Below are 208,452 nucleotides of genomic sequence, written 5' to 3' on the forward strand. Positions count from 1 at the left end.
TGGCACCCCATTTTCGCTTCTGTGACCCCCTGGAAAAAGGTTCAGATTTGGAAAGCCGCCACGGCCTGCACAAGGCCACAACTCAAGCGCGCACCGGAATCCCTCCAGCTTCTGCGCCTCACACGGTGGCAGTTACCACCCTGCCTCGCGCGCTGGCAGGAGCAGACGCTCACGCGCTGAGGTGACGAACTAATGTGGGGTACAAAACCCCTCTCCGCACCCACCAGGCGCAGCCCCGGCCCCCGCCTGCCCCGTCTCCCACAACACCCGCCCCACGCCGCCACCACCTCCCCCCGCCATCTTGAGCCGCCCCCTCAGCGGCCCCCGCCCCGCCCCCGCCCCGAGGCTCCGCCCCTCCCCGCGAGCGCCCACCCCAGGGCCTGCCGCCTGGCGCATGCGCAGGCGCGCAGTAAACAAGCAGCGCCGCTCCTCCCCTTTACGCCGTTTGCGTGGCCGCCTCCGCGTAGGGCCGCGCGAGCCCCGGCGGCGGCGGCGGCTGCGCAGTGGAGCTACATCCGGGCACTGGGGCAGGATGAATGCTCCTTTCCAAGATGGCGGCGGAGGGAGGAGGGAAGGAGATGAACGAGATTAAGACCCAGTTCACCACCCGGGAGGGGCTGTACAAGCTGCTGAGCCACTCGGAGTACAGCCGGCCTAACCGGGTGCCCTTCAACTCGCAGGGCTCCAACCCGGTCCGCGTCTCCTTCGTCAACGTGAACGACCAGAGCGGCAACGGGGACCGGCTCTGCTTCAATGTGGGCCGGGAGCTCTACTTCTACATCTACAAGGGGGTCCGCAAGGTACCGGGGCTCGGCCGCCGGGCTGGGAGGGGGGCGGCGGGGGGCTCCGCGGCGGGCTGCCCCCCCCGCCGAGGGCCCGGTGGGGGGCGGCGGGGGGCTGGGGCCGCCCCGCGGGGCCGCTGCTCCTTCGGGCCCCCCGGGGCCTCGCCTTGGGGCTGGCAGCTCCTCGGCTAGGGTCTGGCTGTAGCTGCTGCTTGAGCTGCTCTCCCGATCAGGTGGCTTATAGGGCAGCAGTTAGGGGAGGGGGAGCGTAGGCCTGGCCTGGAGGGCTGTGCGAGTTGGGCTGGCGCTGGCTCGGTGCTAAAGGGCTCCGTCAAATACGGTTGTCAGCACCGGTAGGTGTGGGGGGGGCCCTGCTAAGCGATGTGATTGCTTGGCCCCTCCTTGGCGTATAGGGGTGAGGGCTGGCTTTCCAACGGCAAGGCAACTCTGGGCCTCTTTCACCTGCTGCTTCAGGGCTGAGGCTGCTGGACCCGATGCTTCGCGTGATTATGGTGGTGTCAAATCCCTGCTTCCAGGATGGTGGGAAGAGGATATCTTCCTAGCTTCAACTGAATAGTTACAGCTTTCACTTTAATTTTAGGCTTTTATTGTGGCTTTGAGGTGTGGACTGTTTCTAGGGTTGTCTCTAAATGGGAGCAGTGCAATGAGCTGAGTTTGACATGTCAAATATTTAACACAGAACAAGTTGCTGTTATAGGAAAGAAACACTGGTTCAACCTAAGAGATCCTCCTTAAATGTTAATATTTGATACAGGGTTAACAGTGTGTGCATTTGATGTCTCAGTTCACTGTATTTATAATCAAACTTTTTCTACCTGTTGTTTCTTAGGGTCCTTGACCTCAGGGGATTTAGTGAGGCGTTCGGAGTTTGTCATGCTGTGTGAATGCATGTCACTCAATATATGTAAACACAGACATCATGATTGTCAGTTTTCTGTTTTGAAAAGTGGGGGTTCATTATCTTTCACCCTTGAGACTCAGCTGCCATAATGCGAATACCTGTGAAAATCTTCCTGCTTGTAGCCCACCATGCAACAGGGAATGAAGGCACAGAGAACTAGTGACATACCCAAGGTCGTGCAGGAAGCTTGTAGACAAGCAAGGAATTATACCTAAATCTACAAAGTCCTAAGCTAGTGCCCGCATCACTCTTCCACCTACATGAAATGTTAGCACTAACTGGAGAGTAAAGCCTGCCCGGGTATCTGTTGACTGTGACTTGACAGATCTGTTATGTCCTGTATAATTGTATGAAAAAAGGTGCCTACAGATTTTGGTTTCACACTTTAATGAATTTTAATAATCTGGTTATGTTGTAAATAATATTTAAACAAAGACTTCTTTAAGTGTCTGATGAGTGTTTCGTGTTAAACAGTAATTGCTATTTATATTCAGTTGCTATCTTTAATGCTTACAAGATATTGTGGGTGGCACTTAATATCTCTAAAAATCTGTCTCCTAAATTATTGCCATGTTTGGATACATTTTTCCATACAAAATAGCTGCAGACTTCTCTAATTTATATTACAGAGCAGGCCTTCATGTAGTCTAGTAATTGTACATGTGATTCTTAACAGTTGTCTTAGTCATCTCTCACCACACTCCAAAGAATAAAAAATCTAAAACCTGGAAGTGCATTGAAAATAGGGAGCTGAATAACATTTTCAAATTAAAACACTAAGCTCAAAGCTATTTTTATAATACTTTTTTTAGATGCTAAAAGCTGTTTTTGTGGTACACAGTAATTGAAAATTTTGGTTTGTTGAATTGTGAGTTTTGAGGCATACCTGTTACAGCATTAAATACTTTGTTTTTCTCTCTGATTAGTATAAAACATTTTCAGAATAGATTTTATTTCAATGAGCTCTTACAGTATTAACATTTTAAAAAATACTGCATATTCTATACGTATAATACATTAACTTTAGTACAATGAACCTAAAGAAACAGATGAAATAGGTTAAAACAAGCTTAAAGTAAATGATTTAACTGAGAGTGGGGAAGATGGTCAGTCTTAAACTTGTATTACTTGTTTCTTAGGAATTTATTTTGAAATTATTCAATTGGAAGTCATTGTTTTATCTATGTAGAAAGTTGACATGAGAACAAGCTGACAGCTTTTGATATGATTATTTGAGCTTTTCAAAATCAGAAGTTACATATCTTGTGGCTATCATAAGAGAGCTATCGTTACCTAAATTAATAGTGTTTAACACTGTCTTAAACTGAACAAACTATCAAACTCTTTGCAAGCCTTTCTGTTTGGGTGTGGGGGACTTTATCAATTTAAAACAGACTGATCTGTGATCCTCTGTATGCAGATGCTGACTAATAACTTTAGTTCAGTTTTAACAGTTCTTAATTATCTATAATTATCTAAACCTCCTTTAAATTTTTCCTCGTAATTACTTTAAGACTGTAATATCCTCATTGTTTTGGCTAAGTTATCTTAAATTATTAAAGAACAAGATGATGTTAGTGAAGCTGTGTTGTATGTATCTTGTAGCTTTTTTTAAGGTTCGCTTCTTGCTGATAAAATACTATGCTTTTACTGAAATGAGTGAAAGAATTGTGAGGACTGTATTTTAAAGAGTGGTGTCTGTTAGATACCTAGATAATTCTTGCATCGATAATCCATTGCAGATCAGTACACATCAAGTAAGAGTCAGGCTTAAGCCATGAATGACACTTAATAAATGATCTGAATACTGAGTCAAAGATACTGCTTGAAAGGATATTCCTTAAAATCACTGATGCTAGACTTTATTATTTTTGTTTCCATTGGATACTAAATATGCTGCATCTGCTATGTCTACTTCATAAGTTGTCTTTTTACCTAGGCTACTAATGTATGTGTTTTATTTAGGAAATGAAACCTATATAAGGATCAGCATTTCCAGGGATCTTTCTTTAACCTTGATCCTTCTTCCAAGAAACTTGGATTAAAGGTTATGTCTAGCTCCCAGGGCAGGTGGTGTGGTGCTTGTAATGCTGATAGATGATGATAATAGTTCAGACAAGAGACAGGGAAGAGTGTTGGACAACACTTCAAGCCCTCCTTAGAGGCTTTGTGAAGCAAATAGGTATTTTCTCACAAATTTGTTCTTTGCATCTTTAAAAAGGAAGCTGAGTTTTTACTATTTCACGGTTTTATGTTACCTTCCTCAATGAAAGCACATCAGTTAGGAGCCAGTGCTTTTTTCATAATGAAACTTACACAGCTTTTTTGTATTAATAAGGCAATGCCGGCTTCCAGACAACTGCTGTCTTCTGATCTGGATCCACTGAGAAGGGAAGTGAACCTATAGTTAAGTAAAGAGAAATTAAACTGTAATAGAATGAGATGTGGTTACTTTACTTAAGTATATAATTATTCTTGACTGCACTGAGTATCATTGGGATTTCCCTTTCACTCCTCCTCAGCTTTGGCTTTAAGGCTAGATGCGTACAATGACCTCTTGTTAAACGGAAGTGGTGAATTTCCATTAACTCAACTGATGTAGTGACAGCTGAAAATGATGGTCTTGCAGTGTAGCATCCTTCTGGCACTGTGCTCTCATCTCCCTCTGGCTGGCTTTGGCACTACTCAACCTCTGGTTGAGCCAGACCAGCTTGCTAAACCAGCAGCAAAATACTGACATTTTTCAGGGTGTGTTTTCTCTGTTTGGTGGGCCCAACTGTCTCAGGGGTTGGATGTGGCAGGGACAGTCAGTACAAAGAAAGGATTTGGGAAAGGGAGCAGGACTGCCCCCTTCAATGGCAGTGAGCCGTCAGAGCCAATTCGTTGCCTTATGAAGGCTCACCTGAATAAAGCCTCCATCCACTTCGGCCTTAAGTCAGATTCAGAATGCTCTGTTCTTTGTGGATCTTTGACTTAATCTTACCTAAGAGAGTTTTAGGTGGTACAGGAAGCTTTTTTTTTTTTTCTTTTCTTTGTTTTAGGAATTTACTTCTTCATGGAGTAGGGGGTATAAGGTAATCATTCGGAAATTATTACTCAAACTATAGTGTACTGATGCTTTGGAGGGGATCCCTCTCCCTGCAGCCCCAAATCGGGAGTGAGGGCTGTAACTTGATTTTTTGTTTATGAGACAGTCTTGGTATACTTAAATTTGGTTTGTGGCTAGCTTTACAAAATGATTTATTAGTTGATTCATTAGACTTGAAAAGGAGAGGGCTATCTCATCTTCCTTGCCTTAAGATTGACTGACAAAATGAAACTTTCTAGATTGCTGCTGACACTGTGAAAAATCTGTTTCCCTTTCTGCTAGGATGCTAGCGCATTTTGCTTTAAAAAAGTTTGTAAATGCTAATTAGTGCATTCTCTCTGCTTATTGAAAAGGCTTCTGGACAAATTAATTTGCAACTGTGACTGCGATATGTAATGGTACATACTAGCAATAGTGTTGCACAGTACACAGTCTTAGTTTTTACCTAACATTGACATGTTACGAATTTGAATGTGTAAGTTTAACTTATTATACTGTATTACACTTTTTGCATTGTATTTAAATTCTACCTACCTTTTCTCTTTGTTAACATGTGGCAGATTTTCCCAGCACTGGTTGTTTCATTTTTGGAACCTCTTTCTTGTTTAAAAAAGAAAAAAGAAAAAGAAAAAAAAGAAAAAAGGCTTTACGTTAAGTTGTCCTTTTTTCTGCAACTAGCTAAAGCAGCAGTCCTTTAGTAACTATATGGTATTATAGTACGGTGTAATGGTATTGTAGTAGAAGCATATGTAGGTGAGAAATTCAGGTTGGGGGTGTCAGGGAGAACAGAATCTGTTTCTCTCCTTCTTGTGATGAGCAAGGGACTTGGAGGTAACTGTATTTGAAGTAAGATGAAGATAATCTCATACCTCAACTTCTCTCTTTTTAAGAGTTAGCATACTGACAGTCCCTAGTTGTCAGTAAAAATACTGATGACATAGAGAATTGTAAAGGAAGAAATCCTTTGAACTAGCTGTTTTATGTCTGACTTGATACTGGAATCTCTGCCCAGTTGAGAAGTGCTCTACAGACTGTTCGTCTAGGGTCTTGTCTCAACAGAATGATAATGGGTGACGTTTATCACTATGCTTAATATATTGCTCTGGGAAGAGTACTGTGAGACAATTCTAGGTTGAAGCTGGAATCCGTATGGCGGACAACGGTCAGATTCTTCTTAAGATGTAGCGGGGAGGTGGGTTTATATTTCTCTACATTTAGAGATCACTAAGCTGTGTTAGGCCTCAAAAAAAAGACCCATGTTTCAGTAGCCTATATGAGCTATAAAAATGTTGAGATCTGTAAAGATATTCAAAGATTCACTTGCTCTGAAGCAGAGTAAAATATACCTGCATGATTTTGACCAGTTCTTAAACCCGCAGTAACAAGAATTCTACAGCGTTCATAAATAACTTGTTTTGATGCTTGATTTTCGTTGGATTCCCTAATATCTAACTGAACTGAGTGGGTGGAGGGGGGAGGAGTAAGATGTTTGCTGTTATCTACTGCAGTTTTAGAGAATAGTTGACTATTGCCTTTTTTTTTATGCTTTTACATATTTGAAAACTTGTTAGTTTGTCCTCTCATTTTTCCTAAAGTAAAGAAATGTAGTTCTTCTAACCTTTCTCCTCAGATCACCACTTCTAAATTTCTGATTGCTCTTGTCAATATTAGCTTCAATTAATTTGCATTTTCATTTGCAGTACCTAAACTAGATATAGTACTTCTGTCATGATTTCAGTGTAGAATAAAGGAGAATAATTGCCTACTACGTCTATCTTCTAATACTCTTGCTAACGTATTGCAGAATGTTGACATTTTTGAATCCTTCTCATAGTGTTGACTCATTTGATTTGCTTCCTATCATATTGCTACTTTTCTCCATGTTATCTGGGCTCTATTTCTTTGTTTATAAAATTGCCAAGTAGCATTTGTATTGAATTTTATTCAATTAAGTTTGAGTGTTTTTATTTCCAATGCTGTTCTGCATACTGTAAATAACTCTCTTCCAGTCTTGATGTCCTTAACTGATTTGAAGTGTATGCTCATCTGTTATCAAAAATATCTCATAAAACTTAAACCATAGTTACTTAGCTTTCTTGTAGGTGTGTCACATCACACGGGACTTAACAAAAGCCTTATTAATGTCAAGGCATTGTATTTGCTGCTGAGCTTTTTTCTTAATATAGTTATTTGTCAGAAGACAGATTGTTTTGATGCTTGCTTTTGGCAAATTCACCTTGTGTGGGTTTTTTCCCTTTACTGTTTAAGTGCTTATAGACTGATTTGTTTCAGTGTTTTTGATACCAAAGAAAGGTTGACTATTATGATTGTGTAATTCTACTATAAGGTGTTCTGCATTGGAATGTTTATTTATACTAGACTCAAAACATCAGTGTTATTGCCAAAGAGATGATGTACAAAGCTGACTATTTAGAATACTGCAGCAAAGACATCAAAACTTTCCTCAAAGGTATCTGGTGCCTGCAACTGGGAAGATGCTCTTTTTCTGTGCTATAGGCATTCACATAGTCCTCATTTGTTCGGATATCCTGGATGTGACATTCTGTAAACCTATTTTGGCCCTCTTAAAAGGGATGATGCAATTTTTTCCAAGAAATTCCTTAATTTCTTTGTGAGGAATTTCTTTTCTATTTTGTTAGATTCTATTTTGTTAGAAGCACTGTTAGGTTGGGACTGGATTTACTAGTCCTGTGGTGGGTGGTAATGTGGCTGGATCAGTACTATTTTACCTGTTTATTCATACTCATGAAGGTATTCGAAGGGCTTTTGGAAACTTGTTTCAAGTCTTTAAAGGATGGATATACTTAAGAGCTCGAGTTTTATGATGTAGATAGATGATCTCTTTCCTAATTCTAGCTGGGCCTTATTAAGGACTGCCATGACATATTACAAAATGCCCCTGTAGAATTTACTGAAGGCTCTTTTTGTTACTTCTTTCCTTCAATGACAGTTCCAAAGGAAACAGTGAAAAGGTAGTATAGATTACAGCAATATGGGTAAGCTTAAGAGTTTAAATCTTTGTCATGAGGCTGATATAGCAGAGCTGTGACTGGCTTGAGCAAGAGGAACTCTGAAGAATAAAAAGCTGTTTAAAAATGATACAGATATTAAATATCTTACTGTGGAAGAGAATAGAATATTTGCACTTGATGAAGCTTAGAAGATGGTTGTTCTTTGGGAGCTACTTCTGGGTTTGAGGATATTGGTATTAGGTTTTAGTGCTTTTTACCTTTTCTAGTCTGTGCTTCAAGCCCACGTCACAACTGTCTGGCTTCAGTAAGCTATTGCAGTGCATCCTTTGAAGGACTGCTCTCTTAAGGTAATGATGACATGGTTCGTGTATCTATGGCTGCCTGTTTGGCCAGCATGTTCCAGAAAGAATACTAAGCTATGCTGGCCAAATCTCAAAACTGGTAGACAGTATTTTATATGTACTATTATTTATTTTATTTTTATTTTTTGGTCACTGCAAGTAGAATTTTTCATTTGTTGCTTTGTATTAAAATACATTTGTTGTAATATTGCACTCATTAAGTCAGCTGGTGGAATTAATATAAAGCCATTGATTGTGAAGCTTGTTCTCTGCAAACTGACAAAATTCTAGTCAAATGTTTCATAGATGCAAATAATGGCCACTTATGTGACACAAACATTTCTGTGCCTATTGTGAGTTTTCTGGGCCAGCTTTGTCAGAATATTTACAGAAGGGTTGTACTATGTTCTTGAATAGCAAGGAGCTTGTACTACACTGACATCTGGCAATCTGCGAACTTATAAAGTACGTTGAAGATGTTTCAAACTCTGTTTAGAGGTTGCCTAGACCCATCTCAGAGGATTACAAGCCATAATTGTCATCTTTGATGTTCTAAAATAAAATTTAACACCCTACTTTGAAGTTTTGTTGTAGTTCTCTGGCTAAAAGCAACCAACTGTAGTACTTTCTTTGGAATGATGTGTATCCAAAGGCCAGTTGCTGTCAAACTGTCCTGACTATGAGTTGACACAGTTGGACAAACTGCTATTTGAAAATGGTCAGGGAAAGTCAAGGCTTTTCATCCTATTAATGCCTTCCACTCTTAGAAAGCTTAAGGAAATGAAACAGTAACATTACTTCAACTTACAGCTTGTTATATTTAATGCTATCTTGCTGTATCCTTCTAAGAAATGTAATGTGTTTTTTTTTTTTTTTTTTAACTCCTCTGCCTCATCCCACTTGTAAGTCCAAATGAATGTGCAGTCCCTCTTCTGAGTCCCCTCATGTTTCTTATCCTCTATAACTAAAATAAAGTGACTGGTTTTGCTTGTTTTGGCTCCTGTTTAAGAGACAGTTGGTAGTCCGAATGTAGCCTTGTAGTCTTTGGGCAGGGCCACCAGTCACTACATCTTTTATATGATAGTATCATAACTTGATGTTTGAATTCTGCTCTTTCCTGATTCAGTAAAGCCCTTTGAAAAGGTGTGAATGACAAATCTCTACTGATTTCAGTTTTGGTTTACCAACTTTAATCGGTCTTTAATTTCATGAGTTAATAATAAAGCTCTCAGGTGGCCATAATGGTCAAAGAAAGAATACTTCTGATTTTTAGAACCTGTGCTGTTAAATCTGCATGGTATTGGAAAGCAGTTGTATTGAACAGTTCTTGTTTTAATAAAGCCTAATTTTTGTACACCTAGAGAATGTGAAGTGCTGTATTATACTAAATGCTAGTCTAAGTGAGAAATTTAACTTAAAAATGCCCTGGAGTAGGGAGAAAAACTGTGTGAATGTTGGATGTTATGAACAAACTTCATTATCCCCAGTCTCTTAAGAATAGAAAATGTAATTACGATTCATCTGTGCTGGAAGTTTCCAAACACTTTGTCAGGAGAGTGATATCGCATAAAACTTTCAGAGCACTCCAGTTTATGGCTTTAGTACTCCCCCTCAACTAAAAAAAGAGGAAGCAGTGAGAGCAGGACACTGAGTGGATGCCAATATATTTTGAAACTATCTGTTAAAAGTCCGCAAGAGTCTTGTGAAATAAACTATTGTAATGATGCCTTAAGGACACTTTAGCCTGCACAAACAGTCACAGGGATAACTCAGTAAATCTGAATAACATAAACGTCTTCTCTTTCTGACTTACAAATGTAAACATGCTAGTAACAAATACATAATCTTACAAGTCATAGCCTTGTCGTATTTTACTGTGACAGTTTACTCCTAAGGATTTTTTTTTTGTCATAGTTTTTTGTAAACAAGACTCCTCCAGAAGCTGTGCAAGCCTACTTTATATTTGAGGTGGGTGTTGGAGCATTACCTTGGTATAAGTTTGAAGTTATAATTAAAACTAAATTTTGTCAGTTGTTGTAAAGTATTTGTTTGGTGTCTCATTGTTTTTCTTAGTTACTGTCCACAGTGTCGCTGCAAAAAAATAGTTAATTATGCAGTGAAATTTTTAAGTCATGTTCATCAGATCTAAGTATAGTTTAGATGTTTGGTTTTGCATAATTTCGTGGTCTGAATGGCTTATGTTGCCTCTAAAATTAAATTCAACTTTAATAGTGTATTGTGAAGCCACATGCCTAGCTTGCCTCTTCCTTCATATTCCCTCCTTTTTTTCCTAATAGAGTCTACATGGTAAACAGTTGGATGTGTTTTCAGACTCTCTTTATTTTCAAATGAAAATATTCTTGGAACCCCTGCAGAATTAACAAATACTATTTTTGAACCTTTTTAATGGGAGAGTGGGCTAGAGACCATCGGTAGCTAGCTGTTTACACTTTTGAGTGTTCATCAAAAGGGTCTATCCTTAAAAAGTGATTTATGAGGGCAGGATTATTTGCATAGTTATGCAATACCACTTTTCAAGTTTGATACCAAGTATGCTCTAGAATGCAGTATTTCTTATGTGTATTGTAGCTACAGCTCATCTTGTTTGTCTCAATATGTATCAAATCAAATGATTACTTCATTGCTTATAAATAAATTGAGATTTAATAAAAAAAATCATATGCCTCTTCAGTGTGAAATATTAATCCAGGAGGATGTTTCTTCCAAAGCAGACTTGCAGAAATGCAGGGTGGAGCTTGCAAAAGAGAGATGCTTGGGTTGACTAAATGTCTAGGGAGTTATTACTATTTAATAGCATTGGCTATATATCTCAACAGGAGACTATGGGCAAAATTTTGCTGTTATTCTTAAATATCTTGTGCTCCATCCCTTTCCCAAATAAAACTATCCAGTTATATTCATCAGTTTAATGCATAAGGATGGCCTACCTTTCTTGTTTTCAGCAGTGAAGCTCTGTTCCCTTGTACAGAATAACTTATGGCTCTGAGACATGTATGGTTAGCAAACACCTGCAAAGTTTTAAGATGCTTTTTTTTCTGGTTGAAGTTCCTGGCCTTATAACACAGTTGGCAGAATAGACTCTGTACCTGTAAATCAGCTGCTCAAGCCTAGTTCTGTGTTTTAGCCAAAATGCAGCAGCTTTGTCTAAGTTAATGCACTAGACTGTGAAGTGAGATGGTTAAGCATGGGCACATGCTGCCACTCTGGAAGCTGAGAGATGAGGCAGATAACTGTTCTGAACAACTCATACAGAGGTCCAGTGAAGCTGCCTTTAGTGAGACTTCAGATGATTCATGCTTTTTCTCATAATTAGAGAAGAGTAGCAGTGTGTTTGCTGTCCTTTAAGCTGCTGCAGGCTTTTGAGAGGCATACTCTAACTCTGTGGTACACTGTAGCACTATTTATTGGTCTCCTTTCTGTCTCTCTGAGCAAGTTAACCCTTGTTGCAACAAGGATTTGGCCAGCACTGTTCTGGTTGGTGTGAATATTGGTTTTTGTTAGTCCTAAACTGATTGAGGCTTTGCTGTACATCAAAGGGGCAGGCTAGTCAGATCAGTGCTCTGAGAAGCCAAGTCTTATGATGCTAGAAACTGCTTTTGGCATGCTTTCTCTTCCGTTATTTGGGAACCCCTGCTTCTTTTGCATCACATCTGATTAGTAGGTGTCCTGTAACTTGGACACTTCCAGTGCAAGTTGCTAGAAAGGAGAATTTAGATTTGGAAAATCTGCTGATTAAAGATATGATTATTTTTTGATGGAAGAAATCCCTAATATGGGTAGTATTATTATGCCAGTATCAATGGGCGGGATGATTGAATAGCTGGTCTGTGTTCTGTTACTAGCCTAGCTGCATTCGGTTCCCTGCTCTAGTGCAGGCTTCTGTTGCCACCTTTAGCAAATCACCTGAAACATAGGCAGTTAGTCAGTCACCAGGACAACTGCCTGCAGTAGGTGACAAGAGGTAGCTTGAGCACTCACTCCCTCTTGCACTTCGGACAAAAATCAGTGTGAGGAAAGAGACAATGGTATGTCATCATTTGGTAAATTAAACATTTTTAGTCCTTTAATGATCACTCTTTAAGAAAGTGATTAATAGCAGTCAAAAGGATTTTCTTCGCATAGTATCTGTGTCAGTGAAACTGTCAGCTCTTACAATTCCTTAAAGGATCTATACCTTGCTTATTTTAAAATAAGGCTGTTGGAAAACTTGTTCTGAAGTTGGGGAATGTACTGTCTTTTGCTCTAAAACTAACGAAACAGGATTCTGGTTTGCAAACTAGGAGATAGCCTAGATCCTGTACATGTGAGATTGCAGGAAAGTCTGGTTTTGTTGCAGTGAATCTGTGTTAGGGATTTGGTTCTCAGTATTTGTTTTCAAGTAGTGTATGCTCCTGTTTTTCCTCTGAATGTATGAAGTATTTGGTCTGTAACCCTTTTTGCCTCACAGTATTGGGTTGTTATGAAATGTCGTCAACCACAGAAGGAAGATGCATTGCAAATTAACAACTTTAGGATAAGAGTTAAGGCAAATATGTTCTTTCATCTGTATGTTACCAAATATGACCACAAAAAGGATAAACTAATGGGCCTCATTTTGGTGTTGGAGCATAAGTTATGTGTTTGGTAGATAATTTATTCACATAACTTCTGTAGAGCTGTTCTGGGACTCCTGGAATAACAGCCAGTTACAACTTATTTTTAGTATAAAAGTAATTAGGTCTTTGTTCTAGTAATATTTTGTTAACATGCTGCAACATGATGAAGTTATTGGCTTAATAAAAATACTGTATCAAAAATGCCTGACGTTCCGGTGGAACTTGCAAAATACAACCATAGACAGAAAAGACACAATTCTGACTTCCTGCACAGACACATTATTGTGTTGTATTTGACTCTTACTGAGCTGTGTAAGGAAAGAAATATAAATTGATTAACAATTACTGCTACAGTGAAATGAGTTTCTATAGCAACAACGCAACACAGGGTACTATTATTCAGTCTGCTTTTCTGTAACAGATAATTTTTTCTTACAAGCGGTGAATTCGCTCTGTTGGAATAAAACATTGCTTTGTTATAGCAACAGATAATCCTGAGCTCTTGTGCTTTTTTTTTTTATTTTATAAATAACTTTTCCTCCTCTTATGTGCTGAAAGGGGGGTGGGGAAACACTCCTTACTACTTGTCTGTATGTTATTTAGTATAATGGAGTTATACTGGATGTGTCACTATGCAGTATGAATTTATACTTCATTTCTATTTGTTGACAAGACTGTAAGCAACTATGAACTTGCTCTAGTTTGATAAGAATGATCGTATGATAACTTGCAAATTTCAAGTAAATCAACTAATAGTTACATCTTAATGAACCAAATAGCTATATTGATTCTTTGCATCAACTAGTGTTTGAGTTTTGTTGTGTGTATATGCAAATAGATTTTTTTTATACTTGTGAATGCCCTTAGAGAAAGGGACGTTCTACTTTAAGCTTCTGTTAAGATTGGAGCTAAGTGTATTGTCAAGGGACTGCTTTTTTTTTTTGCTTTTTTTTTTTTTTTTGCACCATAAAACACACTTTTAAAGCCAACAGCTTTTGAGCGTTCTTGTATCTTGGTATTTTTGAAGTTAGAACAGATGTGATTTGAACAGCTTCAGTTATGCAGCTAGAGTGGTCTTAGTCTTTGAAATTAATTTTGTGTAAAGTACTTTAAGAAAAGTTTGATTTGGATATGTGATCACTTGAATGAAACAGCAAAAATAACTGTTCTGTCTCCAGAAAGCTGTCAAGCCATATATACACAGTCTACCTCAAAGGACTGTAAATCCATAGTATACTGGCACTATCAATAGTTGTGTATATATTGTTAAACTGCTTTTTATTTTATTTTATTTATTTATTTATTTTTTTGATCCTCTGAGAGAACTCTACTAATGTTTTAGAGAAGAGAAGAATAAGGCTCAAAGCTAAAGTGAAAGTAATGACTTGGACCAAGGCTTTGAAGGTGTGACTGTCTGGAACGGTAGCCAAACAGGTCAGGTAACTTTTGTGTGTGCGTGGGGAGGAGATGGACAAGTCAGAGATGACACTATCATTAAGTCAAGCAATGTTTTCAGGTTGCTCCAAGTTTGGGCGTGAGCATCTAAATAGCAGTCTGCCTGCTCTAATTTAAATGAGTGTCACCTTTAATAGTTATAATTTTCTAACCAGTTTTTCTTAGAGATGAGCCACTTTAAACCATTTGCCAGTGAAAGTAACCAAGTGTTTAACAAGTGTGCCAACTGAGCCAGTGAACCGAATGAGCACGCTTGCTGAATTGTACCAGCATGTTGTTTTAGTAGGAATCCACTTGAGATTTACATACCTATTTTCCTTGATTTGTTTCTTACACCTAGTGCATATCTTATCTTTGTTCAGCTCGTCTGTGTCATGCCTCATTCAGCATTAAAAACAAGTGAGGAAGGACTGACTGTAAGTGTAGACAACTGTGACTAGACTGTAGGAGTAAGAGGAAGTGAAAGGATCCATTGGAGGATAAGGAGCAAGAATGCGATCAGAAAAATAACTATTCCCGTTTCACTGTAGAGGTACGAATCTGTTATAACCTGCTAGATTGTAACCCTTCAGAAAGGAGTTACGGTTAGCTACGCATAAATCTTAGGTGAACCTTGCAGAACTTAATTACGATGTCATCAAGGAAAGATGCAATTGTTACAGTGTACTTAATTGTCTCGATTCCCCAAAAGTGAAGAGACTAAAATATGTGCTTCAGTGCATTCCAAACTGTATGTAAGGTGATATATCTCTTTATATGGTGATAGTCCATAAGCAGTATTACAGCATGAGCTTCATTCAACACGTGCAGGTATTCAGTATGTTCTCTACTATTCTGAAGTGAATTGCTTTTTAATTCACCATGTTTTTAACAGTGAACATTTCTGCTAAAAACCCTCTGACTGCCTGTAAGGCAGGCAGGTATTTTCTTCAGGCTTTTCCTCCATTATATTTAGGTAGAAAAACACGCGACAGTGCTAATCTTAAACAAACAAACCCACAGTGCTGAGTACATGAAAAAGAATTAGAGAGAAGATTTGTTTGTAATGGTATCTGTAATGGTTTATTTGTTTGTAATTGTATAAAACTGAGAAGAATTCTCATCTGTTTAGTTTCTTTCAGCTTTAGCTTTTGAAATTCTGAGGAAGGTTTCTGAGGAAGGAAGATTTCTATATTAGATTTTTTTTTCTTATATAAAATAAAGCATCGTCTCTCTGCATTGTAGTCTGAGGAAAAGTATTAATGTATAATGCTTTTTATATAAACAGCTTTATTTGAAGTTCAGGTTCTCAACCTTTCTAGTCTAATACTCTGGCAGTAAGGGAGGATTGGAACCATCATTATTTAGTTTCAAAATTCACTGTCTGGGTATTGAAGGTCTCCTCTGCACTAATATCTCAAACAGTTTATATGTCATTAATAATGTGTTCAAACATATCACATACGTACTTGTCCAAACTGGCAACTTTAGAGAAAACTGCCAAATATGGTGGAAGTGCTCAAATAGATATAGTAGATATTTTACCTGAGGGAGGTCTAGTACCTTAAACTTATTGTGCTCTAAAATGAGAGAGAATCAAAACACTTAGTTTCCAATTTCTTATTTATTTTTATATATCTTGCTGACTACAGGAATTGTGACAGCTGTTGAAGGAGGACTTCTAGTTGAGCTCTTCTTCTAGGAATGTTTTTAGAAATGCTTAATGTTTTCATTGGTGACCTTTGGACAAAGAAGTAAGATCACATACAGAATCACAAAATTCTCTTAATAAATTTGGAAGGCATCACTGTTCATAATCAGAATATTAAATGGAGAAACAAGCTGATATCAGAATAACAGGTGAGGTGAAACTTCATTGGGAAAGTGTGTACTTGAGTAGTTCTTGCTTCAGCCTGAAAACTTTTAGAAGAGGATAACCAGAGTGTGATGCTGATTACAAGCTGAGCCAGTTCGTGGTGCAGCTGTTAAGGGCAGGAGATGAATGCAGTTCTAAGATGTATCAAATGAAGCTTACCAGGAGAAATAGGGGAGTGTCTTTAGTGCCACTAAAGAGATGTCTTTAATATTGTGTAAAATTCTGGTTGCTCATGTTGATGAAGGTGAATTCACTAGGATTAGGAAAAGATAGCATCTAATGTAAAGTTGGAGGAGGAAGAAGAGTGTGATTTTTAACTAGCCTAGCAGAGCAATCACTCTTTCTTTCCTTTCATTCTCTGAACACCTTAGAAGTGTGGAAAGTGTGAAGCACATACAAGAATAAACAGGTAAAAAAAATTGGCCAGTAACATTGTTGCTTACAGTAGTTGAGATCCTGCCTAAAACTTCTTGCAGACTGGGATATTACCCAGTGACAGTGCTGGTAGCATTTTGTGTTCTTTTTGGATAGTCGTATCCAGTTAGCTCTATAAAGGGATCTTATGTTGGTATGAGCACACATACAGCAAAACCATTCCTAAGTTAGTGCCTTTTTGGCAATGTGTTTTGTCTGTGTGTCATTTAGGATTTCTGGGAGAACAACCTGAATGTTCTTAAGTCTGTCCTGACTCTTTTGCCATGAATTACAGGAGAGCTGTGACTTTTTGAGTACCTGAGAATAGGGTGGTGAATTGTGGGCAAATAGTGAAAACTTAACATGAGAAATCTTTAACCTATGTATTTAGTACGATGCCACTGGTTTACTGACTTCAGGGAAACATTAGATGTACTTCTTGATTTGTGTTCCTTGACAAGGTGGCAAGTCCACCTGAAAGTGCTGTGAAACACAGGTGAGGTTCTGGGGTCAGAGGAGGAACCAAGTTAGAGACACCATCTGGGTAGGACCACTGGTTAATTGCATGATGAATTTGTTTGGGGAAAAGGCAATGTGGGCTATAAAACTGAGGTAGCATGTTTGTTTTGTGATATGGATGCTGCCTCTGAAATTGTACAAGAGATGTAGAAGAAGTTTCTATGTAGAAGTAGGGTGCTGTGGGGCTGTAGCTGCAGCTGGCTGCAATTTCAGGAGTATAATTTAGCTGCATTTAGGAATGCAGCTAGCTTGATGCAAAAGCTTTCTGTATTGTGGTATGGATAGCATCAGTATTAAAACTGTGACAATTGTGAAATCTGTGTCAAGTTCATTCTTACGTGTTGACCACAGTATTGAACTGAGTACCAATAACTTGTCTAAAATTTCTTCTCTGTCAGTATGCAGATCTAAGACGATTACCTGAGCTGCTTCCTGAATTATGTAAACTAGTGTCTGGAAGTATATTATTTTGAAGAGGTCAGGATCACTGTATTCAAATGTTGGATGACTTTTTTTTTTTTGTCTGTTAATGTTTTAGGTGCCTCTCTGTTAATTTCTCCCACAAAGACAGAGTTGACACAAAACAAAAAGCTTGCATGGTGAAGTTCAGAAGTACTTTTACACATGCTGAGAGCCAGTCATTTTCCCTCAAGTTGGGAAAAGAAGGAGAGAGGAGAGAAAGGGGGAATAAATAGTACAAAATTTTCCCTAAATGAGTGGAGGACACTGCCAGATCTTCCATGAATCCCAATTATGCAAAACTTACTCTTAATTCAGAAAAATCCTGCTCTTTGGCCGGCCCTGCTGTAAGCTATAGCTAATAGTTGAACAGCTGTATAATGAAAATACTGTAGTGTACGAGGTTACAGACTCTACTGGAAGTACAGAACAGATTTTAAGAAGAGGCAGAGCATTTCATTCGAAAGCTTCTTAGAGCTTAGCCAGATACAAAGAATGAAGAAATTATAGTTGGATTTGTATGATTGTCAGTATCTCTGTGGTACCTGGCAGGGCTATACCTCACTGGCTTTCAGATCCAGATGGGAAAATGGAATGCCAGATACTGAGATGCTGGAGCCAGTAAAGCCCAGTGAAAAGATGGAAGTACAGCTGACCCAGCATGCTCTTTCCACAGTATCTGCAATGTTTTATAGTAATTACATATCAGTAGTTTTCTAAGCAAGCTACAGGGTTTTTTGTTGTTGTTTGTTTGAGATTTTCTTGGAAACAGTTTTCCTTATTGTAAGTCTGCTTTTGTGTAACATGCCTTAAAGATCAGATTTTCTCCTGTCTTTAACCATAAGCGGAGTAAAGGATTAGAGTTTCTTGAATAGTAGTATTAGGTAGTAGTGGGTTCATTGACTTGATTTTAAAAAAAGGGGTTGGCTGGTCACCTTGTTTTATAATTATATGCAGCAGTGAGACTGAACCAACCAAGCAATCTGTTCTTGCAAATCTTTTTCATGATTTCTTCATCCGTTCTTTACTTTTATATACATTTTAGTACACTGTAAGATGTTAGATATAGTTTTCTGGGAATTAGGGAAGATTCCAGGAGCTTGCACAGATGTTTTCTTATTCATGATCCCATATTTGATCAGTGTTTGAAGAAAGATCTTTCTTCAAAATGGAAACTAAGAGAAGTTAACAACTGTGGCTTGGCTTAGCCCTACTAATATTATTTCTAAAACTTCAAGATAGCTGGTTACCTGGTCCCTCTTGTACTAGATGAATCAGAACATATGGACCATTTTTCATCAGATTAATCTTTAATATATGGAAACTTGGTCTTTTTCATTTAAATGCACTCTTCAAACAAGTTTTCCTTTCTACTACGATTGCAAAATCTTGATTCACAGGAGAGAAGGTTATATACTGTCAAACAGAGACTCTTTGCTCATTCTAGTGTAGCTCCTTGTATCTTGAATATACCTGCTTCCTCACGTCTGAGTGCGTTCTCTCTATTTAGTAGCTATTTATGCACATCTTTGCAATGGAGTTTCCCCATCCCCCCCATCTTAACAACAGAAAAACCTTGAGGTTTATAACACTAGATTTAAAGCAATTCCTTCGGTATGAGAATTGCTCAGTTTACTCACTGGAATACAGTAAGATGTTAATGTGCCTTGATCACTATGCAACACTAAACAGTTAAACAGAATTTCAAGTAGAGGCTCAGCCTGCTTGGTTACCATGGCAAACACAGTAGGAAGTTCATGCCAAAGTTTGGAAACTAAGATACACAGAAGAAAACTTCCAAACTGAAATAGTCACTGTGGAGAATAAATGTAATCAACATTATCTGAGCCCCTTTTGCAAAGAATTCTGCTTTAAAAATCCCATTTTTTGTCAAGCCAACATTAATTCTCAATTCTGAATTTTTATATAAAGCAGGCAGTAGGTGCACACAGGGAAAAGTGAAATTCTTTGTTTGCTTGCCCTCTAACTGTAAGGACATTCAGTGACTAGAATAGCCTCTTCGAGCCAGATAAATTACTTCAGTACAGTAATCTAGGTTTATGTATTTTGTGTGCCACATCTTTTAACAGATGTGCTCTCGATAGTTTTTTGTTTGTTTGTTTGTTTAATGACTCGTATATGTAAGAGCTCTTAAAATATTTAATTCACTTTCCCACAGTTGTTTGTCTTAAGGCTTGCTGACTGTAACAAATGAGGTCTGTATGTTGGGATCTTGATGGGATAATTTCCAGATTGATGAGTTCCCTATGTAATTAACAGTCTTTGAGCCTTCTATGAACACAGTATTTCTTAATATAGTTATGTCGGTATATTGTGGCTGAATCGGATATTTTTGCATCTGGCTTACTGTACAGTTTTCCATAGATATCACATGCAAATCGTACAGTTATTTTCTCTTTCTGAATTTAAATTAGTACGTATATTTACAGGTGTCTTTTCCAAAAATCTCATTCCCCCCAAAAGGGATGCAGTGTTATACAGTAAGAGGTCAACCTGTGACTTGAGAGAGACACTACTTCTAAAAATTTCCTGAAAACTGAGGCTAGAGTCATAGTTTGGCATTGAGATTGTACACCCTTACCCTAAGATGTAACTCAACCTCATCACTTTCTGCAGCGCGTAATCTGGATGGGTGATTCTGTTAGGTTGTTGGAGTTTACGGGAAAGCAGTCTGGGATATTGCTGAGAAACTGCCATTAATCTGCCTCTGCCTCTAGCGCAGGGTGCGTTGGGAAGGAAGACTTGCTTTTGTGGTAACCAGCAAGCGGTTGTGTTGGAACATGAAGCGTTAGAGGTGATGGAACAAACTTTTTAAAATTAGTATTAGGCTGAAATGGTGTTTTCAGGAGTTTCGAGGAGTCTAAGTATGAAGAGCCTGATCTGCAGACTTGTTACAAATAGTAATTTATATTGAATTACAGGTTAGTTCGGGCTTTTTGCTGAGGTTTTAAAATAAGATTCAAGGACCACTTAATAATTAACACAAAAGCAGAATGTAAAAACAACTGGAAGATTATACTAGGGTATAATCAAAGGAAAAAAAGAAACTTGGAGGCTACTGGAGCAGTGATTTGTTGCCATGGATTAGGCACAGGAAATAAAACTTTAAATAGTTCGTTTTCATCCCAGTAAGTTAAATATGGTAACTCATAGTTCTGTGATGGATCCAAAACTTCTGGAAAAGAAATAAGGAGAAATGCAGCAGAAGTTGCAGATAGACTAATTTAAATAAATGTCAAGATGGGAGGCAATTGCAAGAAACCTGGGAGATGTAATTATGGCAGGTGAATGAGCTGGAGTGTTCCCACTGATCTTTCAGTGGTACCCACTGGAGAAACATGCTTGTGTAGTGCTTCCAAACTGACTGGGGAAAAAAAAAAGGGGGGGGGAGGCTTGCTATAGAAGACTTGGTCTTAATTTAACAATACTTATGGGTCCCAATTTTTATTTACTGTAAGAAATCAAATGGAGAAGAATATTAGAGGAATGTAGTACATCATATTCCACGTATGAGTCAGTAGGTCCATCTGTAACTGTTCGTACAGGTCTAGAAAGGACTATTGCAAGAGAAGTGATGAAAATCATTATGGCAGCTGAAAACTTCTGTGGAAATACTGCAAAGGATGGGACTGCCTTTCGTAGTAAGCAGTGTAAGTGCTGTGTACGTAAGGAATATTAGACCCCATTGTCTCCTCCTGGGAACAAGACATCATTTAATAAAAATCTGAGTGGAACAAAATTCAGAAGTGATACTTTTTTTTTCCCCACATATTTAACCTGACTGGAATAGGTTGCTTCAGTCATCTAGGCAAATAACAAGCAGAAGGCGTGTATTAGGAAGATCTGGTAATATCTGCCATTCTATGCAGTACTTACTGCAAACAAATCCTGCAAAGGGATATTAAATATCCATATCTGCAATTTAAATAATTCCTAGTAAGAACTCCAAGATGAAGGATAATACATGAATGCAACCAATTTCTTGAGCATATTTCTGGAACATGTTTATAACTAATGTTGAAGAAGTGGTAGTGGAGTTAAGTCTTGGATTGTGGTCCAATACTACAGTCCATGATACTGAAGTATTTGTATGCCATGACTTGTTAAATCCACATCTTAATTTTTAGTGAGGGAGAGACCACTAAAAAGGAGGAGGAAGATGTCTGCATTGCATGCAGAACATACATGATTCTGAATTGGGTTTCTGCTTGAGAGGGTTTTATCCAAAAGGCTGAATTACAGCTGAACCAAAATTCTGTAGACCAGCCGCTGGGAAGAGACTAGAATACATATATAACACCTTCTTTTCCCTTTCTTTCTCTCTCTCTCTCTCTCTCTTCTTCTTCTTCTTTTTTTTTTTTTAAGGCAATTAATTGCTTAAACCAAAATAGAACATCTAATTCAGTTCATGTCTGTTGGGAGTGTGTGATACAGGGACTATATTCGGAGCTGTTTGAGTCTGACCAGCCTGTTTACAGATTTAGTGTGGCCAAGCACATATGGCTGAAACCAGAGTCTTACTTTTTGTCTCAATTGATCATGCTGTTAATTGGCACTCACAATAAGGTGAACACTGCAAAAGGAACGTACAGGCTATGAAATAGTGGGGGGGGGTTGTTTTTTTTTTTTACTGCAGTTCATATTTACAATTACTGCAGTTCATGTGATGTTTTGCTTGTGTTCTTCATATAAACTAGTTAAGCTAATGTGAAGAATACAGTGTACATCTGGCAAATCTGAAGGAATAGTTTCAGTCCTTCTAATGTTCTGTGTGTATTAAGATGATGTATGTAGGGATACGTAGATAAGGTTTGATCTCAATAGCTGGTCTTCAGTGTGGATTTATAAGTGACTGATTAGATGCTCAAGAAAAAGTTAACTCTTGTGCCCTTTCTGTATCACACAGTAAAGCTATATTGTGCAAAGTGCAAGTGAAAGGATTGAAGTGCTTTTAGGGAGGAAAGTGACAGACTGTCATCTGCAGGTAGAATAAAAATTAACTTTGTTAAATATATAGAAACAAACACAGTTTGAAAAGTGAGGTTGAAGTGGCAAGTCAGTCCCTGAAATTTTAGTTATTTGATTACAGTGCAGCTAGAGATTGCTTGAATTACTTGGAGAACCTTCCCGGAGTAGACAGACAGGTCTCTTCCTTTTAGAGCGGCCAAGCACTGCTGGCGAGGCTCTTCGGGCCTGAGCAGAACGAGGAGCAGTACTGGGGGCTGTGGTCAGTTCAGAGCTGACACGTTGGGTCTCACCTGGCTGTAGGAATAGCGCTGTCACTGGTTGTACTTGCTGGTCTGCCAGTCAAAAGAAGCAGTGTTGGCTCAAGTGTGAATTTTGCCAAATGAGTAGCAGGGCTGAATTGAAAACGCTTTAAATTTCTAAGGGAACAATTTAAATGACTCGAGACCTCTGTGGGGTTGAGAGGGATACAAGCAGCAGCAGCAGCTCAAGAGACAGAGCGGGTATTTTTTTTTGTGGGGGAGGTTCAGAACTTTGTTTCAATTTCCCTTAACCTCCTTGGCCTTCAGTAGCTCAAATGTGTAAATGTTCCTGTCCTACTTTAATGCCCTTTGTCCAATTTTAAAGGGAGACAAAGGGTAAATTGATTGTGTATGCGCCTGTGAAGTGAATGGGGATTTGCAAACAAAATAGAGTTTTTCTTTTTTGGGGAAACTGCTGTCCTGTTTTTTTGTACTCGTGTTAAATTAAAATTGACTACCTTTTCTGAGTTGTCAGTAGACTAGCGCTTTTACTTTGAACAGATCAGTACGTTCTACTGGGGTATACTTTACACAGATGAATAATTTGGTTTATATCCTTAATAAAGTGCAGTTAATACTGCTATGGTAAGCTGTAAATCGGACATTCCTCATGCACATTCTTTATGGTGTTCATTTCCACTCAATCTAAACCTTCCTTAATCTTGCCAGTCATGTAAGCATTGGTCCAGTTAATACTGTGTGGGTTCACTTCAAACTATTATGTGCTCTTTGCTCTGTTTGAATGCTTAGAAAAATTCTTTCAGAAACACAGAATATGATAATTTTATTAGGCCCTCTGGAAAAATTAAATCAGTCTTTGCATAAAGATGGATTTATGTCCATTTGACTGGAGTGAAGCTTTTATGACCACATATATTACAATAATTGCCTGCTTTATGAATAAATGCTGAAATACTGTTAAGTAATGCTTTTTTCCTTTCAAAAGCCATGTATGTCTTGTATGACCCTGGCCCCAAGTGGAAATTAAATCTAGAAGGGAGAAGAATATCAAGTAGCTTTGCAAATTTTCATGTGGTTTTGTACGAAAATGATATTTAAGACTGTTATGGATGAACTGAGTGAAACAAAAAAAAAAAAATAGGTTGAATAAAATTACTTGGTGTCCCTGTTTTACTAACAGAGCTGTTCTTATACAGTATCCTAGAAACTCTGTCACATGCCTGAAGTGTTCCTGTTCAGCATTTAGTCAAATGCTTTATAACTTATAAAAAGCTTGTGTGAAGATACAGGAACCTGTTTATGAGAACAATATAGTTCAGGAAGGCAGATGTTCTGTCTAGTGGAAATAAATCTTGAAATTCTTTGCTGGAAGTGGGTATAAATACAAATTACTTTGTACTTTAAGTGAAGTCATTCAAAATATGTATGCATTAGAAAAAAATACAGCAGAAAGTTTGTCCTTGTCACTGAAGAAAAGAAAAAAAAAAAAAAAGATTATGCCTGCAAGCTCAGGATCTTCAAATTTTTGAAACTAAAAGGGACACAAATTAGGAGCTGCACTTTCTAGAAACTTTCTAGGGAAAGGACATTTCATAGAGAACTAGCTTAATGGAGGCAGCATGTTAGAGAGGCAGATTCATTTCCCTGCCTGCTGATTGTTTTTCTTCCCAGTTTCTTAGTTTTCAGTTTTGGAATTCTTGCTGTCTACTGCAGCTTGCAGCACTGTCTCCTAGGTTCTCTTGCCTTGGATTAGAGATGAAAAGGGGAGGTGAATGTGTGGGCTGGCTTCTGGTCTTCGCTGGTTCTTACACTTCGTGTGTTAATTGGCAGCAGACTGTCCAGAATTAATTGTGCTGTTTTGAATGTTCGGCTATTGGTGCTTCACTTTGCAGAATTAAAAGTTTAGACAAATCTTAAAATCAAAACTCAGAATGAAGTAGTGGTTTTCTTGAGTTGATGAATGTGAATTTTATATAAAGCTGCTATGTTGAATGTAATACTGCAGAATAAAGAGAGTTAAATTTCCCTGGCATTAATGGCCTTGCAAAGCTCAGGAAACACTTAAAACCAGTGTATATTTACACATAAAACATCACTTATGCAACCCTTAAAGCTGAGGAAATCTCTCAGGTGTGGAAAAAGCAGCTCAACTGTCCTTACGTTTATGAAACCTATTGCAACTGTGTATAAGTAGTAGAACTTTACAAATGGTGATTGTTTGCTGACTTTGATTTTTATAGAGTCCTGAATAGGATTTATACTCTTCTTGTTTATACAGTGTTCCTAGAAGTTTTCAAACTAGTTCTTAATTTTTTTCCAGGGGCTTCTGAAGTGGTCCTGAATGTGTGTTCAATTGAACATTTTATACACTACCTGAAGGATTAATATTGAATCTGAAGAGATGCTATGATTGCTATTATATCTTGCCAGACTTAAAAGGGTTTCAGAAAAGTCACCTTTCTACCAAGAAAGCTGAGGTCCTTTAGCCACTGATCTGTCAGCTTACATGCAGCTATATTTGTGGAATCCAGTTTAGTAGTGACTGGCTAGGGCATAGTCAACTGTACTGAACAGTGTTTTATTATGGCTTTAGAGTTGCTGGACTCTTTACATGACTTCCAGGTGTGTATATCCTGAAATTAAGCAGAACTTTGCTCTGCATCAGTGTTCTTTATAGGGAAAGTCCCCTGACTTGTCCCTGTAGTTTTCTTCCTGCTTGAAGTTCATTGAAGGCATAAATCAGAGCTGTTAATTAAAGTAAGCTGGGAGCTCTGTGTTGCTGCTGATTTGGTTGGCCCTAAGCTGAGGATCCTGGGATGATCCAGCTTGGAAGAGACCTCTGAAAGTTGCTAGTCCAACCTCCTGCTCAAAGCAGGGTCAACTGTGAGGTCAGATCAGCTTGAAGCAACAATGAAATAAGTAAAAGTGATTCTCTTGTTAATATTTACTGAGCTGTGTTTGGGCTCTACAAAAAGACTCTGGAAATCTACTTCTTTGATACTGAAGTAGTCACAGGAATTTCCAGCGCAAAGTGTTGAAGCTAGCATTTCTGGCAGAAGCACTCTTTGCCACTGAGCAGAGTCCACCAGAAAACTCTACATGGGGTAAGTGAACCTTCTTACAATGGGTCAACCATGTTCCACAACTTTGTCCTTCAGCTAGCCCTGCAGGAATGAGAGGGAGAGCAGCGCAGGCATGGTGGAACAAGCAAGCTGTAAGGGGCCTCCCGGACCACCAGTTCTGTTTTCTCTGTCCTTGCTAATATGCTGGGCATAACAGGTTCTGCGGTGTTCACTAGGGGATTCTGTGAGACAAAGTGCTGCAGTAAGGATTACTTGGCCTCCTTTTTCAGATAGGGTTTAAGGAGCATCTGTAAAGTTCAATAAAGTTCACTTACTAATAGTCACAAGAGTCGATTTCTCATGCTGTTTGTATAGTGTTTTAACAAGTGCAGCTTTCTCAGATTATTCTGGTTATAGACCAGGGACCATTAAATCCCTGAACAGCATGGTATTGAAGAGGTATCAAGCTACAGATAATAATTTAAGACTTCAAAGCTCCAAAAATGCAGAAGAAATTGTCTTCAAAAGTGTAACATCTCAGTCCTTTATGTCTTCTCTTTACAGCGCCAGTGCAAAATATTCATGACCAGTGTGTAGTCTACAGTTCAAGATCACTTAATTCTCTGGACTAGGGAGATTCTCTTAAGAGGATTTTCAGAAGTAAATTTTTTATTAAATGTTTGCCCTAGCTTAAAGACCTAATATTCTCTCTTAATCTCACTTATTGCTACAGCTCACGGAAAGCCGGTCTCCAGGCAAACCTGATATTGAATAGTGTTAAGTATCTATAGGAAGGGATTGTCATGACTACAGTTGAAATAATCTGAGATAAATTAATAATAATTAAACAAAAAAACCTTCCTTCCCTTTCTGCTCTCATATTTTTTCAAGCTTGGAAGGAGATGTAGATTATATGGTATGTTTCAGAAAGCTGTAAATTTAAGTTAGCTAACGAAAAAATTCAGGAAAAGTTCACATCTGTCATAGAAGTGTGATTAAAGGCCATCTTGATATAATGTGGCTTACTGTTTGAGAAATAGTAGTATGAAACCTCTAAGTCTTGGATCAATAGCATATCAAAAGCATGAATCTTGGATAGAAATTAATCTGGCTTTGACTTTAGAATTATGCACAGTTACAGAACTAAGGTAATTGCGCATCCTAATCAGACCCTTGAAACATCAAAATCTGAAAACTTCAATATTTGCTCAGACTGAGGTAACTGCTTTTTGTTTTCTTCCTAGTGTCCAGGAACTTAAAACTGTGTTTATAATGTTCCACTCAACCATCTTCCTCCTGGAATTCATGCTTCAGGGAGGATGTGCAATTGCTAGTTCTGCCCTCCCCCCCCCCCAGCTTCCTCAGCATGTGGTTTACAGATAATTTTGCTAAAAAAACGTTCTATAAGAGTTAACTAAATTGGAATGGAAGTCCCCAAAACAGTTGTACAATCTCTGTTTATTTCTGGAGAACGAATTAATCACAAAGAACTGAATAGTATTGCACGGTCAATTTTTCTTCTGGTGGAGCATAAGATTCTGTAGAGATTTTCAATCTGTTGGAGGACAGGACTTGGAAGCCGTTGGTGCCCAAGGTATACCAGTTTTGTTCAGCTGCATCGCTGCCTTTAGACAGGTTTTGAGTGAGATTCTGCTTGTTCTTGTTAACTGACTGAGTTCATAGTACCCGTTATTCCTTGTTGCTTTGTCCAAGGGGTACTTCAAATGCCACTCTGTTGGAATCTGAATGTTTGGAAAAAGGCCTGCTCAGAATTAGTAAACTGATTCAGAAAACTGTTTTAATGAAATATAATGGAAGGACAGACTGCTAGTGCAGCTATGAGTTGGCCTAAGTGCTATTACCAGTCTTGATTAGCTAAGATGTACTTTGACTTGCAGCACTTGAGCAAGGACTTAAGTTCATGTAGTTTCACTCCATTTCAAAGAACTGCTATCATCCTGACTCATCTGTGATGGATTAAGTTCCCCAAAGTGGACAAACTGGAATAGTTTTCTGTTCTGAATATTTTTCAGAAGAAGACTTTAAAGGAATAGGGACAGGAATCATGAGTACAACTTGCTACCAGCTCAAGTAGAGGCAAGGGTGCCTTATCCTGTGCATCCAGCCTCCGTGTTCTTTAACACTTAGTCCCAAGATCTTTCTTTTCTCTCTAAAGGTGCAACACTTTTTCTAAGAGGGGGACAGTTCCTAACACCTTGTTCAGTAAATAGTGTCAGATACTGGGATTTTGACAGTCACGGGCTCAGATTTCATGTAAAAACTCCTTACTGAGAATCAGTCTCCCGCAGAACCACTATAGGAAGTGGTTTTAATGATGAGCTAATGAAATGCTGATTCCCAGGAGCTATTGAATTTTCTGAGTAAGCATTTTTCTTATCAAAATACAATAGCAACTATAAATTGTGCAGAAACAGAGAAAGAAAATGGCTTCTAGTCCTTATGGCCGTTGGCCCTACCCTATCTTCTGGTGAAGAGGGAACATGACCAAAAGTACTCTCATGCTTGTGGATTTGACCATATCTCCAAGGGACAGCTATATCATAATCATAACTGAAAACACTAGCCGCATGTAAATAAAAAGCGGGACATCCCTGTCGGTAGAAGCCTAGCTTCTGATAATTCTGGGTTGAATTAATTTGCTTACTCTCCATTTAAGTTCAGACAGATTGTCACTGCCATCTGCCTCCCAGAGGACAGCTAGAACAAGCACAGTTAAGTCTGTGCCTAGGTTTTATTTATCAGAATTTCATGTCTTACTAGATCTGTTATCACACAATTTCAGAAGATGGGGAACCTTAGTCACACTAGAAGTTTATGAGACAACAAAAACAATAGTCAGTGATTATAAAACTCTAACCAGATGAAAGAGCAAGGTGGGTGTAGCTGCAATCTGAAGACCACCTCATTCTGTGCTGTTTGCCAGGGTAGTAAAGGTTCAGAAGGAGAAAACCCTGGGAATACTAGCAGTTTTCTGCTGGATGGGAGAGTCTCTGGTTCTCTAATTTCTCAGTGTGATTCAAGCTGAGTCCTATTTACTTTAAAAGAGATCTTTTTTTATGAATTGAGTTCTTCCGAGAAACTTTTGTCCAGAGGACTTACCTTTAGTCTTGTAGGTGAAAGGAGGGAAACATGGTACCTTATTCAGCTTTGCATTTCTTTGAGGTACAGAGGGATGTATTTATTTCTGTAGAATGGTCTTCCAGATAGAAACGCTACCTCTATTTTGAGGATATCTCATGATATCACTTATTCTGCAGTGCTACAGGACAAGGGAATCTTGCATGATATATGAGATCTAATGCATGGCCTCTAGAGTTTGATCTTTCAGCTTCGAGTTAGAGATTTACACGTGTCTGTGGATACTTTCATAGGCACATGCCTTTTCCTCTGATGTCCCAGTAGAGCTGGCATTCTATTTGAGTTCTCCTTGAAGAGGTATTGCTAATAAACTTTTTTAGCTTATAATGGATCTCTAAGCTCTAGAGAATACCTTTTTAATCTGCTAACTTGAGAAGCTGGAGTACATAATCTCATTTTGGAGTTTTCAACCAGGAGGCCATACACTTGATTAAACTGGTTTATGATATATGCTGCAAAACATAAGTGTAACTTTAATACTGTTGAATATATACACTGATTACATGTAACCCATGGTTAAATTTGCCTTGGAAATGGCTCAGCTGACATGATTCGCTGTGTAGCTTGTTTTTTCTCCACTGACAGTTCTGGTTCTCATCTATAAAGATCCATGCACACCAACGGTTTGCTATTCTTTAAACTTCTGAGCACAAGATTTAATACATCAGAGTGGTTTTCTCTTATGTGATGTTTGTCCTCTTCCTCATACAAGTTATATTTCTTATATTACTGACCTGACTTTTCTCAGACTACAAATACTGAAAAAGCTCATATATCAAAATGAGAATCTGAGTCCCAATATTACAGTCTCATGTCTGTAATATTGAGTATCTGCAGCTTTCTAATTACAAGCTCTGATCCTTGTAAATAAGGAGTTAAAAATGTTGAACCTGATGCATGATCTTGCATATTAAATGTGTGGGTTTTAATCTCGAGATGATGAAAGATAAGGTGTCTGTGTTCAGAAGTAATATGTAGATAAGCGTGGGTTACACAACTGAGAGAGAGCATTTTAGATTGCTTATCTATTGCTTTTGGTCCTTCTGACACTTCAGTGCCTTACTGTACAAATCTTCAGTTGCTTGTTGGTTCCTCTGTTTTGTTAGCACTTGTATTTTGTCTGAGCTGTATTTGGATTGTGTTCAGTAAATAAAATTGATCTATTGGCAATCCATAGAAATCTTTCTTCGTATAGAGTATTTTGATGTTTAAGTTGGTGTCAGAAGTGCAATTACTTTGTAGCTTAATGACTTAAAAATTTATTCTGTAATCACAGTATCAACATCCTGAGTCTATGTTCCTAGAAATGTCTTTCCTAGAACCCGGTCGATTATTTTTAAGCCTTTAAAACAAACAAACAGCTATTGAGACTAATCTCTGATTTTTGCTTTTTATAAAAGGATACATTTACATTACAAGGGTCAGGTGACTGCAAACATAATATTTTTAAATGGCAACTATCAAAACTGGTTGTACTTCGTATTCAGGAAGCTGTTGCTAGAGAAGTAGAAGGTATATTGCCTCTACGGGATGGAATGCCTCTCCTGGCAGGAGAAACCTGGGATTGGGTTGGTCTTGAAGACTCACTGCAGCCTTGGTTGCTGAATGGCTGTCACTGGTTTGTTATGTGATGTAATTGCAAAGGCTAGGCAGATATAGTGTTTAGCAAAGTTGAAAAAACACACAAGTGTTATATAAAAAGATAAACTTGCTGAAGACACCTTTGATGTCTTCGATAAATACAAAGCTGCTTTTTAAAATAAGGTTTTGCAACTGCATTAATTGTTGCTGTGTACAAATTCATTTGCAAATAGAAATTGTTACATACACACATTGTAATAAACTGTCTTAATTCTGTTTGCTCTCTTTGCAGGCTGCGGACTTGAGTAAACCAATAGACAAAAGGATATACAAAGGAACACAACCTACATGTCATGACTTCAATCACTTAACAGCCACAGCAGAAAGTGTGTCTCTTCTAGTGGGCTTCTCTGCAGGCCAGGTCCAACTTATAGACCCTATTAAAAAAGAAACTAGCAAATTATTTAATGAGGAAGTAAGTAGAAGTCTTAATACTGTTGCATGCAAATGTATTTGATATTAAACATCCTAGATTCTCAAAGTTCTGTAGATGGCTTCCTTTGCTTATACAGCTCATTATTCAGTCATTACCTTTGCTTTTCAGCTGTTTCATTGATCTTAGGATACCTATACAAAAATGCTATTCATGTAGGAAGCTTCTGGCGATTTAAGGAAGAAAAGATTAGGTAATGCTGTAATAAAGCTAATGACAATTAACTGGTGGAAAAAGGGTCTGCAAATCTAAATATTGCTGTATACCCTTTGCAGTCAGTTGTTCCAGAGGTTCCTGGTTTCAAACCAGGAACAAACATTTGAGCATCTATATAACTAATATATTAAGCTCAAAATACTCTAGTATTTCTATGGAAAGGGTGTTAAAACAAATTGTCCATATTGAGGATTCCCAAGGGTTTGCTTGGGGTAGACTGTTTATTTAGGATATCAAGCTGAATGCTGCACGGGAAAAGCTGAAGGCTCATGAGGTCTTGGCAGTGTGACTTTCCTGAAAGAAACTCTGCACCTGATTTTTGCTGCTCTACAATAATAAAAGATTGAAGGGAGTACTGGGTGGGGAGGACATGACTTGTGCCAAGTTACAAGACAACTGGCTCTGATTATCTGATAGTATTGGTATTTTTAGCAGGGTAAGTGTCTGGATGCTAATGATGGAAGAGATCTGGTAACTGATACAACTTTGACAGTATTTTCTGCTGAGGATAAGCTGTGGGAATTTGGTTGGTTTTTGTTTTGTTTTTGTTTTACTCCTTTTTGTTTTTTCATCCAACTGCAGATAAATCACGAGAATGATCACAAAGAGCTTTGCAGGTTATGTTTTAGAAATCTTAAATCTGGATAAGACCTTTGCAGATGAAGTTGAGTCTTGCTTAGCTTTCAACCTGAGCAGGCACATCTTTCCCACCTCAGGGAAGATGTGTTGACATTCTCTGTCTTTGTGCAAAGAAGATTCAAGTATTGTTCTCAATGGGGATGTTTTATAATTAGATCTGCCTAATTCCTCCTCAGCTTTCTAAAAGTAGCTACAACTAGATCAGAAGAAGGGAGTTTTTCTTCTTTTCTAGCATTTCCCACCTGTTCTTTCTCTTTGCTGTTTGAATGGGAAACTGCTGGAGATTCTTTTAATTTTGCACTGAATGCCCTTTTTGGTAGAAACCATTGTATAAGTAGTTGAAACTTTCATTCTAGCATTTTCCTCAACACCCTTTCCCCCCTGCCCCCCCAAAGAAACAAACAACCCCCCCCCCTAAAAACAAAAAAACTTTGGCACTGGTGCAGCTTCACCATTGGGAGTGCTAGTCTGGATGTGAACAAGTCACTTGTGTAAGTACAGCTCTTATTTAATCTTGTTTTGATAGTAGCATAAATATTATAAGTAACTGGAGTTTAATATCACCAAGCAGTGCATACTCTTTTAGCTGAACTATAGTTACCTTGAGAAAAAACTCCTGCTAAAATACTTACATAAAGGTACAGCACATGTTTACATGCCCTGATTTTGTTTACTGTCTAGCTTCTGCAGTGTAAAGCTGCACTGGCGGGGGAGTGAATAGTTCTAGTGGTAGGCAACAAGTGCTGGAAGTACTGAGGCAACTTTGCATACTGTCTCTGTACTATAGCTAGAGTCACATCACTGTGATAGGGATACGTCTTGGACTCCTTGCTCGAAATTAAATAAGATGCTCTGTTTTTTACACAGCTAACAGAAGGATTTGCTCAGTACTGCCAAAACTACCAGCAGAGTAGATTGGAATTAAATGACAAATTCTTATTTCCTATGCTACTGTTAACTGCAATTACAACAAATTTTAAAACTTTTATATGTTTATTTTTAATCTGTCAGTTACAGTATAGAAACTTACCCTAGACATGTTTGGAAATTCTGAAATTAATAGGCTCATATCTAAAAGCTCTTTTAAGGAAGCATCAGTGAGCATTGATTTCTTTCCTTTTTTTTTTTTTTCTTTTTGTTTGTTTGAGTCAGCCTATTGGTTTTGAAATATGTTTAGAGTTTAGATAGTGTTTGAGAATAAACATACCTTCTATAGGCAAAACTGAGGTGGTCTAAAGGCAAGTTTTTGCCTCTTCTGACAAATTTTGCACTAGAGCTAGAACAATAGAGGTAAAAGAATTTGCCACCTGTCCTGTTAGTAATGGGGTGACTTAGGAAACCCAAAGCTGTTTTGACTGTCTCCTGTCATTGAAGCAATCAGGATAGCAGTTAATCACTGTGATTAGTGAAATAACCTGTTATGACACAGAAGGTTATGTCGAAGTTGCCTGAATTAAAGCTATTGTATTTTGACTTGTTACTCTTATTTATTTCAACCCTATTGATGTAGAAGACAATAGGGACTTGAAAGACTGAGTGAGTGATACTGTGTAGCTCCTGGCAGCCTCTAAAAATCAAGCAGTGTTTCTTCTAGTTGTGACAGAATAAAATTAGCGTTGTTTTCTTATACACATCAACAGCTAAGTATACCTTAGACTCAACTGTTTGCTGGCAATAGTCGGTTATCCTCAAGTTAGCCAGCTGAACTCTAAGTCTCCTTCATCTTGGCTTATTTTTTGTCTATGTCCTTTTTTTTTTATTTAAACCATAGCCTTAAGCTGTGATTAAGGTATGGCTGCATTTTTTTCTTCTTTTTCTACTTGTGTTGCCAAAGCTGTTGGCCGGACCTTAATGTATATTCCTTGATTGCTTCATTTTTTTTTCATTCCTTTGTCCTATGCCTATAATTTTGTCCCTTCAAGCTTGTTCAAACATGACTACTGAGATAATCTTACTTTGCTTGTCTTCCTGACTGGTGACTGAAGTTCCTTCATTAACTGTTCTTTCACCAAGCTGAACACAAGCTTCTTATCCCAGCTGCTAAATCTCCAGCGATTAGCTTGATACTGCATTCAGTATTCATTATTGTAATGCCTCTGCCAGTGATACTAACTTCAAGTCTTGTTCTGCTGTGCTGCAGATGAGTACAAAGAGTCCCAGTTAAAAGCCTTTAAAACTTCAGAAATTCATAATTTCATAATTTTTACCTTCCTCTTGAATTTAAAGCACTCTTGGTTGAGAAGAGGGTGAGATGTGGTTGCATGCTACAGATCACTTTCAAGTATTATGATCTCTTAATTCTGCCTATTCTCTCTGTTGGAGCTAACTGGTTCTCATTGCATATTGCAATCTTTTGTTTTGCTCATAGCTTCTTTGAGGTAAAATGATCAGGTTTGGAGGATTTTTGTACAATACCTAATATCATGTAGTCCATGATTTTGCACTTAAAATGCCATTTCTGATATAAAGTTAATTCCTCTTGCAAGCAGAGGCTGTATGTCAGGTTGAGCTATTCTAGTAGAGTAGTCCACGAAATCTTGCTGTGTCCTATCAGTGATAGTTTCATAAGCAGAAGGCTATTGTTTCTAGCAGGCAAGCTGGTCCGATGCTCCCTGTTCTTATTCTCTTGGTGTGTACAAGGTAACTTTCTGTCTAATATTTCTGGTATCATCGTTACTCAGACATGAATGATGTATATTAATGAACACATAAGACAGATTACTTAAAATATGACAATAGAAGTTGCACAAAGCTGCCATTTTGAAGCCACTTTGAGGAAAAAGTTCTAGATTAATTTTTCTCAACTCTCATACAAAATGACTAATTTAACCAATGAGAAATCACAGAAGAGAGGCTTACTGCTTTCACACTGAGGCTGACAGCAGCAAAACTGTACGAAAGTATAATCTAAAATGACCAAGTGCTGCTTTTCAGTGACAGGCACAGGTGTGGAATAGATAACAGTCAATGTATTTATCCATTAGTTCATTTTTCTGAAAAACAGAATAGTAAATTTTGAGTTGTTTTAATGCTTTCGTGACTTGTTCTGGTATTTCTTCATGCTCTTTGTATTTGCAGTCTTACCTTTCATGTAGCTGAGCTGTTCTTTCAGCCTGTAATCAATCTATGACCTCTTATGTTTGTATATATTAAAAAAAAATTACTTTTTCTTGAAATTGCAATCAAGCAATGGCATGGCTGACAATTGCTAGATTTAGAAGTCTACCAGAATTATAGTAGCAAACTCGAGGAGTCAAATTTTGTCTCTACCTCTCAGTTCTTCCAGCATTGAACACACTATGAACAGGGATATTTATTTAATGTGTTCCTTCATTCTTTTGTAATGATGGGATCTATTAAAATGTTTTCCTTTAAAAGAAATATCATTTAAATCAGGTGGTGAGTGAGAGTATTGACAGGTCCTCGGCTAAAATATGGAAAGTAAGTGTGGAGTAGGGAGTCCAGGGAGCAAAGGATGTGGTACCTTCTGTGTTCAGTGAACTACATGCATTTAACTACTAACTTTCCATGTTAATAGAGTTACTGTATAGCACTTGCTCCCTGAATCAGTATGAAGATTGTGCTGGTATAGGCTCCTAAAGTCTTGTCTTTTTTTTTTTTTTCTTCCCTCTCTCCAGAGGATTAACTTATGTGATTTCAGATAAAAACAGAGTGTAAATTTATTGTTGTTGATTTAAAACCTGTTTGCTATGTAGTACAGATGAGTAACAGCCTTTATTTTCTACAGTTTGTTTTGTGCTTTCTTGATTTTTCTCAAATGTTTGTTTCCTTTTCATGCTGCTCATCAACCTACAGAGCAAAAAATAAACCTAAGAACATTACCTTGAGATTCGTAACAACAGACTGACTTGATTGAAGTGTGTTCTTTGTGGAATATCACTGGACCACAATCATAATGTTTTACAGAGCTTTTTTTCTCTAAAAGTAATTTTCTCTTAATTGCCTGAAAAGTTTTTTTTTTTTTGCAAATACAGTAACACTATAGCTCCTTTGTAGACAGTTCAGCTCTCTTTAAGCTTTGTTCCCCTTCCTCTCCAAAAAGCTCAGATTTACAGTTCATCGTTAAAACTTTAATTATCAGACTTTCTGATGTGTATCTTCTTTGTTTTTCACAGAGACTAATAGACAAGTCCCGAGTAACCTGTGTAAAATGGGTACCAGGTTCGGAAAGCCTTTTCCTAGTAGCTCATTCCAGTGGCAATATGTACTTATATAACGTGGAGCACACTTGTGGTACCACAGCCCCGCACTACCAGCTACTTAAACAAGGAGAAAGTTTTGCAGTTCACACTTGCAAGAGTAAATCCACAAGAAACCCTCTGCTTAAATGGACAGTAGGTGAGGGTGCCCTGAATGAATTTGCCTTTTCCCCAGATGGGAAATACTTGGCATGTGTGAGCCAGGATGGTTTTCTTCGTGTGTTTAACTTTGATTCAGTGGAATTGCATGGTACAATGAAAAGCTACTTTGGAGGACTGCTATGTGTATGTTGGAGTCCCGATGGAAAATATATAGTAACAGGTGGAGAGGATGACTTGGTAACAGTTTGGTCTTTTGTGGACTGTCGAGTAATAGCTAGAGGCCACGGACATAAATCATGGGTCAGTGTTGTTGCATTTGATCCGTATACCACTAGTGTAGAAGAGAGTGACCCAATGGAATTTAGTGGAAGTGATGAGGATTTCCAAGACCTTCATTTTGGCAGAGATCGAGCAAATAGTACACAATCTAGGCTATCCAAAAGGAACTCTACAGACAGTCGTCCAGTAAGTGTTACATATAGATTTGGTTCAGTAGGCCAGGACACGCAGCTCTGTTTATGGGATCTCACAGAAGATATCCTCTTCCCCCACCAACCTCTCTCAAGAGCAAGGACACATACAAATGTCATGAATGCCACAAGTCCACCCGCTGGAAGTGGTGGAGCTAACCCAGGAAGTAATGGAAACAGTATCACAACACCTGGAAACTCTGTACCCCCTCCTCTTCCACGGTCAAACAGCCTTCCACATTCTGCAGTCTCAAATGCTGGCAGTAAAAGCAGTGTCATGGATGGTGCCATTGCTTCTGGTGTTAGTAAATTTGCAACCTTATCGCTACATGATCGGAAGGAAAGACACCATGAAAAAGATCACAAGAGAAATCATAGCATGGGACATATATCTAGCAAGAGCAGTGACAAACTGAACCTAGTTACTAAAACCAAAACGGACCCAGCTAAAACTTTGGGAACACCTCTCTGTCCCCGAATGGAAGATGTTCCCTTGTTAGAGCCTCTTATCTGTAAAAAGATAGCACATGAAAGACTGACTGTGTTAATTTTTCTTGAAGACTGTATAGTCACTGCTTGTCAGGAGGGATTTATTTGCACATGGGCAAGGCCTGGTAAAGTGGTAAGTTTTAATCCTTAATGCTGCATCAAAGAACTAGAACTCTGAATAGGTAGTTTTCTTGAAATATAAATGAATGTTGAATATAAAATTTCTTTATGCTTAATGTAAAAAAAAAAAAAAAAAAAATCCTCAGAGCCATACTTTTGGATACTGCATGCCATATTTCTGAATGATTTGAAGTGTCTTGGATACAATTCTTAAGTATAGCTGCCTTCCAGCAAGAGAAATAAATACTGTGCATCTAAACTATTGATTAGTGTTCTTATACTTAAGCATAACCACAATATGTTGAAAGCTATTTATGTAAAAATTGAAGCAAAACATGTCAATCACTAAAATGATTATAATCCTTCAAGTTTTCTACAAAATATTGCACTCCTTGTGAGAGTAGCTTATGAAAAGCTGCTGCTTTTAGGTCTAACAAGAAATGTGAGCTTCTGAAAAATTAAAACCAAAGTGTTTTATTCCTCCATACTTTTCTGTGGTGGTCTGCCATTAATGTAAAACCACTTCTTATTAAAATTCCAGCCATTTTATGAGCAGATTTCTAAGTCCTTTACTGGCTGTAGTTTGTGCTCTTTAAATTTTGAATCAATCCATGAGACAGTACAGTGCTATCAAGGAACTCTAACTTTAGCCAGGTCTTGATTTATGTATATTTGGTTAAACTAGGGAAAGTCATCTAAGCTTTCTCTAAATAGTTTCAGTTTTACTTTATTGTCACTTTTGTGAGCTAAATTTGCTCATTGACAAACTCTTTCTGACAGCAGCTGTTCTATCAGTAGAACTTTCACTAAAATGTACTTCTAATTTTAACTTTTACTGTTGATTCACTTAAACACGGATAAAATGTTGGTGTTTTTTTCTGTAGTCCAACGTATAGCAAGCTAAATTTCAAATGAATCTAAAAGTGGTGTTTATTTTATAAAAAGTAGTTTGTGCTGCAAATGGCTTTGTTTGCCAGTAATGTTTTAAAGGAATACAGCTATGAAAACACTACCAGAGTTTTTCTACTGAAAAGGATCATTATTTTTGTGAAACTTTCTGAAGCTTTGAGGCTTATAGGTTACCATCTGAAGAAAAAAATACTCTAGTAATACTTGAATATTGCCACATTGGACAATCTAATTGCAAATTTCATGTTCCTTAGGCTTAAACTATTTGATTTGCAAATCTCCCTTTTGAAGTGGAGATAGTATGTATGTTTAACACTAAAATACCACATCTTCACTGGAGTAAAGTCTTAAGTAAAACTCAAGAATTTTTCTTAAAACAGTTTATATAATGCAAGTTTCTTTGAGATGTTCTCAAATTTGTCACAGCATATCTGTGCATAGAGAACCATGTCTGCTCTTCATCTTGATGCCTATTTGAAGGTTGAATCTAAAACTGAAAATTGTAAATCCTTTTCTGGGGAGAAGGGAGGAAGGCGTTCTGTTAAAAGTTAAGTTTTTTTGTGTAAGAACTTCAGACTCATCTTAAAAAAGAAAAAAGAAAAAAAAAAAAGGCCAACCCCCCCCAAAAGTAAACTGTCTGTCCCAAATGAAAATACTAAAGCAGCTGTCACTTCTGTGACTCAGTGCAATTCATGCTTAAGAATTAACTTTATATGCATAGAGCAGTGCTTCAGATTTCCATTGTGACCTATTTTGCTTTTGTTCCAAAACTTTGTGTACTACTAAACACTACACTGTTAAACTTATTTTCAGTGGCTGAGGTGGGTTGTGTTAGACTGGCTATAACTTAAACACAGGTATTTTTGTGTATTGACTTTGATTTGGAATATGACATTTCAAATATTTCAGAGATAAAGTATGCAGTACCAAAAATCAGGATTTATGTATTGGCCAATATGGAAAACTTTAATTACAGGTAAGTAATTTTCATGCTGAAGTTATCACTTTCAAAATTAATATATTGCACACTGTTGTAAATGCCATATTGTTTAGGATGTATTTACTTAGAAATTTTCAAATGGATTTGTTTTCCTGATTTCACTTGCATTTATAATGAGCTCACTCTGCTGGTAAAAACTAAATTTTGGTGGCATGTTTACAGGGGATAGGAAAATATTTGTGCCAGAAGGACGTTATGAGCATCCTTTTTGTTTATAGGAGAGCACTTAATAATTTTATTTAATGAAAATTGTCAAAGTATAAAACACTCATGGTAATGTCTCTCTTACTGGGTTATATACCACTCATTTCTGTCTTGCCAATTGTTTTATCCTAGGCTGTTCCATTGCCCTGGGGTTTAAAGCTGCTATTTCTAGTCTTCCTCCCAAAATATGGGTCCCCAAGTGATCTTAAACCTCCATCCCTTTTTTTTTTGTCTGCCAATGCTAGAGTGAAAGCCTCTTAATCTTGCTGCTTCTTCCATCGTTGCCTGAAAAGGCCTTCATTAAATTCATACCACTGCCAGCCTAAAGAAAGAATTGAATGCAAAATTGAAGCAGACTTGCAGTATGTAGTGTAATTTCCATTGAGCCAGTGCTACCTTTCCCTCCCATTTTTAATAGCCATCAAAAGACGTACTGGATAATTGGACAATGTACGACATGGTCTCTTAATTTTTCTGGTTGGTCTGGTACTGCCCTTAGTTTAAAAAGGTGAATAAAAAAAAATCCAGAAATGTCTCTTCAGCCCTGATCCTTACGATAGTTGATAGGCTCTACAGTGCTTAGTGTGCTGATGGTTATAAACTTTCCAGATTACTAATTCAGTGTATCCATAATCATACCTTGAGCTTCCTCATGGGATATACCATTCTTTATAATATGTGACACAAATGCACTTTCACAACTGTTGTACTAACTCCCAGTCGGAATGAGGGCAAGTGAATGGCAAAATTCAGTGTGGAACAAGCTGAGTGAGGCTCAGGGCTCTTGAGTTTTAATTTCTTGTTCTCACTTTTTGTCAGACTATTTCTGAGAAAGAAGATTCGGGGTGGGGAGAAAAATAGGTTGCCTTAACAAGAGTATGAAATTTCTTCTCCCCAGCAGCGTGGTGACAATTAGCTGTCTGCTGCACCCCCCCCCTTCCTTTTCCAACCCGGATGGAAAAGCTAAATGGGATTATAGAACTGTTGTCTTAATTTTGAAATGTAGAAAAGAAACTCGAAGAAACCAAGGTAAAATGGCATGTGTCATCTTTGTGGCTACTTTAAACCAAATTATGGGACATACAAGATGCAATTAAAAAAAATCCCCACAGATAAACCATGATACCCAGTCTGCAAAGCAATTTATCTGTCCATCCTCTTTGTTTTGTTTCTAAACTAAAAATTGAGATACTCAGATACAATTCCAGACTGGTTGCAAACTATTAAGTTCAAAGAAAACTTGTCTAGATGACTTATGTTTGACTCTGAAATTAACTATTCACAGTCTTGTACAGCAACTCCATTTTATCTAAATAAAAGTTGCTGATTAGTTTTCCTTATAAGAAAGCTCAAGGTAAGGTTGGACAGAACTGCAGAGATGAAATGACAGTGTATAACCTAGCAAGATAAACATGTTACCATTTTGTAAAACAAATGCACATGGAATTTATTTATTTGACTTACTGTACAGGAAAATTTAGACTTAAATTATAACATCCTTGAATTTTCTAGTTAACTACAATTGTAGTACAGTATCATGTTTTAGTATGACTTCTGTTATAGTAAAAGTACTTAAACATTCATGTACTATATTTGAGTGAGACGAGCAGCTATACATACTAATTCTTCCTCAATGGAAAGGAGCATTTCATCATTACAATTGAAGTTCAATTGCTGGTATTTAAGTACTATCAAATAGATTTCTTTCAACGTGATACGGTATCTGTATAAACTTCAGGGATGATTATAGTAAAACTGAAACACAGCTGTATGACTTCAGGTTACCATGCTGAAATTTGAAGCTTTCTGTAATGTGCATAATAGCAAAGTTGCACATAGCATACCCGCATTATCAGGGTGAATTTAAACCTAGTACACTGGTGTGATATTTATAGCAAGGTATGTGTGTTTGCGCGCGTGCGTGTGTGAGGAGGTGTGACTAGTGGCTCCAGTAAAGCCAGGAGAGATCATAACCCTGCAAAGGCTTTATGATGAGGATGTCTGGATTAGGAAATAACATGACTTTTACTAAACACTTTCTAGAATCCCATGTTCTGAATTATCACCTCTTAAAATTTGATTATGTACTTGGAATGACTGTATATGTCTGCCCCTTTAACAGTATAAAGCTACTAAATTAATATTTAAAATGCTGGCCTGCTTATGTTACAATAATAAAATTTGTGTCAGTTAATTTACTGTCAATTTACATGTAAAAATTAAACAATATTTTTTCTGCATTTTATGAATTCTGTATACTGGAGTTTGTTAAAGATTGACATGTTAGGTGATACTGTACAAAATTGTATTGACTACCTTTAGTGAAGATCAAAAGTAAAATTCATATGTATTTCCTTTTTACACTTCCATCTAATTTCTTGACAACTTGAATAAATTTCATAGAGCCTTTCTAACATGAACTATTGTTAATTTAACTGTTGCAATAATTAAGCTTTAAGAAGTATTGTTGGTATATTTATAATTTTAAGAAAATCATGTTTGTTTCATACTGCTTATTTTTAGCTGTTCTATTGTCACTGTTACAGCTGAAGAACTTTACTAAATACTTGACATTAAAAAATAACTTGCTGGGGTTGTCATCTGTATACTGATGTTAAATAAAAATGTGTGACTGAACTGTAAATGTAGATAATTTTCAATAGTCCTTTTCACATTTGAGTTTTAATTTGTTATGTTGCAGTCCTTACGTGGTCTTCTGCTATCATACTGTGCTGAACAAATGGCTACAGTGAGAACTGCTAGCTTGCCATATTTTAAAGAAAGAAGTTGACCACATCCTGTAACCTGTTCTGAGTGAATCTTTCACTCCATTTCAAGACGATATATACACTTTGTTTAAATCTTGCTGATGAGGTCATGTCTTCTGGTATTTTTTTCTAGGACTAGAGTAATATAACAGTATTATCATTTATCAAATCTATTTAAACTCAGATTCAGTAAAACAGATATGGATGCATTTGCCCTACCTATATATCAAATAGGAGTTGGGGCAGAACATTTTCTGTTCCTTCTTGGACTCTACAGGAGCTCTTTCCTCCATGGACTCCAGTGTAGGGTGTGTTTTCTATTCCAGCTTTACATCTTGATGTTTGCCTAGTGAATGCTGAATTTACAGCCCTGGGGATATGGCTTACTCAGATGATTCAGGTGTTTTCAGTCTAGAAAATCGTTGGCTAGTCTAGAACTAAACTAGTCTAAACTAGCACTAACTAGTCTAAAACTTTCGGCTACAGAATGTCTTGGAATCAGTTCAGGCAAAGATGAAAAATTTCCCCTTTGATCTGAATAGAGATTGCTTCTCCGAGGTTCTCCTGGCAGCAAGAGTTCTGTGTTAACCAGGGACGCAGCCAAACAAGTGATATTTACTGAACTGTTTCAAAGGTGTTTTTGAGAAATTTCAGTGGAGAAAATTAGCTATTTTGGACCCCATCTAACTGAGGTAGGACTCTACTTCTCTTTTGGGGGAAGCTCCTCTGTAGACGAAAGCTGAGGGAAAACCTCTTTCTTACATGAACTTGAGAACATTCTGATACTTCAGAAGGTAGTTGGCCACTATGATGATCTGCCTATATATTTATTTTTATTTATATGTGTATATATAAAAATAACTTTTTTAAGAACAGGTGTCAATGGAGAAACAAAGTGAAATCTGTCCTGAAAGTTTCTGTGAGCAGCTGATTACATCAAATGATGCAAGAACTGGTTGTTCAGACCAGTTTCTCAAGAATCAGTGGGAGCATGAAACTAAATCAACTTCCACATGTTCTGCAATTGTAGAAGATACTTTGGCAAAAGATGTCTCGGAACTTTAAACTGTCTTCTGCTTGCCTTTATTAAATAATGTTGCACGAAGTTCTCAAGGAAATAACTTGAATGATCACATTCTTTTCTGTTTTTAAAGTTGATTTCTAGGTAGTTTGTAATCTGTCTTACTGACTTGGTTTGGCTCCTTTCTTCTCATATTAAGATCACATCTATTTTACAACTAACCAAAATGGGGTTGCCTTAAGTCATCTGTCTCCCCCCCATCCATTTTTTCCTGGTTTATCAAAATTTCATTTTCTAATCTGAAAAATTTAAGTCTTGCAGGCTTCTGTAGTTGGAGGAAGCTAGAGAAACAAAAGCATACACGCCCTTACTGCCTAAACTAAGCTTAAGGTCTTATTACACAAGTCAAATCAGGTTTTTGCTGGCAAAAGCTTTTTTGTGCTTTTCACAGCGCAAAAATAGTTGCATTTTAAACTATAATTTTTGTCTCTTGGGTATGCATATCTTCTATTTGCCAATCAAATACTAGTCTTGAAGTAATCTTAGCTAATACCAATAGACAGACAAGATTTTCAGCTAGTCTGCTAGCATCCTTGATTTTTCTTTTTGTTGGCCATGCATAAAATGGTGATACACTTTTATTAGGGGGGGGGGAAAAAACCCAAAACTATTCTTTATGTACACAGAAGTGAAACTGCAAGTGAAGCCTACTAGATGCCGCTACATTTTCTGTGAGATCTGGTATGTCATTACTGTGTAGACATTTATACTTCTCTGTGACGCTATTAGAACAAAGCAAAAAAAGCAAATGTAACACAACTATATTTAAACCTCTATATAGTGAACAAATAGACTGTGAAGATCAGCTTTGCTTTCTCCCCCTCAATCCTTTACAAAATATTTTCTCTGTAATATGTTATGTGACTATTCAGAAGGGACTTCCTTGAACCTTCTAAATTAGTTGATTTTACAACTTCATTGGGGATTGTTAAATACTGGACTTAGTAAGTATGTGCAGTTCGAAGACTTAAATTAATAAAAGTCAACTCACCAGATAAGAAACTGTTGGGCATTTTGTTCAGACAAATCTTAAACCAATTTAGCTGATTCGAATACGGAATTTTAAACAAGGTGAAAAATCTCATTCTATTTTGGAATATTACTATTGCTCAAATATTGTGTTGACCTTGGGCTCTTTTGTCAAGCAAAAGACTCGGTCCAGATGGCTTTTTCAAATAATTCCAGGACTATCACAATTCTGGACAACAATAAATTATGTATGGAATACTCTTTATTTAAAAAATTTAAATTATTTCTTACATTGGCTATAACAGAATTGGTTTAACAATTAAATCAGTGCAGTTTTTGTGGGGGCATTCATTAATTCAGCCTGTTTTTTGCTGTTTAATTGCATCAGTAAAGAGTACTATGAGACATTTTGAACCATATGTTCAAAAGGTGGGGTTTTTTTTTTTTGATATTGGCTGTATTTGTTAAACTGGATCAGCTGCTTATGCTGTTTTTCCTCTACACAGACAAGCACAACACTGTTGCCACTAGTTTGCTTCATGTTTTTCTACTTTTCAATTTCAAAACACCAAGTAGGAAGGACGTACAGAGATCTGACATACAGACAAGTTACTGTGAGTCGGCTGATCAGTTTTACTGAATGAGCATGCTCTTGTCCAGGGCAAATACTGAGTTTAGTTGAACTTCTTCACTTTTCCTGTGGGCTATAGGTGTGTGCCAGGAGAGCTGTGAATTAGCAAATAGGCATTAACTTTACAGTAACCTGCTCATGTGTCCAACCTTGCAGTTTACTATCTAGATTCTGAAACTTGACTTATGACTGCATCTTTGGCTCCAATTAATCCTGGCCTGATTTACACAAAGAAAATATTAGCTCTATAGTTACTGATGTCTGATGTTCTGATCTCTTATAGGGCTTAATTTTCATTGAGAAACCTTTGTATTCGCATTGCCTGAAAAAATATACTTATTTATGGATAGAACGTATGTGTATTTATTTATTTATTATAAAAAGCACCTTCAGTCCCATGAATTTTGAGAAAGGCTGGTCTTAACACTGCTGCGGACCTTTCTGAACAGGCTACAGATAGGACTGCCTTGAAATTTGGGTGGAAATGTTCTTACTGAATGCAATTACTAGACTTGCATGAGTAGGAATGAAAAGCCATATCGGGATGTCTTAATGTTTTTACTAAATATGCAAAGTCTTGCGTGTTTTAGGAAGTTGGAGAATTCATTCAGATCAACGTGGTGTAGCCCCACCAGCTACTGAAACAATTTGTTTTAATACTCTTGCATTGCTAACTGGTGTAAGAAGATGATGCAGTCCTCTATGAAAGACCACACTCGAACAGTAAAGTATTCTGTTAAGATGGCAGGTGATGTAAAACCTAGGTGGAGGACTTTCTCTGAGTGTGTGATGAAAGATATTTTATCAAATTCCTGATTTGGATTTAACTGTTCCATTTCCTGTCCCCTGCCAGACCTGTACATTGACAAAATAATACTACTAATAGACTACATTTATTTTCAAAACCTAAGTTTTGAACAGTCTCTTAATTTGCCCCTGTTGCATGCTCAGTATGGTCTGTTCATGTTTTTTCTTAAACTTTAATTAACTGATGTACGGTATGTGCTACACAACATGGCAGATCTGAAATTGCTCTATCCCAGTTTCTTTGTGTTTTCTGTCACTGGTATTAAACCGAGCAGCTTCACTGTTGCACTAATATGTTGCTGCAGCTTCTGTCTGTCTTTAGCGCCTGGTTGGCTACACGGGGTGGGTTCACCGCGGCAAGCACTGTGGCCTAATTCCTTTATGCTTTTTTTCCAGATAGGAGCTTTCTCTCCAGATTTTTAAATGTTACCCATAGTATTATTCCCAGGGAATATGATTAAAAATGGTTTAGTCCAGCATCCTTCGTGTTACAAATCAGACTCAGATGGTAACTTTCACATCCAAACAGTAACTTTTTTTGCGCTGTAGTGTACCTTTCTAATTATGGCTTTCTGAAGTTTCCCATATTAGGCCTAATATAGCTTTCTTAAACTGTCTTGCGTTAAAGACTCTGATATAATGACAAAATTCATACAATCCTTTTGTTATTCAGGACCTACCTAGAATGCTTATCCACTTCCATAAAACTTGTATGTCTAGAAACTAAATTTGTATTTTTGCCTTTTCTCTATGAGCATCTAAAATCTAAGATTCCTTCTGAAATCAAATTCTTGGAAGAACTCACAGAATTTCAGCTCTCTGTCAGAGAAGTGAAATTCTGGAACGGTCGAATTATTGTAGCTAGGTCAAGCAGCCAAATCAGTTTTAAGGTGGTGCTCGCTAAGTTTTTGGAAGTTTTGAAATGTCTGTGTGTAGTAGCACAAGGATGTTGATCCAGATATTCTTTCCACTTCTGTGTTCCTCTGGCTTGCCTCTTCACAGTTGCAGAATTAAGTCAGGACATGGACTGAACTATGAGGATTTCCTAATATTCCCTTATCCAAAGCCACTTGCACTGCATTTTGGCCTTTTTCTAAAAGGAGAAGGTATTCACAGCCTGGGAGATGAAATCATAACTGAGTGAATCCTAGTTTCCAGTCTTGGAACTTGAATTCCAAAGCGTCTAGTTTACGAGGCATAAAGTGCCACACTAAATTTCAATATGTGCTCTCTATTTCTAAAGAAATTGTGGTAAAATGAATACCTTCATTTTGTTGCCCAACAATTAGTTGCATTACAGTGTAAATTTGATGTTAGAATAGTGCTTATTTCTCTTCTTTTATACAGCATGGTTATGAGCCTTTGGAAAAATAATTCATATTATGCCACCCCTACTACTTCTGTGCTTATGAAGCACATATTTGCTTATGAACAGTTTGTATTACTGATTTATTAAAGACTGAAAATAATACCTTTAGGACCTCTTTTTCTGGTATACTGGAAAGTTGCTTAGTGTATGTAATCTTCTTGCAAGAAAGACTTTCTAGTTGGTGCTGGATTTAATAGACTTCTGAAGAGTGGTTCAGTAAATGAACTGCAGAGTTCTGTCTTGCCTTCACTTTCAAACAAAACTTTCTTCGTAATAATTTTCAGAAGTGCTTCAGTAACTTGGTTGCTCTAAAACTCTGCTTTTGCCATCTATTCCTTGTTTTAAAACAATGACACTTTTTATTCTCGTCTTGTTAAATATGCAATATCTATGCACAACCTGAATGTCAACAAGTTTCAAGACCAACCCACTTCAGTCTACCTCAAAGGTGTTTGAACCATATATCCACTGCATAAACAATAAAAGAATAAGGGTTCTAGTTCCTGCAGGTGCTATCTATGGAAGGCCATCTGAAGTTAAACATATACATACATATATATATATATGTGTGTGTGTGTGTGTGCATATACACATGCACTTGAATATTTTCACACTTTCTGCCATAAATCATATTAATGCATCTGGTTTCATAACATGTCTGAATTGTTAGATGAGATGTTCTTTAAAAGGAAGGATTATGGTTTTACTAAAAAATTTATTACCTGAATCCAACCAATCCAGCCCTCCTTCCACCTCTTCTGTCTATGGTCAGGGTTTCTTCTTTCAGTAGTGACTTCTCAGACTCTTGGATCCAAGCAAGAAAGAGCTCCTGTAGATTCTGAAGATGTGACCTAATTCTACATTCTGTTTATTAATTGCTGCCTGAACTTGTCTAGCTTGATGGATCTGAGTCACAGGCTCTTAATTTTGAGGTAAGAGACTAAGCTGGTAGCGATTTAGAGGAATTGCTAAAAGTGCATTTATCATTCCTACGTGGTAAGGAGCAGCACAGTGTTTTATTAATTGGTGTGCTTCCAGCTTAGCTGCCATTGTGTTCCTCAGTCTGCTGGCACTTGTTATAATTAAATAATGACATTGCTAGATGAAATTGCATTTTGATATTAAGCTTTTTCTACGTAAGTCTGGTATAGTTACTTTGATGTCAATGATTAAAAAGGGGCTACTATAAATCAAAAATGGAAAATATCTTCTGTAGTGTATAGTTGCCTTAATAAGGAACAGTAGCTTCCTGTCTACCTAGGAGTACTGCACAATAGCAGTATTATGCGTGAAATAAAGTAAAGATCATTTTATTTGAATGATACTGGAGTTAAATGAGGTGGTAAAAATTTTCCTGGATGCAAGCTTAAACTGTAATGGGAAATCTTACTGAACTCTTGCTCAGTGTTTCATTTCATTCTCCTTTTCAACTACCAAAAGAAGTATTTGAATAGATGAGATATTTTTCTATTCAAAGCTTGTAATGTAAGAGATTGAGAACTGTTCTGTATTTGACAAGTAACCTAACTTGTTGATGTTAGAGTAGGCCTGTTTGTTGCTACTCTAATAAAATGATGATCACTTTTGATGTATAATTTATAAAGTTTCACGGTTCACAATGACTCAAAGTGCAAGGTAGATTAAAATCAAATCCTTGGATCAGATTCATCATGTGTCATAAATGCACATGCTCTCTAACTTTATTCAAAGCTATTTGGTATGCTGTTTGACTGATACAATAGTGGGTTAGATTCCTTTGTAGGAAAGAAGGTGCTGATGTCTTGGAGAACAAGTGGTGGTAAAAAAAAATAAAAATAATAATAATAATAATAAATTGTACTGATTTTAGCTTCAGACTAATAACTTTGTAAAGTCAATATCAGGTTCTCTTGCTGGATTAATGTAAACTGCTTTGTTTGCAGGGTTTATTGTCATCCCAAAACCAGGCCAATTCTCCAAGTGGAACTGTAGTATAGCCATCACACTACTGCTAGCAAATCTCTGAATACAGGACAAGAAGTAATGACAGTGGAACCAGGAGCTGTTCTTCAGGCAAAGAGCATCGCAAATTATAATGTGGCAGAGTGTAAACATGGAATTATGTGAATCACATAGTAATTTGCAAAGGAATAATGTAATGAGTTCTTATTACAGCTAATACTGCTAGGCTGCTCACCCAAGGAAGAATTTGCATTTAAAAAAAAAAAAAAGCTTCCTTTGGTACTGCAGAAAAAATAGTAACCTTTTTGGTTTTCTTTATACTTTTCAAGTCCAGTGTAATTTAATCTATATATATAAATATATAAATAAAAGATATATATATATATAGTGTAAAATAAAGTATGTTTCTTAAATTCAAGTAAGCTCAATGGTTAAATTAGTACTTCACCATTGTTTATTTTGCACTGATTTTTTTTTTTTTAACCAGAGATGGCTAGAAGACAGCCTGGAATGCACTCATGGAAAATGAAAGTCATTATTTTCTGGCTACAAAATGTTATTCAGGAAGATGGATGCTGCAATCATAGATTTTTTTAAAACAAAATTGTTTTGCACTTAAATAGTTTAATGCTAATAGAGAATTACTTTAAAATTGGTGTCCAGGCACCAAAAAAGCTATGTTGTGGAGAAAAGAACCTTTGTATCTATTAAACATTTATTTTAATATTGTTGTTTCCAACTGCAATCAACTCTGTATTATATGTATAAATAATGTAATTCAGTGATGGGGGAGGGGAGTAATGGATCATTACACTAGAAATTCTCATCCATCATTTAAGAAAGTGATATTTCTAATTCAGAAAATACATATTAAACTACCTTGAATATGCATTTTGTTTACTTTCTGTTCAAATTTGATCATTTTTGATGTAATCAATCCTTTGTTGAATTAAATGTTTGGTACAGAAATATAATCTAAACTTTGTAGAACAAATTCCTTTTCAAACCTCTTACCTAGAACATTGCTTCATATTTAATATAGTTTAATTTTGATTAGGAAAATGAAACAATATTGTTCTGTTTTCATTTTTAATGGTTTATCTCTATATACATCATCCAGAGGAAGTCTTGCAGACAATTTTGTGGGGTAAGGATTTTGCAGTTGCATAATACTGTTTACTGTGCATACATACACATAATACTGTGTTTAGAGGTGAAAGATAAAACAACAGTATATATACACATCTTCTGACTTGGCTGTATAAAATTAACACATTGGAGTAGACTCTGCTCTGAGACAAGTTGTTTGTCTTAAATCAGATATTTTGTTTATAATTCAGCACTTTAAAATTGATAAGTATTACAGAGATGGACTTATTTATGTATTTGTACAGTTTAATACTGCTTGTCTGAACATACATTATTTTTAATCAGCTAGCACCAGAACATCTAAATTGTTTTTAGTATTTCCTGCAAAGATGAGAAAACAAAGTAGATGTTGCTCTATGTCAGAACGCGGAATGACAGAAGATAGAGGTATCAATCATATCTTTCCCTTTATCCTATGTAGGAACACTGGCAATTAGGCAGTTAGGCTTTGGCATTAGGGAGGCAGCGCAGAACTCGGGCTACTAGCTTGAGAACGTGGAACTTTCCTGAGAGTTTGCAAATACTGAACCTCAGGGGCATATGTTATTAAAACTTCCTTTCCTGATCTCAAACAACTTAAAGTTGGGTAGAAGGGTTGTTTTTTTTTTTGTTTTGTTTTGTTTTGTTTTTAATTGCAAGTAAGCTTTAGAAATTTTAAAGGCATTGAGACATTAATATTTTTCATACAAAAATGAAAATTTGGGGAGAAACAGCTGCAGGTAGCTAGTTGTAGCTAAATTGTAAATTGTACTTATACTTTTTAAATGCAGTTAGCCTATAGAAAACTGCCAGATACATTTTTAAGCTGGCATTTTGACTGTCAACTTCATTAAAGATGAAACTGTACTTTACATGTCTCTTATCTACTTCCATTCTTTTAAACTAGGGGGAATGGGAAAAATACTGAAACTAAGCAGCGTTATCGTTCAGAAGTTGTGTTTTATTAACAGATTGAGTTTCACTGTTAAAATACATGTAAACCTCATCACTGAAAACTAGTGTAGTTACCTCCCTGTAAAGTGTCCCATAGATGAGTGATCCATATGGTCTGAGTCAAAAAGGGCCAGTTTACAAAAGGTGTGAGGATAAGCTTTGAAAGACTTTTCCCCTAAAGCTGGAAAAAATGCAAAAACAGTACTGAAAGACAGTAGTATCCAACAGTGGAGCAATAATAGCAGCTGTTGGCATATGGTAGCAGTGAATGCTTTCACTGGCATATCAGTTTGCAGAGTACATACCTCTGCTGTAAGATCATAGTTGAATAGTGTACAAGGAGTGTTTTTTGTTTTAACTTCTTGGAAATAATATTTCTTCTGTACTAGCTGGTAATCGGTTAGAAGCTTGAACTGCCCACCCCAACCTGTTTTCCATAGGGAAAAAAATTGCTTTTAGGAAGAAGAGGGATACTAGTAACTTTTATCTGGAAAGAAGTTAGCATTCTGCTATACCTGCAGCTTTTATATATGTATGTATATATATATATTTAATATTTTAGTCACATGATAGGAAAAATGAGTGCAATACAAAATTTTAGCTAGACAAATGAGGGTAATAACAGTAGTTGCCAATAAATAGTTTAAAATTAAATGTATTTTAACTATAAAGCAAGTGGCAAAACTCAGTTTGCCTATTAATCCAACAGCCAGAGAAGTCTAAGTGGGCTCCAGAAGAGTAATAGCAAAAGAACTTGTTATGAAATAAATACCTGTGAAGCACTGTATGTGCAAAAATGTAAGTTCCACCTGAAAGCTTAAAATAAATGAAGAAAATATTCCAATGTGGTCCTTCACTTGAAATACCCATTTTTTATAGCAAAAGTGATCTGCAGAAGGCGAGATTGCTGTTTTCATTAACAGCCTGACAAGCACAAATACGAAAGTATGAGAGAGAATTGGTGATTTACAAAATACAATTCTGATATCCTTTTCTCTTAAAGTTAAGATTTCTGATTTCACTTTTTTTTTCCAAATCATGTCCCTGAATAAGGTGAAGGACAAAAAAAAAAAAAGAACCTCAACCCTCTTCTGTTGTATGAATAAAGTAATTACCTACCTGCTGTTAATCAGGGAAGCATTTGCAATAACACTTTTGAAGACAGGAAAATATCCTGTTCACACAGGATTTGAGGGAATTCTGTAATGACTTTTTTTTATTTGATTGTTGAATTAAAATATTTGAACTCTTCAGCATTTGTGGTTTGAGTAAAAGTTTCCAGAAGGGGTTATGAGATGCTACGAGTATAATTAACATATATCCATCAAGAATATGCTCCTGTTAATGTAAGCCTCAGCCTACTGTATTATCCTAGATAAGAAGAGTGCTGAGTCTGAATCATCAGTAGGTGGCAGCTTCTTTGTTTTGGTTTGGTTTTTAAGAATGTGGAGACTACTAGTAAATTTGATTCCTTCAACAGCTGATAAGACCTTCATAATTGTGGAGACCAAGATCTCTCAGATAAAATAAGTTACCTACTTTTAGACCATCAATTTTACTGCTGTATACCATGCTCAATTGAAATTTATAATACCAAACAACTTGCCGCTGTCTTCTAGAAAAAAACAAAACCCAAAAAACACTGGATAAGCTCAGGGCATCTCTTTCACGGACTTCTAAAGGTAAGAATTTGGGCATTACTGCTGCACGATGTTGCCTGTAGACCTGCAGTCCTTAATTCCATTTCCTATGCTTAACAACATACTTGCATTGTTTTATATAAATGTATGCTAGATATTCAAACAAATATTGGCTTGCCTTATTATTGTTCAGGCTCCCTGACCATTCTGTTTGAGTGGTAGGAGCTGCTGAAATGAAAGCAAGACTGAAGTGAGGAGATGCTTAACTGCAACAGAGAATTCAAACTCAGTCACTTTGCCATAACATACCCCTCGATGCACTTTGAAATACCATAGTCAGGGATATATTTTCTGCATAGAACTGGAGGAAAGATGACCTTTATTCAGTATGAGTTTCATTAAAATGGGAAATAGCAGTTTACTGTTACATGTTAAGCTTTTACTCAATGTTATGCTGCTTTGCGGCTGACAGAAACCTGTATAAACATTTTATTTTTAGTTTTCCCTTCTTCTTTATAAGGTCTCCACCTACTGCCATAGAACATTTCCTCCATTAAGACTCAACTTAATTATGTATTTGATTAATTAGCACTTTCAAACACTGAAAACATGAGTGCCGGTCGGTTGGATTTGCAGTTTTAAGCTAGCAGTGCTCCTTGATTTATTTATTTATTTATTTATTTTAAGTATAATGCTTACTTCAAATTGTCTAATTTAATGCTGTATTGGAAAAGTCCTTCTGGTGGCTTTCACACACATTTTGGAAAATCACAATAATGCTTTCGTCTGTAGAGAACTGTCATGTTGTTGTCACATTGATCCTCAGTATATGAAAATAATACCTTCTTCAAAACACTTCAGATAAACACTAGACCTAGTGCTTTTAAGCAGTAGATCTCAAAAGGTTTTATAAAGAACTTCAGTATCATGAGCTTCTGCCCTTGCCCCACACTGAAAATCTACAATCTCAAATTGATGATTATCTTAGTAACCAAGTATTTTTTCTAAAATGTAATCTAGTACCTTGTTTGCTGCCTCTCACTTCTCTTTTAATATTGCCTTATCATGAGTGGCAGTGATTCATAATACAACATGCCCCTCACCTTCCTTCTCTTCCCACACCCCAAAAAACTCCCAACACACAAGAGCTGCTTGCAGTTAAATCTATCATGGAAGTCTGAATAGTCAAAAACTAAACTATAAGACCCTGATGTCTACAAAACATAGAAAACCTGAAAATGTATCACTCACTGTCTCATAATCAAAGGGGAAAAGGGTAAAAAAAATATAAAGGATGGGGAGTAGTGTAGCAGTGATAGTCACAAGTCTAGACTACCTGACTCTACCTAAGTTGATGGGCTTTTTATAATGGAATTGCTAGATTTTGGTGTCACTGTTCCTTTGACTTGGGTTGACAGAGCAAAAAAGTACATACTTACTCTTCTACATTTCCAAAGAAGCCATGGGACATTCCTTATTGCTGAGGGATGTTACTGATCAGGTAGCGTTTGTTTTTTTGTTTTCGGTTTTTTTTGTTGTTGTGCGGAAAATTTCTGAACAGCAGCTGAAGTCCCAGGGGTCTTTGATTACTGGTTCAGGAAGGTAGGTGAAATAGCTGGTAATGTCCCGATTATGAGCAGAATAACTTCTAGAATTAATAAATTTAGAATTTCAAAACAGTTCTTTGCAAAAACCATCTCGAATGTGTCCTGGTTGACAGAAGATTTTTCAAGCCCTAGTTAAGTATGGCTTGCAAAAAATCTTTTTTTTTTTTTTTTTAATGGCAGAACTGTTTTGTAACAGATCACCAAATGTAATTACTATAATTTTTTAGGGTGTTTCAGCAGTTTTAAATTCCAATAACTACTTAGGCTTTTTTCAAGTACAATAAAAATACTGCTTTTGACTCTTGCCCTTTACAGCACTAACAAACAGTAACATTATATTAAATTGTTATTGATGATCAATCAATGCAATGATTTGCTATGTGCAAAATTTCTGAAATGTGAAAAAGTATTTCTTTACTACTTTACAGCAACTAGCTGCAATATCAGTTGCTCTTAAAATTTGATTAGTATTAAGAACAATGGCTTAAAGAGAACTATGACTAAAGTCGATTTGCTTTTGAATCAGATAAAAATGTTACTTTATCTTTTTATCTAGTAGATATTTATATAAAAATATCCAAAAGTTACAACATTAACTCCATCAAAATGAAGTGTCTCAAATGACTGCATAATCTGCAAGTTCTCAGTAAAACTTGAGGCTGAAGCTATTAAATCCAGGAGCTAAATGCTTTCCAGAGCTGACTGAAAAATAAGACTTTTTTACATCTGAGAAAATATACAAAATGACAGGTCAAGCTAGTCATTTATAATATGAAAACTTACATTTTGTATACAACATTCCATTTCTAATACTCAAGCTCAAAGAATCCTTTTGTGTTATTTTTAATCAAACCATTCCTCCATCAGGTTCTAATAGGAAAAATTAGCTCAATATAAAGTGCATTCTGAGCTCTGCCAAAACAATGCTTTAATTAAATATTGCTAGTCTTCAGGAATAGAATACCAGAATTCTAGGTAATTCTAGACCTTCATAACCTTGTGGATTTTTCCTATGAATTATCAGAGTAACACAAAATAAGGCACTGTTCTTGTTGGACCTCTAACAATGAAAGCATGGTTGGGTCTGTGTCACTGCATACTCCTGCTTTTCCTCATGCTCCACATACTCGACAAGGTGGTCAGTAACCTCCTCCTCTTCGTTCTATAGCAGGTAAGTGGGAATGTTTCAGAGAAGACTTAAGTTCCTTCTGTTTCTCAGACTGTTGAGGAAACAATAGAAGTTTTAAATATATTCTGTAAAACATATTTTACTGTTAATGAGTAAGTTAAGAGTCTGTACATCATTATTTGATCCAATAAATTTAACAGATTGTAACAGGGGTTTCCTCACTTTTTGTAGGTGCAGTAAAAATTGAATGCAATGTGGGAGTAGGATAGGAAGTCAGTTTGGCTGCTCCAGAAAGATTTAATTTTGGCAAATCTGCACAGGGAAGTCTAGAGTGTCATTTTGTTTTTTCCTGGGCTTTCCTAAGAGAATGCTTTTAAAATAAATACTATTCAATTGCTTTTTGAGAACATCTTAAAGAATAAAATTCTCCCCTCCCCCCCCCCCAAAAAAAAGAGAAAAATCTAACAAATCAGGAAAAAACCCAACCCGGCTAAATACTACTTCAACTAATTCAAAAAAATTACTATCCCACTGGATGTTTTTTGCAATTTTTTCTTAAGTAACTTCTTACAAAGCTTATGTTGGTGAACTCCATAATTAATTGGTGAAAGAAGCGACTGCTCCTCCAGGAGAGGAGTTCACGCTTTCAAGGTTAATTGCATGACAGAAAAACACTTGGAATTTTTTTGCTACTGTGATTTGTTTTTGTGAAAAAGCTGTTTGAGAGTTTTTCAAGTACTAAATGTTATCTCATCTTGAAGATACAGGGGACTCTAAGAGTGCATATGTTGAGAATTTTTCTTGTAGCTCAAATATAAACAAAGTTTTAGTTGGCCAAAATTTTTAATCAAATTTTAATTTGCTCATTTCAAGTGTCAAATATAAGTTCAGTTTTTTTCCTGGCTATCATCTTAGTACAGGATAACTAGCTAAAAACCAAACAAATAAACTCAACCCCAGACTTATTTCTTCAAAGTGTAGTGTGAAGACCTGAAAAAAAAAAAAAAAAAACCAGAAAACCCCATATTTTCTGTCTCTGCTAGAACTTCATCTGTAACCGCCCCCCCCCTTTTTTTTTAAACCTCAAGGGTAGATGAAGGAGAAAGAGGAGGATGATATCTTAAGAACTGTGGAACTGACTCTGACTAATAGCAACTGTTAAAACTATCTACTGAAAGGATTATGTAGTATCACAGCTTTTAAATTCTAACTCTTGTGTTTCAGAGCTAATGTGTGTGAGTGTGTGGGGGGTGCTGCATCAGACCCAATAAAGATCAGTGTCTAGGCAGACTGAATAAAACCAGTTAATCAGCTCAAGTAAAACATTTGTTTGTAGCTAACAAGCTCAGTCACTACTTACTTTCTCTAAATGGGTTGACCATTTTTCCATTTAAATATTACCTGTCTTTGCCTTTCCTTTGGAATTTGCCACAAATGCAGAGGTTCTCGCCCTGCAGTATTTCCTAGTAATCTTACTTTTTTGTGCATGGCCAAAGCTTGCTTATCGGCTGCCCTAAAATTTTTAGAAAAAAGCAAAACAAAACAAAACACAACACATCAATTCTGTTTTAGGTGAAGTTAGGACTCGGGTAGAATAATGCAAAGAAATATGTTGACTGAAATTTCATTGCAAGCCAAGTAAGCTTCACTTCAGTCTACTTTAAATAATAAATACACAACATTTCCCCCTCACACACACTTTTTAATTTTAATTTTCAAGATTGAACTTTGAAATCACTTGCCAGAGTTCTTGAAAATAAGGATGCTGTAATGCTTGATGGGCAGCAATTCTCTCATCAGGATCATATTTTATCATTGCATACAGGAGAGAGAAGCCTTTGGGAGACAAATTGTGCACAAGAGGAGGTATTCCTGTTCCTTTTTTAAAGGGGAAATCAAAACTTACAATTCTTGACCTGTGTTAAGCAAGTTGAGAACAAAGAGTTATTCATGAATATTCAGAAAGAATTTATATCTTACTAAAAAGAGTTATTCTAATCTGATGTAGGTAATTGCTTACTAGGGAAAAGTAAGTAATACTTGGGGAAAAAAATATTTTCTTCCCTATCAATTTATATCACTGGCCTTAAGTATAGTATGGAATTAAAATGCCAGGTGAAATTCATATAGCTCAGATTTCCTCTTTAGGAAAGCCATTAGAGTTGTACTGTGGATATGTAAAAATTGAGATGAATAACTATGGGAGTCCATACTTACTGCTTGAATTTATTGAGAGTTTTGTTAGCAGGAGTACCTATAACGTCATGGATTTTTGATATTTGGTCCAGTTCATTAGATCCAGGAAAGAGAGGCTGTAAACTGCAAGAAGAGATATTAGCGCTATAGAACACACAACTGAACTAGTTTAAGTGGCATAGCTGCCACTATGGCAAGAGGAAGGTAAGATTTAGGATTGCTCATTTGTAGACAGTTTAATACCAGCCAACAACTGAAAGATAACGTGAGCAGCAGATTAATGCAATTGTGTTTTTGGACAGAAAGGGCAAATTGGGTTAAAAAGAAATCTGTAGTTACCCTGTCCTCACAGTTTTGGGGTAAAATATGTAAAGAGAACATCTCTCCTGCTTGAAAAGTGATGGACATGGGATTATGCTTTCTTCTAGTGAAGCAGCAGATCCCAGGAGACATGTTTTCCTCCTTTTAAGACAGCAGAAACAAGCAGTCCCTCTTGCTGTATATGCACATATAAATGTATATTTATAAGAAAAGTTCCACTCTTAACACAATCGTCTTTGTGAGCAACAATACTGCAAAGATGGTAATTTGAACCGCACTCCTGAGCTTAACCCTCAGGTAATATAAAACTTGCATAAGGTCATTGAAAATTTTTTTTATCAATACAGTGATCTGACTTAAGTTAGGTACACTATTTTTTTTCCTTGTATATGTTGCCTTTTTCCATACTAGCAAAGTCCCTAAATGAGATATTGTATCAAGTGTTTCCTTTGACATATAATTGAAGAAACACTTCTTCGGTAGCACCAATTGATTCTTGAAAGCAAAACATTCAGCCCTCCTTGTGGAAGGGAAACTTCTTTTAACTGTTTGCAAATTCAGTCAAATGGCTGGCTGCACACTTCTCTGCACGTCTTCACAAAGCTCTGAGAGGAGGAAGGAGAGACAAGAGGTCTGATTGATATTGTGCAGCTATATCTCTTGAGACAGAAGCAGTTGGGAATGGCTTCTGTGTTCTACAACAAATGTGTTCTCTCTAAATGTAAAGCTGTAATTTACGGAAAGACAACTGTGCAATCACAAAAAAGTAAAATCCAGGAATCCAGACTGATAAGGAACATAAAGAGGGAGGACCAATGTTTGAAAGGTAAGTATGGCTGAGTAAAAGATTAAAAAACATTTTTAAAATGTGATCTAAAGTTTAAAGGCTTACTTAGATGTTCAACAGCAAAAATGACAAGATACACTGAAGAAAACCAAAAACCTGTCCATAACTTCCTTTACCTTAGCAAAGCTGTATCTTTTTTTATTTAGTTATTTCCAATAAACATCCCTCATTTCTCTTCCCTATAACCAATCCTGAATACATCTATCATGTCACTGAAAGCGTGCAGTGGTTGCAAAGACTGAAATTTGTTAGGTTATGCTAAAACTATGAGGAAATATATTTAAGTTTTTTTTCCCCACAAAACTAAGTTTGCAGCATGTAATTTTCTTGCAAAACTTCAAAGTCCACCTGATTCTGATTGCAATGGAAAGACACGGCATTTTTTAAAGCTACTTTGCAAGATAACTGCCACATTTGAGATTTTTCTGTTAACAGTTTTCTGACCAATGTAAAACTGTTTCTACAAGTTAGCAGCCAAAGCATACGAGTTGTCATTTAATGTGATGGTGATGGCAGCAGCTGCACTTGCCATGTGGAGGAGGAGGATAGAAGCAAAGCAAATGTTACCACTTCTGGTTGCATATCAGAGGCAGCAGTGTGGGAGGAGAGCAGAGAAGAACTGCTGCTGTTGCTAGGGCACAAAGATGTTGAAGAAATGCTCACAGTGGTTATTTTTTCCTTTTTTCTTGAAGACCAAATACAATTTCCTTTTTGAGTTACAGTTTTTACATCTTTGAAAATCTTAAAGGACTTTACTTCAGGTTTTCCTGAACTCTTTCTTGATTAGAACCCAGCTTCAAAGTATTCCAGGACATAAGGTAAGAGAACAAGTGTCTTGAACAAACCATTTTATAAACCATACTAGTAAGTCACAGAGATGGTCTTCTCTAGTCTCCTCTGTTGTTGCAGAAGAGTAAGTCAATGAAAGAGGAAAAAATATCATCAGGTATATTAACAAGACCAAGGATGGTTAGCCACGCTCATGACAGGAAGTGAGTCCTATTCTACAAATTCAGAGATAACGTAGAGGAAAGACATTTTTATCAAGCTTAAATATGAAGCCAGTGAAAAACTGTTCAAACAGTTATTGTCCCTGTAAATATTGCATTGTTGATACTATTTTCTCTTGAACATTCTACTGCTTTATTATTAACCTGCCATAAACTGAAGCAAGTACCAGACAAGACAGGATTATCGCTTCATGAACCTTGCAGACTAATCAGACAAGAAACTTCCACAAAACCATAGAAACAAAGATCACAGTATTCATACCATGTGCCGCTTATATGATTTTCCTGATTAATAATAAGCAAGACCCTCCACTTAACACTGTACCTTGTGATTTCATAGAAAACACAGCCAGCACTCCACATATCCGTTTTGTAACTATAGTAGCCATCTGTAAGTAAGCACTCAGGTGCTCGGTACCAGCGTGTGGATATATATTCTGTATATGGCTGCTTAGAATATATACTCCTGCAAGATCCAAAGTCTCCTAACTTGAGGGTACTCTGCTGCAAAAATAAATAACATATTTTGACAAATTAGAAAACACTGAAATATTCAAGCAAAGAATTTCCTTAAATGTGTGAAGTAGTCATCATAAAGGTAATCATAAATTACTGTAAGAATAAACTTTCAGAAACCCCAGGGGACTATATAGACATAACAATAAACAATAAAAAATACTTCCCTTATAGCAGATGTTTCATTATGGTAATATTATAGCAGTGAAACTGCATTTAAATAGCGAGCAGCTCCAAAGCTTGAAGAGATGTGTCCCATAATATGCACAAATAGCTTTCTATACATCATTAAGAACCAGAGCTAAGAGTTAATTGTAAAACATATGGACAACTACTGAAGGGAAGACTGCTAAATAGAACATCTGGATTAAGATATTTTCTTTGAGTTAACTGTGCTTAGCTTGATATAATAGGGGTGTTTGGCTTCTCTTCACAAAGGTTTCTCCTGTACACATCTACGATTTATAAGAAAAATCTATCTGCAGAAAATAAAATCTTATAAACTGAATTTTGAAATACTCACTCTTCAAACATTAGCAAAATAGCTCTGAAACTATCAGGAAAATAGATTTCAATGAAGCAATCATTTGAAAACTAATGTCTTCTGCTCTCTTTTGTATGAATAACTTCCCCTAACCTTAGAAATTAAATGGAGAAAGAAAGAGATGCAGAATTGAGCCCTATCGCTTGTTTTTAGGATAACACAGAAAGGAAAATACATATTCATACATGATAAAGAACAGGTTTTTAGACTGTGGTGAACACAGGCTAGCTATAATGCAACTGATTCATTTTAGACAATAACAACCTTGCTTGTTCATTCCTCTATACCAGGAATAAGATAACAAAGGCAAGTGTGTGTGAGTGTGTGTGTATATAAATATATATATACATATTTTAAACTGCCTGTTTATTCATGAAGATGCATTATGTTCTCAGAGTAGACAAAAAAATACTGATATACTTCACTTTCAGTTAAATATTCTCACACAAGATTAGTTACCTTTATTAATATGTTTTCTGGTTTCACATCTCTGTGAAATATTCCATTTCTGTACCAATATAAACACACCAAAGAGAAGAGTTCAGTGAAAGGATAAACATTCTCAGTGCTTCTAATTATTTGTAGAAAAAAAAAATCTTCTGTCAGAGTTATTGACAGCACAGTAAAAACTGAATTTTGCCACCAAGGTCGGACAACAGCTGCAGCTACAGCAAAGGAAGGGTAATGGAAGAAGAGCAAGTGCCAGAAGAAAGGGTCAGGCTTTCTGCTCTTGTTCTCACCAGGGCTGCAGAAGGCTTGGAAGTGCCACCCCTTCCCAGCAGCACTTACTGCAGCAGCTACTACAGCTGCCTCCTTTGGGGTGCTGGCTGCAGTGTCCGCTGCCAGCTTGCCTTCCGGGGCTCTGTGGTAGGCAAAGCAGCATCTGGGCAAGGGCTTTTTTTCCACCTTGCAGCAGTCTGCTGCCTGGACAACTGTATGTCTCTGCTTAGAGAGGACCCTGAAACAAATGCATGATAAATCTACTGCAAAGCTGTTGCTGAACCAGGTCTCTTACCTGTGTATGTGATCAAGAGATTTGCATAACTGGTACATGTAGTTTATTATTTTTTTTTCAGGTAATGGCTTTCTCCTTCCTAGAATTAAATTTCAAGTTGTACAAGTCCCTTTTTGCAAACAACAGAATACAACAAAAGTTCCTCTTTAGCTTCCAATAATACATTGATACTACCTTTTCCAGTTATACTATTTCTGTCATTTATAGCTAGCTTTGTAATCAAATTTCCACTCAAATTAGGACAAAATTTAAATTTCAGTATACCCCAGAATAGTTCAGCTAACACAATTGCCAATTCAATGGTCTATAAACTTCCTTAGCTTTTACTGCATGTTTTTAAGAGACTTGGGAAAGGACACTGCTTCAGACAATTAAGTTTTATTATAGTAATTTGCAGTACCTGTTTATCCAAAGTCTAATAGAACTGGAATATTTCATTTCTAAATGTCTAATTTCCTTTCTAAACAAAGTAACTGTCCTTAAGGTTCAAGACTCATATCAATCATTTCAACTTAGCGCAATGTTTAAATGACTGTGATTCTCATTTGACTTGCAAATTACAGGTCAACCCATGTAGTTTAGCTTGCTATTGCAGCTGTGCAATAATAACAGTTATGAAATTAATCTACTTTTCAAAACCATTCAATAACTACTCAGTTTTTTTCTTTCATAGGCTCCAGAGGCCTTTTAATCTTGCTGTAATGCCTTTATATAATGCTGCAATGTCATCAACAGAGGCAGAAATGATCAAATTTTTGAAAAAAACAAAGCAAGCAGTGATCTGCATGATGACAATAGTATGAGTAATTGGCTGGAGAAGAGGAGGGAGATTATCAGAACACTAACTCACTGAGAATTCAAGTCCTAGCAGGCAGCAGGACTTGTGTTCCTGATTACAGCGCTCCTCCAGTCAGTCACCATAATCCACTGAGCAGGATTAGATAAAAAAGCACTTGAAACAGAGTACCATTCACATTAGGGATTGTAAATGGTGTTTTCCACAACAGGATTTTTATTTATAATAGAAAAGATAAAATTTAGATAAAATTGCTCTATTCAAACCAACTCTGATTATTATCAGTATCTCAAAACCAGGGCTTCATAATAAAAGACATGCTTAATTGTTTTCTCTTTACAGGTCACTAGTAAAATGTGGAGTACATGCTCTTCTACTTTCAGATATATCATTAGAGAAACCTTATCTGGAAGTAATTAAGAAGCAAATCACAAGGCGGCAGCACTTGTGGCTGCAATCATTTTTGTTTAAGGCATCTTCTCCACCTCTCTCTGAGCCTTATTTTTTCATTGCTTTAAGTGACAAGACTGTTCTTGATTAAACAAAAGGCAAGACTGGTTTCTAGTTATTAAATTACTTGTGATATCACTATAAATTAATAGCAAGAGAATTATGACTTTGTGTAAAGACAAATAGCCTTGATTGAAATAACATGAATTTGTCAATGGAATTAAGGAAAAAGCCAAAATGATCAACTTTTCTGATTAGTAACATTACAGTGAACTGTCTTTCTAATTACAAAAATGTCTCCATACACCTTGTTAAATTAGAAATTCATTCTCAGTCTATCTATGCTTTTTTTCATTGCAAAATTTTGTACAAATCATGCTTGCTTGAAATTTTTCTGACTCAAAGCTTTTTATAGTTGTTCTGCACCTATATTAAACTTTTATAAACTTTTATATAACTTTATAAACTTTATGTAAACTTTTTATAACTTTTCTATTAAAAATTTTCAAGGTTCATAATATTTGGAAAATGACAAGTGTTAGCATTACTATATAGTGTAGGAGTATACAAGTCTACAAATTGTCTGAAATAGAAGTACTTTTATACACTCAGAAAACAGTTTTCTGACAGATCATCTATAATATACACAGTTTAGTTCTACATATTAGCAATGTATTCCTTCAAATCATAATACTGAAAATTACAAAGGAGCTCCTTCTACTTGTGATTATTATCCAGATATCCCCAATCAATAAGTGTTACGGCTCAAAATTAACTTTAATTTTCAATTTAATTACATACTTGGAATTTTTGTCAGATATTTATTATTTAAAATGACTGACACATGATTGATGGATTGGCTTTGCAGTAAGCCACAAAGAGCTGTTTGGGAGAGAAAAAGAAACAAACCCAGTAGTTCTGCCCCATAACAAACTGGTGTTGACACTTATGTCCACCTTGAAACTCATAAATGAATTTCTGAAAAATGCATCAATTCTAAAATGTTAAACGCTTGACACATTCAACTGAAACATTTTAATACTCAAAAACGTCAAAATACTTAGTTTTAATTTGCTTGTTCATCTGTATATTTACTTTCATTGTAATCAGAATCTCCACAGGAATCTGTTGTTCCTTTTCTCATTTTACTCTGGTTTGACAACAACCCTCACCCCGCACGCTATCACCTCATGCAGGGTGAAAGCAACAGTATATCATGGGAAACACAGTCCAAATAAAATGCAGCCTGTAAAGAAGAACAAACTGACAATCTACAGAAGTTTAGGTACACTTAAACTAACGTTTAGATAACTCTTAACTGTACCATTTCATATCAGAATTTCACCAAGACTTCATTTTGAACTGATTCACCATGAAATAACTTAAAAAAAAAAAAAAAAGTTGCAGGACAAATATCTTCCTACAGAAACCTTAAATTTGATAAAAAAATCTATCTATCTTTTTATTCTAAAGTTAAAAAATAGAGCAGAACATACTGCTGAAACTATTAGACTTATTTCCATACACTGCTTAATACTGTAGGCTTTTCACATGAAAAGAATGAGAGAAATACTGAAAAATGAGCACCAAATAAAAGCAAATACTCTGGGAAGAAAAGGTCAGTTAAAGTATAAACCTAAACATTTTGATTTTTATAACTGAAATACAGTATTTTTCCTGGAAAGAGAAGATGCAGGATTGTTTTTAATGCACTAGACTAACTCACTGTCTATGAGGGTTCCTTCCTATATTCTACTACTTACTCAGCCTTAATATCACAAGTTTATCCTGGTACAATAAAATGCCTTATTAAAAACAGCAAATATCCATGACTACTTCTGTGACAACGAGCAGAGTCAGAACAACTGTATTTTAATCTCAAATTTCTATCTACATCAGGAACAGGGTTATTTCCTTTGCTAGAGATCTGAATACACAATCTCACTAATGGAATATTTGGGAGCAAGTCTTTTACCTAAACTGTTACACTGGGTGCCAGATGTGTGTAGAGTTATTTAAATGAGTCTCCAACTGTTAAGGCATTACAAATTCAACAAAAATATCCTCTTGTAATACTAAATTAAGTGCCTTTTCCTTTGCTATATCCAATTCATTTGGTGTCTATATAAGACTTGATTTTAAATTAGTTTTTGTTCTAAACTTTTTTGCAGTAACTCTTCCTCAAGCTTTATGGTCTCTGATCTGCTTTGACAAACAGCTCCAAAATTTTTAAATATAGGAAGTTTCAGGGAGCAATGTGATTTTATAGCAAAAATTTGATAAAAGGTACTAGATGTAAAAATTGAAAATTATTATTCTTCATTGATTTGGTAATCTTTCAAACAAATGGGAATAATATTCTTGTTGCTTTGTTACAGTCCTGACCTAACAAGCAACCTGTTTAAGTTCTGTTATTCCTTGTTATATAAAGCAAACATTGTGTTTTGTAATCAGGGTTGTTCCCTTGTTTTCATGTCAGGTTTGACTGTAGAAATAAATGGCCATTGCCCTGACTCATTAGAAACCTTCTGCATGCATCCATGCTTTAAAAAATGGGGTATATTGCACTGGAAATAAATAACGTGTAAAGCAGTACAGCAGAAATTTTTGCTGTACATTTCATAATACGTAACTGTGAACAGCCAAGTGAAAAAAATTAATTCCACTTTGTGATCTTCACAAGGAGGGTCTGTATGTTTCTTAAGCATATGCTACATACCTCTTATCAGCTCATACATATTCATGTCCATAAGTTCACATATCAGTGAAAGGGAGCCAGCTTTTTTATCGCTGAAGAAACAAATAAGGAGACTTTAAGCTAGAAATAAAATTTACACGTTGATTTATACACAGCATAGAAAAAAGTACTTAGTTTAGTTAATATTAAACCCAGGTATTTTCATTTTTAATTGTTATTTTCCTCATAGAAGTTTTTCAGCGTAAGGTCTGAAGTATCATAGGTTTAGTTTATACTATCCAAAGTGTCCATTGCAAAAGTTAACTGATTTACTCCGTGAACCTAACTGAATGCATGTTTTCTGGGTACACCATTCTGTTTAATATCAAGAAATTTCCAGTAAATTAACTGATACAATCTTACAATAAAAGATAGGAAAGCCATTATGCCATGTATGAAAATACTTACTAGTTAAGTCACCAAAACTGTTCTGTTGCATGAAAATGAGTATCTGATTGGACTCTACATTTTGTTGACAATAGCAGTTTAAAGTATTATCACGATATGATACTACATCTGACACTATTTTCCATTTCACAGCCTGGCAGAGGCAGATGTCTTCTGCTCTTTAGCTTTACTTATGAGAGGATAATTACATTAAAGTACATCCCCTCTGCAATGTTCCATTAACCCAGAGGGCAAAAGGTTGAGGGTACAATCTGCAATCCAGTTTATAGACAGACTGTGAAAGAGCTAGGAGAGCTGGCTGGCCATCTGGATCACGCTTAGTTAACAACACGGCAGCTGAATCTGAGAATTGCAGAAAGCTAAGCTGCTGACGCGATTACCAGCTTTCCATATATTTGTGGGAAACGGATCTGTCAATAACAGTACAGTACCAGAGGCTTGAGCAGTGGAGTAAGACAACTTGAAAAGCAAGGAAAAAAAATATTTTAAAGCAGTCAACAAGTTGTGTTATGTATTTGAATAATGAACTACAAGTCTGTTCTTGCATAGTGATGAAGTATAACTCACAGTAATGGAGTAAACGCTGTTGTAAAACCCAATTTCTTTGTGAGACAGAACATGTCCTCCAAAGACACTTAAGTGCCTAACAAGGCAAGAAGAAACCCAACTTCACCACTGACTGATCTCTATTCAAATTCATAGCTCAGCTGCTGCCTAATTCAGCTATCTAAGCTTCTATCATTTGCAAAGGGGTACCTGTAAGGGTAGCTACAAAATGATGCTGCTGAATAGTTTGCCTGGAACCCTAGTTCAAACTGACAAATCAAAGCACATTCCTGGAAGTACAGAGCCTGGTCCAGCAGATAAGCTCTGAGCACGCCTAAACAAAATGCAGTCTCTAGGAGACATGAAGTTGTGAGCCGATGGATGTGTACATTTATCTGCCTTATTTCTGCTCCTTCTCCAAAACAGGCTATTCAACAGTCTGATAGTTAAAGCATGTTTTGGATATGGGAGACATAGGTTCAAAATACCAGCAAGTATTATATATTATGATATGAAGTTTAGCTATGGTTAAAATATCCCTAGTCTGTCATTTTAATACTGATGTTGAAGTATTTTTCAGATTGCTGCAAAAGAGTCAGAACAAGTGAGAACTACATCAAATCTGTTTAACAAAAAAAGGATGAAGACTTGTGAATTTGACAAACCTGCTGCTTTTTCTTTCTGTTGGAATAAAAAGCTGGTTAAATTCCCACAGGTTGTCTCTAGACTCAAAAGTTACTAGAAATAGTAGAAATAAAGGAATTAGGAGAAAGGAAATGAATACACCATACTTACAAAACAACTTCATGTAACATAAGGATATTAGGATGTGGATTCAGCCGCCTTAGTGCTTGTATTTCTCTCAGATTATTCACTTGTTCAATACTAAAGTTGAATTAAAGACAAAAACAAGTGGAAGACTGACATGCAATCAGGGACTGACTTACACTGTTTCTTCCCTGCCATAAGACTGCCAGAACCCCCTCCATTGTAGTCTCTGCCTGAACTCTCAAATAAAGGATCAGATAAATTGTTTTCCTGCTTAGTTTTTTTATAGAACAAATCCATAGTCTGGAGAATGGTTAGGACTCTGGCTTTATTCCTTTTTGCAGTCCAGAGTAGCTGGGCTTACCTAGACAAGGTAAGTAGCAATATATTGTTGATATGCTCCAGAGATCAGTTACCATCCCAAGTAGATAGCTGGGGAGGAATTTTGTGTCTCATAATACAGTTGATTCTAGCTGGTTTAGCATATATACCAACTATTGCTCAGCATGATGCTGACAGTCTAGCCTTGCCAAAACATAACATTTAAAATTAAGTTTTAATGTTAACCTTTTATGTGAAAAATAGACACTGTTCAGCTTCTCAGTTTAAATACTATGTTGCCCTTCTAGATGTTAATAAACAACAAAATTATATGCTACAGAAACTCTGGGGAGTATAAATAGTTTTGCACACTATTAGTAGATCAGAACAAGACATGCATGCCCTTTCAGTCTGACTTAAAGCTAGCCAAAACACCAAATCTTTATTTTCCAGTTTGAAACTAAGATAAATATCTTGTACTGCTAAGTTCTATTTAAAACACTATTATCTCTTGCTAAAATATAGCATTTCACCAAAAGAATGTCAGTCAATTTATCAAAGGGTTAAAAGCCTAAAAGACATTTTAACTATGCTACATGAAAAGAAATGAGCGCTTCTTATGCCCTACCACTGAATTGTATACCATCTGCCCTTGATGTAGTTAAGCAGTTACTGGAAATACATTTTTGACCATAAATTGGACAAATTTGGTCAGTAGGAGATAATGTATAAATGGACCAAGAATTTTCTACCATACAGCAGAGAATTAGACGTCACATTCCTTGAAGATATTTGGGTTTGTTTTTTACTTACAGTAATTTTTTCAAACCTCCATTTTCCTTAGTTTCTGAAGCTCTGAGTTACATTATGGAATCTCACCTAAGAGCAAAAGGTCCAATTTCACTTCTTACTTACAAATGTGTTACTCCCACTGACATCAATATGAAATTAATATATTTACCTAAAAATACAAAGTCACTAACCCAAAAGGCAGTGTTTGGTGATTAATCTTTTGGAGAATGTCCAATGTAAGTCTCCAATTCCACATTCCCCTTCTCATCTATTTTTCTAACTGATAAAAAGTACCTATTTTGTGACTATGTAGTGTCTTGCTGATGGACGTAATCAAATATAAATGCAAGTAGAAGGCAGAACTAATACTATAAATGGACTAAGGATAAATGTGGTGTTTTTGACTCACATTAAAACTTGAAACTGAAAAAAACATCAGTGGGGGGGCATTTAAACATTTCCTCCTGCTATTATGTACAGCAGGAAGAAAACAACATGAGCATATTCAGTGCATGTGGAAAGGAAGAAATAAACTATCTAGCCCTCATTCCTCTCATTTCACACTTGGCCCAGTGGCCAGGCAGCATTTACTAGAGTGGGTGACACCAATTCAAATACTCACTGAAATAATCACAAAGCCAAATAGGAAGTCCCTCCATTATCTCTTTCCATACTTTATGCAAACCTTTTTAATACTCGTATATTCAGAAACCTTTATTTAGTCTTAATTTCACATTTCCCCACTGAATTTAAATAAGATTATCAGTAACAGTATGATTAATTATGCATACCTTTCAAAATGTTGTTTCATGTGTTTACATGCATAGTATTTTCCATCCCTAATACTCAGCATCTTCAGAACATCAGAAAATGTTCCCTCTCCTATCTTACCAACTGGTCTATATTCTAAAAAACAAAAATATGGTGTTTCAGTATATTTAACATACAATTTTTTATAAACACTGCATATCGATCCATAACTGATTTGTTAAATTCTGACTCCTGGCATATTTCTAAAAAAATAGCTTTTTGGTTAACACATCAGTTATTTGAGAGAAAATAAAGTGAATAAGAGCAAATGGAATTTTGCTGCCCACATTATGGCAATCCATACTACTGAAGGTAAAATACAGTAATCCAATCTTGGAGAATAAACTACTACCTCTGGGCTCAGAGACATGATGCCTCTAGAGACAGCACTGAAATAACATCCTTTTTTTCTGCTGTGACACATTAGCAACTCATAACTAAGTTTAGTCTTTGTTTCTTTCACCAAGAATACTTTCTATTTGCCTTGTACTGAATGCATACAATTATTTTGAAAAAGCAAGTGTATCTTGGTATTTTTTCCAGCGTGGTTTTTAGCACAGCAGTTAGTGATTAAAAAGAATTATTCCCATATTAAATTCAGATATGGGTTTTCAACTGGGGGAAAAAAAAACCAAAAAACAAAAACAAAAAACCTTGGCTTTAATATTGAAGTGCATGAAATACCAGAAACAAGGATGTGAAAGTCAGTAAGTTCTAGTTTCACAGAATTTTAAGAGATGAAGCAGATAGTCTAAGGGTTATAAAGAAAGCTTTATTTAAATTAATTCTTGAGTCTTTTCTTGACTTCTTTCAGAACTGATGTTCCTTTTCTTTCCTCCTTTATTCTATTTCAGGTTTGTGATTAACTGTTGCCTTACCAATCCCACGGACTGGATCCTTCACCCACGTTGTCCTCCCCTTTCCCTTTATTTTTAGTACCTATGGATTCTATCCTTGATAATTCTTCCAGTAATTTCATCTGAGGAAAAACCAATTCTGGTTAGCTTTATGCTACTGCTGCTTTTGACAACCTCTTATTATTCAAGAAAGAGATCCAAAAACAGTCATCTTGGGGGAGGCAGAGTAGGAAACCTCTTATTCAACCTTTTACAGGAGTCAGAATGACTGTAGGAGTCTTGGGCTACCTGGTAGCAGTAAATTCAGTGAAATGCAATTGTATGTATTAGTTACTGTGACAACACTCCCTGGCATGGATTTGGCCCATGCCACCCACCACTCTCCTAAGCACCTCCCTAGCCTGGTGTAAGGAGTCAGAACTTCCTAAGGTCATTCCTCAAGTACAGTTTGTGTCCTATTGCCTTTTTTTGGAGGATAAGAGAATTTACTAGCATAGGTGTTGGGCCGCTTCATGTCAGTTGGTCTCTGTGTCCAGGAACATTTCCAGATGTGTTTAATTTACAAGTATAAATACAGCCTCAGAGTGGAGAAAGCCTGCCTTTTCTGTAGCCAAGAGATTTTGCAGAGAGAAAAGTTACTTAGGCAGGAACAGTCTAATTATGTCTTTCAACTAGCAATCAACTTGCTTGTCTTTATCTCTTTTCTCCTCCCCAACCTTCATATTCATTCCTTGTTACAAAAAAAGTCCTCCCTTTCCTTGTGATCAAATGCTTACCTGTTGTTTGTTTTAGTTACTAAAAATTTTTCCCATAAAAATCCCCCTTTCTCCAATATAGTAGCGACACCTCAGAGAGAACTGTCCTTTGCTCTTGTCATTTTTATCATCTGCTGCTAAGGTTCTTTCTAATCATCATCCATCATGCTGTTCCTCTGTTGGAAACATTTCTGTCTCCCAGACTTTCTTTAAAAGCTAGCTCTCTCCAGAAATTCAAATATCCTTTTCATTTCCTATACATGCTTTCCCTTTTTTCCTTAAACTGACAAACTGGGCCATCTAAATTAGAAAAATAGGAAAAACAGAGCAATTTATAAACAATGACACTGTCTAATGCTCTCTATAAAGAGAATTTACATACAGAACTATTTTAAAAGTAGAAACAGAATTTGAAAATCATTATGGTAAATGAGGTAATACCTGTCAAAGAGACTCCAAAATAGGGAAGAGACCATGATATTCTTTAATTCTGGTGGCTGTTACTTGATAAATCTGGTCAATTAATGGTGCAAGCAAGGTGATCCCTAACCTTTAATGATCACTAAGCAACATTACTGAGCAAGTAACATGCTTTGCTGGCAAGATCACACTTTGCACTGTTTCCTCTACACCTCCTCCACTTTAATTTTCCATTTAAATAGCTAGATATAAGCTGGAGATCATAAATTAAAAATACTTAAATCCCTCTCTTACAGAACTCTAAAGAAAAATTGGCAACAGATTTTTTTTGGTAGCAACTGATATTTTCCAATCAGTCACATACACATTGACTATGCTGTACGTTCACACAATGTCAGAGCCAGTCTCTGTGGCAAAAATACCCAAGGCAGCTACAAAAACCTAGCTATTTCCTGACCTATTCGGTTCTAATAAATGGCAATGCCATATATATTATTCTTAAATGCAAGTAATTGATTCTCTGGCATAAAAAATTAAAATTAGATTAACTGAAAACAAAATATGAATTTCTAGGGTATTTCAGCCTTATGTGTTAAAGATTCAAAGTACTTAGGCAAAAAAACACAGGTAAAGCATTATTTTATAAATTTATTTAAAGTATCAAAAATATATAAATAGAAATCAGATAGGATATGTTTATTTAATTTCTTGCTTGTATTTTCTCCTATACATTTATTTTTTTCCCCCTAAAGAGAAGTCCACATTACAGTGGAGGGCTCACAAGCATTTGATTTTATTTTATTTTTTAACTGAAGAGTTCTAGTAGCATAAGAAGAGTTAGCTCTTTATTCACTTTAAAACATTCTTACAGTACTAAGATTTTTTTCCATGTAAACACAGTGTATGGTATATTATCTTAATTTTCACAAAAGTAAGCTAGTCATACACACACACACACAAATACACATATAGCAAACACCTGAGGCTTTAACCTGGCAACAAACACTTAAGAGATAGCTATCCTCTCCACCAGCAGAAAGAAAAACAGCAAAGACACAAATAATATCAATTGATTCAGTGAAGTGCAGAATCAGGAATGAAAATTGCATTATTTGAAACTTCTCTTTGAGGCATAAAATCAACATTTAAACTCTCAACAAAACATGACAGGCCACTGCAGATGAGACACCTTTTCTCCTAGGGAGAAAATGAGAGAATGAACATGTTAAGGTTAGTTACTGCTTACTGCAATATTGAAAGGAACTCAGATATTCTAAGAATAATAGTGTAAGAGTTTATATAGAATAAAGAGAAATAAAATTTAAGCTTGGAGTGTATTAACAATTTAAGGCAAATTTTGAATTTGCATTCACAAGCAAAGAGTTTTTGGAGATACTTAAAAACCCACTTCAGCACCACATAGCTTGTTCTTCAAAAGTGACTCAGTGACAAACACAAAAGTTCTACCAACTTCAAGCAAACACTGAAAGAGAAAAATTAGGTTAAAACATTTCAATTTTAAGCTATGAAGCTTACTACATCTACAAAACAAAACTAATTACCAGTCAGTTTATACCTGAACTTGTGATAATCTCAGGTGAAGAATGACAGAAGTTTTAAAAATGCTACGAACATTTCAAGAGTGAAACTTCTGAGGAAGAAATGGAAGTGTCTTAATCGCACTCGCATATAATACTAAAGAATAAAGTCTAATCCCCAGTTAGTAGTTCTCTCATGGCACCTATAACAAGCTAGATACCTATCTTACTACCAATCCTCTCCCCTCCTTCCCCTTGTTTTCAGTATACACAGATGTTCAGGCTTAGAATAGCTAGAGGAAAGGCATAGAAAGGTTAGGGAAATGGAATAAAATTCCATAGAAATCGACAAGATGAGTACAAAAGACATGGCTGGTTACCTGTAAAAAGAATAAGTTGTAGCAATTCAAACTAGTCTAACACCACAAAAGTGGCCATGAGAAGGACAGAAAGGTAATCATTCAAAAGTACAGTTTAATGTGAAAGAGACTACGGGACCAAGAAAATTAAGAACAATATAAAATGAAAATTATGGTCAAGGGATGGAGCTCAAAGATTGGACCCATATTACTTTATCTAGAGAGCACAGAAAATTCATAATTTGGAATTAAAGAACTGAATGCAAAAATATCAGAAAAAGTTCTGCAAAAATCAAAATGGGATAATGATAAAAACCTAAAGCAGACATTTTGTTGTGAAGATGCCAATGTGTCAAGGAAGAAAAAGCCATGGCATTTACATATATCATAGATACATGTGAGAAGAGAGGAAAAACAAAAAAAATTAAGAGAGCAAACAAGAAGTTCAGGTTCACCTGGACATGTTGATGTGGCCATAGCACATAGATTGTTCATTCAATAAAATATGCCAAACATATAGACTGTGATATGAAACATGTGGAAGAGGACAGTAAGTAGTGGAAGGAAAGGCTTGCAAATCAAATGAAGAATGAGAAAACTTAGGGATTTCTGATCAAGTAGCTGGAGCAACCAGAAGACAAACAAGCTACTACTTCACGGGAACGGGAGAAAAATTTATTAGCACGCTGCCGAGGACCAGGACCGGGCACACAGACGGAGAACAGCCCAGGGCCGCGGCCCTCCCGGCCAGGCTCGCCGTGCGCCGCCAGCCTCCTCAGGGGCGCCGGCCCCCCCGACCCCTCTCAGGAGGGACCCTCTGCCCACAGCACCCCCCGAGCAGAGCCCGCTGTCTCCCCCGCCCCCTTACTGTTCATCCTCCGCTCGCCTGCAGGTCTCTTGGGGCGGGCGAGAAAGCAGCCGGGCCTCTCCCGAACGCCGAGCGCTTCCCAGCCGAGACCTCAGCCCGCCATGTTGTATTCCCGTCGCCCTGGCAACCGCGCAGGCTCCGGCTCCCCGCCCGAGGGCCCCGCCCCGCCCCTCGCGCCCCGCGCAGGCGCGGGACAACGGCCGGGACGCGCGGGGCGGCAGCGCACGCGCAGTGCGGGCCTGGGTAGCCACGCAAGCGCAGCCCCGCCCGAGAGGCGCGCTGCTCACCGAGCATGCGCACTCTCCCCCGCCTCCCTCCCGGCGCCAGCTGCGCATGCTCAGGCGCCGGAGCGCCGCTCGCGCCGCAGCGGGCGCCCGTTAGTCAGCGGGGCCGTTAGCGGGGTGCCTTGCCGGCGCGCTCGCCTTGCCTGTGTCACGGCCCGTCAACCCCTCGTATCTTCCCGCGGCTCCGGTCGTTTCTGCGGAGCGGGTTTTCTCCGTGCGTTCGACTGCCCTTTCTTCCCCGGGATGGGGGTGTTGAGCCTTACGTTTGTAGGGCATTAATCTGCACGGCCCTTGGTTCGAGCTGATAAATGCGCCATAAAAGCGGAGGCAACATTTCCAGTCCTCGCTTGTGTCAGTCGTTTTTACTAATGCTGCCGATGCGAATGGGCGCTCTTCAGGCCCGGCAGGCCAAGTTCAACGCTCAAACAAGCTGAAGTTTTTCTTTGCTGGTCTCCTGCTCTCTAGTGGTTTCCATGAGCCACTGCAGGCGTAAGTGATGCGAGCTTTATTTCTGACTTCGTTAGGTGAGTGCGCTGGATGCCTTCTCTCCAGTTCCCAGCTTGCAAAAGTAGTAAATGGAGAGACGAGGGTTTGGAGGCGTGTCCCGCTCCGTATTAACTCAGTTCTGCTCACCCAGCTGCGGTGAACTTCTGGCCTCCGAAAAAATGAATTGTGGAGAAGGCTTTTTTCCCCTCTTCATGGTGTTTGCCTTTTGCCAAATCTACGCGGTGAAAACAGGATGGTTAGTTTTACTGTTGCTGTAAAACCATTTCACCTTCTGGTTTGAAAACTGAAGAATCCTTTTTGCCAACAACTGCTTAAAAATACACTGGTAGAAAAGGGAAGCTTCTTCCAGATCAGCTGGGACAAAGACCACTTGAAAGGCACGTGCCATTGGTCTTAATAGCATCATGTCCCTTTAAACATCCAGCATTTACCAAGCTGAGTACCTATACTCTTTGTGCAATCAAATCCCTTGATGCAGGAGTTTTGAAGAACACCTTAGGGACATTCCTGAAATACAACACAGAAACAGATTACTACTGATGCCAAAAGAAGGAGCTGCAAATACCACAGAGATCTGCAGTTACTCTGAAATCCCAGATATATCCCAGGGGAGTTTAAGAAGTGTGTGAGCTTAGAGGCTCACATGACTGGTGATAAAATAGCACTAAAATAGCACATATTACAATTTTCAGTATCTCCAGCTCCTTATGTAGATTTTTTTATAGGCTGTACAAAGTTCTATAGCCCTGCATTTCCTCTTGCTAATACTATTTCACTTTTATATAACATTTTTTTAAAGTTGCACAGACCTGAACTAGGAAATCACTTGTTGCAATTGCTTCTAAAGTGTTTTACAGAACATTACAGTTACTTTACACATTGTGTTTTTGATACCTGTTAAAATATTCTGCATGTTACTGTTCTCATGTGTAACATTAAATTTTAACATTCTAACAGGCTACTGTGTTGGACCCTAGTGGTTTTTGCTGTCCCCTATTGATGGCACATAGGTAATCTCATGTGATGGCAATTTTTTAAAAACATTTGGTCCTCAAGCATTTTAATACATGTGCACTATATATATATATTTAAAGTAAGCTTTAAAGGTGAGGAAAAAAGTTTACTTTAAAATGCATATACAATACCCAAAATACTGTGAAAATGGTGAATCATTTCTCAATGCCAAGATCTTAACAGTGCATTGAAGAGCTTGAGGATTAAATGTGTTTAATAAGTGCCGAGAATAAATATTTTATTTAGTTAAATGAAATTGGAATCACATCCTAGAAACCTTCTGGGATAATTAACTTAGTGACATAGAGGTGAAGTGAATGTGTCCTATGGTTATCGCTACCTCGCTTATGCTGCATTTCAATAGGTATGGCGCTGCAGGCTGAGTACTTTCTCATCTAGTCTAGTTAGAGCAGTTAAATGCGCATTTCGACTTCTCCGTGTCTTTGTCCTGTACTTTCAGGTGGAGAAGAAACCTCCTCTCACGCTCTTTCTCTTGGTCTCTGTCACTGGCTTGACTTGATGGACTAGTAGAATCTTGTTTGTCGTTATATGTGCCGAAAGGAAAAAAGAAAGAGTATCAGTTGGCCGGTTAGCTCAGTTGGTTAGAGCGTGGTGCTAATAACGCCAAGGTCGCGGGTTCGATCCCCGTACGGGCCAAGCGGCTTTTTTCCTTCTGTATTTCATTACAACAACCCTCTTAAATTAATTGTGCATTTCTACTTAAAATATATATATATTTTATATATATATAAAATCATTGTATAATGATGCGGCGACACGATGACGTGACACTCATCAAGAGAACTCATCCTCAGCAAGTGCGGTACTGAGGATGAGCTGATGACAGCGGACACTCCCTAAGGCTTATGGACGTTGGCTGAACTCAGGCAAATATATACTAATATTTCTGTGAATGGGACTACTCTGCCGGCGTATGTGAAAAATGCTCGGGTCGCATGCTCAGCCACATTTTCTTCTGTATAGATTCCAGTTCATGTATGAAACACTCTCGCGTGATACATGCTTGTCGGTCTTATTCCCTGGGGCCATATAAAACCCCATTGACAAAGAATAGGAGGGAAAGTGACAAACAGCAGGCTGTATACTTCGCTTTTAACATAGCAGAACTGGGATCAAGCTGAGAAGCTATTTGTAAGTGTAAAATACTCGCTTCCCAAGTTTGAAACAGTGGATTTTTGCTCTAACTAATGAGAATATAGTCCTTAAAAGTAGAAAACCAGGCATATATTAATTCCCTTGAGCTAGTTCATACCGCTCGGCAGACCCGTGGCGTCTGAAGCCCCAGACACGGCTGGAAGCAAACACGGCAAGCGAAGCACTTCACAGCACGGCGACGTGCCACGAGCGAGCCGCCCGCTCTGACACACGTCCGAGGCCTTTTGCCCCTGCGAGGCCCCCGTCGCCGCCGGGCGGCCCCGCCCCGTGACGCGCGGCGCGGCGCGGTCGGGGGCGGGGCCCCATTGGCTCGCGCGCCGCCGGTGCCGCCGCCTCGCCGCGCGCCTCGGAGACCTGCCCGGGGGGGCGAATGCGGCTCCCGCCCGCTGACGCCTGCCAAGATGGCGGCTCCCGAGGAGGGGGGCGCCGAGGCGCCGCCGCCGCCCCCTCCTCCTCCTCCCGCTGAGGACGAGCCCCCCGGAGCGGCGGCCGCCGCCTGCGGGGCTCTGCTCGGCGCGGCGGCGGCGGGGCCGGGGCCCGGGCTGCTGGCGGTGGCGGAGGAGCTGGCGCAGAGCTTGGCCGCCCTGGAGGGCGGCCCGGCGGCGGCGGCGGGCGCCGTGCTCTACCTGCGGCCGGACGGGAGCCTGGTGGAGGGCGCGGGGCTGAGCGCCGAGGAGCAGCGGCGGCTGCTGCAGCACCTGGCGGCCGCCGCGGCGCCGGGGCCGGCCGAGCCGCCGCTCCAGCCGCCTCGGCGCTCCGCCACGCCGCTGGCCCCCGAGGAGCTGCGGAGGGTCATCGAGCAGGTGAGCAAGGCCCAGGAGCAGCAGAAGCCGCCGCCCGCCGCCCTCCTGGAGCCCTTCCCGGGGCCGCCGCCGCCCCGGGCCGCCGGGCACCCGCTGCCCCCGGACGCCTGCGGCTCGGCGCCGCCGCTGGCCAGCATCATGCACAACGCGGCGCAGCAGCTGCAGAGCGTCGCCCAGCAGGTCGCCCTGCAGCAGGGCAAGGCCGTGGCGGCCGCCCGGCTGCTTCCGCAGAAGGTAACCGCGGCGCGGCTGCGGCGGGCGGGGGGGCGGGGGGGCGGCGCCGGCCGCGGCTCGGGCGGGCGGCGGGTGGGCCCGTAGCACCGGCGCGCTTTGCTGGGGCGTGAAACCCGCTGCCGGGCGCAGGTCTCGAGGTGTTTAATCTCTATTCCAGCCTGCCTTTAGGTGTAGACTCCCGTCTTGCCGTTGGAAGACGGAACTCCCAACATGAGTTGAAACAGGCACATCTTAATATAGATACTGGCTGCGGTGACCAGTATTTCAGCTGGGCTAAACAAGCGGCTAATTGCGTAAGAGAGCTTAGAAGAGCTGTTCTGTAGTGATTTAGTGACGGTGCCCGGGGAGATAATGTGTGCCCCTCTTATAAAAGCGCTTTGGGCTTTGAGTCGAAGTTTTTTGTTAAGTGATCACTTTGAGCTGAGGCGGCGGTTTGCATGAGGATATATGAAAGAATATAAAGGAGACGATAATGAGGAGGCGTCTGTTACTGTTCATCTCAAAGTTTTCTTGAACCACGCACTTTTTATGAGATGTCCTTGATCTGGATTTGGCCTGCATCATTTAACTGGCTGCAATTCTCTTGTATTTAGCTTGTTGAAGGTTATGGATATGCCTAGGTAATCCCATTCACTCTGCTGTTCCAGAACAGGCCTGTTTGCAGGGAACAAAGCTGTAAGGTGACCTAAGACCAAACTTTAAATGCTTTAGTTGAACAGCAGTCACATCTGTAAATATTCAGGAAACTCCATAGCTTAAAGGAAGGGAATTTGTGCTTTGATGTTAATAAAATGGAAAACTAATGATGTGTGTTGGTTTATCATGCTTTAAGGGCATGTATGTATGGTCTTAATAAATATTCTATTTATATAATAAATAGTGTGTTTTTGTAACCTCAACTCTTCTCTTGTTTTTTTCCACAAAAGCAGCTGGAAGCCATTTGTGTCCAAGTTCAGCCAGGACAGATGAAGGAAACTGAAAGGCCGATGCCATCACTGGCATCAGTCCAGTCCAAAACTATAACGCTGAGTCAGTCGGTTGGTAGAAATTCTAGTATATCTGGACTTGGCATTATTAATCCCCAAATAATTAGGATACAGCCAGTAACAGGAACTGAGCAGCAGCAGCTATTCCTACATAGTTCCTCTGAGCCTCCAATTCAGTTGCTTATGCAGAGACCTTTACCGCCTCATGGATCAGTGTCTGTGAACAAGATCCCCACGTGTAAGATGCTAAATGGACAGAGAACTACATGTGCCACAGTATCAGCTGCAAGGTCTCCAAATATTACCATGGTTGCAGCCAATTCAACAAATACTCTGATATCATGCCTTGAAAAAAAACAAAAAGACGACAAGTTAAAAAAATCATTGAAAGTGAAAACTCGTTCTGGACGGATTTCACGACCTCCAAAATATAAAGCTAAAGATTATAAATTCATTAAAATGGAGGATTTGGCTGATGGTCATCAGTCTGACTCTGATGACTACTCTGAACTGAGTATAGAAGATGATGAAGAAGGAAAGGTGAAGGGAAAGGATGCATTATTCAGTTCTTCAAATTATAATCTGAAACCCAAAATGTTTAAATGTCAGACTTGTGAAAAGTCCTATATAGGAAAAGGAGGATTAGCAAGACATTATAAACTTAATCCAGGTCATGGACAGCTGGAGTCTTTGCCTCAAGAAATACCTTTAAATAAGCCTAATGGAAGTATATTTGTGGACAATGCTTGTGGAATAGCAGAGGAAACTACAAGCCCAATGCAGTCAGATTCCGTTGCTGTCATTTTAAATAATGAAAATGCACTAGCTACCAATTTGGAAGAAACTGTTGCTTCACAGGCTGGAGAACAGGTAAAGTATGTTACTTGGAAAAACTGCTTTATAGAAATTAGAATGGCAGCTTTATAGCTGCATACTGTACTCGTTCATCTGAATTCCTGCTGACAGTAATATAAGTATTTTTGAAAAGACTGAAGGTAGGGAACTAAATGCAAGTCCCTTCAGTGGTATATGTCTGTATTAAAATTTTGAAGTCTTGCACTGCTCAATAATATCCACCACCATACCAAAATCGAACACATTTCCCACTTTAAAGATCAAGATACTGTTTTAAAGATCAAAATGCTGTCTCATGCAACATAGCAAGAATAGTATTGTTGCACAGGCACATAAAATGTTAGTTCAGTGTTCATTCATTACTGGTTTTGTGACATACAGCTGTCACATTGAAATAAACTGGTCTGCATAAATAGTCGCCGCCTTTGCATTTTGAAGAATATTGCATTTTTCAGTTATAGCCTTTAGCATGACAGACACTAAGACATTACCTGTAGTTTCTGTGGCTGAAATAGGGATTCTTCTGTGTTGAAACTTATCTGGAATCCAACAGCGGACAGCAGTTTTTCCCACAGTAAAGTTTTGAAAATGAGGCTTAACTTACCTATGTGAACCAAACTGTTTGGTAAAACGTGATTTTCTGCGTCAGAAGCTACTTCAGCTACAATTCTTCTTCTGTGATCTTTGAAGCTGGTCACTTCAAAATAAAGTATCTCTTTTAATATTAAAATGACTTTAACAGCTTGGAACAAAAAAAGACCTGATACAGTTCTCTTCTAGAGAAAGATACTTTTTAAGATGTAGTAACATAGTATTTGTTACATTTTTATTTGTAAATAGGAGGTTATTCTCAGAAACAGGAAAACTTGCAGCTCAAGACATGAACACAGCAAACAACTCCTCCTACCCGCCCCCAACCTCTATGCTCCTTATCATCCTTGGAGAGAGAGAAGTGCAGAATACTCAAAATCTAGTCTCTGTTTTATTATTATATAGCTGTAACTTGCCTTTGCACCACTTATTCTGGTGGGGTTATGGGGATTTAGAAAAAAATTCAGAGAATCTCTTGTACTACTCCTGAAGGAAAATGCAGCACTATTACTGACTGCTATAGATTGCTAGTTTTCTATTTTACCTGTTATCTCTAACCAGCAAATATGGATTTTACAAATTTGTACTTTGTTAACTCATTGATTTAGTTACAGTTTTTGGCTAAGTAAATATTTTCTAGAAAGAATAACAGGCTTATTAAAACTGGTAGATTGATATAGACGGGAAGGCAGCCAAGACCCCCATGCTCAGCATGGGTTTATATCATAATTAAAACTAATTTAGTCATTTAATCTCTGTGTTCCTACTTACTAGAATAGTAGGGAGCTAGTGAGCATTAGGATGAAGATACACTGATTATGAAAAGAAGCTTGAACTACTTGAGTACTATGTAATCTGTCACCCCTTAAAAAAAATACTGGGTCATGCTTAGAAATTCTAGCTTGGTAGGGAGGAAAAGAGGCATTCAGTAAAAAAAAAAAAATCACTGCTTTGATCAATAAAAGTTTGATTTTTATTATATAGCTTGATTGTTTGCACTGAGGTCATAATAACAATTTAAAAATTAGAAAATATACTTTGAGTTTGCCTTGTGGTCTTATTACAGAAGCTACTTAGCTGTGCTCTTGGGGAAGACTGAGGATTTTGAAACAGGTGGAAACTGGGGAAAAACATTTGGATTTTAGTTACTGAGCTTGTCACTGTTCATGACTTATAGTTTTCTTAGTTCATATAAAATCTTCATGCTTTGATGTGGTTACTATGAAACCCCAACTTGTCTTTGATGAGTGTGATTTACTGCTAAGGCTCATTTCTGTAACCTCTTTGTTCAGAGAGGACATATTTTACTTCAAAAATATTAAACATTTAACGCACATAAGTAAGACTTTAATCTTATTCCCTTAATCTCTGTATTTCATATGACTCTTTGTGGATCAAAAAGGCTAACTTTACAAATAACGGCGCGCATATCTTGCAGAAGTAGCTGTGTTGTGGCTTTATTCCACAACAATCTTTAGTTATGCATGTATCCAACTATCCAAATGAAGACCTTCATTATAAAATTTTGCCTTCCTCAAAACAGTGTTTAAAACTGTTTTTTCTTTTTCCTTTAATTAAAGACTGGTAAGTCTGCAGAAAGCAGACACTTGTTGGCAGAACAGCAAAATGAAACCAGTTCAGGACACCGGGCACCTGTAACACCAAAAGGACCTGGAAGGCCCAGACGACCTAAGAGACGAGGTCGACCAAGGATGGGTGGAAGATCCAGGTGTTCTGGAAAGCTTAGCAGACCTGCTCAGTCCCCTTCAAAGTCACTTAGTAGTGTGTCAGCAGAGCACAATGTATTCAGAAGAAAAGCTAGATTAAAAGAGGTATGGCTCTTTTCTGCAATTACTTCCTAAGTATATATCCTTTTTTTTTTTTTTTTTTTGACAATTTATTTTCAAGGATGTATTTTCAGAAAGATTGCTTTTGACATTCTTGTTTGCTGACAAAATGATAGCCTCAGATATTTTCTAAGAAAGTGTTAAGCTAGGTTTTAAGGAGAAATACTTCTGCCAGAACACAGGACAAAAGCAAAATGTAATCTTGGTCTAGAAAGGGTCTTTTGACAGTTAGATGTATGCTTGGCTATTGTTTTTCTGGAGAAGAATAATTACTAGGTGTTATTATGTATCTGTTCCAACACAGTAGAAATAAACCCAACTGCAGTTGTGCAATGTTTTTTTACTTTAAAAAAGAAAAAAGAAAAAAAGCAATGAAGCTCTGGGGGGAGGATTGAGTGGGGATTAAAAACCCAAAAGCTAACTTTTTTTTTTCCTCCCATTTGTTTCCTACGTGTTGTAGAAGATCTTTTACATCTACTAAATTTAATATTATTGCTCTTCTTTCTATATGAGTATGCAAGAATTTGTGGCACTGAATGTTGTCTGTAAATGTGGGTTATAAGCTGTTGTTGAAGCTTTTTTTTTTTAATTTACCTCCTCTTTTGATGTTACATTTGCCTTGATTCTCAAAGCTGCTTAAACATATAGTATGCATATCAAAAAAAAAAAAAAAGACAAATTTGTTCCTAGCTTGAATTTTTAGCAGCAACTGCTTTATGGAACTGGTAGCCTGCTATGTGTTGTCTTTTTAAAATATAAAAAGAAATCACCCTGATGGAAACCATGTATCTGATGTTTCTATAAGATATGTTTGCATCTTATTGAAAAGTAGTGACATTTTATGTTATGAATGTGGGATGCATAACCTTTGTAGGCTACTTTGCTCTAATAAACTCGTTATGGCTTTTGACAGCTAATACAACAATGTGATAATGAAGACTTAATGGAGCTGGCTCTCCCACGTCTTACAAAGCTTGTAACAGTATATGAATTTCTGTTGATGAAGGTGAGATTTTTTTTTTAATGTAAAAATGTTAAATTATTTTAGGGAGACTGCTATTAATATACATTGAGATACTTCTCTAAAGGAATCTATTTCCTAAGTTAGATGTGTGCAGAATGAAGGTGTTTGACATCATTTCTGTTCTGTATAGGCAAAAGGCTGATAGATCTGTTGATTGAAAGGCTTTTTCCTGCCTCATTCAGTGGCATTTTTGAAGATTCCATAGTCTTTTGACTTGACTGTTAGTATTTTAAATTTTTGAGCAAAACAAACTGACAGATTTAAATTTAATCTTACTTAAAATAGGAGAGAAAAAAAGATTTTATTTTATTTTATTTATTTATTTATTTTGCTTATTTCTAGGTTGAAAAAGGGTATCCAACCAGAGCTTACTTCCCGGACGTGTATAGGGAATTTGAAGAGTTGCATAATATGGTAAAGAAAATGGCTTATGATTACCTTAGTAATTCTGATTTGTTGAGTTGCCAGGAGCCTGTTGAAATAAAAGATCTGAAGGTAATAAAGTATTCTACTTGGAACTGTGATTTGGGGGGTTTTGTCTGTTTTAAATCTTGTACGTTTTTAGTTTTCTCTGATAACTTTACCTGCATGACAAAGCTTATTTGAACAAAACATCTTTCTTGATAAACAAAAGATGGAGATAACTGTAAACAGTACAACAGAAAAACAAAGCGTGAAAAAGAAATCTGTAATAAAACTACAGTTCTAGTTTATGGCAGAACACACATCTAAAAAAATATATATGTATAAAATCAGTTCCAGCAGTGCTGATTTCTGGTATCTGTCTGCATATCTAGAGTAGTATGAAGCTGCACTTTACTGCATGGTGTGCTTAGCATTAACTCTTAATAGAAGTACACCTTAATATTTGATTAGGAAGAAAGTGTCTATATTTAAAACAAGTGGCCTTGATTTAAAGGGAGTAAGTACTATTACTGCAAAATGAGGACAAATGGAATGCTTCTGTGCAGTTCATAGTCATACTAACAAATATGAAATGTAGTGAATGCATTAATAAAATAAAAAAAAAAAAGCAAACTATTATTTCAGTAACCCTTTCCGGATTTACTGTTTATGTAGTTGTGGCTAGAAAGACACTGTGGGTTGTTTTTTGTTTTGTTCTGGTTTTGTATAATTTGTTTATCCTTTATTTGGTCTTTGTTCCTCTTGCTTGGAATAAAATCTTTTTAAATAACCTCTTCTTCATTTTCCCTTCTCCGTTTCTAGTAGTGAATAACACTCTTTTGCATATTCCCTCCAACAAAATTTCTAAATGGCATGCTCATTAAGGCACATCTGCACTGAACTTGCAACATCTGCATACTGCTATGAACTAGCATACATACATATCTGCAACTGCTATGAAAGGGGAACGTACTGGAGAACTCAGGGTAGTGAAGGCAGAGATAAGATTCTGGTTCTGATAACAATCGAATTAAAAATCAAGTGCTGTATGGACTGTTAGCAGTAGTTAGTATTTATTTTTCAGAATAAATCATGACATTCACTGATGTACTAAAAAACTTGCTAGGATTACCGCATGCTCATCGGACTAGTCTGTAATTGGCCAACACTGATTCTTCCCTCTGGAGAATGGAAGTTGCATCAACTAATGGGATGCTGGCAATATTGGTAGACCTCAAATGGAACCTACCTTTTTTCTTCTCTCCAGTGTTAATGTGCCTTCTTTATATAGAATTATGTTCTTTAAAAAATAACAGCCTTCAGAAGCCATATAGTAGCATATCTACATAAGGATGAAACAGAGGAATCGAATTTGGAAAAGAATATAACCTTTAGCTCCTAAGAGATACTTTTAAACAGCAAGACTTAAATGTTTTTAAATAATGGAAAGCCTTGACGGTGTTCTTTATTAAACTCTGCTCTTAGTAACTGACTCTGGATTCTATATATAATCATGGTACTCCTAATTCTTTCAAATTTGCCTTTTAATTTTCACCTTCAAATGAAGGCCGTGTTCTATTAATATGAAAGTTAGTAGAAAACATGGGAGTCTAAATACTTCATTGAGCTGTAATGATTGGTTGTCAGACTGGACCCCTGTGTAATTACTCTTCTAGTTAAATTTTAAGAAAATGAACCAGTATTTCAGTATTTATGTGTTCAGATTGGAGAGGCTAACTTTTTTTTTTCCTGTAACTTTTTAAAGGTTGCTGAATCGCTAGGACTTACAGAAGTACTCACTGGAGAACAAAAGATGCAAGGTGTAGACTCTTGTTCACAACATATGATTAAAATGGTTAGTGAGCAAGTGCCTGTGGAGATACTGGGACAAAAACGGTTAGCTGAGGTATGGAATACATTTGTGAAAATTTAAAAATGAAACCAAGACAAATTAAAGTTTGTTAAATTAATAATTCCTACAAAGCCATACTAGTATTATGACTTGTATTAAAGTAAGGCTTTCATGGTGTTCAGAGTTTGTAAATACTTAAAGTAGTACTTGCCACTGTGGTACCATAGCAGAGCATCTGAATTAGCAGGCTAAAGATGTTCTTTGGGAAGACACTTGGTGGCATTCAGGATAAGATCTCAGGGGTTCACAGGTGATGTTGTGATATAGAGAGGAAAGTTTGTGTTAGCACTAGTAAATGCTGCTGCCCCCCCCCCCCCCCCAAAAAAAAAAAAAATCTTTAGATTCTAATAAATTGTGTTGGAGTAAATGGGCTAACCTGCAGTAGGCTCAGGTGCTGAAGTGGCTGCTCTGCTAATTCGGTCGTTGTCAGAGGTGCATGAAAACAGCTCCTTTCTTTCTAACAAGCTAGTTTACCAGATTTGGTCTGTCTGCAGCTGTAGTAAGGAGCAGTCTGTTTCTTTTTCTTGAAAGTTGCATCTCTTTGGTCCTTCCCTTCAACTGTTCTATTTTTCTTTAGCCCAGAGTTGACCCTGGTGGAGAAGAAATAAAACTAGCAATTTTCCCTTTTCTGCCCATGTTTAAATTTGTGAGCCAATCAGTTTTCACTTGTTAACCAAGAGATGCTGGATGAGCTGTTCATAGCCCTTTATTGAACCTGGAGAGATAGCTTATAGCAGGTATCATGTCCTACAGCTAATTACAGTGGCTCACTGAGGCATTTTGATCTTGAAGCAAGGGTGGGTTGTTTCAACGAGATATCATAAGTAATCAGTGGTATTGGGAAAGTGTGAGGGCTGTGTTAAACCCTAACCTTTTAGGAAGACCTTCAGTGCAAAATCCTATTTTCAGGGTGGGTATCAATTCACTGCCATAAAATTCCCCAGTTAGCCTGTGATCTTTTCCAGTATTGTCAGCTGCTATTGGTGGCAGCCAGTTAATTATCTCTTGTATTGACAGAGCTCAGGGGAGGAACTGTTGCCATCAGCCAAAAGGACCAAGTTAGAAGACATAATGGAGAATGTGAATAATGCTTATGCCAGTCAAGATGAAGTGAAAGAAAAGAGTGGGAATTTGTGTACACTGTTTGAAAAAGATGGTAACCTCTTCAGATTTACCGATTCTCTTCTGTTCATGGAGAAGCTGAACAAATTCCTGTGTTCTTCAAGCTACTGTGGTTTTTGTCTTAAGGTTTAATTTCTCAACTTGCTTCCCAGGTCCTTCCTAAAGGTCCTGTTTAACTGAAAAAAGCTTCATGGGGGGAGGGGGGGGAAAGTGATGATGCACTAACACCACAGCAGTAGCACAGTTCTAAATGCATGATGCTCCAGTTACTGATACTACTGGAGTATTGGGATAACAGTCCTGTCCTCCACTGTGTGCTGCCTGAATGCTTCCTGTCCACACTATCCCTTATAATGGAGGCAGTGCATGAGCTTCGTGTCAGCAGTGGGAGAGCGAAGGAAGAGGAAGCAAGCTATATGTCCTTCCTCTTTGCCCCAGCAGACTGCATGAGCAGAATCATCAGGGCTTTACAGATCCTGGGGGAGGGCAAGAGCTGGTGGAGGCAATACCATATCCCACAGGAGATGCAGAAGTTGAAGAAGGGATTTGAGACACCATTTTGCATGACAGTCTTTTCTGGGTGCATGTTCTTCTCTTCTCTTCCCTCTCCCTTCTTTCTCTTTATTTCCCCCTGCTACCTCAGACTGGCAGGGTAACAGTGGATTAGTGAGCAAAAAAAGATGCGTCCCCGACTGTAATCTCCCCAAACTCCGCTGGTCTCGTATTTGAAAGCGTTGCAGTATTCAGAGGCATTACAGTCAGGGTTGTGAAAGATTCCAGCTGTCACCCTGCTCTATTGAGATGCATACCACTGCCATCCTCTTGCTTTGTAAAATCTTTTTTTGGTGTTGCTATAAGCTGCTTTGCTTTTGCCCTTTGTGTGTCTTTCAAGTCCCCCCCCCCCCTTAGTTTATTTTTTCTTTCTCTGAAAGACTCCCTGCTTGACCATGCTTATTTCTTGTTATACTACGATTTTTGTCTGGGCTGTGATTTTTTTTTTTTTAATATTTATTTCATTTGCACCTGCTAGTAGGCCTTTTGCTAGTCTGCAGTACAAAGTTTAAATGGCCCTTCCGAGTTGTTATGCCTCCTTTGTTGCGCAGTGGTATCTTTCATAACAAAAAGTACTTGTTCCTCTTAATCTTCAAGAACTAAAACTGACAACTCGTGCTACTGCAGCTTAAGTTATTGTTTAACTACCTGCTGGGTTTGTGAGGGCTCTTAGTCCATGTCAAATGATTGGTAAAGCACAGTAATTTAAACTTCTAGTGTTTTACCTCTTCTGTCACAGGCTGAATGAAAAGTGTTCCTGGGGCTGTTAGCACAGCTCATTAGACAGGTAGTTACTCGATAACATTTGAATCCTGGATGAGCTTGGATATCAACAGAAATTTGACCAAGTTTGAATGTGTCTGTCAGTTTACTCATGGTAATGTGGATGAGCAGCTGGCAACTTTGTCTGTGGTGTAGTCTTTGTCTTTTATTGGCTATATGCCAGATGGAAATAGTTCAGTTTCAGCCCAGATTTTCTTCAGAATTACCAGAAAAATGCTGCTTCTAATGTAAAGTCCTTTGGTATGGAAATATTCAATCGTATTTCACTATCTAAAAATACCTTAAGTATTTTTATACTGTCCTTCTTATGGAAACTGCTGTGAAACTCTTAAGACACTTCAAGTTTACTAATTTGGGGGAGGAAAAGAGGGAAGCAGTCTAGTTTTTCCTCCAAGATTATTGTAGAAAAATTACTTTTTTGGACTTGCAGTATTAGATCGCCCAACAAAATGATATTTCTTTCACCTTTTCAGGTTTTAATCCATTAAATGGGGAAATCTTACTTTCAGAAGATAGAGATATCACGTGCTGCTCAACTGGAAGCATGTTACCTATAGCAGAGGAACATAACTCACTTGTTGATTCAGAAGTTAGAATCAGTGCTGAACATTCAGGTATTTTCTCTCAGACTATGAAAATAAGCATGGAGTTTTCCCAGCCTGTAAACATACAGGGACCAGATATTGCAGGTGACACACCTCTGCTGAACAGTGAAGCTGTATTGCCTGTTGAAGCCGATGACTCACCAGAATTAGTTCAAGCACACTTTGTGAGAGGGAATCCAGCAGGTGGACTGTCGGCTCCCAAGCTCTGCAGCTCTGTATCAGAGAATGCAATGGGCAGTCAGAGCACTAACCTACCAATGAGTGAAGAAAATGATCACAGTGGAAAATATCAGAAACTGCAAGAAGAAAACCAGAACTTTGCAATTAAAGAACATTCTGAACAGCTTCATGATGCTGGTATCGCTGATGAGATGCAGCAACTTGAAAAAGTTTTTTCAACAAATGTTGTGCCAATAAACCATCCACACAGTGCTCAGACTGAGTTGCACCCAAATCCTGTCCAGGAAGCCTCCTTGTCTGCTCACATGAGCCATGAAAGCCCTTTTAAAAATGTGCATGAATTTTCTTGTGGGACAGGGGAACCACATGAGCTGGAGAATACAGTTACTGTAGACGAAACTGTAGCGTTTGAGATTACTGATGAGAGCCATGATTTTTTGTCTCAGGGACATGAACAGATTTTTATTCAGACTACAGATGGGCTTATTTTATCTCATCCAGATGCTGCTGTTTTGTCTCAGGCAGAAGGCATTGTTATTGTAACTGATTCTGACGGTACTACAATGCATATTCGCACACCTGATGGGATACCTTTGGAAACTGTGGAAGCACTACTGGCAATGGAAGCAGATGGCCAAAGTGAAGATGTTCTGCTCTCACAAAGTGAATTGGAGCCATAAATTAGAAAACCGTATATGCTTTCTTCTGGAAAAGACTGACTATATAAAATGTATATTTTTCTAATGTGAATACTGAAATAATTGAGATTTAACTTATTTGTAAACTCTTTCTATGCCCTGTACTTTTTTATAACTTATGTTTATATAAATTTAGCAGCATTGCAACCAAAAATTCTAGAAATAACAAGATTCTATTTGCTCTTCTATGTGTTGGGGGGTAGGGGAAAATGGAAATCTGTCAACCTTAAAACTGTTGCACTATTCCCTTTCGTTACATAGTCCCTTTTCTCTTTAGCCATCCAAAATGCAGTAAACTGTACTGCTTTTTGGCAGTGATGTGCCGTGTACTGGCAAGCTGTGTATGGGTAAAATAAAAGCTATATTAAAAATATACATTTTCTGTTCCACTGAGATTCTAAAACTCTTTGGCTTTATTACACTTTGTTCAAGCTAGCTTGAATATTCATTAGCATCTAGACTTGATGCACCTAAATCTGCCTGGAAAAATGTGTAATTTCAAAATGCAATCCACACTTGTGTATTCTAGGAATAATGTGACAGCCTAACTAACCTCTCTAGTCTTTGCTCAGATAACAATAGGCTAAGCACCCACTGAGTTAAAGACAAAAATAGCTGTTCTGTGGAGGCCTATAATTCCTACTGAACTGCTGGAAATACATTCAAGCGTGCTTGCCTTGTGGTGAGTCAGTCACAAACCACTTCAAAACTTGCTGTTACAAACTGACAGCAGTATGCAGATGTGTAAGTAGTGATCTGAATTGCCTTAATATCATAGCAAATTCTTTTCTCATAACTTCATCTTTAATCCCTGGTGGGTTTTTTTCATTTCTATTAGACTCGTATTATATTTATACATATATATATTTCTTTCAGGTGATGCATCTTTTATTACATCTATGTTTTGCTCTTCCTAGTAACTCCATACTGCCCTGTACTATTTAATCATATTTAAAATTTTATTATTGGTTATGAAAACTATTTCTCTAAGCAGTCAGCAAAGTTACCACATTATCTACTACTATCCTGTATTTTTTCTCTCATCCTTTCAATGGGGTAGTGAAATAGCTTTTGTTGCTTGGATGACAGTATTTTTGTGGACACTTCCTCACAGCTGATACTCTTCTCGTTCAAGGATGGCTTTTTTTTGTTTGTTTGGGGTTTTTTTGTTTGTTTTCCCAGGAAGCTTAGTGGGTGCTAAAGAGCAGCATTAAATGACTACTAGCCTTATTTTTCTCTTGAGCTCTTGTAGACATTACTGAAAACTGGTAACACAACTGTGTGTTGTCTCATTGCTAAATATGTATGAGGCTATTGAGAGAGTTAGACAAATCAGCTAAAAGTTCCTTTAATATGCAGGAGGACTTCTTATATCAAGTATGAACATTGATTTTTCAGGGCCTTGTTACTGTGGAAAAATTGATTCTAAAACTGAATCTGAACAAGGGAGAGAGGGGACGGCTTAGAGATGAAATAATCTCTGACATCCCTTTAACATAATCTTTTTTTTTTTTCTGGTTGCCTAAATAGATTAACTTATGATTAGCCAGGACATTGCATTTTTTTGCATGGATCTGAAAAATACTGTCATATTTTAGTGAGTTGCTGTCATCTTGTTGTTTTTTGGGGTTGGGGGGGGGGGTTTTGAGGAGGTGGTAGTGGCCAGAGGACAGGGGCATACCTTACACATGAAGGTACCGTACAAAGATCTGCTGGTCTTTGATTACAGTGAACAATTGTTTCCTATTATACTTTTTGTACTGGCTCTCTAGATCTGAGGGCTCCAAATATAAAGATGAATTTCCTAGAACTATTGTATGACAAAACATCCTCTTCTCTGCAATTATGACTTTGCAGTAATCTTTCTCTGTCCTGTTGCTGTCAATGAGCAAGGAGGTTTGCAAATATGAAGACTCCTTCCTGAAGAGCTTATTTCCTCTAAGAAATAAAAATGATCCACAATTTCCACCTCCGTAGAAAATGAAAATGTGCTTCAATTCTGCCTCTCCTATTGATTTGCACATGCTGGGAAATACAATATACCTACTCTCATCTTAAAAGAAGAATTCTATAAGTGAACCAACCTTCTTTTCTTGCAAAATACTTTTCAAGTACGCAAGTGTTTCCATAGTGATAAGGTCTCTCTCTACTCAGATAAATTGAGGTGGTTGTTAAACTAGATGGAACTCTTGCACTGAAAAATAATAAAAAATAACAAAACTATTCATAACTGATTGTTCTACTTGTTGAGTTACAGTAGTATTTCTTCTTAAATACTAGAAATTGGGGGTAAGAATAGAACGCTATTAAGCTGCCTGAAACAACCTCTTTGTTGGCCAGAGGAATACATGGAGAAAACTTTTCCAATTTATGTCTCTCGGCTCTGTTATTGCAGGCAACTCGTATACTCCCCTTGCCAAGCTTATCAAAATTCAGCTTCGAACTAGTTAAGTGACCCTACTTTTCCTATCAGAAATCTGTTCCAGATCTCTGACTGTTAATTAGATTTTTCTAATGTCAAACCACAGCCATTGTGGCCATTTCATAGTGGTTTGCTTTCCATGCACATGTCTTTTAGTTGAAATGCTTCTTTTTTCAGGAATAATCAAGGGTAAACATCTGTCAGGGCACAGAAATGAGTCAACAGCACTTAGGAATGCTACATAATTGTGCAAAATGGGAGACCAGAAGCAACAGTTTATACAGGAATGGGTCATATAGGCAGTCAGTAATAGTAAATGGGAGGAATTTGGATTATTAATCATAACAAAGTAAGACAAAGACCTAAATTCATTGCACATTAGGGATTTAACTAAACTGATGAAATGATTAGCTGGGTAGTTTCCAAGTTGTAATACACTTCTCTGAAAAGTGCTAATTTGCAAGAACAGCTAACAGTTATCAAAAGCTTGGTAACTGTAGCAGCTTCTCCACGTTACCCGCCTCTGACATAGTGGTATGCTACAGTGATTATTACATCTTCAGGAGAGAAAGCAAATAAGGGTATTGAATTCCTTTTGATGTTTAGTATTTGCACTTATCCAGCTTCTCCTAAACACATTCTCTACTCTCCTTGCCAAGAAAGACAGAGCCTCATACTTGAGCAGCAGCAGGAAAAAGAAAAGCAAGAATTTGAGCCAATAAATCTTTTCATGTACATTGCTAATCAAAAGATGGAGGTGACGCACCTTTAAAGGAAAAAATGCTTAACATCAGCAAGAGTTATCCAAGGAAAGGCTTACTGAGCTCTGTGATAAGAAGCAAACAATATTGCACAAGGACACGGCTGAAGCAGGGCCTTTTTTTATTCAATAGAAGCCTTCACGAAACATCTCTAAAAGAAAAAGGTTACAAAGGTTACAAGAATTAAAAGAGAAAAGACCTTTTCATATAATGGTTGTGGCATAGTGATTTGTACTAAACCTGCCAAATGTACTAGTTCAGGCTTGGATCACTCTTCAAGTGTCACAGTGTAATCAAGCCAAACCAGAATTTACACCACTTTCTGTAGCAACTTCTCAGGACCACACACCAAACTATCATAACAGCATCAAATGACATTCCTACAAGACTGCATGACACTGACACCTCGCTTTTAGATAACAAGCTATTTAAAACATGAATGCAAAGCAGAGTTGGGGATGTACTTAGAAATATTAATTACTGTTAAAAATTGGGAAAAATTATATCCCATCCACTCACCACTTAAAAGCAAACGTTTAGGTTTGAGCTGTTAGCTGCTGAAGGACAGCTGTGCTATTCTGCCCTCATTAAGATGGAAATACTATCCAGCATTTGGTCATGTTTTCCTCAAAAATCTATGTCTTCATCTCAGCTGAATGCCCTAACCATAAAGCTGCAGAGTCAACCTGTTGGACCCAGAACTTTTCTCGTCACCGCTGCACCACAGCCAAGCTTTAGATGGATAAAGCAAACTAAAACAGGTTGTTCCACGCGGAAAAAAGAATATTGGCTGAGACAAAATAATAAATACAAATAGAGAAAAATATTTTTAATAAGTTTTACAAAAATTCAACACATTTGGTGAGCCTTGCAAACTTGCCATTTCAATTTCATGCGAGTATCTTCAGAAACAAGCCAAGTAACATTTGCAGTTCTAGCACTGTCTATGTCCTGTTTCCAACAGCATGGCTTCTAATAGTAGTTTGCTGCTGTTATCAATGTAAGGCTGGTATAACCATGATGATAAATAGACCATCAACAGATCCTGGTCAGCAGAATGAGCAATATCTTGCACAATTGTTTGCTTGAGTTGTAGCTCCTTCTTGTACATTTGAGAGAGCTTCAGAGAGACCTCATCTAAAATGGATTGAAAAACCAAGCACATCAATCCTAATAGATCAGCAATTCTCTAAAAGTTAAATTATATTTGTGTTATGTTAGCCATTAAAAAAACCCTACTTGATATACAAGCTCTTCCACATATTTTTTAAAAGTCTGACACCCTGCTTTTTTACAACATTAAGAATGTCTGCAGACTGAAATATAAAATGCTAAACATTTTCCTCATCTTTTGGATATATTTTTAAACACTTTTGGTTTTGATATAAATCCTCTTTTAATTCTAAAAATAAGCAGTGGTACTGGGTCTCAAAATCTGCTCTAAAATTAGCAGTTATTATAGCTATTCTTTTAAATAACTGAAACTTAGTCTTAAAATTTTGTAATGCTATTTTGAAAAATAAACTTCTTATTTTAGAGACACTAATAATTTTAGCTAATCTAAAGGTTGTCCTCACATGCTTTCATGCACTTTAGTAATGCATGATCACTAGTAAATGATACCAATAGAGTGAAGAATAATGGTAAAACAAAACAAAAAAACAGATCGAAACTGAACTGCCCAATACAAAAAGCAATATTGTTACTAGTTTTATGAGTAATACTGGCAGGAGCTTTTAAATATATTTATTCATAATATCTTTATCTGATCTCTTTAATTATCTGACTTTCTAAAAAATAACCAAATTATTTTTAATGAGAGATTGATCCTGTATCTCTAACTTGAGACAGAACCATTACTATTTTCAGGACGAATTAGTCATTCAGGGAGTGCAGAGCATCACTACATGATTTGGTCACAATGGGTGTTTTGATAGCTGTTGGCTTTGTCATGGTCACCCTTTCAAGCAGGCAGAAACCAGCACATACAATTCCTGCTAGCTTGTGGTAGTGAAGTAAGGAGCAGGGCTGCATAAAAGAATGAGTTCCACTTCACCAAAGCTCCAGTTGGTCTGCACGCAGTCAGGCTTCTCCTGAATTCAAACAAACAGCTTTAAAACTGCAGTAATATACATTGGGAAGCAGACAGACTGGAAGTCTGGCAACTTTTTGTCATTCCTGAATTTTTGGAAGAACAAAAGGGCCTATTTCTTGCCATCAAGTGAATCCTAACAGTAGACAGTAACTGAACGCTTCTTTACTTGTCTTGACTGACATTGCGATCTGAGGTATTTTTCTTTGACTGCCTGACAATTAACTGAGGTATAGCTTGCTCTTTGCATCCAAGGATATAATTTCAGTGTCAAGTAACAAGGTAGTTTGTAGACTACAGCTTAATACTATCAAGTTGCAAATATGTCTCTCTTTACAAAGGACATGTCTGGTACATACTGGACACTGTAAGCTGCTGACAAGCTTAGTTTTAACTGGATCAGGCTTTATAACTACTGCTGAAATTGCTGCATGTCAGACAATACCCAGCAGTTCATAAGAGCAGCAGTAACCCTAAGCCAAGTGACACACTCATGTGTTTATTGATTAGTCAATTATAAAAGACACAGGTTCATTCACTCTTTCCCTGACACACAGACACACACACAGATATCCAAGTAAAAGGGTTTCTTTTTCAATCTTCCTAAATTACATTGCATGAGTGACATAATGCATTTATCTAAGGTGATCAATATTTTACTTACAGAAGTATGGTGTGGGCCACGTGTGAAATAGGGGTGCTGTGCAATTTCCAGCTCCATGGTGGAACATTTCCAAGTCACAAATTCCTTTAGTAGTCAAAGAGAGCTTTTCCATTTTGAGTTGTATTTTTGTCTGATAATGATGAACATGTAATATTAATGAACATCTCAGGAACATTAGCCTACTATAATCTTAAACAGTTTTTTTTAAAACACATTCTTTCTGAAGACCCTCTTTAGACATTACATTTCTAACTCACTTTATAATTTCAGGCAGGGATCAGTGCTGGAATTTATATACAGATTTAATATGAGATACCCTAAATTTCCAAACACTACAGATATGACTACTGACTCTGATTTTGCATATTTTTTTCACTTTCCCCATGTATAAATACATTAAAGTTCTCTCTCATTTTTTCCTCTCTGAGTTTTTCCTATAGCAATTTAGTACTGGGGAAAAACATCAAACTTTCTATGAAAGAACAGGTGTGGCACAAGCCCTGCAAGAACATGCTTCTTAATGTTGTCAGGCCAATATGACTTAAGTTTCGTATCAAAAGATTAGCTGCAGCTGTGGAAAGCAGCTCCGGCTATGACTGAGAATATATCTAGGCTCATTTAGCAGCTTGCTATGAGAAGGAGGGTATTCTGTCTACTTTCTTTGTGGTCACCCGTTTTTGTGCATCACCTAAGGGGCCCAATATTTGGGAAAACAAAATGGAGCTTGAAGACAGTATCTTTATGTCAAGAAGCTAAAATACAGATATTTATATAAATCCTTAAAAAAGTATATGCTCATAAGAAATGAAAAATAAAATATGTTTGTAGTAGCTGTGTTTAGTATCCAATCTAACACAGGCTGCTTATACTTCTATTACTCAAAAGTAATGAAAAATTGCATCAACACATCTGCTAGGCTGAATACAACACTATCTCAAGGAAAAAAATAAAACCCTCAAATTGCTGGTACTTTTTCCCACAGAACAAAATTTGAGGAAAATCTAGCTGCTTTCCTGCTTATTCTAAATACCAGACTAGTATCTTTTCTGTATAAAAATGCTCAACGAAACATTACACCAATCATCTTTTTAACAACCCTCCACTATTGCTAAAGGCTGTAAAAGTTAATTTTAAGTAAAATTTTAAATTACAATAACAAGCAAAAATATTTCTTTGTTTATGCCAACCTGACAGGTGACATTCATTTCTGACAACATATCCAGAAAGAAGGTGTGTTGCATAATAATTTTCTTACTCTATCCCTTACAGAAGTGGAAGCTATAGCATGGAAAATACAGCTAGGCAGACTAAAAATGTAATGCATAATGTCTGATCAAAGCTAGCTGCAATAGATATCACAGCAGATAAAACCTTGTTCAGTGCTTTAACTTGTTTTGTTTTAAATGGAGGAAATATTCAGGATGAGAAAAAAGACGACAGGTGCAATTTTAGAACAGATTTTTGCAGGACTCTTTCAGAAGATCACATTATAAAGGGAGGAGTAAATTATAACCAGAAGACAAATGTAAAACCAACTTTAAAATTTACCAATCAAGCAAATAAATGGAGCACACTTGACTTATAATCATTCAGGTTGGAAGCCAAAGAACTATGATTAAAAATCCCACTTTTCTGTTTACAGTATTTGAGGTCATTTGCTTAAGTCATGCTTGGAAAATACAGGTCAAAATTGCAAAATGAATATTACCATTTTCTTTAAGGTCTCAAGTAATTCTGCACAGCAACTATCCAGCTCTTCATTGTATTTTGGAGATGGCTTTTCAGACTCTGTAGCACTGTTATCACATGCTATCTCCAATTTGTTGTCTTGGAATCTAAAACAGAAGCATCAGGCAGTTCAAACCATGGCATATAGGTTTACCTAGCCACAGAGGTTTAAAATCCATGTCATCCGAACCTACAAAATCTCTCTCTCACAAGCTGTACATGAGAATTCCTACATGAAAGAAGGTAAGGGACCTATCTAGCAATTGAGTGAGCAACTGAGCTGGTACCATAACCTTCAGAGGAATGTTCAATTACTCTACTTCAGAGCTCATGCTCAAAAGAAACAGTTGCAGATGTTAAGATAACACTACCCCCAACACTTTACCTTGCCTCTCTGTTGGATGCTACTCTCTCGTAGTGACAGGGTATAAGGTATGCCCAGGCCTCAGCTGGTCCAGCTGACAGCCTGGTGCCTCTCCACAAACTCACCTTTGTTGACAGTTTAAGTGAAGACACTTAACTGTGAACTGAGAGCAGGCAAGGTGCAGGCATGTATCATATTCTGTCTTGCTGACTTTCCCATAGAAGCTGTAAAATTTGACAGAGGGAGCAGACAGGGAGGGAAGGGAAGATCTGACACCTTTACAGCAAAATATTACAGAGTTTGCCTGTCAGAACCCTGTCAGTTATAGGTTTTCCTTTAGAGCCTGAAGATAGTATCTCTACCAAAAGTATTGCTTTTGTTAAATCTTCGCTGCTATAACAACTTTTTGTCTTTATAAGTCATTGATTCTTACTTGAAATCTGCTGAACTCTTGACCTTAGTGAAAACTGATAATATTGACTTTAGAGTAAATACACAGGATAGTAAGGGAACTCACATGAGTAAAGATCATAGGATTAGATTCTAACTTTGTATGTTACGTATTTTAAATATCCATTATACCTAACTGTACATATATTAAACATTTTTTGTTTCTTGCAAATACCACTAGTTCATGAGATTATTTTAATCTTTATGAGACATTTAAATCTTATTTGAATGTAAATATTTTATATAACTGGAAAGTACAACTGCTTGGTTTGATCTAAGAGCTACTTTACTCATTCTGACATATTCTCTCCCTATCTCTACAAAAAGTTTTCTAGTGAAGGAAGCGGACTAATTTCACAATAAAGGCAACCTCTACACTGTCTTTACTTGTATGTATCATTGGCATACTTACTGCTCACTGATTTTCAGGTTGACAATTTTGTTTGCTGTGGTAAATCCAGTATCATTCAGTCTCTCCCATTTCATCATTAAATTATGCCAGTCCGCTGCATTATCTTTAATCTTTCTTGCACTGACAGATAAGACAGGTCTTCTTGGAGTACCATCAGCAGGACTCTTTGCTACAGAAGACAATAAGGAAAATTCAAGTTTTTAAAAACACATAGCGATAAATCAGTGTGCTGTTGGGCAGCGGTATGTGTCTGAATGTTTTCCTTGCTTTACTGCTGAACACTGATTGAAGTAAAATGGAAACTGCATGAATTTAACTATCCTTAATCATGAAACCAAATTCCTTACCTCTAAACCGTGTTATTATCTACAAGAAAATCACGTTGTTAAAAACTATGCCTATTCTGCGATGCAGTATCGTGACATGGACAGCAGCGGCTTTGCAGTACTCATCGATCTAACGGTCTTTTGTCCACGCATTGTTAAGCTCATTTTCGGCTTTTACGCCAAACGCTGACGCCACGGGGGACGTCAAGAAGCCACCGCAGCGGCTCCTTTGCCCCCTCTGAGCGCCGGCTCAGCCGAGGGCTGCGGCCGCCGGGGCCTCTCCGCCTCGGCGGACATTTTGCCGCTGGGTTAGGAGGCGCCGGGGCCCGCCACCTCCCCTCGCCCCCCCCCCCCCCAAGGGGGCCGCAGCGCCGCCCCGGCCCTCCCGGGGGCTCGGCGGGGGCAGCCGAGGCCCCGCAGCGCCGGCGGGGCGCGGGCCGGGGGGCGCGGGGGCGGGGCGGCGCCGGGGGGCCGCACTCACCGGCCATGGCGGCGCCGCTCGCCCCGCCCCGCCCCGCCGCGCCGCGCGCTCACGTCCGGCCCCGCCCCGCCCCGCCCCGCCGAGCGGCGCAGGCAGCCGCGGCCGCCGCAGGGCCTGGGCGACGCCGCGCTCGCTCCTTCGCCGCAGCCATGGCCGCGCCGAGCCCCTGACGAGGTGAGCGGAGCCGCGCCGCTTCCCCGCGGTCCCGGCTCCAGGCCCGCCCGCCCCGGCCCCGCTGAGCAGCCCACCCCCAGTGGGGCCTGCCGGGGCCGCGGCGAGGCGGCTCCGCCGGGCCGGCCGCGGGCGCCTGGGGCCCCGCCGCCCCTCCCGGGGCTTGGGGCGGGGGGAAGCGAGCCGCCTCGCGCGTCTCTCTGCAGCGCGGGGAGCGGCTGGGACGGGGGAGGGCGAGCGGCGGCAGGCGGGAGCGGCGCGGCGCTGCCCGGCGGCAGGTGCGCGCCTGCCCCGTTTCAAACGGCCGCCGCGGCCGTTGGGGGCACAAGCCGCATCCCGCCGCTGTGGGAACGGCCGCCGTTAGCGGTCTCGCCCGCGCTGGGCACCGCGTGGGCTTAGCAGCTTATTGCTGAGGTGAAACTTCTCGTTCCCGTGACGTCGGTTACAGCCCAGTACTGACGCGCTAAAAACCGGTATCGCCCGGGTGCTAATTTAAGACGAATAAACGTGAAGAGTAAACCTAGAAATCTTAGTTTTCAGCCCCCAGTAATGGCAAACGTGTCTCTTTGGGGGACTGTCCCGGAAGAAATCCGCTTGGACGTTGGCCGCCGGGAGCGTACCGTGTGTGAACCTGCCTGAGGGCCGGTGTGCCCAAATCCGGTGCGAGCGCCGCGCTGGAGTGAAGCCAGAAGCGCTTCCAGGAAAGCGAGCGTTGCGGGTTGCCTCTCCGGCGGTGCCTCCGTGTGTGCCCGTTTCCCTTTGAGTAGTTGCAGCCCTCAGAGTGCTAGATGCAACACTGTTGAAATGAACCTTTTGAAGCATCTGCCAGAATAAAGAAATGCCTTTTAAGGACGAGGGTTTTTGTAGAGAAACTGGGTATTCTGCGCTCAACAGAGCAAGCAAAGCCTGGTTTCCCATGGCTCCGTATTCTTCTGCCTTTACATATGTGCATGTGCAGTGACCCCAGATTCTCCCTTTTCCAGCCTTTCAGCCCCTAATCTGAGTGTGGTTGTGTGTTTTTTTTTGTTTGTTTGTTTTTACAGAAACTCCCCTGAGCCAGAAATAAAACAATTTATGACTGGTCTTGAGCTATGTGCATGTTAATTAGGTAATCTCTACCTCTGTGCTAACTGGTCATCTACCTGCTGCCAAACAGGGTGTGCGAAAGCTGAATTTTGCCGGCCTTTGTTTCAGTAAGGTGCTAATTTTTGTTCTCCCCTCTACTTGGCTATTGTTTTATATCAAAAACTTTGGAGGATTGTCTCGGCTGTCTTGCTGTTCTTTCAAAACTGGGCAACAGGTCTAAAACTTTGCCCCTCTGCCTAAAACACTGCTAACAGGTGTGGCAGTCAGGTAGCTAAAAATATGAAATGTATCAGAAAATATAACTGCTTATTTTTTAGTTTACAGGATCTAGCTGAGATGAGTGTGTTGTGTTAAATGGAGGTCACACATACAAATTTGTCTGTATTCTGAAGAGCTTAAATATAATTTGGTATGTCAAAGAAATAAAAAAGAGTTGTTGTTCCTCTTGTACAGAGAGGAAGCTTGGGCTCAGAGAAATGCAGTGACAACTTCAGTCTTGTATAGTGAATCTGTGGCATACCCTGAAACTGAAGCTTTATCCACTAAGTACTTGTTTAACCACAAGATTATCTTTCTCAATAGTTGTCTCTGGTAGCCAAACTTGAGCCCTATTCCTGTTTCTGAGACTAGAGAAAAGAAAAAGATTTTTTGCTTTTCTATGTATTGTCTTTTAATGAAATACTTAAAAGCTCATTGTGATTCTTGTGGGTTGAAAAGGACAGACCTCCTTTTTTTCTGTGGTGGTTTTTTTTTGTTTGTTTGTTTTTCAAATGTAGCATAAGATATTTTGCTCTGCTTGATCTCCACTGCAGGAGATCTGATTAGCACAATCCGATTTGCCCTATATGGCTTTTATGTTCTTCAGAATAACCACTGCTGACACAGTGAATGTGCAGGTCCAATTCCAAAATCTGTCTGAGAAGATAGATTATATCCACTGTTTGTCTCTGATTAATGAAGTCAGAAAAACAGATAAAAGTATAATCCTGAAACCGTTAAAGAAGAAAAAGAGACCGCATATCATATACAAATGTGATTAGGGAGATGTTGAAGACTCTAGACTCAAAAGCAGCGGAGAATCATTGTGTTTGTACAGAATCTCTGAATGTAAAGGCCACACTGTAATTCTTTAGTCCTTTATACGTTTATTTTGCTCAGATAAAATGACTTCGTTAACAATATTTTGAGTAAGTGATCGTTTGAGCTTTCAGTTGCATGTTTTCACATGAAGAGTGGAAAATGTTTTGTTAGCCTGTAAACCACCCAAAATGAAACTGATTTGTGTGATGACAAGAAATTATAATTTATGAATACATTTTTGATTGTACAGGTTGAATGGATTATAGAGAAAAAGAATAATTTCATTTTTAAAAACTTTGCCATCAGAGAAGATCTAAATAGGGTTGTATATAAATGATGAGAAGTGAGAACCCTAATCTGACAGCAATTTTTTAAAAATTTATTATATGACAAGAAATAATTCTTCTCAGTGTTTTCTGTGGAAAAAAACCAAAGTCATCAGGAAAATTCTGATGTTAAGTATAGACTTAAAAAAAAAATCAGGTTGCAGGCCTAGTTGTTGTACAGGAAAGAAGAGTAGTCTTTTTCTGGGTAATAGTTTTTCATAATTCCATAGTTTGTAATGAATTATTATGCTTTTAATAGTTGTAGTTGAGCTGTAAGGATGAGTGATGGAAGCTAAGACAGAGAATGGATTCTGACAACTGGGAAGTGTGAGACTGTTCCAACTAAGAGAGCAGTTTGGGGTGATGATAGATGTGAATTATGGGAGTGACAAAGGGGAATTAAAAAACAAAATATGTGAAATTCATGAGACATTAACTGGAGAGTGGTAGCAGTTGAGACCTAGACAGAAGAAGACTTGTACACATGAGACTTAGGAGAAAGAGTATATTTTAGTGAGAAAAGACCAGCAGCCAGTAAAATTATTAAACTGGCAAAGCAGCATGTTTAGAACAGCAAATGAGACTTCAGCAGTGGTTTGTGGTTTTTTTGTTTGTTTATTTTAAACTTAATTGACTGTAGATAGAAGGTGGTAAGTGCTAGAGGAAAGGACAGGAGTCCTAAAATGCAGGATAGGAAAGAGATGGTGTGTGAAAATATTGTAAAAGAAAGGTAAAGCACTTTGATTATTTGGTAACTCAGTAAACAACTCTTTTAGGAACTCTTCATTCAAAACCAGCTGGGGCACATTAATCAGCTAACCCTAATGGTATTTTTATGAAATAGGTGACATGACAGCTGCTAAACACTGGAGGAGAGTATTATTCATATGTCTAAGCTCTAGCAAGCAGTAAAATTTATCACAACAATTAAGATAATCTAATAACTGCTGTCAGCTTCTTCACTGGCTGTTTTTGTGACACAGCTAAAGTACGGGTCTAGTAACCAATCTTTATTCCTGCTGTCTTGTCTAACATGGGCCTGAATGGGTAGTGTCATGCAAGTAATCCCTTTGGATTTAGTGGAATTGTATGTTGACAGCAAGTGTTGCAGGGCCCAAAGCCAGCATGCTCAGTCCTCTTGCACAATAAGTGAAATAGCAGTTTTAAAAATGGAGCACCAGAACCTTTCACAGTACTGGAGATATTAAACCAGTGCACGCGCGCGCAAACACACACACACACACACGCTCTCTTTGTAATTTAGTTGAGATATCACCAGAAGTAGTTTGTGAAACTGCCAAACATACACTATTTTCTATCCTTGGAGAAATACAAGCTAGGCACAATAAGCATATCACACAAATTACAGTAGGAATTCTTTACAGAATAATTTTGAATGTTTAAAGTGTTCCCAACTAAATTTGGTATATTTCTGTTTTTTCTTTCTCTAAGTAAGTTATAACTCTTGCTGAAGCTTAACAAAATCTTCAATATTGCACTTTGAACAAGCATAGAAAACTTTCTTCTTTCCAGAAAGCTGGAATCCTTGTCTCAGAAAACTGCAGCTATTTTTGGCAGATTCTAAACCATTCTGTTAATCAGACTAGCTTGTGGCAAAATAAAATCCAAGAAGTGGAAGTTTCTTTTCTTTCCCATGTTCTAGAGTCATCCATGAGGAGAACAGATACTGCTGCAAAATGTTCCTGTCAAGGTTGTCATCCTGTGATGAGAAAAATTACTAGTTTTAATTAATATTTCTAATATTTTATGTACCTCATGATAATATCGGGTTTTTCTGAAGCTGCCAGTATGTTGTTACTACAATGAGCTCCAGCTGTATTTTTTCTTGAAGAGGGCAAATACAACCTTTGTTTCCCTTTTTCTTAGAAAGATACCAAAATTCTCCTATATGTATGCGTAGAGTGTCACTCATCAACATGAAGTTACTCACTTGACTGTAACAGGAAGCACAGGCATATAGTGGTGGGGTTTTTTTTGTTGTTGTTTTTTAAGCCTGTTTCTTCTACTGTTTGCTCGCTATCTTTCTAAATTAAATTGCTACATGGATATCTTTGTGTGTCTGTCACACTGGGAATTCTCTGATTTTTGTGTTCTCCTTCCTTCCCACACTATTTTTACTATCTGATTACCTAGTAGTTGTAGATCTAACTGTATTGTTTTCCTTGGGACAGAGTGGGAGTTAAGGATTTGGGCGTAAATACTAGTTTGAGACTTTGATCTTATTGTGCTGTCTTACACAGCAAATATCCCATGCTCATACTACTCTTGATGTAAACTGAAGATTCAGCACTGGAAGGTTTGAGGCTAGAGTTTGCAGACAGATGAAGAAATGGACTGCATGGATTGTTTAGTGCCAGGCAGTGGCTATACAGTTCCTTCAATAGCTAAATGAGAAGAAATAACGCATTTGAACTCAACTTAGAAAAGTTCACAACTGCAAGAAAAAATTCTTATCCCATGTTTAGTGGTTACCGTCCACGTGTAGATGTGGCTGAGTCCAAGAAATAATCTTGCTCTTATTTTCAGAACAACTTGCATTCTCTAGAAGAATTTAACTTGTTTTTTTCTTAACAAACAAAAAATGACAATCTTTGCATACCTACTTGCTAAAGGGTATTCTGTTAACCATTTATGCTCTTCAAAGAAGTTAATGACCTTTTGGTTTTGTCTTTCAGATTTCCTTATGTGGTGAAATAGATGTGTTTATTTCAACCTTAAAAGTGTTGATACCAGTGCTTGCTATGGCATCGGTGGCTTCATCAGTTATATTTAAGGAGTTTTGTCCTTTATATTATCTTCTCAATGCCATTCCTACAAAGGTCCAAAAAGGCTTCCGATCTATAGTGGTATACCTCACAGCACTTGATACCAATGGGGACTACATTGCAGTGGGGAGCAGCATTGGAATGCTTTATCTCTACTGCAGGCATTTAAACCAGATGAAAAAATATAATTTTGAGGTAAATTAACTTCTAATGAAGCTTTTAACAGTGCTCAGTCACTCAGAATTGAGTGGCTATTTACGGTTGTTTTCTGTCTTTCATAACTTAGCAAGTTTTGTATATCATTTGCTCCAACAGGGGAAGTGTGAATCTATTACTTTTGTAAAGCTGTTGAGTTGTTTTGATGATCTCGTTGCTGTTGGTACAGCCTCAGGTCGGGTTGCAGTATTTCAGCTTGTGTCTTCATTGCCTGGAAGAAACAAACAGGTAAATCTTTGCATTTGGTTAAACTTCTGTGAGACTAGGTATGGTGAATCCTACTAGATTATTAGGTGATTGTTCATAATAATGAAAACCAGAGAATTTTTCATGATGAAGTATCTGTAAATATGCTCTAAACTTTGTATATGAGGCTTATGAAAGCATTAATTTTAAAGCAGGTTTTTCATTACAAAAGATTAAATTTAATCAAAAATACTTTTGAGAAATTACTAATTTGTAATAACTGGCAAGGTATTTATTGTGTGTGTGTGTGCGTGTGTGTTTTTTTTTAAATAACCTTCATTTTTGTACTTGACCGCTGATTTATCAGTCTGAGTCACTGAGTGGGCTCTGTGTCTGTTTTCTCCCCCCTTCACTCTTATATTGCTTTGGTATTATTTCACAGCTTCGGAGATTTGATGTTGCTGGTATCCACAAAAGTAGCATTACAGCTTTAGCTTGGAGTCCCAATGGAATGAAATTATTCTCTGGAGATGACAAAGGGAAAATTGTCTACTCTGCCTTAGACCTAGACCAGGTAAGTATTTGTTTTAGAGACCTTTATTCCCACTTAAGATTTTCTGAAAGAATGTTTGTGTATTTAAATATTTAGCAGATAGTTAAATGCTTAGTACCATATATTTAGCTGGACTGTACTGTTGATGTATATATACACACACACATACATAGCTACATGCTGCAAGATGACCATTGGGGATCCTTCGCAACAGCTGTCCTCCCCATTTTATCATTTTTCTGTCAGAAATAACTAGCCACAACTTTAGATTTCACCTAGTACTTTATTTGGAAAGGGTATACTTGAATGATGCAAGGTTGTTGCTTCACTGTATTGATGAAGTGCTTTTTTCAGAGCTGTTTAGCATCTCAGTCTAGAATGTAGAATGAAATTATAATTGGGTTCTGCTGGCTGACTATAACATGTTAGTAAAAAGTAGAATTCTTCTAAAGGTTTGTTAATTAATTCTGACCTGGGACATTTACAAAATAAGTGTTAACTTGAATTTATACATGGGAGAAAAGTTTAAACTACAACCATCCCTGATTTACCTATGACGGTCTCATCTGGTTTGACATAGAAAGGTTTAATGCTACCAAATGTAAGAATTATCTTGGCATCTTGGGGCCTGGCAGTGGAGAAAAAGGAAGAAAATAAGCTCTATTGAGTTCAAGCTGAATAGGCTAGCTAGTATTCCTAGAGAAATTGAATTTCATAGTGTGGCACTGCCAGTATGCACAGTCCATTTTCCATGTGGTCTGCATAAAGGAATTGCAGTTTCGTTAAATTAACTTCATGTAACAATAGTTCAAAAACTTTGTTCTTTTTTTTTTTCCCCCCTTCTTGGCCATATTAACTTCTCTGAAGTGTTAGTTATTACCATATACTTTAATTTTAAAAGGTTAACTCTTGTTAATTTCATTTATCTTTAAAAGGGTATTTGCAACTCCAGCCTTGTATTGGAAGAGCCATCTTCAATTGTCCAGTTGGATTACAACCAGAAAGTGCTGCTTGTCTCTACTTTACAACGAACTCTACTTTTTTATACAGAAGAGAAATCTGTCAAGCAAGTTGGAACACAACCCAGAAAAAAGTAACCCTTACAAAATCTTGATGCAGGCACATCTTTTAACTGTAGCTTTTCAGAGAGGATTACAAGTGATCTAAACAGTACAATTAATACAACAGCAGTCTGCTAATAAAACTTTAGTTGCAGTGGCTATTTGCACTCAGACATTGAAATGATGATTCTACCTACTTAGAAAACTTATGGTTGCCAATATGTTACAATCATGTTTTCAGGAGACTTATGAAAAAATGTTTAAGATATTTTCCCCTTGTTTAAACAGAAACAATTCTTAAACTTCCACTGCAGTCCCTCATGGTTTACTGTGGCTTGGTATGAGCAAGCGTTATAAGCAGGTGCATCTAATGGGTGATGCATTATCTAATGCAAAAAGCAAGTCAACATCTTATTTTTTTTTCTTCTACATGGAGATGAATTAAAAGGGAAAATGTATAGCAAGCACTTAAATTTGACTTGAAGGCTAGAAACTTCTTGTATGACCTTCTGGTATCTTTTATTGTGTAATCACTTTTGGATATGTAGGAAAAGGGCACTGAATCTTAGAACAACGGTGTGACTGACTATATCTGGAAGTAGAGGAAGGTGACTCTTGAAAGAAGGTTTATAATGTACATCTTTCAGGTATATGAATAATAAGAGGAATACCAAGGACTACCCCACTTATGTACAGCAGTTGTGTTTTCTTTTTTTCTTTCTTTTTTTGAGATGATGATAATAATGGCCTACGTACAAGGGATGAGGATTTTAACGCTTGAGACTTGTTCCTTGCTCCTTGCAGATAGAGGCTGTCAGTTTCTTAGGATTATTTGGTAGTGTTTTGCTTGTTTTTCTCCTTTCTAGGAGAAAGGTAACTGCATAATGGGATCTTTCTGGGGTGGACAAAGAGTACTGCCAAGGCTATAAGGCATATTAGAAGAAGTCACTTAACTCATTTAGCATATGTAATGTCTGACATCTAAAGCTGAGGGAAAGATCTTGTTATTTGGAAGCGCTGTTCTTGTCTTATTGTAACCAAATTTGTACTTCAGACAGTTGCCTTAATACTTAAGGTTAAGAACAAAACTTTTTTTTTTGCCAACTTGCAGTTGTAAATTTGTGGCATTGGTTTTAAAAATTGTTTCTAAGTTTGTAGTTTTGTGTATAGCTTTTTAAAGAGTGTTTTTTGTTTGTTTGTTTGTTTTTTTAAACATTCTAGCACTGGCAAGTTTGGAGCGTGTTTTATACCTGGCCTTTGTAAACAGAGTGACCTGACGCTGTTTGCTGCCAGACCTGGGCTCCGTCTCTGGAAGTCAGATGTTCATGGAACTGTTCAGGCCACATTCATACTCAAAGATGTATTTGCTGGAGGAGTAAAAACTTTTGAACTGTATCCTCGTTTGGAGCCATCTGACAGAGGAAGTTGTAGCTCCCCAGAGAAACACCTTGGGCTTGTTTCATGCTTTTTCCAAGAGGGATGGGTGCTGACCTGGAATGAATATAGCATCTACTTATTAGACACTGTGAACCAGGTAGATAAATCTTGTGGGTGCATATTTTTTCTTACCTGATTTTGGTCGTGCTGCTATTAACCTGTGAGACTCTCTTTGGCTTGTCCATTACATTTACATGGTTCAAATTCATGTTTAAACTTAACAAAGGAAACTTTCATCTCTCCCTTTTCAAGTTGTGGTTGTATTGATATACTCATAGACAAGACTTACATATATTTAATTTTTATATTTAATATATAAAGCTTTCAATCCAGGTGTTTTCTGTGCATCATAATAAATTCTGTATCTGTAGCAAAGCATATATAAACCTAAAATCTAGTAATGCATGCTAAGAGATGTTTTAGACCTTTAAAACATGCCTGGAACTATTTCTGCCTTTTCTTCTACTGTTTTTGGTGTTTGTGCCAAAAAACAAGTATTCCATTTTGTTTGGTGTGGAGAAAGCTGTTAGCTATTTTGTCATTTAAAAAATGTGTATGAAAGTGAACACAAATTGTTTGTTTTGTCTAAATTATATCGAACATTTGTACAGCAGTTCTTTTCCCTCACCAGATTGTTTGTTTTTAGAGTTAAGCGATTGGTTGCTATTAATTTAGACAGAGAAAATGAATAGATCCCTGGCATTATACAGAATGAAAATTAGTATAAAAATTGAGCTATGTAAGGATTAAAAGGTGCTTTCCTGTTTCTTTTCTCAGTTTTCTTTCTTTTTGATAAGATAAAACCCTTATTCTGTAGCTATACATGTTGATTAAATTCCAGTGAACACTTGTTAAAAAGAGCCTCATTTTGCCCAAGCAGCATATTAATCTCATGCCAATTAATTCTTTCTCTGTTGACTCTATAGGCTTTGATTGGTGGCTTGGAAGGATATGGTGATATTGTGTCTGTGTCCTGTACCAACAATGAGATTTTTCTCCTAAAGGGAGATAGAGACATCATAAGAATTTCGAGTAGACCTGAAGGACTGTCATCAATAGGTTTGTATAGATTAGCAAATTTCAGTATGTGCCTCGTGGAACATGGTACCTGTCTTTTTAACAAAAGCCTTCTAGTTTCTAACAAAAATCTACCAGCTTCTGTTGACTTGCTTAACTGTTTCTAAAGATTATATTTACAGCTCTGGTTTATCTGTTTATCTGAGCCTCTGTTTTGGCTGCAGCAAGACTTGAGGCATTAAGAAATCAATTATAGTTCCCTCTTTTTGAGAGTGGATCAGCATTATCCTAGTCTGGCATCTCTGATCTGTGCAGTCTAGCCCTTATTCTAAAACCATGGTGCTGAAGAAGTCTGTGTTCCTGATTGTGGTTCTCTCTTTGTTCACAATCTCAGTTGCCTGGTTTGGAGATGCCTGAATAGGTTGGTTCTGTGTCACTGGTCAGCACCTACGTTTCAGCGAAATCGGCAGATAAAGAGAAGCTTTAGACCTTTCATTTTGTGTTGAAAGGAACTAGATTAGGGATAGCATTTAATTGTTTAAGCAGTTCTTCACTCACAGGCTTCTAAGGGATGCTTATTGTTCTATTCTTAATTTGTGAGTATAGGTTGAAAGGTGTCTTCTTGAAATATATTTTTCTTTTAATTACCACAGTGACTTATCTGGTAAATTTTGCTTATTTTGGCAAGCTACAGAATGTTTGGATGAAGAAGTTGAAGATAAAGGATACTTCAGTATCTGACACAGTTGAGTTTTCCAAGCTGAAGACTTGCACCATTCTCCATACATAAATATAAATTCAGAATATTACTATTAGAGATTTGATACAGGCTTTGGGGGTTTGATTTAACTAAAATGACTTCATATAGTTCCACTTACATGAAATTACAATATGATATGTATGTTAATGTTGCAAGTTTAGATAGAATATTTTTCCATTGGATAAAACTTCTTTTCTTTCAACACTCTCCAAGAATTATGGTTCTACTCTCTTCACACTCTAGTATTTATACTTTTATTTTTCTTTTGGTCAGTTTCAGATGTGAATTCAAAATTGCTGAGTCCTTTAACAGATATGAACCCTAAATTGCTGACCCCATTATCAGTAGTTGCATCTGTACCATCTGGCCCTTCAATGGAAACAGATAAAAAAATGGTTACTTCCCCTTCAGTTATTGCTGATAAAAATGACTCTTATTCTTTAGCAAAAGATGATCTGGAAACTCCAATGCTATCGGAAAAAAGCTTTGATAGAGTGGGAGACTTAAACAATGAAACAAGAAAAAGGGGCTGCTCTGTAGCAAGTGAATCAAGAAGCAGGAGCAGTTCAGTAAATTCTGTGGACAGTGGTTCTAGTTTTATGATATGTGCAGACCAACTTTCAGAAGCTCAGAGAGAGAGTCAGCCTTCTTCACAGCGGTTCAGCATCATCAGCTCTGAAGATTTTGATCAAGAACTCATTGTAAAGCCAATTAAAGTGAAAAAGAAAAAAAAGAAGAAACAAGGTAAGTCTAACAACTTCCTGTGCCACTGCTAATTATTAGAATGTGTCACTTGATACACACTTCTGTGAAATGTGTGTTTGAACAGCTTTATGTTGTATTATCATGTGAAATGTAAAACTTTGACATATTTTGGTGGGTCATTTATGTTTAAGATGAAAGCTTGTTTTGAAAGTGATCAATTGATTACTTTTTTCTTGTTAGATGTATTTGTTTTATTCTTTTAACTTTGTTTTGATTTATGTAAACAAACATTTATGTAATGGTAATATACAGTGGATTCTACTTCCAGGTTTACGCTGGAATTGTTTAATATTTGTCTCTTATATTTGACAATGTATTCCTTAGCCAGGCTTTTTAGTTTATTAAAATATGTAGTTAATCATTCTAATTTACTGTGTTGGTCTCATAACTTTAAAATGCTTTGCAATTAAGACTTGTTGGCCTTTGTATGTATCATTTAGTAGTGAAGTGATAAAATTAAATATGTCAACATTGCATTTAACTCTATTCTTCTGTGATGAAATATTTGAGTTTCTTATTTTGCATTGATATTTAATAGATTTTATTAATAATATTTCTTCCCCTTTTTTTGTGAGAACAGAAAGTGGGACCAAGAAAAACCACAGCTCTCTGGAAGGTATACCAAGTTATGAGCGTCAGCTTTCTGGTGACAGTCCACATTCACTGAATGCAGATTCATTTTCCATGACTTCTAGCCTAATGAGTGGGAGCATTGATCATTTGAGTACCGGATCTCCAGATCAGGAAAGCATGTTCAGTGTGGAGTCGCATACGATCTTGCAAGAAGATAACAGTTCAGAAACTTTCAGTGTCTTACAGTCTCCCGAGTCTACTACTTTACTAATTCATGAAGAAAATGGAGATATGGTTGATTTACAGAAACTTCCAAATAGTGACAGTGGCATGGGCACATCGACTATTACAGATGCTTTGACATCTCTCTCTCCTCTAATCCTCACAGAAGACTTGGCGAGCAGTGTTGATACCGAATATAATCCTAGTGTGCTTTCTGCAAATGATGAATGCTGTCCTGGAAGGGTAAGCCAAGAAGAACAACAGGCCTTTACTGCATTGTGTGAAATAGATGAAACTTTAGATAAAATAAAGCTGCAGGATACTGAAAAATGTTTTGAAGAGCCAGACCTTACAGACCAAATGCTTTTGGAGTGCAATGGTATACCTGGTGTTCAGACATCACTGACACAAAAGGAAAGTGATGAAACTGGTAGGGAAGACCAACAGCAAGACTCTCTAATAAACAATTCTCTGTCAGATCCTTCTGTTCTCCAGTTTGACATCTCTAAAGAGGTTTATTCAGAGAACACCTCCATTTCTGGATGGAATTTTGAAAGTGCAATCAAAGCTAGATCTAGTACTAGCACTGCTGAATGGGTAACAAACACTCATGAAAGTAAGACTGAGAAATCTGCCTCAAGTGATGAAGAGGATATTTATGGACATGGATTACCGTATTCATCTTCAGAGACTAGCATGCCTGAAATTGGTGCTGGGCTTGCTGCCCAGGATGTGGCCAGAATAAGTGTAGATGAAATGGTGCTGTTAAAATCTGATCAGGTATATGTTTTCAATTTACTTAAAATATTTATAATCTCAGCATTTCAAAAGAAACATTTGTGTAAATACTATTCTTTAGTTCTTTAGGAAGGCAATTTTCTTCTTATTTGATTGAACAAGTAGCCCAATTCCTGCAAGATACTGTTACCAACTTCCACTGACTACAGTAAGAATTAATGCTGATCATCCTGCATGGCTAGCTTCTAGAGAAGGATTATTTCACCTGTTAAGTACTCACAATAAGGATTAGTCTGTCTTTGTGTCTTAAACAGCAGTGAGTGCTATTTAAAATGTTGGAATTCTTCCTGTTACCCCATTTTTCCTCATTGTTATCTTTTTGGAGGAAATATTGCCAGAAATTGTAATTCTCCTATAGACTACAGAAAAGAAATACTAAAATTAATAATTGCTGAAATCACTGGGAGTTTCAGCAGAGATTTTTAAGAAGGAAATTAGTTTTTCCTTCTTTTTTTTTTTTTTAATCTGTAACAGCCTTGTATTGAGAGTAACTGAAATATTTGTAGATAAAAGGTTAAGATTTGTGTTGATGGTGTCCTATTCAGAGATAAGTGTAGCCCAAAGTATAGAAGGCCTTCAGGTTATGAAATTGTGTTCTCATGCTCCAGAATGTTTAGAAAAGCACATCAGCTTTTCAGACGCTTACACTATAGGTTATATATGCAGTGCTTGGGTCCACCTAATGCAAGCTATCAAAATTCAGAATAGCAGTCTGTAAACAAAATTTCTGTAATACATGGCTTCTGTACCATACAAGGAGGATCGGAGTTGGACATTTAGCTGTTTCTTCATCAGTAGTCTCTGTGCGCTAGTATTTTCCAAAACGGCTGTCTTGTTTCCTTCGCTAATTGTTTAATAGACAATAAGTAGCCTTCTGGATTAAGGAGATACTAGACATTTTTAAACATTCCTTTTTTGCAGCTGCCATTTATTTTAGGTATGTGTTCTTTAATTAATAAGAGAAGATCTGCCACTTTTTGGAGGTAGGTGACAGTGTGGAGTTTTCTTTTTGCCAAAAGTTTTGTTCTCACAGTCTTGGAGCTTGCAGTACACTATCTTAGAGAACTCTGACGGATGGAGTTTTATTTTACACAAAGCATTCCTTCATTCATTCATTAAGGTACATAAGAACTTTACATTTAGCTTTTTAAATGAAAATGTCAGTTGTTATAGCTTATATGTTGCCATTTTCTTGTGCAGTTTGAAGATGCCTGACACTGTTCTGACTCTACAGTTCTTAGTTTGCAGAGAGCTGGATGGGATACTCTGGCCCTGGTTATGGCATAGTGAGCCTGGTTGTCTCAGAAAAGTATATTTGGTGCCTGGACTACAGAGGCAGCCTGTACTGCAGTGCTCTGCCTGGTGCCGGACTGCGGTGGCAGAAGTTTGAAGATGGTGTCCAGCAGGTGGCGGTTTCCCCCTCAGGTTGGCTGGCATTATTTCCCTTTAACCTCATGTAAATACAGAACTTTCATAGACTTGTGCATATTCTTTGCCTTTTTTTTTTATAATAGCTATTATTTAATTGGGTAGACTTGTCATCTTTCTGAGATTCATAAGCACTGTTATGTAAGCACTGTACTGTAGCTGTAATTTTTGTACATGTAGCTTATTGACTATTTTAATGTAGCACTTCTAGAAGCTTGGTTCTTGTTTCTTTGGGACTTGTTTCATGTAAAAGTAGTGTAAAAAAAAAAAAAAGTCATCTTGGATGATGTGCATTTTCAGTACATCAGCATACCATGTTCTAGTTTAAGTGGTTATCTTCTAACAAGTTCTTACTATCACATCTTGAGAAGTTTTCAACATAGAGCTGCCTGATTAAGGTGAACTACAGAAGTAGCAGTTAAGTGGTAGGAAAAAATAAATCAAGAGGTCCTTATCTGCTCAGAACCTTGTTGTTTTTTTTAATATGAAACTATTCATGATTCCCCGGTTTAAAATTCTTTTTGTTATAAATGTAGAATTGTGGTTTTTTTAAACTCAAGAAAACTGAAAGTTTTAATTATGGCACATTTACTTACGATTTTATTCTGGATGCTTTGGAATGAAGGTTATGTTGGATTAAAAATGAGCAGGTTTTGGATATGGACTTGCATCCCTCTTGGCCTTCCAGATTGCTCCAGGACTGTTGTGAAAATATAAGTTTCTTGAACATTTTCTTAACTTAGCTGCCTATCTTGCCAATACTTTTCTTCCCCTGTCATCTCTTAAAGCACCTGTCAGTCTTTTCTCCTCTCTGTGAAGTAGATGATTTGCTAACTATTTTAAGAAGAAAGGTGTTACATTTGATCTGCAGCTGAGCCTTGTTGGGGACAAAAATATAAGTGTAGCTGTATTAGGTCAGATCAAAGATTCATCCAGCTCAGTATCCTGTCTTTAACAGTGGTCAAAAATAGATGCCTGCAAGAGAGTAAAAGGATTGGAGTAGCATGTATGACATTTGCCCTTAGTACTCTGACAGCAATTGTTGGTGGATATGATACTAAATGTCTCTGCATTTAGTACCCTCAATTCTGTGAAGTTAACAGATTTCTCCTTGACCCCATATAGACTTCTAGCATCCACAGCTTCCTGTGGATGTATTAAAACAAGAGTATGTTAACCGAAAAGATCAAAATAGAATCAAATAATGCTACTTTGTGGAATTGTTCAAAGGCAGTTAAGTTGCCAATATATTGCAAAATATTGTACCAATGTTGCAGCAGTATATTGGTACAAGCCAGCATGGATACAAGTCATGAGTTAAGTTCAGAGTTCCATTCAGGTTTTTTTTTCTGAGCTATCTTTACTACCTGGAATGGGGAAAAAGTTCTCAAGAAGGATTTGTGTAGTTGCATTTCTGAGTTCTGTCTGCTCGTGACGTGCTGAGCAGCAAATGATAATACTGCCTGCTGCTGTGTGAAACGTTACATCTGGTCCAGTGTTTTTCACTCATGACTGGTCCATAAAACTTATTGTTTAGCTTACTTTCACATTCTACAAACAGTAATGGAATTAGTATTACAATTATCTCATATTCCTTTATGTGCCTTTTTCAAATCTGTAACTACGGTGGTAGTGAAAGCATTTGCTACAGACTTTGTGAATACGTAGATGTGCTAAGGACATACCAAACTGTAATGGAGGCAAGCCATGAACTTACGTTTCTTAATAGCTGGCTCCTTTGGCCCTGGGGACTTTTGTTTCTTTTCAGTATGTATAACTAAAGAGTATTTAAAATTAAATATACTCTGATGGTAAATGCATTTCAGCAGTTCCTGGAGAAGCTGGCCACTGTTCTTGCCTTTTAAAAATATATATAAGCAAGACAAATGTTTACGTTTTTAAAACTTGTATTTTTATTTTATTTTACTGTTTTGGCTCTTTTCCTTCGTGTTAGCTTTGGTTAGGTCAGCTATCTCTGTTACAGTGATCGCTAAGTGATATTACGTTCTCTATCTCCTCGTACAGGGGCTCTTCTCTGGAAGATTGAACAGAAAACTAACAAGGCATATGCTTGTGGAAAAGTAACTATAAAAGGAAAACGCCACTGGTATGAGGCTTTACCTCAGGCTGTATTTGTAGCTTTAAGTGATGACACTGCCTGGATTATCAGAACAAATGGAGATCTGTATCTGCAAACAGGTATCTGAATTAATTGCAGCCTCTTTCAGTTTTTACAGACTAAGATCATTAGGGTGTAAATCTGTTGAATGATTACAGGTTTTTTTAAATTTTTATCCAAAGCTAGGAAGGGAAACAGTTTTATCTTGAAAAATGATTGGAAACAGTTATGAGACTTTAATTAGGAAACAGGGAACCTAGCTCATGGCCCTTAGCTGTTGTGCTAAGTGGAGTACATGCAGAATAAAAAATTTTTGATAAGGGAGGAATACGAGATGGATAGAAATAAATGGTAAAGGACTGCAGAAAATGATGAAATAGTATCCTCACCTTGATGACGGTATGGTACCCTGAAACAACTGAGTCTTAAGTGGGGTTTGTTTTCTTGCTTTAAGGATTTTAGCAAAGTTATAAGAAGGGATTTGAAAGATGGGATAGTGTGTGGCTGTTCAGAGTTTTAAGTATGAGGGGCAGCATAGGAAAAAACAAAAGCTATTTGTTTTGAAAAGTTGTATTTAATAAGTCTTTCAGAGCTAAGAGTTCTGTCTTGCACTGCCTTCCTTTCATTATCAAGAGATAAGACCTTTAAAAGCTTTGGAGGTATAGCCAGGTGGTGTATATTTGATGTGACAGAGGAAGCAAAGCTAGTGGAGGAATGGGACAGGCTTAGGGAGTGGCAGTCTTTACAGCAGCATTGTCATGGGATGTGAATGAGGCAAGGATCAGAGAAAGCGATAGTGCAGTGGCAACTTTGAAGTGATGGCCTTAGCTTCAGCTGTTTCAGCTAATAGAAGAGGCTGCGTCTGGGAGGTGTTATGCAGAGAGTATTCAGGCTAGATACAAGGAACAAGAGAGAAGCCTAATTCAAGGGTGAAGCTCCAAGTTACAGATTTAAGGGAGAAGAGTATCAAGGAGAGAGGCAGGGGAACCGTGCACAGGGAGCTGAACTGGTAAGGAAGCATTTCAGATAGTATACTGAAAGAATTACTGGAGAAGTAAGAGGAAGACTGGGTGGAGGCGGGAAAAAATAAGACACTAAAGCAGGGCAAAATTGTGAGTGTTGACCAATATTCTGTTTTACCTTCCATTTAACTTTGATATTCTCCTAACTTCTCTTGTAGATTTAATTGGTACATTATAATACAGTTTTACTTAAAATTATGTACAAATTCTTCATTATTGCATAAGAAAACTGTTTAAATACACGGCATTGTTTCAAAGATACTCTTCTTTTAAATTATCTTTTTTTCTGTAACTCCTCAACTTAATTAAAAATCAACTGGCCTGCCGAGGTCACATGTATGTTAGGAAGTATGGATAGTGGTGATAAAAGTGAACTTGATGCCAGTCACATAGGGCTCTGTGGAGGTTTGAATCAATTTTCTTCCCTGTTAGAGACTGGTTTGATTACATCGGCTTACATTCTGCTATTCTTAGGCTTCTAAATTTGTCTTTGATGCCAAAAATAAATTCTCAGTATACCTGTCTTGTTAATGTGATGCAGCCATAGTGATAGTTGTTTCTTCAGGATCCTTTAATTCCCTCCACCACCCTGTCTAACTTCTCTAACAAGCATGTGTGTGAGCGAGAGTGGAACTGAGCATTTTTCTTATTATCTTTTTAGAATATCATACCGGTGAGTCTGATGGTACTTGCTTTAGAAGCATGAGAAGAAAAAGAAAAAGCTACGTCTCTTGAGCTGTTCACATATAGCCATGTAAATCAAGCTTCAGTGTAGTTGTGGAGAAGACACGTATTCCTCTAGATTACATGTATAGACATATGTGCATTAACTGCCTATAAACATAATCAGAACTTCTCTCCTTCCTTCAGTACTGCTTGCTGTGGCATGTTCTCTTATAATTGCCTGGCTGCCTCTATACAGATCAGGCTGTTTCTCTTCCTGGCATGTCTTGGGCAAAAGTTTGTGCGTTACCTGCTTTTTTTTTCCTTATCCTTCCTGTTAAGTCTAATATATGTTTTATAAACGGAGATTCCTAATTCTAACACTAGAGGGAGGAAAAGAACAGAAATGACAGGGTAAGACTTGTGGGTTCTGCCAGATATTGAAGGATATACAATGTTGTATTTCTCAAAAATAAAATTATTAATCAAAATATCAAAATCTAAATTCAACCTTATTAGATGAAACGATTAATAGTCTATGGAAGGAACAGTGAATCAAGAGCATAGTGATCAAATGAAAAGTGTTAGCATGTTGGGGATATATTCCCCCTTCCCCCAGACCCCCATGCTTATTTTCTTTTGTTTTGTTTCTTTTAATTTAGTTGAAAAAAGCCAAAGTTTGTAAAGCAATCCTCCTTTTTTGATTTCTAGGCCTGAGTGTGGATCGTCCTTGTGCCAGAGCTGTAAAAGTTGACTGCCCTTATCCACTGTCGCAGGTTACATCCAGAAATAATGTCGTCTGGGCACTGAGTGAGCAACGGGCCCTGCTATACCGGGAGGGAGTACGCAGCTTTTGTCCTGAAGGAGAACAGTGGAAGAGTGATATTGTCAGGTAACGACACTGTAGCAGGACAATGTCAAAACCAGAATGACACAAATAATTGTTTTCAGTGTTGGAACTCCTTGGTGTTTGAAAACACGTTACCTGAAGTACTTACAGACCATTTTGTATATATTGTGTAGTCTTTGTTCAAACATTTCCGGAGTAACACTGGATTTTGCTCTGATGAATGACTGCTATGTAATGAAAAAAGATGCCCTGAACAGAAGTGGTAATGCAACTGAAGCAAGCTTGGGCAAGTGGGAACAATGCTGAAAAGAGCTGTATAACATGTCAGTATGCTTTTTTATTTTATTTTTACTAGATAGTATTTCTTTAATCTGTGCTGTAATGGCTTCTTCAATGGGCTCTCCAGATTTTCAAGTGTATTTTTTTTTCTGAGATTAAATCTCAATTTTTTTTCATGGTCATTCATACACAGTTGGATAATACTTTCATATATCCCAATCAGAGGTTTTTAAAAGATGTTCTGAGTAATTGGTATTTAGCTTTGTAGCTGATCCTATGCTCAGAGTAGTTGGTGCTTTTAGCTTTATCACAAAATAAGTGTTTACTGATGGTTTTGAGTATCTAGAATATTGTTGTCTGTGATGTCAGCCTGAAGTGAATGTAGGAAGAAATTCTGCTTCTTGCAGTTGTATGATTTTATTTTCTACTGAACATCCTAATGTGAAAATCTTTAACCTGTGCTACCTCTCCACTTTGTATCTGGCTCTCAAAGTCTAAGGAAGTATTCAGTATCTTGTTTAAATCTGAAATTTGCATGTAATTTAATCAATTTATTTAACAGAAATATTTGCTTGACCTACACCTAAGGTACACTTAATATTCTTGGGCTTTGTATTACAATTGCAGAAAGTTCATATTTGATTTTTTTGGATTGATGAGGAAGGTTCTCTAAAAGAAATAGCATCGCTGACTACCTTTTTGTTTAGAACTGTCTGGTGTAATGATCTGATCCTCTTGACTTTCTGAGCTTAAAAAGGGTTTACTTATACAGGAAACTTTTTTATCTTTGCTGTGTGGCTGGGTCCAGTTTGCTATTTGTGGTGCCTGAACTGCTAGTACTGTTCTCAGAACAGGGCAAGGAAGTTGGAGGAGATATATTTGTGAAGCTGCCTTATCAAAAACTTGCAGAGCATGGCTATTTATTTATTTTTTACTGAACAAATCAGTCTTTATTTGGTTCTTTGTTATATTTCTGAGTTTCAAATCTCAAGTGATCTCTGAAGGCCTCTTTTGTGTTGAGCTTTTATTACTTATGAAAATTAATGAAATTTAGATTATTTGATAACTGTGACAGTTTGAAATCAAATTTTTCTTTGAGCTTGTTCACACTGAGATTGAAAGACATTTTCAACTGCTGCTGGCATTGTAACAACTTATTTAAAATGCCATAGACATAAATATGAAGTAACACTTAATTTTTTACTTGTTTGCATTTCCAGTGAAATGCAGGCTTTGGAACCAGTGTGCATAACCCTTGGAGATCAGCAGACGTTATGGGCTTTGGATATCCATGGAAATCTGTGGTTCAGAACTGGTATAGTTTCAAAGAAACCGCAAGGAGATGATAATCATTGGTGGCAAGTAGGCATTTCTTTATTTTGCTTTCAGTTTAAAGTCTTTTACCTGAGGTTTATTATTTGGATTGTTTTCCCACAAGTTTCTAAGCATAAAACTCAAAGAATTGTTTGATATGTTATAGTATTGTTTATTCAATGTATTAAAAACACAGAATGGCTATGGCTGAAATCTCTTTTCATGTCTGCTGTAAAGAAGGGGAAAAAACATCCAGAGTAGCATCAGAGCAGTTTTCAAGAACAAAAGAGATGATCTACTGGGTCATATCAATGCTGCATTTAGCTTGGTATCTTAGCAGCAGCAATAGGAGGTGCTGTTTAGGCAGAGCATACAAACCTGGCTGCTGTATGCAGTGTCTTCTCCTCATATCTTCCAGTACCCATCTTTTCCTTAGCTGAATGGAAAAGATAATAAACAACTCTGCAGAAATGCTTTTATTACCTTGTTTTTCCCCACTGAGTTGAAACTTCATCAAACCATGTGGGGCTGCTTGTTTCAGTCACAGATCTTGTGGCTAAAACTAACTCAGTTACTGCAGGTAGTCTCTGGCATTGATTTAGAATCCCTGACTCTTTTCCCCAGCTTTTCTTATTTTCCCCAGGAATAGGTGTGGAGAGAAAAGGTTTAGAAAAATAATTATCCAGAAAATTTGTTTGTCTACACTTCTGCCGAAGTTAAGATTTTCAGTTTACATGCATATACAATCTTTTCCTCAAAATGGGCATGATAAGTAGCTTGGCTTTGAGTTTATAGGCAAACTGCCCTTCTCTTTGTGCACTTAAGCATTGCCTTCCTTTCTGAAGGTATCTCAGAGCATGATCAACCTAATTGTCGATGATAAAACTTGGGCAATTGTTTATATAGACCTCCTCTTGTCTTATACATTAAAGTGCATATGAGATTGTTGTAAAAGACTATTGGTCTGCGTTACATACAGATTTTTGCTATATGATTTTAAATTGCTACATGATGCAAGTTTCTCTCTTCCTTTTAGAAAACTGAAAATTCACCTCTTTGTTCGCAAGGTTCAACATGGTTTTAGAGGGAGAGATGTTGAGTCATCCCAAAACAAAAGGATTTCTTAAAATGCAGAATTCAAAATGAATTGTTGGGGGGAGGAAGGTTGTAAGTGGATGTTTAATATTATTTGGTTTTAGTCTATTATCAAGGCTCTTACTTAATCAAAATGTACAGTTTTTATTTTTCCCTTCCTACACTTAGACTTAGGAGGTTTCTAAAATCCTGGTAGATTTCCTGTACTTAAAGAGGGGGGGAAAAAGTTTTCATGGAAAATTTCACAGTTCACCCAGAAGTCTAATTATTCAGAACATTTTTTTTCAGGTAAGCATCACCGATTATGTAGTGTTTGACCAGTGCAGCCTGTTCCAGACAATAATCCAGGCAACTCATACAGTGGCAACAGCAGCTCAGGCACCTGTAGAGAAGGTGGCTGACAAACTTCGAATGGCATTTTGGTCGCAGCAACTTCAATGTCAACCCAGTCTCCTCGGAGTTAACGGCAGCGGAGTCTGGATCTCTTCAGGCAAAAATGAATTCCATGTGGCAAAGGGAAACTTAATAGGTTGGTGTGCTTCTACATCTAGTTTTTTTTAAGTTAAGAAAAATACAGGACTACAACTCTGTGACTGCAAAACTTATCCATGGTGAGTTGTAGTCACAGCAGCTTCAAGCAAACATAAAAATTAAATTTAATGTTGTTGTAACATTTGGTCTGAATATTTTCCCTTTTAAAGGGACAGATTTTGAAAGAAAATTCATTGTCTACGAGTAACAGTTGTAGGAGGTTTTCTTCCTGAAAAACAGCTACTGAAAGATTTGCATAGAAAATCCTGGCCAGATGACACTTAATTTTTTGTTTCTTAAAAATGGAAGAATATTCTAAATAATAAAATATTCTAATAGGAAATTAAGTTTTATGCTGATGTCACTCTGTTCTTTCTTTCCAGGCACTTACTGGAATAATATTGTGCCTCGTGGTACTGCTTCTGCCACAAAATGGATCTTTGTGTTGGCTTCCACAGCTTCATCTAAAGAAGGTTAGTAAATCAGTGCAGGCACATAATGTCTTACTTAACAAAGGGGAACTGATGGTGCAAGTAATTAAATGGTGTTATGCTGTCAGGTTTTTGGTGCCTTTTTTGTAAATAGGGGTCTTAAATATTTGAGGTAAGGTCAAAACACGTCTGTAAAACTACTGGAGGTAAAACAAAAATGGATAGAACACCAAGAAATGGCTATAGGAGAAAGATGTTCTGTTCTTTTTTTTTTTGACTGGCCTTACCGATTGGCCTTTTCAAAGGCATATTTAGGGGTAATATATTCCCCAAATGGAGAGATGCCAGGTAGTTAACATAAAAGCTTATATAGAAAGTGTATATACCAAGGAATGAAAAAGACTAAGCCCTCCAGCAAAGTCTGAGAGAAGGGATAAGTCTTAAATGTTCAAGAGGTCCTGTGGTAGATTAATTGTGCTAGTGGGAGGAGCAAGGCACTTTCCATAGAATGGAGAATGATTCTCCAGTCACCAGGAGGTGATTAAATGAGGAGAAATCTAGTCATGTGCATCTAGGTACCTTTTCACCATTCATTTACTGTTTAACATCCCTGGTTTTCTGGTAGTTCTGTCCACCAGTGCCAAATTCTATACGGCTTTTCCAATTTGTTCCTCCTGCTGTTGCAAATGAACTGCTAAAAGCTGAAAAAGCCAGTTCCTAAAAGAAAGGGTAGAGAGCTGTGGTTTCATGGCATCCCTAAAGTTCTCAAAAGAGAACTTCTAATAGCCCTTTAAATTGTTTCCATTATCACGGGATTGTTACATTTGATGTAAAATAAAATCAGGTGACTTGAGCAGGAACATTTGAATGTCTTTCACTTTGGCCTCTGATTATGTAATAAACTGAACCTTACTGTAGCCTTTTGTCAGGGAAACATTAAAGTTGTGTTACGGAAGTGGAAAAAAACAATTTGGTAAAAATTGTGCAATGCTATTGTAATGGTACTGGGAATGGAACTTGCACTTCCTGACTGCTGAGCTTTTTTTTTTTTTTTCTTCCCTCCTATACCCATCTTTCTTTCTGTCTGTTTCTTGGTTATATTTATTCTTTTAAAGAGAACGAAAAGTGGATTTTAATATTTTATTTGTACATTCTCAAATCAATGGAAAAACTTTTGTAATGGTTTGACTGGGATTTGCTGCAAGTTCAGCCACTGTGAACAGAAGTAGCCTGTTATTTACATTTTAGCATGGTTTCAATAAGAGGTAAACTTTTGTGGTTCTAACAGTGAGTTATTTTCTAAGACAGGGATTTGCATCGGCCTTAATTTTAGCAGAGACATAGAACAATGCTGTTGTGAGTTACATGTTCCCCCACACACACTTAGAAAAGTTAGTGGTGCTAGTGGGAGAATTGAGCAGAGTGTCTGGTAGACTTGTTTGCCACTGTTAAACTGAAGATGATGATCGATTTGAAGCTTTAGCAGCTGCTATCTATAGTCCAACAGGTTAATGCAACTTGAAAGCAGTGGTGGATTTAGTAAATAAACTGGATTGTGAGCTGATATAACTGGAGAGCAGGCATATCATTTGCTCTGCCACCTTTGGTGTGGAGTGACCTCCAACAGAGAAGAGGGCAGTGCTTTAGGAGCAGTAACTTCTTAAATTGCCCCAGTGTGAATTGCCAGAACTTGTAATATGAAATTTTGGAGCATGCTTTGCTGGAATGTCTCTACCAACCATGCACTTTTCCTGTCAGTGCGATTATTGGAGCAGAACGGCACACTTTATTGGTAAAATTATGACCAAGTTGGGGAATTCTGCTGTTACATTATTTAGTGCAATTTCTAACTATTATAACTAAGTATACTAGCTTTATTGGCAAAAATGTGTGATTAAGAGCTGAAAAGGAATGTAGTCTTTCAAAGGCAATTTCGGGATAAAGAAGGGCAAAGAAGATTGGAAGGGGAAGGGATAAGCAGTAGACTATTATATACATTTTTTCCCTGTATCTTAGTTTCTTCAAAGGAAATCACTTACCACTTTCTCCATTTCAAGAGGGAATACTTAGGTGCCTAAATAAGGGCTTAAGATGCTTATTTGGACTTGGATGTGTTCTTAAGTTAAGATTTTCAAGAAGATCTAGTTTTGTCTTCAGATGCGCTGATCACTTTTTCAGAGGAAGCAGAATACGTAAGCTTTCTCAGAGTAGATTAAGAATGATTTTAATAACAGAAATGTCCTTTCCATAGGAAGCTTTCTGTGGCTGTGCCAAAGCAGCAAGGATCTGTTTTGTGTCAGTGATCAGAATCCTCAGTTTCATCCTTCTACGGTGCAGCTGCCACCGGAGGCTGAAATGGTACACTATTCTGCCTGCCAGGATGCCATTTGGGGCTTGGATAGTCTTGGGCAGATATTTATCAGAACACTTTCACACAGCTGTCCAACGGGGATGCACTGGACAAAACTGGATCTCTCTCAACTAGGTATGACACTTTTATTGAGCTGAATATCTCTTAACAGATGATCAATATTTTCCTTCAGCAGCATCTTTGGTTTATTGATCTGGAATATTACAATTACTGGATTAAATAGTACGGAACAGCTATTGCTTTCAAACAGTATTTCATTTAGCCATTTACTGGAGACAGAATGTCCACTGTTCATGTGATTATTTTTATAGGCAGAGATGCTTCTTACAGTTTGTCAGTCTGAGACTGTTCAACCTGAGACAGTGCTGTACAGATGTACCGGTAGCTTTAACTAGGCTAACTCTTGTCCTACAAGCTGTGTAGCCATCATTATGTGATCCTGGGCCGTTTCATACACAAGGCACTGAATTTTGTGTGTGAGCCTGTCAAGGAAAAATTATGCTCCAAGATTTGCATCATCCATAGGTGATGCAGCTGATGACGCTCTTACTTTCAGGTTGATACGGATCTAACAATTCAGCATAATTTTAAGGATGTGCCGCTGGTTAACTTGTCTTTTTATTTGGTTAGGCATAAGACCAAAGTTGTTGAAAGTGTTTTGATCATTAAAATATCCTCATGGTTTGGCTCTTTTCATCAGAGATATGGGTAATCTGGCTATTTGCCAGTTTAACCACTAATATTGCAGTTAGGTTTATTATTTAGTCTTTGTCTCCATGATAAGCTGCGTTCCTGTTTTAAGAGGAGGCGAATGAAATGGAAAATATGCACCATTCTTGCACCATTTAAAAAATAATTCAACTGTTTCACAGTTTTTCCACTTTTAATGGTAGTTTGTGATTGGTCTCAGAACAGACAAGCTATTTTTTCTTTAGGGTTAAGCAGAGGCAGACACAGCTGGCAAACTTTAAATCTCACATATAATTTTAGTATTATACAATTTGCAATACTGTATGTAAAAATTTACAATGTCTTTAAAAATAATTTGTTTACAAGTCATGCATAGGGAGAACGAAAATACACCAGGTTTTCCAGACCTGATGTGTTGGTTCAGAATCAATAACCTGCTGTAGTTTAAGCCATCCTTGGTGTCTCTGACCTTCACTGACCTGTAAGATAGGCTTGTTCATACTCTCCTTCCCATCTGATTTAGTAGGGCTTGAAACTATTCTGAAGATACCATTGATTTCCAACAGTTTAGGTAATAACCGTGAAACTGAATTAATTTCTTGCTATTATATATTTTTATCTGAAAATCTCAAATATTCATAAAGGAAATTAATGCTAGTTGATTTTAATACTCTAGCTTGTGAACTTTGGCAGTTTAGGAGTTCAAGCCTTGCATTCAGCTGTTTGTTAGCTTTGTTGCTCCCTCTGGTGGTACTGTGGACATCTGGGATCAGGAAATACTTAAGATACCCCACTTTACCTGTCACTGCAGGTTGATAATAAAGCGTGAACATTTTTAGGCTGTTTTCCTTCAATTAAATGCATTTGGTAGATCACTGCTGACAAGGTAGTGCATATCCATGGCTGTAATATTAGGCCCTTTATTTGCTGTAGTGTAGCTGAAGAAATTGGAGAACTGTTGTTGCTGTTCAAGTGTATGCTTGTCTTTACTCCTGAAACATTAAGACTGTGAATTGTCTGGTTTAAAAAAAAAAAAAAAGAGCAAGTTGCTGTAAAAAGAAATTCAGAATTCTTTTATGGAAGTGAATGAGTTGCCAGCATTAATGTTGAAGTACTCATAGTATGTTGGTGATATCTTCCTCTTGCCTTTACGCTATGTACTGGCAGTAGTATCTAGTAAATTATTTTGATTAGGGTTCCACTATCTGTATCAAGGTTTCTAAACACAGTGGAATGACCCTTAGGTTTCAACAATAAACAACATCTCTGAATCACACTGTTTTTTTCTAATCAGTGGATGAATGCATGACCTTCTCCTGAGGTAAAAACAGTAAGTGGGAGCCCAAAACATTTACATAAGGGCTGCATTTTTGAATATCAAATTGTACTGTAGACGTAAATAATATCAGCTATGCCGAGTAGGTGATATGTGATTCCATGTTTGAGTGCTCTGATGCTTATTTGGATCAGAAGGTTTCAACAGCTGAGACATCATGTGACAAGGCCATTACTACTAGTCATACTTTGTTACAAGGAATAATAAGGTTTTGTTTAAAACTTTGACTTTGTAGCTGAATGTCAAACCGCTGCCTGCAATAGAAAGTTATATTCTAGATGTTCTTATCCCAAGCAGTAGAAATTTTTGTGTATAGTTTTGTTGTTTAAGGAGCTGCTAAATAAAAGGGAATTTTGAGGTGAGGTAAGTTGATTCAAATTCATTGGAATCAGAAAGTTAAATAACTCTGGTTAATGAGATCTGTTTACTATTACAATTAACTAAAAGATAAAGTTGAGTGGCCCCATTGTCCCCTGTTCTGTCCCCAAACAGGTCTTAATGACAGGGAATATTGCCTTCTGCAGAAATAAAAGCTTTAAACTTGCATGCTGTGGAATTAAATTGCATCCCCTCTTTAAGGAATGCTCTGTATAATGCACTTTACAAGGATTCGTTGCTAGATTTCACATCATTGAAGAGAAAACTGTTACCCAGAATGGGATATCCCAAGCAGCACTGGCGTGTTCAATAACCAGCTAAGCCTATTTTTAGAGTCCTTAGCTTGGCGTCTGACCAGAGCATTCCTTCTGCAGTATATCTGTACTGGTTGGGTCTCTCTTTGTGTATAACATGTTCTCCATTGCTTGGCATTGTGTTGTCCCAACACTGGGAGAAGAAAAATAAAATGTTAAATGCGTTACATCATATGGCTATTTTTAAATGAATATGAAAGAGTAAGAGTTCAAGTTCGTAGTTAACTAGAAGTTCATTTTAGTCTAAAATATCAGGTATGCTTTTTTTTACCATCGTTGTAAACTTATACCTTTTAAAAGCAAAATTGATGGCTGTGATTGGGTATGCAAAAAGAATAAAATTCTAAAATATAATTATTTGGGAGCTTTGTTTTCGCTGTGCTAACTTAGGGTTAAAATACTGCTGCAATTTTGAGACAGGCGTAATAAAAAATACGTACAGTGTTGAATATAAATCCATTTGAAAATCATCTCTTTTATTTACAGATGTAATGATGGTATGTTAACATCGAAATGTTAATCCATATGCTCTCATATTTTTAAAGTGCTGGTAGCATTAGGAATGTTCATTGCTGAATGTATTTATAGATCGACACCATTAAAATTCTATAAGCATGACCAGCTATAGAGAAAAGTTCACTTTAGGTCATGTGATATTTTGTCTAGGCACTGATAATATTTGTCACAGAATTTTTCCCCTGCTGAGTTCAGTTATTTTAATAGCATAATTTTTAGTGTGCTTTATAAATGACAGGATCTTATGACTAAAACATTTATTTTTAGATTAGAAAGAAAAATACCTCACATACACAAATAAAACCAAGAGCTTGTATATCTGGTGGGTTTTTTTCCTTCTCACAAGTCATATTGACTATTAATAACTTTTATGTGACTATTTAAAATTAATTTAATATGATCAAGTCTAAATAAAAGTGGTCACTATTTACTAACTTAGAAGAAAAATGCCAAATTGCTACTAGTCTCTTTGTCTTTAGGTGCTGTAAAGCTGATCAGCTTGGCATGTGGAAATCAGCATGTTTGGGCCTGTGACACCAGTGGTGGCATTTATTTCCGTGTAGGAACTCAACCTCTTAACCCAAGTTTGATGCTTCCTGCGTGGATAATGATTGAGCCACCTATACAGGTAAAATGTTGGTTATAATTCTTTATGATGCAGTGGTTTAGCTCTATGCCTTTGAAAGAGAAGAATTTTAACACCCAGGGAAAACAATAGGGGTGGATTTCAGCCTGTGTAACTTAAAATTTTGCTCCTCGTCTTCAAATTCAACAGAACTTTTTTTTTTTCTTAAGAAATAAGAGAGAGACAGTATAATTTACTCTGAATACATTGTCTTACCACCATGAATCCTCCCTAATTCATCTAATAATTACAAGTAATTTTGCTTAATTTTTGCAAAACTCAAGTTTTTTCTTTCCATCCTTAATGAAAGCTTACACTTCTAGACTTCTAATAACACAGTTTTATAGGCATGTAATAGAAGGCAGGCTTGAACTATGTACTGAATACCTGCTTGTGTGCCAGCCAAGAGGCTAGGCTAGCAAACAGTACAAAGCAGAGGGTGTGGGAAGGCTCTACTCACATGGCGTTGCACTGAAATGCCTCCCTCCCTTTTCCTTTATTCTCACCCTTGTGAATCTGGGATTCTTGCCAGGGTGCTGTGCCTATTCAGGGACTTCCCTTATCATATCCAGTGGTTAGTAAGTGTGCAGTACAAATGCAGCTCCACTCCCCCCTTGTTCCTGGAATGGGCATATATGATATCCTTTCTACTTACCTGCTGAGAGGATCAGAGCAGAAAGAAGCCTCCTAGACTATCCTAGGAGCATCTTTTCTGAATACAGACAACGGACAGAATATGTTTCTCCAGTATCTGGCTTCTTTAATCACTCCTTAAACCTCAGTGTTTGCTTTCATTGCTGCTCTAATACTTTGCAAGTTAAATGATAAAATGAATGTAACTTCTGTGTCATGGTTTGGGATGGCTGTAATAGAAATGACCTCTGACTACTGATTTCATTCTTTGCTCCTTGGCATGAAATCACTTGAACTGTCTTCTGATCCAGGATAGTAGCACTGGATGTGTTTGCATACTTGATTTACATTTTACAATGTTACAGAACTTCTCTTGAAGATTTTGAAATGTGTGGAGCTTTTGAAAGGTCATGTTAAGAAATGAAAGTAAATCTCTGGCAGTGGAGTTGCAATAATTTGTTTGTTTTTACATCATTCCATTTTAGTCCTGCTTATCTCTTAACAACCAATCACAGAATCACAGAACTGCTGAGGTTGGAAGGGATCTCTGGAGATCATCTAGTCCAACCCCCCTGCTCAAGCAGGGTCACCTAGAGCACATTGTACAGGATCGCATCCAGGCGTGTTTTGAATATCTCCAGAGAAGGAGACTCCACAACCTCTCTGGGCAACCTGTTCCAGTGCTCTGTCACCCTCACAGTGAAAAAGTTTTTCCGCATGTTCAGATGGAAGTGTCTGTGTTTCAGTTGGTGCCCGTTGCCTCGCATCCTGTCGCTGGGCACCACTGAAAAGAGTCTGGCTCCATCCTCTCGACACCCTCCCTTCAGATACTTGTACACATTTGATAAGATCTCCTCTCAGCCTTCTCTTCTCCAGGCTAAACAGGCCCAGCTCTCTCAGCCTTTCCTCATAAGAGAGATGCTCCAGTCCCCTAATCATCTTTGTAGCCCTTCGCTGGACTTGCTGCAGTAGTGCCACATCCCTCTTGTACTGGGGAGCCCAGAACTGGACGCAGTACTGCAGATGTGGCCTCACCAGGGCTGAGTAGAGGGGGAGGATCACTTCCCTCGACCTGCTGCCAACACTAATTAGCAGCTCCTTCTGCTAATCTTAGCATGTAGCAGCAAAGAAGGGTAGGGAAACAGGGAAATGAATCTGCAAATTTGCACTCCATCAGTTAGCACTGCACTGGATAGACTAATCCTCTTGTGTTTGGAATGTGGTGAATCAGAGCTGGAGAAATGGCAGCTTGTGTTGGAGAACAACAGAACAGGCTGGTAAAAAAGTACCAATATCACTTGAGCAATGACTGTTGCAAGCAAGGGATGGGTTACACTGGTCATTCTTTGTGTGCTGCAGGTGGATTTTTCTGATGTAATCTGTCATAGACAAATTTTGCCTGCTAACAGGGGACAGGGCAGCAGGAAAAGGAGACTAAAGGTATCGGTGATGGTGTCTTCCTTAAGGGTCGTATTTTTAATGTATTTTATTGTATTCCACCATGTATTCCACTTACCTGAGTCTGCCATGAGACAATTAATCATCTTATAAGCTGTTACTGATGACTTGTTTATCCAGGAAAATAGCCTGAAATAGCTGTTTCACTACACTAATGCTATTTTGCTGGTACTGAGTGAATTCTCTACTCCTTTGTGGAAGTTGATTAAACTACTCAATACAAGGATGTTCAAAAAAGTTGGGGTGTCTTGTGGTTCATTATTTTGCAGTGACTTCCTTATGTAGAAAGTCTTTAATTGGACCAGGTTGAAATCAGTATTTGCTATGTCTTACCAAGGAAGCTGGATGATGTTGCCTTCTGAAATTAGAACTTTCTGAGACCCGGAGCAATGTCATTCTCTTTACTATTGTTTTGCCAACTGCCAGCATTGCAAATTTAGGGAGTCAATATGAAGGGGCAAAAATTCAAACATGGCTTGCAGAGAAGATGAAAACTCATGGATTACATGCTTGTTTGAGATGATTCCAGCCCATTGAATGAAGTCATTATTAAAGTATTGAAGGAGCAACTATTCAAGCTCTTGCAAAGGCTGAGTGCAAAATAAGAAATACCTGAGCTTTAAAATGATTTCCAAATACTAACTTAGTGTTTGGTCAACAGATGTAACAGATAACTGCTGAGAAGTGGACTATTCAGTGATCAACATTAGGTTATTGTTACCAGCTCGTTACTGTTACCCGTCCCTTAATTTGCTTTGACACAGTTTATGCTGCATCCTTGTATCTTCAGAACAACAGAAGTATTATAAGAAATATTTGTGGATGATTCAGTCCCTTTCTGTTTGAAGAAGGAAATCAAAACTGCTTTTCAGTTGCTTCAGGTACAGAATCATTCTCAAATCACATAATATCTATAGTTGATTTAAAATTTCATTCCCTAGTGAATGTCAAAACCAGTATGACTTGCCATATCCCAGATCTCATGACTCATGTGAAGCCTGTGAGTAGCTACAGACTCTGCTTTAAACAGTGTAACTTCCTGTTATAGGAGTGCTGCAATTGCACAGTATCTAGCATTGCATAACTTCACAAATATATTCAGAGACAATAGTTTCATTTAGATTTTATGCTCAAGTCAACTAATATAAGTGCAGTCTTTGATCCTTAGGAAAGGTGAATTTAATGATATATATATATATTTGTTATCTAGACTAAAACCGTTCTCATTTGTTACTCTTCCCTTTGTTATTCATGATTGCAGTGTCTCTTCGTAGTAAAAATTGCATTTTGTGTTCTCTATCATCTCCCTTTTTTATTTTATGCAATATTTTAAAAGTGGTTGATATGATCATTATAATATTTTGAACAGTAGTAGTTGATATGTAGACATTTTCCGCACTTTGGCCATTCTGTTCTGCAGTCTAAAAGTCAAAATAAGTTTGTAGTTAAACAGCTTTTTGGAAGCTGCTTTAAGGACATTGACGAAGCTGAACAAAGTCTTTGGAATGATTCTAGTCTAGAAAACAGGCAGTGTTTTTCATTCCATTGTTAATATACAATACAAAACTATTATATTCCATAGCGTGTCTCAATATATATTACATTTAATTCCAAAGAATGATCAAGTCATATAAATATTATGTATATAGCTATTTTAAAGTTTGTGCATGTATATTTATAAAGATTTCATGCTTTTCAGATTTCTGTCCTAAAAAAAGATTAAAAAATCAAATATAAAAATTAATATACTTAATAACACTAATTTGAGTGATTATGGAGTAAAAGCTGTTTAAAAATCATCTGCAGCTGAAAAATTATTTTAAAAGATGCTTGCTGAATGCTTTTTTTTTTTTCAAAAGAACTCTTTCTATATTTCAGCTTTTCTTTTCTTTTTTTTTGCACCTACTGAAAAAGTTGCAGTGACAAAATCTGATTTTGAGAAATGCTCACTTCCTACATGTACTACTTAAAACTGGCCTTAAGAATTGTCTTCTCAGGCTTGAATTAAGTGATCTATAAGATCAAACTTGAGCAAAACTTTATTTAAGGGGATTAAAGGAAACAAAGATCAGGACAACTATTTCTAATGAGTCACTAGTCATCTATTATAAACAATCAATCTTACTCTAAAAATAGGTTACATGTTTTATTAATTTCACTTTTCTTAATTGCTACTCTGTGCTCATTTACAACCAAAACTTCATGGAATGAACAGGGTTGAAAAGGCTATCTTATAAAATCAAGAAGTTTATGTAAGTATCCATGTGATTTCTCACCACTGTGGAGAGGAAGGGATTTATTTAATGAGATGTTCACTATTTGGCCACTGTATAAACCTTCTGTTTGTTCTGTGTAATTACTTGGGTCAGTAGAAGAGAACTGCTTAGCATAGTTTGCCCTAAAATGATCTCTTGTAGCTTGGGCATTTCAAGTTAGAGAAACTTTTGATTTACTACTCTTCCCATAAACAGACTAATCTTTGTCTTTTTATATTTTAAGCCTGATATCATAGCTAATAGAAGATAGAATTCTTACTGTTCTAGGAGGGACAATTATTTTTACACACAAAAGACCACCACAAAACTGTGGTCTGTTCACACTTACACTGTGGTTTGAAAGTTCTTAAAACTAAGAAGCAACAAGTAGGTAGTGACATTTGAAATCTCTCTAATTCTGCAAAATCAAAACACACTAATTTCTTTTCAATACCTTCCTTTTTCTTAATCTACTTTTAGTGTAAGGAGATTGGTTGTGCCTTATGGATGGCTCATTAGAAATGGTCGTCATTTCCTTTGATGCCTTTCCGCTCCTTAAATAAAGTTCTGCTTATCTTACAGAAAACTTGATGCACATCTGAAGACTTTCTTCCTCTGCCTTGCCTTTGCACTTTTTGGTGAGGTTCCCAATATTATTAAGCCAAGTTTTATGTTAAGTGGTAATTGTAGGAAGTGGTGAGCATTTTTCAAGATCAGATTTTGCCACTGCATCTTTTCTGGTAGGTGCCAAAACCAAAGCTGATTGGCAGGGGAAAGAACTATTCTGCTGAGGATGCATTGTAATTTTTACTTCAGAATCATCCATGTCTTGAAAGTATTTGCCATGGAAAACTCTGTTTCTTCTAGTGCCTAATGCACATGACTGTTCATTTCAAGCCTGATTGTTTTCACTGGTACAGAATAGCTTGCTTTACTTGACTAGTGTGCAGATGTCTTGTAAGCTGCTATGAGTTCTGCTTCGGAGTGCGAAGGCAACATGCGTAAGAGGAGAAATACCTTTTATTAGATCAGTTCTGTTTAGATTGGAGAGGCAATACACTCATTAACCCTTCAGGTAATCTACAGACCAGACTAGCTAGTCTCTTATTCCATATACCCTTAATTATGTGAGGCTTCCTGAAGACATTAGTAAGGGAGGGGATTTTCCTGGAGGACTTCTGTTTTCAATAAGATATAGAGAAAATCAATCTTTGGCAGTATTCAGAGCAACTATATCTGGGTGAATTACAAATAAGCATAGGAGATCAAAGCTCGTGCTGCAGTATTTTGTTTAGCTGGTTTAGAATGCCATAGTATCTAGTTTCAGATCTGTACTATTCTTCACAGACATGATACCTTTCTTAAGAAATCATAACTTACATAAAAGATATTTTAGATAATGAAAAATACGCTTCCGGCACTTTTACTAAAGCGCTCTCACTCTGATTTCATTGCCCAGTTCAGCGCTTATTGTCTTGCCTTTTGCTGCTAGCTAGGAAAGCTGATGTCAGTGTATTTCCCTGTGTTTTTCTGCATAGGAGTTTTAGCCTTCTAGTATTTGTTTTAAGGCATTGCTATCATCACGTTCAGAAAAGCGTACGTTTAGCCTGTCACATTTGATAGCAGTTATCAGCACCAGAAGCTTCAGGTCACAAAAAGGGTGCCCAAAGTGAGATACACACAAAAAAACGAGTAGATGAACCTTCCATATATTCCATTTGAAAATACAGTCTTGGTAGTATATTTGCTTTTTGACAAGACTAGCACTGAAAGCAGAAATTGTGGGAAGGAGAACCTTCCATTTTCACACATTCATTTGTTCAGGACTAACAACATCTTCAAACCTGGGCTCTTCCAATGTGCCCATATTTTTGTCAGCTAAGACACAGTTATATATTCATTTAATTATTTTTTCAGAGATTAAGAAACATATTTAACCTTCAGTAGGGTAAATAAAATAACTAAAGTTGTAATTCTGAAAACCTCTCAAATCCCAACAATTCTTGTATTTAAAAATGTACAGGTAATGGTGTAAAAATTCGGGAGTAGTACAGGTAATAACCAGTCTTGATTCAGCAAGCCTTGATTTTGGCGAAACTGTTCATGTGCTTAAAGGCAGGGATATCCTGAAGTAAGTAATGAATAGGAGTCCTTGAAAAGTGATTTTGAGAGAGAGGCATAAAAAACCTATCTGTGCTTGTATAAATTAAGAGATTTTTTTCATTAAAGCTACATCTGCAGTTTCTGGGTTATGGTTAGAGGAGGCTTCTTGTTGTTTTCCATGCGACAGAACTTAAGCCTGTCTGATTCTAAAAGCTGTTGGAGGCTGGACATAGTCAGTAATTGAATGGTTCCAGGGCACCCAGCTGACAGTTTCCTCATTAGGCATTTAGTTTTTGTGGAATAATTTGGGGCACTAAAGACAGGTGCTAGACTCAGAGAATAAGGTCAGTAAAGAGAACTAGTTACCACCAGAAGTTGATCCAAAAAGCCTACACTGAGTAAGGACCAACCTGTCTCCAGCCTAGAAATCGGTTGCCTCCCTGAAGGTGGAGGGCTGAGTGTGTGCTCCCTCCTGCTCGGAGGGCCCTTCTCACTGAGCTGCCAAATAGCCTGGCCTTAACCTTCCACTTTCTCTGCTGGATGGGAGTCCAACGGAGCTAAGCAGCAGGTGAGCCAGAGGCAGCTGGACTATATTGTCTAGTAACTGGGCCATCTGTCAGGAGGAAATGACCTGATTTCTGATTCCTGACCCCTGGAATGCTATCGTTTTTATCTAGTAGTGTAATGTATTGTATAGCCTGGTATTTGGAGGGCGACATTTTACCTACTCAGTCCAGGGTTTTAGCACTCTCTAAGGTGAGAAGTATTTATTGTATCCTGAGTGCATTTCCAGTATTTCAATGGCTTACAGGATGTATTTTGAACTCTGACAGGTTGTAACTTTTCAGAATTGGTCAGCGCTTGTTGACTTTTCTGGAGTTCTTGGATTTTTGTTTTATGAGTTTTTCTTTAGTATATGTAGGTGAATTGTAACTTAGTTATATGTGTTTGATCACAAAACAAGCCAATGCAGTAGTGAAATGGGTATTTCGGTTACTGTCAACTGTGTGGCATTTTCATCACACACTGCATCTTTAACATGGACCAACATTAAAAAACAAAATAGCAGAAAAACAGCGGTTTAATGCCTGTTAAAACAGCCTATAGCGGAGCTGATGCTGAATTTGAAATTGCATGTTTTTTCCCCTCACAAAAATGCTTTACTTTCCTTGTTAGGGCATCCCAATTTCAAAACTAGAGATGCACCTTTCTGGGATAGCACGCATGAGTGGGTGTTCTATTGCTTATTGAAACTAACTTAAGTTTCAAAAACAAAAGTCCTTGTTACGCAGAGCCTTGTTTATACAAACTTTTTATTGCCTCATACTGAATTCTGCTTTGTTTCATGGGAAGTAGTGCATACTTAACATACATTTTTCTAAAAACAGTCATTCTCATCTTAATAGTCTAGCTTTTTAGGATCTTATTAAAAAACACCTGTAGTGGTAGTTATAAACTGTAGCATAGGAGATTATCTGAAATTATAAGCAGTTTATAATCTTAGATATAAGAGAGTGCAAATGGAAGATATTTGGGCAAGCCAACAGAAGAGGCCTGTAGTTTGAACAGTCTTTAAAGTAATTGCATTAGACTTTTTGTAATTGCTTGTCAGGAACAGTTGTTGTACTAAATATTCTGAAAGTACTGTATGGATCTGTTGAGATTTATCATGTTGAACAGTCACATGGGTTTGTCATGACCTTTTCTAGGATTTGAAGCCATATGTTGTAGTCTTTTGCATATTTCTGTGAGAAGTGCTTGGAATTAAAAATATAGTATGGAAAAAGGAGAGGTCAAGAAAATTGACTCCTTGTTTTTTGACTTCTCTTCCTAATTGTGCTAGCTATAGACTGGAGATATCAAACTAAGACCATTTATTGGTCTTAGGCAAAAAGTGGTGGAGAGAGTCATGTTGTAATTCAAAGGCTTCTGAGAAATGGTGCTCTAATTTTCCAGTCCATAAATAATCTTTCTCCAACAATTTTATGGCAATGTTCCTGAAAAACATGAGGCTTCCAAGAAGACTAAACATATATTCATAATCTTTCCTGCTCTTCTATTTTGTCTTGAACTTTTCTGCAAAGGAAAAGGGGACACTTAATTTAGCAAGCTTGTCATTTGTTCTACTCCTGAAATTCTGAGTGCAAAACATTCTGATCAATGCAGATCTTAAGCTGCTCCTTGTACTTTCCTGATGTCTGTAATGCTGACAGTGCTTTATTACCTTCTTTCTAATGGAACTTGGAAAATGTGCAGATAGTTAGGTCCATGTTAGGGGGTCTCTAAGTTATATTCTTTGTCTTACTAATTAATAGGCTCTGGATGTCTGCTAGCCATCAAAATAATCAGGAAAGCCTGATCTACAGATACTACTCTACAATGTGAGAAATCTGTCTGATTTGACATTCTTACAGACTGGCCTGGAAGAGCTGAAGATATTTCTGATTTATCTGTTGAAAGTGAGGAGAACATTCATGCTGCTTGTTGCCACCAATCATTATAAAAAGGATAGGGCTTGGACAGGCTGAGAATGTTATGTTTAGTCTTCCTCATCCTGGATATTTGGAGCAGAAAAGAGATAGTGGAGGTCTGCTGATACATGAACTCTCTACTATTCTGAAGTTACGTGGAAAATGTTCTGATGCTTCTGAGGGTGTGTGTGTGTGCTGCCTTTCCCCATTGACAAAGAAGTTGAGCCAGTGTAGTTTGGGTTCAGCTGTGGCTGAAGTAGTAGTTCAGGGGAAAAGTGGTTTGCTTTAGATTTACATTGGATTTTGATTCTTTTGTTTATACAAAGTTCTTATACCGAAGCTTATTTCTCTATGGTTTGCAGAAAGAATGTAAGTGACTTGCATAGTATTATAAAGCTAATGGGCAAGGTGATAACTTAAATATATTTTAGCACGGACGCTATTTCCTGATATCATTTAAGAGTTGGTCAGTTAGGTGCTTCCTTCAAGTTTGCTTCATTTTATCAGCGTTGTTTTTTCTTCAGACTCTTGGATGTGAGCAAACAAAATATTTTTCAGTGTTCTTATTTGTAGCAGACAATACAGATATTCGCATTTCTCAGTATGCAGTTTTAAGTGTTGAAAAGTATACAGTTGGCATATGTTGCAACATGTGGTCATAGGGGAAGTCCACAATACCAATTGATAGGAGGAGACTGGAGACCTTGTAGTTAAGGTGCAAGACCAGAGGACACAAGGATCTGGATTCTGTTCTTGGCTAAAAGAGGCGTGCTCTTGAGTTTTGTTTGAGTTGAAAAATTTCCTGGGTTTCCCCACATGTAAAAGGAAAATGGTGTTCTTCCTTTTTTCAATCAGATAACACTGAATTAATATTTTATAATAGTATTTCATAACAAGTTCAGCTCTCACGGTGATAAATATCATGGATAAACCTATGAACAGTTTGACATGTTGCCTTCTGGTGAGGAAGGCTGAGACTGATATTACTCTTTACAATTCAAAACTTTTCAGTAAATTCCACATATAACATATTTCACAGTCAAGGTATGTGAATGCTATTGGAAGTTAAACCAGCTGTAAAAAGCCTATGCTGAAATTATTTATTTTTGAAATATGATAAGCAGACTTATTAACTTGCACAGATATGTCTCTTTACTGCTATAAGAAAACTCCATTTAATCTTTAAGTGCATCGGTAGAGTTCTATTTATTGTGACATAGATAATAAAATACTTTAAGTCTGTTTATGGTAATTAAAACTTACTGAAAATGAAGGGTGTCTGAGATGTTTCCAGTATGATTATTCCAAAAGGGTTACATGATGTCAAGTCAAGAAAATTTAAATCAGTTGTGTTCACCTACTCTGATAGACCTGAGAACATCTTGTCACAGATGACTTCATGCTTTCTGGATACCCACTGAATGTGCTTAAAACTGCTGCAACAGGCTTTAAGAATTATCTTTACTTGCTTCCTAGTGCTTTGTCACTGCTTTGCTCCAAAAGCTACAGTATATAATCATTTCATTAGCTGTCCTGTCAGTCGTGTCCTTTACTATGTGTTTCACATGAGGCAGAAAGCTGCAGTGCAGTGGGGTGTTTTCTGTTAAGAGCATTGAACGCTGCCATCAGTGTCTTGCCTGGATCCTGTATAATGAGCATGAATGGGAGGATTGTATGGCTTATGACAGTTTATCAGGAAGAGCTAGGTAGCCTGAGAAAGGAAGAGAAGCCAAAAGTGAAGCACCAAGAGAAGTAGCAAAACTTCAGGAGGAGAGAGGAACTTACCTAGAAAAACAATGAATGAGAAAAACTTTAGGGCAAGCTTGTAGAGATCTTACTTTGAACTTGATGATTTCCATTTGTTTCTTAGATATGTTAGTACTGTGGAACTGGGTAGAGGCAACTGCTCTGATTTTGCCTGAGCCTGCTTTGGTATAAGAAGCTATCTAGCTGTGGCATCATACAACTCACTTCATGCAATTACTCCTTTGGAGTATTTTATCTGCTTTCTTAGCTTCCACTATCTATAATACTGCAGTAACACACAGGCTTAGGTACCTGGTGTAAGCACTCAATAGGTCTTTCTGATTGGAAATACTCCTACCGTTCTTCCTAAGGGCATTCTTTTCCATTCAGGCAAATGATAGAAGAAGAGGGGAATGGGATCCTGACATGGAGAAGTGGGGAGCAAGGTGCACAAACCCCAACGATTCAGTAAGAAGGGTCACACCGTGCTCTTTGTCACAGGTTGTGAAGGACTGTAGTTGGAATGTGAAGTGTACTGGGGACTAGGAGCATGGATGTACTGGTGACTTGTGGTGTAAAGAAGATAGGGGAAGAGTGGCAGAAAGTGCCCAAGTCTGCAGAAGTTGCTGTAGTAGAGGAGCATTGTGGGGGAAAAGGGAGGAGTTAAGCTGATAAAAATGCAAAGATCTGTTATGTGTAGTAATTCAATCTGCACAGCCTATTAATTGCACAGCTCCTTTACTTTGAAGTGTGGGACTACAATGGCAGAGTTATGGGAGAGGTGTGGTGAGACTGGAAGCAACGCAACAGTGAGGCGACCATGGTATGGGGAGATGCGTAGGGTGAAGGAGGAAGGAGTCAGGGCTAGAGTAGCTGTGAGAAGAGCCAGATAAAAAAGGGAGAGGAAGAACAGGAATGGGGCCAAGAATGAGCATAACTTTCAGTGAAGAGGCAGCAAGACCAGAGGTGAGAGTTCAGTTCCTCCCCACTCTGTGACATCCCCCAGTGATGGAGTATGATAGAGAGGCTTTATGCTTCTTTGTAGTACTGCAGTTTGTTATACAGCCAAATAGCAATCTGAAAGTAGCTAAGCGCTTGTGTAGCCAACACACTTCGGGGGGGGGGAAGTGTCTTACTGCTTACTGTGACTGTTCAGACTGCAGCCACTGGGAATTTACTGTGACCAGAGGCAAACACTTCTTCAAGGCTCTATCAGCCTCAAGTTTCCAGGGAAGGGCAAGGGCAGCACAAACATGAGAAAGCAGTCTGTCAAAGGCCGTACAGCCTAAATAGTTGGCATTAATTTGGAGATGTAAGTCAAACTCAGTTATAGTTGGGTCAGCCCCACATCAGGACCAGAATTTTAAAGGCAGAAACAAAGCAGGTAATTGTACATACGCATCAGGCACTGGGTTGTGAGCTCATGTATGCGTGTAGATTACGCTTATGAATTCTCAGGCTTATACATGAAGTGTTTGCTCTAGTATTGATCATACTGAAAATTTGGCTTATGCCTGTGAGACTAAAGCCAGGAATTCAGTGTTTCTCTATAAGATGATGCCATATTTCGGAGCATCTTACCATCTTGTTCAGCACAACTTTAAGGTGTCATGGTGTAAAATCTCTCTCTTGTTCTTACCTGTATTTTTTTTTCAAAGTACATATTTTTCAGAATATTTGCAAATCTGTTGGCTGATAAGTTTTGCTACAGAATTGTCACCTTTATGGTGTTTGTGAAGCACTGTGGCCAGTTACATGGATTTTAGACAGTAGTTAAGACAAATGTCCATAGAAGCTGACGGAATAAGACTTGTCTGGGAACAGAATGGGAAGAATATTTCACTTAGGCTTGCCAGTAACTAATACTGTCGATATTCTCCTGCAAATGTGACAGCTCCCATACTACAATGGTCACAGAGTTCCAAGGTCATATTCCTGTAGAACGGAATACAGGGAAGAAGGCAGGCCACCGTATCATTGCAAAGATAAGACATTTAGACCTTAAAAATGTGCTGTTTGTATATCTTTGGTAATATAGGGCAAATTTAGGTATGTTAGGAAAACTTTCAGTTGGGCAGAAGGAAAATACTTCATGCATTTCAGTGGAAGAGTTTTCTCTTCAACTTGCAGTTGAAACTGTACCTGGTTGGTATAACAATGCTTAAGCAAATATATTAATATATGTTCAGAAATATTGTACTCAGATGCTAAACATTAAATATGAATATCTTCATCAGTAACTTCAAGTGGCATCCACTCAAAATTCCAGATCATTCCTTTTTTTGTTAAGGAAGAGGTTGACTTTGTGGAAAATGGATAATTTTGCACAATGACAAAATTAGTCAAGTTTCTTCCCATCTTTAGTCTCTGGTAAATATTTTACTTCTGTTGCATACTTCTGTGAGGAAGAAGTGTTTTGTATTCAAAGATACAGTAGTACAAAGTTTAAATGCTGTGCTTAATTTTTATAGCCAGTAGGAATCAACTTGGTCAGCATTCATTCAAGTCCGAATGATCAGATGTTATGGGCAATTGATAGCAAGTGGAATGTCCATGTACGAATTGGAATTACAGATGAAATGCCAGTAGGCACTGACTGGGAACATGTACCAGGTAAAAATTAATACATTAATTCCTTGTGCTTTCTGCCATATTCTCAGTCTTTTATTCTGTTATTTGATTTTTAAATTGGATAGCTAACTATTGCAGTGCTTAAATCGGATATTATTCACAGAAATCAAATATGATTACTTAGTAGGAACACAGAAAAAAATTTGATAATGGGTTATCTTTTAAAGAGGACTTTTTTTTTTAAACTTACAAGTGGTAGGTAGTTATCCGAAGAGAAATCTGATTTTTGGGTGAGTTTCCACTGAGTATTATTTCAGGCTGCTGCCACTGAGTTAGGTGATACAGTTCCCTTTCAGTTAGTACTAAAACAATGTTCCTAAGGAATAAAAGACTACTGTCTTTGGAAAGTTTTGTACTTGAATGTGACACAAAATGGAGGTCCTGTCCAGATGTGGCTAACAAAAACCTAATCCTATTTTGCACATTTCTCTGTTAATCCTGCATGCTGGATGCATTCCAGATTAGGTGATAACATTTTGCCTTGCCTGTAACTAAAATTGCATTTTATTTGTCTCTTTCTAAATAACTGTGTATCAGTGCTGGGTGCTTTTTAAAGATGTTTCACTGCAGAAATACATAGCATTTCAGTTGCAGAAGACCTGCTTTCTTCTGTAGAAGAGGAAAAAATTATACACATCCATAATGTCTATAATGCTATAGCTTTAATTTGCCTAAGAAACTGTCAGATCATTCCCTGCACAATAATAGAAGCCAGGAGACCCCAAGTGGGGTCTCCAAAAGTTGCGTTTGTGCAGGTCCTCTGGTTGATTGGTGCTTGTGGCTGTGGCCACATAACAGAAAGTATCCACACTGCAATATCCTTATGGTCAATAGATGCGAAGTCTACAAAGTCTGCAATTAAAAAGCTTTTTTGTTCACAAATGCTTCATGTTCTGCAAGTGGTCTGCAGGCTGCGCTTCGGGAATCGGTGCTTTCCAATAGCCTCTTTATATAGGACTGAAAGCTCAGATTCTGATAGCATCTACTCCATTCAACTCCCTTAAACTCAGTGTAAGGAAAAACGTAGTCCTAAGCTGTCTCTTTGCCAATCCTTTCTTAAAAGCTGTCTGGAAAGCAAGGTATTTCTTTGTGCCTTTTATAATGGAAAGTTCTTCTCTAGTATTAATAGAGGATTATATAAAAGTATTTTAGTCTTGCTGTCTTCTCTTACTAAATTTTCCTGCAAATTTATTTAATGTATAAGAAAGCATGTCATTATTCCCTCTTCATGTCTGATTATCTTTAGGGCTTCAGGCTTGTCAGCTGGCTATAAGTACAAGAACAGTTTGGGCACGCTGTCCAAATGGGGATGTAGCTCGTCGATACGGCATTACTGACAAGAATCCAGCCGGAGACTACTGGAAGAAGATTCCTGGGAATGTGTCACGCTTAACAGGTAAGTTGGTTCTGCATGGTTATCCAAAATATTTGTGGACTGATTTTTGTGATGTCTGCTTTGCCTTCTGCCTGTTAGTGCTCAAATTGATCGTAAACAGGGAGAGATACATAATCTAAGCGCCTGATTGACCATGAGAGTTTCACCAGGGTACTTTTGTCATATTAGTAATAACCTTTTCTTGGCACAATTAGAAAAAAGTAATCTGAATATTATTTATTTAATGTTTTGAAGCCTGCTACCTTAATTGAAAGATGGATAATTATGCTTTGCAGTGACCCCTCTAGATGAACTGTGGGCGATCAGTCCTTCAGGATCCCTTCTCCAGCGCCTCACCAAGACCTTTAGCCATTCCCATAATTTGCAGAAAAATAATGACACTTCTGTTTTACTTCATCCTGATGATTTTGAAGATGAATGGGAAGTGATATGAAGTCTCTCAAGCATGTGAAGCAGTGAAAAAAAGAGAAGAACGTACTAAATTCCTGTAATGTACATACAGAATGTTGGGATCTAAAAGCCACTTATATTGGACCTGTGATATTAGCACTTTTGTATTGGAAAAACTGACCTGTTAAATATCCCCCAAACTGTGAGTTCAGATGTCTGTTCCAGTATCTTTTTGGAGACTCTTTAGGTGTGGCATACTGCAATTGTTATACCGTACTACTGTAGCAGCTCCTTTGGAAATATAACTCTTAACTTAAGATTATTAGCAATGAAAGTGACTATTTTACAACAGCATGCACACTAATACATGTACTTCTTTTGAGAAGGAATTCTGTTGCATTAAATATTTCTCTACAGCAGAAACATTAAATATTTCTCAATTTCTTCTTGTACTTGGAACTCCAAACTGATGGGAATGCTCTCTGACTATTGTACATTTTTAGAATGATGTTTCCATTGCAGCATGGAACAAAATATGGCAAAGCATTTCTTAGTAAGATCTCAGAACATCTTGATTGCACAGCATTGGTGTTGAAATGAGCTTAGTTTGATCCATTTCCATTTAAGTATCTGCAAGGCTATACTAACCTTGTGCTTCTAGAAGTTTGGTTCATAACTTGGCTTTGTTCACAAGTGAGAAGTTTGGATTCCACCTAATACTGGGGGGATTTTTGCCCATTTCACACGGCCATCAGGAAGCTGACGGTTTTCTGAGGGGTAAGTCCCACGTTGGAATAGGAAGAAGTTACATGCTAGGTTTGTAGTACAAAGCAGGAATGTACAAGGCAGCTTTCATAATACCTGTTTGCTATATTTGTGCCTCCAGCCAGTGCTTTAACATTTGGACTCAAATTGTTTTGAGTGCCAAACTTAGATGTATTAGGAGAAAACTGGTAATTGATAGAATTACCTGTATATCCCATTAAAAAAATTGTGATATTGTGGGAAGGTACTTAACAATATTGTGATTTTTAGCTATGTTAGCTAAATTTTGAAGTGTCTTATACTTAATAGGTGTTGCAGCAGAGGTATGTGATGAACTTGGAAATAACCTAAGTTAATCATTGCAGTTTATATTTTTTTTCTTTAAACTCTAAATCTTCTTTAAAGGATACCTCATCTTTTTAAGCAATAGAACTGTAGACGAGAGGAACTTGAGTTCAGTATGTAGGTGGAGGAGTTATTTTGTGTTTATTCTAAGCTTATAAATCATCAGAATGTTTAAACAGCTGCTAACCAATACTGTAAATGAGCTAGCTTCAGAAAAGGCCAGGAGTTGAAATGTGGGGATGTTTCTGTTTTGAGAACTTAATACATAGAGAAAAGGATGTGTTTCCTTTTTAACCTCTGTTCTCTTTCAGCATGTACTTGGAACAAACATGGTGCAAGGTGAGGATGTAAATCTGTGGAGAGAGAACCAAGTTATGTCACTTTTTTTTTTTTTTTTTCAGTAGCACTTTGATATTGGCTGTCAGTTCTCAGTGTGATCTTTCAGTCTTACAGGGAAGACAGATTTGTTTCCTGTTTACAGATGATATGTTTGCTTCATTGCTATTTCATCCATATATGGAGATTACCCCAGGGAGGTTTTTTTAGCCTGTCTGGCAGTGGATTGTAATGGAATCAGCTCATGGAATAACCCCAGTCTGTCTTATGCAAGCATAGCTTGGTATCTTGAGGACCCTGAAGAAGCTGAAGTTCAGCTTAAAAGTGTCTTATGGCAGCTCCCGAGTCAACCACTTTGGAGAAGAGATGTGACTACTTATCTGCACCCTGCCAAACACCAGATGCTTATATACAATGGCATTATTTAATAGTGATACTTTTTGTATTACATTTTTCAAAGTCATCTTAGTAATGTCTTGAGCTTGCTAGCTGTTTGTTTACTGTATTTTAATCTACCTTGCTATGGTCATTAATATGAAATTGGTGTCAAAAGCTCTTCTCAAACTACTTTTTAGTGTAGTTTTAATAAAATTAGGGTGGGTTTTTTACTTTATTTTATTTCTGTAATTAGATTTTTGGTTGTGCTTTGAGACAAGTGCAATAAACTAGATTTTTAAGAAATAAATTACTATGGTAAGACTCATCTGTTATATGGTTCACAAGAGTTCTGTTTACCTGGAAATTTTCTTAATGCTGAAGAACAACATGCTTATGAATCCTCCACCCTATTACTATCTCAGATAATATGGTAATAACAGTGCAAGAACCTGGGTATTTTGAAGTATATATTTTTAATCGTGTATCAAACCATCAAAATAGTCATCTTTCAAGCAAAGACAGTTAATATTCAAATGTGAGAAATGTTTAATCTTATTGCTCCATATTAAGGTGGTCTTGCTATAATAAAGCAAACAATATTTCTTTCCTTATGCAGTATACAGAAATCACACTTGCATGTTGAATAGTTTAGCCTTTAGTGAAGAATTTGCATGTGTGGTCGCAGCTAGAAATATTCAAGCAGAGCAGGCTAGATCATGGTGCCGTGCGCTGTAACTGCACCCTCCTTTGTATTTTAAAGTATCTGAGCTCATTGGAGAACTTCCTGTATTTCTGGTCTTTAACTACTGAGGCAACTCGTTGGCCTCACTTTCCCGATGGGAGAACTGTTGCCTCATGGAGCTATGACCTGCTAACTTCACACAGGAAAGCATAGCAATGATTAATGACACTTCTGACAGTTAAACCCACTTTCAACAGTAGGAATCCTGTTCAGATTCAGATGGCGATGTCTTTGCTAATTATCATACCTTTTATCTTGACAAACCAGTTCAGCTGCCTATGTTGGCTCCTGCGGTGAAACTGTAGTCTCCTTACAGCATCAGGGTGTTGCTGTTAGACAGGAGTAATCCATTCCAGGTCGCAGCTTATGGAAGTTCAGGTGACTGTGATGAGTTGGTGCAAAATATTCATCTAGATATAGAACAAACTTTGTTTTACAACAAACTTTTAGAACAAACTTTTGTCTTACAGCAATGAAAAGGAGTAGTATCATGTTAATGGTACAAAGCAAATTTTTCACTAACATATCAAGAAAAAAACATTGATTGCTTAGGTAAGATAGTTATTAGGATGTGCTGTTATGAAACTGATAATGAAAACATTTAATTATGGACTTGTGTCATTGCCTAAACATAGCTTTCTCTGTACAGATACAGAGTTGCATTTATTCCAATATTTTTTGTTTATGATGCAACATTACAAGAAACTGCCTCCTTCTCCCCTCCCCCAAACATACATAGACATCAAAAGTTCTGGACCCCTTAATATTCCCAGCTCTTGGGAACATTCCTGAACTCTCCTACATTATCTCCTCAATAGATGAGCCCTGTCAAGCGTCACAAAGTCGCTTGTGGGTTATTTCAGGCTGGCACGGCTTTTTGATTCTCTCATGAAACTTGCTTTAATGAGTGAGCTGTTGCAAGATTGTTCCTATGAGAGTTCTGGATGGGTTTTAAGGAACAGCCTTGGATGAATTTTCAGTAAATCCTGTTCTGAGTGTAAAGGCCTGAAATTCAAGTACCTTTATGCCTGTGGCTTTGCCTTGTTAATTAGCTATTACAGATGCGTAAACCATGTGTGAAGATAAGGAGATCTACACATTATCTTGGTGAAAAATCCCCCGTCTTCCCTTTTTGCATTAACCAGCCCCATCCACATCCACTCCCTACCTTCAGGAGTAGAACGATAAGATTTGAATTAAAGATTTCTAACTGTAGAATGTGAAGTGCAGGTTTTAGTCCTCCTAGCTTAGCTTTTCCTTCTTGAATGAAAAGTCGTATGTTGGAAATAGTATTATGGTGGCAAGTAGCTAGCGAAGAAAGGTGGCGTATCATTTGCCAGATAAAACAGATCACCCTGGTTTTTAGATACCAAGTTATTATTAAAAATAACCACTGCACTCTCAATTACTTGAGCAGAACAGGAGGGAGCTTGTACGTAATCTAGAGGACTTGATTTTAATTAGTAGGAAGTGAAAGCTGAGTTGCAGTCACTCTCTTTTGTGAATTATTATAGCCAGAGCTGCACAGATAGTAATTACAATATCTGGGTAAATGAAATGGAATCCTTCCATTGAATGGTGATATTTGTAGGTTTATCACAAATAACTATGGAATTCCTATCACTTGAAATCAAGATAGGCAGCTAATTTTGGGGTTCAGTGCAGGAAATTTCGTAGATAATACTGTGGGTGGTATCTGGTAAATACTGATTTTTTTGGCCAGTGATTACCAGATGGAGGCACCAAACAGTGCACAACTGAGTAACAGTGAACACAGCTGTAGTTATGAATTAATATTTTATTCTCTATTTCTGACCAATATGCATGAAAAAAGTGGATTTTTTAGAAATATCTTTCTCATAACCTTGGTTTAGATTCCCTTATGGCAGATACAGATAAAGGAAAGAGATTTCCATTTGCAACACTTGTGTTTTGAAGTCTCGTATCCAGAGAAAATATCCCTAAGGATGTGTATGGGATTGTGTTAATATCTTGTACTTAGCATTTTGAATTCACACAAATTGACTGCATGCTTTATTTGTATATTGTGGACTTGTAGTCTGATCAGTGTAAATGAGCCTTTGCCAGGAGGAACTCTGATATGAGTGTACATAGATGGTATCTTGTATATAAAATGGAGAAGTAGCATATATGTTGGTTATGCCTGATAAAGCGTAAAATAAAGAAACATAATAAGCAACAACTTCTAGTCTAAACTGTTGTTACATTGCTGTATTTTGCCTAGTCATGTGCTGGGTGAATGTAGCAAAGTTGACCTAGGCCAGATGAAAGAGTAAGTTAATTAGAAAACCACTGCCAAAAATAAATGACTGGGAAGAAAGTTCCAGGGAAGTATCCAACAGAGTGCCTGGCACACGTGCCCAGCTAAGCAGCAGGGATATTAATAAAAAAAGAATGGATTTGCTTGAGCTGCAGGGAAAAATGCAACTGGCAGCTAGAGACTCCGCAATCCCTGGTTGTTATAGGGAACAGCCTAGCTAGCCGATCATGGGAAGTGTGTAGTATGTACGGTAATTGCTAGGATGACTGAGATTTTATTTGTGCACCTCCCACACTTGCCTTGTGAAATCTGTTCTCTGCCTCAACAGATGGACTATAGTCTGCTCCTTCCCTGAGCTGCACCCTGCTCTCCAAATCGGGAGTAGCAACACATGAGCCGGCAGATCTGCACTTCATTCTCTTGTGCTGTGGTGAAAGTCAATCCTTTTAAGTTAAGGAGAGCATGGTAAATCATCAGCATAGCTCTTTAAAACAGCAGGTTTAGTACTGTTAATTCACTTTATAATTACTGTAATAATAATGCTGACCTTGTTAAATATTAACATTGATGTTGTAGGTGCTTGTGCAGGAGATCTATTAGGCTTCTGATCTAATTAGCTGATTATTTAAAAGGTTATCAGCATACAGTACATGTTTAAAACAACAGCAAAAAACAATCTGAAATGTGTTTGGCTGTACTAAGAACAGGTGATCAGAGAGCTGAATCCATTGTTCTTAAGGCCTGCTAACTTCTTTTCATATTGTTCTTTGCTTAGCGAAAAGATTTTTTTTCCAGTTTTTCCATACATAATTGCATGGTTACATAGTGCCCATAAAAGTGTTCCTGGGTGGAAAACAAAGCACTATAGAGGCTGTTCTGCATGTTTAAGCTTCTTTCCTTCCTCCCCATCTTGCCACTTCTAATTGCTCTAGAACAGGGCGAGTTGAGCTCCAGGGAGGCTGTGAAGCTGCTCCTTCTGCTTAAGCTCTGCTGTTGTGTTTAACCCAGTTGTGGCCAGCAGGGCTTTTTGTGTTATCTTTGACCTGATAGCTCCTTGTCCGTAGTCAATACCCGTAGTTTGCAGCATATTTTTCACTATTGCTGGCTGCTTTCAACATAGTGACTTCTTAAACTTGATTTTAATAGAAGACTTTCAAGATGGAATGTGACAGATTTTTTTTTTATGGGCAAGAGAAGCCATATGTTACTAGATGAGTTTTCAAAGCATACTGAGCAAGGTGAGCTCAACTTTCACTTAAAAGGCCATGCTTCATTAAATCCCTAAGTTTCGCAGTCATGCATCCAGTGATTTCTCAAAGCCAGTTTTAGGAGTAGGCTGGTGTCTATCTTACTGTCAGGTTCAGAGACTTACAGAGGAATACCGTCTGTGCAGAACTATACCTCCTAAGAGTGAGACTTCAGAGTCTCCCATAGCATATTTGTTCTGGGCAGAGTGGACAGGCTCATAGCTGACGTATTTCTGTACTCAGTACTGTCCCGGTGGATAATATGAGTCTTTTGCAGATCTCAAGCAAAAATTCATGGCTCAGGACTCTTCTTTGGTTCTAGGGTTCCCTGATGCAATTCCTGAAGTCAGCCAATGTGGAACATGTCAGCATCTTGTAGACGTAATTCAAATCCTAGTTTATCCATCGCAGATGAAACTTCATTTATGCTCTCTTCATGCTAAATTTCACCAAATTTCATGCAGCTGGTCATTTAAAAAGTTAATGCCATGGGGAATAGTGCAGCTCTTGTTGTATCTACCATCTACAGATTTTTGAGTATCTTAATGGGTCACAATGACTTTCAGGTTTAGCTGAGTATCTTTGAAATCCAGTGTCTAATGTTGTATTCATTACCTGTCTATTAGAGCTATCTCTGAGTGTGTACCCAGATGATTGGCATATCATTATTTTCTTTCTGCATTCAAGATTTCATCTTTCATTATTGATCTCTGTTAGTTTTACAACTACCAACTTGGACAGAGTGAATAAATTTAGAACAATGATTCCCAGAATTCTTGAGCAGATTGACCTGGGTCACCACTAAAACTCTCTTGCAGATTTTCCTGCCCTTTTACATCAGACTTTCAATAAAATCACTGCAAAAATTATATGCTTCTGTAAGCCAAATAGGGACCACTTGTCAGTGCCTGATGGACCATCATTTGGGAATCATTGTTCCAGAAACACTGCTGCAGTAGAAATGTGTACATTTACTTGCTTTCCCTAAGTGGATAAATCATCTGAAAACTATGCAATGAGGTTTTTTTGTTTATTAACGTTGGCATCATTGACCTCGTGGATTTTGTTTAGCTTTTTTCCCAGTAGCAGATTCTCAAGGCAAAGTGTTATTATTTGAATTCAATTGCCATGTTAAGCTCAAGAAATACTGGTGACAGTTATAACCTTACTCTGCTGACTAGAAAGAAAAAAATGTTTTATCTGAGAAAACCAAGTGTGACAAGGATTATAATTAATGTCAAAATACGGCCAGACAAGTTAGGAATATTGGATCACTCTTCTTTCATATCTAGCCTTATGGAAACCTGTGGTGAAGCTTTCCCTACAAAGGGCTTGGGTATAGCTTCAGCAGCACAGCGTTGGTGGTATAGTGGTGAGCATAGCTGCTTTCCAAGCAGTTGACCCGGGTTCGATTCCCGGCCAACGCAAGCTGAGTTTTTAACCCCATGCACTGGTGCAGGTTGGGGGTTGACCTGCTGGAAAGCAACTCTGCACAGAAGGATCTGGGAGTGCTGGTGGACCAAGTTAAGCATGAGGCAGCAATGTGGCCTTGTGGCCAAGAAGGCCAATGGTATTCTGGGGTGCATCAGGAAGAGTGTTGCCAGCAGGTGGAGGGAGGTGATTCTCCCCCTCTACTCAGCCCTGGTGAGGCCACATCTGCAGTACTGCGTCCAGTTCTGGGCTCCCCAGCACAAGAGGGATGTGGCACTACTGGAGCAAGTCCAGTGAAGGGCTACAAAGATGATTAGGGGACTGGAGCATCTCTCTTATGAGGAAAGACTGAGAGAGCTGGGCCTGTTTAGCTTGGAGGAGAGAAGGCTGAGAGGAGATCTTATCAACGTGTACAAGTATCTGAAGGGAGGGTGTCGAGAGGATGGGACCAGACTCTTTTCAGTGGTGCCCAGCGACAGGATGCAAGGCAACGGGCACCAACTGAAACACAGACACTTCCATCTGAACATGAGGAAATACCTTTTCACTGTGAGAGTGACAGAGCACTGGCACAGGTTGCCCAGAGAGGTGGTGGAGTCTCCTTCTCTGGAGATATTCAGAACACGCCTGGATGCGATCCTGTACAATGTGCTCTAGGTGACCCTGCTTGAGCAGGGGGGTTGGACTAGATGATCTCCAGAGATCCCTTCTAACCTCAACCATTCTGTGATTCCTTGATTCTGTGAATGTTTAGGATTGGGCTTCACCATATGATATCTCTAGAGGTAGGTCTGCTTTTGCTCAGCCAAGTAAGGGATGTTCTTGGAAGCCATCCAAGGTGAGTGATTTGGCAAAATAGATGTATTTACTTTGATTCAGGTGATAGCCAGGTACTATGAGTATCTTCCTTGGCAGTTACTCATGAAGTTTTAACAGGGATGGTATTTTGGGGGAAGGAACCACCTTTTTTCCCCTCTTTTCCCAGCATCTCTTTATAGTGCAGTTACGTAAGGAGTATCTTTGGTAGCCATTCCATGGCAGTGGCTGGGGAACAGGAGGGCATCTACTCAGAAGCAGTCAAGTCACAGGTGGACTTATGTAGTAGGTTTTGTATAATACTTGTAGTTTTGGTCCTGGCCCTGGTGAAGTTCTTATGCACTGCAGTAATGCCAGCATAGTTTGTTTTCTCTCTAACATTGGTGTGTTTGCATCTAGGTTACTAGAAACAGCTGGAAGCACCTGGGTTTCAGAAAATAAGTTATGAGAAAACCAGTATTAATAACAAACAGAGCAGAGAGAATGACTTGTGGAAATAAAATTCAAAGAGGCTTTAAAAACCACCTGCCTTAACCCACAGTTGCTAGGATGAATGGAGGTAATAGGATGGTTTCAAAGCAAGCTGAAGAGAATAATTCTCAGCTATGGAGGAAGAACGAATAAAGGAAACTGGCTTAATGGCAGGAAACATTTCCGCACAATGCAGTTAATTAGATTGTGCTATTGTCTTTGAGAGGAAAGGGTAGCAGTCCCATTGCCTGGAGCTTTTGATTGGACAGAGGGAACAGTCCCTGCAATAATGCAAAAGTGTAAGAACTCTGTCAGGGCCCTTTAATTTCTTCTTGCTTGGCTTGATTTCTTTATGTCAGAGGCATCACCTTGTTTTCAGTTCTTTAACTACTCTCATGTCGTTTTTGTTTCTTTTTGATAGATCTGAATGGTGTTATCAGAAAGCCAGGGCTTTTGAAGATGCAGAATGTGTGCATCTCTCACTGGTGTCATTTGTTGCTGTGGACACTCAGCATTTCTGCAAGTCAGTCTTCCAACCATTTTGGCTTGTATGTGAAAACAGTCAGGGCTAATTGATGGTTTACAGCTCCGTATATAAAAACAGTGCTTTTTATAGCAGCGGAGGCGTGAAAGCAACCAGCTGGCTAATAATACCTGTAACATAAATGGGGTTTTGTTTGATTTGGTTGTTTTTATTTTCAAAATCAAAGTGTCGAGAGCATAAGATAAGAGGGATTCATTTGACCTCTGATGATTTGACATGACAACAACATGGCACATTTGTATGAGGAAAATAGTTAGATTTGCATAGTAAATCCATTTTGTCAAGCTGTAGGCACTGGTTTCACGATCTTTCTCCCTAGAGGTGATCCCTCCGCAAGTGGATGCTCACATTTAATATTAGCCTTTGTCTTTGACAGGCCTGAGCTGTGTGGTGTAACCTTTTTACTTGTGCCTTGTAATTTGCACCAGAGTGGCTGTCTTATGTATTTCTCCATATATTCTTATGGCAGCAGCGCTTTTCTACGTATTGGTCAGCAGACAACTTGTCTTTACCTGTGGGCAAGTGAAAAAAGAGGGCAGGCAACCAGGAAGTGGGAACTGGAGGCTTGCTGCTGACAAACTTCCTATGTTTGGCAGCAATTTCCAAATGCTGCTCAGAAAGGAGTAAAGCTGGACGAGCGGGGTGAGGTCACCCTCATTAACCAGAAGTTCAGCAGGGTGTCAAGCTTAGGGCTTGCAGTGAAGGTATGGGACTGAGAATGACATGAGGGTTGACCCTAGCCACCAGGGCAAGTACATCCTACAGTAATAGAAAAGTCAGCAACAAACCAGTAAGGAATCATGTTTTCCAGTGGAAATTAGGGAAATTAGGAAGGCATGCAAAAATTCCATGACACAAATTGACATTTCACCATCGTGCCAGAGCTAATGTTTCTATACCACAAAGGATACAGGTTTTCCGTAGGCTCTGAAGTCAAGACTTTGCTCTCACAGTGCAGCCCTCTTCCCAGCTGAGCTAAAAGCCAGCAGCTCACATAGCTGAACTGGCTTTTCTCATCACAGGAACCAGCTAGTAGAGAGAGGTAGGGCACACATCTTGTGAGCATACCATTGTCTCTGTGCCACATTATTATTAATGCCCAGGTCATCAAGACCGCTCATGATCAACATCATGTCACAAAAATGGCGTGTTCAGTAGTTATCCCATCAGGAAGGGTGCCTTCTACTGAGTCAGCTGCACCAGTGTCAGATTTGTATCTGAGTAAAGTTTTAGTGTAGTCTAACTAATGAACGCGGCCTGATGAGGTCACAGTCCAAAGCAGGGATTTGGTTGCACAAATTTGTATGCTTTTATTTTAACAGGGACTCTACACAGGATTTGTTTGGTATCTGGGCAACCAGTTTCTAAAGCATCAAATCTGAAGCAGGAGGCAGGAAAGGGTTCTTTTGACTCTGGAACAAAAGACTTCCGAATACCCTCCCAGCTCCGTATCCTACATTTGGTACCGTACAGTGCCACTTCTCCATGCATGAACTGCAAATGCTGAAAAGGAGAATGGATGCAGATCCAGACTACCTGCTGGGACTTGTCACATCCCAAAGTGAATGCTCAGTGCTGCTTAGCACCCTCTGAAAGCAAAGCATTGGCTAAGCAGAGCTTTTCCCCTGAGTTAAAGGTGGGCAGAGCCAAACTCTGTGTTGCTTCTCCCCTCTCCTGCCTGGTTCTAGCTTGTAAAGATACTCCCTCACTATCAAGGGCACTAAGGCAATTTGCTCCCCCTTTCTTCTCCTCCCATCATTCAGCAGAAGTGGAAAGAGGATGGGAACACAGCAGTCCTGCTGCCTGAGCAGAGCACAGAGGTTTGTGGTTCTGGTTTTGGCCCTGGCTGGTTTAGCTGCACAACAGGAGAGAAACATTTGCCTGATAACTCCCTGACTTGCACAAGCAAAGCTGCTGTTTGCAGGGACAGCATGGACTATAGCAGGACAAGGTCTGCTGCCAGCTGCCTTGGGTTGAGTGAGTGTCTGTGAGACTTGAGGAGTTATCAGCCACCACAGTGGCCACCACAGGGCAATATTGACCCAGAGACCTCTAAAGATAAGATGTTTCTGATACCACCTGAGAAAAAGCTCCGGCTCAGAAGTTGGGATTGTAACCACTCTGTGTGCTCTGTAAACTGCTATGGGGAAGAGATGTGATGTGAGCTGGCTGTTGCCTTGTGCAATTGTTCACGGTGTGGGCAATGCCTCAGTACCACAGGCATGTTGTCACTAGGCATATCATAAGAAAGCATATCTGATGTGGTGTGGTACCAAAGAATTAGGACCTCAAGTTATTGCAGCACTCATGAAACGAGCATTGCTCTGCTTGGCCTCACTGTCTACTTGGCCATGCTCTCCTTGCCACCCAGGTGCCTCCTACTCTGTGCTCCCCCAGGGGTCTGATCTCACTGAGGGAGCCAAGACTTACCAAGTCTCCTCAACAGTGAGGGAAGGCTTGGATGCTGGCTATGCTCTTCTCCCATCACCATGCCAGTAGTGCTTCCCCTGCTCCCTGCCTAGTGGCAGGCAAGAGTCTCAGGAGAGGCTGTGCTGGGGGACAAGACTCTGTTCCCGGGGGAGGAATGGAGGATGGGGTGTCTCCTGCTGCAGCCCCAGTCTGGGGGTGATGGCTGCAGAGACAAGTCATAACCCCCTGAGAGATCAGACTGGCTTGAGTGAAGGGGGTTGTGAGGAGACACACCTTGAGGCTTTCACCTAGAGCTTGGTACCTGGCTGATGGGATGATATTTGGCTTGCTCTTCTATCAGGAAAGATTTGAATGGTGTTGCCTGGTGTGAACTGACCATCCCTGGCCAGCAGAAGACTTCATGTCTACAGCCAGACCATCCTGCATGTTGTGCAGTGCCCCGATAATAGAGCTAATGTCCTAGAGGAGTTCTCCATGGTGAAGGCACAACCACAGGTGTGCGGCTGCCATCTCACTTTGAAGGAAACAAGCAAGTTTTATCTTTTAAAATGTTTTATCCAATGAGTGAATCAGTGAGTGACTCATCCTGGTCTCCTCTCTCAACAGCTCCTACCTCAGGTCCTGTCTCAGAGGGTAGTTTTCTGCCAGGGTGTTCCGACACTAACCACAGCCCTGACGCTGTGGCTGGCAGGGAAGATGAGGTGACGCAAAGCTGAGTCAAACTTCAGCATCTGAAAAAGGAGACAAACTTGAGGGAGTGCTGCTCTCCTCCTGCCTGTTTGCAAGGAGTTTGCTTCATTGGCTTTGGGGGCTCTGCCATGGCTCTTATCATGTACTGCCACGGCCTAGCGTACGTTGCAGCTCTACAGAACAGCAGCAAAGAGCACCAGCAGGTTTCTCTTTGATAAGGAAGTGTCTGTTCATCCATCTCATCTCAGCTGGTTCCCTGCTGTCAATTGAAGCCCCATGACTCTGTCTGAGTAGTTTTCCTTAGCCCTGCAGTCCCTAAGGTCCCAGTGTCCCCTTCCTGCTGGGCAAGCCTGCAAATGTGTGCGAGTTACAAGTGAATGAAGCAGAAGGGGTGGCTCCCAGATTTGGGACAAGCAGCCACTCAGGTCACCTCCACTGTGGGCAAGTTACTGCTTTCAAACAGTCACGGCTACCGGTTTATCCCTCTCTCTCTGGGACACAACCTCTTGCCCAATCAATAGGGCAACTCCAGCCTGGGAGGCTGAAGGTTTGTGGCCAGTTTCTTCCCAGGAGCTTGATTTTACTAGTTCATGACTATTTTGCCCAGCCTGTTTTTGACTTTAGCCCTGTCTGTGCTTGCTGTTAATGAAGGACTGAAAACAGTGAGCTTGAGTGTTTGTATCCCTCTGTCTTGTCACTTTAAGTTACTAAACAGCAATAGCTCTCCTTGCTACAGAAGCGGGGAGAGACTGCCGAGCACAAGCAGATGGTTCTGGAGGAAAGGATGTTCAAAGACTCAGCTCCTCAAGAGACTTCATTCTCTCTCTTACTGTGAGTTATAAATTACTTATCCTTTTAGGCTTTGCTCTAAAATGCTGCCTTAAACATTATGTCAGGGAAATGACACTGCATTACAAATATGAATGTGATGTACTATAATTAATGTGTTTACTGCAATTTACTTGCACCATTAAAAAGAAGAACCCTAATGATTATAAAATAAACTCCACATATTAAGAGCAGGATGCAGAAAACCACCCCCACATCAAAACAGTAGGTAGTACCAGGGCTGGAGCAAAGGAGCAAGAGTACAATTTTGGGCAGGGGGCTTTACTGAGTGAGAGAGAAGATGGGGACACCTAGCCTCTCACTTCCAAGTTGGGTCAGGGTTGGAGGGCAGTGCCCAGTCACTGGTGTGTGAGCAAGAGGTTGGAGGACAAGCAACTTGCCCTCAAAGCCATTAGGCTGTGGGAGAGGAGCTGTGGCGCTGGTGGCTAAATGGGGAGCCATGTGGCTGGGAGAATGCTGCTCTCCTTGGAGCTGGAAGCTGCTCCCAGTGTCTCCCTGTCCTGGCTGAGTCACGCAGCCAAGAGCTTTCTGCCTAGAGGCAGAATGCCAATGCCTCTCTCTCTTCCTTTGGCCTCCTTCCATCACTTTCAAATGGAGAGGCCTGAAGGAAGGGCTTGGCTGGCCTTGATTCCCTGCTCATTTCCCTGCTGAGATCCACAGAGCTTCCTGCCCTCATGTTCGCCCTCCTCAGTTGGGGAGTGCAGGGAAAAGGAGACCAGCCCATGGTCCCCCTTCGTATCTCAGGCATGCAGATGTCTCACCAAGGCTCAGAATGGGTTGCATCAGGCCTGAATTTGGCATCTTGAACTTTTCTACGCTAGTGTGTTTTCCTGAAGGAGAAGGGTTGACTTGTGCTGTATTTCCCACTAGACTTGTAGTACAGGGAACTTAACCTCCAACAGCTAGTCTGATTTGAGCTCACCCAGAGCCCTGAGTCACAGGCTCAGACCCTTGCTGAAACCCTGCTCACAGAGCTGAAGCCCAGGCATGGGACAGATCAAAGCCCATTTCTGCATTCCCTGCTTCTCTGAAGTGTGTCTCTGCCTCCCTCCTTGCTAGCTCAGGTTCCAGTCAATTCTCACTTGAAATAATACATTTGCAAGTGAAAGAAAGGGATTATTTTTTCCCGCAGAAGAAAGAGGTGGAGGTGAGGGCAGGGGATGTTCTGTAGTTTATGGACAGACCAGACAGGGACGTGATCTGGATGGGACCTTTACTTTGTTCAGCCACAAGCTCTTTGGAGGTCCTTGGATGCTCCACTGTTGAAAAATCTATAAAACAAGGTTGGATTTAAAGCAGATGCTCCAAATTAACCAGATGCGATAGGCCCAACATGGGAATTGCTAGCCTGTGTCATACAGGCATTTAGACTGGATGAGCACTGTGGGCTCTTCTGACCCTAAAAATAGCCCATGAAGGTGATGAGTCTGTCATTGTTTGAGGCTTCTGAAAATTTGCTGTGTTGATATATGTGAGCTTTCCATTTATCAGGGGTCATGAAAGCGACTGTGGGGAAGACTTTTACTACAGCTGAACCTGGATCCGTCTCTTTGAGTAGTAGTGAGAGATCTGACATGTTTGTGCAAACTGCTGTACTTCTGTTTTCTGCTATGACTGATGAGTTATGTTTTGCAACAGAGCTCTGCCCCTTCTGTTCTTGTGCTATGCATGCATGTGTATCTGGTGGAAAGGAAAGAGCAGGAGCAAAGCAATACAAGCAGCACCCTTGCAACACCATAGATGTGATTCTTGTGCATGACAAAAAAGGACAGTTTGATGTGGTCTGAGCATGTTGTAGGCAGAGTTTCTTTTTCACACATTGTAGGTGGAGGAGAGACCACTGAAGCCATGTTAGGAATTGAGGATCTAACCTGAAAGAGCTTCTGACGCCAACCAGCAATGGAGATACTTTTATTAACACAGGTGACATGAAAGCTGGTTTGCAAGGATTTACAGTGCTGTTTAAATATTAAGCATGTAACATGGGTGTCTTGTTTGCCTGGTTGGGAATATTGATCTAATGATGGGGTGATGCAATGCACCCTGCTGATGTCAATAGATTTGTTATATTGCAAGTGGAAACCCCATACTGATTTGAATGCCAGGCATAGGACAGATTGGGATTAGGAATCAAACCTGGCACCCTGGCCCTTTTCTAGTCTCTGTCTTTTCCCTGTCTCTGTCCTGGGTCTTCTTCTTTGCTAGTTTCAACTTCATTTTCAAAACAGTCCATAATTCCAGCCCTAGCTAAGGTGTCCTCTCCTGGCAGGTCTCCCTTCCTAAGGTTACCTGATTTCTTTTCTCCTTTACTTAATGTCTGTTCAGTTTAGCTTGCATGAATTGTCCACATGGAGGAGCCTGCTCATTAGTAGCCCTCTTCCTCTCCCTTTGAAAACATATGTAACCCTTACCTGTTTGCAGCAGATATTCTTTGTGCAGTGCTGAGCGCACAGTGACATTTTCAAGCCTAGAAGCTCATGTCAGGCTTCATATTCTGTATCATGCATCTTCATGAAGGGAGTGATTTTCAGGTGTGCTCAACACCTGCATCTTCTGCTAAATTTAAGCTGCTTGCCTCTGATAGCCTCTGGCAATTGGCACACCAGATAATGGCCGTGGCAGGAACAAAGATCCAGCTTTTATGGCAGGACAATACATCAGAGAGTAAGACTGAGACAGGTGTGACAGGAAGAGATTTTTAGACTATTTAAGTCACCTAGTTTTATGCTCATGTCACTTTAACTTTGTTAACTACTTAATATTTTGGATAAAAGAGGACTGTTAAAGATCCTGAATCCATCTTTTAAACAAGGTATTCAAATAGACTTCTGCTCCTTCAGCGAACTGTGAACTGACCAAGTTTTCTCACTCCTGAATGCTGCAGAGAGGAGAAGTTTGCAAAGAGGAAAAAATAAAAGTAACCCAGTACTTCCTCTCTCCCCTGGCTTTCAGAATGAAAACTTTTCAAGACTTCTTTGCTTGTCATAGCAAATAAAACTACTTTGTACTAAAAGGTGAGTAGTATATGATTTTTCTTTGGAAGTGCTTGAGCAACACATGGAAAATATTTATTATCTTTCATCATTGTTTTGTGGTTTCAGGTAGCCTTTTAGAGGAACTGGCTATAACTAAGCTTTTCAGGAATGCTGCCTCCATATACTGCCCTATATGCTTTTGAAAGCATTTCTCACAGGTGAGTATGTAACCTTGTGCCATTCATCTGTGCAGGTAAGACAGAAGTTTTTGAGTATATATCCTCACCACCATGCTCTCATGTTGTTGGGACTTGGGGGAATTTTCTTTCCTCCACCTTTGCGATGAGCAGAAGCTTAATAGTTGTGCGCATTTGCTTTATTAAGGTTAGCAATGGTGTTGCAACTGGCTCTTTTGCTGTCAGCCTTCACCAAGAGATGAGAACTGCTTGGGCCGTGGAGCCCAAACTCCACGACACCCCAAGGTCCTGGTGGCAGGGGACAGAGGTGTGTTGGCCAGTGCATCCGAGGAAAGCCGATGCCACTATTGCTTGTTCTGTGGATAAACAGAGGACTTCTGTTTCCAAAGCCGACAAGCCCCAGCCTTTCTCCAAGCTGTAACTCTATTTGAAAAACCAGCCTGGGTGCAGTTAGGTGAGTGATCTGTGCAGTCATCAGAGCATTTTGCCCAGAATTTCCATTTAGCAGCCTCTCCAGATTAAGCATCCCCCACACAGCAAGGAGCTGCCCATAGTGAGGCCATCAGTGGCCTTCAGCAGAGTAATCCCAGCACGGGCTCAGCAACAGGCTTGACTGCTGTCCTAGAATAACAGGAGGGGCACAGCAGTGAGCTGACTTTGGTCCCAGCACAACATATTGAGGGGATCCTGTGTGTTTGCCAAAGCGAATTACCCAAGAGCTGGTGGGAGGGCTGCAGGGAATCACAGTGGTAGCTTTGGCCTTGAATTACTGTTTCATTAACGGGCCTGTTATGAGGCGCAGGTAGAGCCTGCTTTGCCTTGCTTACACAGTGGGAGTTTTCTAACAGACTCCAAGTGGTGATGAGAGGGTGGGTGTCCTGCCCAGCCTGTCACGCTGCTCCTCTCCTCCCACCCCCGGCTCTTTCCTCCCCCGGCTCAAGACACTTTTCCATGTGTGAGTTAGACCTGACTGCTTTACTTCTCGTCTGTTTATGGAAGATGCTTCCACAGCATCATTCCAGAAGCAATGGGGAAAATGTACTCAAATGAAGAATTTAGCAACATAGATATATTTTTTAAGACCACTGAGAGGGATTAATTCTGTGGATTGCTCTATTTTTATTATCAACAAGGTAACCAAAGAGAACACTTTAAATTGTTATATGCTGTCTTTCCAGCAAGGGAGCTAATTTTCCCATGATAATTAGTTTGAGCATGTATCATCTTGTTTTTTTTGGGAAAAAGAACATTTGCTTTTCTAGGAAACATTTGCAGTGCCCTCAGTCTAAGAATAGCAATCTTTCTGTTGTATCTCAAATTTCAGAAATAAGGTCTATCTTTTATTGTGCATGCAGTATGGGGATTTTTTAGCTGAAATACCACTGTGTTCTGCTGAAACATGAACATGTGCCTCATTCTGTGGTTTTCTTGTTTCTTTTCTAACCAAAATTAATTCATGAAAAAAGAAATTTCTGCCTTAAACATGGCCTCTTATCTCTCAGTCCATCAGTTCAGTGATGATCCCAAAGGGAACTATAATGCTGAAATAGTTCAAGTGGCAAACAACTCCCTGGCTACAAATTTAAGCACTGAAACAAAACCCTACAGTTTCACTGATGACTTCCAACAATAGAGACAAAGCTAAAGCTCTGTGGCCTAGGAGATTTCGATCGTCCTCATGTTGGCAGAGCCAGCAAAGCTCGCTCCCTGCTGAGCAGGCAGGGCAGTGCCAGTTTTATAGGGAGGCAGCAGCACCGCTGCCCAGGGCTCACAGTGAAGGCTGCAAAGCGAAGAACCCAAGCTGAACCCTTTGCTCAGGACCTTGATGTGCCTCAACAAAAACCTTGGAGGCAGGGCATCACCCCAAAAGGACTTTTTGATCTGCAGCATCTGGGAAGGTTTTAGATACCTTGGAGCATCTCAGAAGCAGGTCAGCATATTTGACGGAGGCTTGATATCTAATACTCCTCTGGTACCTACCCAGGGGGAACCAAGACTGCCACAGGTTTCTCAGCTGAACTAAGCCATGACGTCCTCCTAAGAACTGGCAGTGGAAGAGCTGAAGCCCACATAAAAATGCTGCTGTATTCTCATGCGCCATTACCATGCCCAAGCAAATCCCTCTGGGCATAGCAGAGGGCGGACAGGAGGCGCTTGGCTCTCCTGCTTTGTGCCACCCTGCTTCCATCTTCTCTAGTGACAACACCTCCAGCCACAGCAATCCCCCGGAGCACCTGCAGGGTCTCTTCCTTCCCCCTTCCAGCGTGGGAATATCCTTGGTCGGAGGGAAGCCAGGTGCTTCTGTTCCTGCCCTTCTCTCTGCCCGATGAGCAGCACCCTTGGCTCTCCAAGAAGGGCAGAAAGAACTTTGCGAGGAAACCAACTGTTATTTATGCATATTTAAAAATATATTTTGTTCAGCTGCATATCCCTGCCAGCCTTGTTTAGGGAGATTTTAATAGTATCTGGCTTCTCTTTGGTTTTGTGTACAAGATTAGGAAGTTTTCATCTGTGCCTTTAAAAAAACCAACATCCCTGCCAAGATGTATTAGGAGAGCTGTAAAAAAGGAGTCATCCTGTTCCAGGACTGCTAAGCTTATGTAACAGGGAAATCCTAACTAAGAGATATGTTTCCCCCCTCCACACAGTTTTTCAAGGCACATACCATTTCAGAATTTTCAGCTGCTTGATTTGTATTTCGATCATATCTGCCACTGGTTTATTTAGATGTATTTACAACTACATTCTCCCACACATCCTCATTTGTACATGCTGTATAATGTCTTTTTTTTTTTTATAAAATGCAGTGTTGAACACACCTCACCACAAGAATCTTTAAATAAAATATATTGTAAAGTGCCAGATACAATTCTTTTAAAAAACACAGTTCTAATTAAAACAGACACTTTGCTGCTGCATTAGCAGCTTTGTATATGGATACAGTTTTAGCGCAATAGTCTATTTCTGTCATGTGAGCGGGAGGCTCTGGTACAACCCCCCTAGCTCTCCAGTTTCAAGTCCAAAGGCTTTAGAAAATGCGGCAGAGGCAGATCGTCCAGAGCCTCTGGGAACTGCTCAGGCGAAATGGTCCTGATCAAAACGCGCATGGCGCTGATGAAAAGCGATGGGGGGGCCAAGCCCACCAGGCACTGGAACCGGTTCTCCCCTAAGAGGTCCTGCCACCGTTGCCGATTGTCCAACAGCTGTGGCTTCATCGGGAACTGCAGGTCCTGAGGCACGAAGAAGAAGAGGCAGTCGAGGCAGAGGAGCTTGGCACGCATATTGACGGCCGGCGTGTGGGCAATCTGCTGCAGCAAGGTGTCGAGGGGAGTATCCCCAGAGGAGTCATGCAGGCAGGGCGACGCGCCGTGCCCCAGCAGCAGCAGCAAGCACTCGGGTCTCACCAGTTCGCAGGCCACGTGCAAGGCCGTCTTGCCGCCTTCCACGCGGCTGCAGCCCTGGCGGTCCAGGTGGCCGGCTCTGTCGCTGGCCGGGAAGTCCCGGATGGCCTTGAGGATTCGGAAGAGGATGCGGACCCGGTTGTAGCGGACGGCCATGGCCAGGTGCGGGGCCGACGACTGGCAGCAGCTGAAGCTCTGGCTGGGCACGGCCAGGGCGCCCTGGGGGAACTTAGTCAGCAGGTGCTGGGCGTAGGACTGGTGGTCGTGCACCAGCGCGTAGAGCAGGGCCTCCGAGGGCGAGTACGCGCTCACCTTCCCCCCGTCCTCCCAGTGGAAGACCTCCATGGTCCGCATGTCCTCCAGCAGCCAGGCGGGTAGCAGGTCCCTCACCGCCTGGTAGAAGGCGAAGGAGGATTTCTTGCACTGCTTCTGCGACTGGGCGCCGCGGCCGCCGACCCACCGGACGCTCCAGGGCATGGCGGGCGGCGGGGCTCCGCCGGGGGCCTCCTCCCGCCCCGGCGCCCCGCGCCCGCATCGGCGCCGGGACCTGCGGGAGCGCACGGGCGTTAACCGCTGCGCCGCCGGGGCGCCCCGGCCCGCGCCGGCGCCGCTGCACGGGCCCCCCGCGCTGCACGGCCCCCCCGCCGCCGGTGCGCGCGATCTTCCCACCGCGCTGCGCAGGAACAACCTCCCCCCCGGTGCACGGGAACCCAGTGCACAGGAACGGGTCCGGCTCCCCGTCCCCGTTCCCCCCCGCCCCGGTGCACGGGACCTGCCCGCCCCGGTGCACGGGAGCCCCTTCCGCCCCGGCGCCCGGCTCCCCGCCCGCGCCGCGCTCACCTCTCCGCTCGCGCCGCGATGCCGCCGGCGGCCGCACGGGAGGCGCCGCTGCCCTGCCCTGCCCGGCTCGGCTCGGCGCGGCGCGGCGCGGCAGCGGCGGCGGCGGCGGCGGCGGCGGCGGCGGCGGCGGCGGCGGCGCCCGGCGCGGGGGAAGGGGCCGGAGCGCGGCGCCGCCGCCGGGGCCTTTTATCCCCACCCCCGCCGCGGGCGGTGAAGGTCGGTCAGGACCGGGGAACTGTCCAGCCGCCGCCGATTGGCGGTCGCCCGGGCTCCCCCCGCTGCCCATTGGCTGCGGCGAGAGGACGGGGCCCTGCACCATTGTGTGCGTCACGGGAGGCAAAGTTCCAAGAAACTTGGCTGGTGGCGCGGAGTCCCCGAGATGTCGCGGCGGGGGGGCGGGGCCGCCCGCGCGGGCGGGGCGGGGCCTCGGCTCCGGGGGGGGGGCGCCCCGGCGGCGGCGGCCTGCGGGGGGGGGCCGGGTGCGGGGTGCAGCGGTGCGGGGGCCTGGGGTGCGGTGTGCAGGGGTGTGAGGTTCTGGGGTTTGGGGTCCTGGGGTGTGGGGACATGGGGTGCACGGTCCTGGGGTGTGGGCATATGGGGTGTGCGGTCCTGCGGTATGGGGTTTTGGGCACATGGGTGTATGGGGTACAGGGGTGTGGGGACGTGGGGTGTGGGGATCTGGGGTCTGGGGTCCTGGGGTTTGGGGTCCAGGGGTGTGGAGACCTGGGCACATGGGGTCCTGGGTGTATGGGGTACAGGGGTGTGGGGTCGGGGGTGTATGGGGTCTGGGGTCTGGAATGTATGGGATCTGGGGGTGTGGGGTCCTGGGGTGTGGGGTTCTGGGCACATGGGGTCCAGGGCTATGGGGTCTGGGGTGTATGGGGTCTGGGCTGTACCAGGGTCTTGGGTGTGGGGTCCAGAGGTTATAGGGCACATGTGTTCCAGGGTCTGTGGGGTCCTGGGCACATGGAGCTGTGGGCACCTGCGTCCTGGCTGCCCGGGGTCTGGGGCGCCCGGCGTTGGGGGCCTGGGGGTCCTGGGCACACTGGGTTGTAGACACGGGGGGACGCCGGGCATGCAGTATCAGGGCCTGTGGGTGCCCCAGCTGCGGCCAGCCTGGCTCCTGCCCGTTCCCGGCTCGTCCCCTTTGCGCCCCCGGCCGAGGACGGCGCTCGTGAGAAGCCGGCACTGCCCTTGAGCTGACTTTGTCCCAGGGGCTCCCACATGTGCCCGCACACGTGCTCGCCACTAAACCGCGGGCTCTCGGCCGTCCCCCAGGCAGTGACATTTGCCGGCCGTCCTTCCGGCCGTGAGTCGTTCGCCGGGTTTTGGCCAAGGAGGAGCGCCGAAACAGTGGCAGAGTGGGGCGGCCCGCGTGCGTGCAGACAATCCCCGCGCTGGTGAAGCGTAATGGATGTCAGCAGTTGTTTTTAAGATGCACACATTGCTGTCCCCCGTAAAGCCACGCTCCTGCGGTTCAGGGACTTGTGGAGGTGCCGGCACGAGAGGCACCGTGCGCCCCGGCACCGGCCTCCTTAGCAGCAAGCGGTGGCATCTGCTGCTCCCTCATCCCCCCGGGGGGTTTGAGGTGTTTCCCTCATTTGCACCGCACCTTGACGTGGGTGATGTTTTCTGCTCGTCCCAGCCTTAAGTACGTGTGTGTACACTTTGGGAGGGGGACACACAGCCAGATGTGTGCTGAGGTGTCAGATTCCCTTAGGGCTTTGCCCCGAGCCGCTTTGAAGCACAGGGGAGGAAATGCTCCGCGTAGCCAACCCTCCTCCGACCCCCGAAGGAAAAGAAGCTTGAGAGGAACAACTGCTCCTTCTGTTGTGCCTGCACTGAGCCGCCGTTCAGCCAGGAAAACAATGCCTAAACGATACTCCCTTTTGTTCGCCGGCTCTTCTTCCCTGCTCACACCAAAATGGTGACGAGCCCTACGGAAAGGAGAGCTGGGCAGGGGGTGACGCGCTGCCGTCGCCCTCGAAAGCGCCCCGTGACCACAACCGGGGCGCGACGAAGTGAGCCGCTCTGCCCCAGGGCATCACGCCCGGCTTTTGGCAGTGCGATTCCTCAGCTGAGGATCCCCGCCGCTCCGCCGCGGCTCCTGGCATCGCACACGTCGGCCGCGGCGCAGAAAATCCTCTTTCATCGCTCAGGTCCGATTCCAGATGAAAATTCATTAAAGGCAGCTGCTTCCTCCGCTTCCTGCTAACTCTGGGGCACTCGCGTTGCAGTCGCGTCCTATTACTTCAAGTGCTGGATGATTTGTACCGAATCTCGGGATCAAAATAAACGGTTTAAAAAGCGCTGATCCTACAGCTCTGTGCCGAGTGCGGATTGCCAAACCCTTTCCCCACTGTTGTCAGGACATTGCCATCGATTCAGACGTCCGGCACGGTGACACGGAGGGGGGTGCAGGGCTGCCGGCCCTTTCTACTCATTTTCCACAAATGCCTGACTAAGCCAAGCTGCATTTGAACCCAAAGGCAAGGGATTAGTTTAATCGCAAAACCAAATTTGCTTTTGCGTAGGGAATTCGTGTCTTCGGAGCGGGAGCAGGCCTAGTTCACTCTGGTCAAGCTTTCTTAGGGAGGGCAGGGGACCGGCTGCTGCAGCGGCTCCGAAAGGGGCTGGGGCGCTCGCAGTCCTGGAGGGCTCGCAGCCAGCGGCCGGGGCTCACCCAGAGCCTGGCTCCGGTTTGCAAAATATAGTTGTCAAATCCATCTGAAGCATGTACAGGGCTGTAGAAAACACAGCCTGTTCGCTGACTGTGCTGCACCGGAGAAAAAGCATTATGTTTGCCCAGTAAATTGCTCATAGTGTGCCCGGCACTAATGACAAAACACAATGTCCTAGAGAGGTTTGAATTTTGCTATGGTATATATATTTTACGTACAAACCCACGGGCATGACTTGTTTGTTTTCAGCCCAGCCTGGTTTTAATCACTCTGAATTAAGTAACTTGATCTTATTACTTAGCTGGCTGTGCGAGGGCTTATCGCAGGTTCCTTGGCACATGACGGCGATGACTCTGTCAGTGCAACCGAGTCTGAGTAATGCGACTCTTCGTTGCCATGCGATGTGTCTTCTTGGGGCTATTTTTTCTGCAGAAGGTTGCTCCATTCGTTTCTTCTGCCAGTGACCAAGGAATACCCACTTAACGCTGCCGAAACCCGTCCACATAATGGAATGGAGGGAAAAGCTCTGCTGTTTCTTGTAATAGATGTCATTTGTTTTCTGAGGTTTTCATTAAATTGAGGGCAGGATCTTATTGACTGGTCACTTAATGGACATGATTGTGGACTTAATTAAAAGCGGTATGGAAATAGGCAGTATAAATTACCATGCTGAGCGCAGTTAACGTTTAGCATTAGTTTTGAGCATGGGATGAAAGAAGGGCAACAAGTACACCCCTCACTCCTGAAAAGGGCCCAAAGGTCCAGGTTTTGCTCCAGTCCCTGCAGTGACTTTTTTGCAAGGGTTTGACTGAGCATTTGCCAGCATCCTCTCCGAAAGCAGGCTCAGGACCAAAGTTCAGCAGAGTTCGGATAACAGCCCCCAAATCCGGAGAGCTCCGGAGCATCCGAGCTGCAAGTTTGCTTTTAGCCTCCAGTCCTGGAGTCTTTATAAACAAGTCAGGCGGAAGCGCCTGATATCCCATTTAGCTAAAATTAACCCTCTTGAGAGAGAAATAACAAGCAAGGAGAGCAGGGCTTTGGGAGAGGAGGCGCTGGGTAGGAACACGCGTGTTTTAACTTCGCCTCCCGCCGTGGGTACGTTGCGAACCCCAGAGCGAACGGCTGAATTGGGCAGTGCCTCCAGCATCCATCAGGTCGGATGGGTGCAGTAATGCTGCTTTGGTCATGGTGTTGTAGACCGTGACCGCTTTGGGTCGGGGATAGCCTTCCCCTATATGTGAATATATTATTTTGGTCTTTGGGGCCCCGATGCTGCGTGGGGACCTCTCTGCTCTGCTGTCGTGAGGCAGCGGTGCAGCCTGGTCATTTGGTGACAAAAAGTCAGATGCTGCCAGGCACCGGATGGGACTTCTCCTCTCGGAGAGGCCTTGGTGTGACTCTGAATCAGACGCAGAGGTGGATGGCGGCCCTGGGCTGCTGCGTTGGGCGGCAATGAATGATAGCTGTTGCTGACACCTCGTGGAAGGCCCCGACAAACATTTTCGCTGGAAACCTCCCCATTTCATTTCCTCCGCTGCGGCTGCTCCCCACCTGAGCTGCTCGTCCTTCTGTTTGCACCATCCCCACAGCAACTGGCTGGGGAAATGCTCTCGCCTTTCATTTTAGAAGCTCAAATCCCTTTGGAAAAAAAGGACATGAAAATATTCCTGAGGAGTGGGAACATATTTCCGCTTGAGAAAGGAGACTGCTGAAGGTCGGATGGTGAGTCAGTGGTTAGCTGCGCTGGGGGACAACGCCTGTCTCCAAGTCCCTCCTTGCTGGAGCCGTCGGACAATGTTCCTCAGTTCAGGCAAGGCGTCGCGGCCCTGAAACCTGCTCTTACTGCTCGCTCCCATACTCTTCCTCTCTCTCAGCACCCACCTCTTCTTCCTCCTCAGTTGTGTGTTATATTCACTCTCGCTTCTCTCCTGACTTTGCATGAGTCATCATTGCACATGGGCCTGAACTGCCCATAACCTGCTGGTTTGCTTTCTCTGCTGCATTATAGGGTCAGCTCTTCCTGACCCACAGCATGAAAGAAAATCTGCTTTGGAAAGAGCGAAGGGAACAAGACAGCTCTTGTTTCTGCTGCTTCCTGGCTGCTGCTGAGCTAATATGACACCGTTCCAAAAATTTGCATCCCAGATGACACTTGGGAACCCAAGGAATGCTATGAAACACTTCATTTTGGAAAGGAAATCTCTCCACCAGGCCTGGGATCAAGTACCTGATGCAGTAATGCTGGAATTCGAATGAGCTGTGCTTTCCGCCCTGCTGTCTACGTACAGGAGAACTTAATGTGACGTTTGACGGCTCCCAAATGTCAGTCCTGGTTGATGGGAGGCTAAATTGGTGTAGTGGAAATGTTGAGTCTGTCAGTGTCCAATAGTGGAATAACACAATATTTAGGCTTTGAAACTTGTTTTTAGTTCTGGTTCCTTGGTAGAGGGGGCAGAAGAGTATTCTGGCAGAAAGGAAGTGGGCAGCAAGGTGGTAAGTCCAGCTTTGGCATATTGGAGCATCAAGGGACGGGACTCCACGGCCTTTACGAATTTAGGCCAAGAGCAGTGGGCTGCTGAGTGCCGGCCAGCGAAGGTCGGGCTCCCATGCAGCGATCTGGCGGCCGGAGGAAACTGCCCCTCTCTGGGCCGCTGTCCTTGTCCTGGGGCAGCAACCAGGACGTGTGCGATAAGGAGAGGGATTTGCTGAATCGGTGTGCTCCCTTGCCAGCCAAATTAGAGGACAGTCCTTCAGCTGTGGCTATATCACAAGCCCTCAGGGATGGTCATAGATCAACACCAGCATCCTATTTATTTTGGCTAGGTTTGCAGGCCACCCCTCCTTAAGCCTTGATTTTGGCACCTGTAATAAATGAGCCACCTTCATCCTTTCTGAAATCTACAGAAGCTCCCATAGCTACGGCAGAGATTAAATTTGATCCAGTATATCAGAGGGAACCTGAAAAATGTACCTGTCCCTTAAAAGGCAGGAAGGGAAAAGGTACCTTTGAGGGAAACTTTCCATTTTATAAGTGAGCAGATGAGAGGGGTCAGAGAGCTCCTAGCGCCTGCGGATGATTGTAGCCTTCAGCTTGATGCTGGTTGTTAAAAATATTATCCCAGATGTATTAATACGACCAGACTGGATTGCATCTGAGCTGAACATTGTGAGCCTAAGGCAGGACATAAATATAGAAGCAAAACAGCCTGACACAAGAGTCATCTGTCCTCTTCTGCACAGGAAGGGAAGGGGGGAGAGAGCGAAGGCACTGGGTTTGTGCACACCCCCAGGCACATGCCTGCGCCTCGGGGAGCACCTGCCGCGGGGTCCTGCGGTGCCAAAGACCCCTGCGAATCCCTCCGTCGGCCCGTAGGGCGCCAGGCCGCGGGACTGAGCACTCAGCACATTTTTAACCTGGGGTTAGGTTTGCTTAGACAAGGTCTGCGATCACGAGCGGCTGTTTGTTTGATGTGTTTGCCTAACAGGATTGCACTTATCACAGCGATAGAGCAGCCTGGCCTTGGCACGGGTAAAACCCAGGGCTCGCGGGGGTCAGCCTCTAGCCTCTCTCGCCCCCCGTGCGCGCACTGCAGCTGGGCTCTGTTATTGCAGAAATGCTCTGCAATATCCAGCCAGGGCTTCGGTGGCCTTCGGTGCTCCACTTTTTGGAAAGAGTAGTTGTGCCATGTAACGCTTTCTGCTGACATCACGCTTGGCATTTCTCTCTCTGCAGCTGAAAAAAAAAAAAAAAGATCAATAATATGAAAAGGTTAGAAAAATGATACAATGTTTTACAGTTAGAGAACGAGATGCCTTCCCCATTGGGAACTGCTCTGAGCAAGTGTCTAACTGACAATTCTAACTGAAGCGTGGCTTTGTTGCCCCCTCATTCCCAAAGAGCACGCTTGTAGGTAATGAACCAACAAGTTGTCTGCTTTTTGCATTGCAGGTCATGAACACACCTAAACTCATTACAAAAGCATCTGCTCTTCTTTATATTTGCGATTATTAAAGTCTGCCGTTTCGAAGGGCTCGAGGAAGGCGGAGGATGAAAGCTTTGTTTTCCTGCAGCGTTTCTGATGCAGCAGAGCCGGCCCTTGCTGATAATCAACGCACGGGCTTGTCCGCCCCTGCTTCTGGCCGGGATGGAGGGGACCTTCTTGCTTCCTGATGGCATGAGCATAGCACGAACACCGTCCTTGCTAGCTAAAGCGAGCCTGGCCTTATGGGGCCCGTGTGCTACTCAGGGACGCCGAACCAGCCGCTTGCTATCTGCCCCTTCCAAAACAAGCAGGATCCCCTGTTTATCATGTGCTGTAATTGGCCTGAATGAAACTTGTGGTTGTGGGGCCTCGAGGGCCCCCAGAGCTGCTGGCACAGCTGCACCCCCCCGCCGGGGCGGTGCTGGGCGCAGAGGCGGCGCTGCACGGAGCAAACGCAGGTTTGCTGCAGCACAGGCGGGCGTGCAGCGCATGGCCCAGCTTCCCGCTCGCTGGGGGCTGCACTGGTCGGGGCGGTGCAGATCCTGTTCGCTAGGCGAGGCTCAGGGAAAGGAGCCGCTTCGGACCGAGGCGGAGAGAGACGCTCCCGGCGCGGTGGCGTCACGGCGGGGCTGCTCGGGTCGCTGCAGCGAGCTTCGCTCACCGAGCTTTGCTGTAACAAGCCCTTTTTTCCCCATTTATAACTGGGATGTGAGCAGGCTTCCGTGACGCAGAAATGACCTGCTGGGTTGTGGGGCCCAAGCGATCCAAGTTCACCTCTGCTTAGGGGATGCTGAATTTCGGTGGCCCATGCTGTTGAGTGCAGCCGGCAAAAGCTGCTGCCTTTGAGCCAGAAATGTTGCTGACCTCAGAGCTCATCGCTGGACTAACTACTCCTACCCTGTAAAAAGCAAAGCAACCAAGACACTTCTATTTAAAAATAGGTACATATATTATAACACTTATCCAGGAGTTGTATCTGATCTATTTATTTTAGCTGTATAAATCCCTCCCCTGTTTGAACTGTAAAGCACGATAGATATATGGCCAAGCGGGCTGATAAAAAAATGGCTGGTGCTTTGCATATCTTTGAGGAATTATATTTATTCCCATTTGTTCCTTCTCTGAGCTCCTGGCTGCCGCTAGGTCTGTCGAAATAACAAGCAGGGATGAGGAAAGAGGGCAGCTCTTTCACGAGCTTGCTTCACGGCAAAGAGGCTGCATTACCGCAGTTAACTCCAACGGGAGCTGCAGGCTCAATAGGTGCGTGTTCATCTGCCATTTACATCATAATAGGAAACCTGTTTTTTTTCCGGAAAAAAAGAAGATTGGTTTATCAGCCCAAAGCCTTTTTGCTGTGAACTGACATTTGAAAAGATTCTTTCTTTCCCTTTGATTTTGTAAAAAAAAATATTCAGAAGTCTTCTAGCACTGTCTGAGCCTATTTTGTCAGCAAGAAAACCACTTAGGTCTGATGATTGGGTCTCCATAATATTTCTGGTTTCTCTGCGATTATTTTCTGATGAAATTTTCAAATTCAAGTATAGTCAGGTTGTTAGACCATAGAAACTTCAGAGTAGGTTTTTTTGGTTGTTTTTTTTCCTTCTAAATCAGTATCTATTTTCTGTGTAGAGGCAACAATATTATTTCGGATATGTAAAGACTTCTAAAATCCGGGTAGTGATATCTTTTACCTATAGAATTTGGCACTAAAATGATTTGACGCAGTTCTCCATTTGGAAGTGTCGCTGAAGTTAATGTAACTGCCTGGTAAGATTTTTCTGTGAGTACATCTCTTCATTGTGTAGCAAGCGGTTGAGGAATTATGGCATACTGTCACCGTTGCCAGACTTTTCCTGTGCTTCTGCATATGCATTTTGGGGAAATGTAGGTGTTTATGTTTCCAGGTATTGCCAGCATTTTATAACAATTGTTGTTTGTTTTCTACTATACCTCCAGCCCGGAAAATAGGAATAAAAAAGAGCTAAAAAGCTTATGAAAGGTGAAGAGGAGATCAAATGTGCGACAAAAACAAATAGGTATAAATAGTGAGACTGGTATAAATAGTGAGACTGAGAAACAACTGAGCCTCGCCGTTAAACACGGCGGAAAGGTCGGCTGGCTCGCTGGCCCCGGGGGAACGCCTGGGCCCCGGGGAGCGTGCGGTGGCTCCGCTCCCGGCGCTGCCTTGCAACCCGATCCCCTGCGCGGCCGCTTCCAGCCGGGATGCCCGGACCGGGCCGAAGCAGCAGCCACGGCTGACACCCATCAGCGCGCTTGTAGAAAATGGAGGTGTTTTGTATAGCGGCACTGGCGCTCGGGCAAGGCCGGGGGCTCCTGTGGGCATTTTCCCACCCGTCCGCGGCGGCAGCCGGCCCACCAGGAGCTTTCCCGCGGCCGCCGCCAGGGCAGGGAGCGAGCGCCCCTCTCCTCCCTTCACCGCTTCCAGCCCTTATCCCGGCTCTTCTGCCCCCGAAGCGGGAGTGCCGGGGCGAGAAGTGCCCGCGCCCCGTGCGCAGCCGGCTGCTCGGCGGGAGCTGTCGGGGCAGACGGGTGGGTGCCAGTGCGCCGGTGGAGGGGGGCGAAGGCGCCTACGTCCGAGAGCGGCGGCGGTGCCCCGGGCAGGCGACGCGCCGCGGCGCCCGGGCGGGAAGCGCGGTGGGTTTCTAGGAGGTGCCAGGATCTCAGAGCCCAGGTATCCGGGGCGGGCGCAGAGGACGGAGCTGCGTCGCTCCCGCCGTGCCGCTCGGCTGTTCGCGCAGGCGTTTCCGCCGGCTCCTCTCCGCCCGGCGTGGCGGAGAGCTGCCCAGAGCCGGAGCCGAGATCGCCTTTGTTTCCGCGCGGCCTGTTAGTCATCGCCCACCTAAAACAAGCGCTTTCGGAGACGGCGGAGCAGCTGAGCCACGAGCATGGCAAAGCCCTATGGCTTTTAAAGCCACTAATTCATCGGGGCCCCCAAGCGCTGTGCGATAGCTCAGCCGCTAATGAACTGAAACCGTCCTCCTCCCGCGGCGTGCGTGAGACGAGCGCACGCTACTTGTGCAGGCAGCAGGGCGCTCCCGCTCCGGCTGGGCTTTGCACTCGTAGGCTCGGTGGCTTTGTTCTGCGGGTCTTTAAATACTCTTTTTGCGCTTGTTCCCCATGCTTTTGTAATGAGGCTTGTGTTTGTTTAATCTGTTTCTTTTCTGCCGCCGGCCTGTGCTGTCTTGAGTGTCTTCCTCGCTCCCCGCACACAGAGGTCTCCTCTGGTTTCGCTGAGTTAAGGACACTTGTGTCGGCGGTCTGAGCAATCGCTGTTGCTGCAGATTTCAGACAAGCAGTGCTGGAGACCACGAGCCTTGCGGGGCGATGAACCCGCTCTCCTGCACTTAGACACTGCCTGTATTGGAGACTTTTCTAACCTCAGTTCCCACTTATCTGAGCCGGCCGCAGATGTGGGTTCACGTTCCTCTTGCTGACCTGGGCAGCGGCTCCGACGCTCGGTCTGCAGTTACGCGCTGACGTGTTTCTTGAAAACCAAAGGTGGCAGAGGGCACGCGCAGCTGAGGAGTAAATTATTACTAGGCATCCTGCAGCCTTACCAAGCAACACGGGAAACTGCCCCAAGTAACAAGCGCTCTCGCAAATGATCAGCCAGCCCCTTCCTTGAAGTGCCCTTCAGAAGAAAATGTTTGCAGGGCTTAAAGGGAAAAAACTGCTTCGCAAAAAAATCCCATGAAGAGGACCAAGCACTGCAGGAACAACAGGAAGAGTTTAAATCAAGTTTTTAAGTTTATCAGCTGCTTTAGTTAATATTTTCTTGAGTCATTCAAAAAAAAAAAATAATTCAGAGCCTAACGTAACTATTTACCTAGCCATTGTAACTCAGCCCCTTCTGTCCAGACTCCCTCGGATCCCCTCACGCTGCCCGTGCACGAGGTGCTGTTCCCACCGGAGCCGCTCTGCGACCCGCAGGCCTCCGGAGGGGTCTCTGCCCCATGGCCGGCCCCGCACCAGCTCCCCGCCGCGGCCCCGGCTACCACGCGCGGGGCAAGCAGGCGCCCCGGGCGCCGAGCTGCTCCGGCGAGCTCACCCCGAGCTCACTCTGGGGGTCGTACCACGCGTGCCGGAGCTGAGGGTTTCGGACTGTCTCCAGGGAGGCCGTCGCCTCCCTCCTCCGTTGACCACGCGGGGAAATTCGGTCCTGAACTGCAGCGGCCCCGAACCCCCCGCAGGGCCGGCTCGGGGCAAGGCGGCCGCCGGGGGCTACGCAGAGCAGGCGGAGCGTCTCGGGGCCCTCGCTTGGGGATCAGCTTGAATGGACTCCCATCGGAGCTGCCAGAGTCGGCTTCCAGCTGGGTGTGCGCCGCGTGCGCTCCGAGCGGGGATGCCTTCGTGAGCGCGTAGGAGGCACGCGCGGCTTGCTCTCTTGTGTTAGTCTTTTGAAGTCTCTCCGGGTTACAGTGCTAGGAGCTAGCAAATAACATTTTCTGCTAGACTTCCCTCTCCGTAGCGTTGGCCTCTCGCCGTGTTTGTAAGGCAACTTCAGCTGTTGGCTTTGAGCATCTCAGGTGACATCGGTCTCTCCCTGGATGTGCTCGTGCCTCGCACAGGTGCAAACTGGCCAAGCTGGGGCTGGGGCTTGCCATGAGCCAGGTGCAAAAAATCACAAGATCTGAGAGAAGCAAACTAATCATTTTAATCACCCTGCCCAAAATGTGGGATTCTCTTTCTGTTTTTTTTTTTTTTTTTTTTTTTTTTTAATATTTACAGCTCATGCTCTCAAACTCTTTGGAAAACCAGCAGTTTGCTTTTATTAAATTGGGACCACCGTGTGAAGCAGCAATGTTCCCACCACCGGAGTTTTCCTTTTCGGTCCTGACAGTCCTGCTGCTGAAGCTGACTTTTGGTGCCTACCAGAAGTTGCACTGCTGCAGGAACAAGCGCATCAGCAGCCAAAGGTTACCCCCTGCAGTAAATCTAAAGCTACTGCAGGTGTAACGTGAACGAGGTTTCATTTATTGGTGTAGATTTTCATGTTAAAAAAAAAGAAAAAAAGAAAAAAAAAAGAAGGAAAAAAGCTACCGAGTTCATCACAGCCAGAGTGGGATTGTTAAGGGCATAAGGGGATCCGCAATTATTAGCACTTTTCTTCCTCCCGAGAGCCAGCTGGAAGATGCCCTGGGGAGATTCGTTAGAGGCTCCCATTGCAGTGACTGCCGGCACCGGTCAGCCCCAGCCACGGTTTCGTCCCTCACCCGCGATGCTGCACGCGTGAGCTGCCCAGCAGGGAACCGCTGGGGCCCCCCGGAGCGTGCTGCTGAGACCGGCGCACTCGGCACACGTGGTGGCCGGCACCGGCTGCAGAATGGAAAGTCTTTCCCCCTGCCGAGTCCCTGTTAGACAGACGCTGCAGTACCGCACACGTTACAAAGAGCTTCTGGATGGATCTACGCTGATGGATCCAGCACCTGTAGGTAGGAGGGCGATTGACTCAGAGTCAATTTTTCCTTTCCTTTTATTTAAAGTTCCTCTTTCAGACCGACCCTTTGCCCTTCAGGCGAATAATGCTGCTGTTCGGTGGGTCGTACCCAACACGCAGCTTAAGCCCTGGGACTGCCTTGCCCCAGGACAGGGCTAAAAGTTTACCTGGTTTCAGGGACGATTCGGAGTCGCTGTTGTCTCGGGCTCTTGCCAAATTTGGACAAATGCAGCCGAGACTATTGCACAGCGGTCACAGCTGCAATGCCCATTCCAGCCTTACCTTTTTAGACTCTTCTGAAGGAAAACAGAGCTCCTGAAAAATACGTTGGCTTTGCGTGTCGCCTTCATTGGGGCCTGCCCCACGCTTCGGGGGCTCCTACCCCCGGCGTATCGAGCTCCCCGTTTTGGGGACGTGCTGGGGCTCGGCCAGCAGCCGGCGGGGGCCCACGAAGGGGAGGAGGTCGGGGCGCTCTGCCCCCCAGCAGGCACATGCAGATCCCCAGAGCTCCTGGCTGGCTGCTGGCACAGCCCTCGGCACGGCCCAGCCTGGGTTTTCTCATGTGAAATTCAATAAATTCAGCATTTTCGGGCCCTTGGCATAATCAGGGTTTTCAATCTTCTCCTTCATTGCCTTCTAATATACCCTCCTAACAATTAACTCGGTGTGTTGGGAGAATGCCAAACGCAGGGTAAAAGACTTCGGTTTTCTTTCCCATAATTAAATGTCATGTTCACTGCTGTCTCCCCCACTCTATTAAGTGTCCGTGTATGGTCTACACTGCTCTTTGGTGGATTAGCATAAGGTCTGTTAGAAATCGCCCGACGTTCTCCTTCCTGCTGTATCTGTGCAGCTCACAAAAAGGAGCATTAGCAGGCAGCGGGGACCCTAAAACCAGCTATTGCTGCAGCCTTTCGCTCAGGGGCAGGTTTATAGGGAGCAGGGGGCACTGCAAGGCTGGGTACCCACCTTCCCGCAAGGGGGGAGCCGTGGGGCCGTGCTCGGCTCGCTCCCGCGGGAAACTTCTCCACGGGTAGAAGCAGATGTCAGAGGAAATAGCTTTATACCGCAGTTCTCCTGCGAATGCTTGCAAAACCTCTCCCTGGTTTGTGACCGTGCTGCAGGCCAATTGGGATGGCCAGCTGGGAAAAGCCGTTTTTCCTATGTCTGAAGACATGTCAGAGAAACCCCCCCAGCCGGACTCTGACGGAGGCTGAAGCACTGCAAGCCGCGACCAAGAAATGCAGCGGGGTGTCACTGACTAACAGACGTGTGAATTAAGGGACGGGAGGTACGTTAAGTCAAATAACTTTCTACCAGTTCAGGATGAGCTGAAAGTAGAACAATTTAAGCCGTCGCTGGCTGGCAGCCCGATGGGCTGCAGTCCTCAGTGCAAAGCGAGCAGAGCAGTTATCATGGCTGGCAGCCGTTTCTTGGGGAACGTCCTGTCCTTACCGGGAACCTTTACCTGGAAATCGGTCTCCAGACCCAGGTCTCATGTTTGCAGCTGTCTCTCCAGCCCACTCTTTGGCAGCGTAGGATGAAAACCCCTTACAAGCACCTTCAGGCCAGCTAGCGTGTCCACCTTGAAGCTCTGAGCTCAGCGGGGCTGTCACGCACCAAGGAGCTGCGTTTATTTTTTTCAGTAGGGGTTCAAAGCACTGGAAGAGAGGCTGGCTGCATGATCTGGATTGGGAGCCGGGTTTGGATTTGAGCCTCGTTTCGCTGACGAAGCTGCGGATCGGGCTCTTGTCAGAAATCCTCCTGTAAGATGCTGTCGCTAGAAGATAAAGTAAGAGCCACCAGGAGTCCCGATGCATAAAGCATTTATAGTGCCGCTATACTGCCCAGTCAAACGGGAGAGGACTGGTGCGGGTCCCTTTAGAGCTAGCCAGTAGCTGCAGCTATTTCACATTGATTTATTGCTTTGCCTTCAGAGCTGGCGGGCAAGCTCTCGTGACACTTTCCTCCTGAGCTCCCAGTGGGGAGAGCAGGCTGGGAGCGGGCACAGAGCTGACAAGGCGGCTTTGCCGCGCTCCGTGTGTTGCTGTGACTTTTCTGGTAGGGACCTTGCGATTTGGGCTAGGGTGTGACAACCTTTTCAGGAATGATGGCCCAGAGCAAATTTTGTTGCTCCCCCAGACTCCAGATTGAGGGCGCAGACATGAACCCGGTGGGAGCCAAGAGGTGCCACCTTTCAAAGAGACATGATATTTCTGCTCAGCTTTTTGGTGTAGCTCACTGTCCCAGTCCCTGCTGGGCATCCGTTCCTGTCCCCGTGCCGTAGCGCAGTGCCCAGCCCTGCTGCTCACCCTGCAACATGTGCCTGGAGCCTTCTTTCCCCGCTGCGCAGGTTTGTCTGCTGGTTTGTTTAATCTTCACAATTTCAGTTTCATTACCATGTTCAGAAGCAGCGTGTCTAGCATGGGAGGGTGGTTGGTTATCGTCGGCAAGCCGGGAGAAGGCGAGGGGAACGGAGCCGGCAGATAAAGGTGGGATAAACTCGCAGCTCTGAGTTGCGAGCCCTCCTCGCTCGGAGGCACCTCGGCTCCCGCGAGGGGTGACCTTGCTGGGATCTCCGAGTGCCGCTGTCCTTTCACCACCTCCTCCTGCGTCCCTCGCTATGTACTTTGGATAAACAGGCACAAAAAGGGAGCCTTTGTTCCCAGCAGTGTTAGGGGAATGGCTCTTCGTGGTACAGATAACCCTGTTTGCAAACAAGCAAAGAGGCTTGAGTACAAACAGGAGGGTTCACAATGAATTATTCACTAGCTGTTTTCTCTTGTTTCAAGAAGTTTGCCATAAAACCAGGGGCCAGAAGTGATGCCACATGGGACATGTAAGCAACTGCACAGGCAGAGCTGGGGCTTTTGGCTCCCTGGGTACTTACCCCATTCTGGTCATGGGGGGCCCCTGGTTTGTGCAAATCTGGGTGGCTGAATCTGCCGTTCTTCTGTATGTGCTTTGGGAGAGCCACCGCCATGACCGTCAATGTCTTCTTCCCCTCAGGACCTGCTTTCCCAGTGCACAAGCAGAGCCTGCCCAGGATCAGTCAGGGTCGTGGTCAGGGTGGCAGTGCTGGCCTGCGGGACGCCTGCTGTGCTGCCTGCGGATTTGGACCATCCCTCTTGGAGGAGGCAGGATGGACCTGGTGGGAGGACAAGGATGTGTCTGTGTCCAGACCATGGAGTCCCTCTGGGGTGTTGGACTGCAAGTGGCCATTAAATATGTTTTCTTCATTTTTCTGGATGCTTGCTGAAGACTTGAAAGTTTCATTTGCAGAAGCGCCAGTGCCCGCAGCTTTGACAGAAGTCGGTAGGAGCAGTTTTGAACATGCAGAGGGCTTCACAGGGCCAAGAACCCTGAAAACTCAGGTCTTGGGGCTTTTCACTTACTTGGGCCCCTGAAACTAATGGCTATTGGGACCTCCGTTTTTGAGTGCCGTGGTCCACAAAGCGAGGTGGCACCAGCCCCTCACCTCCGTGGGCTGTTGTTAAAACAGATGCTCTAATGCTTGGGGAGAGCTTGGCTGTGTTAGCGAGGTGCTCCGGAGAAAACCCCAGGAGAAAAGAGACGGTGCTGAACTCAAGCTGAGCAAGGACTGTTCAGACTGGGGTGTTTCTGTATCTTTTTATTTCTACTGTTGGCTGAAAACTTTTGGCTAAGATGTGAATAAAAAGCATCGCTGTTTTTTTCTTCTAACCTGACTGTTCAAACTGCAGCGAAAAATATGATCATTCTTTCTTTTATAACCTCTTATAAGCTCTTGTTTTTAGCCTCCATTCCCCAGAGCCTGTAAAATAAATGGGGAGAAACACCATAAAAAATGAAAAAAATCCTAAAACAGAGTCCATTCATATTCTGAGAGTCTTATTAAATGTTAATTAAAAAAACCCTCTCCTTATATAAATATGTGATTGCTTATAAATCTGTAACTAATTTTAAACCACTGGAAACAAAGGTTTATAATAGAATGACCTTATAGAAACAGAGCTTTATAAAGGGATGCCAGATGACCTTAGTAAAGGGTGAAAACACAGCAGATGTGAGATACCTCACACACTACCTGTACTTTAACATATTCAGAAAAGTTTTGCCTAGGAAATTTATAGGTGTCTAGAGAAAAATTCAGGTAAAATTGTTCATTCATTTTATGTATTTGGCTTTAAATAATACTTTTGTCCCAGGTGCTAGGTGTCCTGCCATACCCGGGAACCAAGCACTCGGACCAGGCATCAGCAAGCTACAAAACCAGTCTTCGAGCAGGGGGGACCCCAGCTGCCAGACGAACACCCGCCTCTACCGAGCAACAGCAGGGACTTGAGAAAGGTCCTTGGAAAAGGACAGGAGGCTGGCAGCACTTCGGGCCTTAACCTGTGATTTTCAGCATTTTCCTGCTCTCCTTTCAGGCAGCTCAGTAAATGGCCACACGGACGGCCGAGCCCCGGCCGCGGGCACGTTTGCAGGAGCTGCTGGGGCCACTTGGGTCCCTCCTGGGGACTCGGGCTCCGGAGCAGCGGGATGTGCCGGCAGCACCTATGAGCCTTAAGCAGAGTTTGGTGGCCTCATCTGTTTGCAAAATGGATATTTCAGAGCTGGAAAACAATTTCTTTTGTGTCTACAGTTTCAAGGGAAACTCACGGAGTGGAGGAAAAGAGGAACAGACATAAAAAGAAAAAAAAAAAAAAAGCTCCTAGTGTTTCTGTTCCTTGTGTTAAAGAGTGGCCCTGGATCCTGCCTTGTCCTTGCCCCAAGAGCAGGAGCATCCTTCACCGGGTGCCCCTGCTCCCAGACCCTAGCCGTTAAACCAGAGGGAGGTATCCAGGCTTTCTCACAGCGTGCCTCCGGGAAGAGGGGGAATTGGAGCCTGGATCCCAAGTGAACAGGGAAATAGCGGAGCTGGCGAGCAAAGGTAGCCCTCCCCCAGCGGCGCCCTGCGGAGACGTGCCGGCTCTGGCACCCATTCGCTCGGCAGATGCCTGCGAGGGGGCAGAAACGTTGCTGCCCCTTTGGGGGAGCAGGAGCCGACCCCCAGGCTGAAGGTTTCGGTGGCACTGCGGGCTCCTTCTGAGCTGAACGCGGCGGGCGCAGCAGAGCGACGTACAGGATCACGGTCCCAGCAGTGGATACAGCAAAGTGATGCCGGATGCTGAGACCTTACCCAGTCTCAGGGGCGCTTTTAAACTCTATTAATAGCTGCTTATGTTTGCATTTCTGGGATAAATATATATCCTCCTGGCTGTCACAGGCCTCATCAGGCTGGGAATCAGTAAACTGATGACTGATTTTGTTCAGCTTAAAGCTTTAGGATTGAACGGCATACCCAGATCAGTCCTCTTTTCACTTTTATTCCAAAATGCTGAGCGCGTGTGCTCATTAAAGCGGCAGGCTGAGAACAAAGCTCGGGAGAGGATCTGCAGGACTAAGGCCGGTCCTGGAATAAGTTGGCCTAATTCCAGCTGATTTGAATGTGAATTACGCCCATTCAGTCGGGGCCTGGAATTTGCCTATGGCGTGAGCAGGCTCTCTGCAGTTTCACTAAAGGAGGTCATTCCTGATCCGAAATGCTGTTTACTGGGAAAAGAGCTGAGCAAAAGCAGACCACAATGTCAGCCTGAGCTGTGATTTTGCCTATGAAAAACTGGGCTAATATGAACAATTTTTTTTTTCTTGTGATCTAAGTTAGATTTTAACTTTAGTTAAAAATGAAAGTATGTTAATGAATGTGTACAAATGTGTGTGTGTGATGCAAACACACATACATTCATACCAATGTGCACACGCTCTGTAGCTACCAACTCATTCTAATATAGAAGTGTTTTGTATCTGGATTGGAACTTCCCCCAGATTTAGCATTTTTGGAGTTAGGATTTTGACATGCCATACAGAGGCCTGCTGAAATGCTCAGAGCAAATTTTGGGTCTGTCACCAGCCTCTGGGGTGACTGGGGATGTGGGCTTTGTTACGTGGTGGTGTCTCTGACCCAAAACACAAAAGCGCAGAAGCACTTGAACTAAAGTGTTCAACCCAGAGGCAGCGTGGGAGCGACAAATGACGACGTGTATAGAGGGCATCAACGCCCGCAGAGCTTGGGTGAAGCGCTCTTGCCGTGATGCTGCTTTTTAGAAAGCAGCAGGAATTCGACGATACTCAGGGCTGACAGCGGTATTTGATACAAGTGACGTCGAGGCCTGGCAGTCCGACGGCTCAGCCCGGCGACTCGCGCTGCTGTGGATCAGGAGCAAGACCCGCCGTCCCCGTCAAAACCATTTGCCGCACTGGTGCCAGGAGGACCCGAGCCGGGGCAGAGGCCTCCATGCTCAACCCATCCTTTCAGGGCCTCAGCCTTTATTATTATTATTTTTAATGTTGTTATCCCATTTTTATCCTGGGAGAAGTTCATCAGGAAAGACCCCCTCTCCCACTCCCGCGGTCCTGCACCCCTGCGTAACCTGCACAAGCAGCCCTGTGCTTGGAAAAACGGGAGGAGGATGAGTGCTGGTAGCCTTTGGCTATCGGGGGTATCAGCAGGATCGAAGAGCAAACACTATCGAATGCTCTTGGGAAGAAATCCCCCTGTTTTCTCCCAGCCGAGCACAGGATACACCTTCGCAGCCGAAAGCGAACGAAGGCTTCTGAATGGTTGCTTCCCTGGCAATGTTGTGAAATTGGATCTGCTTTTTTCTGCAACACAGATCTCATTTTACTTGCCCCGTTTCCTCTACACTGATGACTCAAGGAGACAGCTGTGTCTTATGATGAGCTTTTGCTTGAAGTTAGCAATGTTTCCGTGGCTTTCAGCGGCAGAGCCCCGCACGCAGGTGACGAACGGCTTCCAGGACCCTCCTGACATTTACCCCCTTGTGCCTGTTACTTTCTCCATCCCTCATGAAACAATGAGAGAGGCTGGAAGAAGAAATTTAAGGAAAACGGCAACGATCTGCTGCAAAACAGCACATTGCCGAAGCAATTGTTGTGAAAAGGAAACATCGTTCCCCTCCAGGAAAGGGGCAGAGAGCTCTTTGCAGTGCTCCTAGAGCATAAAGGTACCAACAGAGACGAAAATCCAACGATGGCAGAGTCTGTCACAAACTGAATGAATCAGCAGACACATGGTTTTCAGTTACTCGCTCTCAACAAGCCAGGTCTTCAGGGCCGAATTTTTCTTGTTCAGCTCCCATTGGGTGCCTGCATCACGTGCAAAACTTTACATACGTGGATTCCCACCTCCAGTGTAAGAAGAGTGAGATGAATAATTTCAGCATGGCTGGTTCTTGCAGTACTGTTCTGGGTCTCAAATATTCAAGGATTCTTTTAGAGCCCTATGTCCTGGATTCCTGTTGTTACATTCAAACCTTAGCTTCTATTTTATTTTAAATTTTATCCTAGCTCTCAATTTCTAGCTTATAATTTTGCCATTTCTAGAAAAAAAAGGAAATCAAAAGACACTCTCAAACACATTTGTTTTTAAAAACACTCATGTTTTTTACACTGGATGATTTGAGCCTGATGTTATTGTTAAGTGCATGGGAATGCACCAGAAAATGCTAAAAATAGAGTATTCATAGTAAGCTCCCCATTAAACAAATGGTACACAGAGGGCTGGCAAATATTAAAACCTCTTGGAAAAAACTGGCACAAGGAATAAGAGGTGATATGGGTGCAATTCACTATGATTTCTTCCCTCTGCACCAAGCAAAGCCCTGGACTTGCAGGATGCTGGATGGGCTCAGACCCATGTCCAACAGGGTTTGGTTGCCCCGACCCCTTGGTGCAGCATCAGCAGCCACAGAAACGGCCTTAATTGCCAAATCCCACATGGGAGCCTTAGCAAGCGAGTGGTTAAAACTTTCCTCCAGACAGAAAAAAGGCTCAATGACCTACAGCTGCCACAGACTGGCCTTCAGGTGGTTCAAGTTGCTGGCTGTTAACATTAATGACAGAGGGTACCCAGAAGCCAACAGGCCTTGTGCGGGGAGCCTGGCATGGGGATGCTGCTCCTTAATGGCACGTTCAACAGCCTGTTTCTGTTAAGGTGTCTGCTGGCAGTCTTTGCTGGTGACTGAGCAGCACCTGATGGGTGCCTGTTTCTCCCTTAAAGGGTGCAATCCCACCTCCCTGGGACCTGTAGGAGCCGGGCTGGGAGCCAGTGGGTCTTGTGTGAGTTTTGGAGGGTGGAGGAGCAGAGCCTGGGGGTGTCTGTGCGATGCCTGTGGGCTGGGGGCTCTGCATGCCCCAATATGGGTCCTGGTGCCTGGTGGCTGAGGCTGGTTGTAGGGTTGAGCCACGTGAGGCCTCAGTGCCTTCCCCAGGGCCCCTTAGTGCCCGAGCACCTTTCCTGGTTTTCCCCTTCCCTATGCACCGAAAAAACCATTGGGGTGCCTCAGGCCTTGCGGAGAAAATGTGTTTTGCTGATGTCAGCAGCCCTGTACGCCCCTTCGCTATTTCTCCTTGCTGTTTTGGCAATCCTTCCCGCAGTCCCCTGGTACAGAAAAAACTCAGAATCGGAACTGTTCAGGGACGGTAGCTGCCGAGGTGGCGAGTGTCTGGGGGTTGCAGCAGAGGACAGAGGAAGACCTGTCTGCGGGGGGCATCTCCGGGCGCCGCGGCCAGCCGTGCTCGTGGTGGGGCCGGGACGGTGTTGGCGGCGTGGCGGGAGCCGCGGTGCCTGTGCAGGCTCCCCATTCCGCCTAGGCAATTACTGCTTGGGAAGGTGTCGTCCTGCCGCTTGGGATGTGCCATTTTTAGGCTGATTTGTGGCTGGGTCTGGCCCTCCCCGCAACGGTGAGCACTTAACAGCTGAAGGCTTAACGCTAGTGTGCTTAGTGTAATAAGATTTATTATTTTAAATGCCCGATTAAGAGTCGTAGGGACTGCGATCCTCCATCTTGCCGGGGCACAGACAACCGCCCCGGCACGCGAGTGAGTTCTGCCTTCCTCCAGCAGCCCCCACCTCCCCCCACCCGTATGGGCCTCCTTTTGGGAGGAAAAAGGCAGTTTGTTCTGTGCGCTGGCCGCCCTTCGCCTCCGGTGCCAACTCATACTATGTGGGTTTCTGCCATTTGAGCTGGACAAATGTCGCTAAATTGCTTCATGCTGACTAGGAAAGGGGCTTTAAATGAGAATGCAATTCTTGTTTAGAGTGGATTACAACCCACTTGTAATTTGGGGCTTTCGGGACACGGACCTTGGCGTCTTAACAGGTGCATTCATGCAGGGAACAGACCTATAAAGCATCGTGCATTGCACCGCTATCCTTAAACGCAGTATTACCGTGCGTGATATGCCCAGGATAGGGGGAACAGTCTCTTCCTCCCCGTGAAGTGGGAAGGAAAACATGTTGCTACTTCTAGCAGTTCAGCCTACAAGTTCCCACACTAAATATAAATTTCAGATTGGCAATGAAGTACATTCTGCTAAACAACTTCAGCTATGTATTCAAACTTTGTACCAGAAAGTCAGACAAGAAATTTAGAAGAGAATTGAATCTGAATATTAAACTAGTGATTCCCTTGAGGGAAACTTTCTCAGCTTGTCTGGTTCTCCAAGGAGACTGTATTCCCAAAGAACTAATCTTACAGCCTTATTTCATCTGATCATTAGTTGTATCAACAGAAAACCTAACTTGGCACTAGTTAAATGCACATAAAATTTGTCATTAGCAATAATGAAAAATTTCTTAACAATGGAGGTGTGGAGACTTTTTTTCATTAGAGAAAATGCACTTAAAATCAAAAATATTTTTATTCTCAGTTTGTGAGGTTGGTAAATGGTGATTATGCCTTCTGTAATTTGTGTCGAAGGGAATGCTCTGCCTTCCTATAATGTTTTCATTTGATTGTAAGATCTATAGAAGCTAATTGAAGTTGTCACAACTGTTCCCTGAGAGCGATACAGAAAACTTGCCAGTTGTCTTGAAAACACAGGCAGCTACTTCTGGGGAAGTGGATGGCTAATGACTGACAGGAAGGTAACTGTTCTAATCTAAATTTAGATCCTGTATCCCAAATAGCATAAATCTGCTGAATTCCTGCTCTATCTATTCGAGACCTCTTAAATTTTTTGCATGTAAGATGCTGTGTCTCAGGACATTTGCAGGTAGATGCTGTGCCCAGCTGGTGCTAGCAGAACTGCTGAGCAGACCAGGGTGGACTTATTCTTTATTAGCATGTGTACTAATATGGAACAAATTGAAAGTGATTATAACTCATCATTTAACTTTTGCTGCCTTTTGCATTCATTATTACTTTCAGTCTAAATCTTATGTGATGCTTTCACTTAAAGCCCTGGATCCTGGATTTTTATTTAAAAAGAAAAAAGTCCATTTTCATTTTAGCAGCAGGTAAGCCTTTAGACCTTGCTTCTAGCTTGAAAATGTGACCAGCCTATCCCTGAAAGGTTAAATAAGACTGGAATGTAAATATAACCTTTTTTTTTTCCTCTCTTTTTTTTTTTCCTTGGCTTTGGGTGGATGGTTTGGCCTTGCTTTATGATTTTGTCAGTGCAGTTAACTGGTCTTTCCGGCCTAGCTGGGATGGCTGGTGGGTCCCATAGCCCTGGGGGTCCTTGGCAGGCTGTGACCCACCTTAAGGGACCCTTGGGGCCTGAAGATGAATTTGGGACTCCTGGCTGGTAGGTGAGGAGATACTGCTGGACCTCGGAGGGCATTTCTGTGCCCCCCCCAGGATTCAGCTGCTGCAGCAGCCTGGTCCTCTTCCTCCTCTTCTTCCTCTTCTGCGTGGTTGACATTGGCATGAGCCAGGGAGGAGTGATGCAGTCAGGGAGCAGGACTGTACTAGAGACCAGAGGGTCAAATGTTGCTGCACTTCCTTCAAGGGGGTGTGATGCTGTTCCCAAAAAGGAAGAGTTGTCCTTGACCAGCCACAGGACTGACTTTTGGTTTCCATCACAGCAAAGAGCTGTCAGAGCCAGAGAGTTGTTTGAAACAAGCCATTACCAATGCATGTTTGTTGGCTGATGACTCAGGGAAAGGGTGGATGTGCGAGAAAGGGATAGGAGTACAACTGGAGAAGCAGTGGGAAAGAGTAGGATCTGCTTGGTGGGTCTGTGTTTCTGAGGAGCATGAGTTGTATTGTAAAGTGCTGCAATACAGGTACCCCAAAGGTGAGCTAACAGCTGCATCCCGCTGCCTGGCAGAAGACAGTAATATGTGAGGGTTGTGCACTTCAGTTCACAATGTCCTGCACGACGTATGTTCCCCTTTGAAATAAAAAGACGGATGAGCTCAGCAAGACATACTACAGATGGCCTTTCTACAATATATTCCTGTGCCTAAGTGCTGGTTGGGCAAAGCTCGTTCAGCCTCGTGAAGCAGGCAAGCGTGCACAGGTACTCAGCAGCATATTGCGGAAATGCTGATAGCTGGTGAGCAGCATGAGCAGGAATAGCAGGGAAGCCTGGGTGCTGTTTGCCTCCATGGCTCACCTTACTGCAGGGGAGCAGGACCCTTACCCACCGACCAGGGCCTGGAGGAGCAAGCGCTGTAACGCTCCCAGGCACTGACAACTGTTTCCCTTCCCTTCCTCCCCTGGCCCAGCTGGTTTTGGCACTGCTGCCCGCAAGAGCTTCTGCATGTCCTGCAAGAGCTAGATGTCCCTCTGGCAATGGGATCTCTCCTGTGAGGCCTTCAAACCTGCCCTGAGGTTGTAAGGGCGCAGAAAGAGATAGTGAGGGCAAGAAGCAGCTGTGGCTGCTCCGTGCCCAACCCTCCCTGAGTGCTGGTGGCACATGGACACCTGAAACAGCTTCTGCAGTGAGGGATGTTGGCTACCCAGCAGGATGTGAGCCTGCTCCGTGGGTCACCAGAGGGAAAAGGCCTGGCACTAGGCTGCAAACCTGTACAGGTGCCTCTTGCCGCCCTGCATGTGGGTCCCTGCCTGCTATTCCTGCTGTAGTGCCGGGATCTCCTGCCCCATGTCCCAACGCACTGGGCGCCAGTGACCAGGAGATGTAAGGACCTGTGCGTGTGAATCCGTGATGTCCTGCACAACATATAACTCTGCCCAGCAGTGAGGGATGCACGGAGTCATCCTGGCCGGCGTTTGCCCAGCAAAGCCACGAGGGACGGCCTGACGCCAGGGGAACAGGAGGCGGGCGCCAGCCCCGGGGGGTTCGGTGTTTGAGCAGAGATGAGTTTCCCTCTGCAGATCCCAATGCTGGATTACTATGTGCTGCAGTCATTCAGTGGCAGCCGTCCAGCTCCTCAAACCACAGAGCAACAAGCCTTCGCTGGCAGTATGGCGCTTGTTTGGGGAAGGTCTGTGCTAGGGGAGCAAGATGCAGCAGAAGCTGCTAAAACAGCATCTATGGGGAGTCCCCAAAAGGCCCGAAGTACGCAGGTTGGGAGCATCTGTCCAAGGCTGAACAGGAAAAATGCCTGATGCAACACGACTGCATTGCCCAGAGCTCCTAGTGTGGTCAGTGGCCTCCCAGGGTGGGTGAGACCCACCAGGGAGTGCAGGGAGAGGCTGATCTATGCTGACCTACAAAGCAAAATATCCCTGTCTCTCTTAAGGTTATTTATTTCTTTTTCTTTTGGCGAGGGGGGAGTCACATGACAGCCTGATTCTCCTCTCATTTGTGCTGATTTCCCACGAATCCTTGACAAGAGCCTGGCTAACGCCAGCGCAGCGGAAGAGCCGCCCTAATGTCAGCCTGTCTTGCTGCACGAAAGCCCTCAGAGCTGCTGCAACATGCCAGCTCGTGCACTGATCCTCCCTTGCTGGATTCGCTGCATCCACTTCTCATTTTTGGCTTGGGCTGAAAGAAAATCAGTCTGGTGGGGGGGCGGGTGTCTTTCATGGGGGTCTGCGGTGCCTCTGGGTTTTTGTGGCTCCCCTCGAGGCTTCCTCCAAGGATTCACCCTGCGATGGCTGCTGGTGAGGGGGTGCTAGTGTCCTGGCTGGACCGTGGCCGAAGGGCTTGGCCCTGTGCTTGATGGAGACCCTGTTTCTGGCAATTCAGGGATCATAAAAGATGCTTTGAAATCTTTTCATAAGTGGAGCCATTTGATCTTGCTCTTTCTACCAAATGCCAGTGTGGGAGCTATGCAATTACCCCCCCGGCAGTGCGGAGCAGCTAGCAATCGCTTTGCTCCTACCCCGCTGTATATGGTACTGATGGAATAGCTGGCGTGTTTCCCTCCCCGAAGCATCTGCACTTGGAGGCTGGTAACTCTTTGCTTAAACTCTTCCTCCCCAAGAGAAGAGGCATCTCTTGAAGGCATCTCCTGCTGCTCGTTCACACAGACTGCAGCAGCCTGTGGGTAACGCAGGCTTTTTGCCCCACGTGCAAAGGAGAAGCAGCTGGCATGCAAAAGGCCCCGGTCTCGCATCGTGGGATGGCTGTAAATTGTGTTTGCGGCGCTTGCAGAGCCTGCTTTGCTCTTTGCAGGACTTGGCAGCAGCAAGGGGCAGCGCCTGGCGCAGGGCGAGCGGCTCCCTGCCACGGGGAGGCTTTGCTGCTCGGCACCGCGTCGCCTCCTCGGAGGGGCCGGGGGAGCCCTGACCCCCCTTGGGCGAAGGGGGGTTTCTCTTCCTGCCTGTCCTTGGCACAGCAGAAATGGTGGCAGCAAATGAAATCCAGTGACGCCCGGTTCGATTCTCGCCTGGCTTCTGCGGTGGGGATTTGGTGCTGGACCGATGCTGGGCCTCTTCTCCGGGAGCGCGCGGCGGCCGGCTGAGCGCTGCTGGGGCAGCCGTGCCGGGGTCGTTCCCTGTCGGATTTTATTGTCTTCAGAGGGCGGCTCCTCATGCTTGGAGGCTTTTCGCTTCCCAAACTGCAGCCCTGTGCCCTAGTTTAGCTGCTGCTTGAGTTTGGCGCACCATAAAAGCCTCTTCCCGAGTTGTTCTGTATCGGCATCCCAGCTTTCCCGTAGCTGCAAAATGCAGCAGTGTTCCTGCTCTGCTTAATATATGTATATAATATATGTATATTTTTTAAAAAAAGCACCCTACAAAATAATTTTCCCAGTCATTGTCCTTGCTGGCTGTTGCCTTTTCATGATTTCAAATCCACTAGAGGGCAACATGATGGGCCCTGGGAAATGGCATGATGCGGCGCCCGTGTGGGTTTGGTCGCGGCCCCCACTGCTGCGCGGGAGCGAGCGGGCCCCGTCCCGGCGCTGGTGCAGCCGCTGTCTCTCCCAGTGAGAGACGCGAGAGGACCTGGCAGTCGACGAAATGCTGCCGAAAAGCTGGGGGCCCCGGCGTGATGCTGAGCGCTTCTGAAGCGGCAGGGGGCCCGGGCGGGGGCGCAGACGCTGGCTCCCGCCGCGAGGAGCGGAGCCTGCTCCGGACTGATCTTCCTCTTCGGCGGAGATCTAAGTGACAACGGCGCTGTGCTTCCCCGGAGCCCCTTCCAGCCCGGCGCGCGGCCACAGCACCCGGTGCGAGCTGCCTGCTCCCCTCGCCTCTCCTCTCCCGGGGGGGAAGCTTTAATCAGTATATTGAGCGTGAAGTGAAGAGCAGCACTTCTTTCCTTAGTTTAGGTGGTTACGGTTTGGTATAAAATAACACCGACTCGGCGTGGAGAACCAGCACTGCAGCAGCGCTTCTGCTGGGGGCCTCGGCGTGGGGTAGCTGTGTGCAGCAGTGTAGAGCTTTAAGGAGATATATATATATATATTTTTTAAATGCATTTTAGCCTGCGTTAGCCGCCAGAGGACCACAGTGGGGCGGGCTGGGTGTGCGCCGGCCTGGCGGGGCCGATGCACGCAGGCGGCAACGCTCCTTTATCAGAGAAACGCTCCCGGCTTGGCCGACAGCACGGGCAGTCTCGGCACGCTGCTGCGGCGGGGTTATACACGCACAAACCTGAAAATAAACCTTAAAAGCCAGCCGGCTGGCTGCGAAGGGAGCCCTCCCGCCTGCGGGCTGGGGATGCCGGTCCCTGGGTGCGCGGCGCGCTCCCTGCTCCCCACTTCCCCCGTGGGGATGCTCCCAAGCGCTCCGATGGCTGAGCAACGCGCCCCGCGTCCCCGCGCGGGAAAACCCAGCGGGATGGGGACCCGAGGGCGCCCCGTCTGTGTCAGGTGCTTTTTCAGCATTTAAGGCCACCTCTCCATCCAAATCCGAGCAGGGCGAGCCGCAGCGCTGGGCTTCACGGCGGTGCCGGTAGGCGTCCGGCAGCGCCGCCTTGCTGTGCCAGCCTTGCGGTCCCTCGCGTGCCCCTGGCTGTCCCTGCCGGCTCGGCCACCGCGCCGTAACGGCCGCCTGCCCTGCTGCGAATCGCACCCATTAAACTTAACGTGGGACCCGCCGTTAAACGGCACATAAATAAAAGATGCGAATTGCTGACTTTGACATCCTCTGGCAGGAAAGCTGACCTTGGGAGATGGTGAAATGCAGCTGTACTGAGAAGGTACCTCAAGGAGCCTGACTTGAGTTTATCCCAGATTTTCTCCAACTTTCTGTGGATGATCTTTGATTCGTTAATGTTGTCATAGCTCTGCTTCCCACCTGCCCCGACACCATGGGCCCACGGACATGGGGCTCGGTGCCTCCCCCCAGAAGGCTGGTGAGATGGCGAAATTAATTCCACTTCAGTAGGTTATGTCAGTTTGTTTTTCTTCCGTGGCTTATTTTTCTTTAATTTCATGTGCTCCAGATTTCATTGCATAGAAATTTCCATTTCTATCCAACCTGTGCAGTTTTGACAGACAGGCTTATTTAAGATCTACAGCTGGAAGAAGTAATTGAGGTTCCACTGAAAATATGAGCTCCCAAACTAAGGCAAAAATACTAAATTTCATCTCAGTCTAACTTTATAATCTCAAATTTGGCTTCGTGGGGAATCTATCATTTTATAGCTCTTTGTTGAAGTAGGGCAATTGAACACTTTTTCATCGGAAAGCAGAACTCCACCGTGACTTTTGTTTATTAGTATGCAGGCATCTTTGAACAGCCTTTCTCTATCATTCCCCCCCTGCCCAAGGTTTCAAAAGCCTTCCTGGGAAGGGAGGCCAAGGAAACTGCAAATGCTCAATGGAAAATTTGGAGAGTTTTTTTTAAAAAAACGTCTTTAATTGCAGGGACAAACCTCGTTCGGTTTTCCCAGAAAAACTTTACTTCATTAACATGCCTGAATGAATCACTGCTGTTGGGAGGAAAGTGCTGCTGGTGTTGTCCCTCTCGCTTCCCCTCACGCCGGTACCTCATCTCCAGAATATGTGCTGCTAATTCCATCCAAAACCAGTCGCTTTCTTAAAATTCTCCCGTTTTGGCTGGCCAGGCTGTTGCTACCGTTTATCAGCCAGCACAGCGCGAGCGGACTGCCCCTTTCTGCTTGTTGCCGCAGTGCCGCTTTGCCCCATTTCAGCCCCGCGCGCTGGCTCCGCGGGCGCAGCGCGTCCCTGCCCCGGGGGCCGGATCCCGGCGCCACAGCCCCCTTGGCGCTGAGCCTCCGTGCGGCACGGCTCGCTCTGCGCGTCCCGCTCGGCTTAAACCATCCTGGCGAGCAACCTCTATCGGCTGGCCGGACCCGTTCCTGGCGGAGACGGCAAACGCCAGCGGAGGAGCGGCAACGTTTTGGGTGGGCAAAGGGCAGGAACGCATCCCGGCGTTCCCCGCCTCCGCTGGTGTGCCGTGTCCAACTGGGGCTGCCTGCAGCCTGCTGGAGAAAGCAGCCGAGGGGGTGCAAACCTGGAGGGCTTATTCCCACTGCTCGCAAAAGCGCAATGTTTAGGGAAGCGAAGGCGTTCCGCGTTTCCTTGGCAGGCCCAAGGGAAGGCGCGTCCTGGGGAGCAGCGGGTGGGAGGCGGAGAAGAAGGCAGAGAGCAGTTTAACGGAGCCTCCCGGTATTCGCTCGCCTGCTGGGGCTGCCCGGTTAATGGCTGGGCTGCCTGGATGCCTCGAGCATCACTGCTGCCTTGGGGTGTCTATCAACATAGCTTCAGCTCCAGCTTTGCCGTCCTGCTGCTCCGAGGAGCCCCAGGATAAATCCTGCTCTTACAGCGCGCCCCGCCAGAGCCACATCCCCCAAACTGCTGAAAAGCATATATGCAGCCTGGCGCTCCAAGTGGTGAATTCCTGACGGCGCACACGCCTGCTGGGTGATATTTTCAGTAAAATGGTGCTTTGGCTTCTCTTCTGCCACATCCAAACGGGCTGGGTGCTGCTCTGGGGCGAGTGTTTCCATGTGTAATTTACACAAAGGAGAGAGAAAAGTTACTTACCTACTGGTTGTGGGAGCTTCTGCAGAGTTAACTGCGCGGATACACGTGTTTCAACCTGTTCTCCACCCCCAGTTCCTCAAGATCCAGCACGCCTGGAAGAGAACGGCCTGGAAGGCCAGGGCTATTCCTGCTCACCCTCATGGAAAGCCTGGAAAGAGGCAAGGTCTGCGTGTTGCAGGCAGCACTGGCCAAAAGCCACCTGGGAGCTCAAGGGCTTTAAGCGCCTGCATTTGCATGTGGCATCCTTAGGTGGACCACCTGCATGGATGACACGTTTTAAGAAACCTTCTTATTGAGAGATAAGTTGTGTCTCAATATTTTCTAAGGTAAAGATTCTAGCTTTCTCCTTCCAAGCGATTTTCTGTTAAGAGGCAAGCTAGGTGTTTAGATGGTGGCGCCAATTTACCTTTCTGCGTTTGGCACAGTCGGGGCCAAGTCCAGTGGCAGGGCTTTAGCTGTTCTGATTGTACAGAAAAACAGTGATGAAGAGGAGGCAAAATTACGGTAAAGCTGAAACAAAATATGCTGAGCTGGACTGGTTTTCTCTGCAGGCTTTTTGGTTTGGGACAATCGTAGAGATTTTTGCCTCTGGGACAAGTAGCTCAAAGGCTTTTTTGGAGAGGGGAAGATTTTTTTGCTCCCAGGCTTGGCAGAAATGTGCATCAGCGCAGGAGCACAGAGCAAAACCTGCTGTCCTTTCCCTCCATCTCCTCCTGCAGAAACACGTTGGGTTCCTCAGGAGCCACAAACCCTCCTCTCCTCCCTTTTTGACTACAGCCCTTCCGAATACTGGGGTTTTGGCATCGGAATCGTACAGTTTGTCGGTGACTGGAGGTATCTGGAGACTTGGGGACTTGCCACCAGGATGCAGAGCGGGACTGTGTTTATAAGTGATGTTGCTGCTGTAACATGTCCTTACGGGCGAGTTACACAAATGGCCACTCTAATGCAAAATACTCTTGCTGCTGCCTTATTCCTCTCGGGACGGTGGCACGGGAGCTTGTACGCAGTGCTCATGGGTGCCGGGCGGAGAAGGTGGCTGGCACGGCTGCGCTCGGAGAGCTGACGTTTGAGGGCCAGCCTGCTGTTAATTATTTGACCTCTTTCTCTTAATTGGCAACCCCGGCTGGGGCGATCTTAACGGTCACGGCTAGTCCGGTGCTGAGCTGCGTGCCACACGCACACGTAGCCTGGGGAAGGGGGAGCTTTCTGGGCGCAGGTGTGCCCAGCGGCCTTCCCAGAGCCCGCTCGGACCTCCTAAACGCTGGGCGGCCTCTGTGTCCCGGGAGGGTATCGAAGGCAGCCCCGGACGGGGACATGCCAGGACAGGGGGTTAGGAAGGCATGGAAAGGGAGAGGGGAAGGGAGGCGGGGAAAATGATATTTGCCGAGGGCCTCATGAGCGAGGGTGATAGGATGGATGATCAGATGGATAGAGAGCAGAGGCTGGAGAGGAGTGAGGGAAGGAGGAGAGAGCTGTGCGCATGAAGAGACCGGCTGGGTGGAGACAGGCCAGAAGAAAGGGAGGAAACTAGAAGCAGGAGAGCTGGAATGAGAGCGGGGATGGGGAAAACGGGAGGCGGGAGGGAGAGGGGGAAGGGAGGAGAATTAGTTGTTTCAAGGAATTTATTCAGCAAAAAGGAATGAGTGTCAGGGCAGCTGGAAATCTGTGGAAAGTACAGGGATGAGAAGGAGGAGAGATGAAATGAGGGAGAAAACTTGTGCTTTTACATGCAACCTAAGGAAAGGTTGGGGTTTTTTTTTTTAGGATGGCTGTGCACGTGGTCACACTGTGAAAGTGTAGATGGCCTCTTGGAGGGGGACTTGGGCAGTCAAAAGCAGGAAAAAGAGAACCAAGGTCTGTGCAAAAGGGCAAAAGAATAAAAGCAAAACGTAGAGCCGTTTTTTGGAAAGAGACTGCAGTTGAATCTTCTTTTCCACAATAAGCAAGGCAGAAATGAGTTCAGATCCTGCTCTTGCTCTTGGAGCAACCTCGGGGCAATTCTGCTGCTGTTCCTCTGCTGGCCACGGTGCTGTTGCGTTACGCACGTGCTGCGCCCCTGCGAGCAAGGCTTGTCCCAGCACGGAGCTGGTTTTTGTTCCCGGGCCTGCCCTGGTCCTTCCCCAGCGGTACTGGATAGCGGCACCGCTTGAGCCTGTTGCTGCAGCCCCAACGCTGGCAATGCGGCTCAAGAAGCAGCGTGGCAGGGAGGTGCCTTGGTTTCTCTCTTGCCGTTTGGTGCCTGAGCTCTCAGCATCTCTCCTGACCTCAGCGAGGTGGGTGGGTGAGTGCAAAATCCTTGAATGAGCCTCCACTGTCGTCCCCTGTAGCTGCGGTTACACGAGTGCATCGCGCACAACGGCCTCGGTAGCTCTGCTTGCCCACCGTGGGCAGCAACCCCGGCGTGCAGCCGTAGGCTGTAAGCGGGGAAGGTCACATCTGATTCAAGAAAAAAATGGTATTGCGCGGACAGCACAGGCTCTGCCTGTACCTGATGGCTAGACACATGCAAAACAGCACCAAGTATCCTGGGAACTGGCTTGTACATTTTGGGCGTGTGTGGGGGTGTTTGTTTGTTTTTTGCAGCTTCATTTTATGTATGTGAATTTTTGACAGACCTCGTGAAAATGTTTAAAAGCATCCCTTCACTATAAAAAGCCATATTGCTTCAAATGCACCCCCCTTTTCCCTTGCCATGGCTGGGTCTTTGGTAAATAAAATGAGAAATATCCGTATAACTTAGCAAAGATGCTCATAGAAAGGGTCCTTTTGTGAATTCTAGATAGTTTTGCATTTTAATGCATTCCATTTTTTGCTTCTGGATTGCTTTTGATTCAGTGTAAGGCTCAGTCTTAGCAGAGAGAGAAAAGACAACCATCTGTTAAGCAGAAATCATTATCACAGGCACAAAATACAGACCCAAATCCTGTTCCTTTTCATTGCCTGAGCAGCCACTCTGGACCAAATGCAATCTGGAGTAAGGTGCTGTTCCTATAGAAATCTCTAAATCAGCTGTAGGGCTGGTGCAAATCAGGGGTGACTCCAAAAATGCCACCTGCAAAGAGCGGGTTGCCGGGAAGTTGGGAATATGGGTCACATATATGCTACGTGGTCATAGCACGTGTCCCAGCACCCTGGGCAAACCTCAGGCTTGCTTGCCCTTGATGTATAACTTATACTACCACGTAAACAGGCTTTTGCATTTGATGGATGGGAGGAAAAATCCAGGTCTTGGCAACAAAGAAAGCAAGGGGATCCTGGACTAGCAAAATGAATCCTGTCTGAGGACATAAATGATGGCAATGGCCATGGGTATTACGAGAAAAATCCCTCTTACGTGGGCATCTCTGCTGTAATATAACTGCTTCAGGCAAAAGGCACAGTCTGATTTGCAGGGTTTGGTAACAGATGAAGGTTAAGTGAAACTTTTCTTGTTTATTTTTCTTAGCTTTACAGCTTATAACTGTAGTGTTTGGGTTTCTTGCACAAAAGGACGCAGGTTCAGTGACACTGAAATGGCTGAAATCTAAAAAAACCTAAAACTGAAGAGTTTCCTGCCTTTTTAATTCCAAGCAACATTTTGTTTTGAACTTTTCTTCTATTTTTAATTCATTTTAATTAAAAACTTTAGCATCGCGGTTCAGTTCCAAACCAAGTGTTTAATTTCACATCAAACTAAGTGCGAGCAGCAGGAATAATGACACGAACAGCAATTTTCATAATACAAACCAAGGGCCGCGTTTGGAGGGGGCCTGGAGACCCGGCGGGCGAAGGCTGCGCAGAGGCGCTGCGCAGAGGCGCTCCGGCGCGGAGCTGGCTCGTGCCCTGCATTTCTCCCTGGTGGCACCGGCCGGAATACAAGCGCTCTGGTGGTCTCTGCCTTTCCTTGACAGAGGCAGATGGTACAGTCGGATCAGGCAGCCGCTGGCCTTACAGGCAGCACGGCTGTTCCAGGGCGGAATAGGAAAACCACAACCCCTCTTCTTCCCCCTTTAAGAGGCAGCAGTTGAGGATGCTGGGCCACACTGTGATCCCCTTCTTTCTCCCTCTCCCTGCCGAAAGAGTAACTGTGCAAAGTGATTTTGCTGTGTGGATTTGATTTTGCTTGGTGAAAAAAAAGGGGGAAAAAAAAGCAAAAAAGAAAAGCACGGGTCTCCCTCCCCCAGCTGAATTAGATTTTTTTTCTAGAGTGACTTTTTGAGGAAAGCAAACATCATCAGAGAGCGCGAGCGCACGTGGCGAGGGCTGCACACGCTCTGCGATAAGCCGAGACCATACCGAGTTAGGCGGTTTAACTGTTTTAGGAGCCAGCAGGCAGATGTGCAGGGCAAAAGGATGTGGAGGTATCTATAGCCCTGCTGCCCACGAGGACTGAGCCTGTGATCGCGCTAATGAGCTGACAGGTCCCCGGCCTTCGCTGCCCGCAGGCGAGAGCACCGAGCGGGCGCCGCGCTGCCGGCGGTCTCGCGCTTGCCTCTGCCTCTTGGCTTCGCTTTTATCATTTTTGTTTCCTGTGCTGCGGGCAAAGCTGGATGGGTTCACAGGCAACGCTTCCTGTCAGACACCAGCTGGGGACCACAAAGCTGGCTGGATCAATAGCCTCGCTGCTGCCACGGCCGTTTGATCAGCTCAGCGTCTCGGCGGCCGGATCCCCTCGTCTCAGCGGTCCTTGGCGCGAGGTAGCAGGTTGAGTCAGGCTCAGCCTGCCTCGGAAACGGCAAAGTTTTCTATAATATCCCTTTATTGGCAACTTGTGCTTTGTATCAGATGCGAACAATAGACTCGACGGTTTTAGCCTGCCACACGGGGAGGAGCTATAGATATCTCCGTTATGCAAATCTTTGCAGTCGAGCGAACAGCGCAGCCGCGCGCGGGAGTTCAGCGGCCCCCGCCTCAGACCGCGCGGCGGCACTCGAGCTTTTGGGGCAGGAATCGCTGCAGCCAAGGCGCAGTAGCTTCCCTCGCCTTCCTCCCCTTCTCGCCTCCCAGGCTCTGTCTTCAAAATCACAAGACTTTTTGAAGGTCAAAATATACCGAGGAGTTTTGTTCTGGTTTCTGAACTTTTGGATGATGCTCTGCTCGTTTTCCAGCTTGTTCTGGAAGCACGACAGAGGCACTGCCTATGGGAAGCTCAGGTATTTGGGAGGTGACACTTGAAGAAAAAAAAAAACCACCTAATATTGCAAACTTACAAGAAATTACAGAATTTCTCGTTCTTCTTATTACAGAAATTAGCAGCCTGGACTCAGCTAACGCTCCGGCATCAGGTCAGGCCCGAATCCGGCGCTTTGCTTGGAGCGGCAGGATGGGAATCCTGCGCTCTGCTCTGCCCATCTCGATGTAGGGAAAGTGGTTTCCCATCCGTTTTGTAGTTAAATGCTAAATGATTACATCTCTGACTGTTCTGTTTCCTTTTCTTGTTTGAAACAGATTTGTTCTGAGTGTAACCTGCTGTAAATGACTCAGGCCTGACTTTTAACTGGAGCTCTGCGAGTCGGTGGCCGGCAGCATGCCTGTCGCGAATGGTTTGCCGAGTAGGATCCCTCTGAAACATTGGACCTGGTATAGTGGATAAAAACAGAAATATAGACTGTTCATGGCCTTATCAGGAAAAAAAATGGAAACGATGCTCAGTGAGCTGCTTATTTTTAGTTCTGTTGTTACCTTTTCTAGCGTGTACGTGTGGTTGTGGGATGGTACAGCAGGATACAGGCCGTGCCGCGCTGCAAGGCACAGCCGCTAAGTTGGCAGGTTCCTAAGCTTTCCTTTGCTAGGCTGTGTAGGACCCCGGCCTATTCAAAATACCGACGATTCCACCCTTTCGAGCAAAAGTATTCTTAAAAGCGGGAAAAATCTTAACGTTGACTTGAAGCGCAGGGCATTTTGCATTGATTCGGTTTCAAACCCTCTGCGCGTGCCTGCACACGCCGGGGACTTCCTCCTAAACGGCTGTTTATAGAGAAAGGGGTACACGTTATGGGTATGTGCGTGTTCAGGAAGCTCCCAGCCATCTCGGAGGCAGGGCGAGAAATGTCTCCATTCCCAAAAAGCGCAGATCTGGGCGCAAGCCGCTCGGGGCCGCCCGACTGCCCCGGCGCTCCTGTGCCTGTGCGCCGACAAGCACCGCGGAGCCCCCGCCTCAGCCCTTCCTTAGGGGCTGCTTCGCCTTCTGGCCACCTGGTTTTAGCTTGACCCTGAGGCCGGCTGAGATGCCGGCCGAGCTAGCAGAGGTGGGCCTGGTCTGTCTTCCTCCGGCGAAGCCAAAGCCGCTTCTGCTGACGGCCCCGGCGCATGGATTTGCAGCCGTCCGGGGTTGCAAACGCCGCTTCTCCGAGGAACTCTTCCCATGCGGTCGGTACAATGTACCTGGCCCCCGTCCCTGCGTTTCGGGTGGGCCTAAGCCAGGGCTGCCCTGCGTGGGGGTCCCGGGTGCGCCAGCCAGCCCTTCGCAGGCCGGCGTCGCTGGGGCCCCGCGGCATCGGGGTCGCCAGCCCCTGGGGTTTAAGACTGATGAGACGGGCCCAAAAAATCACAAAGGTTGTTGCTGTTCCAAGTGTTGTAATTGCTAAGCCAAGCATAATGCACTCAGGGGTTGTTTGTTTGTTATTTTCTTGGCTTTTCTCAGTAACCGCAAGATCTAGAAACATATTTTTTTTTAAAAGAGAAATGTATGTTTCTCACCCCTTCTTATGACTCCAGGAGATGGGGCTTTAGGACACCAAGCATCAGAAGATCTGTGATAAAATAGCAAGGGTGGTCAGAGCTATGTTTCCTCAGGCCCCGATGCCTTCTGCTCGCCTGCGGGTGATGGGGCTGAGGGTGCAAGGAGATGTTTTAGCCTCGCACCAGTTGCGATCTCTCTGAGATGGCAGAAACTGTGAGCCATCGGATCTGGCTGCTGCGCAGCCCATTTGTGCTACCAGAAGGGGCTGACATCCCTTGATAATCCTGTCTATTTAAAATGGCTGATGTAATTGAGGAAAAATGCTTTATTTATCTTTTGCTCATCTTAACCTAATTTGAAGAAAAGGCTCTGCTTTTGTTGCTTCGAGAGGATGCAATCCAAAAAGGTTGACGCTAGAGGAGGTTCACTCAGTGTGCGGCAGCAGGAATGCAGTTTCCCGGGGAGGGAGCTGGGTGGAGGGGATATCTCCTGCAGTTGTCATTTTAATTTCCTGTTTTTAAATGATCGGTCTTGGCCTTTTGGAATGAATACAGGGGTGAGCTGTGCTGCCAGTGTGCTCTACTGTTGTGGTAACGTGATGTGAAAAAACGCCGCCTCCGGGCATCCCACTCTGCAGCAGCGTAGCAGGGCCCCGGCCCCTGATGGGTGCTCGTGGGCGCAGGGTGTCACGTCCTCCTGCTAGCGGGAACCGCGGCGTGCAAAGAGACGCTGGCCGTCTTGCTTGCGGCAGGGGCTGGAAGAGTGCGGCTTCGCCTTCAGATGTGGGCCAAATTCTCCCGGCAGCGTGTTTGCATTCGTGCATCCGCACGGCCGTGCTGCATGAGGGAGCCTCCTTCCACGTCCCCAAAGCCCTGGAGAAATTGCTCCGTGGCTTCTCTGCAGAAGACACTGCGGAGAGGTGGGGACCTGAGCGGTTTTGGGGCACGAGTCCCTGCCGGAAGATCCTCCGAGTGCTTTGGAAGATACAGATGGGACCGTAGGCTGGAGGGGCCCGTCCTGCTGCCTGTGGCACCGGAGCACGGTGGGCAGTATGGCTGGGCCAGGCCCGTCTGCATTCGGCGAGGGCTGCGTTATGCAGGGGCTGGTGAAAGGCTGCTCGACACAAAGGGCCGAACTCAGCGCCGAGCTGTGCGGCGCGCAGCCCGTCCGTGGGACGGCGCGGGGCGCGAGTCTGCACCGAACGGGCCGCCCTCGTTCTAGCACAGGGCAGGGAGGGTGCTGGGCCGGTGCGGTGTGATCAGAAATGCGTATACGGGAGGCACTGCGCACAAACAGAAGCCATTTGGCTGTTTTTTGTAATTTTGCCAAAGTTTCTGGGGGGGAAAAAAAAAGGCTCCCAATGACGATTCCTAGCTAAAACTTCTGTGAGGTAGCTGCATCCCGCTGCGTCCAGCCCCGAGCCCGCCCCGCTTCCTGCTGTCCCTGCCTGTCCCTCCTCATCGCTTTGCAAACGATGCAAAACGGAATAAACCCAAGCAAAAGGTGGAAGTGTGAGCGGCCTGTGCTGCAGACCTTCCTCTGGGCCTCCCCAGGAACAGCCTGGGACGAAGGGCTGCCGGGGTCCTGCCCCGGGCAGGCTCCAGGAGACGGCAATGTGCCCCGTGCCGGCACGGGGCCGAAGGGCTCCGAGCTCCTGCCGCCCAGTAAAGCCACCGGAGCGTGGGAAGGTAGAGTCCTCGCAGGGGGACTCATGCCCAAAGGGATGAGCTGTGCTTCGTGCCACCAGCCCCGCTGCTGGGCCCCCCGGCCGCTGACCACCCGGCCCTTCCCTTTCCCACAGCACGCGGCACCGGAGGCTCCTCTGTAACCTTCCCACCTAGAAAGCTGAAGTTTCTCAGATCGGCAGCAGAACGTTTTCTCAGGGGAAAGTCTCCGCTTTCCGCTCTGTTTGGACCTCACCTGACCGCATAAAAGCTACGCCAAGTTTGGGGCTGGCAGACTGCAAGAAGACTCACGCAGGTCTTCGGTTGGCTGGTTTCGTTTTCCCTTTCGTTTTCCCCTTGTATTTTAGTGCAAGATTGGTTTTAGCAGTAACTACCATACGCAGTGCTTTCCTGCATTCGGCAGGTGCCAGCGAGGGAACGGTGCTGAGCAGAAGGGCCATGGGGTGCCTTCACCGCCGGGTCCCCAAAGGTTGGAGCCGGTGGCCTGCAGGCAGCGACAGCCACTGTTGTGCTCTTGGACCTGCCCACTCGCGCACCCTGGGCTTGTGCTCGCTCTTGCTCTTCCTCACTGGCAAAGGCTTGGCTTTCTGGCTGTATTTTGCTTTATTTATTTTTTTTAATACGCGGCAAAAGCAATGCCAGGCTTCCACGGGGGTGTTTGTGGGTTCTTTGCATTGCGTTTGACCTCTCCGTGTTCTGGAGAGAAGAGGAAGTTGAATGAATGTTTATTACATTTTGTGGATTACGTATGCCCTTCTACGACACATGTTTACAATGAATTTATAGACCCCTGTAAAGGGGTTTATAGGCATCATACTTAATTATTGTGGCAGAAATTATATCATTATAATAACCGCCTGTGTTTTAGATGTAAAAATCAGTGCCAAGGATTCCCAGATGAATCATCTCTGATAAGAACCAGAAATGACACAGGCCATATATTGTGTGGCAAAACTGTTTGGATTGGTACCTTTAGGGTATTCAGCCTTGCCAAGTCTCTGCGGTGCTGACACAGTTTATTACACATTTTCATTTATTAAGAGATTATTTGACTGTAGTTTGTTGTTTTATTGTACAGCAGGTGATAATTTTACACTAAATTAACTGTAACATCTCTGTTAGGAACAGGCCGAAGAGGCTTCTTGCTATGAAGCTAAATACTGACTAATGGCTTTTATTCATCAAGGGAGTCGTTTGCTCTCATGTGCAGGGCTTGAATAAGACTCCCCAACAGCCCGTTATTAGCCTGTGCGTGTACGTGGTTCAGCTTAGGGTTAATGGGTCTTGTGCCAGCGCAGGCGGACTCTCAAAACCAGACCTCCGCGCTAGCAGCAAGTAGCTCAGTGCTTTAGGGCTCCGCTGAAAAACGGTTTGAGGCTACCGAACCTGCACGTAGGCAGACGAACGGCCACTGAGGTCCGGAGCGCGCGAGCCCGGGAGCCTGGCACTGCCGAGCCGAGCCAAGCCTCGTGTCGGGAGCTGGGAATCCCACGCCGCAGTGAACCGCGCGCTGAAGCAAGAACAGTTATTGCTGCAAATTACTAAAGCTTTGCTACGTTGGAAGTTCACAGTGCGTTTATAGCGGTAGCTTACTATTAAGAAGGAATGCAGTCCAAAACGAGAAATAGAGGAAAAATCAGAGCTGTATTGCTTTGCACACAATTCCATATTTAAAAGGAGTAATAAAAGGAGGCAAAATAATCCCCTTTCCAACTGCACTGCGAATTAGCTTTGGTTAATACTAACATTGCCTTTCTATGGAGCACACCAAGGGAAATGCTCTCAATAAAAATCTGGGGCTGCGTAAGTAATTCATAATAAAAATTTTACTTGAGGACTCCCCTCCCTGGCATACACACCTTCTTCTTTGTTTATGAATTATCTGCAAGGAAACCTAACTTTCTCGGGTGGTTGTATTCATATTGGTTCAGCAAATTTCAGCACGTAATACTGGGTGAACAATAACTTCTCAAGCAGTTAGCTGCAAGTTGCACTTACTTGTCATGATGGGACAGACAGATGAAGTGTTGTATTTCTATCTGCTGAAGAGATGAACAGAGCTCCTGAGTTAGGTGTCCGGAGTGGCTTTTTATGATTAGCTCTTCCAAATTTTCTTTGAGAGGATATTTTCTAGTGCTCGCTTTAAAATTCTCAGTTCAGAGACCATTCTGCAGCAAGCTTATAGCTAGAGCATGCACTGAAAGCTGCTACCAAAGCAGGGTACACCAAGACTTTGAAAAATTTTTAATAACTACTTTTTGCAGTATTTCCCCAGATCTACAATCATGGGATGGACTTTTGTGCTTTATTAATTGGGGATGTTTGACTGTTATTTTTAGAGGAGGGAATGTGAGACCATGTAAATAGCTGTTGTTTGCTGCTTTTTTGAATGCTTATTTAACCCCCCACAATGGTCCCCATTTTCTGCAAAGGAAACATATAACCAATTTCCATCTCATCCTTAATGTGTTTTATTTTCTTTCTTTCTCTCTTTTTTTTTTTTTTGAGGCGAATGCCAGCCTATGAAGCAAAGCTCTCCTGGGCCCCAGGCCGGGGAATCGAGTGTGGGTGAGCAGGAGGCTCTGCCGGCGCATCCCCGCTCACGTGTGACCGTTTGGGGACAAGCTGCGGACACCACGGCACCCTCCCCCCTGCGCAGGAGGTGTGTTAAAAAGGAGTCGTTTGCCGCATAGCTTGCAAAGTGCTGCTCCTGCAGTCATCGGCAAAAAGGGATGAGAAGGTTTGGGAATAAGGTGTAGTTCAAACACATCTTTTGTGCATATTTGGGGATTTCAGTGCACGTGTGCCTTGCTTGGGGTCTTTCAAGGCAGTTTCCCTCGGCGCGTTTTTAGAGGGGTTGTTGTCTTGCCGCCGGGCTAGAGCCTGCAGGTCCTCCTTGGCTCTGTAGGAGAGCCCAGGGACATACTCCTCTGCGCTTTTTAGCTACTTCGCGCCCAAAGCTGGCACACAACCTCCCAGCGTGAGGCGAGCGCGCAAAGCCCTGCGAGAGCCGACGCGAGGGCTGTGCAGCGGGGGCTCGCGGGGGCTGCAAACTCCTCTTGCGTTCACATGTGACCAGAGCGAGGTGAGCCGGCGGCAATGACGCCGATTTTGACTCGATGGTTTTAGATGTGAATACATTTTGCCTGGTTTACGCTGATCATCGCGCAGGTAATTTCACTGTTCGCAGCAGGGAAGCACAGCCTGTTTTTAACATGCAGCAAAATCATTAGAGCTGCTGTTGCTGTCGTCGGTAAGGACGATAACCCCAGAAGGATGGGGGTGCAGGGGGACACCCCGTGGGAAATGATGCTGGCAGGTCGCACCACAGTGTCTGCTATTACGTTACATCTCCGCCTAGCTAGCATCTCTGCAGCCTGTTCAAAGAACTGTAAGTAAAACCTGAAGGGATGATAACCATTTCACACATGAAAACCTTGGCTTTATTTGGTGGTGTAAGACTTGAGGGGGAAGTTGGGGGGGAGAAAACACAAAGCAGAGTAAATTTTATTGTCGGAGTAGATGTGGCAGAATAATTACAATTTCTGGCTGAGTGTTTGGAACAGCATAAAAAGGCCGGAAAAGAAGCAGCAGCTTAAATTTTGACTGTCTATTTGGGGTGATAGTAAAGCCAAGAGTGCCATTTCCAGTCTAAAATGCACTACTGAAGCGCGTTAGAGCCTAAATAAGGATCTGAACAGAAACATCTTCAACTCCCGCTCGTCACCAAGGTGAAGGACCTGTTCCAGGAAATGCAGTACCCGCAGGAAGAGAGCCCCCTCGATCTGCCCCTTCGGAGCTTAAGTTTTAATTCAGGATTAGGAAAAACGTTGCCCGAGGCCCGGCCGAAGGCGGACGCTGACCCTGGGAGAGCCTGCAGCACTCCCTGCCGGAGTGGGGCCAGGCTGGGGCCTCCGGCCGGAAAGCTGCCGCCACTGCAGGAGCCCCGCAGCAGAGAACGGGGAGAGAAACGCCGAAAGCAGGACATGCAGGGTGGCACGCGAGCTGGCTGGGGCGAGGGGCTGATCTTAAAGGAAGATGCACACGGTTTGGGTTAGGATCGGCCTCCCTCTGTCAAAATGCACTGCGGATGGTAGATTATGTGGGCTCCACGTGGGTAATTTTTTCCTTTTCTTCTCGCCGTATGACAGCCCAGGAGACGATGTCACGTGTTACATGCGCGTTTTTCTTGCGGTCTGCGCGTCGTTCACTCAGAAGAGCTTTCTGAGCACAACGGATCCAGTGGGTGACCACTTCTCTTATTCTAGGCGTTGTGCAACGCGACTGTTTTGCCTCTCCTCTTTTATGTGCAAACCCAGCGCGCTTGGAAGCGCCAGGCGCAGCTCGCTCACGCAGGGACGCCTGAGCCAGGAGGAAGCAGGACAGTTTTAGCCGTCGCAGCTGTAGCTCCCGGCGTGGGCAGCGCTCGTGGCAGGGTCGCCTCCAGGAGCGGCTCGAGGTGCCTCCTGGGCCCGCGGGCGGCCCTACCGACCTGCGGCGATTGCGGGGCCGCGGGATGTGGCGGCTGCGGTCAGGGGAGCTGCTGGGGGCTGCAGCTGCGCCCGCGGGGTTTCTGCGGCCCCAGCGGGCGCTTGGGTTGGAGCTTGGCAGTTTTGTGCATGCAGACCCCTGGCCCTGCTCCTGCTCCTGCTCCTCCTCCTCCTCCCGGAGCTTGCTGCAGAGCCAGAGACTGGTTTCTAGGCGATGCCATGGTATATCCAGAGTCCCGCAGGGAGGCAGGCCAGGATGGACCTTACTAGTAAGAAGATCTATTCGGCCGCATAAGGGTCACCTACCTCATTTGTCCAGACGAGCGACTCCTCACACAGCAGCTCAGCTGTGGGCTCAGAGGGCAAGGGAGCCTTAGGTGAGGGGCTGCTGCTGAGCAGACAGGAGTTACAACTTTTTTCATCTGGAAGAACTGCATCTTGCAGAAGAGGATGCGTGAACGGCCTTCAAAACGGTTCTGTGAGCTCTGGAAAACGTTCTGAAAATGTTTCTCTCTTCAAATAAAGAACTCATTAAGTTTTCTGTTCCTCCGAGCCCTTGTGCTTCCCCCTTCCCAGAGGCATAACATTGAGCCTAATCATTAACTGCAACAACTGAGGCCTTTATTTTGGTGTAAAGCTGCATGAGAATAGAAAGTCCCATGTGTATACAGCTGTTACACTTGCATGATTGTAAGAAAAATGGGGGAACCCGCAAGCGATTCCCAAAGATGCATCTTCCCTTTTCCTCTAATGAGTGTGATGCATAACGTAAGAGAGGAAAGAAAATTTACAAAGTTGAGTGGGTTTTTTTCTTTTTTTGTTTGTTTTCGTTTGACTGCAGAAGGGCTGGGACTGGTGAAGGCTGAGGCAGGAGCCCTTCCCCTTCCCTGGAGCTCTGAGCACCTCGCCGAGGATGCAGAGGAACAGTGATAGTCAAGGTACCACCACGAGGCCTTAGCTGGGTCTTTCAAACAGCTATGGAAAAAGGCATCTCATCTCCTTCCTGTTTAGAAAAGGAAGAGCAGGAAAGCCATAGTGTGAAACGCTCCGTGCTGTTGGGGGCAACCAAAGTCTCAGCTGCCACGGTACTGTCCCACACCCAGGGCTACAGCAATAAACCATGCTAACGACAAGCACTATTATAGAAATCCCTCCCTGGATGCTATAGGCGCCCTGATGTTACTGCATGTCTCCAAGACTCATTGCGTGATGACATATCTCCTCTTTCGCTTGACTCAGGAGCTGCTCCCCCTGGTTGCTGTGAAAGCTGCAAGCACTTTAACATGGCCTGCTGGAAGTGTATTTCTTAAAAAGAATGAAATCTCCACATAATTTCTGGAGTCGCTGATTTGACTCTTCCGCCTTAGCAATTTGTGAGCTTTGCCACAGTGACATTTATGAAATAGCTCGACAGCGGCAGAAACAACAGCAACCAAATCTGCGTGTATGCTTTAAAGCAAACAATCTCCTCTGGTAATCCGGCCTTTAGGGCCTGAAGTAAACAACTGCTTTTCAAGGGAATGCTACTAAGAAAAGAGAAGTCTGTCGGGTGTTGCTTTTTTTAAAACATGAGACAGAATGTTTTTCCTTCTAAAAACTCTAAGCCCCGAGTTGTTATGGGAAGATAACAGTTCCATTAATTAGACGATCAAATACTATTTTATTAGTAAATTCTTGCACTGGTCTGGCATGGCTCGTGCTTGCTTACAAGACGTGACAATCTTCTTTTGAGCAGCTATAATGAAATTTTTCCAGTGAGTTATTTAATATAATTGCTATAATTCTCTAATCCGTACATTTGCATCAATGTCGAGTGTTGATTATGACCTGGTTCAGCGTGTTTATCTGTGTTGATTTTTGAGGGGAGAGGAAAAAAAAAAAAGAAAAAAAGGATCCCTTCACCATGTGCAGACTTTTCCACCATTTCAGACCTTGCTTCCAATC

General features: G+C 41.6%; 6 protein-coding genes and 2 non-coding genes across 25 annotated transcripts; 5 read left to right on the top strand and 3 right to left on the bottom strand.

The window, feature by feature from the left end:
* The first annotated feature begins 469 nt into the window (after positions 1-469).
* WDR20 (WD repeat domain 20) lies at positions 470-49,903 on the top strand. 4 transcript variants are annotated; one of them, XR_001292284.2, is made up of 5 exons: positions 470-800; positions 30,788-30,970; positions 35,980-37,257; positions 39,063-39,129; positions 49,411-49,426. XR_001292284.2 is itself a non-coding variant. In XM_013940764.2 (4 exons), the coding sequence occupies exons 1-4, from the start codon at positions 537-539 to the stop codon at positions 48,956-48,958; spliced, it is 1,779 nt and encodes a 592-aa protein (XP_013796218.1). In that variant the 5' UTR covers positions 470-536; the 3' UTR covers positions 48,959-49,903. The 4 variants fall into 4 exon arrangements, 3 of the variants coding, with proteins under 3 accessions (XP_013796218.1, XP_013796219.1, XP_013796220.1); XM_013940764.2 differs by lacking the exon at positions 39,063-39,129 and having other exon boundaries at positions 48,905-49,903; XM_013940765.2 differs by lacking the exon at positions 39,063-39,129 and having other exon boundaries at positions 49,411-49,903.
* Positions 49,904-50,991: 1,088 nt separating this feature from the next.
* MOK (MOK protein kinase) lies at positions 50,992-74,385 on the bottom strand. The gene is made up of 11 exons (XM_067294986.1): positions 74,256-74,385; positions 69,440-69,554; positions 67,563-67,652; positions 65,796-65,866; positions 61,831-61,909; positions 61,275-61,323; positions 60,081-60,259; positions 57,599-57,700; positions 57,124-57,297; positions 56,783-56,894; positions 50,992-55,472 (listed from the first exon to the last, which is right to left on the bottom strand). Exons 1-11 carry the CDS (start codon positions 74,260-74,262, stop codon positions 55,392-55,394), a joined length of 1,059 nt encoding a protein of 352 aa, XP_067151087.1. The 5' UTR covers positions 74,263-74,385; the 3' UTR covers positions 50,992-55,391.
* Positions 74,386-76,643: 2,258 nt separating this feature from the next.
* TRNAI-AAU (transfer RNA isoleucine (anticodon AAU)) lies at positions 76,644-76,717 on the top strand. The gene has a single exon. It is a non-coding gene; the product is annotated as a tRNA-Ile (tRNA).
* Positions 76,718-77,576: 859 nt separating this feature from the next.
* On the top strand, positions 77,577-90,220 carry ZNF839 (zinc finger protein 839). 5 transcript variants are annotated; one of them, XM_067294987.1, is made up of 8 exons: positions 77,577-78,273; positions 79,200-80,129; positions 82,286-82,537; positions 83,466-83,558; positions 83,919-84,071; positions 85,747-85,887; positions 86,911-87,049; positions 88,824-90,220. In XM_067294987.1, exons 1-8 carry the CDS (start codon positions 77,638-77,640, stop codon positions 89,813-89,815), a joined length of 3,336 nt encoding a protein of 1,111 aa, XP_067151088.1. In that variant the 5' UTR covers positions 77,577-77,637; the 3' UTR covers positions 89,816-90,220. The 5 variants fall into 5 exon arrangements, with proteins under 5 accessions (XP_067151088.1, XP_067151090.1, XP_067151091.1 ...); XM_067294989.1 differs by having other exon boundaries at positions 85,747-85,836; XM_067294990.1 differs by having other exon boundaries at positions 83,919-83,990.
* Positions 90,221-93,120: 2,900 nt separating this feature from the next.
* Positions 93,121-99,563, bottom strand: CINP (cyclin dependent kinase 2 interacting protein). Of its 3 annotated transcripts, none has more exons than XM_067294992.1 (6): positions 99,534-99,563; positions 98,727-98,895; positions 97,990-98,088; positions 97,481-97,607; positions 95,773-95,902; positions 93,121-94,153 (listed from the first exon to the last, which is right to left on the bottom strand). In XM_067294992.1, the coding sequence occupies exons 1-6, from the start codon at positions 99,538-99,540 to the stop codon at positions 93,951-93,953; spliced, it is 735 nt and encodes a 244-aa protein (XP_067151093.1). In that variant the 5' UTR covers positions 99,541-99,563; the 3' UTR covers positions 93,121-93,950. The 3 variants fall into 3 exon arrangements, with proteins under 3 accessions (XP_067151093.1, XP_067151095.1, XP_067151094.1); XM_067294994.1 differs by lacking the exon at positions 99,534-99,563 and adding an exon at positions 99,074-99,385; XM_067294993.1 differs by lacking the exon at positions 97,990-98,088.
* An 84-nt stretch (positions 99,564-99,647) lies between these two features.
* TECPR2 (tectonin beta-propeller repeat containing 2) lies at positions 99,648-145,733 on the top strand. 8 transcript variants are annotated; one of them, XM_067294999.1, is made up of 20 exons: positions 99,648-99,707; positions 104,893-105,177; positions 105,298-105,426; positions 105,827-105,958; positions 106,873-107,030; positions 108,220-108,532; positions 109,362-109,494; positions 110,486-110,956; positions 111,558-112,552; positions 113,812-113,995; positions 116,024-116,197; positions 118,514-118,694; positions 120,152-120,293; positions 121,629-121,869; positions 122,255-122,344; positions 124,554-124,787; positions 128,387-128,535; positions 141,670-141,811; positions 143,076-143,225; positions 143,501-145,733. In XM_067294999.1, the coding sequence occupies exons 2-20, from the start codon at positions 104,959-104,961 to the stop codon at positions 143,656-143,658; spliced, it is 4,395 nt and encodes a 1,464-aa protein (XP_067151100.1). In that variant the 5' UTR covers positions 99,648-99,707; positions 104,893-104,958; the 3' UTR covers positions 143,659-145,733. The 8 variants fall into 8 exon arrangements, with proteins under 8 accessions (XP_067151100.1, XP_067151102.1, XP_067151101.1 ...); XM_067295001.1 differs by having other exon boundaries at positions 110,525-110,956; XM_067295000.1 differs by lacking the exon at positions 99,648-99,707 and adding an exon at positions 104,153-104,179.
* A 5,331-nt stretch (positions 145,734-151,064) lies between these two features.
* Positions 151,065-151,136, top strand: TRNAG-UCC (transfer RNA glycine (anticodon UCC)). Its single transcript has one exon. It is a non-coding gene; the product is annotated as a tRNA-Gly (tRNA).
* An 11,515-nt stretch (positions 151,137-162,651) lies between these two features.
* On the bottom strand, positions 162,652-164,081 carry ANKRD9 (ankyrin repeat domain 9). Of its 2 annotated transcripts, XM_013940993.2 has the most exons (2): positions 163,826-164,063; positions 162,652-163,732 (listed from the first exon to the last, which is right to left on the bottom strand). In XM_013940993.2, the coding sequence occupies exons 1-2, from the start codon at positions 163,988-163,990 to the stop codon at positions 163,112-163,114; spliced, it is 786 nt and encodes a 261-aa protein (XP_013796447.2). In that variant the 5' UTR covers positions 163,991-164,063; the 3' UTR covers positions 162,652-163,111. The 2 variants fall into 2 exon arrangements, with proteins under 2 accessions (XP_013796447.2, XP_013796446.2); XM_013940992.2 differs by having other exon boundaries at positions 162,652-164,081.
* Positions 164,082-208,452: the final 44,371 nt, after the last annotated feature.

The sequence above is a fragment of the Apteryx mantelli genome, chromosome 4 (genome assembly GCF_036417845.1).
Source record: "Apteryx mantelli isolate bAptMan1 chromosome 4, bAptMan1.hap1, whole genome shotgun sequence".
Classification (NCBI taxonomy): domain Eukaryota; kingdom Metazoa; phylum Chordata; class Aves; order Apterygiformes; family Apterygidae; genus Apteryx; species Apteryx mantelli.

What these genes read in the sequence shown, in the direction of transcription:
- WDR20 (XM_013940764.2), top strand. Translation starts at nt 537, where the DNA reads ATGCTCCTTTCCAAGATGGCGGCGGAGGGAGGAGGGAAGGAGATGAAC. An exon ending in TCTACAAGGGGGTCCGCAAG is followed by an intron (nt 801 to 30,787) that starts GTACCGGGGCTC and finishes CTCTCTTTGCAG; the next exon opens with GCTGCGGACTTGAGTAAACC. An exon ending in GGGCAAGGCCTGGTAAAGTG is followed by an intron (nt 37,258 to 48,904) that starts GTAAGTTTTAAT and finishes CTTTGTTTGCAG; the next exon opens with GGTTTATTGTCATCCCAAAA.
- MOK (XM_067294986.1), bottom strand. An exon ending in TATGTATGAGCTGATAAGAG is followed by an intron (nt 61,910 to 65,795) that starts GTATGTAGCATA and finishes ATTTAATTCTAG; the next exon opens with GAAGGAGAAAGCCATTACCT. An exon ending in CAGAAAACATATTAATAAAG is followed by an intron (nt 60,260 to 61,274) that starts GTAACTAATCTT and finishes TTATTTTTGCAG; the next exon opens with CAGAGTACCCTCAAGTTAGG.
- ZNF839 (XM_067294987.1), top strand. Translation starts at nt 77,638, where the DNA reads ATGGCGGCTCCCGAGGAGGGGGGCGCCGAGGCGCCGCCGCCGCCCCCT. An exon ending in GAAAAGCTAGATTAAAAGAG is followed by an intron (nt 82,538 to 83,465) that starts GTATGGCTCTTT and finishes GGCTTTTGACAG; the next exon opens with CTAATACAACAATGTGATAA. An exon ending in TTGAAATAAAAGATCTGAAG is followed by an intron (nt 84,072 to 85,746) that starts GTAATAAAGTAT and finishes AACTTTTTAAAG; the next exon opens with GTTGCTGAATCGCTAGGACT.
- CINP (XM_067294992.1), bottom strand. An exon ending in AACCTGAAAATCAGTGAGCA is followed by an intron (nt 98,089 to 98,726) that starts GTAAGTATGCCA and finishes CAAATTTTACAG; the next exon opens with CTTCTATGGGAAAGTCAGCA. An exon ending in GTGGCCCACACCATACTTCT is followed by an intron (nt 94,154 to 95,772) that starts GTAAGTAAAATA and finishes AATCCATTTTAG; the next exon opens with ATGAGGTCTCTCTGAAGCTC.
- TECPR2 (XM_067294999.1), top strand. Translation starts at nt 104,959, where the DNA reads ATGGCATCGGTGGCTTCATCAGTTATATTTAAGGAGTTTTGTCCTTTA. An exon ending in TATTAGACACTGTGAACCAG is followed by an intron (nt 108,533 to 109,361) that starts GTAGATAAATCT and finishes TTGACTCTATAG; the next exon opens with GCTTTGATTGGTGGCTTGGA. An exon ending in GAATGTGTCACGCTTAACAG is followed by an intron (nt 143,226 to 143,500) that starts GTAAGTTGGTTC and finishes TATGCTTTGCAG; the next exon opens with TGACCCCTCTAGATGAACTG.
- ANKRD9 (XM_013940992.2), bottom strand. Translation starts at nt 163,990, where the DNA reads ATGCCCTGGAGCGTCCGGTGGGTCGGCGGCCGCGGCGCCCAGTCGCAG.